This window comes from Phalacrocorax carbo, chromosome 1 (assembly GCF_963921805.1).
Source record: "Phalacrocorax carbo chromosome 1, bPhaCar2.1, whole genome shotgun sequence".
In the NCBI taxonomy this organism is placed as follows: domain Eukaryota; kingdom Metazoa; phylum Chordata; class Aves; order Suliformes; family Phalacrocoracidae; genus Phalacrocorax; species Phalacrocorax carbo.
In genome coordinates this window covers 183,577,135-183,820,927 of record NC_087513.1, presented here as the reverse complement: position 1 = coordinate 183,820,927, position 243,793 = coordinate 183,577,135, and the positions used below count along the sequence as shown (strand labels likewise).

Genomic DNA, 243,793 nt, shown 5'->3' with positions numbered 1-243,793 from the left:
TTTAAAGCTGTTTTCTCCTAACTTACAAAATGTTACTTGAAGCCGCGTTTTATTCTAAGTCCTTCCACCCCAGTCTTTCTGTGGGACGTAAGAGCTGAGAGATTGTGATGGGGCTTGGCCATGGGCTCGCACTTGTCCTCATGGGAGGGATGTGAGGTATAACCATGCCGTCACTGAGGCATTCTCAGGATGGAATACTTTGAACTTGGACTTTTCAGTTTCTACAAGCAACCCTGATTTTCAGCAGTGAAACCACTAGCACAGGGAGGAAAAGGAGAAGGAAAGTGGCTCCTCGGAAGGCAGCGAACAGCAACCGGGGACAGCGCAAGTGGTGGCGGGAGAGCGGAGCAGGAGCAGGCTCCTCTGGGAGGAACAGCCTCCTCCTGCAGCTCCGTATTTCGCTGTCAAACAGCGTTACACCAAACGAAACAGAACGCCACCTGTCTGCCTGGCTTCCCCCGACGATCATCAGAGTCCGTAACCGAGACCTTACGCATGGATGCGATGAGGCGGTGCAAGGCACCAACTTCATCTCTCTCCAGCTCCTGGTGGCTGACGTGAAACAGAGCTCCTGGATCCCTTTTCATTTCCCCGCTGAGGCCTGGAGTGGCAGTGCCTCACCCAGCGAAGGAGGAAGCCGGACAAAAGTTGAGCCTGGAAGTAGTCCTTTTTACAGCAGTGGAAAGATGGATGCTTCCCCTCTAACTAAGAACAGCCCTGGTACCTTACTTTGATTACTTTCATTTAATCATCACTAAGTAGAACAGGCTGCCCAGGGAGGTTGGAGCCTCCTTCCCTGGAGACATTCAAACCCTGCCTGGACGCATTCCTGTGCCCCCTGCTCTGGGTGTCCCTGCTCGAGCAGAGGGGGTTGGACAAGATGATCTCCAGAGGTCCCTTCCAACCCCTGCCATTCTGTGATTCTGTGAATGCAGAAGGGAACGTCTCAGAAATTGTGGGAACAATGACTGAGTTTATTCACTTGAAGGAGTAAGCCCCTTGTTCTTATTGAGCTAAAGGGAAGAAATAACGGAAGGCTGTTAGTGACGAAACGTATTTCCTGGTCTGGCAGAACCGTTGCCTGGATCATACCTTAATACAGCTGAACAGTTTTTTCACCTTCTGTAAAAAAAGTTTTCACAAGATAGTGTTGACAAAAATATTTTTTCTTAAATTTACGATGTATGAATCTTTAAGATTCAGAAAGGAAATGTTATGAAATATTTTACCTGCTTTCCCCACCTTTTGAAAGTGTGCATCTTTACCTCCTGGGGCATTGCTCATCATTCCTGATGCCAGCAGGTGTGCAGCCACCTGCATCAGCCTGTCACCAGCAGAAAGGTTACATGTTCAGCTACATTCTGAGTGTTACTGAATTGTAACTACAACACACCTTACCTGAAATCTGGTAAGAATTTCAAAATTAACAATTTTAAACCAGGTCATTTGTTACTCATCACTGATGCACAGAATAAAACAATTTCCAGTACCTGCTTACTGCGCTGCTGGAAGGCACACAGATGTTATGCTGGTGACCACAAAATTAAAGTATTTCTTTTAAGAAGCATTTCCATATTTACATACCTATTTTGGTTTATATGTACCCTGGGCCCCATTTTTAACAGACCATGCACCCATAAACCTCTTGGGTTGTCTTAAAACCCTTGAACAGATGAACAACAGTAATACAGATTGTTCAAATGAAAGCTTTATTTGGTATTTTCATATAAACTCCACTTCAAGAGCTTGCAATATTTTGTAATTGCAGCTGAGAAGCTGTTAAAGAGAAACCAGCTGTTTAACCTCGCCAACAGTACTTATAAACTAAAACAAGCGCTTTTTTATCAGTCACCCCACTGTTCTTCACCGTATCTTCAGTTAAGCAAGCCATTGAAGTCCACTGTCCTCAGCCCGTGGTCTGTATAATGCTGTCTGCGCGCTTTTAACATAGGCTATTTCTGCTTTTACAAGTAAAATCAAATCTGCATTTGCTGACATTCTCCGGGAACATTCCTGGGCAAATTTAGCCTTTTTCAGCTTATTATTTGCAACACTTTTTGCTTTGTACAGAAACTTTTATTCTAGCCACATCCCAAAACGTTTCACGAAGCTAGATTTTGTCATCACACAAACGGTTAGCACAATTTATAAGTTAAATAATTTAAAAGGTAGAAGGTAGAAGGACTTAAGAGGTAGATACAGGAGAGTCTGAAGAGATATGGCTGACAAAACAGAACCAGAGGGCTGCCGCAGCAGAAGGTATACAGGCAGCTTTTGTACCAACAAGCGAAAGGATTTAAGGGCTGCAAACCCCATAGAAGGAACAGAATGAAATCTGTCTTGGGAAAATCAACTGTCAAGAGAATCAAAAGAGCACATGTAGCCGGCCTTGAAATAGCTCGGGTGTTGTCTGGAAATAGGTAAGGTTGTAACTCCTCAGGGCATGACGCAAAAAGGCAGCAGAAGCGCTCGGCGTAACCTGGGATCTGGAGACACGGCGGCCTACATAAGGCAACGCGAAGCTTTCCAAAGATCTCAGTAGAGCAGGGGATAAGGTGAAGGTGGACCCTAGAAACGCGGCACAGCGGTGATACGTAGGTTTGCATATATAGGAATGCTGGAGGAAGACGGTTTGAGGAAGACACCAATAATAAGAGAAGTACTAAAATGGGGAGGTACAACTCAAAAAGCAAATCAAGGAAACCAAGCACCATGAAATAGTTTTTTACTCCCTTTCTGAGATGCCAAAATATGCACTGAAATAATGTACTGGGGGAGGGGAATGTTTTTATACATGCACAGGTCAGTGAATTTAACTTGGATGCATGTCATGAGCAGCGCTCCCACCTTCTATACGTGAGTATTGGGACCGGATGATGCTGCAGCACAGATTTTTTCTACAAGGGACTAACCAAACCCAAACTTTACCCTGTTGTGAAAGTCTGGATTTCGGTCTACAAATTCCCAGGTGAAGGGTTAAAATTTGGCTTAGCCTAAAGAGGAACAAGGGTTATTCTATAACCTGGGTCAAATTGAGCAGGTCTCTGCACACCTCCCAGCATAACAAGTGCCCAACAAAATAATTTTTTTTTTTAGCATATGCAATATGTTTGCTTCTAAAAGCATCACCAACTTCAGGCAGGCCCTACTGCAAAAACACACACACCAAAGAAGGGTGTCCTGTCTGTTTAGAAAGTGCTTCGCAGTACAAGACAGGTGAAAGATGAGCAAGGGAACGAAAACACAGAGCAGTCAATTGACTCGCTCAAAATCACATGGAAGAAATCATCATCAGGAATCTCAGTGACTCCCCTTTCCTCTCCATCTCTCCTTCTCACATCGCTAATGATATCTGCGACAGCCTATAAAACCAAGGATGCAGTCCTCACTCAAGGAGCTTGCAACAGGAGGAGGCAAGCAGATAAACAACATGCTGCATGATAGAAAATAGGTTGGCCAGAAAACAAAACACTTCTTCTGAAACAGTAAAAGGAACATTCCTTTGTCAAAAACCAGTACAGCCCAAGGAAGGATTAGCAGATGAGGAGCGTAACTGTGGTAATACCTACAGGATTCCTATGGCAAATTCCAAAGGCAGATTTTGCAGGGAGATAGCACGGAAGGGAGAGAGCTCTGCGCAGAACAGATGTCCTGGAAAAGCAGCGTCTGCCTTACATCTCACACAAGACAGTATTTTTGTATGGAAGAGAAAAATATTTGGTTTAGATATGCAATAAGGAAATCCAACGACAGCACGGTGCAAAATTAAACAGTGGCTTTGGATATATCACATTTGGTTCAGCTGGCCCTCGTTATAATTTACTCTTAAGGACAAAAAGTAAACCTGTCTCTCCTCACACTGACTTCCAGAGGTAGCGGGGATCGAAGCGCTGTATTTCTTTGTGAAATGCAGGCTTCAGAAGTCACATCAGCAAAAGCAAGCATGTGGTATTTAAACCAACTTTACTAGCGGTGAACAAAACTTTTTGTCTTTTTTCCTAATGTAAACACTTGATCTGTCTGTTAAACACAGTACTTGATGAAGAACTTTGGTTCACATTACAACTAACAGCAGCTCCTCAAGGAAACAAGTTTTGAACACGCTTATTTTCAGATGTTATTAAACATCTGTTTGAGCAATTGAGTTACGGGTATCTTAAATCACTGCCTGTGACCACTTCCATAGGCAAAGCATTTATAAGGAAAGATGTCCTCCCTGGAGGTTATTAAAAGTGAAGCCTATGAAAAAAAACTCTACTGCTGTATAAAACTGCACTAATAAACAATAAAATAATTTTAGAGAGACCATAAAGAAAGGAATGTACTTTAGGCTTGGAGTAACAGAAGCAGGATGAGTAGTACAGCAGTACAAAACAAATTTGTGAGAAAAAAAGAAATTGTGCTGGAAAGGAAAGCATGACCAGCTGTTGACTCAGCAGTTGGCAATGGCAAAGGCACACAGAGCTAGCTAGCTGTACTGGTAAATGACAGGGCACCCACGGCAGGCAGCGTGATGCAGTCAAGTGACAGGCAAATGTGGTTCGGGGACGTATCAGAAGTTATTTCCAATACGCTAAGGAAGTATTAGTGACCTCATGCGTGGCGTTAATCTTCCTTGAACACAAATCTAGGCAAACTCAGGCTGGAACGGATGAAGGGAAGTGCTGGTGGAGCATCGACGGTCCTTTCGACACAAGGATGCTTTATGTGATTCAGAAAAGATGTGATGGATTCAAGAGGAAGAAAAGCTACTTAGCTGAAGGGCAATACTTGTGTTAGTTTGGGGGAAACGAGTGGAAATGGGTCACAAACACACGGAGGCTTCAAGTTAGAACAGGCTCCTAGCTGCTGGGGTAATGTTCAAATAAGAGTGAGAACAAAACCTGAAACACATGGGATTAAACATGGTACTTAATGCTCTTCTACACACAGAGAAAATGTTGCAGAATAGAAAAAAGGACTTCAGCTTCCTTGGTAATACATGATAAACCCGATTTCCTGTCTTGTACTCCTTTCTCCACTGATCTGACAGATTAACAGTCATCTTCTCAATGAAGTTCCAGCTCAGCAGTTACCAACTCTATTTCCCTGTAGCTGGACTCCGACAACTGCATTAACTACACCTCTGTTTTTGACTGAGACTCCCCTGAACAAAACACTGTAAGCTTTAGAAACAGAGATGTATCTTTTAATGGATGAATGATTTGAGCATTTATGGTCCTCTGATATCCAGAGCAGCAATAAGCATAGCTGTATTCTTACGCAGCCAATGAATCTTGATGATGCGAAACGCAGACCAAACCACCAGGTGAAGAAATCAAATTTACAATCCTTAAGAAAACATCCAAGCCATCAGCTCTACTTATCCTTTTTTGTTTTCCTCTCCTGTGGTACTGAGAACGATGAAGCTTCAATACACTTAGCCCCTCTCAGCCTAGCAAACACTGCAACTACTCAACACTCTCCTTTTATCAACAGACAAAACTATCAGCCTCAAAAAGGGTGCTGTATACTGTAGCAGGGCTGCTCTCTGGAATATATTTTCATAAAAACATCAGGCAATATTTTTTTTTAACAGGGTAAGAGTCAAAAACAAGACCAAAAAAGGAAAACTTGATGTGTAAAAAGAAAGAAAAATTCAGGTAGAGACAATAATAAAGCAAAATGCAACAGGAAGACACCACAGAAATAAGTACTACAACAGAGGTGGCTCTGGTGCCATTATTAAAAGCTAAGATTCAACAGGTTTAAAATCTTCTGCAGAGGTTTAATATACTTCTCATGCGTGGACACAAGTAATTCCCATCAGAAAGTTATTTGAAATGAGTGGCACTGATGTGACTAACTCCTCTAAAAACAGCTTTCAAATGACCTATTCAAAATGTTGGCGCTCGCACCACCTACTCTTCTGCAAGCGATTAGCCAAAGGTTAGTAAGCACAATATTTTTACTCATTAGTTGGGAAACTACTCCACAATCTTCAGGGATGATTTTACTCTCTAGTACATGCCATTGATCCAGTTCCTCTGCATTATTTTTGCCAGATTAAGGATTACTACATTCTCCCATACTTAGAAAAGGAGTAAAAAACCTTACACGATGTATTTAAAACAGCACACATAGAGCAAATCCAACTTAGGTGGCATGGTTAAAATAAAAAATAAATGTATTTACAATATTGCATAAGTAATATAACACAAACTTCCATTCCAAAATCAATCACATCAAAATAAAATAAAAAAATATTACAACTCACGTATGTTTTAATACCTATAAATCCTTAATTTCTATCCAACATTTTCTTTATAAAAGCCTGTTTAAAGTATTAAACTTTTGATTCACTCTAGCTTAAACAGAATCTAAAATGATTTGTTAAGTATTACTGATCACTTAGTCTTTGTCTTAAGTTTCTAGATTTTCCATTTTCAAATTTCCTCTTTTTAAATGTTGGCACCCCTTCTGTCAGGTCCCCAAGGGAGGTGACTGTCTTCTCTTTAAATATCACTGTCGCATCTTCTGGAACCTCTAGCACTGGAGGTGGTAGATTGTCGCTCTCCGTACTAGGAAGCTCCAGGTCCACTTTTTCACTGGGAGAGGAGAGGAAAACATAAAAGGGTTAACCTACATGGAGAAGACACATGGTGTACTGCAGACAGTAACATCTGTACTTAACTGGCAAAACAGCTTTGAGCTAGATGCAGTATTCTAGCCAAGATCATCGTCATGGCAGGGATCAAGAAAAAAACCCCACGTTCTTTGTTTCTTCTGTGTGGGCTGGTATGAAAAGTAAAAAACTACGACCTCATTCTCTACAGAGCTTATACCATGGCCAAAGCACTCATAAATAATCCTGTAAAAGACAACAGGGCTGCATGTGTGTAAATCTAAGAATATTGAAAGACAGCAGTCAGTGAGTAACTAGCAATGGTTCACTGCCAAAATGCCATTGAGTGGTTTTCCACAGGTGTCCATCCTGAGGGTCCGCACGACAGAACAGAGAACAGGCTTAACAAAATCCACCAGCGACGCCAAGCTGGGAGAAGCAGCTCTGTAGGACAGGATCACAGCTAACACCGATCTCCACAAACCAAAGACATCGTCTACAAATGACCAATCGGTTTTAGGAGGTCAACAGCAAAACACCGTATTCTACAAGAACAACCTGTGGCTGGATGGAGACATGATGGAGAACAGCCAAACAGTCGGCAGAAAATGATCCAAATCGTACATCCATCAGGAATCACACCAGCCTAACACTACTGCAAAGAGATACATGTCGTACTCCTGGCCAATCCATACAAGAAATCTTTCAGTACTTCTGTTAGTCTGATGTCTGCTCGTGTACTATACCTAGTTTCAGGTCCTATGCTTCAAGGAAGACATGGATCAGCGCAAGCACCCAAAAAAGAGCCATGAGAATGACTGCAAGTGAAGAAAATGTGACAGCTGCAGTATCCCCAAAACGTAAACTTCCTGAAAGCGGCTGGCACTGTGCCTAGTCTCAATTTAAAGTAAATAATGAACAACTGCATTCGTCTCATTTACATGTGTGTATATATCAAGCCCGTGTGTTAATGTACAGACTGATACGTAAGGTTCAGTAGCTGAAAGCACTTTTTATTGGACAGTGCTTTCCAAAAAACCTAAAAGATTATCACCTCTGGAGTCAAGGAACTGTTATAGCTGGTCCAATACAGGAGGTGTTACATGACCTGATCAAGTGACATTATCTTCTTCAAGGAAGTGTATCAGTACTTAATTTAGGTCAAAGTGTCAAAACTGCATCTGCTTAATAATTTAGAACTAAAATGCTGGAGAATGGAGTAAGTATAATGGAAAAGTCTGATTTCATTCTCCCAAACCTAATTTTTGCAGACTCCTAGAGGGCCCCATAACAAGAAACAGGCCATACAAGACAGCATGCTTCACATGAAAATAAGCCATCTTGGGCATTACACAGTCAAACCAAAACAAAATAAAACAAAAAACTCCTCCTGATCAGATGCATGTCATGAAAACATCTACAGTACATCGGCTGGACATGGGACAGAGAGACAGCTTCCAGATTTAAAACTGGCATAACTAGATTACATGTTTTGTGTTTCACCTCCTTATTTAAATCATTACACAAAGTGTCTCCCACCACATTCTAAGAGCCTCCAGTACTTACCCGTAGTGACAGCAGAAAAGGTTGTAGTGGATTTTGTTTTGGTTTTGCTTAACTTGGTTTTGAAATGAGGGAACAAGAAAAACAGCTCAACCAGAAGTCTTTTACTGCAATACTGGGTGAAAGTAAGACAAAATTTTGAAGTGTCTTTTAGGCTGTGTCCTTCAAGTGAACTCTTAGAGTCAGCACAACACCACAAAGTCAGAAATAATTCACTGCTTGTGGAAGTAACTCAGACAAGCATACCGGGCTTAGGTAGAAATTGCTCAGAGACTAAAAAAGCATGCTTGTTACGTCAGCAACTATTGATCCCACAGGGAAGGAATTCAAAGCAAAGGTAACCCAGTACGATCAAGATCAGGTTGCTGCTGGCCCTAAAAGATCAAGATAGATCTTGAACTCCAGGCAGGGTTAGCCCAACTAATTACTCATCAGAAACAAACAGAATTTAGCCTGGAAGCTAGAGGCCCTGGCAAATCTGCCTATGCCATTCCAAGGCTGGAAGCAGCTGAAAACAGTCGCAAGAGCTTCTGAGGCAGCTGAATGGGATTGTTGAAGGAGACGATGTTAAGGAATGTAAGCTTAGGGTAACTAGATTTAAATAGTTGATACTCAATCTCTGAGAAGAACGATGGATGGCAATGATCCTTTAAATCACTTTAATTTACTCTGTACTCATAGTGATCTTCTACACTAAAACCAAAACACCAACACTATCCGCCACAGAGAACTATCCCTTAAAATAATCACTGCGAAAAGAATTGTACTGGGCTATGTTTCCAATCACTGCTGTGCTAATTCTGCCAGAATTCAGAAGAAAAAGCTTCAGCTCTGAAAACAAGTATTCTGGAAATAGATATGATTAGAGTAACTATGGTAAAAGAATCCGTACCTTGGTTCTTCTTCTTCTTCTTCTTCTTCCTTAATTGCTTTCCATTTGCCGTAAGGGTTGGTCTTGTTAGATGCATCACTGGAGGTTTCTTGGGAACCTGATGTACTCTCCTCTTTATTAACAGTTTCTTCTGACTTAACTTCTCGCCATTTCCCATATGGACTTAACTTTTTAGCTTTAGATTTTTTCCCTTCCTCTGATTCTTCACCATTAGCTCCTTTCCTCTAAAGAGGAAAAAACCCACCTTAAGCAAAAATGCCTAAATAAAAACATAACGTAGCTTTATTTTACATCTTTTATTTACTCTTATCTACTATTCATACTTTTCAACCAAGAGTAACTTGAAACAATAAACTCATACTGTAACAAAGTCTTTGAATTTCTCTCCTTGGGCTTTCATCACATACAGAGTTGAAACAAAAATCTTAAATGTTAGAAAAAGTTAAGGCTGGGAAATCCCATCCACCAAGGCTGAAGTTAGTAGCCAATACTTACTTAAAAACAAAGCTTAGCATGTTTGGTGGGGGGGGGGGAAAGAAGAGGCAAAAATTCATATACAGCTTTCTGTGCACGCAGATACTCTTTGCAGCGAATACCTAGTAGTAGTAGTTCATAATTATGCACAGTGACACAAAAACATATATTTTAGAATTAACACCTGTCCTTGAATACATTTTCTGAACTAAGTTTCAGAAAAACCTTTTCTGAACTAAAAGTTTCAGAAAAACCATCTGACCCAACCAGAGCTATAATCACACCCTTTAAGTTTTCAATCTGAAGAAAAAATGGATGATTGACACAGGTTTTGTAGTATGTGCTGCCAATGTTTTCCTCAATTAATAAGGGAACTACAGCCATGTCATTTTCAGTCAAAGGTATTCCCTGAAGGTCTCTTGGCAGTCCCATTTACCAATGAGGGTTAGAAGTCATATCCTCACCCTGACATCCAAATAATTTTGTGGATTATTTCAGAGATGACAGTGAGTTTTCTCTGAGAACATCACATTTCTTGCCGAATTCAATCTACTTCTGGCGGGCTGAAGGAAAGAGCACGCTTTCTGTTCTGGAACAGTGCCACTAACAGGCCAAATAATTGAATAAAGATTCATTTTACTATTCAAACAAGTGCAGACTTCTGTTTTCAGTCATACAGCTTAACCTCATTACAACGAGTACAGCCTATCACACGAGATAAAAGATAAATCATCTTATGCTGGAAAATTAATATGGAATGTAAAATAAATCCGAAGACAGAACTCACCTTGGAATTTGTTTCTGAACTCTGTGCTTCGCTTTCACTATCTTCCGAGTCTGAATCAGACTCTTTGGAATCTGTTTCTGCAAGCTCTTCAGAATGCTTGTCACGTTGACTCTTCTCATTTGAAGATGAAACAAAACCATCTGGTTTCTCCCATGTGGACACTGTCCAAGATATTTGAATAACCACATTATTTATGTTTCTAGTTCTGATCTGTTATTGCTTTGACAACATTACCTTTTAGCAGCAGTGCTGCCTTATGCAGTAAATGATTTAGCATGAAGCTTTTGCTTTTGTTTGGTATGTTTGTTGTAATAAACATAGTCAGAGGATAACATTTCACTTGTCAGCAGAGATACTGTCATGACAGCCGAGTTCACTGCTCATAAAACTTGTTATAGTTAGCGCTTGAGAAAAATATCATGCATGGCAAACTGCTGTCCACAAGACTGTGGTCCCTCTCACCCTAATGCAGGACAAACAAAATACCCTCTAGAGGTGCCTATTTGACTGGAGTTGTCCATTACTTGCAAAGACAGGAAAAAGTAAAGAACACTAACTGCAAGTCTCAGCTCTCCGGGCAAATAACCCTCCCCCTTCCTTGTGCCACTGGGCTCAGTAACATTCAGTCTCTAATTAAAGAGCTGTCAAATAAACAAGGAATTATAAACATTATTCTGAAAAGGCATGAAAGTATCTACAGGATATGACCCCATTTTCAATAAGAAGGTAGCATTCCAGCAAATATATTGGGAGGAAATATGGAAATATTTAAATAAAAGTTGTATCAATGGTCATCAAACTGTTTTTAGTAACATTAAGGGAAAAGTACACCAACTTTTAATCTAAAATTTAAGCTTTCAAATGTAATAAAACTACTATCTTTCCAATTATTTAATCTATTTCCAAGGAAATCCCTAACTGAAAACCACATCTAACAGGTAGGCTTCTAGATGTATCTTGAAGCAGCAAAGGTGTAAGAAACTGGCCATGAGTGGCTCTGAACAAACAAAGTCTCTTAAGGGTACTGCTGTCATGTAGCTTTAGACCAGTAACTGAGAAAGTTCACTGTCCTAGGTGCCACATACAGCCAGTGGAGTAAGGTGCAGCCTCCCAAAGCACGACCTGTAGCAGGAGCTAAGCCTAGAGATGTACCAGCCTCTTCAGTTACATGCTTCAGGTGAGACACTACGATCAGTCCCCTCGCTTAACAATTTGCCTTGTCTTCAGAGGATGGGATTAGCTTTAACAGAACTGACAAGTAATTTTCGAGCATTTCCAAGGTGCCTGCTCCTACACAGAAGTAAGGGATCACTTTAAAATCTCACAAACTATGATTTTACCAAATACAACGATTACAAATATATTCTTCACGAGTCCCATGTGTCCATGAAGAGCTTTAAAGAGCAATACAACCAAAAGCATAAAATGTTTCTGAACTTAGAAGGCAATATTTAAAAATAACCAGCATCTCATTTCCCTTTCGAAAGAAAAAAAATTCGCAAATAATTTGAGCAGGGGAGTGGCATGCTGAAAAACTGAAAGGTTGTGGTTTTTCTTTTTCTATTCTTGGCATCGTCAGGAACGCCACTTCATACCCAAGAGCAGAAGGAAAACTTATAGCCAGCATAAAATCACTTGCTCTCCAAAGAGGCATCACTGACCTTAAAATGATTCAGATTTAGAAAACAGATGCCTGCTCTGGGGGAGTTACCACAAAGTTCCCCATGTAGGGGGAAAAAATGGGGAAAAGAAGTAGGAGGTAAGATTCTGGACTCTCTTATCAGCACTATGTCAGCAAGTGGAAAAGTTTAGGAGATTCTTATTCAGTCCTACATACCTGTCAAAACAAAATCCTGTCCCTTTCTGGTTTCCAAACTATAATTTCAATATACATAGAAAAAAAGAACCCATATTTTAGAGTTGTAAGTTGAACGTCTTAAAAAAAAACACCTATGAAGCACAAATGCATACTCACTGACAATACAGCTATAAAGCCAGCATTGACTTAAGCAACAATTATATTTCAGTTAAGGTAACAGCTTAAAAAAAAACCCCAAACTTCGTAATGGTCTTAAAATGCATTTATTTGCAAAATAAAATGCTGCTCTAAAAACCCTCTCTTCTGAAACAGTGCTTAACTGGAAAAAAGCTCTCCTTACCTCCTGTTTGTGTGTTATAGTAATAGGTATGACCATCTTCAGTGACACCTTCTACCCACTCTGCTGTCTGAGAAAAAGATACAGGAGCTAATTAAACAGGAGAGTTTTAAGGATCAGCCAAAGCGTCACTTATAAGACTATTCAATCCTTGAGTAATTTTTGTTCATGATAGTTCTACTGTTTTAAAGCTTGAACCCCTAAAGTTGTTAGAAAGTATTCCCTTTGGCTCAAATGAGATTGAATTGCTTAACTTAAACGTACCATAAATACACATAGAATTTTTTTTCGAACAGTAGATAATTAGGATGAGGCAGTACAGTAAAAGTTGCCGTACAGTTCAAAATATGATAAAGGCATAAAGGCTGTTATTTTACATGTTTTTTATTTTCCAAATTATTCACACCTGAAGTTGACATTTCCTGGTTTTGTCATTGTCTTAAATTGAGACCAAGAAAAAATTTCTCTGGAAGACTCAGGGTTTTGTGAGGGCTATAGAAAAACAGGACCAATAAATACTATCATGAGTTAAACATAAGCAAACAAAACCATAACTTCTAAAACTTATTCCAAAATATATCTTCACCAAAAATACTGAAGCAGCAAACTCTGCAGGAATGCATGCCATGAATTTACTTATTTAGTAAAGCACTGATTTCAACAAAGCACTGTTTTGAGAATCAGCCACAGCTAAATAATAAGTTATTACATGTGACTTAACATCTTCCTCAAGAACCTGATTTTCATGAGCACTTGCACATACACCGCTTCACTGCTCCTTACATACTAATACTGCCCATTCCCCTGTACTGGGCAGAACGTCTATGCGGCTTCACCATACATGATTTTTTGCATTAATAAATGTCTCTATGCGTATACATAAACACACACGCCCCTAGACAGGCTTCTGCACACACATACCTATGCATTTGCTCTACTAAAACTGTTGGTTTTTCTTTTAACCAAAACAAAATCAGGAGTTAAAGTTCTCCCACCTGCTCTGCAGAAAGCTATATATGAAACAGAAACATTTTATTGGTAGGTTCAGAGCAGGGGAAAAGCAAGAAAGCCTTCAGTGAGCAAGTTTCCTCAAGGTATTGCTCTCAAAAGTTTCAGTGTGCTCGTTTCAATAAAACAAGCTAAAGGAAAATTTCTTTTATATAAGCAGAAAGAGGACAAAAGACTAGTCTTAAGTATAACCTATCCCTTTGTTACAGTTACATCCTGAACATTTTAGACCTGGTTCTTAGAGGTTTTCAGCAGCTATTTGGCATTAGGCACACCGAGTATCCTACTACACCCATGCTAACATGTATGATGTCAATCTAACTGAAGTTGCAGGTAGTCTTCAACATGCCTTTTCATTACGCTGTTCCCTCCATCTCTTGGAAGTTTGAGCAGCAAGCTAACATGCTGTAAAACAAGGAGGGCCTGTGAATCTCACTTGCACTATGTATTACAAGCGTGCCCTTTAATTTCTGGGCAGCGTGAGTCCTTGTTAGAGGTCTGGAATGTTCCCAATATCTTTAGCTCAGACTAAATAAGGGAGCGATCAAATGCTTGTTTTTAGCAATAGCGAAAATAACTCAAGACGCCACAAAGTCACCAAGGAGGGTGAGGGAGGAATGGCAAAATACAGCCATGTGGCATTAGAGAGATATCCAAGGCTGAAGGTGTGCGTTTCTGATATAGCTGAGATGAGCTAACTTCAAATTGTTGCCAAGAAGGGAGCTCCTTCTCTCCTCCATCTGCTCTCCCTGCACCAGCACTTCTCTGATTACCCAGAAAGCTGATGCAAGGACATAAGCCTACAAAGCACTAACCTAAACTCTGATGTCTTCACTCCCTCAACTAGTTCACTGTCAGGGCAAATACACACCAAGGACCAAACAAGATTAGTCACCGGACCACCTCTTTCAGGGGAAGGCTACATACAGTAAGATGGGTTTATAAATATTGCAAAGCTACACCTTGACTGAAAAGATAAAGTTGAAGTGCTGGTTAACAAGTGGTGCAAAACCGCAGGATAAAGGAGTCAAAGAGCCTGTGATGGGCAGCTCTGACACGAGGCGTGCTATCTCTTGGGAATGAACACTGGATTGAAAAAGCCTACATTTCTGAGATAGAACACTGCCTTAACAAAAGATGGAATACAGAAAAAACTTTATGTACATTTTGTGAATCAATTCAACAGCCTAAAAATATACACAATTATAATAATTTCTCCTCTGACTCTAAGTAACCCAGCACCAAGCACAGTTACCTTCTCAGATGCGACAATATAGAGCTACAGAATGTCAAGCACTCTGAAAAAGCCAGGCTTTTTTGATCGCTAACGTAAAATCCAACATTAGCAAACAACACGGACTTTAAATCATACTGTACCTATTGCACCTATCTAGAAAATGGGGAAATATAACACCACTTCACAGGAGTGTTGTAAAAATCCTGTTTTTAACATTGTGAAGGACAAAAATCCTGGAGCGGCAAGTATCAGGGAAAAAGCCCGTTAATAAGAAATCTTTCTGTCTTTGGACCATTTTGCAAGTTTTCCGGTGCCTTAAGTAAGGGAAAAAGAGTAATATTCTAAAAGGTTGCTTGCACATAGGTTCCATGACTACAAGAAATCCATGAAAAAGACAAATTATCACATAACCATATCCTAAAGCAAACATAAAAATTAAGCACTCTTTTTTTTACTATGCTACAATGCAATCTCAATGTTTTCTAAGATAATGAAGTTCTTAATTATTTCAAATGTGTTAAGTTTTATTTTTTTACCTACATTTAATTCACAAAAGATTCAACAGAATTTATTCAGAATTTCCCAAAAGCTTTCAATTTTATGGGCTGAAGCATTAAAAAAGCATATTCTGTAAAAACACAACCACCGTTATCACTTGATAAACAAATTAGCCAAAGACTAGTACAGCAAAATTTCAGTTCTCATCAAGTATATAATAAAACATTCTATATATTCAAATTATCTTTTCCTAAATTTACTAAGAGCAATTTCTGTTCTGCAATCAGAAGACTTACAAATTGCTTAGCTTATTTCTGGTACATGTTTACAAGGACAGAGAAAAGTATGAATAAGAGCATTTCATTACCGTTTGTGAGTTTTGGGAGTTGCCTTGGAATCCTTTAGGTTTCTCCCACTGTGATTCTTAAAAAACAAAAACATATTTCACCCATCATTCAATCCTGTTTATGTTCAATAATACATAGAAAGAACAGATCTGAAGGGTATTACACTGATGTGTGCACACATACAAACAAGTAAAATATATACACACCTCATTGGAATATAAATCATCCTTGATCAAATAATGTTATGGACAATAAACCAAAGTATCATAATTATAGTTGGCTTTATCAGGGCTAACCAACTTCCAGACTCTATTAAACTATGGCTGATACACAGATACTAGAATTTTGGCACAAAAAAAGACGTTTGTTTTTTAATTGGTAGCTTAGGCCAGAGGAAACTAAACACACAAGATTTTTACCTTTTGGAAGTTATTTTGCATGAGGAAAGACTACGGTAAATATTAATGTCAATCCTTAAATTTATGAGAAACAGTTTCTAACAGTATCATTAATGATTAAAGAGGGTTGCTTTTATGCTCTAAAGTAGATGACACACAGCTCCTCAACAGAAGTCAGTCAGATAATTCCTGTAAATGTGGAAGGGAACAATCAGACAGAAATCCATAACAGCTCTCACTTACTTGGGCACAATCAATGCCTTTCACATTCCTGATTAGAGAGCTTCTTTAGGAAGAACAGAGCTATCTATTGTATACTTAACCTCTGAAAGGCTAAACATTTCCAGAAACTGGGGAATTACTGCATTCTCCCATTATTAACAAACAGCAAAACCAGTCTGAAGTTCTGGATGGCTAAGCCTTGAATGTTAAGTATCAAAACTCCATCTAACTGTTCACATTTTAATAAGCAGCTTACTACTGAGAGAGCAGAAGAGTAAAGAAATGCAGATAGCCTTTCCTCATTTATATCCAGTAACTACATCTGCATTCTGTATCCAGTTTTGGGCCTCCCAGTTTAAGGACAGGGAACTGCTTGAGCAAGTCCAGCAGAGAGCTACCAAGATGATCAGGGGACAGAAGCATCTCCCTTATGAGGAAAGCCTGAAAGACCTAGGTTTGTTCAGCCTGGAGAAGAGAAGACTGAGGGGGGATTTCATCAATACCTATAAAGATCTAAAGGGTGGGTGTCAGGGCGATGGGACTAGGCTCTTTCCAATAGTGCCCAATGACAGGACAAGGGGCAATGGGCACAAGTTGGAACACAGGAAGTTCCACCTCAATATGAGAATAAACCTCTTTCCTGTGAGGGTGCCAGAGCAGTGGAACAGGCTGCCCAGGGAGGTTGTGGAGTCTCCTTCCCTGGAGACGTTCAAAACCTGCCTGGACATGTTCCTGTGCCCCCTGCTCTGGGTGTCGCTGCTCAATCAGGGGGGTTGGACAAGATGATCTCCAGAGGTCCCTTCCAACCCCTACTGTTCCGTGATTCTGTGATTTGCTCCTCATTAGTTTTTACCTCCTGTTCTTGTGTTGTAGTAATATGTATACCCTTCAGGAGAAAAGCCTTGCACCCACTCCTTTTTTTCACTTTTTGGTGGCACTGGGGTGTCCTGAGGTGTCTTTTTTTTCTTTTCTTTCTTTTCTTTCTTTTCCTTCTTCTCCTTCTTCTCTTTCTTTTCTTTCTTTCCTTTAGTTTCCACTGTGTTACTCTGTGTTTTACTCTGTGTCGAACTGGGACCTACATCATCTTAAAGAAAATAATACTCTCTTTTAAAAAAAAGAATAATAATCTGAGCTTAAATGTTAGTCACTCTTGCACAGTAGAAAATAGGAAATTGTATTCTTATGAGTACTTTCGCTCATTAATTTCACACTCATAGCAGGTAAACTTAAAAGATTATACTCAAAGAATCTTCCATTGTAACATTACTATAGCATCATAAGAAAGTGCAAATATCAAAAGATGAGTAACAAAGAGAAAAAAAACCTGTAAGGACCAATGAGCTTTATCAAAACAACAAAAAAATAAACTAAAAGAGTTATGAGAAAGAGGGCTTCTACAGGAGCTTGAAAGTACAGACTTTTTTTAAAAAGGATAACATGTCTTCACGTGGACAGAACAAAGGTACTTGCTGAACTGCAAGCTGAGTAGGAAGATTCTCACCACCGTTTGACACCAGTGGGAACCCAACCTCTCCCACTCAATAGCAACTTCGGTCTCCAACCGGCAAAAGTGAAACACAGAACTGATTCAAAGCACCAGCTCTGAATCACATTGTTTAATTTTTTGTTATCACATTGTTTAATTTTTCTAATCCAGATTGGATTGTTCCACGGACCAGAGGACACCATAGCTAAAAATATTCCGTACTGCAACTTCTACTACTGGCAATTTGCAGACGCCTCTTCTTTTTTTCTTAAATGAGCAAACACAGTCCTGCAGGCCCCCCTGTCATGATCCTGGAAACCTAATTTAAGAAAAAAACATTCCTATTCAATATTCTTTCAATTTTGTTTTTAATCCTTTGGCAGCTATATGAACTACCTGGCTTAATTCCAAGCCTTTTCAAATCCTCTTGATATGCTTTCATTGCAGCCTCCTCCATTGCTGCAAATTCTTTTGACATGTTTTCTTCTTCTTTTGCTTTTTCCAAGCTTTTCTTTTTAATCTGAAACAAAACAACCCCCCCCCAAGAGAATAAATTAAACAAGTCTGATAATGAAAGAGATTAAAAATAAGTATTTGTGCAAATAAGATATTTGAGTTACCTCACTAATTCTTTTTGCCACATTTTCTTTATGATTCTTTCCTCTTTCGTGGAAGTCAATGCTCTTAAAAGCAGGAAAAAACAAAACCAAAAACAAAACACCAAGCAGAAAATGTATTTTGCAAGTTTAATTATTTAGTTAAAATTTTGTTAGACTAAACTTAGTTGAACACGCCTAAATGTAACGTGTTCTGAAAACACAGAAAACACTGTAGCTATAAAATGGCTATAGGAATTCAGGAACACTGAGAAACAGTCAACACAGAAATTATGAAAAATCAGTAACATTCCAAAAGGGTATCATAAAATGTCATAGTCTGTACCTATAAGATTTAAAATTTTTCAAATAATACTGTTCAGCACACAGATTAGAGACAAGTAACAGGGAATCTGGGCTCCCTCTCAACGCTATCCTTCCAAGTATCACCCCTTCATTATTTTTTTTTTACCCTGCCTGTTTTCATGCAAACTTTTAAAAACCATATGGCTTATTTAGAGTTCCAACTCTTAGCTATGGTCCTTAATTAGATCATGCTACGCTCCACAAATATGATATGAACTTAAACTAGTCTGCAGGTCCACAAATCTGAGAGGGAGGAAAAGGCAAGATGGGAGAGTTGGGAAACTAAGGACAACACAACAGTCTGCAAGCCAAAATGCTGCCAGAAAGACTAAAGCCAGTAGGAGGTGGAGGGAGTTCAGAAGCTCTACAGGTATAACACTGCAAGTCCTCACGTGGTTCTCGCAACAAATATCTGAGCTCGTTTTGGTGTTCAAATGTTAGGTGCCTAAGCCTGACCTAGTAACCCAAAAATTTCATTGCACAAACCAATGTGTAGAGGATGCCTATCCAGGGCATGATTCATCTCATTTAAAGACAGACTTTATAAGTTACCGAACCCCCCCACCTCCCCAGTCCTTAATGTGTATTTCTCTTCACTGACTACAAGAAGAAAACGAAACCAATTATCTCACACTTATTCTGAACTGCAGGTACCTAACTGTAAGCCAGATGAAGCTCAGCTCCCAGGAGTACCCCTGGTATCGAGTCAGGAATGCAAAACTTATTTCTAAGTGAGAAACCAATGGGTCTAGTGGTCTGCAAAAGGCATCTGCAAGTCAGAAACACCTTTCTGTAACCCAGTAATGTTTTGGTGGGCTGTGTGAAATGAAGAAAACCTGCTTTAAATACTTAGAGCGCTGGCTGTACCAGGCCTACCAGACATACACAGCACGTAGGCCAGGTTTTGCTTCTACTTGCATACAAAGGCTAGGAACAGGCACGGACAAAATTTCAAGAGAGATCAAATGTTAAGTTACAGAACCTGAAGAAAATGCAGGATCAGATATTTCAGTTCTTATCTGTACTTCCAAGCAGAACAGCACACACCATCTTGTACGCAGTACCTGGCTCTCACGTAATATATTTTAAATATCACAAGTATTACAAAGGCATTTTTAAATGACAAATTTCATGCAGCAAGAGGTTAGTATCAAGAGTGATGTTAAAAGCCTGTAACTCAAATTCCTAGTATTTCAGAATCATTGACGTAGTATGGTAGACCACCGTACAGGTCTGTTGTCTGCTATCCAGCACTTGCAGTAGTCACAGAATTTTTTTGGCTGAGACTTCCAGTAATCGGCCCTGGGGAAAGAAAAAAAAAAAAGTATAATCTGAAACAATAATCAAAGCCACAGATTTTTACACATATATATATATATAGCTTTAGAAACTAAATTTAGTCCTCTTTGGGTGATGGAATGCTAAGAGGTTGTGGGTTTTGGGTTGTTTTTTTTTGTAAAAAAAGTATGGAGAGCAAGCAAGAGTAGCTATATTCACTACTGTGTCCCATAAAGCACAGTTCAGTACTGGGATTGCGCCCATCTGACCCCCGAAGACTGCAAAATCTTTACAATAGAGGTGATGCTGTAAGAACCAGAAATACAAGAGAAAGCATGCCAGGGATAAATAAGCAGCTCTAGATATCCTAATTAAACACAAAACTGTCAGAGAAGTGCAACTTGCACTATTTTTCATAAAAATGCTTACAATAAATTTTTCTAAGTGTAAAACTTTAGATTTAATGTCAAAGTCTCTTTGGATACTGTACACAATGAGCTTAGCAACACAAGGGTGCAGTTCTGGACAACGTGAGCTACTGTGGGGAATCGCAGAACAGATTCTGACCTGTGCTGCCACAGCCGTAAATTGTTTGGATGTTTCAGTGTAAAAATGTGAGTATTTCTGAACCATGCTATTTAGATAAATTGCATATGTCTGAGGAAATGGGAAAAACTATCCAGAGCTCAAAAGTTAGTACAGAAAAGTATTTAACAATAAAACAAACCACCCCTCCAATGGCTGTTTCTTCATCAAAAACCACTTTCTAATACCAGATGAGGCTTCTGCAGAAATAATTCGATTTCTCATTGACTTGCAGCAAAAGACACAATGCTTTGGTTCAACAGAACACTTTCCAGCCACAGACTTCTACGTTTTTAAGTTGAAATGAAAAAGAATGAGGCACAAAACCAAAAACGATTCAAGATTACACTGAGAATATTAAAAAAGATCAGCCCCCAAAATTAATCTCTGCCTTCCACCTGAAGATCAATGAACAGAGTTTGAAGAAAATACTTCCTGACATTTTTATTCAATAAAAACAAAACTTCTTCCATGCACGATAGCACCCTCAAACCTTATGATACGTATGAGCAGATCTTTCATAACAAACAGATCTGATCAACTCAACTCTTAAAATTTAAGCAGATATAAAAATTCACTCTGCTATCAGTGCTTAATGTAAAAATACAGTTTCTAAGAGGCTATGACTTTTTAAAAGTGTTAAGTACGAAGCATATGCTCTGCAAAAATATATCAACCTATAAGCAATACTGCGTTAGCAATGTGCAGCTTTTCAAGCAATTTTCTGGAAAGCTAGAAAGAAGCAGCTGGGCTTCCCCCAGTCTGCTCATCCCTAAATGGTGTTCTCTAAACCTTGGTGATTACTTAGTCACACATTTAATTAAAAGGCTTTTGAGATTTATTTATCAAAACAAACTAAGGCCAAAGCCTGGGAAATCGAACACTCCGGCTGGAAAACCAGCTGAGTGGGAGGGAGGAATTCAGAGCTCAGAAATACCTCAAGGCCCTTTTTCCTATTTGAGCTATAGCTCCTAAATTGTCTGTAAATCCTTCGACATCATCTAAGATAAATTTCTAGCTAAAAGCTGGGTTAACCTTCCTAAGGCAATGGACCGATTCTGGCAGAAAACACTGTAAAAAATTGTAAGAGAGCCTCACTGCATGTTTTGGAGGTGCAAGAACATCTGTGTGTTTCCAGGTTTAACCTAATGGGGCTGACTCTTTTCTCTTCAACAAAATCAGGTGGAAGTGCTAAAATTAAGGCTGTACAGCTATACCCACAGTCAAGACCTGAGAGTGTGATGAGCTGTATTTTCACAGCTATATTTTCCACAAAATTCTTTCCTAAACACTCCTGTACATCACATCTGTCGCAAACCACTGTGGCTACACGTAGAGTAATTGCACTGGAGAACCTGAGGGCACACCTGGGGCTTAAATACAAATCCAGGTCTTGAGGACAGAAGCCTTTTGTCTTCATTTCCTACCAGTTTTGAAGAAGATTGGAGCTGGCTCTCTGTTGTTACATACAAAATAAATAATAACCCTGTGCAGAAGACCTGCTATCCTAGGAACCTTAAATCCTGCATTTCATGATTAATGAAGTTAATTATGTAAATTACGGTCCTAATTCCACGATTTATGAGCATGAGTGTTATATGCTGAGTAATTCTCCTCAAGATTTTCCACTCAAGTTCATACCAAAAAAAAAGAGCAAGCTCAGCTGAAACATCCACCGAATAACATCTTCCATTGTAACAACAATGGAGCCTGCAAAGTACCAACGGTGCTGCAATGAGAGCAAACCAAAGAGGAGAGTTTGGAAAGGAGCAGCCACTGAAGAGACACCCTGCTTCAGTCAGATGCTGCAAGTGCTTCCCAGGCTCCTGTGACAAGCCTGATAGTTAATCCACTTCGATGACAATGATTAAGTGATTATTTTATTAATCTGCCAAATACAGGCTTGAGAGTACATGCTGTTGAAGTGGTACTGAGGTCTTTTGTACTTGAATAATTGTGTACAAATCAGGGGAAACACAGTTGTTGTAAAAAGTCCCCGCAGTGAGAATGGTACAGTTTTCAAAACTCCTTATTTTCTGCCTGCCCTTACATCGGTAAAGTTAAGGTTGATTCTTGTTTTCAGGTTTACAGCTGGGCCAACCTGCTGAAGACCAGAAAACTGACCAGCTAGTCATAACCACCGCAACTATCTGCCCTTCACTAAAACGAAGAGACAGTCCAGATTGGCTGGGTTGAGGTTCAGCACTGCACACGCTTACGCCCAGGTGTGGCAATCCAAACGGGAGCTTGGTGACACGGACCCTGAGAAGTGCGCAAGCTTTACTGCCAAGCTCTACCTCCTGGGAAGGGTTCTGACAAAGTCCGCTCAGAGCCCGACTGTCTAGGGCCAGCTGAGCAAGTCAGCTTGCAACCTGCTACTGGGCAACATGGGGAGCAGAGCGGCACCGATACAGATAGCTACTGGGCAACGTCTGGACAAACTGCTGTAAACTTTCAGCCAGAGCTGGAAATCCTATACTAACTTGCAAGAAACTTATGTCTCCTGAAGAACAGTGATCTCCTTTCAAATTTTACTGGTCAAACCGCTCAGGGGCAGAATGTGCACTAGTTCAGAGGGGAAGAAGAGGGAGTGAACATCAAACTGTTTTCTTGAAACTTCAATGAAATGACAAACTCTTTGCTGCAAACAGCCTCAATGTTAAAACCATTTTCAGATTTCAGAAATTCATGTAAAACTTCAGAGGGAGCAAGAAGATGGGGAAGAACAAGTACCAACTCCCCAATAACCATGCCTGCCACATTCGCCATTTCAAAAGAGACAAAAATGCTTAAACCCAGAGAGAAAACTCCAAAACTCAGGTAATTTTACTTTGGGTAATTAATGCCTTGAGCCATGAGAATCACACAGCCTATGCTGCAATGGTCGGGTTACGCACTCCTCCTGCACATGGGGCATGCGTTTGGGAGCATGTGAAGAGGGACAGGTTCAGAAAGAAACCTGCAGCGTAACTCCAGCAGTGCTGGGGTCCAGGGCCCCAAATCTCCAACCTGTAAGCTGCTGCTCCCAACAACTTACAGTGTTACTAATGTTTTAACAGGTGGTGCAGTCAACCTTCCTTATATAGGGAAGCTTAGGAAACCCTCATAAAGAAGCTATCTTCAGCTGAGACAGCTTTGCCAAACTTTACTTTGAGACTGGGCTGGAGGGTTTGGCTCCTACCACAAACTGGCTGAAATTAAAAGGCAGGGGGGAGAAACAACTGTTTCAGGTGGTTCCGACACAAGAAAAAAAAAGAATTTGGCCCTGCAAACAAAATCTGGAAGCATCTGCTTTTAATAGTGCTGTTTTAAAAACATCGGACTTGAAATTTGGCAGGGATGCAGGGGAGTTTATATTAGGGATGTATCTGTCCAAATTATAAGGCTTTAGCCTAAAAAAATCATACACATGCTCAGCAGTCTTATTTGGTTTTAATATCTGCAACCTGTGAAGACTTCACACAAAGCCAGTATCTTCCAGCTTTCTGCAGGTTTGAGTACTGAACAGCTTGTGCATACATCATCTGCTTGAATACAGGTGTGTGAAGTAAGAAATACACAGATTCAAGTTCTTGACTACGTAAGGAAATGAATGCAGATTAGCTACTGTGGCTGTTCTACAACAGCCACTCAACAGGGCACAGTATTCAGAAACAGTAATAAACCCCATTTGGGAATACTGTGTACTTCTAAAGAGAAAAAATACTTCTGTAATCGAAAGTAGAAAGAACAAAAGAAAAAAAATCACATATATTTCACAGCGGACCCTCCACATGAGAAGCCATTCCAGAACAGGTAATTCTAATTCAAATATCCAGGATTGGTAAAACCTAAGAACGCAACGCTAAAATCGGCAGGGAGGGAGGCCAAAAAGGAAAGGGTTTTAATGAACTGTGAAGTAGGTCCCAGTGCAGTGGCCCTAACAATCCATGCTCCCAAATAATTCAGAGCAACTCCATTCATTCATAGTGCACTGATCTACCCTAAAAAATCTTCTTAGATACATACTCCTAATTTTTACTTTTTAAAATGGCATTTAAAAATAAGGACTCAAGAAAAAAAGCATCCCTGACACACCTAGTACATGGGGCTGTCCTTCTGCCTAACCTTAGCTTGATGATCTTCCAATGTATCACAGAGCACACATCTATATGTAGGCTCCTACAGCGCAGTACTGGATGGGAGTTTCATCTACATGAAACAGGGCAGTTCTGTGAAGGGTTTGGTTCTTCTGGCCTTCAGTTTGATTATATTTTTGGCAATCCTTCTGTAAATTCTAATTTACAACCCGAGAGGCTGCTTCTTTTTATTACCATATTAGCCCCCTCCAAACAATATACAAATCATAATGTCCTGCAACACAACCTGAGCAGACAGCAGAATCTGCACAAGCTGCTCAGTCTGACCCGAGTATTTTTTTTATATATATATATATGTATATAAAATATATATATATTGGTGCTGGAGATCACTTGCATGGATCTGCTTTGGCAGATCTCTTTCCTAAACTGTAAATAATGTAACTTGAAAAGTAACGCTACAAATATTTTTAACAACATACAAGAATGCACAAGAACATCAAGGCAGGCAACCTTCTGCACGTATGGAGCTTCAATGTTGCTCAGCACCCCTAACTTCAGTTGTCTAAAAAGTGAGATACAGAGTTGTCTAAGTTCTCCATGTCAATAGATGGAGACTGTCACCTCCAAAATGCCACTCCTTCCATCCTAAATAGGCATCTGAGAAGCAAACTGAACTCCACAGGTGCATGTTTCTTCCATATATACAGGGAACCTAAAGCAAACTGCCTGAATCAGCCTGCAAAAGATAAATACCTGAAGTCAGGGATATCTACTGGGAGCAGAGGTCTGCTGCTCTAGATGCCGAAAAAGGATATGGGCTATGTCAGGAAGCATATGATACGGATTAGAAGAGAGAGTAAAAAAAAAAAAAAAAACCCAGCAGCATAAATTGGGTCAAGAAACTGTTCAGGTATAATTTTAGCAATAACTAAAATTATGAACACTGCTGTATGCAGTATCAGTCTGCGAGACAGGCCACCAAATACATCCCCAGAGAAGCATCCCCAGATAAATTTTTGATCAGATTAAGATTTTTTTCCAGCAGGTAAGTTAGGATATATCTTGAAAAGTAACAGAGGCGAGCAAATGCCATTCATACAACATTCCTACTTAATAAAGGCCAAAGCTTGGATTTTTAACCCCGACAAATTAAAAAAGTAGTCGGAAGCTAAGGCAAATTTTCTAATTAAACACTGAAAAGACGTAGAGACGGCCGGCAAAGCCAAGGCACAGAGCTTTCCTTCCACACACTTCAGCCAGATCAGGGATGAGCCGGGGCGGCCCGGGTGCGTGTGCGTGGGGACACAGGCACCCCCCCAACCCGGCGGGACGCGGTGCCCCCCCGCGGGCGGGTGGGAGGCGAGGCCGCCCGGCGTGCCGGGGAGAGATAAGGGGCCGAGAGCACCGCACAAACAAACAACCGGGAGTGGGGGGGGTGGTGGGGACGGCCGGGAGAAGGGCCGGAGCGAGAAGGAAGCACCTGGGCCAGGCAGGCAGGGGCCGCCGGCGGCAGCCTGGCTGCCCAGGGCCCCCTCATGGGCCTGGCCCGACCACCCCCGCCCCGCCTCAACGGCCCTGCCCGCCTCCAGCCCACCGCGACGGGGGGCTGCGGGCGGAGCGCGTCCCGCTCCCTCCCCCCGACCCACCGCACTCACATCGCCGCGTCCCCGGCCGCGCCGCGCCGCTCCCCTCCGCTCACCGCGCCGCGCCGCTGGGGCGGGCCGGACTGGGAGGAGGAGGACGAGAAGGAGGAGGAGGGAGCGCAGCGACGGGAGCCGGGAGGGATCAATCCGCGCTCTCCTCCCCCGCCCTTCCCCACCTCCTGCCCTCACCCGCTCCTCCTCCCCCGCCCCCGGGAGAGGCGAGCGCTCTGCGGGGAGCCGCGCCGCACCGCTCCGCTCCGTCGGGGAGCCGCCGCCGCCCGGTGAGTGCGGCGAGCCCCGCGCTCGGGGGCATGGGGAGGCTCTGCCCCCTTCCCGCGCGGCCCGCCGGTTCGAGCCCCGCCGCCGGCAGCACCCCGTGCCGGGCTGCCCCTGCCCCGCAGCGGCGCGGGGAGGTGCGGGGCGAGGGCGGGGATGGGGTGGGGGGGAGGTTACGGAATGGCCGGGAGGGCGGCGGCGGGCCCGGAGCGGCCGGGGGGGGCGGGGAGCGGGTGGCAGTGCGCGCCCTCGGGCGGCGGCGCCCCGTCCCGCCGGGCGCTCCTGCCAACTTTCCGAGGAGTTCGGGCACTGCGTGTGCCGGGGGAGACTGCCCGCCGCCGCCTCCTTCTCTTCCTCCTCCTCCTCCTCCTCCTCCTCCTCTCCCCGCCGTCGTGGGGCAAACGGCGGCTCCGCGCTGCTGCGGGGGGGGCGGGGGGAATGAACCGCGCGAGCTCGCGGGGCGGCCGCGGGCCCCGGGCGGGGAGGCCGTGGCGCGTGCGTGAGGCGGTGGGACGGGGTCGCGCAGGGGCGGCCCCGGGGGTATCCGTGTCCCTCGGGCGGCCGGCGCTGGGGAGCCGGAGGAGCTCCCCTCAGCTGTACCCACTGAAGTAGCACCGGGTCTCTGCTCCTCTCCCCTCTCCCCCTCCCCCCCCGGAAAAAAAAACACAAACCAAAACGAAACCCACTAAAATAATGTTAATTCACCGGCTGCAGCTGGCAACCTTTTTGCTATAGTCGCGCACAAGGGTGGAGGAGAAGCCTGCGGAGTGAGTCATGGGTTTAGGAGGCCCTCTGGTTGTTTATGGCAAAAACGGGGTGGCTCGTTCCACGTGTGGGAAATAAGTGGAATAAGAGTCGCTAAAATTAATAACGAAAGGATAAGGCAGAGGTACCCGTGCATATCACACTCTCTCCCGACCCCGCTCCTTGCCCCACCTTGCTATCGAGTAGCCTTAAAAAGGAGGAGGAAAAAGTAAATGTTGCTTTTTCCTGAAGGAGGACTTGTGGTCAGATGTCATAGCTAACTGCAGTAGTTATGCCTTTGTCAGCATTTCCATTATAAGTGTAGTTTTTATGTAGTTTACAGCTTGGTTATAAAAATACACACTGGGTTGAAACTTGGTTGACGGCCTCTTCTCCAGAAACATCTTCTAAGCGAATTTTGGAATTACTCTGCTTAGATGCTTAGTGGAAATCCGTGGAAAATACAGGCTTTTTATGTTTCTCTGAACTTTAAAACTTAGCTGCTTACGCACATGGACGCATTTACAGATGCTGGTCAAAAAAAAAAAAATTCCTTACCCCCCTCCCCAAGTTTGTTAAATTGGGGAGGAATTTAGAGGCTTGGCCTCTGCAGGCATTGCTCTTTTGCATTAATTAGTGCAGCAGAGACTCACTGAAGACTCTCACGCAGTCCGTGCTGCCTTGCATTAGGGCACCCACTGGCAGAAGTGATGTGGGGCACCGTGTGTCCGCACAGCTCAGGCCATCGGGTGCCAGGGTGGTTTGAATGCCTCACTGCTGCAGACAAGAAGCCGGTGTTAAAATGAAGGTGGAATATGTTAACTTTGCTCTGTGGGATTTTTTTTTTTGCCCTAAACTATGTCTGTTCAATTGCTGCTTCTGAGGCAGGGAACAAGCTCAGTATTTAAGCAGTTTTGTTTGTATACCCCTGTATGTGCATGTATCTAGGGCCTGTGAAACGTGCCTGCCACCCAGTGATTATAGCTGATCTCTATATACTCTATATTCCATATGTGTACTACCTCTCCACCTCGCCCAGCCCTACCCTGTCGGTAAGTTTGCAAAGCAAAGTGCTCAGGAGTTGTAAAAAAGCCAGGCTCATCGGACCGTGCCGGACCTGTGCACGATGATGGTGTCCGTCGTGATGCCATCTGCCATCGTCCTTCCCGGCCAGCTCGGGTGATGAACCAGAGGTGCGTCCGCCGAGGCGTAGCAGCTCCCTGGCCGGGCAGCGGTGACGAGAGGTGACGTGACCGAGGCAGACGGTTATGTGCAAAGGGAGAGGTGGTTTCACTCCTGAGACGGCTGGTGGGTTGGATTTTGCAGCCCCTGCCTTTCCTGTACGATTTCCATGTAAATGTAAAGGTTTTCACTCGTGGGCTGTTGGTTTTTTGGTTTTTTTGGGTGCCTGGCCTGAGTCCCTGGGATCCGCCATACAGTTCTACTGGACTTGTCTGTCTGGGACAAAACTCAATGGCTGTTCATGCTCGACATACAGATGATGTTTTGTAGGTGTCAGTGTGCTAGAAATGCAAGTCTTGAGCATCAGAATTGCTCACTCAGTATAGCTTTTTGCGCTAATCCTTTTGTTTCTTAGTTTCCCATCTTTGAAAAGACCCTTGGATAACAGTATCCTTTATCTTACAAATTACTGTAGTGATCAGAAGCATAAAAGAACCTGGGAGAAAAGAAATAATTCCCTCTGTGGTTTGAAAGTGTGTAGGTGATGCTCTAGAGAGCAAGGGCAAAAAGAGGAATTTGTGTCTTAATTATAGCAAAGCTTCTGTGGGGAAAAAAATGTGACCAGGTTGGTTGCAATTAGAGATTGACCTCCATGCATATAAGCACTAGGAAATGGTTTTAATTACCGTAGGCCACTTAGTTCTAGTAATTCCTAACTTCTGCTGTGTTAGTCACGTTTTTTTAATACTGGTTTTTGTGTGTAATTTCCTAGGTTTTCTTTCCCTCAGGAAAAGCGCTGAAAAGCAGATAGGCAGCCTAGGGTAGCATACTCGTGTCGCCATCCTTCATCGGCTGCATTCCTAACGTAAGACCTGCGACTCTGCTGTCGGAGCTCTCTGTTGAGGATAACCAGTGGTGGTAGGTCATGGCTGTGGTCTGTCTTGCTGCAAAGACCTGTAGGATGGGGCAGGGAAAGGGTGAGGAGAAGCAGGACTCCTGCTCGTGTCCCAAGTACCTGGTGCCCTCATGGCCTCCACCAGCCCCTACATGGAAAGCCTGGCGCCTGTTGCTGTTCCCTGGCTCGGAGCGCGATTATTTGAGCTGCGCCCCTGTCCTGCACGGGCGCTGGGGGACAAGTTGCTTATTGCTGGGGGGATGGACTGTGTCATCTGATCGGCATGGGGAGTTGAGAAGAACGTGGACACAGCCTAACAAATACCTACTGAAAATGCGCAAAGTGCAATTCGTCTTTGGACGTTTGACCAAATGCAGATGGATTTTTCATGGGGGTAGCACAAAGGAGACCTCTGATATAGCGGCTCCAGTCCTCACATCAGATTTCAAAAATGTTGCCAAGCTCTGGAAGGGCGCTATAGCCTTCCAAGTTCGCCAGAGATTTCTGTTAACGTTGAAAGACAGCAGTTTCCCTGGTCTTGTTCTGAAGAAGTTCTTATTGCAGTCTACCTCTTTCTGCACCCCTCCCTCGGAGGCAACCTCTACAACACATGGAACAAAATTTAGCCTCAGGCAGACATTCAACTTGGAAAATTTCAACCCAAACAGTCACAGTCTGGCCAAGTTACAAGCAGCTGGAAACAGCATCTTGTGTTGGAAGTGTTCAGCAACTGCCTAATAGGCGGTTCGTCAATACTGTGTATAAGTTTATGAACATGGAAATAAGCTGCTGAATTATAATATTAATTAATAGGCTGTGTATTTGACTGACTGGCACCCAGTTGTTTCTGAATTTTTTAAACTAGAGAATCGAACCTAAAGCTCTTTGGTTAACTGCATGAATGCTTTTCCTTACTCGCATTATTCATTGTTTTCCTGGCTGAGAAATTGAAAACTTTAAAATGGAGCCTCTGAAATAAATTACAAGCCAGGGCTTACTTGTTCTGAATCTTTCAGAATGACTTAAGAATTGTTAAAGACCAATTTACAGTAGAACTAGAGCAAATTGCTTCTCAGTGTTTTGAATTGTAAAAAACCCATATCTCCCAAATTCCTAAGCTATTCATCAACTGTTCCATTGTAGCAGACTCACCCTATGTTGTGTCCCTGATATATCTAACTCTGCAGTGAAGTGTGGGTTTAAAACAATTGTGCCATGGAGTCACTGTGGAATAAATACCACAAACATTGGCAAAGTTGCTTCATAAATCTTTCTTAGTTTAGAGAGGAACTGAGGCGTGCCTGTCTTCTATGGGAGCGCAGCTGTTTCTTGTGGTGTCCCCTGGGGGCTGGATCTTGGTGTAAGGCTGTTTAATATCGTTATATTCGCAGTTTTTATGATGATATCTCGTCGTTACCAACAGATTACATGCAGTTTTGTGCATGTATGGAATGAGTTACTAGTGTGGTGTATTCCAAATCACTTTTTTAAATGGTTAGCATCCAGAAGAAGGCATTTTTCAGGCGGCCAGATACAAAGGAACCAGGAATGCAGTTACACTAGCAGGATAAGAGACTGTCTTCAAACAGGTAATTTGAAAGAAGGCTTAAGAATTTGTGCGGGGAATCATCTCAACAGGAGTTTTCATTGTAATGCTGCGACTGAAGTGTGGTCTTTGGCTGTAAGGCAATATGAATACTGCACAGAAATAGGAAAGTACGTGGCATTAGTAAGATCACGGGAATTCTGTGTCTGGTTTTGCTGTTCACACGTGAGGAAGGATGTGAAATACTAGTAAAAGCATAGTGACAAAAGTGATCTGGGGCTTGGAAACCAAGCTTCACAATGCAGGGGGTGTACAGAGTTTATTCGGCTCAGAAGAGACTGCGAGGGGAAATGATGCCTGTATATATTGTTCATATGTGCAAGGAAAATATGTGATACTTAATTGACCCTACTGAGACATCCAGCGTCTGGGAGCTGAAGTTAGCTATGTCGTACCTTGAAATAATAAGTAGCAATGAGGGCAGTAAAGCATTGTAATGGATTTGCTGGGAGAGTTTAAAGTGAGATGGGGTTTCCTTCTCAAAGATGTTCTTTGGCCTGGTTTGGTGGAGGACTTTTCCAGTGCGCGTAGAAGGGGGAAAAAGTGTGCTTTGTTCACCTATGTTCTTCCCTGGATTGAGAAAACAAGATTATTTGTAGTGCTTTCTGTATATTGTAGCACATGTTGCTACCTTGGACAAGATTATAATAAAATGTCATGCTTCAGAACTTGGCTGGTTTTCTCTTGAGTCAGGAAGACCCTTTTTTTCTTGATGCTTAATTTGACTTCTGGGATTCTGAATAATTATTGTATACTATTCACTTTCTTCCAGAGCATCAACATCTGGTGCCACCTGGAGACAGCATATTGGGTACTCACCTTCTTCGCTTACTTTTCCCATCAGTACAGAGTCCCCTCATATTCCCAGGCTGGTGTACCTTCTTTCTTTGATCAGCATACCGACAGCTATATTCAGGGGTGAAGAAATTTCCCTTGCCATTAGATAGGCAAGGACGTCGCTCACCGTTCAGAAGTCAGCTGCTGAGGGCTCACGGCACCTGCAAGCCCGCTCTCCCCTTAACCACCTCTTTGTCCTTCGGGCACGCCTCTCCTGCTGCCAGATCTCCTGCTGCAAGCAGACACCAGAGATGGGGATGGGGACACGTGTGTGTATGGCTTGGCAGCATAGCACACCCGGCAGTCACTAAAACAGCAGAAGTTATGGAGGTAAAATCATTTTGTAACCTGAAACACACGACTGACTGCTTGAATCAAGTTGAAGCATTACCTGCAGAGTTCCTTTTCAGGCAGCTTCACAATAAAGCTGAAGGTTTAATTTCGCCTGGGAATTGCACTTCAGCATAGATAGTTAAGAGATGATGTTTTATAATTCCACAGTTCATTCTTTTTAATATAGCAGACACATTTTTTCCTCTGGCATCTGAACTAAAATAAATATACTTTACAGAAGGAAATACTTTAACACTTAGAAAATTTATTTTATTGTACCTGCGCTAGGGTACATGGTACACAAAAGCATGCCAGGATCTGGTATTCAATATTTTGCACAGTGGTCTTGATTTGGGCTTTTTCATTTGCGCTTTAAAATATCCTGTGAATGTTTCAAGGTAACAAGTTGCATTTTCTTTACAGGATGTCATTACTGGAAGTTTTCCTGTTGAGAAAAGCTGAAACTTGAGGAGCCTAAGTTCTTATAAATCAGTATCTCTAGACTTCTCGAAAACATGCATACAAGTGTTTCCGCTTACTTGGAAATACACAAGTTCTAAAGTACTTCTCTCAAACATGATTTCTAAAAACGCTTTCCTCAGCTGCCTTATTGAGATGTGCACGTTTAAGAAAATAATGAGAGTACAGCCTTCTAGGGTTTGGCCTGCATGCCTATCACTACATTCATTGGAGTTAATGATAATGCTCTATTGATTTCCAGGAGCCACAGGATCCAACTCACGAATAAAGTACAAATCATGTTGGATGTTTTCAGTTTTTAAGAGCTCTAGCCATGTTATTTAATAACTTTCTTCTCGGGAAATGGCAAACTCAAAGAATCAACAGTAAATTTTGAATCCTATTTTAATGTTCCAGTAGTTGGGCAAGACGTGGGTTAATATGGAGGTGATAACAAATAGCGCCACAAAGTCTGTTTTGACAGTGCAGTCATGGGTTGTAGTTTCCCACCTCATGACATCTTATTGTGTTTGTAATATTTAGTGAGTTTTATTTCCTTGCTGGCTGTGAAGTGAAACAGTGTTTTAGACTGAGATTAAAATTTACAGAATTGTTAAGCGACCTATGTCCATCTTGGGGGCGTACCAAATTTGAACATTATACCATTGAACAGCCCAGCTATATAACTGACTGTACACCTAACAGCGCAAGTTGTGTGCGTATAGGATAATTATGCACCCGGACAACCGAATTAACAAAGGTTAGAAATAGCGGTAGGACTGAGTTCTCTGCCAGGTTTGGTTTTCTTTCCTCAGTGGTGCCAGCTGTAACTGTAATTGAGGTAGTCAAATTAGGTGTTTTTGTTGAATGTATTATTCTGTATCTGCTGGGTGTGTGCAAGCTTCTCACACGGTCCCTAGTCCAGCACATCTGTGGCCAGTGAAGATGTAATTTTGTCTGCTCCCCAGAATAACTTTAATTTCCTTTTATTTATGTGTGCATAGAGAAATATCTTTTTTCTTGTTAAAACGTACTATTCCATATTCACCTGCAGTGTGCTATTCCTGTCTCTTTCGTCCTTTAATACAATAGTGACATTAAGCAGTTACAGTGTCTGAAGTACCTGGGCATACAGCTATCGATGAAATTTAATGAGGTGTTTCAGCTTGCTTGACCTTGTTCTGCGACTCGTTTACGCTTCAGGTATTCAGATAGGAAACCGAGCATGCTCCGAGCCCTGGCAGAAGATTGCTCACACGGTATCTGCTCCTGCAGCTTCTGTTTCAACATTTGCTGCTGCTCGGAGAGACGCTGCCCCTGTGTCATTTCCAGCAGCTCATGTGTTAAGTGTGTATCGGATGCTTTTTGGGTGTGCTTGGACTCTACAGCGGGGCACACTAGCTGGTGGTTGAGAAGTGGAACTGCTGGTGGGAAAGCTGTAGGATCCGCAACTTGCTGCGGACCTTCAGTGGCCTTTTTTGGGCAAGAAGAGGTTGAACAGCATCCTGGCATCTGTTCTCTTCTTTTTAATTTTAAGAGGGGAAGTTTGGTGAGAAGTTCCAAGGTCTCAGTGTTGGTCAAGAGAGTGACAGCAGATACGTTTGAGGAAAACAAAGAGCCCACCTTGTCACCAGGTTAAAAAATTGAAGAGGTGAGGAGGTTATGCTACCCTGTGGTATAGGATTTGCTATTTTTTTGAGATAAAAACCAGGGGAAGTGGTATTGTGGGTAATAGGACAGCAAAACTAGTCGGAAAACGGATGGTGACCATACTTAGCGTTCATATACTGCTGTAGAAGCATTGACTCATCCAACACATTATGATAATAATGTGTTACCTAAGGAACAGTAAATCTCTAGGAAAAGAGCATAATCCAGGGCAGTTTCTGCAGATGCCATCACTGGAAGTAGCAGTTTGCATTGGCATCCCGAGGAGAAACAGGGCCGTGGCGCGTGCAAGAAGTACTGGGTGCTTGGCCTTCGTGCCCATGACTGCCGTGGCTGTGATGGCTGCCACTCCTCCCCATCGGTCACCCCCAGCAGATTGTCACTTCTCTTCTGCCAGCATATACTGCCACCCCCAGACCTGCCAGCTGAACACGGGAACCCTCCTGCTTCTGCCAATTTTATTTTGCTTAACTAAAGCCATTTGAAGAGTAGATTTATTTCAGTTGAAATGGACTGGGGAGCTTAGGTGACAAAGCTGAGGCAGGTTCTGGTAACTGCTGAGAAGCTGCTGGGGGGTGCGTTGAGGAGATTAGTGGTGTGTTAGTGGAGACGGTGGAAATGAGATGTATCCGCAGTCTATTGAACTGTAAACCTTTCTCCAGCCTTGTGCTGGCAGACTTGTGCCAGCATTTTACTTTTATGTTTCCTTCTGGGAGAGGGGAATTATACCCACATGCAACTGTGCAGAGAACAGGTCCCCCAGCAGCTGCTTACATCCACTGAAGTAGTGCTGAGCTTTTTCCTCATGTATTTGGGTATCTCTCTGCTCTGTGCAGCTGTCTTTCACTGCATGCCTTTTCAAGCGAAACTTTAATCTTGAGCCATCCAAAACAAACCTTTAGTTTTTTCTTAGGTTTTCCTAGTCGAACAAATTTTATGGGTTAACAGATTTGGTCTTCAGGGTTTGTAAAAAAAAAAAAAAAATTTACTAAGGCTTCTTTAAATTCAGTTTTCAACTGTTAATGTTACAGCGTAGTAAAACCTTTCAACCATTACAGGTATAATATTTTAATGAATGAATGAATTGGCTTCTGACCATAAATATATCGCAGGCAAGATGGTAAGAGCCAGAAAAATACTTTTATATTCTTGGCAAATGACCATTTGTGAAAAATTTCCAGGACACATCTATTAACGTTAAATATTTTTCATACCTTGTGATCAAATTTACTGGTATACTTTTATCATTTTTGTACTCTTTCAGGAGGAGAGTGGGTGATTGCATCATTACATACCTCTTTCAAGGTGAATTATTGCAAATATATTACCTAAGGTCTGATCTAGCTACTTGCTTTGCCACTGGACGTAGTTTCTGGGGCAGTCTAAAACAGAGGTCAGGCAGTTGAACGGTTACAGTATGTTTTCAGGTGGTTGTTTCCTTAAGAGGTCTCCATACTTTTTCTGTGACAAAACAAATACATTAACTTCTGTAGATGTCGTGTTTGTCCCTCTGAAAGAAAAACTGCATCAGGAATGGGGTTTGTAGTCTGTTTTGTCACTGCTATGTGATGAGCAGCTGCAAGGTCAAGTCATACATGAGGCTGTCCCTGTACAAGTCCCCCTCATCGTCTTTACTAGCTAGGTGTGGGCTTTTTGCCTTTCCCAAATCTGTACACATTTGTGAAAGAAAATGACTCGTTTCATGTTTTCCTGAAGAAAAATGGTATTTGTACAGGGAACTGCCTTTATTGTGGAGAATTAGTGATAAACACTGTGTACTACTTTGCATACTTCAAGACTTTCACTAGATTCCAGGTCTTGCTTCTTTGCTTCAATACCTGTCAGTAATATTGCTTACTTTCCTGAATTCTCTAATCCTCCCTTCTCTTGTTTCAGATTGCTGTCAAGACTTGTAGTGATTAATATAATTAGAGATGGCATAGTTCATTGGAGCTTTGGTTTAAGCCGTGGTGGACAACAATATAAAAATCCTTTTTTTTTTTTTTTTCCTGTTTTTTTGAGGTAGAGAAGGATCAGTTATGTACATGTTCAGATTTAGGTTTCCATTCTATATATATTATTATCAGACTGAGCAGGAGTCTTATTGCAGGTGTCTCAATAGGCACAAGTATTTACACAGGCGTGGTTTAAAGGAGAAAATGCATAATTCTAGTTCTTTTGTATAGCACTGCATTCAAGTTTGCAGAACGGCTGCGTTTTAGCAGAGGAAGCTATTCTAAATGTGAAGTATTAGAAAAACCACTTATTTTGGATACTGTGTTAAAGAAATTGGAAGACTGTTGTGAGAAGGTGGCTTTATGAACACTGTCACTGATACTTTTGATGTGTGCTCCCTCTTTCTTACCTAGTCAGCTTTCTAAATCATGTTTTAAATTCTTTTTAGTAAACCAAAGACAATTAGAAATAAAAAACCTAAAGGTGTTTTTTTCCAGTATTCTGGGGAAAATCCTATCATGAGGTTTTTTCTGGCAGGCAAAAGAAGTAGAACCTGCTTACCAGTTCCAGATATGCAGGTGAGGAGGTGACTACCGTACCTGGATTCTGGCTGGAACAGGGTCATGTCGTAGGTGGCTTAAACCCAGACTTCTCTATGCTTTTGCTCTGTGGAGCCACCACAATAAAATTCTTCCATCTTTATTCCAAAATGTGTCTTGAATGTTCATTCTTACGCCTGAGGAATAGGGAACAGAGCTGGTGATGAAAGAAAATTAGGTAAAACAAATTAGAAAGGGAAGGGAATGGAAGAAGGTAGATCCAAAGTAGTTTTCTCCTTCTAACTGTCAGAATATGAACCAGGGAAATGAGATGCAGAAGAAACTCTGAGTAGTCCTGCTGATAAAATTGAGATAATTTAAACTGCTATAGAATAGCAGGGAGCTAGATCAGTGTGTACAGAAAAATGTTGAGTTGAATTCATTACCAATAGTGAGAAATTTAAATACCTCTCACCCAACTTTATGTGGGGACAGTTGTTTACTGAAGGAATTTTTTGGGTCCTTTTTTTAGAACTTAATGTTAGCTTTTGCTAGATGTGACGAAAATGGCTCAAATCTGAACGCTGCTGCCAAACAAGGTTGAAGAACAATCATCTATAGTTACAGCTTAGATTTCTTACCCCTCCTCTCCCAAATATTGTGTTAGCATGATGTAGTTTTGGTGAGATGAAAAGCACGAAGCGTGGACAGGCAGTTTTTTCACATAATTAATGATCAGCTTTTCTAAGTGGGCAGCAGCCATCAGTGAAGCGCCAGAGCTTTCCCAGTTGGGTATGACCAAGAGCTCAAGCTCAAGATCTCCCAGTTCATTTTAGACAGTCTGGGCTTACTTTTCTGTGGTTTACAAGCACAGAGAAAGGTACAGAAAGCCCCAAGCAACTCTGTGGGGAGTCAGGTGCTGTTGTTAGGTTTGGGTTGGTGCCAGTGATCAGACCCAAGGGGAAAGTGATGGGGACACTGCGGCAGCAAGGCCCCACCAGGGATGTGGGGGGAAAGTATATGACTGAGTAGCTGCTACCAGCTCCATTTTATCTCACTAGTGACCTTTGGGTTTTTTTTCAGAGGATTTTAAGTCTTTATGCATTTGGTATTCAATAAAAATGAAAGTAAATGGATGATGATGAGGCATCTTTTCAGAGCTTGTAGAAGCACAGCTAGCAGAAGCATGTTTCTGCTCAGAGTCAGAGGGATGGTGTGGATGAACAAGTGTTCAAGGACAGGTTGAATCAGGCTTTGAGCAAGCTGATCTACTGCAAGATGTCCCTGCCCATGGCAGGGGGTTGGAACTAGATGATCTTTGAAGGTCCCTTCCAACTCAAACCATTCTGTGATATTGGATAGCGTCAGACAGGAGCTTCATAACAAAACAGAACCTGAGTGTGCCAAGATGTATAGAGGGTGGAATACTGAAGCGAAAATGTCCAAATGTGGTGTTTCAGATTAACTGGGAGATGTCAGTCAGATCTCCTCCTAATTCCTTTGCAGTATTATTCTGAATATAGCTTCCCAGCACACCAGAAGCTGTATAGTGTATGTATAGCCATATTCTGTACTGTATATACACCTGTATAGTGTTTGTACCTATATATACCGAATGTATATGTATACTCTATATATAGGTCATGATTTTGGGAAAAGTCTTGATACTTTGGAGTCAAGATGTTAACCAATTTATAATGGTGTATTTGCATCTACCTTAACTTTTTTATTTCTCTGTTTGCTTTGCAATAGTGTATTTAAATTATCTTGAGGGTAGTGTTCTTCAGTTATGTTCTTGTTTTGCCCTTATTCTTTCAAGTTCTTCTTGGACTGACATTTGACAATATTTGCATAAAATCAGACCTTTATGGCTCTAGGTCAGGAGAGGGAGGGAAGGATTTCCCTGTATATTTTGACCTTTCCATAAAATGTATAGGAATTTAGTCGCTTGACTTTGGAGATGTTTTGAATACAAAATCAAACGAAGTCATGAGTGGGACCCTCTTATCTCCTTCCCTCCCACTCATGGAATAAACCTCACCCTAACACAAGTCTTCTCACACAGCCAGACTCGCCCCAAATCCCGTTAGGAGAACTGACTTTGTGGCATTTTTTGACCATTTTGGATACAGGGGTAAGGAAATGACCTTGGTTAGTAAATGTAATTCCTTTGTTTTAAGACTTGTGTGGTTATGCCAGTAAAGATGTTCTGCAAGGTGGAAGGCTGATGGGCAAAGGGGTGAAAGCCTGGCTATAGTTTTCTTTAGTTAAGTAGAACTAGGAAAGAGAAGGCCATATATTTATACCTTATATTACACACACACGCACGCACATACACACACATGCGCACACACACACACACACACACACATTTACTTCGAGGAATACAGAAATGTGGAAGAAAACAACCCTTGAGGCAACACAGCTACTCAGCGACCATATGCTGTTTTCCCAATTTCGTCTATGTAGGTTAAAAGGCCTTCGCTGTATTAACTTTGGCCTGCAGATTTTCACCCTGCTCTTTTCTGCCTATAAACATGAATTGTTTCCTGGGCATATGAAGAACCAGGTTTCCGGTGGATTTGTATGCAAAGCGTGGTGCTCCCTCCTCCCTGTTTGCCTCCCTCTACAGTATCCAGCTGTCCTTTCACCTCAAAAATGCAAATGTGCATCTCCTGATGACACAGGTGGTATCTTTCCTGTTTGCTGTCTGGTGTTGCTAGTTGGTGCTTAATGGCACAAGTGAGTTTTTCAATGTGCTGTATAATTTTGTTGCATAATTCCTGCACCTCCAGATCTGTCTTCTGCCAGAATGGTGCACAAATTATAGACTTGTGTAGCTTTTACAACGCTTACTGGGTAATGTAATTTTCTTGAATCATATGGAGGGAATTAGTATATTTTTAGAAAGTAAGTACAAATAATGTACACAACCCAGTTAGAATCACCCGGAACCACAACCTTTGGATAGGTTATTTGGGATCTACTGGGGAAGCAGCAGCCTGGTGCAGGCAATTAGAGATTAGTAATAAAGGAATTAAAGGATACTTGCTTGAGGTAGGGAGGTTAGTTTCTTCTCATAGAGCAGAGAGTGGCAGGGAGAAAGCTGCTTTAGCTCATGCAAAGCAGCAAGGGCTCATATCCTAAAATCAACAGGCCTGAGGATATGGGCAATTAATGCAACAACAACAAAAAAAATCTTTTTACTCTTTTTCCTTCCTGAAGGAGATAACTGAGAAGCTGCTTTAATTATTCTTATCCTGAATATTAAAATTAAATTAGTCTGATGCTATTCTTCAGTGGTGGTTGAAATATAGGAAGATTTCTATGACCACAGTCACAAGTAGTATATTTCTGTCTGATATGCAAAGCTGGAATACACTTCCAATGTATCTTGCTAAAAAGGGGAATCATTAAAAGTGAGAGTTCAAGAAATAAAACTGGTCACACAGAAGGAGTGGATGAAACTCTCAGAATTTAGGCTACTGTCCTAGGATGTGAGCATTCTGCCCTCAACTGTAGGTCTCATCTGTCCCTTTATGGTGGAGGGAGTTGAAATCATTCCACTCTGGCTAGTGGGATGTTTTCCAGAGCACAGATGTCTTTAAAGCTGATGGACCCTCAGTAAATGCAAGACAAAGTGGGCTATAAGGTTAAGCATATATACTGAAATGCTAAGTTTATAATATTGGACTAAAATAATAAACATAAATATATACCTAGTACTTTGGATGGAGCACTGAGAATACTAAATGTTTATGACAGGTTACTTGAGAATATTGAGCTCCCCCCATTAAATAAAAGACACCTGCTAGTGGAAACCAGGACAAAAATCACATCTGGGATTGCAATAATGCCCTATAGTTCTCTTAGCCTCAGGTTCCTGATTTTGTTTTCAGGGCTCCCTAAACCACAATGTCAAGAAAGATAATTCCTGGGAGGCTTTGGGAGAACACACAGTAGTAGCAGCAATTCTCTCTGGAACTGAGCCTTTATGCGTGTGTGCAATGGTATCTTCTATAACATGTCTGCCTGCCGTACCTTGTTTTTATGGTCAAGTGACAGTAGTGGAGTGACGGTTTGGTTTCTTGGAGTGATCCACAGGATCGTAATCTTACAGGGTTTGCTGGTAGGACTGCTCACCCAGCCAAAGATCAGTATAGAGACACAAGGCAGCTGTTTGTGCAACTTGGAATGTCTCTGAGAGATCAAAATGTTGGCCTTCCAGCGGTCAGTTCACCTTCCCTGCAGCCCCGTGCTCCCTGACACCCCTCCTTTTTGTGTGCTGCAATCTTTATTTTTCTCCCTCTTCTCTCTTCTCCATGAGTTACGTATTCACCAATTGGTTAACGTAGCATGTATTTGGACAGGTAGGCCTGCTACTAAAAGTATTGATCATTTCCTGACAAGCAAGTTAAGTTTTTAATAGCCAGTTCTCCATCTGAATGAGTTGCAGTAGAAAATGGATTCACTCACATAAGCTTGCTTTTTTGCAAAGCCTATTTTTTTTCTCCTGCTGCTCCAAGTTAGACTTTTGTTTTTTTCCATTAATTAGAGCAGCTGGAAGAGCAGTAATAAACACACTTTCCTTTCTTTTGTGTTCACATCCTGAGCAGGGCACAAATACCCTGTTGCATTCTCATAAGCATCTAAACTATTTGTGGAACTCTAGCTCAACATTTTTCTAAAAATGATGTTTATCTGGATTTCCCTGAATTCCGTAAATTTGGCCTGCATCCGTACCAGGATGAGTGTGCAAGGTAGCCATTATGTCCTGCCTAGGATGGCGGGACTGTAAGGACAACAAAAACAGAAGCAAACAATTTATCATCTGACTGGAGCAGTGGAAAACCTTGCAGCTACAACCCTGACATCTGCATATGCTAGATGTTCTTTGTTATTCTCTAAAACACAAACATGAATAAATAATTCCCCGGTACTTCAAGATACCAGCAATAATTTCCTGTAGCACGGCTGACTTTCTGGGACTGCGCAGTCTCCACAACCTAACTATCAAGCCTTTAAAAGAAAATTAATAATTAAAAAAAAAAGCAGCTGCAAAAGTACAGCTCTGGGTCCAGCACAGTTTAGCTAAGGGCGGCGCCTGGCTGTTCTCCCTTAGGAGAGGGTTTGATGGGGAACATTACGATCCCTCCCCCATCCTCTTGCTCTGTATAAAGGCCAAACAATAATAGTAATACTAACATTGCCGTGCTGTAACTTCTGTGCATATCTGTAGGCTCGCCTCTGGCTATATCAAATACTTTATCTGTGATTAATAGCATTCCTTGCATAGAAACTTCTACAAATCTCAGCTTCATTCTTGATTTAATTTTTTTTTCCCTGATAAATACGGAGATTAAAATATCCAGTGTGAACAGTGGGTATTTTTTTTTCTTCTTCCCATTATGTGTTTATTATTCATGAATGTGTTGCAACATCCAAAAATGTAATGAGTGACTCACAGAATGAGAAGAGGAAAAATAGAGTTATAGCTTTTTAATGAGGATTCCTCAGCGGACTACAGTGTGTCCCAGTTAAGAAACCACTGTTTGACTGTATAAAACCCACCCAGTCCTTCCTTTTATGTTCCTTCTGTGTGTGTTTGCAACATAGTTTCACTTGGTATATATTTCTAGTCGTCCATTTGGCTGATTTTTTTTTTTCTGTCTTATATCAGGGATGACAAAATTCTGTCATTAAAAACAAAACAAAAACTGCAGAACAACACGTTTACAAAGAATTCTGGATTTTTTGTGTGTGTTACAAAGGAGAAGAGCGAAGGCTAAGTTTCCTGTTACTGGCATAGTAATATCTCTAATAGTTTTAGATAGAGCTTGTATTCTTAAAAATTACCCTTGCAAGGACTCCAGAGCAAATATAGCCATCCCGTTAAAGCAACAGAGTTCTGAAGGAGTGTTGTAGTGGGGGATCTGAAGCTCACCTTGTGGGATGATGTCTAGCACTGACCTCCTTAAAGAATCAACGTTGACTTTTTTTTCTGGATTGTTTCTTATTCTTGGAAAAATCTAACCTTTTCTTTCATATGTATGTTTTTAAAATTTAATGGTGTTTATTCATGCCTGGTATTCCCTCACCTTTGTGTCTTCCTTGCACAATAGCTGGAAACCCATGTTTGCTTAAAAGGTTTGTTTTGAGTGCAAATTCATAGAAATAGATAGGCACCTAATACTTGTTTTTCAAACCAGCTGTACGCCCAGGTGATCATTTCCCTTGGAAAGCTTTGGATCTAGAGTAATCTTACTGCAGTCAGGATTGTATAGTCTTACATGATATTAAAGTGTATTTTTAAAGAATTTTCAGGGCTGTTACACTGCGTGAAAATTTGGGATAAAAACATTGCATTGCTATACCCTTGCTGGTTCTCTTAGGATATCCAGTAATTACTGTCATACCAAAATGAGGTCATTTTGGCTTTCGTTGTCGCAAGTATGTTGTAGTGAGGTGTTCTGTACGTCAAATAGCATTACTGTTACAGTGCATAGCTATACTTGGGCATTAAGTAGAACTACACTATCTTCTGCCTTGTTTCAGAAACTGCTTCTGTCTTTTCAAGCAGTAAGCTCCTCTAGGTAAAAAAAAATCCAGATAGAGCTACCCATTTGTTGGTATAAAATATATTTCTCTACCCATTTACTTCCCAGTCTTTCCATTAGTTGCCTTATTTGTTGTAGGGCCCATGCTGGAACAGGGTTTAGAGATGGTATTGAAAGATGAAAGGGATGTTGGCCTTTTTGGATCAGTTTAGTGATCCCTAATGGAGGACTGGGAAGCAGCAATTTATAAGTGAGTTGGGTTTCAGGATGCAGCAGCTTTAACTGTCTGCCTGAATGTGGCTAGTGATAACATTAGGTGAGGCACGATGATTTCTTCTGTCACCTGAGAAAACCAGGTAATGTTGCATGTGATTTACAAACATTTGCAGATGGTGGTTTCACTCGTTCTGTTTTGTGATTTTTTGGGGGTTCTAAAGCCTGCTGAGAGAAGTAGTGTCGGCTATAAACTTGTCCTGTCCTTATTTTGATTGTCTGACTGCCTTAGAGCTCTGGGTTTACAAGTGTTACTTCTGTTGCATCTACTGGCAGGTGTGTTTATAGGATGTTAGATGACTTTCAGTGCACTTTCCAAAACAAATGGGCAAGTAGCGCACAAAGGGAGGGTGGAACAGAGCTAGCTCAGGTCTGAGAGCCATGGGTTAAGTGGCGTCTTTATCCCTTCTCTCTGCCTGCAGCATACCCCAGGTAACATGCCTTGAGCTTCCCCCCCCCCCCCCCCCCGCTATTGTGGAATCATGTGAGTCTTAGGGTGAAAATTGACTTTAGTGCTGGCCCAGTCTAGTAGTTCCTTAACACCCACAGAGGGACACCCTATATCCTTTGCTGGCAGTGCTCATCACAGTCTTTCTGAGCTGATTCAAGGGCAGCCTGTGCTCCCCACCCACCCCAGTCAGCTTTCTGCCACAGTAATGTGTTTAATGGGACCAGCAGAGGGTTTAATAGGTACCACATGGACCAAAAACGGTGCAAGGAGAGGATGGGGAGAGAAAAGTGTGGTTGGGGTTGGTAGAGAAGTGTCAGAGAGAAGCAGGAGCCTGTAGCTTCTGGCTGAGAGTGAATCAGAGATGATCCTGTGTCGGAGCTGTATTTACTACATGGATTTTTGCAATTCTTTCCCTCCAAAGCCTGCTTGTCAGTAGAAGGGAGGATATAACCACGTTTTAAACCATTCTCAGAAACACTGAGAAGCATACTCCTCAGCACAGGCAAAGCCATAACAAAAGGAGGAAGGAAGGAACTTAAAAGAGCAAGGAAAAGTGACTATATAAGTAGATTTTCCTAGAGGCTTGTCATCTGTGGGATGTGACTAGGGAATACCTTAGAGGTGATCCAAGAAGAGTTTGTGCAAGGCTGTACAAGGTCAGGGGTTTGTTGCTGTGCTGCTGGCAAAGGCAGCCACCTTGCCAAATTGGCCTGCACTAGGAAACACTGGAGGCAAACTTGGAAGCGTAAAATGGATGAGTTTAAAGCTGACTGGTGCTCCGTTGTGAATCCATTTAATTTCAAACACCTTTATTGCTCCTTCTGCTACCAAGGCATAGTTTCTGGAGGCTTGGGAGTTTCCTGACCACAGACTTACGAAAGACTCTTGTGTATTCTGAAAGATGACATTTACTATCTGAAGGATTCCAGTTAAGCATAGGATGGCGAGGATACTTTCCCTCCCAGCATTTGAAGAGAACAGTGGCTTGTTCATACATGCTTTGTTTACTACCACCTTTCCTTTCCTACAATTCAAGTAAAGTTCAGAAGACCATCACAGTGAAAAAATAGACTGTTTTCTCTCAAATTCATTGTGCTCTACTGTCAGCCTATACTCAGCGTGCACTAAAACATCACTGAACCATACTTTTAAATTGCAAATTAAGAACTGATAGCTGCGTGGGCTGTACTCCAGGTATGCAAAACCCTGGGTTCCACATTTCTCCTTCGAGATGCTTTTTTTTACCAAAACCTCTGAAAACGCAAGACGTTTGTAGATGGTAATCAGTTGTCTTAAAAATATCGTAAGCGTATGGTCTGAATTTGTGATTCAGTCGTCAAATAACAGTGATGAGAACTTTTCTATACCTAATGTAGTGTAGCAGAGACTTCCTCTGGGGACGGGAGTAAGCTACCTTATAATCTCCTGATGCAGTTTCTCCATGCGTAAATATTTAGGTCATGTGATCTTTTTGGATTTCAGTAAAGCTTTCGATAACTGTCTCTCACAGTATCCTCCTGGACAAAATGTCCAGCATACAGCTGGATAAACACGTAATGCAGTGGGTGAGCAATTGGCTGATGGGTCGGGCTCAAAGGGCCATAGTAAATGGGGTTCCATTGGGCTGGTGGCCAGTCACTAGCGAGTTTCCACAGGGATCCATCTTGGGGCCGGTACTCCTTAATCTCTTTGTAAATGACTTGGATGCAGGACTGGAAGGAATAATAATTAAGTTTGCTGGCCACACAAAATTGGGAGGAGCTGTTGACACTCTTGAGGGCAGAGGGACCTGGACAGACTGGAGAGCTGGGCAATCACCAACCATATGAAGTTTAACAAGAGCAAGTGCTGGATTTTACACCTGGGGCACGGCAACCCTGGATGTACAGACAGGCTGGGGAACGAGAGGCTGGAGAGCAGCTCTGCAGAGAGGGACCTGGGGGTTCTGGTCAATGGCAAGATGTACACGAGCCAACAGTGTTCTTTGGCAGCCAAGAGGGCCAACTGTGTCCTGGGGTGCATCAAGCACTGCTTTGCAGCCGGTTGAGGCAGGGGATTGTCTCACTCTACTCTGTGCTGGTGCGGCCTCACCCCGAGTGCTGTGTGCAGTTTTGGGTGCATTAAGAATACAAAGCTACTAGCGAGCGTCCAGAGGAGGGCCACGAAGTTGGTGGAGGGTTTAGAGGGGAAACCATATGAGGAACAGCTGAAGTCACTCAGTTTGTTCAGCCTGGAGAAGAGGAAATTGAGGGGAGACCTCATCGCGGTCTGCAGCTTCCTCACAAGGGGCGGGGGGAGGCAGGGGCTGATCTCTTCTCTCTGGTGACCAGTGACAGGACCCGATGGAATGGCAGGAAGACGTGCCAGGGGAGATTTAGGTTGGATATTAGGAAAAGGTTCTTCACCCAGAGGGTGGTGGAGCACTGGAACAGGCTCCCCAGGAAGGCAGTCATGGCACCAAGCCTGGCCATATACAGGAAGCTCTTGGACAATGCCTGCAGAGCCATGGTGTGCATTTGGGGCTGTCCTGTGCAGGGACAGGAGTTGGACTTGATGATCCTCCTGCGTCCCTTTCAACTCGGGACATTCTGTGATTCTATGATTATGCATCCAGCAGTGTTAGAAACCCACAATAGTTTCAGTCTGTATTTTATGTGGCACTTACCACAGCCGGAGGTGCCAGTCCACAAATCCAAAGTACCAGGATGGTAGCATCGTGATTAGATATATATTATATTACAAATGTTGTGGCAGTGCTACTACTGTTTCTTGGTGTTGTATTCAAGGAGAAAGGAAGGTGCAGAGTTTGGGTGCTAACTCAACACTTGGGTGAAGGCTGGTTCAAGTGTTGTCCTCCTGTATACATATGGTGTGATCTTGGGCATGTCCATTGCTTGGGTGTTCTTCCCTGCCATGCTTGTGAATGGAATTATTAGGATTTCCTTCCTACAGGGATGCCTGAGATTAAATACATTGCAAAGCTCGAGATACTGGGAACCTAAAAAAACAAATATGGAAATGGAAGTTCCTTAAATCATATTTTTATCCAGTGTTGAGCCAGAGTTTGATGAGGCCCCAAGCCTGTGCGTGTTGGTGGTATGAGCCTGAGCTGAGAGCAGGATGGTGGGATCTCCTCTTGCAATAGTGGAGGGGAGTTACAGCATCTCAAGCTGCTTTAGGAATGGCACCATGGGGTCCCATGTAAATGGGGGCTTGCTAGCCTTCTCATGTGGTGACCTTGTGTATGATATAGCAGAAAAATAAAAAACAAAGAGCTTTTAAATCTAAAGATTCTGCTCCCTTCGTCAAAATAGTATTATTTCTTCCCCAACACCCATCCAAAATGAAAGCTGGTAACAGTCACAAACCTCTCTTTAGGCCCATTTTTATGAGACTAAAATGTATCTGACTCACATGGGGTAGCATACCTCCAGAGTGCATCTCTCTGGTACTCACTTGGCTTCAGAGCCTCACGCCATCCCTTGTGCAGGCAGGCTGCTGTGGTCCCCTCCTGTGTCTCCTGGGGAAGCATCCCGTCCCATCCCACTCTTGTAGACCCCTTGCTTTCAAAGCCAGTTGAGAAGGAGGGACAGCGATTACCAAACCAGGGCATGAAAAGAGAAGCAGCTTCCTCAGGGTCATGCATGAGGCCAGCAGAGGTGGGAGCCGCATGTAGGTCTCTGCCACCCCAGCTGGTGCGTGGCCCGCTTGGCTGCGCTGCTCCCTTTGGGGTGTCGTTTGCCATGTGTTTCTCTGGGAGCTGGGGCCAATGGCAATGTGAAAATTGTATCACACGTTATTTATTTATTTGTGCAGCCTTAACTTTTCTGCTGGTGGGTTCCACCCTCTGCTGCGCAGTGCGGCTGCACAAATATTTGTGCTGGGAAACGGTGGGAGTTGCTTAGCGCGAGGAATATGCAGTTGGGATGGAGCGGAGGGCTAAAGCTGTTTAAATTGGCGTAAGGCATGCTGTTGGTCAGTGTCTAGCTATGTCTTTTGGGCAAACAATGATCTGAGTTTCATAGAGATACTCATCCCAGCAGTGGGCAAGGTCACTTCTTTAAGCCAAAATTATAATTAGCAAGAAACCTGATACAGTTCCAGGGATGAACATCCACCTGCATTCTCTCTTGCTACGTATGTTTACATTTTACATATTCTTTTTAAAAAATACTGCTTCCAGATTTAGCTTAGAAACAGCAAAATGTTTGCATAGCTTGTGCTCATACATCACTACTAAATCGTTTTTCAATTTAGCTGATTGCCTGGATAAGACTGTGTTGGTTTTTTCCCCCGTAAAACATAACTATTAGACTTTCTTTAATAATTAAAATGGCAGTCTCCCTGTGCCAGTGTTACGGTTTCCTTGTGACCGCCGTGCACCTGGGTCAGATTTCTCCCCTCAGTGTCCCATGATTTCTAAACGGGTTTGCAGCACAAGAAACAAATACTTTTAGATGTAAGATTGGATTAGAATTAAGTTGTTTGAAAGAGGGAAAATACATCTGTTGCGAGAGGTGGAAAATATATAGTGACTAAAATAACATTGCGGTGTTTCCTCCACATGGCCTTTTTTTCAACCGAGAAACACAAATGAAGGCATATTTTGATAAAGAGCTCTAGTGAAGCTACTTTAGTAGTGTCTTAATTGATACCTTTAGTCAGTAAGTCATAAAAAATGTGCTACTACTTCTTTTCTTCAGATCTTCCACTAAAGCAGGCTGCAAAATAACATGATGAAATACATCTAGTAAAATTGTACCTGCATAACTGCTCTTTAAACAATAAACTGGGAACCCGTTTTGCCTTTGAGTGCCATAGGGACTGAATTACTTGGGAGTAAAACCAAAATTTTCTTCTCTGTTATTAAACATAACCAGTAGTTGGAGATATTGATGTCCATAAAACAATGAGTTTTGCTCAGTGAACGACTTATGGGACTACCGTTTAATTATTACAGGGGTGTGTGTTAATGACAGCTGCAGTTAATTGTATTTGGAATTATTTCAGTGCATTTTTGCTAGAAGTAGCTTCAGATGTTTACTCATGTCTTCTCTGCTCATTGCAAGGTCACCTCTGCTACTTTCTTTCCTCTCCTCTGCCTCCAAACTCCTTGCCCTGCAGTTACACCTGCTCGTTGTCTGCATGAGCTTGGGTCTTTGTGCCATGCCTTCCCTTACGGCCAGCGTGCTGCTTTGGACTCTGTCCTTCTGGAAGTCAGTGGAAAGCAAATGCACGTGCCAGCCTGCAAACAAAGCGTGTGCTGACCCTTCCCACTAAAACAAGGCGGAAATAATTCTGTCCTCACTCTCCACGCCGTGCTTTTCAGACTGAAGTTCTGTCGGGCTTTTTGGTGCGCCTGATGAGCTCGCAGAGCCCATCCAAAGCACTTACGTTGCCTTCGTCTACGCGCTGGGTGGCTTTCAGCACGTTGTTTGTTAGGCACAAGGGTTTGTTTAAAGAACATAAGGAGCGTATCGGAAACTGAGAATTAGATGCCTGTCAGTGCTTCAACGGACACTGCGCATTAACTACATTTGCCTGAGCTATTTAGGCACTCCGAAGTTTCGCTTTTTGTCCCGGGTTTAGCCAGTTCAGCACGAGCAAGACACCATAGGTAGAAAATACCAGATGTTCCACAGAAACGTGGTTATCTATTTGTTACTTATGAAGAAGAGCGGGGTGGGATGTTGCAGAAGGCCTCCTGGGTGCCATTGCTCTGACGCAGGCCACCCCAGCAGCCGAAGCGATGGAGAGGGGAGCCAGGCAGGAACCCCTCGGCGGCTGCAGCAGTGAAAAGGGGATGGTGGTGGGAGCCGCCTCGGCGGCCAGAGCCATGGAGAGGAGATGGTTGCCGGAGCTGCCTCTGCGGCTGGAGCAAGGGAGAGGGGATGGTGGTGGGAGCCGCCGCCATGACCCCAGCGCCGGTGCGAGGCGGGAGAGCGAGCCACACTTGCTCAGGCTCTTCACACGAGGGGAGGCGAAGCGGGGCGCGAAGCCGGCCGTCCCCTCTCTGGCCGCCGAGCCGCCCCGCGCAGCCTGCCAGCGCAGCCCGCTCCGCTCGCCGGGCCGGGCCGCCGCCACCTGCGGGCCGGGCCCGGCGGAGCGCTGGCCGCCGCCCGGGGCGTGTCGTGTCGAGCCGAGCCGCGCCGCGTCGAGCCGCCCGGCCCCGCGGTGAGTCACCGGCCGGGGCCCGGGCACCACTTCCCCCCCTCGACAGGAGCCATTTTAGCTGCACGAAACTGCGGGGCGGCCGGGGCGGCGCCGCAGGCCCCGCGGCGAGGCGGTACGTGCTCCCCGGGGAGGGAAGGGAAGGGAAGGGCGGGAGGGAGGCCGGGCGGCCGGGGGGGACGCGGCTTCCCCGGGGCTCCCGGCCTCCGCCGGCCTCGACGTGCTGGTCGCGCCCCGAGGAGCTCTCCTCAGCCGTCTGGGGAGGTCTGGGGGGAAAAAGGGAACTTCTGGTGAAGTGCAGCACCGGGGCGCGCTTGGGAAAAGGCAAAAAAAGAAATAGAGGCGCCGGTAAAAGCGACGTTTTGGGGCGGCGGGACGGTGGCGGGCTGCCTGTCGCTCCGGGCGAAGGGCGCTGCGGCCGCCGCTGTGCTTCTCTGAACAGCACGCTTTGCAAGTGTCACAGCCGATTTGTAATTTTGCTGTGTTTCATAATTTTGTCGCCTTTGAAGCGCGTGGAGGTGTCAGGCGGGCTGCCGATCCTTCAGTCGCCGCACAGCTGGCTGTACCATAAACGAAATTTATTTATTCTGAAATAAATTTATTCTGGACCCGGTGAGCATGTAGCAGAGGATGGTCCAAAGCGATATGGGCCAAGTGTTACCCATCAGCGCTGCCGCATTGAGCACCTTTGCTCCGCTGCCGCTCGCCCAGTGTGGTCCGGAGCGACTTTTAAGATGGCAGGTTTGTCGTTTCAAAGGTGGATCACACTCTGCGCCCGCGACCTGAAACTGCGGTTCTGTTTCTGCCAAAGCGAACACATTCAGCAGCTGCCGCGGCGGTGTCGTTTCAAAATAGAGTTAAATTGTTTTCTGTAGGACAAAAAATGGGCAGGTACTCACCTTATCCTGAAAATGATTAAGAAACTATAGTAATGGGGATGGTGTACATGGCAGAGAGACAGGCCAATTATAAAATGGGCTTAGGGGCAGTTGTAATGGGAGAAGAAAATCCCGGAGGTAATTGCGGTGTGTCAAATTGCTTTTTAAACTTCCAGTGGATGAAACCCACCTTGATTCTCCTAATTATGTACTTCTGAACTCTAGCACAATATTTTGAAAAAGATTAAGTGTTTCCACCTTGCTTGTAGTTGAACAGAAATGCAGAATAATATCTTTAGAAGTTTTGTCTTTGTGTATAACTTTGGACCCAATATTTCAGTCTTTCAGTTGAGAAATAAACTTGAATATCTCCTTACTGATAATGAAATGACAGGGAGCTCAAACTGTTGCGCACAGTAGAATACTTCTCAGTTTCATTTACTGTATGGAGCCTATATCTGAGAAGTATAATGGAGTCTTGCTTAATACTGCAGTTGGTTGCAGGGGAGGGAGAGAGGGAGGCAACCATTAAGTAGATGGTCATGTTTTGGGTGAGGCTGTCTCTTGTCTTCACCCTTTCCAGTGTTCACCTGTGTCTTCCTTCTGCATCCTAGGGTACGGTGTGTTTTTACCATCTTTTGATTTTATGTTTTGCACTTTTTCTTTCTAAAAGCAACAGTTTTTGCAAAGGTTTGGGAGATTTATTTGGTGCATTGTTTCATGTTGAAAAATCTACAGAGGAAATGATAAATCTACAGAGGAACCACCTGGAAAAAAATTGTTTTGAGTTAGTGATAGAAGTTTTTAACTGACAAGTTCTTTAGGGTATTTGTATCTTCCTTTTCTTCATGAGTTTTATTTTCAGATCTTAGGGCTGAGGCAACAACGGTCTGCCGTGCTTGCAACTGGCAGAGCATGAACCTCCCTTTTCTTACCTCTTTCTTCCCCTCCTTTCTGCTGTACTGGACCCTGTTGAGACACCGAGCCTTAAAAATCCAAGTTATCCTAAGCTGGCTCCCAAGCTGCAGCTGCTTATCTTGGGCAGAAAGCTTTTTGCGTGCTAAAGGGTAAGTAGCTGCTGCTGCTGCTTTCTCTCTAGAAGGGCTTCACAGAGGAGCAGTTCCTCTTTGAAGGCACAGCTGCCATGTTCAGGCCCTTGCTGCTGCGCAAGGGCTATGCGAGGGCTACAGAAGCATCTGAGGTGCAGCGGTGGAGCTAGGAAAATGAGATTTGAAAGTCCACCAAGCCTAACAGATGACAGCTTTGACAGATCTTCTAGAAGGCAGAGAAGTGAATTAGAAGGGACAGAGAAATGGCATTAGTTTTTGTTGATTTTTATAGCTGAAGCCTGTGTTTGTCTCAAAAAAAAAACAAAACAAAGAAAAAATAATCTTCCCCCCCCCCCCCACCTAAGACAGGGATCTTTCGGTTTGGATTGAGTTTGTGGTTGTTGAGAGATGAGCCGTGGGAGTGGTATCATTAGATGCCAGCTAGCTTGAACATTATTTCCAGACCCACACTTTTACAGAAGTGCCTGCTTTCTAATGTGCTCTTTTTTTTCATCTGCTGAATATTAGAATTGCCAGGTCCATGATCTTGGTGCTCCAATGAGAAAAAAAAAAAGTAAACGTCCAGATTTTAAGAATGTTGTTGGCCTGGTATAACCAGATGTTTCAGTGTTGCTCTGAACTCGTACCTCAGTGGACACTTCTGTGTATTCTAAAAAAAAAATACACGAGGTGTATAAGTGCACCCTTTTCTCTCTTTTCAGCACAGCTGCATTCGAGGTGAGCTGACAGAAAAGACTTTGTAAGAAAAATGCAGGATTTCCCTCTGTACTGGGGAGAAGCTTTGATCTCCAAATGAGCTTTCGCTTCTTGCAAGTGCTAGCAAAAGTTTCTCAGCTTTCACTGGCAGATTTTGTTGTTTTCACTGACAGTTTTGGTAACTTGCTGGAGTTTTTTTGGGCGTGCAAGGAGCAGCAAGGACTTTTCCCTGCCGGAGTGATTCAGTGCAGGAGTGGCAGTAGGTGGAGTTCATGTTTCCAGCCGTGGTTACAGTCCAGTCTGTAAGCGCTGAAACTTTGCTACCATACGCCAGTGATTTACTGTGCTTATCCTTTTAATGCCAGTGATGTACTTTAGAGATTATTTGCTTCCTTAAATCTTACTTAAATGTTGCTTTCTTAAATCTTACTTAAATGTTCCTTCACAGATAAAGTAGTTGACAGAGACTTATACATAGTGAAATTTGAAGTCTTTTGCTTATCAAAAGTCTGCAGCGGCCATGTGAAAGGCTCTAGATGTTCTCACTCTCCTGACCTGACTGGGCTAGTCTTTGTAGACTAAAAATTACTTATTTTTCAATACAGGCCCTGTCCTGTGGCAAAGCTTCCCACTGTGTCAGCCTTTGTGCTAAAAGCATCCTATTAGATGAGGACTCGAGTTTATGCATTCTTACCTTGATGTGCTTTAGGCCTTAACTACCTACCAGCTATCTTTAGTGATGAATCGGATGGCTAGAGCTCAGGTCATTTATTTGTCCGTAAAGAGATCAGTTATCCTGGGTCACGTGTGATTTTGTACTAGGTTCAGGTTTGAACGTGAAAACGATAGTTGCTTTGTTAGCCTGGGAAGAACCTCCTATTCTTAAACTGGCATGTAAAAATTATTTATTTCTGTATTGGGGGAAAAATATTACGGTGAAGATAATTTGCTAGGGGTAGGAGTACTAAATACATAGGTTGGAAACTGTGGGAAAGAGTTGTTTTTAGATGGATTGAATGTCACACTCTGCTTCTATAATTAGACACTTTAGCCTATTTCTAGAACACCCTATATTTAACTCATCGTCAACATTTCTCTGTGAATATACCAAATATATTTTTTTCTTCTGAGGGGAACGTTTTGCGCTTCTTGAATGGTTACCGTTAGCGTACTAACGGTCTCATCGCTTCATTTGCAAGCTCCTTCCGCATTTGCCTCGCTTGTGTGGTGGTGGTTTGACTTCTTAAGTGGGCGCGGTATAAATGTCACCCCACATGAAACTGGGTTTTAGAATTGGAAGAAAGGGGTGAGCTAGGTCGATTTAAATTGTTGTCTGCTGTTGAGAGAAATAAGCATCTTAATATATATTGTGGCTGCATATACTGTTTTGTCATGCTGCATGTTCCTCTAGAATTACTTGTGTTTTTGTGTTTTTAATGGGATCTTTTGACACAGTTAATAAAGCTGATGGGTTAGGAGAAAGCTACCTTGCTTTTATGAGCTTTGTATCAAGTCACTTCTGCTGTTCTCCAGATCCTGGCTATCCCTGTGTTTATTCAGTTTTATATTGCAGCTAGGGAAAGAAGCAGCAAAACGTGATTGTGAAACTACGGTTACAACTTGTGATACCCAGGGCTGACCGCTGACAGAAAATTAATGTTTAACTTGCTCCTCCAACCAGACTCAATTTCAAATTAAAAGCAAGTCGACAAGGATACTGTTAGTTTTCTCCTCTTTGTGCGTGCTACATGTGCTGCAATAGGTCATTTTGGAGCTAACAGGAATAGTTTCCCAAGGATGTGATGGCATGGTTTGTTTTTAGTGGAGGCTGTCTTTATGACCAGAATACGACCTTCTTAGGAGGAGCTTTCATGAAAACTGTGTCTTGAAGGCACCAGGCCTTGCACATTGTCTGCTGCAGGCAGAATTTTGCCCGACATTGTCCTTGGAGGTGGTGGTTATGTTATCCACTCCCGTTCTCTTGGTACATTTGCTGTATTGTGCTGTTACTTTCCCTCCCTCTCCAGAGCCTCTGTAAACTGTTTACTCTCTGTAGATATTCAGGCTTTGTCACAGTGCCTGTAAATTAAGTATGCAAATGAGGGTATTAGCTATCAAGAAAATAATCACGAATCTTACATGCTGTGGAGTGTGAAGGGTGGCAAACCTGCACGAATTGCAAGAATTTATTTCCCTGTCTCCCAGTGCCTCCGAACCAGCTTGTCGAGAGCTCTGTGAGCCCAGCAAGGTTCTCCAGGCACCCTTGGTGGTGTGCTGCTGAGAGGCTGCCATCCTGGGATGGTTTTCTTCTTTTTTTCTTTTTCAAAAAACCAACCAACTTCTGTTTATTTCAAAAAGAGAAAAGAAGGAACTATAGAGAGGAAGTCTCTGTTTGGGGGCTTTTTTTCTTTACAAAGGTGGTTTGGACATATGAATGAAAATGAAACTTTCTGTCTTGAGAAACAGACTCAAGTTTGACTGCTAGGGATGGCTTGTGGCATTTTAAAAATATGGGCCCTTTTCTATGCAAAAATGTATATTTCTTTTAGTATCAGCTAAAAGCAACAATGAAATAAGTTGCTTTTGAAGCAACTAAGTGAAATACAATTTTAATTTGTCTGATGGGGCTGTAATGTAGAAAGCTGTTAATTCGGACCATTTAAAAATGGACTGTGGAGGGATCTCCTGAGAAGAAAACTGAGAAGAAAGTTGCTGTTGATAGAATATTTTCCTAAATGTGCACTTCTGAAAGACGTACATCTAATTACAAATGCTTGATGCAATACAACATTCTACCATTTTCCATAAAATAGAAAGCTAATTGTCTTTTAATACGATCCTTCAGATGAGCTGTATTAAGTGTTGTTTCAGTGGTAATGGACTAGAAATAATTCTCAACAGTAAGAAATGTCGGACAACTTTTGCCAAACTACAGGATAAGGGCTCAGTCTTACAAATGTTTTGTTTAAAAATAATAGGGATATTTGCAGAAAAAGTTTAATACTTTTGAAGCCACATAGTTAGAAAGGGTATATTTTGTGTCTAGATTCTGATGTTTGTAATGTTAAAGCTTCTTGCGGGTGCCCTGCATTCAAGTGGACTTAGGAAGCATTGTGTTAATTTGTGCTGCCAGGCTTCGTAAACAGAAGAGCTATGACAACATTTTATTGATATACTGTGATTTCAAATGTGTGCATTTGAGGGGAGAGGCAGTAGCAGTTATTAGTTGCAAATAAGTAGCTGGGTAAAATAGCTGCTGCCCTGAGAGAAGAGGCCCAGAACCACTGATCCATACGTGCTGCACGGACACAGCATATCTGGAAAGAAAAATAATAAATCAATGGTTAAGTTTTGTGTGTTCATCTTTGCTGCCTTACATGTGGATCTCTAGATGGGTTGAAATCAGGAAAAAAGAAGACTGTGTGGAGAAAGCAGTTGGCTTTCTGACAGAGGCTGCCTTGGAAGAACCTGTTGTTACGTGCCTTTTGTGAGCAAGCCTGGTAATTTACTAACTGGATGGGAGAATGATGCTAGTGCCTCCAGTATCTCCACACACCGTGTGCTTACCCAGCTTAACAGCGCACTGAAGGTGCTTCAGCCTCACCCCAGCTGCTCATTTTCACTCCTAAGTGAAGGCTGCGTGCGTAGCCACCCTGGTCGTTTGGCGGCACATCCCGCTAATCCCATGCTGCAGTGGTTTACATGGATATGCCCTGAAGCACAGAAGGGATGTTTGGACGGAACAAGTTTTACTCTAGCAAGTTTTACTCGGGTAATGAACCGTCCTGGAGATGATGGGCTGTAAATCCTTAAATGGCTCATTTAACATCTGCCCAGGCCTTTAGCTTGCCCTTAGGTTCTTGACTCAACAGTAAACTGCACTAGTTGAGCTAAAGTTGCAATTTAAACTCTAGACCTATGTTTTTGTTAGCATATGAACTTGCACCAGTCTAATTTAATTTGAAAGGTATCCTTAGTGAAACAGTTAGAGGTGGGCAAGATTGTTCCTAGCTGCTTCCATGGCAAGAGTACTCATCAAGCTGCCTCAGTGCTGCTTGAGGGGTGCCACCCTCATTTTTCCTCCTGACAGCATAGTTTTTCCCTAGTGTTTTATTGCCCTCCCCTCCCATCCGCAGTCCGAACTGTTCATGTGAGCAACCCCTTATGTGGTTCTGCTAAGATGAGCCAAGTTGGCAGGTCAGGTATCCATGCCATGGGAAGTTGCTGGGCTGGTTGACTGAACCAGGTTAGGGATTGATTTTGGAGTGGTGGCGCTGGGGAGTTTGTAAGAGCTGGGATTGAGAAATAAGGGGGTAGGAACAAGTAGCACAGCTGTCCTTGGAAGGGGACTGCTGTCTGTGGTTACAGCTTCCACGATGTGATAATTAGGAGAGTTAACTCTCTTCTACCCGTCACATCTAGACTCTCTTAAAAATTTGTTTTTCAGGTGAGTTGTCTGAATACCACAGCGAGATCCTTTTGATTGGGAGGAAGAGCGTGTTAACTAATAAATTGGATTTTGCCCAAAATTATGTAGAGGTGTAAGTCTCGATAACATAAAATGGGAGGAAAAGGTTTTTGCTTGTTGGTTGGGGAACATGTGCAAATAAAAACTTTCGGTGGAGGGAGAAGCTTGGGCTTTTTTGTTCTTTTTCCTTCTGGGAGAAGAGAGGGAAGGAAATGCAGGCTGCGTCTTTTTGAAAGAATGTTAAGTTCTGGCTTTGTTTAAAAATATTCTAGTTATTCTTGTCTGCTAAATCAGGTTATTGAAATGAAATTATGACCTTTACTCTGAGCCTGAAACGATACAGGAGGAAAGCAGGTGTTTGGGAAGATTAAACCTCTTACCTCAGCTAGAAAATGTTCAGATAGAGCTGAAGCTCTAAGGATTCCCTATTCTTGCTGAGACTAAAAATGTAAGAACAAGGAAGAATTTAAAAAGTTGATTATGGTCAGTTGCCAAGAGCAATGCCATGATAAATTATTAACTCATTGCACTGTACTGCCTCGTAGTGCAAACAGAATAGCTAGTTATTGTGCTCTGCTTGGTAAGTCAACACTGTAAAAAATTCCTCAGTTATCTGGAAAATGTCTTCTTTGGGGTATTTATTAAAGGGACACTGTAGGATTAAAAAATCATGTTCCCTCCGTTGAAGCTAACAGTTAAACAATGGTTAAAACAAATAGAAATCCATGAAGGCAGTTTCCTTATTGCTGCCCAGGGGAGTCTGGTCAGCGGGTGTCGATCCGCTCGGTTTCACTTTTGCTCCTCTCTCTATATGGCGCTTTGGTGAGGTGTGATCCCTCCTACCTCCCCCAGAAAAACACTCCAGTAGCAAAGCAGTTAGACTACTAGTTGCAGAGACATGAGACAAGTTGGCTCATAGCTATTCTGCAGGAAAAGCAGTTCTGTGGAGACCACTCCTTCCCTGCTAGCTCCGAGTCGTAAGAAGAAATGCAGGGGGCAGGCTGTTCGGAGCACGTAGGTGCCTTGCTGATGCCACGCAGCAACAGCTTTGAGGAATAAATTTTCAATTTTGTGAGAATTTTCTGAGGGATCCCAATTTTTGTTTTGCTTTTATAAATATAAATACCACGACATTTACCTTTCCATTTTTGCTTAAAATATACAGAGCTTGAAAGCATAGATGATCTTAAGGTGTCTCAAAATAATTTCTCAAAGAACACCCCCACCGTTATTCTAGCATTATGCTTGTGTTACATTAATTTTTTTGGCTAATTTATTAGTGTATAATCAATATAATAGGGAGTATTGCAAATAAATTGTTTATGGTGTTATGCTTAGAGCTATTACAATAGTAATACAGCATGAAAATAAACACATATGAGAATTTTGAAATGTTTGCTGTAATAAAATCTGTAGTTCATTAGCAGGACACAGATGAACTTTCAGGGTTAAAAAGAATATCCAGCTTGAGAGTAAACCGTTTCTGGATCAGTGTCAGCATCTGCCACCCCAGTTTTCTTAGGAAAACATTGAATCCTGCCAGTACATGTTGCAAGATATGACCAACGTGACTTACAAACTAAGAAGCAAATCTACAAAATGCTGTTGGCTACGTAGTATTGTTGGAATCTGAGATGGAAAATAGGGTTTTTTTTCACTTCTAAGTCCTTTTGCCCATCAGCAAAATTTAGTAAGATTCAGATCATGCTGCAAGGCTTTTGTGTTCAGAAAGGCTTTTGAGCAACCATTACTTTGTATCTTTTTTTTAATTTGTTGGATGGTTGGGGTTACTTGAGTATTTGTCAAGGGTGGGACTTGTGCCTTAAGTGGACGTCAGAAATGCTGCAGAAACGAGCTTTCGCTACAAGGTCTTCCGCTGGCTTTCGGTTAGTGTCCGGTGAGTCCTGGTTTAGGGCTTTCGTTCTGACTCTCAAGGCATGAAGGGGTCAAGTGCCCAGTGACGTGGAGGGAACGTAGTTTGTCTTTTGAAGCACTGGACAGCTGCGGTTCTCTGGGATAACCCAGATGGTCACAGAGCTCAGATGGGAGCACGTGAAAGCTGGGGACAAAGCGTGCTTTGTTGCAGGAACCTAGTTACAGAACAGGTTTCTAGTTGGAAATGAGGAGAATCTGGAGTCTGGTCATTTTCAGGAAATTGCAGACCACTGACTTTGAGCTTGCTGTTCTACTAACAGTGCCAGTCACCGTGTGAAGGCATTTTTATTCCCAGCTGTTCTGGGATATGGGAATGGACAGCACCTTAGGATGGAACGTCCCAGTTCCATAAAGGGTTAAATCTGCCAGAAACACCTTTAAATCTGATGAAGACTTTTTTACTGCTTTTAAGTTTACACCGAAAATGCTCCTAGACTATAGCAGTAGAAGATAGCATTAAATCTACTGGATATCTACTGGTTGATATGTTTCCCAACTTAATTACGTGAGTGACGTGTCTTCTGTTGCTTTAGTTGGCAACCCTGCAGATACAGCTTGAAATTGGTTTTCCTCAGTTTTATACCACCAGATGGCCATTGGTGGAGGAAGGATACGAGGCCATTTTAATAATCTGTCATCCTACCTGGAAGCATAGTTTTTAGGCTGGCTAAGGAGAAGATGCTTTCTGACAGGTGACGTTATAGGATAATCTGAGACTGAGTGGAAGACTACTTAAGAGAGGCTGAGTGTAGCATATTGCTTCACAGATGGATACCATAGAAATTACAGCTGTGCTGGAGTTTCTGCTTTTCACTGAAATTTTGCTTTGTGTAGCAGTTGGTTCTTTGCTTGCTTAAGCTGTATTCATTCTTGTGCTTATCCTGTTGGTACTAAATGCTTCTTCAGCATTTCAATTTTGTGGTAGACTAACAGGTGTTACTTTAGGTATTAGTGTTAGAAGAGGCCCACGGATCATCTAACCTGTCCCCTTTTCTAGCACAGGGTGGTCCCATTAAGTAGACATGCTGGTGCTGTATTTGGCAGTGTGGTTTCTGCCACTGGTGGTGGTTAATTTCTGAAGATTTCTGCTTGTTAGCTTCTTTATCTATTAAATCAAATAACTTGGCTTCTTGGTGATGTACAAGCCTGGCTGAGGAAGGCCAGACTCTAAAACCTCCAGAGCTGGCTTGTGTGCTGTCCTCAGCCATGCTGGATGAGAACATGCCACCACTGTTTTATGCCTTGCTTTGGTGGGCTTCTGGGGCCACATCTCAATACATTGACCTGATTACTTTTTCTCTGTCCAGCTGGCTGACCTTCTGTGTGTGGGCTTAATTTACTTTTTTTTTCTTTTTTTTAGAAGGTGTTATGGGGTTTCTCCCCCTCATGGGAGGCTGTGGCCCGTTCAGGAGGATGGGCATGCTCGGTGACAAGTGTGTGTGGGGGGAGACGTGACTGTGCAGGCAGGAAACACTCGTCACTGGGTCCTGGTATCTTTGGCTGTGCTTCCTGTCAGTTAAACCACGAGCAGGGGGGCAGATGCACCCAGAGATGACGACTCTGCTGTCTGCCCCAGCCAGCCATTGTGTAACTCTCTTCTCAAGAGTGTTCTCATGCCCGTATACTTTTTGACTTTGTTATCCATCCGAGACCCTTGTTTAGATACCTGAGAGTAAAGATCAGAATTTAATTAGTCCAACAGAAAGCGGTACTTGAACTCTTGAAGCATGAACTGTGAAAGAGTAACCATGGGAGTTGTCGTAACACAGCAAGAGCTGAGATCCAGTGTTTCTTTTTCCACTGCAACCAGCGTAGGAGTTTAAATGCATATGAGAAACAGACAGAATGGGTGTGAAGTCAGGCAATTTCATGAATACCTTTTGGGCAGATAGTCGGCACATTACTTGACCCAGTGAGTTTTTATTTTAAGATCCTGTGATCTTTGGGGTGATTTTTTTTTAAAAAAAGATTATTATTAATTTTTTTTTCATTTTAATGCACTTGTGGATTAAGGCAACTCTGGCTTTCAGTTAAACAACTTGTGCTTTTTCTGTGCATTTTTAACATAAAACCTGCTATTCTAGAAGATGTAATGGTTTTTAAGCAGGTCTGATGATTTCTGAAGATATGCATGTTATTGCAACATAGTCAATTTATTGAAGCTAGAACTCTAATAATACCTCCCCTAGCATCAGAGTTTAGAGAACTGAGTACTCTGAGCATCAAAATTATGTTAGAACTGAAACTGTGTGGATTCATTTCAGCCTTTTTGTCTGATTTGATGCTCTCTTCTTCCTCATGTGACAGCGTAACTCCCAGAATATTGTTTTTTTTCCTGTAGTCTGTTTATTCGTTGACTAGCCAGCATTGAGTAGAGATGTCTTTGCCACATGATGAAATGTTCCGGTACTACATGATCTTTAAAATAGAGGCTTTCAGTCTGAGGGGCACATCCTCTGGGTGGGCAAGAGTAGAAAGGTTGTAGGGGCAGTGAGATTGGATGGGTAAGGGGTTTTTGGGGGGCGGGGGTTGGTTGGTTTGGTGGTTGTTCTTTTTCTTTCCTGACTTTTCTTTTGTTATGAAGCACCGTGCATCACACACTCTGCACTAGAGGTGGGGAGGAGACGGTTCTGTGCTCAGCAGAAGAGCTACTCTCATAGAGGCAGGCACTGCTCGTGGCTCTTGGCGGTGCCTTGACTCCGAGGGAGCAGCTCCTGGTGCCCCCGAGTTTCTGCAGGTCCAGGAGTTGGCACCACAAGGGCAAAGCTCTGCATTTTGCCCCTGTGAAAGGCACCAGCTCCTGTGTTTCTAACATAGCTGAGCTGGAAGCGTTTCACAGTGACAGGATGCTTCTGCTGACCTTTCTTCATTTCAGTTTTGAGCAGTCGTCTTACTACTGTCTTGTCTGAGAGAGGAAAGGTACAAATGGGGCACAACCCTCTGGGGGGGAACATGTAGTAAAACCTCCATGGAACTCTGCTTGAAGTCTATGGCATCTTGAAAAAGGGCATAGTATTGTGGGGATTTTTTCCTCACCCACCCATAATTCTGGTATTAATTTATTGTATCTGTGATCACAGCAAATCAGTGAGACTTCACAGAAGCAGGTGAAATGTTAGGCAACAGAAAAGAAGAAAAAGAAAGGAGGCTGGAGGATAAATGAAGGGATGGATTAGAAACTATGTAAAGCAACCTCTCCCTGTATTACCTTGTTTATGGTACTGGGTAGACTTCCGTTTTAACCTTAGCTTTCCCTTATTTTTTGGTTTTTGTTTAATTTTTTTCTTTTTTCCTCCAGACTGTGTACAGGTTGAATGCCATGATGGGAGAGGAACGTGTGTAGGGCAGATGTGGTAGATAGTTTTTTATCTCTGGTTTCTATGATAATTTGCAAGTTTTCATAAGAAAGCTGATGTCTCCAGAGGGGCTTCTTGCATGATGAGACTGTTGTGCTGTGGGGAAGGCTAGCATGCTTGCTTCAGCTACGCTGTATGCTTGTTCTCCCAGAGACCTAAATGAAATGGTCAGGAGGCTGGAACACCTCTCCTGAGAAGACAGGCTGAGAGAGTTGGGGTTGTTGAGCCCGGAGAGGAGAAGGCTCCAGGGAGGCCTTATTGCGGCCCTTCAATATATAGAGGGGGCCTATAAGAAAGATAAGGATGTTTTACCAAGACCTGTAGTGACAGGAAAAGGGACCTCAGTTTCAAACTGGAAGAGGGTAGGTTTAGATTGTTGTAAGGAAGCAGTTTTTTACAGTGAGGGTGGTGAGACGCTGGCACCGGTTGTGGAGAGAGGTTGTTGATGCCCCATCCCTGGACGTGTTCGAGGTCAGGCTGGACTGGGCTTTGAGCAACCTGGTCTCATGCAAGATGTCCTTGCCCATGGCAGGGGAGTTGGACTGGTTGATCTTTAAAGGTCCCTTCCAACCCAGATCAAGCTGTGATTCTGTGAATTGAGGCCTCAATCAACTCCTGATAATTTAGGCAATTCAGATAAGTGACTCAAGGAAGGGCCTTTCATCTCCAGGAGATGCAGCCCACCTTTCCTCCCATTGATTATAGAGAAAACTTAGAGCAAGCAAAGGCCTTTCTTAGGGAGGTGTTTGAGGTTCCTAGAATTAATCTGTATTTAGACGAGTTGATTGTCAGGAAAAATCCTACTATTGTGGGTAAAGGGGGAAAAGCTATCATAGGAGGAAATTGTTTCCTGATGGTAGAAGCTGTGTGGGTGCATGTCTGCCCGACCCTTCTCCTGCGTATGATGCCATGTGGGTTTCTCTTTTGGGAGGCATGGATGGACTTGTGCAACGGCCCTGTTCAGACAGTGCCTGGGAGAGAGCGCAAGTGCATGTGTCTGCATGGGTGCATGTTTTGCATGTGCACGCTTGCCTGTGTGAATAAGGACGTGGGTTATGGTGGTGCCTTTGCCTTTGAAGCCTGCGTAGCAAGAGTGGTCATTTCCTGAGCTGACAAGCTGTATATCAAAACCTTTATGAGCCTCTGTGCTGTCATATTTGAATTATTCATTCTGCGGAGCCAAGGGGAGGTAGAAAGAGGTCTCCAGGTTTGTGAGCCAGTGGCTGCAGCAAGGTTGCGCTGCTTTCTGTTGCAGGATGAGATCAAGTTGGGTGCGCAACTCAGTCCAAGGGGACCAGGCAATTTTGTGTTTTCCCTTGGCGATTTGGTTCCCCACCAGCCATGCTGCCTTGCTTCCCTCCTGCAGCTGGGGAGTCAGGCTAGCTTGCAGCGCCCTGCAGTAGGGTCTACGGCTGGATGGCACAGGGACAGATAAATCAGCCACCTCTGATGCCTGATATAGTTCTGCAAAAGACACAGGAACTTGAATGATGAAATGAGGAAGAGGTGAGGCCTGAATTTCTCTACACCTGCTTTGTGGGGCCTCTGAAACTTTCCAGAACACCCTGATTTTGTAGGTCTTTTCATGTAACACTCATAAATTCTGTGTCTAGTTCGTTAGCAGTGAATTCCTGTGTCTCCCAGGAGCAAGTGCGTGCTCATATGAGAGTGACTTAGGCTTCAGTATGAACATTTCCCCAGACATTACGAAATGAGAAATACTGGCCAGTTCAGACGCTGCCTTCCCTGGAGGGACCTTTGCAGACCCCACTTCTTTTCCACAGCACTCTTAAGAGAAGCTGTTTTGCTTTTTTTTATATTAATCTTGTTGGTCTTTAACTTGTGTTTCATCACTGTTTGAAACCCCACGGTGGGAATTCTTAGTCTAGCAACAAGTCAGGAGATAATTTATATTCTTTGAGTAGCCAAGTTCACTAGTTGGAAATTCCCCAGACAAATAGTCTCCCTTCTTAATCCCACTCCATGCAAATACTTTAGAACATAAAATTTAAGCTACGCTGATCTGTAAGAAGAAAAAATGTACAAATGGCATGGGAGTATTAGTTTCTGTATTATCCTACATAGCTGCAAATTAATGTATTTATTATTGTAATTGTGCTAAGCATCATGAAGCACACACATTTTCAGAATAATCTGAGTTGAATACATTGCATTTTAGAGTGCGTTAAAATTGACAGCTTAAAAAGCATTACCTAACTTCTAATTATGGATTGAATGAATGTTCTCCACTATAATTGTGTAAACGGTCTTTTGCCTTGCAGAGGTTTTAAAGGCATGACTTTAGGTGCAGTATTTGCTGGTTCTTTCCCTAAGGTTTTTTCCTGCAGATATTTAAGTGAATCAGATCTGCCACATGTTACATCCTGGATAGACATTCAGTACAGCAGAAATGCTTGTACTCTTTATACTGTTAAGGCTCCTTCTCCAGTTTAGGCAGCCTTCAGCATCTCATTGATTTAACCCAACAGCAGCTTTTGGGGAAGGGTAGTACTGAACAAGTAGGTAAAGGGCATAATTTTTGAAAAGGTAGCTTATCAGCTCAGATGACCACTCTTGCTATGCAGGCTTAGAAGGCAAAGGCACAACCATATTCTACATCCTTGAACTTGAGGCTGGTGGTGGATGAAAAGCTGGACGTGACCCAGCAATGTGTGCTCGCAGCCCTGAAGGCCAACCATATCCTGGGCTGCATCAAAAGCAGCGTGGCCAGCAGGTCAGGGGAGGTGATTCTGCCCCTCTACTCCACTCTGGTGAGACCTCACCTGGAGTGCTGCGTCCAGCTCTGGGACCCCCAACATAAGAAGGACATGGACCTGTTGGCGCGAGTCCAGAGGAGGCCACCTCTCCTATGAAGAAAAGCTGGGAGAGTTGGGGTGGTTCAGCCTGGAGAAGAGAAGGCTGCAAGGAGATATTGTGGCCTTTCAATACTTAAAAGGGGCCTATAAGAAAGATGGAAACAGACTTTTTAGTAGGGTCTCTTGTGACAGGACAAGGGGTAATGGTTTTAAACTAAAAGAGGGTACATATAGACTAGATATAAGGGAGAATTTTTTTACTGTGAGAGTAGTTAAACACTGGAAGAGGTTACCCAGAGAAGCTGAGGATGTTCTACCGTTGGAAGTGTTCGAGGTCAGGCTGGATGGGGCTCTGAGCAACCTGATCTAGTTGAAGGTGTCCCCCTCATTGCAGGGAGGTTGGACTAGATGACCATTAAAGGTTCCTTCCAACTGAAACTATTCTATGCTTCTATGGTTGTCTTAGAAAACTCAAAACAGACTCTTTATCAGGGCCTGTAGTGACAGGAAAAGGGACCTCAGTTTCAAACTGAAAGAGGGTAGGTTTAGATTTGTTGTAAGGAAGCAATTTTTTACAGTGAGGGTGGTGAGACGCTGGCACCGGTTGTGGAGAGAGGTTGTTGATGCCCCATCCCTGGACGTGTTCGAGGTCAGGCTGGACTGGGCTTTGAGCAACCTGGTCTCATGCAAGATGTCCCTGCCCATGGCAGGGGAGTTGGACTGGTTATTCTTTAAAGGTCGCTTCCAACCCAAATCATGCTGTGATTCTGTGAAAAGAGCACAGCCATTCAGTGAACGTCTGACTTGGCAGACACCTGGAACCTGGATGTAGATGATTACCTATTGAAAATCTGGCTGAAATGAGACAAACATATCCAAGAGGGAAATAAGAGAAACTGAGAAGTGTTTGCCTCTCAAAACAATATTCTTAAAGTATATCAAGTGAGTTAATGCTGAACATGCTAATAGGGGAAAGTAGTAAAGATGATGACAGAGATTGGGGATGAAAAAAACCCAAACCTACAGTCTCTCTGCAGGGATGAAGTTATCGTCTCAGGCAAGTTTAGAGATGAGACAATTCTGGTCCTTTTTCTTGGTACAATGGAGACATATTCAGTGTTTCAATATTAGATGAGGTTGTTGGGATAACCTGCACATAGAGCTCTTTGTGCTGTGCACTCCATGCCCATAAGTAGTTGGCTGTCTAGTAACAAGGTGGTTTGTGTACCAAACAAGTAACAGTGAGAGCCCAAGGTGCAGTGGTTTGTTTGTTTGTTGCGTTTTTTGTGTGGGGGTTTTTTTGTTGCTGCTGTTGTTGTTCGTTGGTTTTTGTTTTGTTTTGTTTTGTTTTAAAAGTCCCTCTGGCTATGTAATGCTTACCTTTTCAAACCAAGGCCAGCTCCCTCCGTGTCTCTGCATGTGTGTGTTGGTGCTTTCTTAAAGGTGTTTCCAGTCTTAAGTTCAGTTTTAAAGTAATGTTTTGAGACTATTCCTTGAGTTCAGAGTAAACTGTTTGGCAGGTGACTTTGCTCTCCCAAGGAGAGCTTGGTAATTGTGTTTACTTGAGCGTATCTGGAGTATTTTGTTGCTTCTTGCCTTGCTCCGTGGTGAGCTGTGACCAGGAACACCAGTACGAATTACCCATGCAGAAAGCACGTACCAGCTCAGAGCTGTGACTCATTGTGCTGACGGAAAACATACAGTTACAGCCTTCTACCCCAAATGAGCCTTAGCCCTTCTGCCTGTGTGTTTATAAGCTTAGCTCTCTCATTCTCTAATTTTCAATAAATTTAATTTTTTTTTGTTAGGCCTGCAGGATGACATTAGTTGCAGCTACAGTGATCTGTAGAATACACTAGAAATCAGGTGAAGAGTTCAACTCAGAGGAGTAACAAACCCCATGCCTTGATTTGGGAGACTACCTTGAAGGTCTGGAGTTAGTTTTGGTGTCCCATTTAAGAGAACAAGTCTATCATGGCCTACATGAATTCTTCTTACATGAACACTGTCTGAGCTACAGTAAAGGATCTGATTAAGCCAAAAATAAAGTTGAACGCACTCATGCTAATAAACCCACTTACATCAGAAAAGACAAACAGTGAAAAACCCCAGACTTACCAGTCCTGGAGGTTAGTGGGAGGGTGTTCATGAAGTCTGACTGACACCTCTGACTTCCCTGTTTGCAGCTGTTCCTTATCAATCTGCCTGACTGTAAGTACGGTTTGGTACTTTGCACCTCTTCTTATATTATGTTTCATTCCTGTTTGTACAGGCTTTTTTGAATCAAGTGTTTCTGCTTGTGAAATGTTAGGAGGTGGTGTCACTCACTCTTGGGTTGGGCTTTTTTGTTGCTTTTTAGGTTTTTTTGGAATCCATATGAAAGATTACTGCAAACATCAGCTTTTTGATTTTGACAAAGTAGGAGATTTGTCTTAATTTTTCTGAGATTTGCTGACAGACATGTGTCTCTCCTGTCCCAACCTCATAAATAACTCTCTGGCTGTGTTAGTAATAGTATGAGACTCTCCAAGCCCTTAAAAACAAGAAATTTACGGTACTACTTGTCTTGGTTCGCTCATCAAACTATTTGAGAAATAACTTATAAAAAGAAGTCATTTCAATGGTTGTGGCTGACCAGGTGACAAAATGGACCCTTGGGATGTGTAAGGGCGGTGTGTGTTGGGGCACCGTACAGGTGCTGTGCTGTGCCTGATTACGGACTGGAGAAAACGGGTCACCTCTTGCCTGGTGCAAAAAACCTTACTGTGGTGGTTATTCCTGTGGTATAACCATTGGAAATGCGTGGCTGAGGACTTTATTTCTTATATTTGTGGGTAAAGTTAAACGAGGTTTTTTGTGACAAATAGATCAAAAAGCTTCAGGCACATTTTGCAAAAATGTGTTTTCACTGATAAGCTTTATAAATAAGAAGGACTGAAAATCTGATGTTTATATCTATATTTTATCTGCATGTCATTGTTAACCACAATGCTAACTTAAATACAAATGTAAGTGCTCTTTTAAATCTGGAGCTAGAATCTCTCAAAGACCAAAATGCTTGTTTAATGCTGTGGTAAGAAAGCAGCTTATGGTAAGTGTTATTGCACTGCTTTGTAATCTGGGCTGTACTGTTTCTCGACACAAGCCCTTTTAGCCATTTATTTTTTGCTCTGTTTTGATTGGGTCTGTGATTCTTGTCTGCAGGGTTAAAAAGTCACTTAAATAAAGATTTAGGTTAAAACAGGATGCAAACAAAACTCCTCTTGTGTGTTTCACCCGTGCTCTCGGAGTTACTTCACTTGTGTGAATGTAATGGTGTGAGTGCTACCTTATATTCTCAGCTTTAGAAAAATGAACCACTTGTCCCAAAGAAAGAGGCTGTCTGAACAGTCCTGGGTGAGTTGTAAGGATATACATATTTATTTTTCAAAACAGTGTTTAATTCCAAGATGTATGGTATGCATCTAGGAAAGCTCAGGTATCTGTCATACAAGAACCCATAAAATACCTCGTGTAGTCCTTTGAAGCGTCACCATCAGAGCTGATGTTCGCAGGGATGGCCACACATCTTGCATAAAGATAGAAATTGCTGCTACTTTTTTTTCCAGCATTGTACAGTTTAACTCGCCGCTGTCTAGACTGCAGACCCGAGACTGTGGAAATAGGATTAGCAGCACAACCTCCAGAAAGGGAAGGTGGGCTAAAAGCCATCAGGGAGAAGGTGGAAGAGCCAAGCCCAGGGCAGCACCGTGCCCTGGCTGGGCAGAGGGAAGCCAGCAGCACTGGGAGAGCTGCAGGCTGGAAATGCCATCGGTCATGTGCTGAAAATGCACCTGCCTGCCTGCGGCTCTAGCAGGAGGGTCTGAAGGGAGATGAGGAATTACTGTAATTAGATGATCTTGAACACAGAATGAGCTGTTTGGAGGTTTTGAGACCTGCTAAAATAAGCAGCAAGTGCTTCCAGGCCATGGTTCTTGCTGGAGGTAGGAGAAGTCTGCCTGCTGCTGGGTCTCCAGGTTTGTTCTTGCGGGTATCTCACAGCTGTTCTCAGCGTAGGCTGCCTGTGTCCTCCAGTTTGTAAAAAAGACATCTCATGTCATCCTGTAGCTGTGAGGTAAGAAGGAAGAACGACTCCTAGACTGCAAACGTTTTTTAGGTGATACATTCTAGAATAAAAGTTTTCCCTCTTGGTAGCAAGGGTTAAACATTGAGGGCAACAGGTATAGGCAGACTTAGGTATGTGATATGTTTGACTGTTTTGCAAGGTGCTATAAATGTTGGCTCCGTGTAATCTGATACGAGGGTAGGACAGGCTAACTTAATGAAGGCAAAATAGACAGCAATGTAAAAGAACTGGAAATTCAAGTCTAGCTGACTAATACCAGCCTGCTCCAGAGGCTTTTGACTGTTCATATTGCTGACAGCTGACAGCAAATGAGAGGCAATCAACAGAAACATTGCCTAATCTGCTCTATATTCATACAGATCCTTTAAAGACACCGCAAAGGTAAGGCCCTTTACGTTTCTCAACCTGGCAGAGTTGCTGAATGCAGCATTGAACATATACATTGTCAACAGGAGTGAAATACCAGACTGAGGCTTGAAGTCTGTGTCTTTGTGTGTCTGGGAAAGGGAAGGCTTCGGCAAGTTCTGTGTGGATTAGTTTGTGCCCCTTTCTAGTTGGTGCACATCAATTAAATTCAGGTTTCTGAAACTGCTCAAATACTCAAACATAGATGCAAATCACACAGTATTTCTGTGGCTGCAACAGAGAATAATTCTGAACTTATTTAAATGTTTTGTTTGTTGTGCTTGACAGTCCAGTTGAAAAAGTTTAAAAATAAATTAATTGCAAAAGGAAAGCCACAGAATGCTAAAAATCTGTGCGCAGAAGTTGTAACAGGGATTTTTACTGAGCTTGGTCTTGTAGCATCTTCTGCAGAATGCTGAGAAAGTCCTGTGGGAGTTTAACTCTCTGATCCAGAATTACAGACGCTTGGCTGGAAAAGGTTGCCTGGAATAAGAAACTTTTGACTTGAACCTGATCTCCGCTGGCCTTTTTTCTAGTTTCCCCCTTTAATGTATTTAATGTATATATTTTGTGTGCATTTACATTCCAGTTTGCAAAAAAAAAAAAAAAAAAAAGCCTACTTCTTTGCCAGCAGATTTTTCTTTGGTAAACTGAACTTCTTTCTGCAGGTGATTTAAAAATAATGACTGCATTACTAATTTGTGGGCAAAGTAATTTTTAGAGAACAGTTGACAGTTTTGTGTCAGTATTGGGTACAGACTGCAACTGGTAATTTGTGAATTTTGGCACCAAGCCAAGGCAATTATATTTAGTTTCCCCTGATCTTTCTTCCTCCCACTGCCACCTCTTCATTCTGTTGTGTAAATGCGTTAATCAAAAGAGTGAAACCTCTTGGGATCAAGGGGTTCTTCCCCCCTCCAGCCTCTTTTACAAGTTTCCTCATATCCTGTTTTAGCTGTCTTGGAGCTCAGCCCTTCAGCTGTCTCTGTACTGAGACCCTTTCCCTTTGAAATCAGCGAGACTTGACTTATCTGCAGCTTTCTTGTTATAGTTGCTTATAGGATCGTGGTCTTAATGCTCCTTAGAAAATGCTATTAAACCCTAGAAACTGCTTGAGGGTGCCTTTTAAAAACATTTATTTTGTGTCACTGGAGTAATTAATTTGGTTTACAGAAATTTCTGAACCAGATTTGGGATTTTATCAATTTACAGTTTTCTTGGTATCTTTTTTAACCCGCTTTTTGAGATTTTGTGCAATATAAAAACCGGTAACGAATCTTTGATACTAATGTTATTTATTAATGCTGGAAATTTGGTTATCTTATGACAGTGCATAAAACCAATCCAGTCTCTGAAAATTTACTATTGGATAAAACAGCGTATACTAAGTTTTGTAGGAGAGGAGGTAATGAGACATCTTTTGTTTTCCTTTCTGTCCATAATTAGCATCACTTGCCTCTTCCTCGTGATGAGCCAGACTATGTCAAACTTATAGTACATCTATTCTGTTTTTGGAGTGTTTAATATATTATTATTTTTGCAGTGGAGAATATGTGAGTCCAGAAGTGAGCAGTTACAAAGAAAAACATTACAGCAAAATCCTGGCTGCAGAGATGTGTGGTTGCAATCTGCATTACTGGAGGTTTGTCTTGTGTTATGACAGGTCTTTTCCATTCTGTTTAAAAAGAAATCCTGATGTAATGAGGCTGATGTGGTGTAATTACATCAATCTGTTTTTAAAACATTCTCTAATATTCCTAAGCTTTTGAATTCTGTCATGTCTGTAGCAAGGAGTCTAAGCAAGTACATCTAAGCTGATGCATTTTCATTTCCTTTCCTTCTTCCAAAACTGGTTGCTTCTCGGCTTAATTGAATGTCTCCTTGTTCTCATTTTATCAACTGTGAAATATGAGCACCTGATTTTTTCCTTCTGTTTACCAATAGTGACGAATTAACTACAAAGGTAGAGTCAAAGGACAGACCAAGCTAGTGATTGCCAAGAGTTCTGGACGAGCAAACCACACTCCCTGGCCTCTGCATTTACTGGAGATTAGCGTTCGTGCGTACCATTATGGAGAGGCAGGTCTTTGCTATGGAGGTTATTGTTTTAAGCTGGCCCTTGGATCCATGTGATATTGCTGAATAAGGCCATGCTGTCGGAAATGTTCTTCATAACAAAACCTGATGGTTGTTAGGATAAGAAACCTTTAGGCAGCCCGTCATGGAGGAGTTCTTAGAAAGACTGGTAGTCATGCTGTTGGACAGCAGGAAGCTCAGTGAGACTGTGGCCTTGTGGCCCAGGTTTTTCAGGTGGTGAAGACCTGCCTTGCACATACGCCTCTCCCCTTTTTGACAGTAACTACGCAGAGATGTTATCTTTGCAAGACCAAGATGTTAGTGCTGCTCTGTTCCCCAGGCCAGCAGACTGACTCCTGAGCTCTCACAGGCTTTGCAGACTGTGAGTTTCCTATGCACTGCGCGGGGGATGCTGTCCTCTTTGGGGGGGGTTCGGTTAATCTCGTTTGTTTGGCCTTCAGTGGATGAGAGGAAGATCAAGCTAAATGTTCTCCCAGCAGTGCTGAGGTGGTGATGAGCAGCAATGGGTGGAGGTGACTGAACTGGAAGCAGAAAAGGAGCACTTCTGCATATCCACTTGTTGCAGAGCAATGTGGGAGGTTGTGGGGTTTTTGCTTCTTTGGTAGCCAAACCAGCTACATCAAAAGTAAAAAGCCAAGTCAGCAGAAGGGCACAGGTTTCATATATTTGGTGTATACGTATATGTGTGTATGTGCACATACACACAAGAAAATGGGGATAAAGTTTGTTTATGTAACTGCAACTGCTATGTGTATGCATGCATCCACACAGGCATTTAGAGTAGGTGCTATGCAGTGAAGTAACATTATGTAGCTTTTAATCTGACTGTAGTTGAAGTAATGCAGTTTATCTGCGAGCTGAGCCTTTAGTAACCCAAAGTTAATCTGAAAAGGCCCTGATTGGATAGGCAAGGCAGCTAGGTCACATAACTAACTTCTGAAAATTTACCCTCATCTTCTCTTTTCCGTCTCTAAGTGTCAAAAAGTGCAATTTGGGCAGCTGGAAAATGGTGTTTGAATCAACTAAGCAGTTTTGATGGGGGGGATGGGGGGCTTGCGGACAGGCTGGGAGGGAAGGAGGTCCAATCTGTGACTCGATCTGGGGAGGAAGGGAGGGCTGGTGGTGTGATGTCCCTTCCCTAACCTTTTCTTCACATGCCACGCACCCAACCTGTGGAAATGCAAGATTCAGTTATGGTCTTCTCAGGGGAACAGGGAAGCGGGGGAGACTATTTGGACCCTTGCTTTCCTCTGTAGTGCTCTTGTTCCCTCGCTTTAGGGTGAGTTCCAGCTAACTTTTCCTGTTGAGTTAGCTCTACTTTGCAAGAGCAAACACTGCGGAGAAGTGACTAAAACCCAGTGTGGCCTTTCTCTTGCCTGATCAGATTAGGGAGGTTTGCTCTTTATCTTAGCAGATGTTCAAATTCTTTATTCAGAGCTCAAGAGCTTCAGTAACAGAGTCAGGGAGAGCCTTCCTGCCTCAATATTTTTTAGTTTGCTGTTTAGGACTGGCTTTTCGGTAGTAGTCTGAACTTTTGTTGCTGCAGCATAAATCAATTATTTACAGTGTCCTATGTCTACACACCTATACTGATTTGGGACTACCTTTACACTGAGCATGCTGGCAGGAGAGGATACAGAGGGAAATGCCTCAACCACACCGTAATTTTCTTCAGATTTCCCAGCAGCGCTCTACTGGGTTGCTGCGTTTGTGTACAACAGCTGTGTTGTATAAATGTGCTAAATAAGAGGGACTTAAAAAGTATCGGGGAACGTGGGAGATAGGAAGAAGAAGGATTTCAGGGGTGGGGGAGTCTGTAAGCAGTGCTGGAGCTGTTACTGTTAATAGTCTGGAAAGGAATCCTGCCTCGTATTAAATATTCAGGCTAAAAGAGGTAGTTACTAAGAAAAAAGATGAAAATGTGATTTTGTTTTTGATGATGGCAAAGAAGAGTCTGTTGCTTGATTTGTGCTTTCTGGTCTCTTTGGAGTAAACGGGCTTTTCTCTTAGATCTAGGGAAGGGAGGGTTCATTTGATTTCTTTTGTATTGACTGAATTGTGTGCCAATTCCTTTTTTAATGTTTGTTTATATTTAACAGATAAACCCTCTTACTCTCTGTCCTCCTTGCTGTATATGTACTAAGAGCCTGTGGTGACATAGGCTGGTTTCCAGCCTGGCTGCAAAACAGGGTTCTATTGATACCGATGATTTCTTTGTCCTTAATGAAAGCTCAGCAAAGGTCACTGTTGACTTTTATTATGTCAGCTGCTTTTTGCAGTTTCCCCTAGGCAATGTGGATGCTTTCAGAAGCTTTCAGGCTGTTCCTTACGTTGTTTCATTCCTTCCTTGGTGATACCCACTTACCATGTTGTTTTTCCATCTCCTTTAATTTGTGTGAGCAGTTGAAATAGTGAGCCTTCTGAAACTTATTGTGCTAATTAACATATATTAACTTGTTCTTATTGCTTGTCATTTTGCTGACTACAGATGCCCTGGGTCTAAGGACATGATTCAAAGCCCCTGTTCTGTGCAGTTTGCCCTTGTGGCCAAGAAGGCCAATGGTATCCTGGCGTGCATTAAAAGGAGTGTGGCCAGCAGGTCGAGGGAGGTTATCCTCTCCCTCTACTGTGCCCTAATGAGGCCACATCTGGAGTACTGCATCCAGTTCTGGGCTCCCCAGTTCAAGAAAGACAGGGAACTACTGGAGAGAGTCCAGTGGAGAGCTACAAAGATGATGAGGGGACTGGAGCATCTCCCTTATGAGGAAAGGCTGAGAGACCTGGGTTTGTTCAGCCTGGAGAAGAGAGAGAAGACTGAGGGGGGATTTCATCAATACCTATAAAGATCTAAAGGGTGGGTGTCAGGGCGGTGGGGCCAGACTCTTTTCAGTGGTGCCCAAGGACAGGCCAAGGGGCAATGGGCACAAGTTGGAACACAGGAAGTTCCATCTGAATATGAGAATAAACCTCTTTCCTGTGAGGGTGCCAGAGCAGTGGCACAGGCTGCCCAGGGAGGTTGTGGAGTCTCCTTCCCTGGAGACATTCAAACCCTGCCTGGATGCGCTCCTGTGCCCCCTGCTCTGGGTGTCGCTGCTCAATCAGGGTGGTTGGACAAGATGATCTCCAGAGGCCCCTTCCAAACCCTACCATTCCGTGATTCTGTGATTTCTTAATATTACTGAGTAGGAATAATCAACCTGTGAAAAAATGCTGCAGGAGACTATATTTGTTAGTGTTTATGCTTAGTGTCAACCATACATGAAGATCATAATGGGTTTGGGATTCCTGCGTTACGAGAACTGTGATAGCATTCAGCTTTTCCCCCCTCTTAAGAGAAACAGACAATGCATTACTTGTACAGTATCTTAAAAAGATGCAACTCTGCAGAGGGTGGACTGGCTCTGGCTTGAGCCATCCTTAACCTCCACTGGTAGAGAGGAGCGAGAAACTTGAGTGAAATGATGAAGTTACCATCCATGTGTTTGCCTGACCTCACCCCTTTTTCAGTCCTCACCCTGATGGTTTTCAGTCCTTCAGTCCAAAATTTCCAGGTGATGTCTTCATTCTTTCCTTTCCTCTGATTCACTGCCCTCTTCCTCCTGCATCCAAGATGGTGTTGAGAAGGGGGTTCAGCTTTGCATTTCTGTTAAGTCACAACTTTGTTGCTTCAAGGCTAACGCTAATGCTGCAGGTTGTCTTAGAAAATCAGTGGGAAATTTCAATCGCAAGTCATTTGTGCCCATGCTAAATGAGTTGAGCTGTTTCAGCATTAACTCAGGATTCAGATCTGCATTTGAATCTTAAAGCAGCTAAGCTGGTCCTTAATTTTAAATGTATGAGTGATCCTAACTAATTTCACAAAAAAGGCAGTGCAAGATGATTACAGTCATCTTTAGTAACTCTAAATGGGACTGGAGGCATCTTTCAGCTCAGCTGGGGTGCTCTCACTACCAAGACTTGAGCCTTCCAGGTTTATAGCTGAGCTGGCACACGCTGCTCCAGTGTGGTGCCACTGTGTTATTTCAGTGTTCTGCATTACAGTGCATAAATGCTAAGGCAGTATGGGCTATGCCAGCTCGTATTGTCAGGAGTTGAAGGAGGAATTGTGGATTTGTTACTTCCCAGTGGAGCCTAGTTGCAGTATTGCAACTTCACCTTTAGGACCAAAAACGTGGTTCTGGAGGTGTTTCCTACCAGCTTTGTTGAACTGGTGAAATAGGGCTAGGGTTAAGTGCAGGCTATATATGGTGAAGAGTGGTGGGGAAAAAGGTTGTGATGTCTATCTGGGAGTCCTACAATGTATCTTCTGGCATACCAGAGTAGCAGTGTACTAAGGGTTAAATTGGCTGAATGTGCTTTTTGACAGCTTCTTGAGGAGGTTATTTCTAGTTGAAATCAGTAGAGGAGGGGAATTTCCCGAAGTATTGACATATAATGTATTTGTGTGGTCAGTTTCAAGGATTAAGCAAAATTAAGATGTTTATTTATATTGCTGTGTCTTAATATTGCTTTTTATAATATGTTTCTGCAACAATTAGTAAAAATGAAAGCAAAACCTTACTTATTCTGTAGTTCTGAAAAATTGATGTAGATTTTACGGTAATACATACTGGGTTCCCTGTCTCCTAGGACTATTTGTATGTAGTCAAGCTTACTGTGCATGTGAATACAATTTACGCGTTTTATACTGTTTGCAAATAACTTATTTTCTTCTCACAGATGTACATAAAATCAGGCAGGGAGATAAGTGGCATTACATAGCAAAAACAATAGTCATGTTTGTGTTAGCCTATAGACAGCAGGATCCTGTGATACTTGGAATAATGAAAGCACAGTTTATAAAAATAGATGTGGAGGAAAATATAGCTGGTTTAGAATTGTGCTGGTTTCTGTGAAAAGCTCCTCTTGTTTTCTATACGCCAGAGAAAGTGGTATGGGTTAAAGGAAAGTACTTTTGCATTATTTTGTCATGCTGCTATTGCCCAATAGATCACTTGCTATTACTGCCTACTGCTAAAGAAGCAATGAAAAATTTCCTGTAAATAATAATAGTCTGAGTGCCTAACCTTTATCAGGTTAGATAGAAAAGCTCACTAAAGCCTGTTCATTCACTTGTCTTTGACTTCGGTCATAATGTTGTGGTTAGATGTTCCTTTTCTTGTAAGAAGAAGGTATCATTTGACTTTTTATAGATTCCTTGGTGGTTTTGGGGAGGGGGATGTAGGGGGGAAGGAGTGGTGTGCTAATAGTCTTACATCACTGCGTCACCGTGGTGCAAAATTAATAAAACAGTTTTTGAATGTCTGTTCCTGCAACGGTATCAGATGATTAGGAACTTCATGTTACCATGAAGTGTGACTCTTCTAAGTAGTGTTTGTGTGGATCCCTTGGGGATCAATTGGGTTATGCTGCTGCAGTCTCTTGAATGATGTTAAATCATGATTAGTTTTGCATTGACGGTTTTGTTGGGTTTTTTAAAAATAACAAGTACGAAAAGATTTCTTTATGGCTTCTAGTAAATTTGCTGCCACAGCTTTTGGATATTATGCATTTAGTGTGCATCTTGGTATTGTTGTATCTACTGTAAAATATTAATACTTTACAGAAGAATGAGTGACCTGGCACTAATGGAAGAATATGCCAGTTCCCAATGCACACAGGGAACTTCTGAAGTCTGTCTTACGGTGGCTATACATCCAGTTTCCTCCAGATTTCCTTATACTTCATGAGCTTACTAGGTAGCCTGTCTCTTCAACGCTTCATTTATCCTGATTTTACATTGACACTGTTAATTGTTACTGACCTTTGAAAGTTACTGGACCTTAAGAGCTTGTACTCTTTGTTCACATGTGTGGCTTCAATTAGAGTAACGGAGATGATTATAGGCTCTTGCTGTATTCCAGCTCTGGTTCTCCCTGAACAAGTAGCTTAACTCCCATTTTAAAATCAGTCTCCATTTAGAACCTCAGCAGGTTCTTGTATTTGCCTGATGATCCTCCAGGGTGAAGTTAGTCTTCACTGATTAGAGGGAGTGACTTAAAATATTATTTCATCTTATCGGAGAGTTAAAATTTATTTATAGGCAGTAACCAAAATAGAAGTTGTACTTAAATAAATTTCCATACCTTTCCTCTCTTACGAAAGAGCTGGTATGCCCCTGTTGACATAGATTGACCCATTTCAGTCACTGTCTGTAGGAAATAATAAACTATATATTATATGGCTATGTACTTTATTTTCAGGCCGGCATACAGGATGGTAGGAGTCTGGGATGGGGTGAGTTGGTTTTAGTCCCACTACGCTGGCATGTGTGCATAACGTCTTAATGGCATTCTTATCTTATAAAAGGTGAAGCCAAATAATTACATTTAGGGAAATTACCCAGAATTACATGGTTGCATGTAATGCTTTCAGTGCTATAGCCCTGCTGAAGTACAGAGAAAGCCTTATTAGCTATACTAGTCATCCTGCAAAATGGCAAGGACTGAGGTTGAACAGTCATGGTTCCCAAAGCACATCCTTCTCTGTTCATGCATGTAGCTCTCATTAATGCAAATGTTCTCTAGTTAGGGTTGTGGCTACTCTTACGAACCCTTTACCAGCTAATTAAAACACTCCTTGGAAGTTGGGGAGGTTCTCCTGTTTGCATAATCTTGGGTTTCCTGATTTCTTAGAAGGGTAGGATCTAGTGACTTAAATGCTAGAATGCTCTACCATCACTACTTAGGAATTTGAGAATACCACAATCTATATGGGAAAAACAGCTGTTAAGTTTCCTAGAGTGAGGGAGTATGAGCCTGTGACATGATCCTCCCTAATTAAATTGCTTGGCATTGGGGAGAGGAAGATGCCCTTCATTTTTCTGAGTTTCAGCCTACTGCAAAAACAAGGTAAAGCTAAACCTTCTGTACAAGGCAGTTGTTAATCCTCACCAGTGGTGCTGAAGTTGCCCAGAGGCTTTCCTGGGGGTCTCAGTCTGGATGGGTATGTGTTAGACCTCTCCCCCTTATTCTTCTGTCACAGCAGCACTTAATGAAAGAATTTTGATCAAAACACTAGGCACCACACATTTTACTTCCTTAAAAACATACAAATTTAAATTCCTAAGCACCAACATTTTCCCTTAGGTTCCTGATTTTAGACACCTGTTTCTGTTATGCTTTTGATAGTGGTAGGGCTTTTTTTTATTACTGTATTGATCACTGAGGTTGTATAAAAAGATGGTTTTGTGCTCGACTTTTTCCCCAGAAGTGGTGCAGTACACCTCTTTGTAAGCTCATGTTGACGGTGTTTGCCTTCGGCACTGATGAGTAAATGAAAACATGGGAGCTGTAAGCACGCATCCCTCCAGTGAAGCTGTTTACATTCCGTAGTTTGGGCTATTTTTTTTTTCTTTGCTATTGTACTGAGCAGTTTTCTTGCCTGTTCTAATTTGCCATGACGTGGTCAGTGCTGTTTCCTTCCGGCTGCTTGTGAGCCTGTGGTAGAGATAAGGATACATTTACAGTGCGTTTTTAACAAGAAGCTGAAGATCTGCTTCGTGTAGGAACTTGGGGACTCTCTGGACTGTACAAAGAATTTATTTACTGCTTTCATCTCTTTGGTGCTGTGGGAATCAAGATCTAGAGCATTTTACTTGCAAAATAACAACTTTGCTAAATTTGAACTGCGTGTGAAGAAGAAAGGTGGTAATCTTGAGATACCCTACAGCTCAGTAGGTCAGTCTGGGTTTTGTATTTTTACTTTGAATTTACCTTAAAGTTGAGAGTTACTAATGAATGTGAAAACTGCATATATGAATCAAATGAAAAGATGGATTTTTTTTTTGCTAACTTCTGTAACTTTTCGTAGTCTCATGCTTTTAATATGAAACACTTTAAAACTGATGTCTTGCTTCCTGAAACAGTTTTATTTTTAAGGGAATGAAAAAGTGCATGTATTAATCAGAAGTAGTACCTCTGAAGATACAAAGGTGTCTGACTTCCTTGGAGTTAGATAGAAGAGTTACTAGTTCAGAGCAAGCTTTATTGTGCTGCTATTGTTTCACGTACCTAAAGCAATAATTTCTTAATTATAACTTTTTTATTTTTTTCTCCTCCACAGTGATAAAGGCTATCGAGGTGGGAAGAACAACTCAGGAAAGGATTTCTCTTGGTTTGTTTCCTTTTGAGAAGAGAAGAACCTGGGAACACCGATGATCTGAGAAATACGAACGCTGATACTTGATTCGTTTGTGATCCTGCCTTTCTGCCTAGCTGGACCTCAGTGACGCGCTCTGTTCTTTCGCATTTGAGAACATTTTTCTTTGTATGTGGAGCTGAGACCTGGGAATGCGTTATTATGGCAGCAGTTGTACAGCAGAATGAGCTTGTATTTGAATTTGCCAGCAACGTCATGGAGGATGAGCAGCAGGTATGAGACGGTGTAAGAAACCATATTCGTACAAGCTGGTGCTAGGAATATTATGAAAACAGGAGGAAAAGTGTGGTGTAAAACACAAAAAAGCAAACATTGAGGTCATTATTGTTGCAGCAGATCTTTGTGCTGTTTCAAAAGCTTCCTGTTGTTTCCTGTAACTTGCACAGGCAGAACAGAAATTGGTTGAAATGTTATAACTTCTGCAGCATTGCAGAGACATCCTTCTCCGAAAATGTTTTTCCTCTGTCACTGATTTGTGCTAGTAGAATCCATCCATTTGTGATGTGGAATTCCCCAAATTCTGGTGTTTGACAGTAGTTTTAACTTTCCTTGTGTGCTAGAATAAAATTCTGAATAGAAGTAACAGTCACACCACAGACGACTAGAAGCAGTAGTTACCTGCTCGCTGCTTTTAACAGATTGGTTTCTAAATTGTGTAACTTTATGCCGGCTATTCAGAAATAATTTTTGAAGTTATTTAAATTGGTTTCTTTCACACTGCAGGAAAAATATGTCTCTTTCTGTCTGAGGAAGCTCTCAGTTAGGTGTTAATGATCTGAACCACATCCTGTGAGTCCTGAGGTGTCAGTGAAGGACTCCTATTGTAAAAATCAGGCAGGTCCTCTATAGGTGGTGGTAAATAGTAGGATTTTGCATTTATTAACAAGAAATTAGGTGTCTGGGTACTGTGGAAGACAGTTCTTAAAAGGCTGAGAAGTGCCATGACAAACTGTTCCTCCTCTTGTGATTGTGAAAAGCATTTAGCCTCCTCTCTTTCAAAAGTACTTTTGGCTTTATAATCTTGTCTCTGGGTTTTCTGAATGGCCTAATATCTGGCTGGGTCAGTGGCCTGTTTCTGCTGTCAGAGTCATGCGATCATTTCAATGAACTGAGTGTTGTCTGTCTAAAATGCTAACTCGGTTTTGGGTGGAACTAGTAATGTAACTTCCTTCCCTGTATTTTTCCAGAGCTTGTGGTAGCCTGGGGATTTAGATATGGGAATTGCACAAACATAGTCGAAAATGAGCCTTATTTATTACCTCTGTTTGTTGTTCGTTGCTGGCTTTACTTTACAAACCAGTGGGAGAGGGGAGAATTGAGATGGGGAGGGCTACTTCAGTGGGGTTTCTGGAAGGGGTTGTGCAAGCAGAAGTGGTTTCGTTCACTTTAACTATGCATTCTGCCTCTTGCAATTTCTTCAGATGCTCGCCTGAAAAACAGAAAATACTAAAGATTGTTCAACAGTGCAGTAAAAACTCCCTAAACAGAGCTTTCTGCAGCTCCAGAACAAACTCAACCTTGGCATTTATCTCATAACCCAAATAAATCCTACTCCAGATGAAGCCTAAGGAAAGAAGGCGACCTGCAGCATACCCTGCAGGGGGTTGAAATCAAAGATGTGAAAGGCCGGAGAAAGAGTGCATAGCAGAAGGCCCATCACTGCAAACGGTCGCATGCAAGCTCCTCTTAAATCACTGGTTACCTTAGTTCATATAACAGAGGCAGGTAGACAGCTAGTTGGCTGCATGGAGGTAGATCTTAAATACTCAGTTGTAGAAAAGGAGTCCTGCATAGGGAAAGATCTAGGAAGCTGCAGCAAGATTTAGCTCAGGCAAGGATTTATATATAGTACAACATTAATCCAAAACAATTGCTTGTTGCTTATACCTGGTTGATCTGCTTCTTACAGCATAGGAGCTATTGCTGTTGCTGCTCCTGAAGTTTTAAAGTTCTGGACAGATTAGTTGTATTTAGGGATGGATGACACAATTTCTGTACTTTGCAAAAGTTTTAGCTCTGGAAGTGGTCTGTGTTGGTCAGAGTAATTTTTTGAGCTTCATTAGTATACAAAAAAGTGACATATTTATACACAGGTGTCATTTAACTGATCTTCAGATAATTATTTTTGCACTGATGCCAAAAGCTGGCATTGCAAGAACTCTCATACTTTTCTTCTTGTCAAAGCTTTGCTTGGAGCCCTGTTGTGTGAAGAGCTGTCAAGACATGGAACAGCTGTGGGGAGAGGTTTGGGGTCTAGATGGCAGCTACACTCAGGATTTCAGGGAAGTCATAATTCATGGCTTTTGTTTTGTTTTTTTTAAGACTTGGTTAAACAACAGTAAATTATGAACAGTCCTTTTGCAAATGTAAGCATTCAAGCCAGTGGCAGATGCCAAGGGGAGGGACTTGATCACATGGCCCCGTGTGAACGGGAAGGGCTCTCGCTTATCAGCTTTATCCTTTCCAGTTTAGAAAATAATGAATTTTTTTTTTTCTTGGAGGGTTCATTTATCACATTATGCATGTATAGTGAGGACGAAATGGGATGAAAATAACCTTGTAATTTTGAGAAGGGAACGAGTGGCTTGCACTAATGCTATTGATAACCTGTTTGGTTGCTGCTACCTGTCAGAGATCCTGGTTAAATAGAGGGTTTGCTCTTTTTTTTTTTTTTCTCCTCACACAAAACTAGGCACAAGCTCCTACAGGCTGTGGCTGAGTCAGTCCCACTGCCTAAAACTGCTTTTCTTCATGTCTGCAGCTTCTACTCTCTATGTCTTTTCATTTCGTCCTTTGTTAACTTACAGTTAATGTGATATTTGATCAGGACATTCTTAATTTAAAAAGCTGAATAAAAGCAGCCACAGAGGCTGGATCCCTACTAGGAAGTCTTAAAAGGTGCCAGGGACACACTGAATCATTGCAGTCATTAAATTGCTAGCATGGTCCCCAGCATGACTGCTCTGTGCCAACAGGTGCTCTCTCAAGTGGCTCTAACATGTGTAGTAACCTGTGCCTGAAGACACCTTCTGCACCTCTGAGGGATGTTTCCCTCTTCTCTTCTTGGGTCCAAGCCCTTAGGTTGGGCTGTGACTTCTGCACCATCTTCTCATGCCTTGGTTTGCTCTTTCATGTTCCCTGATGTTACCATGGGCTTTCTGAAACATTAAGTCACCTGGTCAAGGCCAAGGTCTACATTTTTTGGCCATTTCCAGCTCCTGCAGAAAGTGCCCCCCTTATCCACTTGCTGTTTTGTGAAGACTTTAAGGAGATCCATGATGAGGTTGTCTCCCCAGGAAAGCAAGTGACATTTACCTGCTTCCAGCATCCCTCTGTGAAACTTGGTAATTTCTCAGATCTTGGCCATGGGAACGCCTTTAAGGTCAAGAGGCTGCCTCTGCTGTTGGCACAGGAACCTTCAGCAAAGAGAAAACCGAAGCCCATTTTCTAGTCACCAAGATCACTTTGCCTAGTTTTATTTAGTTGTTGGTTTGTTTTGTGTTGTTTTTTTTTTTTAATAGATAGCCAACTGTATTGCAAGTCTGAATTCTGTTGCTCTGTTAAAAAGCCACGTTTTTTTCCCCAAGGTTTCTTTCCCTTCCCCCCTCCCTGTAGCTTTTCTCTGCTCCTATTTTATGCCTTTCTTCCCACCCATCACTCACTTGCACAAAATTTATTCCACACCAGTTAGAAGCTAGTCACCATATTCCTGGGACAAGTTTTCTTCCTTAAAGGACTTGTGGGAGAAGACAGTACCTCCAGAGCAGAAGAAATCCCCTTCCTTACTTTCCATTTCCACAATTAAGGTGGTATTTTGATACTCTGTCAATTGGTGATAGCTGATAAGAAAATTCTCAGAGGAAAAAAAAAAAAGAAACACCTTGTCAGCATGTCAAACACCTAAGAGAAGTTTGAGAGCAGGAAGGAGGGCAGGATTCAGTTTTCAGGGCGTCATGGAGCATGACCTGCTCATGGGATCTTCCATGGACTTCATCATCTGTCTGAAGCTTTGCACTCCTCCAGATTGTTAAAGGTTGGTCTACAAGACTGGCTTGTAGATGAACTGCAGCGAGGAACTTGGTGTCTAAGACATGGGAAGAGTTCAGCAGTAGCTCAATTCCTTTGTGTCCAGCAGACATGGGAGATGAGTTGAAGCCAAGCCAAAGCTTTGGTGGAGCTAGGGTGTCCCATTTTAACAACATTTTGCATGAGAAAGATGAATTGATTTAGGTATTGATTTCTTGAAAAATCATTGCACTTTAATTTCAGACTTTATTTTTAGTTTTGGGATACTTCGCACTCTTCCTTTCTGTTAGTGCATGTAGAACCACCTTTGTATTAGAAATAGATTATTTTGTGATCTTGCTATTAGAGGGATAATTCATTTTGTCTTCATTGAATCATGACTATTGAGTCCTTAACTGAATGTTTTCCTCCTGTGTAATTCTCATTACACATCAAAGGGAGCCATATTAAAGACGGCCTCTTCTGCAGTTCTGAATTAGTTCGAAGTTATTCTTGTGTCTTATAACAACAGAGCAACAGGAAGCTTTAGCTTGGCTCTTAATGGGGATTCAGGCACTTTCAATGAAACTAAGAACATTATAGAAGGACTCAGGTGAGATTCTACCTCTCAACAGTCATATATGCATCAGCATACAAGAGTAGTTGCTTTTAAAGCTGAATTAAATGCTTGTTAATGAAATTGTAACCACTTGCAAGTATCATACAAAAAAGTGATGACGGTTTCCACAAAAATACATTTCAAATTAGGTTTGCTTGCAGTTGCATGGATGTTTTTCTCTCTGAAAGCAGATTATATATTCGTTCCAGCCTTTCCTGTTCACAACCATGGCAAGAAAGAAAATCCATATGTTGTACCTCTGTAAGGTAGGAGTTAGAAGCAGGTGTAACTATGGTTTTAAAATAAAGGCCACAAGAAGTGATATTTACTCTGACTCTTCCAGTTCAAAACTATTATTAATTAAAAGAAAACCACATTTAAAGTGTCTTACAATGAGTGAATGCTTTTCTGTTTGTCTCTCGTATTTGAGAAGCATAGTGTGTCAACAAGCTCCTCGGACAGTCTGGTGCTGAGTTCAAGTGGCGAGGTATTCCCCTGCCATGGAGGTTCCTGTGCCTGTAGAAAGTCACAGTGCCTGTGTCGGGGTATGTGTATGATGGTTGTTTCTAGACATGGTCAAAATACAGGTTAACCTTGCAGAGCCGATCACATCTGATCACACAGATTGAACCAACTGCTGCTGAAATGCATGGCAGTACCATGGGAAACAATTTGGTCAGCGGTGCAGCGTGTTTCAGTAACACATGGAAGTTTGGACTTCTGTAATTACGTTTCACAGCAGAGTGATGAGTAGGGTGAAATATCATAGAATCACAGAATTGTTAAGGTTGGAAAAGACCCTTAAGATCATCGAGTCCAACCGCTAACCTATCACTGCCAAGTCCACCACTAAACCATATCCTCAAGCACCACGTCTACCCTTCTTTTAAATACCTTCAGGGATGGAGACTCAACCACCTCCCTGGGCAGCCTGTTCCAATGTTTGACAACCCTTTCGGTGAATAATTTTTTCCTAATATCCAACCTAAACTTCCCCTGGCACAGCTTGAGGCCATTTCCTCTCATCCTATCGCTTCTTACTAGGGAGAAGAGACCGACCCCTGTCTCACTACAACCTCCTTTCAGGTAGTTGTAGAAAGCAATAAGGTCTCCCCTCAGCCTTCTCTTCTCCAGGCTAAACAACCCCAGCTCCCTCAGAGAGTCCTCATAAGACTTGTTCTCTAGACCCTTCACCAACTTCATTGCCCTTCTCTGGACGCGCTTCAGCAACTCAATGTCCTTCTTGTAGTGAGGGGCCCAAAACTGCACACAGTACTCAAGGTGCGGCCTCACCAGTGCCGAGTACAGGGGCACGATCACCTCCCTGCTCCTGCTGGCCGCGCTATTCCTGATACAAGCCAGGATGCCATTGGCCTTCTTGGCTGCCTGAGCACGCTGCCGGCTCATGTTCAGGCAGCTGTCAGCCAGCACACCCAGGTGCTTTTCCTCCAGGCAGCTTTCCAGCCACTCCTCCCCAAGCCTGTAGCGGTGCCTGGGGTTGTGACCCAGCACTTGGCCTTGTTGAATCTCATACCGTTGGCTCCGGCCCAACAATCCAGCCTGTCCAGGTCCCTCTGTAGGGCCTTCCTGCCCTCCAGCAGATCGACACTTCCACCCAGCTTGGTGTCATCTGCAAGCTTACTGAGGGTGCACTCAATCCCCTCATCCAGATCATCAGTGAAGGTATTGAACAGGACCAGCCCCAACACTGAGCCCTGGAGAACACGGCTCCTGACCGGCCACCAACTGGATTTGACTCCATTCACCACCGCTCTCTGGGCTCGGCCATCCAGCCAGCGCAGAGTGCCCTTGTCCAAGCCGTGAGCAGCCAGCTTCTCCAGGAGAATGCTATGGGAGACAGTGTCAAAGACCTTACTAAAGTCCAAGCAGACAACGTCCACTGCCTTCCCCTCATCCACTAAGTGGGTCACCCATAGAAGGAGACCAGGTTAGTGAGGCAGGACCTGCCTTTCATGAACCCATGCTGGCTGAGCCCGATCCCTGGGTGTCCCGCATGTGTTGCATAATGGTATTCAAGATGATCTGCTCCATGACCTTTCCCGGCATCGAGGTCAGGCTGACAGGCCTGTAGTTCCCTGGATCCTCCTTCCGACCCTTCTTGTAGAGGGGTGTCACATTCACTAGTTTCCAGTCATCTGGGACCTCCCTGGTTGACCATGACTGCTGATAAATGATGGACAGTGGCTTGGTGAGCTCCTCTGCCAGCTCCCTCAGTATCCTTGGGTGTATCCCATCTGGCCTCATGGACTTGTGAACGTCCAGGTGAAGGAGCAGGTCAGTGACTGCAACCTCATCAACAACTGGGACTTCATTCTGTATGCTATCTCCATCTCCCAGCACAGGGCCTGACAACCCTGAGGATGACCAGTCTGAGTATTAAAGACTGAGGCAAAGAAAGCATTAAGTACCTCAGCCTTCTCCACATCTTTTGTGGCAAGGTTACCTTCCGCATCCAACAAAGGAGATTCTCCCTGGCCCTCCTTTTGTCACTGCTGTATTTATAAAAACATTTTTTGTTATCTTTAACACTGGCAGCCAGTTTAAGTTCCAGCTGGGCCTTCGCCTTCGTAATCTTTTCCCTGCATAACCTCACAACATCCTTGTAGTCCTCCTGAGTCACCTGCCCCTTCTTCCAAAGGTGGTAAGCTCTCTTTTTCTTGAGGTCCAGTCAAAACTCACTATTCAGCCAAGCCGGTCTTCTCCCCTGCCTGCTCGACTTGTGGCACACATGGACGGCCTGCTCCTGTGCCTTTGAGACTTCCTTCTTTAGTAACATCCAGCCTTCCTGGACTCCTTTGCCCTTCAGGACTGCCTCACAAGGGACTCTGTTAACCAGAGTCCTTAACAGTCCAAAGTCTGCCCTTCTGAAGTTCAGGGTAGCAGTTTTGCTGACCCTCTTCCTTACTTCTCCAAGTAAGTTTCTCCCACACACTCCAGGAACCTCCAAGACTGCTTTCTCTCTGCTGTGTTGTATTTCCAGCAGATATCTGGTAAGTTGGAAGTCTCCCACGAGAACCAGGGCTAGAGATTGTGAGACTTCAGCCAACTAATTCTGGAGTACTTCATCTATCTCCTCATCCTGGTTGGGTGGTCTATAACAGACTTCCACCAGGATGTCTGCCTTATTGGCCTTCCCCCTGATCCTTACCCATAAGCACTCAAGCTTATCATTACCGTCGTTGGGTTCTAGACAGTCAAAACACTCTCTGACATACAAGGCTAGATCAATATCAATAGGGCTTTGAGAAACTGAGCTGAAAATATGTGACTATCGGTTGCTTTTATCTGTGTCTCATTTATTTTTCTGAAACAGTTTTTCGTTACTTGTCCCCACCTAAAGAATAACAGCAGTGCTGGTAGTGGTTTTGCTTCTTGGAGGCCAAGTCAGTGACGTGAATGTCAGTCATTAGAGAGGGACGGTGCTGAGTCAGAGTACTTTTTTTATCTGGAAGAAGCTAACATGAGGCTTATCCTAAGCACAAGCAAGTTGGTATGTTGCTGTAGACGCTGCAGCTATCAAGCTGGTGCAATGGCAGAAGCAGGGAGGAAGGAGCGCCTCCCTTCGAAGATGTGGCGAGGAGGCAGCTGGCCATTTGCCAATGAGCGTGTAGGAGGCTGATGCCTACATCAGAAATAGACACCCCAACACCTCCACCTTTTTACAGTCAACAGAGAGAAATAGGTGGTTTTAGGGCACAATTCCTCCTATTATAGCACAGGAGCCTAAAAGTGGACAGGGAAATTGTGCCCTAGAAATACCCATTTCTCTCTGTTAGCTCTGAATGAAACCTGAGGTTCCTAGCTCAAGTCCAAGCATTTGCACCACAGCTGTCTGGAGTTAGGTGAGATGAACTTCACCCCTAGTGTCCATGAGCTAAAGCAGGATGAGAAGACTGAAATTGTCTTACCTGCATCTTCTCTACCTGAAATCCATAGTTTTTATCTGCTCAGGAAAATATTGAAGAGGTATTTATAATGCTTGCAGGTGATAGGAGCCTGAGTGGAATGTCATATATAATCCTTTGTTTATTTATTTATTTTTAATGCATTTATATATATGGGCATACAATATATGTAACTTCATCCCAAAAGTAATATACTGCGGCATATTACTGAAATTGGGGTGCTTAAACTATTTTTGTAGCATGAATTTTATCTTTGTAATGAGGCTGCAACAGACCATCTTCCTTCTAGTTTCTGGAGCACATTGTTAAAACCTTTTTTAATGCACATGGTATTTTATTTTTCTTCACTTTTTTATCATGCTTTATGTTTTTACTGATTGGGCTTTGATTTAACCAAATCTATTTGTTTACGCCTGCCTGTAAACAAATAGGATCTGGCACGTTAGGGTCAGTAAACAGGATGTGCAATGTGAACATGATGCGTTCTGGGGAAGAGCAGGGACCTCTTGGCCACCACTGGTTCCCAGTTTCTCAGCCCAAGCAAGATGCAGCCTCGGAGCAAGGTGGCCACAAAGGTGTGGGTTAGAAGCTGTTCCATTGCTTGACTTGATAGACGCCCATCATCTGGCAACATGATCCCATGAGACAGCTTTAACTAGTCTGGCCTTTGTTCATTTTTATTGATCTTGTACCATGTTATTCTATTTTGAAGCTTATGTTTGACAGAGTAGGTAGGTTATGTGTGGTTTTTTTTCTTTTGATTTTTTAATAGTTTTTTGTTGTTGTTTAGCAGACTGTCCATGATAGAAACCCACAGAAATACTAGGTGTTTTTCTTAGTTCTTCCTTTTTTCCTGATTGCCTGTTACCACAGTTGTTGCTGAAACATGTTTTACAGAACATTTTAAAGTAGTAATTACTGCATTTTAAAACTCCCAATTACACTTTCTACTTTCAGTACTTACGTTCCAGACTCTTCCCTAGGAGAGGCTTACTCCTGTAGCTGTTGCCTGCATTGAGCTACTAACTCTGATACCATTTTCCGTTGGTGGTGGTGTGCTTAGTGGCAAGATTGTGAGACATGAGCAACCTCTAAGCATGCTCATAATCATATGGTTGTTTTTTTTTCTGGTGTGGTTAAATAAAAAACCTACTTGATCCGTGCATATCTCTGCTTTTCTGTGGAGGGTGAGACCAAATGTACATATACTGGTTTTCTCAGACACATGTTTTAGCAACTTTTTGGTTTGTTTTCTTGTTTTCAAGCTTGCTGCGTTCATAATGTGATTTATTTTCATAGTGAAAGAGCCTTAGAGTTACACTAGACTTTCTTTGAGCCTGCTCTGCTATCATTGGCTCTGACTTTCTTTGCACATATGACATTTTAAAAGACTCACTTTGGAGAATACTGTGTCTGTAGTAAATGGTATTTTCTGAAAACCTCTTCCTGTTGAAGGGTTGCCTTTTCAGAGAGTGTGCATCTTCAAGTTATTACTGGTTGTCTTGATTTCTGTTTTCCCAGCTGCCCCTTTTCTTCTGTGTCTGATGCAAAATAACTATTGGGACAGAAGGATGATGTCTGAAAGCAGACTTAGGAAGGAAAGCGGCGGGGGGCAATACTGTCAAGTGACTAAAGCCATAAGAATTAGAGAGGGAAAGTATTGCGGAATATATGTGATTCTGTGTATATCAAGCACTCCCTGTTACAGCCCTTGCTCTTGTAGCGAGTATCCCCTAAAATAGTGATCTTGAACTAGTGTCTCATAGGAATCTTGGTGCCTGTGAAGGCTTCGTCTAGTCCTGACAGCCAGAGCACTCCTCCACTCCCAGCCTGACGGGAAGAGCAAATGATTGAGGTGCTTGCAGCAAGTTGCTTGCCCAGTATTATTGCCAGCAAAGTTTAGCATTTACTGTGCTGTGCCACTCCTCTGTATTGTCAGCTTTTATGCTGCAAAACAGTGTCATGGGAGTCTGGTATTACCTACTGGAATAAAGTCAATATATTAGATACTACAGTGATACTCACCTGCTGGCCTATAGTGGGACACTGCTGCTGCTTGGTTTTATGTGCTAAATATCATCTTGTTCTTTGGTACTCCCTCCTGACGGTCTAATATTCAAGTGATGTGGTATAGGTCTCTTGAAGTATTAATCAGTAAGTGGTTAGATTGGATGTAGTCTAACTACCATTATTCTAATTTTCTTTTTTCCACCTCCCAGCTTGGTGATCCATCTATTTTCCCGGCTGTCATCGTGGAGCATGTTCCTAGTGCAGACCTCCTACACAACTACTCCGGCTTAAGCTGTGTGGATGAACCTAGTGACATGATCACTGAGAGCTCTCTGGACGTTGCAGAAGAGCAAATCATAGAAGATGATGATATCACCCTCACAGGTTGGCAGTAAAAACATTTCTATGCCATGTTTGTGCACCAGGATGGCTGTGGCTAATGGTGGAAAAAGCTTAATGACAAAAAAACCCCAAACAAACCAGGAAACAAAATTATGGTAGTATTGAATGCTGTTAATTCTGTATGAGACAGAGAAAATGGCATTAATACCATTAGCAGGTGGCTTGCAATCCCAGCTGCACAGCTGATAATGGTGAAGAGTTTCATCCATCAACAGTGATTAAGAGAGAGTCCTGCTCTGAGTACGAACAAGATTTGTCCCTGCTCTTCGTAGGATTTGTTTGCTCTTATTTAATGGTTGATAAGTACTGAAGTAAACGTAAATACCAAAAAGCAGGAATACACAGCTTGAGTAGATGTACTGCTTTTAGCTTCCTGAGGGTATAGTTAGCCATAAAATGTGCACGTTACCATGACTTACTGGTGTAAGTACACTTAGCATAGAGTTCATTTTGGATCTCTAATAATGATTAACACCTAAAATACAGATGTTCTGTGTAAATGCTGTTAGAAGAGGTAGCCCCAAAGAGAAAACAGCTCTCAAGAGGAAAACTTGAAGATCTGTCACTTTTTTTTTTTAAAAAGCAGCCCCTTGCTGAATGCGTGCATGTGAAGAATTTTTGCAGAACAAGTCTGAAAGGTGGGGTAGATACTTTGCAGAGTGAAGATCTGTTTCTGTGTCTTCTTTCAGCCATTAGGCTCCACACCTGGACTGTCTCCAGGGCTGGAGACAGCTTGCTGGTTTCAATCATGCTTTTGACATTATTTCCAAAGCCATACTCTGATACCATCTTTTACCACCAAAAGCAAAACAAAAACTCAAAAACAGTTGCCATGTGGAACAGTTCACAGAGTAAATTGACACGAGCTGTTCTGAGTAAATGATTTTATCTGATAAATATGGCTCCTTTTTTTTTCTTAGTAGTGAATTATGTGTGAACAGACTGTGACCGTACAAATAAGTTAGCTGGTTCTTCAGGAAGGTCTTACATACTTAAACATTATTTCAAGTTGAGACCTCTTGCCAACTATTCACTTGCTATTCATATTAATTATTCACACTGTAACTGGCATTTCCTCAGTGTGTTACTTAAACACCACTTAATGCGGCTGTGTGAATTTTTCATAGCAGATCATTTTTAAGAATCTATATTCACTGTAATATACTGTGTGTGAATTTTTACTCGCATGAGTAATTGTGAAACTCCACTTTCGTGAATGCTCTTGTTAACTTTTTTTTTTTGTTGCTGGTCACATGAGAAGGGTTTGCAAATTGCTGCCAGAGACTGAAAATATGTAGTCCTTGTAACTGATGGTGTCCAAGGGTTTCTGGGATACTTGGAGGCAGACAAGTACAGTATTGTTCCCATCATCCATTGTAGTTAAAGCAATCTAGTTTTCTTTAAAGGAAAAGTCCTTAGAAAACTGGAGCTGCCACTTGCAGCGGTTATTGTTGCGAAGGAGACATTAACTAATTATCTGTTTCACACTCCCCGTCCTGTTAGCTACTGTGCGTGCTGCGGGTTTCCTTGGGAAGGAAAGTGTCTGGTTTTGCAGTGTTGGATGGCTGGGCAGGAACCAGCACCGCTGCTGAAAGCTCCTGCCCAGGATGCAAGGCGGGCAGCCTTGGCAGCTCAGCCCCCAGTGTATGGCAGGGAGCCATCCCGCGTGACGCAAGTGGGGCAGAATTTGAGGGTCCAGGGGAAGGCACCCCACAGGAGGTGAGAGGACACTGGGGAAGGAGCCCCCATCACCTCCCTCCCGCTGCAGGCAAGCAATGGCTGTGGCCACAGCTGCCCACTTGAACTGCAAGGCTGCCATGGAAGAGATCCGGTTTAAGCACGGCTTGCCGCAGGCTGCCTCTGAAATGGGGCTAATTGTAACTGAAATTTCCCACCTACTCTGTTTTTTAGCTGCTTTTTTTCCCCCATCCCTTCTTTGAAGTTCCCATCTTGATTTTTTTTCACGGGGTATGTTTGGTCTCAACAGTGAAATGCGCTGTTTTGCTCTGTGAAGTTTCTACTAGTCTTTTCAGTCATTTCCACGTTATGCCTTTGAGAAAGGATCGGACATTAAAAGACTGTACTAATTCCACATTAAAATATTCATAAGACTGAAGTTCACAGTAAAACAAAACTGAAACCGGCATCATTTGTGACTAAACATTAATTACAGAGAAATGGCTGCTTAATATGCAGGATTTGTCGGTTTGTGGGTTTTTTTTTCTTTTTTTTAATGTTAGTAGTTTTTTGGTACTGTTTTATGACTGCGTTAAGCTTCTCTCTTCTCCTAAGCTAACAGAAATGAGCAGTAGGTCTTCTGAAACTGAAGCAATTAGTTTTTAGGGATCTATCTGAAGAACGATGGATGCTGGTATGTTTTTTCCATCTACCAGGCGTAGCTTCAGCCCTTCAAAACCACAGCTATCGCACATCGGTGCTTACTTACCTGTAGTATAAATCATAACCTCCAGAAAACTAAGAACAGCATCTGTTTCACCTCAAACCCTGCTGAAAGATGTCTAGTGACCTGCTTTTTAGTTACATTAATGGTCACACTTTAATATTTTTTATTATGAATAGGCAGACCTGTCTTATCGCCCTCTTTTTTAAAAGTACCTTTTCCTGGAAAAACTGTAATGGCAATTTATATTGTCAGTTTGTTGCCAGTATTATGGGACTTTAAATGATTAACCATCATGTAGTAATGGGTGATAAAGAAAATAAGTTTGACCATTTGGCTTTGAATGAACTTTTATCTCGAAAGGGAATATTGCATTGGTTTTTTTTTTTTTTTTTTCTCTGAAAGATACAGGGGATAATGTTTTGTGCAGAATAAAGTCTAGGTCAACTTGTCAGATGCTATAATTTGCTACACTTCATTTACCTATTTGGTAAATAGGCTGTTTTGCCAGTGATAGGTTAGCAGTTGGACTCGATGATCTTAAGGGTCTTTTCCAACCTTAACGGTTCTATGATTCTATTTACCTTCTTAATGTGATTAATTATGGTTATAAGTTGCATAGGAAGGAGGAACTAATTGGATTGTGCAAGTTCCTGAAAACTTTTCCTTTTTTTAAATTTTTCTTTTCTTTTTATTTAAACTTTGTCATGGCTGGCCAGTTTAATTTAGAAAAATAACAGTTAATCAAACTCTACCATTTTGCGATTCTCCTATTCTGGCATTGGTTTGATGGGATCAGGGGAGCAGCTGCACTGAGACGGTCTATGGGGATGAGGGAGGAAGGACAGAAAATTTGCCCTTAGATGCCTTGTGTCTAGTCTCAAGTGGGAGCATGGAAGTGTGTGTTTTCCCAGATTGATAATGGTGCTTAATAGCCAGTTCAGAAGTTATTTTACAGCATTTTGAAGTTTGGTAGCATTTAGCTTGTACATTTGGTGAAGCTCTAGCATTCCTGGCACAAGCCAAGCTGGTCAGCAGGAGAATGAAGGTAAAGAGATGATAGATGCTGCAGTCCCACACAAACCCAGTGTCTTCGGTGGTTATTTATGATGCTACAGAGAAGTTCAAAGGAGCAGTTAGGTGCAAATTGAACTTCATAGTGTTAATTCGTGAGGATTTTGAGTTGATGAGATGCCAATTGTTTAAAAAAAAATCCTCCAAAAACCACCCAGATAACAGGTATAGATTCAGTTATTTTGTAAAGCAATTCACTGCTGTACCTAGCATCTGGTTAAAAACAGTGAGGGTTTTTTCATATGGCTTCCCAATGAGATTATTTTCCTTAGAAATTTTTAAAACTTGCTTAAAATAAAATGAAGGGTGATGTGTAGGTCTCCTGAAATACCTGTGCTCTTAAACTCAGTTTCCCAGTGTCAGTTAACAACCAGCTCTGAGCTAATACTAAAAATCAATCGCTTAAATTTAACAGCCAGCTATTCTGCAAAAGGGAGTTCTGACCATGTTTAATAGATGTTTTTCTACTCTAGCAACTTTAGATTTCTTTCAATGTTATTTTGAGGCTCTGTGGTCCCTGCTTTTGTCTGTATTAAAACTAGCACAGAATTTAAACACAGCTGTGACAGCACAGCCCTTACCTTGGCCTGGACAAGGACTCGCGTTGTCCACTCTCCAGAGCTACCAGCCAACTGGGCAAGCACCAGGAGTGGGACAGGATCACTGAAAGAAGTGTAAAGGTTTCAGAAAAGACACTAGGGAGGAGTAGGGAAAGCAGGACTTTGGACTGACGTGGGGAGCTTCCACATGAGGCATAGTTTCTTTCTCCATCGGGTGAGAAGAGCAGAAAAGCTGTGTTTGGGGAGGCCTGGAACTAAGGGCAGGCGCTGATTCATAGTGAACCTGGATTCAGAGTAACTGGGCTGTAACTGGCGGGCAGATACAGAGGCTTGCATTTGTGGCTTGCTCAGATAAACAAGCACTTGTAGAGTACCTTGGGGAAAAAAAAATTAAGTTACTTTTGGGTGTGGTTTTCTCTCCTTCCCCCTCTTCCCCCCCTTCTTCCTTTTTTCCTCCCCCCCGTTTCCTTTTTTCTTCCTTCTTTTTTCCTTTTTTTTTTGTTCCCTCTTTTTTTATCTCTCCCCCCCACCCTTTTCCTCTTTTTTTGTTTTTAGAGTTTCTACCTATTTAACATAACATTTGAAATCTGATGCTTCTCAGAAGTGATGACTGCCGCCACCATTCTTTGAGCTCTGGCTTTGCCAAAGCATAACAAATAAGCTATTTCATCCCAGTTCTTCTTAAATTTGTGACTGTACCGTAACTGCCAGTGGTCGGAATACCTTTCTGCAACATTAAGAGAAAAACGAAAATATCAGACTCCAAATTGCCTTTGGTAGTTGAGTTGGTTATCCCTGAGCATTGTCTCCAGTTGAATGATGTGAATTAGCATCTTGCTGGTAGTAGAACAGAGAGGTGGTGCTCCATCTGTGTGCAGTACCCCACACCCTGTTTGTGTTAGCTCTTCAGTTCTTGTAATTCAACTTGCTAACCCAGCAAAATGCAAAAACTTCTTCTGAGCCATTATAAAGCTAAATTGTCTCACTGCATGGTCAAAAATCATGGGGCCTGGCTTGTGTTAAGTGACAGGAGTCTGGATAATGAACCAGGGCAGAGATGGGAGGAAGAACCACAGCCCTTGTTTTCTCAGTAACAGGGAAATACTAATTTGGCTCAAACCACCTTGTGAAGTCATCATCTAAGAAGAGACTTGAACAGTGTTAGAAAAGGCATTAATATGGTTAAGAAACTTATTTTTGCCATTCTGTGTCTGTGGATAGACAGATAGCTGGAGCTCCTTATGTTTTTTGTGAGCCTCAAATTATATTAATTTCTATGTTTATGTTATTTATATGGTGGTTAAAAGTTCTTTTCACTGGTCTTGGATATGGATGGTTGCTTTTTAACCACATGGTGTAACAGTGATGTAAAGCTGGCAACCTCTGCCTCGCCTGCCATTATTCAGAGTGAAGAATTGACTCTGCTTTGTCACCTCAGCACCTGAAAGCAAGTGGGAGGGTTTGCTCCTCGTACAGCTCTTGCCAGGGAAAGAGCAAACAGCGGCTGCTCCTTCCTCCCCACCCACAGCACTGAGTACCAGGGGGTACCACTGCTGGCTTTTAAATTTTATGTGGCAGACTAAACCAGCCCTGCTCAATGGCTTTGGCTGAGCTGGGTTGTGGCGGGTTACATTCCCATCCATTCAGACAATGTCAGAACTGCTGACAGCTGTGCTGGCAGTGCTGTGTGCCTGTATTTAGAGTGACATCCTTACTGTGATCTTCGTTATGCTGGTAGATTGTATGGAAAGTACCCATCCAGATGGTCACTTCTGGTTCTAAGTTTTTAAGTCAGCACTGCCGGGCCAAGCATGGGCATGCCTGTAGACTGCATGGGCTGCGCTTGCTTCAGTCTCCTCCTCAGCTGGCCGGGCATTCCCTAGGCATGGTCTTTGGCTCTTGGGGCTGAGATGCTCTGTGGCTGAGCTCCCGAATCTGCAAGCTGCACAACAAAACTGTCAGCGGTTTGCTGCCCCATCTTGCTTTATAGGTTCCCAGGCCAGGACCATAGACCATACTCACTACCTCCCCTTGTCTCTTTTCATGCTTTTCACCCCCCCCAGCTCTGTGTTTTCTATTTTTTAAGCTTGTTTGGAGATGTCAGCCAGAAAGTACAGGTCCTGAACTGGCTGAATATGCAAGACATGGGGTGGAGGGCATCCTGTAGGCAAAAGAGTGAGTTACTGTGCAGGTTAGGGGTTCTCAACACCAGTCTCTGCTTCAATGTATGTAGGTGTGAGCCAACACTTGGGGCATGGTAGGGCTAAGGTCAAGAAGAAACCCAAAAGGTAAGGAGTCTTCTGAGCTCCATGTGCTGCCTGTAAATCACATCTGGATGGAGGAGGTAGGGCTGATGCTTGAATGTCCACATTTATCTGTGCCCTCTCCTAATGATACGATTGCTGAAGCTGTAAGCATTTGGGGTGAAACTGTTTGGGGTTCTTTTTATTGGTTGATTTTTAATTATGTGATTGTTTAGTGCTAGTGAGCTAGGAGCTTTGTTGTTACCGTGTTTTGGTTTGGTTTTGGTTTTTTTAAGTATGGAAATTCCACTGGCATAAACCTTTTGCTTTTATGTGTAGAAGAAATGTTCCACGGTCATTGTGTGGTGTTTTCCAGTGTATTTTTGCTTGCTCTGTCAGTCTGTCTCCTTTTTTTTTCCTTTTTGTGACTGCTCCACCCAAAATTCCTTAAAGCTAAACAGGGAGAGAGGGCGTGAAGCTGACTCATTACTAGACTGAGAAAGTAACAGAGGTTCATTGGTGTCCTAGGGAGGGGAATACTAACGCAGACCTCTCTACTGCTTTGGTAGATGCAAACAAATTTAGCAATGTGGCTTTGAATTTGTGGCAAAGGATAAGGAAACCTGGCCCATGCGTTTCCATCCAGCAAAGAGCAATTTCTGAATTACTGTTATTTTGCAAATCTGCTCTAGGTATTGGGAAGGAAATGATACTTCATCGGATTTTTTTTGGTGTATAGCTTCACATGACCTTAATTATTAATTAATGCTCAATAGCTTTGGATTTGGCTAATGACGACCCTCATGAGACTGATGAGGGTTTGTCTAATAGTCAAAACTTTTGAAAAATTTGTCAGCACTCTGTATTGCTTTTTGTGTTTTATGTTTGCTTGCCAAAGTGTTCCTGGAACCTGTGCTGTTAGCCCCATGTATAATCCCCACAGATTTGAATGGTTTAGGATTCAGTTACACCTTCAGATCATATGCCCTCAAACAGAAGTTGCAGAATATTTTCTTGTCTGTCCTCCAGCTAAATGACAGGATATTTTTGGTGAGCATCTCTTGATTATGGAATTCACTTCCTTTGGACCAGCATAAGAAGAAATCAGCAATATTTTTTTTAAAGGATACTGTCTGGAATGTTGTGTATGATAGTAATGTTTCTAAGTGTTCATGGGTGTTGTGTTTTACTGCATGTGCTTGATCAGCAAAGGGAGGAGTTAGAAAGAGGAGGCAGAAACAAAGGGTTGGTTTGTTTTTTTAATCCATACATTCTGAAAAATGTAGTGTATTAAATAAATGGCGTGACTGCAGTATGCATTTTCTCCCCAGATAACCTGTTACTACTCATCCAGTAGAAGACCATGGTTAACACTTTTTTTTTCCTAGAAATAAAATAGGAATAAATATATTGTTAACTTTAAGTCCAGTTTGTAGCTTGTTAAGAATTAGTTATTTTCTCTTGCTTTTAGTTGAAGCATCTTGTCATAATGGAGATGAAACAATGGAAACAATCGAGGCTGCTGAAGCACTTCTAAATATGGACTCCCCTGGTCCTATGTTGGATGAAAAAAGAATAAGTAAGTTTTTTATGAAATCAAATCCCGTCTGTATTTGCCCTGATTATTTATGAAATGAGGAGGGATTCAGTGCAGCATGGTTGCGTCAAAGGGGTAAGATGATTTTGCTTCTGCGTAGACTTTACATATGTAGTTTGGGTATCAGAAATCCATGTATGCAATGAAAAATGTAATTTTCATGCCAGAGCTGAGCATTGACAGATAGGGGGAGGATGAAAAAATTACAAAGGGAAGGTGTGAATGAAGCAAGGTTGGTTAGACCGCTGTGTTTTATTTGGCTGATAGAGGATGAGTCTGTTTAGCTTGCCAAGATAAAAAGAACATACACTTACACCTGCAGCTTGTCTTAAATATGAATAAAAATGTGTGATCACCAAATAATTGTGCTTTTCTGGAGAGTGGGTTATAGCATTAAGTTGTTCTATTTTCATACTGCTTCTGCTTGTGTAAAAAGTTGTGGGGAGATATATTCCATTATGAACTGCTCTTCTCTCCCATGAGGGCCTTAAGTGTCATAGTTTTATTTCATTCTGTGTTTAAATATTTGCTGTAAAAAGTAGCTTTTGAAATTCCTTGTGGCTGTGTAAAAGTACTCCTATTGTCCCTTTTCCTTAAGCAACTATGTTTGGTGCAACTGAAGATGATGATATCGTAGCTCCTATTACACACGTGTCAGTCACACTTGATGGGATCCCCGAGGTGGTGGAAGTTCACCAAGCCCCGGACCCTTATGCTGAATCACCAGAGACTCCAGAATTTGAACAACCAAAGAAGAAAAAAGGTAAGATGCTGCCGGAGAGCAGGGGTGTGGAGTAAGAAAGCATGGGTGGCATGCTCGCCTCCCTGATGGGTGTCTGGAACCAGTCAGGGTGTCAGGTCAAAATAACTGAGTGGGCTTAGCTAGAAATACAGAGAAGGTGTTTTCTTACTGGGTAGAGTGAGCACAGATACTGGTGCTTAGATACTAATGAATTTGGAGAGGTAGCAATGATGGCCTGTACCACAGGAAACATGGATCTCTGCTTGTTCCTATTTATAGTTTCTTCTTCAGAGCAGAACTGCAGTACAAGCTATAGAGCTTTTGTTGCCATGCTGAAGTACTTTAATTGGCTCCTTTTTAGCTTCAAATAAAGATACTTGGTCTGTTCAGAATATGGGATGAGAATGGGGAGTGTTTTTTTGCTTTTCTTGAATATGAATGGTTTAGGTTTTTTGTTTTGTTTTGTTTTTTAAATAGCTGCATGCTATAGTAAGCGTTAGTCCCATTTGCAGTAGACAGCATTTATACAGTGTCCACTGAGTGATGTTCCATTGCAGCAGGTGCTGTGCTAAAGAGTAAGGAAGTTCTGTGGTGCTAGTCAGACCTTCTGCTCCTGTTTTCCCACCTGCTTCAGTGTGGACCCTGAAGCTGATGTCTACAGTGGAAGAGAGTCATGGAGTGCAGGCCGGTGTAGGGTCCTGTTGCAATGAATTAAAAAAAAAAGAAAAAGAAAATGAGAGTTATGTTTCTGGAGCTAATCCTAGGGCTGAACCAGTCCATTAGGACTTGGACAGGTTCCCCTGTGGAAGAAAAGCCTTCCAGATCAGGACTCCTGCTACCCAGCCGTATTCCTGCTGAACAAGAGTGCATTTTTGCTGCTATTGCAACTGTCATACTCCCAAACGTTTTGAGTTGTTATCTGTGAGAGAGATCGTCCTGTCCTATGGAAACCTTGGGGAAGCCTCCTGAGCACTGTGTGGGTCACAAGGTCTCATAGGGACGGGTGTGGGTCAGGAAGTCTCCGATTCCTGTAAGAAAGCTGAACTGAAACCGCTGGGGAGGAGAGCTTTACCAGAAGCTGCCCTGAGACTGCTGCTGGGGAAACTACCGTGCTGTGCACACTACTGCGAGATAACCAACCATAATAGGTTTTTAAACTGCTTTTTCGTTTTGTTCTTTTCTTTTCTTCTTCTTTTTCATGTTGGCTGCTATGTGGGTCAAAACAAGGAGCTGCTGTCTGCCAGACTTTTAACCTCTTTGGCTTGATGCTTTCTTACCCTCTTTTTGTGTTGTGCTTCTGCTTACTCCCACTCCTTCCTCCTCCCTAGCTGCAGGTTAGAAAACCAGCTGCTTCACCGCAAATGTATGTGTTTGTTTTTGACAGTTACATTGGATAGAAAAAGTACTAGAAAAGATGCATCAGCTTAGTGTTACATTAACTAGTAGTTATTTGATGAAGCTGAGACTTCATGAGGTAGATGGTTTGGTCTGAGTGATGCTGAAGTGATGCTAGCTAACTGAGCCAGAATGGGACTGCCAGGTAGAGCTCCTCCAAGAAAATGTTCTCCAGAAGTGACAGAGTGACTTCACTTCCTTTCCTTGTGGTCCTTATTGCTGCACCAGGAGAGCTGTATCAACCCATCTGTTCAGCTCCAAGCCTGTGTTCAGCATGATGTTTGTACTCGTGAATGTCTGAGCACAGAGCTGCTGAAATACAGATCAGAAAGAGAGGAAAAACAAAGGGGTGTTGGAGAAAGAAACTTGGAAATTTGCTACACTAATACCTTCAGTCCTGTTTTTGCTATGGGAGGTATCTGGCAGTAGGTGGTCACATAAGTTACAATGCACATTAGATCTTAGATATATACTGTTTATTATATTTTTACATACATTATATTTTTTTAAACAAAACCCATTGAAAAGAATGCAAGAAAATATGTTGAACTCTTTCTGGTGTGTTATAAAATCTTGAATCAGGAGAAGTATCTCACTTTCTAAATATCACATTTATTTGTAGTATTAATTTCTAACCAGAAGTGGGTTTACAACCATGAAAATAGGAAAGTGGAAATACCAATTATAAATTCAATTAGCAATACAAAACTACGGTAGCCCTGCATACAGCTTAATTCTTGCACATTTTTCATCCTTCCTCCTTGTAAAGTTCTCTCCTCAAAAGAAATTTAGTGATGTACTCTAAAAGGTAACAAATTCATGCTCTACTGAACCAAAGGAGGAAGCGTACTAATGCTTAATGTGCTTTCAGAAAATATCTTTTTTTAAACAAAGGAAACATATCTTGTGTCTCTGTTAATTGATTTTTTGATGGTATCAGTGAGTGCCTGGAGATGATAGCTCACAGTGTAGTCTAAAACCGTCATCTTAAGTATCTCTAGCTCTAAGTATCTCTTTAGTATCTCATCTTAAGTACCTCTGCTCTATACCTCTAATATATAGAGCAGTAACATCAATATCTTTCTGTAAATGTGTTACACATTCTTCACTGATTTCTAATTTTGGATGGGTTTCTGGTAGAGGATTGTCCATACAGGATGTCTTGATGTAGTCTAGGCTGAGGTAAGAAGGCCTAGAATTGCTGTAGCAAGAGCATTCGTACTTAGTAGCCTAGGTTGTCCCTAAGCAAAGGTGCATAAATTATACACGATTGGTACTTATCTTTCCCGAAGTTGACCAGCAGTAGTTCAGTTATGACGTAACTGAGCCTTCATCCACTTCCTTTTCTTTTAAGACCTGATCTCATTTGGACACAAGGTAATTAATGATATCAAAATAATACTCCCCACTCCTTAATGGTATACGTTTACACCTGTACAAGAGGGGAAATGAGATGAGCACCCAACAGTCTTCCGGTGACACAACTTTACAGGGAGACAAGCGCTTAGCCAAAGTTACCCTGAGGGACTTCTTGTGCAGTAGAAGCTGATCTATACAAGGGTGATTTCATCTAGATATTTTAGGGAAAACAGACATTTCTGCAACCAAAAATGGTTAGTGGAACAAAGCTGCTAAAAATGTGCTCCAGTAGGTCTTTATCCTTTCATATGATGATATATGAAAAGAAACCAATATTGTAGGATTTTCTCCCTCCCATCTTCATTCAAATCCAGGAAAATGTTAGTGGTCAAGACAATGGCTGAAGTTTGTGTCCCATCCTCAGTCATGAATCCTGTCTGAATGGAAGCAAGAAAATTAGAGGACTCCAGGCCTTACTAGAGTTTCCTCACTGTAGCTCTCGCAACTAGCTATCCCTCCTCCCCCATGCCCTGTCAAAAAAAGAGAAAGAAAAAGGTGCAAAGGTGGACTTAGCAAAACTGCTAATGTCAAAAGATGAGTACCTAAACCAATGTTTCTTGTGACTTCTTAATAGATACCTGGAAGACTAGAACAAAGCAGACAGCAGAGGCTGGCACTGAGCACTTTTTTTTCAGAGCTAGTGAAAAACCTTTGCTCCTACTCTGCAGGAGAGCTGTTTCCTTACTAAAACAGCCCCTGAAAAGAAAACCAGAAGCAGAATATCATAGGGTACAGGACTGCACAGGCCTATTGGTCTTGCCTCTGTAGAACATAAACTCTTTGGAAACAGAATAAATAGAGAAAAGGAAAAATATTTTTCTGTAGATCTTTAATTATGACAATAGGTTATTTGGATGAGAAGTAAGTTTCGCTGGGTCCTCTGTCTGCTTGGTCTATTGCGCCTCTCAAAAGAGCAAAGGTAGTATGTGGATAATTTAGGTACTGTCAATGTCCTAAGGGGTCACTGCAAAACCCGATAAGAGAAATTTTTATTTCATAAGAAAGTTCTGAAAGTTTCTGATTAATTGCATTACCTGTAAAAGCTGACATTGCAGGGAATGAGACCTACTAACGGAATAGGTTCATGGCTTTATATTGAAAAATACTTCAGCATGACTTATATTTTTTACTCCACTTACGTTTAGTTGATTTCCCAACATTTTAAAATCAGTACTCTTCAATCTAGTCATTGGTTGTAAATAATTTCTTCCTTTCAGTCTTCCTCACTAGATGGAGAGAGCGATTATGCTTACGACTTTAAAAACTGGGGGTTTTTTTGAGGGCCTGTTACTGTTCTGCTGGTCTTAAGCAAACAAGTGACTTTCCTTTACCTGTAGCCACTGTTGAGAAAGGTGTAAAAGAGAACAGGACTGAAAAATGTTTTCTTCACATGACAGTATAATTTGCTGCTTCAGTGGAGACTTCCAGTCTATTAAGCAAGCAGACAATCTCGTTTTATCCCTAAATTCCATTTTGGTGATGAGTGAACAAGATAGTGCTCTGTATTTTATCTAGCATTTCCTGTTTAAACTCTTGCCCACGGTTAATAGCCTATTGTTCTCATCTCTTCTGTTTTAAATAGTCTTTAGAGTACCTAAAAAGCCACAGAAATTTTCAGGGTACAGGGGCTTTGGAAAAAGGAGCATAACCTTTAGTAGAAGTACACGGAGAGCGTAGGGGGTCTGATCCCGCTGTAGAAATTGAAAGAGTTTAGCATAGAACTGAGCTCCTAACTTAGTAAAAATTGAATCCTCTCTGAATTGGGGAAACAAATCTCTTCCCTTTTTAGGTCCTTGTTCTTTTTCATTTCATTTTTTTAAGCTGCAGTTTGACTTACTGGTGGTTTATTTCAGGGAAGAAGCCAAAACCGTCTCGTCCTGAGTCCCCTACTACAACTCCAAACATATCTGTGAAAAAGAAAAACAAAGATGGAAAGGGTAAGCCAAAGAGTTGTCACTGAAGTTTTTAAAAGAACATTGCTTCTGAGTGACCTGTAAAAAGAAAATATTTGTGATGCAAAAAGAAAATGTTCACTGAGTTTCTTGTCATGTAAAACCAGGTCTTATGCTCAGGGGTACTTAACGTCTCATCTTAAGGCAAGTAAAAAATTAGTGCCCAAGATTTCTTGGTGAAATACTCAGTTCCTAGGGAGAATAATGTATTTGTCATGTTAGTAGCAGGGTTCCTGGAAACTCTTCAAGCTCCCACTGAGGCTGCTGTGCTTTGAGTGAAGTCTTGGGGAGCGCTTTGCATTATATTAGGGTTTCTTGGGCTGTGGTTATTTTGACAGATGATCTTTGAAAACGTTTTCCATCTGTGTGTGTCTAATTCTGCTTGAGGAGCTAATCGAGGCTGCCAGTTGGCAGCAGGAAGTACCAAGCCCTAAATTTTGAGGAAAGTTATAACGCAGCTTGAAGACTTGGGCAGAAAACTTGTGGTTTTGATACTTCTTTCATTCCTCCTGTGTTTAAAAGGAAGAAAGAAAGTAAATACCGCATAACTGATACAGTAGATCATTTTCTCCAGACTGTTCAGTAGTGCCTGTCAGTTTTGTCAACAGCTTGGTTGCTTTGCTGTTGGGTCCGGCACCCACACCCATGCCTGGGCTGACGTTTGAATGGCAGCCTCATGCCCAGATCCCCACCGAGTTCTGCTGCACTCAGTGGGATCTGCAAACGAGCCTCCCCTGTGTCACCACAAGTGCCTGCACGCATGTCTAGGGACCGATGTGCTTGCACACTGGGCAGTGCAGAAGCCAGGACAGAAGCCCAGCCAAACCTGGAAGGTGGTGGCATAAGAATGTCGGTCTCACTTGAAATCAGAAAAATTGCTACACTGACACACAAGTACGTGGGTTTGCTTTGGTTTTTTTGTTTTGGTTTTTTTTCTTTTGAAGAGGGATTTTCTGCAGTAACAGGAAATAAAGACTTGTTTGCAAGCAATGAATATTTAACAGGTTAATGCCAGCAATTTTGAGTCTGCATTGTTGCTGCTTTTTTCTTTAATTAAAACCTGATATTCAAGTAAGAATGAAACAAAAGTATCAGAAGAACCTTCAAGTAGTGCTGAAATTAAATAATAGAAAATATTAAAGCAGCTAGCCACAGAATTAAAAGTCAGAGAAGTGTAGTGTTTCTGCCGATGATAGCAAGTATACAACATATTTCACATTTGTCCATTGTTACAAAATTGCTAATTCAGAAGGAATTAAAAAGGAGCATGTTGCCTGAAACCACTGCCTGTTACGGAAAAACAGCCACCACAGAAGCATTTGTTTAGTATTTTGAGGAACATAGAATTGAAGAAAAAAGGGATATTAATATAACAGGCCATGGCAGGGAAGCAGCTAGAAAATCATGACAGTTGTCTGTCTCTCAGTATCCACAATGTTTCCCTGAGGAGAACATGTACGTTAAAATACCAGGCCCTCCATAGAATTACTTGATGCAATGGTTGGAGAAAACAGTTTTCTACGTATCTCTTGTTCTGCTGTGACTCAGAGGAGGTTAAAAATTCTGCCTGTGAGTAAAGCAGACGTGGTTTTCGCAGACAGTCCTCTTGACAGTCATTTTCAGTGGCTAAACAGTGACAAATTTTCAGACTGCCTTGATGCCGCTGAGCATTTTTAGTCTAGACTACAACAAAAGCACGCTGGATTAGATGGTAAGTGGCTGGGAATGCTGTCACTTCTGGCTGACTTTGCGTCTTGCCTAAGCAGTCTTAACCTTTGCCTTCCGGGTATCTGAAGGCAAACAGGCTGACCTTTTCATGAAGCTGGGAGAGGTTTGTTGCAAATGCAGTGTTTTTTCACTAGGGATGCTCACTTTTCAAGTTTCCGTCTGCTGAAGGATCTGTTAACATTTTGTACGGCCGATGACTTTGCTGAATATTTGCAAAATGTAGATTATAATACAGTAATATGGGACTTGTAATTTGTAAGGCAACTCCTCTTGTTGAAAAAAGTTTGGATTGGTGGTTATTAAAGTTGAAAAAACTGCTGGGTTTTTTGCTGGGTTGAAGCTAACAGAAGAGGTCCTGTCACCTCCTGATGCACTGGGCATCATTTCTTGTGAAACTTAAGAAATCTGCACACTCTGTCCTTGCTGTGTTTTTGCACGGCTACTTGTGGGAGGTGATACTTTCATACAAGAGGTTTTTTCTTCCTTTCTCAGACTAACAAGATATCACGAAGATGCTTATGTGCAGCTTCAAGTGTGCAAAAGAACATCAGACACCAAAAGCCTTAAAATAGTCAGGAAAAAGGGTCTCATTAGTTATATGAGTTTAGACTCCTTAAATGTGCTTTTGGAAAAAAAGGAACATGCAAATTTTGTAGTAGTTTTAAGTATTCATAATCTGTGATTTTAATACCATTTCTTTGTACGCGGGAAACACTGAACAGATGTGATGGATTTCTGTATATAAGTGTTTGAGCCTGCTTGTTTGTAAAATTAAATTTGAACATTGCCTAGCAGCGAGTGCAAGCACTCACAGGATTAAAAAAAATAAAAATCCTTTTCTGAACTTTATTCTTGAAGGCTTGCCTACCTCAGCATGTGCCACTGATTGCCCCATATAAAACTAATTGTTAAAAGTAAGGGTGTTTTTTTAAGCCTTCTAAAGGATTATAACACCTCAATTCAGCAAAGTATTTAAGCAAGGGCTTAATTCCCAGCATTTGCAGAGGATGGACCTGAACATGTTCCTATTTGAGGTAAAGCGATAGGGATGGCTCCTGTAACTGGATTAGGCAGGAGGGAAGTGTACACATAGGTGACTAATGTTGTCTAACGGTGGTGGTTGGAACAAGGTGACTGTAGGTTGACTGGTACCTGACTCTGTACGTTACAGACAGTGGCTAGGGTGTTTGGGCACCCAGGCTGTAACAACTAACAAGAATTCCCTCCCATGCCCTTCCATCACTATTTCCTAGTCTTGATTACAGTGTATTTGTAGAGATACCTGCTTCTTAATTTTTAAATTATTTACATTGTTAATAAAATATCATCAACTAATACTTTTTTCTTTGTTTTTTCTGTGTCCTGAAATACTTTATTTTAGGAAATACAATTTATCTCTGGGAGTTCTTACTAGCACTGCTCCAGGACAAAGCTACGTGTCCTAAATATATCAAATGGACTCAAAGAGAGAAGGGCATTTTCAAACTGGTGGATTCCAAGGCTGTGTCCAGGTTGTGGGGAAAACACAAAAACAAACCTGACATGAATTATGAAACGATGGGTAGAGCTCTCAGGTATGTGCATTTTTAATAATAGACTGTTTTTGTTGCATTAGTGTTTGCATGCATTAAATGCCTCATGTAATTTGTGTAACAACAGAATAGGGGTAGTATTCTATCAATTTGGGAAATGCAGAAGTTATTTTGGCAAAACAAATAAGGTAACTAAAAGAAACCCTCGCTAATCTCAACCCCAGATCAGACACCTTCAGTCTCAGCTCAGACATTTTCAGTGCTGCTGCAAACACTGCATCTTCACGGTCAGCCACAAACAGTAAGAGACTGAAGGTTCGAAATGGGACAAACCTTCTACATAAAATTTGCATCTCTTTTATTAAAAAAAATTCCTGAATTCAGGTGTATTAATGAAATTATTTCTTCTTGTTGCAAATTATCCCGTTTCCAGTGGAAGATACGGTTTTACAACTCAGGTCTGGTCATGCTTCTCTGAAACTTGGTGTACACACAGCTTTAAAACATCTTATCACGTGCCTCTGCCTGTCAGGATGGGAGTTTTCTCATACATAAAAGACTTTGCAACAGCTTCATTCTTACCTGCTGGTTGATAATTGTCCAACTGAACAGCTATGCATTTCTTTTCATTTCCCTTCACCCCTCCCCTCAGTGTGCGTGATTTTAAACTGTCATACTGATTTGTGAATACCACAGAAGTAGTGCTCTCCTGTCGTATTCCCTTTGCTTTGTTGTAGCTAAAATGTCTGCCAGTGCTCACTGGTGAATAAGCATGAACTGAAAGAACTGTATGAGTCAAGAGGAGAATTACAAGTTTCATGCAACTTTTAAAGAGAATGAATTGGTAGCAGAGCTACCATTTCACAGAGTTCTTTGTGTTCTCCTCAAAGTTATCTGAGGTTGAAATTAAGAGGTGATAAGAAATACCAGTTAAAGAAAGTCGTTTGAGGAAGAAATACACAATTAAATTGACCACTCCTTTATAGTGAAGAAACTAGGCACGTAAAATACTGCTTACTTGTTACTGCTGATCTTATTTTCTGGGGGTTTTGTAGCCTTTTATGTTTGGTGGATTGGTTTCTGGCAAAAAACGCTGTGTAACTTGATGTGCATATGCTTTAAACAGATACTATTACCAAAGAGGAATACTGGCCAAAGTGGAAGGTCAACGCCTAGTATATCAATTTAAAGAAATGCCAAAAGATCTCGTCTATATAGATGATGAAGATGCGAGCCCTAGCACTGAATCATCAGATTCAACTCTGCTCTCAACTCCTGTGGCCAACAGAAACCAGTCGAGCAGATCTAGAGCGTCTGCAAATGTGGGAACAAAGGGAGGATCAACCACAGCGCTGAAAACAGGAAACTCGAAGCCTGCTAAGCTGAAGGAGCACGTAGAAGTTATACAGCAGCAGACACCTGGCTTGACTTCAGAAGTTTTGAGGACAATGCAATCTCCGCAGCCAGTACATCCTACTCAGCTTTTTCGGACAGTTCATGTAATGCAGCCATTGCAGTCCCTTGCAGAAGGACATGCAGCTGTAACCAGTAACGCTCCGGATGAAACATTAAACCCCTCAGTTCAGAATATAAGGTAAGAAAATGTACAGAAAATATATGTATGAATAATAATAAATTCACCAGATGATGGCTAGATAGACTAGATTCTTTGTTGTGCTTCAGAAAAATGCTTGTCTCCCAGTTTGGTTGAAGTAAAATGGTGTGTTTGTGGCTGATGCTAGGAACTGGGAGTTATACTGCAACATGTACACTCATAAATGCTCTGCCTTTGGCGGAGGGAAGCACATTTTCCCTGTGGTATTAGGCCTGATGCAAGTCCTTTAGAGGGAAAAAATACCCAACTTTTCTTTAAAATTGGTATCATCAGTTCTGTCCTGCAGCAGAGCAGTATTTTCATGGCTCTGCTTTTTCATTGACTGTTTGGTGTCTTTGCTTTCGAATTATACATGGTTTGTCTGGATGATCCCCCCTCAAAAAGATTTTCCTTCTTGCTTAATTTTTCTCTAGCATTTTGCTGCTGTTACAAGACCATGTTCTTCTGATTTAAGAAAACAATTAACAGAATAATCTCATGGGAGCTGTGTATCTGCAGACTGTTTTGGGACACAGTCATGCTTCCACACTTGATTTGTAAGTCAGGTGGCTAACACTACAGTGTTTAAGCATCAGGACTCCTTTGCACCTACCCTTTAGTAGGGGCATCCTAATTGAAGAGGCTTTAAAAACAATCATTTAAGCCTGGTTTTACCTGAGGCATCCCCTGATGGAGCTTGTTCATCTCCACTGACTACAAAACACCTAAACCAAATAAATGTTCCTGTTATCTGGGCCTTTCACAGGAATGTCAGGTTCTGGACCATAAAGCTGCTTCAGGAAAGCTTCAGGGTATAATTCAGAAGCTGCACATTCTTAACAAATTATGAACATCCCTCTTTTTTCTTTTTGAGATTTGCTGTGTTAACATCACAGTTACAATGGTTATCATTTTGTGCTGCAAAATGGCAATAATGCTATTTCCTGCTCACTTCCTCTATTCTTTCCTTTGAAAATCACATGCAGAGAGCCAGCAATAGATTTGGAGTGGTACTGACTATCTGGGGTTAACTGGGCAATCTTGTCAGAGGGAATTAAGTAATGACACCAATGGGACTGAGTAATTTCTTCGTTCCCAAAGAATAAGTTTTGCTCTCTCATCTCTGCTACTAGTGGGGTGCTGTAAAAGCTAGTCAGTTATTAAAACACCACATACGTAAAAGGAAAATTCAGAATAGCAGTAACAGCTAGGTTTTTCAGAAGAACTGAAAGAAGAACTGAAACTGTTTAGATCAGCCTTCAGTGACCGACATAATAGTATCAATAAGAAAAGCTTTAGGAGATAACCAGGTAGTTGAGGAAGTTGATGATTTATATATAGGAAATTACAAACCGAGACTGGAAGCTTCAATCAAGAAAAGAAAGTTATGTTATAATATATCTTCTTTCCTTGGGGTAAAAACCTCCCAAACTTTATAATAATCCCTGGATTACTAGTATGAATCCTGGTTCTTTTTTGTGTTTTTGGTTTTTTTTTTTAAATTTCCTTAAAAATTATGAAATGTTTTCATTCATGCTACAATATGAAAAATTCACACTGAAAAGAGAAATTCACTGGTTACTAGAGGCTGCAAGGGAATAAATACATTGGGCCATGAAAGCAAGAATATTTTTCATGGTTACTGGTAGATACTGTAAAACAAATTGTAAAGAGTTACCATTTTAAGTAGGCAGTATCTGTTTTCATTTGTCTTTTAATTCTAAAATGCATGATTTGAAATCAAATTGTGTTTTGCTTGTTCTTGTAGCCAACTAGAATAAGTTCAGGATGCACATAGGGGATGGAGGGGTTATATTTGATCAGAAGTTTAGGTGAAAGATAGTTACCAAGAATTTTACAAAAAAAAACCCAGTTTTGGAATTCATGTAGAAAATTAATAAAAATCTACATCAAGCTTAGGAATGAAGCTACTCTGCACAGTTCAGTCCTATGATTTCAGGGTTGATGAAGGATTTAATTACTTGTAAAAATTGACTAGGGCCATATAGTGAAAGGAAACAAGTACAGACATAACTGAAGCTATACAGTAATGTTTAAGTCGGTAGAATAATGCTATTAAATGTTAACAGGGGAAAAGTTCAGCAATTTGCAGAGTTACATAGCTCTAGGCTAGACCTACACTAGATTATATATCAAAACCAGTATCAATAGTATAGATGGTATAAAAAAATGCTAATTTCAAACAGAAGTATCTGTAAGACTTAATAAGGCAGGCAGGCAGGAAATCCAGCCTAACATTTAGAAAGCTGCTTAGTGACATTATGACATCCAATTATTGCATTATGGTATTTCACAATTGGACCTTGAGCAATAAGCTAAGGGGAAAAAAGTAGTAGAGATGATACATGCGTGAAGTTAGAATGAAGTAAAAGCCTTAAAGCCTTAGGGTTCTGTATTGCGTCTGTTCTAATCTATTGTTTGTAACTTAAAACATTATTCCATTAAGTCTTCAATTGCACTTCCCTTAGCCAAGATGACAAAGGGTCTCAGTGAAGGTGAAAAAAAAAAGCAAAACCCATTGGATCTTTTCAGTACAGTATGCAATTACTGAATGGTGTAGAAGTATTGCTAATTAAAAAAGAATGTACTAAGGTGCCTGAGCAGTTAGTGTGAAAATAAAAACCACAGGCTATATTTTTTGGTGTTCTTTTAATCCGGATGGGCCAAGCTGCAAACCAAGGTGCTGATGTGTCCTGTGCAGTAGTCGCTGCCCTTTGCAGGCTCCAAAAATACAATTTATGACAGATGCATTTCTGCTCAGTCTCAAAATGCAAACTTCAGATAGTCTGGAGAGATAGAATGGCACATTGAACATTTTTTGGTGCATATGTTTTAGGTCTTGTTTTAAAATAATAGTAATGCTAAAATAAAGGTACTGGATTTTGGGTTGGTTTGTTCAACCAGCTCTAAATCTCTAGCAGTTGAACATGCTTGTGTACACATTCTGAATTGCTGCAATGGGGCTTCCGTAAGGGTTGAAATGAATGGTCTACGTGATTTGAAAACGTACAGCACGTTCAACTGCCATTGTAGAACAAGAGCTGACAAACCTGATGTGTGCATACTCTCTGTAGGGTTGTGGTTGGAGTCTACTTTATGGTAATTTTATAAGGAAGCATGAGGACAAATAGGAACCTTGGTTGCCAATTGGTGTTCAGAGGTTGGGGCATGTAGATAGTCAAGACCATTTGGGTGAAAGGGCTGTCATGGTTTGGGAATGGTCCTCAGAAGGTTTTCTGATGAGTATTGGTTAGTGGTTGGGCTCTGCCTGGAAGTGTGAGCATCTTGGGGCCCTTTAATGTGTCTTACGCAATGTAGCTTCTAAAGTTTTATTCATACAAATGTTCTTTCCTCTTCTTCATGGAAATAAATGGTCTTCCCTCTGCAGGAATTTGCTTCTGTTGTGTTGTGAGAAGAAAAAATACAGACACAATATTGAGGATTTTTGAGGTCAAAACAATTGGCTTTTTAACACTTCCCCATATCCTTCAGAGAAGAAGTCTGAACACGCATCTTCTCTGCTGATGGACTTGGTAAAAGAATCATATTGCCTGGTAAAGCCTACTCCCAGAGCATCTCTGGGAGAGCTTGGCAGCCATTCCCCAGGACCCCTCTGTGTTTCTCAAAGAATTGAGCATGCCAGTGAAAATCAGGGGTTGGTTCTTCACAGGAGACAGGCAGTGGCTTAATTTATAGCTGCACAAAGCTTGTGCAGAGTTTTGTGTGCTTTGAGGGTAGGCTTTTGATGGGCTTTTTATACAAGTTTAGGTACTGCTGTATGCAGGGGAGACAAGGAGAAGTGTTGCTTGCCAGGGGTAGATGCCTCTTCTTCAGCGCCAGTGCTTAAAGAGAAAGGCTGTGGTGTGGTGCTAACCCAAGCTTGGGAAACGGGGCAGGGTCAGGTCATGCAAACTGGGTTTTGCTGACCAGGGAAGACATCTAGTATCCCCAGTGGGAATATTTGGAATTGCAAACTCGCTGGTGTTCTGTAGGTCTCACCGCTCTGGCACAGTTACTGCAGTCTCCAGTCATCTAACTGGGAGCTGAATTTGGCACCACATGTTTCCAGTGAGAAGACAAAAATAAAAATGCCTCTCTGGATGAGCATTTAATTTCTAACTTTTTCCGATAAGAAGGAAGTAAAATAGGTCTCTTTGGATTCAGCGCTTGTAAAATTGTTGTGTTTAAACCAGAATAACTGACACAGGTTAACCAGAATATCTGGTTTATTGGGGTAATTTTGTTTTAGCTTGGAATTCAGAGGCACTGAAGTAGGCCTGGGATTCAGCTCCATGTTCATTGGGTCATTCTGAGCGTAAAGGGCATCCTTGCTATTGCTCCAGAGAGTGTACCTCTCCTGTAAGGCTACGGATTACCTTGTCATGGGTCGCCTGGGACTTCATCCAGGGCTCCAAGGTGCCTGTGTTTGGGCAACTAAATTACTCCCTTAAATGGCTAGGGCTGCAGATAGATGCATTTTCATTTACCTTTAATCTAGAGTAGTAGTGATTTAAGATGGAGTGTCTTCTGGGTGGAGTGAAAAGAGGTTCTCATGTTACTAACAGTTCAGAGAAGATCATATTGTGAGTAAAATTACAGGTCTCTATTTGTTATTGACTGTATGGGACATAGCTGAACCTTCTAGCTGGCAGCTCTGTATACCAAGAAACGTGCGATTAGGTGACTGCTGACAAATCCTGTGCAATGCTTTAGCACACTTCAGGTTTTGAACACAATGTTTCTATCAAAATTCAGTTCATTGTCTCTTTTCTGTATTTTCAAGTTGTCATTGTGATAGTTTGGACAGGGCATGTTAGAAGACCAGTATCCTGACCCTGTTCTGTAGCTGGGGGAAAAGCTAATACAGACCACAGCGGGCGGACCAGTGGGATATGCTTTGCCTGTTCACTTCTGAACAGGTGAACTGCTACGTGATGAGTGAGCCGCAGCTTTCACCTTGACCTTTTTGCAACCTTTGGGGTAGAGAACATTGCAGTAATTCATCCTGAGGGTGACACAAGCGTGTACCACAGTGGCAAGATCCTCATTCAAGAGGAGAAAGAAGTAGCTGAAGGTGAATCATGTTTTTTCTGGGCATGAGCATTCTGTGTAAGAACAGCGATGAAGCCAACAATATGCCAACACAGTGGATTGTCCTGATAAGCAGAGGAAATTACGTTTGAAAGTCATGTCTACCCCAAGCAAACACACATGCTTTCTGCTGTTGTTCCATAATTTGTTCCTGTGTCTAGGCTATGATGTATCAGTTGTCTGACTGCAGCTATGCTGATGCTGGAAAATAGACAGATTTGTCTAGCATGACTTTATCAACTCTGAAAATGTGATTACAGCTGCTATTTCAGATGAAGTGTCTTCATCTTGTGCCATGGATAGACGTTAGCTTGCGTAAGTTGTGCCGTGAATGTCACTGTTATGTTCTGTAATCATACTTTATACCCCATCTATATTGGTGTTGCTCAAGCTAGCATAACTGCACAGACACAGGGAGGCAGTCTAGCACTGTCCTACTGAGATTTTCAATTGACCATCTGCTTTCAGTCCTTTTCCCCTGAATAAGAACGAGAGTCAAATCTGCACAATGTCAGCTAATGTTGTAGCCCATCACTCCTCTGCCATTCCTATAGATATGATGAATAAAATCCGTCATAGGTGTCAGTCTTGGTAAAGAGCTCACGAGGGCTCCCTGGGACTTGATGGGGAACATGAGCGAAGGAATATGATGCCAGTTGAGGACTTCTAGATAATCGGAAACAACTCCTGGCTAATATTTGGAAGGCCTTACTTTTATTGGCCAGCATCGGTGCTCACGGTTTGCTTCTGTTTGCAGTTAGACAGTAGTCTTCCGTCAGTGCAACCAGTTGGGTCTTTGTGCTCCAAAGGCAGGCCCACAGCAGAAGCTCTCCAGCACACCGACTAGCAGGTACTGTTGGATCTGGCTCACCACTGCTGTAGCCTTCCCCAAAGGAAGGGAAGCAGGTTTGTTGCAAAGAGATGATCTCTGTCATGTCTGAAGTGGAGGCTTGACTGCATTTCAGGTTGCAGGATGGTGAGGAAAATGCCCTTCCTGAGGGAGGTGTTGGTCAGATGTGATCTCACTGGGCTTTTCCAAGAGACTCTCACTTAGCCTACAACAGGGTGTGTTTCTCGGAACACATTTACAATAGGGACAACTTCTCTCACAGCAAAGACTTTGGTTATAATGAAACATTTTGATTTGATTTTCCTGCAGCTGAGAAGACATATTTTTAAGCACATTTCTGGTATAATTTCTGGGGTAGGTAGGAAGAAGGCTGTTTACGGCAGAAAGGACTTCAAAGTCATCTAGACAGATTAATTTCGTTTCTGTGCAACAAGAAGCTATCCACAGGAGTTCCCTTTACATGTCTCTGGTGGTGTCGAAAGAGGTGGTGTTTCTGCAGGTCTCTGTTAGTAGCCAAGTTTCTGAGTTTTGATTCAGGTGAGTGTGCAGTTTTGAAAAATTCTGGAAAGACAACTGTGTGGGTCAGTAAAAAGAACACCAGACTTGAGAGTTGAGGCCTCTGTCTCTGTCCTCATGACATAAGAAATTATCTTGTCCAGGCAAAGAGCTAGACAAGAACAGGCAAGTTCTGCCCTCCATTCGGAGGAGGCTGTGTGCAGACTGAGCATGACAACATCGAGTGCCTTTCTGCCTCTCATGGACATCTCCCCCTAGACTGCTTAGCAGCTCCTGCCTATGTAGCTTGTGCTGTAGCAGGGCTGGTGGCTAAGAGGCAATACACTGGGGTGAAGTATTGACAGAATTGTTGATGGCTGTGAGGATCAGGTACACAAGCGCAGCTGTGGAGCAATTTGCAGCGACGGTAGAAGCTCCTGAGTTGCATTTGGCTGATGCTTCCTGTAGTCACTCAAAAGAGATTGCCTCTCCGCTCGGACATCTGAAGTGGTTCTAACAAGCACATCCCACCCCTTCACCTCCCTCACTCTTCCTAGCTTGACTGAATGAGTTGTTTGCAACCAGTTAGTTGAACAAATGGGGAAAGTCCCTAGAAATTTGCGCATTTCTCTCAAGGCCATTGTTTCCCCTAGGCTGAAAAATGTGCACGTTGGAGAGGGAATTCTCCTCTGTTACCTCTCTCTATGTATTTCTTAATATTGCCTTGTTTCATTTTCTTACTGCGCTGTGAAAGACTTTGTTTACCTTGACTTGTAGCTTCAGTTTTTGTTTTTTTTTTGTATCTTCTCTCTTTCTCCATTTCATAAATTTCACATAAATTACCGTGAATAAACTTGGTTTTCCTGCCTGTCGCTTACTGTTTGCTTTATCACTAGCTACCTCTTGATGAGCTAATATGGTATTGCATAATTCTAGGTTGTTAACAGTACCAGATGGACCAAGAAATAGATTATAATTTTCTGCCAAGCTAAAATGACTTTGGAATTTTTGTCATTCTTTTCTCAGTTGTAACCAGATTGTTTTATGGCAGCATTTCCTTTTCATCACTATTGCTCAATGCTCTTGAGCTTTTTGTAACCTCAGCAGGAACTTTTAAAGTAATCACCCAATAAATTTGTACCTTAGAGTAGGAAGGGCGTTAGCAAATTGACAGTGACATTCAGAAGCAGAGCAAAATACACAGGGCAAAGCACCTAAAATAATGTAGCCCAGTGTTAACAGATCACCTTAAGTAGCGTGTACTTTTTTTGTGTGTGTGTAAAGCAGACAAAACGAACAACCAGACCTGTAGTTTTTTCAGTGATGTTCAAGGCAAATAGTTTGAGCAGATAGATTTTTAGTTCGTAAACAGACGCAGTTGTCTGTAGTCCTACCAATTAAGGCAAATGCCTTGCTTGGCCACCATTAGCATAAATAACCACATGTATTTATGGTGCTGTGTGCTTCTTAATCCTGTGCTTGTACAGACATCTGCTGCATGCTTTCTCTCTGTGTATACACATATATGTGTCTATACATGTTTATGTATGTGTGCATCATGCATATGTATCTTGACTGATGGGAAGAGCATCTGGAGTAAACTGTCACAGTATAACGCATGAGACTTGCTTTCAGGAGAAAAAAAATGGCTTAACATCAGTATGCAAAGACTAATTATAGTGTGCCGAGACCTCTCAGAGCTGTTGCTCCTAGTGCTTTGCAGAACACCTTCTTGTCATGGTTTAGTTAGGATAGAGTTAATTTTTCTTCACTGTAGCTGGTATAGTGCTGTGTTTTGGACTTATTTGATTAGATCCAGTTCACACTTTTTGAGGTTGTCCTTTTAGCCATGTGGCAGCTAGAAGCTTTTATTTTTACTATTTTGTTTTAAAACAAAACAGCTAAAGAACAAGAAAGTAACTTCAAAGGAATACTTGGATGGCATACCAGCACCAGCGGCTTCAGGTGCTGCTTTCAAAACTGCAACTTCTGAGTTGATCATAGTCCTTCAGGCTCCAGTAAGTTCCTTCATGGATTAAAGAGCTTGGTATCTACTCTGATACTTTTAGTGCTTTTCTGATGGCAAGTGTCAGTTGTCTTTCCTTCGCAGCCGTTCCACTTTCATTGCTGGTCTCTGTAGACTTCCCTGGGCTGAGCTGTATCTATGTGACATTTTGATTTTACTGCATGTTTGTTTAACTCTAGGCAGTTTACTTTTTTTATTACTATTTTTCAAAAAAGTTAATGGATGCCCTTATGCCATTACTGCTTCTGACACTGACATTTGTGATTCTTCTATCAAGGACACAGGGGAATTTCTGGGGCGGGGGAGGAGTTAGCCCTGATAACCCTTGGCAGACTTTGGTGTGAGCCGTGGTGCTGTCATTCTGAGCCTTGCACTTTAAGCTCGGTTGTTGGTATTTGCTGTGCAGCACCAAGTTCTCCAGAAAATGGAAAGAAAGAAGCAATTACTCTAACTGGTGTTTCACCTCCAGCCAGACCCCGTTTCCATGAGCTTCCTCCTTGGGCTGTCTCCAGTTTTGTGAAACAGCAGCTCAAGATTGACTCCAGTGTCAGTTAACATCTAATTTTGTGTCCTGATTATTATGGCCTCTGTGGTGAGACCTGCGTGGCAGCCTCATGGGCAAGGATTTGGATTTGGTTTGCTATATTCCTGTGTACTGCAACATTCTTCCTTGTGAGGAAGAGAAAGCTACAGATGCAGATTTTGTTCCTTGTGTTACCAAGCCATGCAGGAGGTGGGGAAGGCTTGCCTGCAGCAGGGACTGGCAGCTGGAGAATGCTCAGGGAGTGCTGATGTGCTCTGAGCCTGATACCAGCTGGGTTACTGGAGCTGCTTTTGCCGGAGCAACCTTTGGAGCTCCACTAGAGGCCTTTCCCAGAGGACTGAGCTGAGAGGGATGCGAGAAATCCTCTACAAATATTCCTTCACTTGTATCTGCGGCTGCACTAAGGGCAGAATGCAGCGCTCTGTGTGGTTGGACTACTGCCAGCAGCAGCATCTGCATCCACATTGCCCCATAGCTTCAGCAACACATAAGTCCTGCTTTGGTAAGCTTTTTGTTGTGATAGCCAGAGCATGGTTTTCAACTGAAGTTTTGAATAAGCTGAGTCTGATCTGACCGGTCAATGGCTAAATGCTGGCAAGTAGGATTTCACAGAGCTGTAAAAAATAGGTACTACGTGGGTAGAGGGACTACAGAAAGGAGGACATGCCACAGTAGATGTATAGTAGGCAACTCTTACAGCATACCTGAGGACCAGTCTTTGGAAGGAAGAGCGTGCATTATCGTCCGTGGACTTGAAAGTAAAAATGTTGACAGTAAATGGCTTTCCATCTAAAGTTATTTCAGCAGGGGTAGAAATAAGCGAGGAGGAGGAGGAGGAGATGGTTATTTTTGTTTTCAGCCAGTGTCAGTTATGTTCAAGAAAACACAAGGGAGAGCTTAAGACTGAAAAAGGGGAGGAGGGTAGGCAGCAGAAAGTACTGAAGTGAAGCAGGAAGGTTGGAGAGAACTTAGCAGGCCAAGCAGAAGGAAAGAAAAAGATTGTCGGAGCGAGCGTGGCATGGTGGGCTGGAGCGAGCCGTGGGAGGGTGTCAAAGCAGTTACCCCTCCCTTCCCCTTCCCCCGCCCCCAAAATAAGTTGCTTCACCAGGACTTTGTTGTGGCTTGGGTTTTTTTTTTGGTTGGTTTGGTTTTATTTGCACGTTTCAGCCACATCTCTAAGTCACCATTGTCCATTGTAGTAGGTGTGTACTTCAGCACTGTGGCTGTTAATCCTCCAATGTTGCCCTCTTGGCTGTATGTATATAGAAGGTAATGTGGTACACAAGTCTGTGAGCCTGAAACTGATGGAGTCATTCCCAATTTAAACTGACGTTTTGGGAGCAAATTCTGTTCTGTTGCTTCACCAGAAGGAGTGTACGAGCTGGGCAGACAGAGAACTCTGTCCTAGGAGTCTGAGAAGGTCTTGACCAGACTCACTGTTACAGTGCAGATGCTTTTGCATACAGGTGAATGTATATACAGATGTCAGGAGAATTGAGGCCTGACTTAGAAAATTTTTAGGCTCATGACTTATGAATTACTTAGGGTACCTTGTGAAATTTATGGCAGATGTGTAGTGGGTCATGCTCTGGTGTTGGTTGATGCTCAAGAAGGAGATCTTAGATGCAATTCCCAGGTTTTCTGACAAACTACTGAACGTCTCCAAGGCAGGCTGTTCAGGTTGGCGATGGTAGTGTTGTTCATGCTGGGTACCTTTACTTTGGGAACTGTGTTGCTGAATTCGGGTGTCAGGGCCAGTTCTTGTTTTGTTAGGAGAGTGACTGCTACCTCTTTCGGAACCCTTAGGTAAATGAAATGTTTATGATGCCAAGTGATTTTTCACTATAAATCTATACTTATTTTTCAAAACTCAGCATGGAAGTGTTCTGACCCTGCAATCTTTTCTAATCTTAATAGGACTTTACAGACTCCAACCCAAGTCCCGGTGGTTGTTTCTCCTGGAAATCAGCAGCTGCATACTGTAACACTCCAGACGGTGCCTCTTACTACAGTGATAGCCAGCACAGATCCAGCCTCAGCAACAACGCCCCAAAAATTCATTTTACAAGCCATTCCTACTTCACAACCCATGACGGTTCTTAAAGAAAACGTCATGCTACAGTCTCCAAAGCCGGTCTCGCCTCCCTCCTCAATTGTGCTGAGCCCAGCACAAGTGCAGCAGGTGCTCACCAGCAGCGTGCAGACAATTTGCAATGGAACAGTCAACATGGCTTCGTCTCCATCCTTCAGTGCCACTACCCCCGTGGTAACGTTTTCGCCTAGCAGCTCACAGGTGGTAGCTCATCCATCGGGCACGGTGATCACTTCGGTTATTAAAGCACCAGAAACGAAAGGAGGGGTAAAAGAAGACGACAATGACAAATTAGATGATGCCGAGCAGTCAGAGCAGAGATTCCAGCAGCAACCGTTTGTCATGGTAGTGTCCAGTTCTAATGGTTTCCCATCTAACGTGCAAGTGAAGCAAGAAAATGAGCCATTGGAACCCAACTCATATTAATAAATAAATTTTTTTAAAAAGACCCTGTGGATGATTATTTTCATAAATGTGATGGGACCTTTTCAGTTATGTATATATATGATTTGATTCTGAAGCAAGATGTTGCAAAGCTACTTAATTTCTGCAGTTAATTGTTAGAATTCATGTTTTAGAATGGATTTTGATTTTCCTGTTAATTGCTAAATGTTATCATATAAATAAAATTCTATATTACTGATGTTTCAAAATACAGGCATGAAGGAAAAAGACTTTCTCCTGAGGTTGTTGGCCAAAGTTTCAAACTCCTTAGCATACATTTTCAGCCTATTGCTGATTTACTTTGCAGTAACGTTGTTGTTATAACCTTTTCTGTTTAATCTGTATATGTATCACTTAACTTTTGAAGCAACAGTTACTTTTAGTGTGGGACATTTTCATTCCATGAGTATGACTTTTTATGATCAAGTATCTGTTTTATACCAGTGAATTTACACCAGTTTTAGACTTGGATAACCAGGTATCCTCTCGCTTTTTTTGCAGCACAAGCTCTTGTGTGTGCAAAGTGGAATATACACTCCTATTGAGAGTACACAAAACATTTATTCCAGTAATGGACAATGCCATGTCTATATTTTGTACAAAAACATCAGATATATTTAATTATAGAAGTTAACAGCATCACTACAGGTGCAAACGTTTCATGCCATTTTGCGACTATGAAGCTTAACTATCTTGCTTTCTACTTCAGATTATTTTGTAAGGGGGGAGGGAAATGAAATATATACAATATATGCAGGTATGTGCAGATTAGTACTACTAAGAGTTCTTTTTTTGATTGTAAATAATGTACATTCAATGTCAGAAGGTTTTTTCAGCTAATTTGTTTCCATACAAATTTTTGATAGATGCAGACAAGATCATTATGTTTAGAGCTCTAATGTTATATGTATTCATATTACAGAGTGAATTTGTATTTAAAGACAAATTTTTAAATGATGGAGCCCTCTGAACCTTGGGTCCTTGTCTTTTGTATTTTTAATTGGTTTATTATGAAAATAAATCAAGTGGAAAAAAATTTACTCTGAAATGTTTTTATATTATTATAATGTCTTGACGATAATAATAAATAACCAAAATGCACTGAGGAATAGGACAATGCCATTAATCAGTGTGGGTCTGTGGTGGGCCAAGAGCAATTCACGAATCGCTTCGGAACAGCCTCGAATGCATGTAACGTGCTGTGGGTGTCCTTTGACATAGCAGTCCTGTATGTTTTTGTAGCTCACACCCAAGTTGAGCTGAGGACGGAATCTAAACTAATCCTTTTCCAACAAACAACCCAAAACTTTCAATGTAATTCTGGGGCGCCCGTGATAGCAAAGGTCTTGGTAGCTTGTATAACGCAGCTGTTGGCAATGTTTCAGCAGAAGGTGGATTAAAAATAAATATGATGCCTGGTAAGATTAGTGGAATGGAAAATTAAAGGCAATATGACTTCCTATGAGTGAATTCATGCAGGAGTTTAATTGATTGGTTCACAATGCTAAATTTAAAGATAAGCATATGGTTACTAGAAAACTAATGGGAGCAGAACTGTGGCAGAGATAGTTTGGTCTAATGGAACAAAAGTAACTCTACAAACTGTATCTAATGATCAGTTCTCGGCCACAGCTGCCCTGTTTCTTAACAGCTGAAAACTCCTTGATTAATTCAGTGTTTCTTCCCCGACTCCTGTGCCATCAGGCTTCCACATGCAAATCCAATGCTTCTTGCCCCATTTCCAGGAAGGCTGGCTATACGCAAACCGAAGCGGCCGCTGCCCGGTGGTTGTTTCATCTGGCAGCGCTCCCTACAGCTGGGGAGTGCTGGCAATAGCACTAGGAATGTGGGTAAGCCTTGTAGAAGCGTATCGGATAGTCCTCCTCCTGAGGGTTATTTCAGATTGACAGAAGCACTCGAGAGGGAGGCTAAGTTTTTTTAGTCAGACTAAAGTGGGGACTTTTTCCTGTAGTACAAGTATTTCATAATACTAGGAAACCTGAAGTGATAACGCTTGACTGACGTTAGTGTTTTTAAATGTGGGGAAGTAATTTTGCTGATTTACTGGAAAGATGGAAAAAAAAAACCAACAACACACCATATGGTTACAACTTTGCCAACTTCTTGCCATAGATACAACTATTACAAAGGAAAAACCATTTGTCAGCTTGGTTTGCACCAGCTGGAGAAGTGGAGAACATCTCCAGCAGGCAGTAACGTGTCTCCAACAGCAGGCTCTTGTGTAGTAAGCATATAATGAAGTATCTTCCCCTTGGCACGGGGAAGGCTGGAGTAATCGTAACAGGAGGGCTCACATATGGAGTTTCAGCAGCTTCCCCCCCGCCCCGCAGTTACAGCTGCTTGTGGCCATCTCAAGTCTCAGCCGCTGCCGACTCAGACAACACTGAGGCCGCAGTTCTTTCCTGCAAGAAAAAAGGCACTTTTTTTGTTGTGAGGCGTTTCACGGAACGGAGCCCGGGGAGGAGGAGGAGGGAGGCAGGCCGGCCCCCAGCCGCCCGCACCGCCTCAGCGCCAGGGCGCGGCCGCCGGGCGGAGGGGGGCGGCGGCTGAGGCAGGGGGACGGCGGCGGGTGCCAGCACCCCGCGGGCTGGGGCGGGAGGAGGCGCCGATGGCCGCAGGCACAGGGGCGGCCCCGCCTGGGAGTCGCCGGGCTCGGCTGAGGCTCCGCTCCGCGGGCCTCTGTCCCCGCTCCCCTCAGGCTGGCGCCCCAAACGGCTTCGCCGGCCGCCCGCCGCCGGGGGCGGGAGGAAGGAAGGAAGGAAGGAAGGAAGAGGCGGGTGGAAGAGGCTTCCGAGCCCCTCTGCCGGGCCGGTCCTCCAGCTCTGTGGCAGGGGGAGGAGGCGCCATGGCCGCCCCACCCCGCCCGGAGCGGCGCGGGAGGAGCTTGCGGGGCCGCTTCGCCCCGCCGCATCCCGTCAGGCCTTGCGCGGCTGCGGCCTTGGGCTTCGTTGCGCGGGTGCCTCAGTGACTCCAGAAGTTTCCTGGGGGCGGCGGGCGGCATGGCGGCGGCGGCGGGAGCGGCTCCTCCGCGGTGAGACACCTCTCTCCCTCCTTCCCTCCCTCCGACCCCCACCTCGCTGTTTTATACCGCCGTGTTTCCTCGGCAGGTTCTCGGACGGGGACGTCGACCGGGACCCGGGGGCGGCGGCGCAGGTGAGGGCGGGGCGGTGGGCGGGGGTGGCGGCGGCGGCGGCGGCGGCGGCGGGCCCTGGCCCGTCCCTTCGGCTGCTTGAAGTTTGCCGAGCCGCCGGGCTTGGGGTGCCGGAGGGAGCCGCGCCGTGCCGCGCCGCTGTTAGGGGCGAGGGCAGCGGCTGGGGCGCGGCGCGGCTGCCCGTCCTGCGGGCGGGGGGCTTGCGGAGTTTCCTCTGGAAACCTGCCTCCTGTGAGGTCCGGCTGCGGCGGGGTTCGGAGAGTTTCTGTCAAAATACTTGTGCTACCTGTGTTGCAAAGGAGGGGGGATTGAAAACACCCACCCCCCCACCCGCTAAAACCAACTTTCTCTTCCATGTAGGTGGATGGCAGTTCAAATAAGTCAGTTGCGATTTGTGGTTAAAAAAGCCCCAAGCTTATTGGAGAAATGTATTAAACCTTCATTAGTTTTTATTCAGCCCTGATCTGTCTTTTCCTCTTTCTATCTTTTTGTGGGGATCAGAACAGATTTTCATCTCGACATAAGTTTTTTTTCCATTGAAAGCTATAAAACACTGGAATTCACTGGAGCAGCCTCCCCCGGGATGTGGTAGAGGCCTCATCACTGGAGGTTTTCAAGATGGGACTGGACAGGGTGCTAAATCATCTCCTCTGGGCTTCTTTTCCCACAAGAGGTTGGACCATGCAATCTACCAAGGACCTTTCCACCCTGGCCTCTTCTGATTCTATGGTTTTACCCGTTAGCATGTATTAATGTGCTTTAAAAGGTTATTTTTACTTAATCAGAGGGTTACCAAGAAGACAGAACTGGAGAGTGGATAAATATGGCTATTTAGCATGCTTGGAAGGGGAGAGGATGCAAATACTTATGCTTGAATAGAGTAGGCGGCAGAAGCACAAGATGATGCTGACTTATCTTTCCATAAAGAAAATGATGAAACTAAATCTTGCAGTGTTTTGGGGTTTAGGCTGCGGTGTGTAAAAGTGTCTCAGAAGATAAATGACATAATAAAAAGCAATTTGCAAATGTATTTGGCATAGCAAAACTAAGATCTAAAAAAAAGATATTAAGCTTCCCATCATGTGGGAAAAAAATTCCAACAGACAAACAAAAATAAAACTCCAACACCAAAAGGTCTTTGGAAGTATTAAAGAATTCTATCAGAATATGCATTTGGCTTTTTTCCCTGTATTGACATAGTTGCTTTGCTTTGCTTTTCTAGTTCTTTGTACGTTCAGCACTTAAAAACAATATGTAATACATTCTATAGGCATTATTTAATATCTGATACAGTAATATTAGCGTCACTTTTGTAGGCTTTTTTACAAGTCCTGAACTGAGGAGGCAGATTGTGCTTGGTAATCTCTGAATTGCTAAGTCCCATAGTGCAGCGTAGCATTTCGACTTAGAAGCTTGGATCTGCAGGTAGTATGCTATGTTTGCACGATCATAGGCGTGGTGTTTTAGCTCATGTACTTAATATTTCTGATCTGCGACATGATACCCTGTCAGTGGCGCTGTGTAATGCTTCCACACCTGACTAGACTTGTGTCCAGTTGGCATGGCATTTCTGCACTGTGTCCCCAGGACTTTTGATGCCTTTAACTCCTGGAGAGCATGCTTTGGCTTTGTGCACCTGGATCTGGTACAACTGAAAGGTTGTCATCCATCTTTAAATACTGTCTGAATGATGAAGCTGTGAACTCTTTAATGACTTTTTTTTTATATAATTTTAAGTTGAAAAAAATAGTTTACTCTGTGGAATAAGGATGTTTTCTCTTTGCTTTCATTTATAAAATGTTTTGCAGTGTGAGTCAGGATGGTTTAGGAGAGAATCAGAAATGTATGTTAAAACTGTAACTGCTGAAACAAACGTTCATTGACTTTGTGTTGGTGAGGTGTCTTGCCAAATGAGAAACAAGCGTGGTGACCCTCTTAAATTCAGGCAGAAGTGATTCAGGAGACCAAACCACCTTTAATTCATACTTTCATCATTAGCATGGAGGGACTTGAAAGGTCCCAGTGTAGTTAGAAATAGATTTGCAACTTGGTTTCATGGCGAGGGCAACCAAGTTAAAAGTAAAAATATGTAGAAAGCACATACTTGAGTGTTTGTGAGGACAAGGTCTAAGCTTGTTCTAAGTAACTGTTACTGATGTCCACAGTCTGGAGTTTCTGGTGCTAGCTGAGTATTTTCCAGATGTTACCTGGCTGCCTTCTCATATAGCTATGTTATAGGAATAACTTCTTTTTCTGTGTGTGTCTGAATGCGGTATGACAACTTACTGACAAAAAGGCAACAAAGAGATGAGTTTCACGCTGTTCACCGTGCCTGGATTCGGGTTGTTTTTTGTTTGGTTTGTTTTGGGTTTTTTTGTGGGTGTTTTTTTTTTTTTAAAGCTTTCTTGGGGTAAGGGCTAGTTCTGTGTAAAAGAATCTGTTCATATGTTGTGCGCTGGTTCTGATCGGTGCTTCTGTCATCAGCCTAAATCACAGGAAATAATGTTTGGAGTGAGAGGTGATCTGTTACAGAAGTGACTCTGCTTGTGAAGTGCCTGTAATGTCAGAGTCAGACCCTACTTGGTTTGGAGGATCAAAAGCTTTGCCTCTCGGCACAATATGCACCTATTTTAATATATGCATTACCTCATGTCCCTCCCATGTGGAACACCTATAGCCATGAATATTTCTGTAATATCTGCTTTTGCATGGCTTTAAATCTTAAAGAGGGCATTTGTACAATTTGATCAAGTGTTCCTTGTTACAACTACCTACTGCCTGCCACTTTCTTTGAGAGACCCTGAAGGTTTTTGAATTGTAAGCTATACCCATTTTTATCTTATGCTGATAAGTAGCCACAACAGCTTCTTTTAGCAGTAGCAAGAGTTCTTAACTCCTAGTTAGCATGTGTGTTTCATGTGATGGCTGTGAACCAGTACAAGGTACTGACCTGAACTAAAACTACGGCAGGCCATTCTGCTCTTTTTCTCTGGCTTGGTGGGACAGTGTTTTGGCAGCTGCACTGTACTAATATTCATACAGGTTTGAAGCCTGTATCTTAGCCACCCTCATGCTTGCTAAATTCTGAGTAGGAGTCCAGTCAACTCAGCACATGGAGTTACTGTACTTAGCAATGTGCTGTACTGGCTTTGGAACACCTACTGTCTTCTGGCAAAGAGGAAAACTTGCCTCACTGCTAAATGGAGAATTGCAGATGCTCTTTCCAGGTGTATGCATTGAGTTGTCATTTTATTCTGTTGTGCAAAAGTCATAAACTTCTCTCACAGTGAGCATAATATAATTATTTCAATTGTGTACCGAGTGATTCCCCTAATATGGGCTACTTTATGCTTATTTCCATTGTGCAACAATATTTCCTGTGAGCCCTGTGCTGCACAAGTCTTGTTCTCTTGCTTTTGTGCTCAGCGTAAGTCGGAGCAATCTCCTATGCTCAATAATATCGTGTAATGTGGTATTTCATCACGAGCTACAATGCTTTGAGTATGTTTCCCCGCACAAGTGTTCTGACATGCTGTATGTTGCTTTCCAAACTCCTGATAATGCAGTGGTTCCTCAAATCCAGCAGACCTATATGCAAATATGCTGAGAATTTTAGGAAGGTCTTTGGAATACAGAGGATCACCTGTGCATTAGACTTCACGTTTAAGGCTTTTGGAAGTCCTGTTTCCTTCTCAGTAAGAAACAGGCTCCTTGAATTGGGTGTAATTGGCAGGTTCCTTGTACCTTGAGCTCTGATGTTTAAGCTTTGTGAATAGCAGCTGAGCAACAGCTAAACATTGATGCCAGTTCAGGATATTTTCTTCTGAAACGTCTCTTATTTGACAGAGTTTGGTATTGTATTTTTATGGGGACTTCCGAGGTGCCAGTTCATGTTTTTCTATCTGTCTTTACAGGAACTGACAACAGCTTTGGAAAAGAATCCAGATGATGCCGAATATTATTGTCAACGAGCTTATGCTCATATTCTTCTACAGAAATATGCTGGTAACATCTTCAGACAACACAGAATCCTCTTACAAGTGTATTATGACATGTCCTTTATAGAAGATGTGTTCGATCTGCAGCCAAATACAACAATAACAGAAAGTGTTATCTGTAACTTAATATGCTGCTTTTACTGTTAGGGTATAGTTTTACACTTCTCTTTGTTTTGTTTCTGCAAAACTTCCAATGAATTGCAGCAATGAAACTGCAGTCCCAGCTTTCCATTTTAGCCTAGTATTATGTTGGCAGCTTTTTTTTTTTCTTAAGTAGACTTCTTAGGCAGACTTTAAGCTTTGTGTTGTAAACATCTTCCATCCTTATGTTTTTGGTAGGGAGTGAATCCTGTCATTGTAGGAATGTGATAACTGAATAAGAAATGGGAAAAAGATTAACCGAATAACTAAAGATTTGGCCTATCTTTTCTTTCCAGTAAAAAACAAACAGATGCACACTTCAGATGCAATTAGGGGATTTGACTAAATGAAAGTCATGTTTCATCTTACATAGAGCTCTGTAGCTGAATGAAGGGTTCATCCATAGCAATTGTGGCTAGATTTAATTCGAACAGTGTAATTCATGTGCAGGCTAAGAGAGCTAACATAGTACACCTTAAAAAATATTTCACTACTAAAAGACTCATAGTTCACTACTTTTTATGACATATTAGTATGTTTCTCACCTTTAAACTGATTTCCAACAGATGCAGTTGCAGATGCAAAGAAGTCCCTAGAACTCAACCCCGGTAATGCTGTAGCACTCCTTAGAAAAGGGTACGTATCGTATATTGTGCTTTGGGAATATTGTGATAATCCGTAGGGTGATACTAGTATTTGGATTATGGCTCTGTACGAACTTGTGGCAACACTATGAATGAATAAAATTAATGCCATATAGCTTGTAACCTATCCATATTCAAGCTGTGGTTGTAAGAAGCGATTGAGTTTGGGGTGACTATCTTAACATTTTAGCCATTTCAGAAACACACCTTTTGGATGATTTAAATTCTTACATGTGTAATTTTAACCAATATTGTGTGTAAACTAAGGATGTTGTGATCTTGAGAATGTGGATTAGATTGAAAAGTAATTACTGTCCCCTTGTGTTTTTCTTTGTTCATGTCAGGTTAGGTGAATATCATATTAAAAACTACACATCTGCTTTGGAGTCTTTCAGAGAGGGACAGAGGTTGGACAGTAAGTATTACAATTTCTTGTGTGAACAGAACTCCTTTGCGGATGAGAAAAAACTTTTTGAATGTGTTAACTGAAAGTGATGACCAAGGGTTTTTTTGGGGAGGGGTTGGGTTTTTTGTTTGCTTGTTTTTTAGAAGTGAGTTAGGTGCCTGACTTGAGACGCCTGGATTTTGGAAAGGTTTGTGCAGTCACTGCATGAAAGTGTAAAACTGCTTAAAAACATATATCAAAATTCTTAGCAAGTAATAGATCTTTTTTTTCCTTTATAAAATGAAAGGGCGTTTTCCTGCTTCCTGGAGGTCTTATGGATAAATGGTCGCAATGGTGTGGCATTAAGTATTGTAGAAATGTTTCTGAACGGAACAAGCTCCTTATACATAGCTGGAATTTCTTGGTTGTTAAATCATTTGATAGATAGGTCTTTAAAAAGAACATGCAACTTGGTGGGTATTCAAACTGACAGAACGGATTTTTACCTCACATTAGATATCACTTAATTACAGAAGCATGTTTATTATCTATATTTTTTCTTAAAGTGTTGTCTTCCTGGCTGGATTTGCACACTTTTTAGGGAGGATTTGGGGAGAATTAGAGCTTTTTTTTTAAATCTGAATTTCTTCTAGAAACAGGAAAGGAGTAGTTCAGTACAGAAAGCTTTGGCAGAAGACATTGGGAAGCACACAACAAAGCATTTGCAGGATGGTTGTAACTCCTTTCTCTTCCCTTCTATACCCCATTTAAAATAAAACCCTCTCCTCATTATATTCCCTCCCTCCCAACAGCAGAAGAAAATGGTAAGAAAAGCTTCCTGAAAGGTTACACAGAGCAAAGTGCACTAGTCTGATAAGCTTTGTCGTGGTCTCAGGTCTTTGTAGTCTGTTGCCTTATCTGTAGCAGTGGCTGGGACCTGAAAGTTTAGCAAAAATGTAATTACTTTGCCTCCCCCAAACAAGCGATCTGCACCTCTGATCTAAAACTGGAGTTTTATGGGAGCGTGTTTGCTGCCAAGTGATTGTGCTCCCTCCCACTCCTATGCTTGTTTAGCCTTTTCTTGCCATGCATTAAGTCCGCAGAAAACTACTGTTTTTAAAATATTTTCTCCTTGGATTGATGTGTTGAAATGGAGCAAAGGGTCCGAGTGACAAAGCCAGCAGAAGTGAAGGGGCAGGGCAGGGGTTGCGGCAGGGGTTGGGGCAGTGTTAATGGTGGTGGAAGGGGAATGTGTTGGAATTGCACCAACTGTTAGTTGTCAGCTTAGGGTGCTCTGGAATAAGACTTAAAATATTAGAAATTTCCTGAAGTTCTTTCAGTTTTGATAGTTTGCATAACTAGGTAGTCTCCACTGGTTTGTACGGTAGAAAGACAGGTGTGTCTTTGCAGTCTAGCCAAGTTCTCTAGTATCTTCCCGTGAAGGGCAGTGATTCCTTGCAGTGATTTCTGTAGCTCTCCTTACTTGATAGGTACCTTTTCATACATCTTCAAACTCATCACTCCTGAATTTAACTGAATGATTAATCTATATTTTTTCATATTCTTGCCCCACCCCAAGCAACCACTGTCTGATTTGAGGCTTTTCATGTGCATAGATTTTGTCACCTTTCTGGTTTGTCAATTGGAGTTGTTCAAAATATAGATTATACACAAAATCTCCTCAGGCCAGAGCATCACTTTTTTTTTTTCCTTTCTGTTTAACGTCACATCCTACTTACGTTGTAGGGCGCAGCAACACACAGAGCTGCAGATCTCTTTTTAGGTAAGTCAGTGAACACCAGGACTCTCTTAGCTAATTCAGAATCCCTGAAATACATCCCAAACTTTTCCTGTGTTGAATTGCTTGACTTCTATCTGTTTGAATTTGATTTGACATTGTTTTGCTGCTTACCCAGTTGAAGTGTTCCTGAAGCTTCCCAGTCCTTGGTCACTCTGTCATCTGAAGATTGCTTCCGCTGTGCTTCCCATCTCTTGTTACACAATTCTGTGACCCGCTGTGAGCTGAGGAATCTCCTGAAGGCCGTGTTAAAAATACTGATTTTCAGTTGATTCTCTTCCATATATTACCTAATTTACTGGCAAGTTTATGTCAGCAATAGAATTTGCCTTTGCAGTTTTGTGGAATGTTTGATGGATCCCAGGTGAAAACAGTTGTGAGCATAAGCATCTTGGCAAAACAATTAACTTCCAGTTAAATGCAGCTAGTAGAAAATGAACAAAGCACGGGGGGAACATTTGCCACATACCACTAAGCAGGTGATAAAGAGAGAAGACTTTAGCTGTTCCTGCCTCAGAGAGGATTGCTGAGGTGGGGAGTTCTTTGCTGTCAAGGCTGGTTTCTTTGCCACGCAAGGGGGCAGAAGTACACCGGTACATGTTTCTGTTCCTTGCTGACGTAAGGGCTGTTTTAATCTGGAATGCTAACAGTGATGAGCTCCCTACTTGTGCTCATAACCAGTAGGACTGACAGTCCCAGGGTACTACAGCAAGCTTCCCATTACCCACCTACAGTGGTATCTAAATAGGGCTTGACGTAATGAATTGGGGAACGTGCAATGTTTCTTTATTTTATAAAATAACAGTAGGGAGCCAGATTTCTTTTACTCAACCATGACACTAGATGCCTGTGGATTTTTGGAGTTCATTAATTTGCCTTAGATTGAAAAAGCAGTGTGATCTGGTACTCCCCAGTATGTTTTGTGGATTTAGGGCAATTATACTCAAATTTTATTTTTTTTTTTCTGTGACTACCTGATGAATTTAGTAAAGGTGCAATGAGTCAACTTTTTAAAGAAATGTCTTAGTAGGTACTTTTCTTGCATTCTAAGAGTTTGTAGATTTTCTGCAAGTGAAGACCAAGTTAAGTTCTCTGAAATAGAAAGTTATTAACAGAAGTTGTTGGTAAGTTCTGTGGGAAGATAATGCAATTATAGAGCACACAAAAAAAATCTTTTGCCTCAAATTATAAAATGTGCTGGGATGCTGGGAAAGAGGTGGTTGTTGGCAAGGGGGATCTTGTAGGAAAATAGAACAAATAACACTGGAACTTTCTTTTAAAGTTTGTGTTGCATAGCAGTCTTGTCCTAGGCCATAGTTAACAAAAGAATTCCTCAGATGCTGCTGAAAGTTAGAAGCTGGATCAGTGGAGACTTGACTCAGTTTCTCTTTGCTTAAGACTCCTGAACCTACTTCATTTAATTTCCCTTTTGATTAATATCCTGGCTGTAAAACTTAGAAGTCTTTTTAGGGTATGGGTGCTAAGTTTTAAAATTATACATTAATTTAGGTGGCAGGGAAGCTCTGGAGCTCATCTAATTCCATGCCCTGACCAAAAGCAGTATTAACTTTGAACTCGCATGTGTTTGCTCAGGTCCTTCTAGTGTTGATTTCCAAGTATCTCCAAAGCTGAAGATTCCACAGCCTCTTTGGGCAACCTGCTCCAGTGTTTGACCACTCTTTTAGGAAAGAGTTTTCCTTATCTAATCAGAACTTACTTTTCTGCATCTTGGGTCCTTTGCCTCCATTCCTTTCCCCATATTCTTTTGAGGACAGTCCACTATCAGTCATGTGAATACCTTACGTGTACATTAGGTAATTGAAGGCATCCCTTGGATCCCCCAACGTAACCCTCTGATGGTTCTGGAGAGTTCTATCTGAAAGTGGGTATCTTTTCAGGACTTGCTAGGAATAGAGAAGACTTCAATTAGTGACTGACTGTATTGTAATGTGAAGACAGCCATATTATTAGTTGCATTTTTATCTTTCCCAACAGTGACTGAGAGGTTACATAACATTTATGCAGTTTAAAATTTAGATCCCCTTTAAGATGACTGGTGGGGATAGCAGAAAAAAAGGGAAGAGGAAATGGTTTGAGAAGTGGGGTAGCAATTTTAAGACCTCAGACGCACCTTAAAATTTATGTACATTTTATATTTGAAGGGGTTGCGGTGAGTACTTTGCATAGCTGCAGTGGAGTCACACTTGGTGTTACATGCATGTCTGCTGGGAACGCTTTTGTCGAGCTTCTTCAAGCCATCTGGATAGTTGGCTGCATGAACCTTCTTAGTGTGAATTCTCTATCGTAAAAAGACTAAAAGTTTAGCTATTCCTAGTAGTTGGTCAGTAATGTTGCCACTTTTTTATCTTTCTGACTGTGAAAGATTTTTCTGGGAATTTTGTTGAAATACGATGACTACTCTGTCATTACACTACTACCTTTTGAGCTAATTTCCAGTGAATTCATTTTGATCTGGGGAGCTTGCATCCTAGGATATCAGGGTCTTACTAAACTTTTCTGTGATTTTGATTCATGGAGTGGAATTGGCAGCTAGGTGTTCCTAACATCCCTGAAACTTCAGATGTGTTTGTAAAGTTTCTGTGAAACCACCAGGAGAAAATACTTGGTGTTTGTGAAAACTTGTACAACTTTGGATTGTCCTCAGCACAGACCATCTCTTCTAATACTTCTCTAGAGAGGAAGAATGTGACTGAGTATTTGAAAAACTAATTTTAAGAATAATGGAAAAATGTGTAGAACTGTACTTCTTGCTTTCCAAACAGTTACAGAGAGGTTGAGCAGTCTGGAAAGCAGTAGCGTATTTGGGTCAGTTCAGACAAAATTTAGTGTCCTACAAATTAATTTGAAGTTAATTAAATGTAACAGAGTTAAATAGTAGAGTTGTATAAAAATACTTAAAGCTTAACTGGATTGACAGAGGTTACAAGAAGATACTAGGAAATAATACCATTTTTTTAGCCGGTTGGTGCACGTTGGTGATGAATTTGTTCAACTGGCAGTTGTGAGGAATTGTTCTTTACGCAATACATGTAGTGCTTGAAGAGTTTTAATGTTACTGTGTTTGATCTCTTCTAGGTGTAGATGATACCTTTACTATATGGATTAAAAGATGTGAGGAAACACTAAACGGTAAGAGAAACCACATTTACTTGATAAGGGATTTGGTATGCCCTGTGCTATGAAGCTGTGTCATATTTTTCAAAGATATACAGCTTATCTCTTACTTGGAATGAAGGAGATTTTTGTTTAAAAAAAGTCTTACTTTTTCCTGTCTCTTATTTCTCTCAGAGTATACGTCCTGAACACTTCTATACATCAGATTTAGGGGACCATTAGTATCAGGGTTTTAATTTAATAATTAGTTGTAACAGAGGAGTACCTATTTAAAGTACCATATTTAATTTTAACTGGCTTTCATATACAGGTGCTTCCACAGCTAAAATTAGCTAGCAGATGACAACTTGCTTTGTAAAAACAGCATCAAAATCAGTTTATAAGTCTTGCAAAATAGAAAGTTGGAAAGAGATGTGGAAATCTGGGGATTTTACTCTGATTCCATATGGAGAATCCCTTAGGTGCCAGTTGCTGCTCTGGTGTCTTATCCATGGTAGTCAGTGAGTGTGAGTGTGGTTTCCTTTCATGCCTTCCTGCAGACTGATACCCCCAGCAATGGACTCATCCACCGTGCATGAACAGCCTGTGGATTCTAATGAGATGTAACACAGTAACTGGTGGAGTTTTTTCCTTCCCTTGCTGTGACTTCCTCCCTCTGGTGCACACTGAGGAATGGGGGCAGTAGAAATAGTACGAGTTCATGTCAGCCTGTTGACTAAAAAACAAAGAGAAGAGAACCTTTTTGTGTTGCATGGGGATGAACAAGCTTCAGCTTCATGACACATTTTTGTCAGGTTTATTTTTATTTGGAGAAATGATTGGCATGCATGGTCTTACTTGCAAAGAGTTATCTTGGCTGACAACTTTTTCTGCTGTCTCAAGGAATGAGGTTATAATATACATTTTTCTCTAAGGTCATAATTACTTTTTGCAGTGCTTTGTCTGGTTCAACTCAGTTGTCCTGTTTCACCTTCAATATCCACCCCTTTCCTTTTTTGAGCCACTATGTTAATTCTCTGATACTCAGGAAAAATTAAAAGGAAAAAAATAAAAAACACCAAACCAACCCAAACCCCTCTGATATCTTAATTACAACTTAATATTCTTTTTTTTATTATTGTTTATCTCTTTTTAGCAGTTTGTTTCTTTTCAAACATATTTAATCTGCAATATTTTAGGAAAAAATATGTAGAAGAGGAAATACTGAGCTATAGTTTAGATCCAAGTATTACAGTATATTTAAGGTTATATAAGTGAATTTCTCTGCTAGATTTCTATCTTACTCCCCAACTGTGTTTGCTTAGCACGACATACAAATTTGGTGAGAACTTTGTGCTGTTTTACAGATGGATGATAAACCTAGTACAGACTTGTGGGAAGTGTTGTTTTTTTTTTTAAATAAAACTTTTGTTTGCCATTGTCTTGCTTTTATTTAAAAAAAAATCTGTATATGTTTCTGATGAGCAAGGAAAGAATGGAAAGTTTGTTCCTTCTGTTAATCAGAACGTGTTTTATATTACAGTTGTTCCTTTGCATAAGTTGCTGATTGAAGTCTGATTAAAAAATAGTGTCATAAAAGCAAAATACTAGAGGCAGAACTAGCATATTTTTAGCTGTTCTACTGTTGAGACTGGAATAAATGCAGAACGTCAGGAGTGACTGAAGAAAGCTAGAATAAGTGTATGCTTTGTAAGTTCTATGTCTTTTTCTGAAAGTGCAACATTTTTCTTTCTGCAGCATCACAGACAGAAGTGGTAAGGTTTTTCCCTTAATATGTTTACTGTTTCAATTTCTTTGTTAAGCTGGAGCGTACTTTTAGGCTTCACTGGCTTCTTACAATTTTCAGGCTTTAAAATTATCTTTTCTATTGCATGTGGTTCTGAAGGATTTAACTATTCTTTTAAAAGTGTTCTTTTATTTGGGACCAAGGTTGCAAAATTTGAACGCTGAAAACTCTTAAGAATGGCGTACAAATCTGGCAATTACTGCGCACTCTTTAAAGTAAAATTTGACTTTGTTCCTTGCAGTCTGTGGCCTAATTGTGCAAATTAACCAGCTCATCTTCTCAATACTAACTTGTTTGTGACTGCTAGGAGGTAACTTTTTTTTTCTAGTAGCTTGCAAGTAGTTCGTGCAGACTTTTTTCCACTGTAATTTGTTCAGCTTTCAATTTCTTCTTTCATTTTACTTCATTGGAAATCTTCAGAAGAAATTGTGAAACTGACAATTGACCTTGCCCCCCTCCCCCCCCTTTTTTTGAGACAAAAATGGGAGTTTGCATTGGATGCTCTGCTCCCTCTTTCGTAGTTACTTCAATTTTTTATATTTTAAGACTAGAATAGTGGAGGGAAGTATACAGGAAACACGGTGGGTGTATGTAAAGACAAATCTTACAGTTAAAAGGCTTTTATGTTTATCAGTTATACCCTAAGTTCTCAGATTTGTTTCAAGTTTCCTTTGTGACTTTTAGATTGGCAATGTAGCCACCGCGTGTCTTCCAGGTGCACTTCTTATCCAGGAAGATGAGTTAAAGCTGAACTTACTGCTATTTATAAAATGTCTGACCAGTATGTTCCAAGTTACAGACTGACGTATTTAATGTAAATGGAAACTTTTAAATTCTTAATCTAGCATAAATGACTAGGAGAACAGTGAAGAGCTTCACCTGTAAGTTAATGCACATACATAAATCAAGAAAAGGAGAGCAATCAGTATGAAAATGATTTGTGTCCTTGAGAAGTACTTCATGGTATATTTTCACTTACACTGATGTAATTTTCTTTGCAATGGAATATGCTTCAACTAGAATACACAGCAGCAGCCTCTGCCACCAAAGATCAAGTAAGTTGACTTTAGCTTTACTGTGGGAATTGAATTAATTGACATATAACTGTTCTTTGACTTGGGGATTTGAGAATCAAGGTAGTGACTGTAGAAATTCTTTTTTGGTAACTTCAGAACATGGCAGTCTAAGTGAAGTGTTCCTCAAACAGTGTCCTTGCTTTTGTTCAGCCTGAATTGTAGTTTCAGGACATTATGCCTCACTGGGAGAGTGAGGAATGGAGTGAGTGTTCTGGCTTCTGTTTCTAGTTCTTGGGCTGAACTTAATTCGAAGACTGGCCCATTGTGCCTAGTATAGGTGATGTTTCTGAGAGGCTTTTAAGACCCTGAACTAAAAAGTGCCATTTAATTTATAGAAGGCAACCAGTATTATGAATTGGTTAAGAAACTGAGCTAATTTTGATACACTTCTTGACTAAAAAGGATTCTTTTTTCTTTAACTACTTATCTTGTCAGTTCTGCAGCTGCTCTGTTAGAGAAAGGGGAAGAAACCTGATTTTATATGTCTTCTCTCCCCCATTAAGCTATACAATGTACTGTTCTAGCTTTTGGTATTGTTCTGTAAATCTCTTTGCAGTCAGGTTTCCCCCCTCCTTCTCTCTGTTTAAATTTTTTTTTTTGCTTAGATATGACTGGTACCAAACGGAATCTCAAGTAATTGTGACTATAATGATCAAGAATGCGCAGAAGGATGATGTCAGTGTGCAGTTCTCAGAGAAAGAGGTGATTTGTATTGGTTATTGATACACGTCCCTAGATATTCCCTAAGTTCTAGTAATTAAACCAATTAACAATATCTGCTGCAATAGCATGAAAAAAATGGTACAAGGAGTCTTCTGTGTGAGGGATTTTTTTTTTATGTACAGCTATGCTGTAGATGTGTGTGCGCTCAGTCAAGTGGCCTGGGATCTATTGCCACAGCAGAGTCCGTAGGATTTATACACAAGCGGTAGTGTGGTGTGCATGCTGCAAAGGGAGCATGTGTTTTTCAGGTGCCTGTGTGTTTGGGGGGGCGGGGGAGGAAGTGCTTTGGACTTGAAATGTTTGAGTATGTGTGCATCTGGAGTAGGAATGGACAAAGGCAAGGTATTCTAAAAATAAGTATGAATGAGTAATGTCTTGCTTTAGGACAATTACAGAAAAAGAATGGAATGTTGGTGGGTGGGTTTTTTTCTTGATTTTGGCATTACTAAGATTGTTAATGGCAGCAAAATATGTATTTCAAGGAAGCGCAGTAAACCCTTTACTGTAATACCACATGTGTTACCGATGACATTCATGTTTAATTTAGCTGAGAATATTGAAGAGTTAGGTTCTTATTCCCCACTAAGTTGCTACTTTGTGAACTACCAGAAGTACTTGGTTGTTACTATCAGCTTTAGATTGTTAAAATTGTGTGAGCACTTGCCATGTAGTTTGTGTATATTAGAAGGGAAGTTGCGAACTGTTTTCATGTTTCATTATTAATGTGTTGGTACTTCATTTGCTGTATAATTCTTTCCCCAAAGAATGCAGATCAAGCTGACAAGATAATAGGCTTTTTGAGTACTTGCCGGCTAAGAGTAGAAATCTCCTGTTCATTTTCTAGTGTACTTTAGAAACACCCTGTTCAATAATGCAGTAACGTAATGGCGTTGTCTGAAATTCTGACGCCTGATGCTTTAAGTGCCCTAGTGAAGGGTCATTAATTTAATCACTTAATCTTGGTGCGAAATGACAGTCCTTTACTTGGAAATGGGAAACTGCTCTCAAAGATGACCAGAGACGTGTTTTCAACTGTTAACAGATGAATGCATCAGTGAGACTTCCATCAGGTGAAGACTACAACTTAAAGCTTGTTCTTCTTCATTCTATAGTGCCAGAGCAAAGTACATTTAAAGTGCTTTCAACAAAGGTAAGCTTCTTAAAGTGTAAATTATTTCTTTGACTGTTCCTGATGTTGAAAACATTTCTTCTCTATTGTCTTGTCTGTCTGCAACAGTCATAATATCTTGCTTTTCATATAGAATTGCTTTTTCTTTCTTCAAGGTGCCTTTCAGCCAGTGGGAGGCTTTCTAAACTTGTGCAAATATCAGAAATAGTAATATGACGGTGCTTACTGAAGTGCAAATGACAGTTATGTTGAGGATGCTTTTACTTCTTGCTGTAGAAAGAAGACTGTGGTCTTCACTCTTACAATTCAAGTATCAAGAAAGTACAAACATCTTTCTACTAAACTTTTAGGAGCCAGTATTGCCTTATGAAGCATTGTTATCTTTGTGTGCCCAAGAAATAGAAGTCAGGCTTTGAGGATTTCAGTGTTGAAATAATTCTTTACCCTTTCATGACCTTTTCTTGCTGGTAAAGGTTAGCTGTCTGGTTAATTGTTCTTGGCTTTTCAAGAGGGTGTATTCCATGCTGTTTTTGGAAATGCTTCTTGCTTGGAGACCCTTGAAAATCACATGGCGTGAGAGAGAATACTTCCGCCGTAGGATTTTGTTTCTTCTGTATTACAGGTATAGAAAAATAAGAAACTGACTGTAGCCTGGCATAGCATATTTTTTGGTGTAACGCATAGACAGACATATGCTTTTGTCCGTAGAGCCAACCCTGAATCTCTGAAGCAGGAATGCATTGTTGATTCTTTCCTTGTATTTCAGTAGTGATTCTCAGAGCTTTTGGAAATTACTCTGTGTTCTCATGTTCCATTTTACCTGTTCCCTTCTTAGAAAGGTACTTATATAGTTCTTGCATCATCTGGCAGGGAAGAGGGACTTGAAGGTAACACGAGAGGATTGCAATAGAAAGTTGGCTCGTTTTTCTACTCCTAGCCCTAAGGAGGCTGGACAGGTTATGTGATTGAGTCATGTGAGCTCTTACGCTGTGTGAGATTAGCAGAGTGCTCAAAGTACGTAGAAAATCTGCTAGTCCATTAGTATTTATATAAATTTGAGCAGAATGGACACGGACCTTGTCAAGAGGAGTAACTGTGAGGTCCTGTTTGCTTTATGTTCCTATCTAGCTTATGTTATGCTTTTCATTTGTCTTGAAGTTTACCGTTCCTTTCATGAAGTGTCTGCATGCTACTGAGTACTGTTGCAATGATCTCATCTGTCTTTCTACACTACCATCTCTAGCCTGGGTTAATCTCTGGAATAACCTCTAGTAGTCTAGAGCCTGGTTTAGACTGAGGTTTCCTAAAGTGGTTTGAAAGCTTTACCTACGTTCAGGTGGTGTCTGATTTGGAAATATTTTGCATTTGTTTCCAAATGTTACTGTTCCTATATAACTATGAGAGAATATTTTTGAGACGAAATGGGATAAGAGAGAGCACAGAAGGTGTTCTAACAGCAGAAGTCAGTGCTTCAACATGTTCCTCCCCTTGCAGAAAATAATAGTATAAGGATCTCTGTGTAGGTATAGTGAAGGAATATGATTTAAATCACATCCCAGTTAATGCCGGTTCTGACCAGCAGATGGAGTCTGGCTGAAGACAAAATTTGAAAAGCAGGTCTGAGTTATATATGCAAAGACTTCTTTAACGGGTTAGGATATTTCACTTTGAAAAACATTAAGCGCTCTAACGGAATGGTGTGGCCTTAGTGTTTGAATACTAGAAATTCAGATTTCTTTTAATAAGTTTTGTGTATGTATTTTGTTCTTATGAGTGGTGTGGAAAATACACAGTTATTACTTTGAATGAACTACCTTATTAGAACTTCTCAAACCCTTTACAAATTTTTTGTACCATTTACATGAAGTCCTTTTGTAAGGACTTGGAAAGAAAGACATGATCTCACTATCTTTCCAATTATATGAACTTCTTATTACACACTCCTGAAGAAATTGTGTTTTCATGGGATAGGAAGAGATCTGTTCCTGTGGGTTAATAATTTCAGTTAAGAATGACAGCATGTGTTCACAGTGCATTATTTTGCATTACTACTTTGAATATGTGAGCCATGTTGCCGTTACCATCGTGGAGTCTTTATTGGGCAATAAAGAGTCTGGTCTGTCTTCTCCGATTGTATGAGGAAAGAGTGGAATGTATGGGCGGGTTATGTGGTAGATAATTTGGGTTTCCCGTGAACTTCATAAAACTAATAAATGGATAGAGGATGAAACAACACAACTAGGAGTAGAACAATCCTGTGTGTTTTGTGAACTAAGAGAAGTTGGAGAGGGATTTCTTAATACTGCTTGAAATTCAGCATCACTTGACAAATGCAAAGGCATAAAGGTAAAGATGCAAATTCAGGAGGAGAAAATCGCCTTAATCGTATTTGCAGAGTTACAGATTCTAAAATAACTGCAAAGAGCAGACAGCACTTAGAGTCTGGGATTGGTTCTTTCAGGGAATGCTAACAGTGGTGAAAAATGCAATTGATACCTTAAGAATTGTTTCTTTCCTAGCAATGAAATTAAATAAATCCATGCTGTGTCTAGCTCTGAGATACAAAGTCTGTGTTTGGAAAAGAACAGAACTAGCAAGTGGTACAGAAGCAGCATGCATAGATGTTCGGAGGTGTTTGAATGGCTTCTGTATGAGCAGAAGTGAATTAGTGTTCATAATGCGCAGACTTTTGACTTCATGCTGTGAGTTAGAAGAGGTAACCACTTGATGCCGACTCAAGAACAGCATAACGTGTGGGTGAAGTCCAGTTTTGAGAAAATCTTCATCTCTTTATGCATCCTAGCATCGTATATTCTCTAATTGTCAACAGTTTTACAGATGATACAGATTGACTTTAATAGTGGCTGTATGTGTTACTGCCATGCTTAGAGCCATTTTTTTATGTAATTCAGAAGTTTATTTGCTATTTAATAGATACCACTACTTGCAAATTCAGCTTTGAGTTGATTATGATTCCTGTTCATGTTTAGTCACGAGTTGCTTAGAATTACCTGGTATTGTTCAGCATGTAATTCTAAAGCCTCAACTTAATGTTCATGTGAGAAAATGTGAGAAAATGCTGAATACAACTGCATGGAGTCCTCTTCTTGAGGGAATTGCTATACATGCATGGCATTTTTTTCTTGTACATAAATAGCATAGGTGATAGATCATAACCAGCATAACTAACTCAATTGATGTTATTGGTTATACTCCTTATCTGTCAAAGGTGTCTCTGGTAATCTGATCAAGCAAAAAGTAACAGCAGGTCCAAGAAGCACCATATAAATTTGAGATTTGTAGCTTAGAAATGGAAGTTGGTCTGGTCTTTGTATGTAGCATGACTTTGTACACAATAGGCAGGATTTTGGTGGTCGTCCTCAGTTGTGTTCAGTTGTCAAGTGAAGTGGGGGAAAAATTGTGCCACACTGAAAACTGCATTCAGGATTTAGCAGGAGGAAGGTACCCTGTAGTGGTGCTACGTGGTTTTTTACTTCTTTCCAGAAGGGGGAGCCAAAATGTAAAGGCTGGAGGCCAAGTTTGCTCTTCAGAAGCTGCCTGTGTGCTGTTAGCCTGTAGCTCAGTGTGCTCCCTTCATAAAAGGAAGAAGGCATGAAAACTTAAAATGAGTGACTAAATATGTTTAAGACAAAACTAGCTGATCTGTCTGTGTCTGGAAAATATGTCAGGGAAGTAGAAATGTGAAAATAGTGTAAGGATTTCTAACGTTCTGAAACAGTTCTTTGTACACAGCCAGCCTCGCTTTCTTCTCCCTTTTCTGTTTAGTCTGTCAATTCAGTGTATTTGGGATTCCAGGGGAATATTCTGCCATGTTCTGTTGGAAACTTGAATAACATGAGCAGTATCTCTATGTCTTCTGTTGTGTTCTAGGTGATGCTCAGGGTTTTCTTCTCCTTAGACCTAGGAAAGGAGAGTGAAGATTAGTATGTGTTTTTAGCATGTGTGCTTTGAACTTGAAGGAAACGAGCTAGTGCTTTCTGGTTTTCTTCCCCTCTCATCTCACATCTACAAGTAGTCTGAGGACGATTACTGTGAGTTTTCAGTTTTTAGTGGTTAGGGCTTTTTGCAAGCAATGACTTGCAGCAATTTAGAGCCATTTGAAAAAGTGGTAAAAAGTGGTTTCTTTAACCCAGAACTGTCCTTTAATTAGAGATTAAAGTTGTGCTGCAAACAGGGAAGGTGTTAGAAATCCTCAACCTCTTTTACAGTTGACATTTGTTACTTAATAGAGATGTCTGAGGTAGTAGCACATTCTCAGCAGCTTCATGCCAAGAATATGGTAGTGTGCATCAGTGGAATGTTTCTTTTCCTCAAACCAACATTTTGCCTTGCAAACCCTAAAACACTCTGTGCAGCTTACTGGAAAAGCACAGTGATGCCTGTTCCTAAATGTAAAGGAAAAGGCAAAGAGTGAAAGTTTCGCATGCTCTTGGACTGTCATCAGAGCCTCTATTCAGAGGCAAATGTACACAAATAGATAAACAGAGCATCAGATTTATTTTAACTCAAGTTTGTTCTTACCGTTGCAGTCTAATCCTTAAAAGATACTTCCTTGGTTTGGATATTTTCATTAAATTGCTTGCAGACACTTGAATGCAAACTTCCCTGCTCTCATGTACTTGTTTTCTCTGTGAGGCTTTCGTGCAGATTCATATCCCCCATATATATTCTTGAGTGTTTTCTGTAAATTATAAACTGATATTTAAGATATGAGTTGGATACTTTTCTGAAATTTCTTGCATCTCTTAGGCAGGGCTAGTTGGAGCAATTTCCTAGCTATACCATACAGAAACCTTCCCAATGATTGGCATGATATTTACTTGGCTCAAAATAAATTTTTTTTTCTTCTTTATGAATGCAGCTGGGTGAGGGGCAGATTTAAACTTGTTAATACTCTGAGAACTGTATTTTAAACAAGCATATAAGTCAATGCTTTAATATAATGCTTTAATAAGCCCTTGCTTTATATATATACATAAAGGAAAACTAAGCATAAGGGTTTTTCTTTGTTTTGAGATAAGATGGATGTAAGAACTGTTGGAACAGTGATGGCTTACATTGAGGATGCAGTGACAAAGACCTTTAGGATGCGAAAAGGATCTGTATTGCTAGCTCCTTCTCTAAAATTCAAAATTTTAACAAGTAGTTTTTATGTTATACCAGTGAGGTGGAAACTGATCTTTTAGCACTCGGTTCTCCATAGTGCTTAGCTGGTAAAGAAATTGAAAGGTGCACGCTGAATCCCTTCTGCCGCAATATATTCCCTACAGAATAAATTCCTTAATTATCATTTGTTCGTGATAACACTGTAGAGTTCTTTTCATTTCAGTATATTTTCTTTGAAGTTATGGAATAACAATCTTGGACTTCAGAATATAAGTAATGTATAAAAGGTCTTTGAATAACTAGGATACCAAAACTGTGTGTGCGTATGATCTTAGAGGTGAGTTTGAACAGGTCATATATTTTTAGAAGATAGTGCTGTTTGGTCCTACCCTTAAATTTAGGTAACTAAATACATGAGATGATCGCAAAATGACAACTCTAAGCACTTAAAATTTACAACTTGGGCGAAGCAGTCAGTAGTTCAGTAAATAACTAAGTAGTTGATTGGAAACCGTGAATTCTTGTTGTGTGTTTAATATAGCAAACAATCAGAATTTAAAAGGGTATTTTTTGATGCATTTTAAAATTAATGGCTGAACTACTACTGCAAACTCTCCCTTAGCATAGAGTGTAAAATATAAAACACCGTAGAAATTAGAAAAAAATATCCTGCAACTTGTCAGTGTACACCAGAATCTTCTTTTAGGGAAAAGGTAAAAAATCTTTCCCTTCTAATGTTTCTCAGTTAAACTGGCAATGTCTGTCCCAGAACATAAGTTCAAGTGAAATTTAGTTCATCAAAGGTTTGAGCTTTTTAACAGTAAGCTTCTACGTAGAAAATTAATGTTGGCTAACTAGCGTTGTGTTTATCTGTAGCTAGGGAGAAATTATTTCTTCAGACTAGATTAAATGTTCTATTATGCCAGTCATCTTAAAGTAAGGGGGTTTTGTGTTCTTATACAACCACTGAAATAGTTTAGAATAGCTTCTGAGAGTAACTCTGGCATCTTTTCTGAGAGCTAGTGCTTGGATTAAGCTGCAAACAAATGTGTCTAAATTTCTGATAGGTTTTAAAAAAATGAGTTACTTTTATGACTAGAAAATTTTGTGAGTAGAAACTTCTCTGTATCCTTTTCTGCAGATGGTGTTTCTTCTAGGTGATGAATGCCCCATTTGACCCTCTTCTCAGAGGGGTTGGTTTCTTTCTAGACAGTATTTCAAATAATCAGTATATTAATTACTCTGTCAAAATTACATGTTTCTTTTCCTTTTTGCTTTGCTCACTTTGAGTCGCGAATACCAGGAACTTAAAAATTACAACAGAAAGTGGATCATTTCTGCATTGGAACTTTTAATACATCTGGACTACTATGTCCGATTTTGGGCCTCCCAATGCAAGAAAGGTACTAACATAGTGGAGCAAGTCCTAGTGGAGAGCTACTGAGGTCGTCAGGTGGCTGCACGGCATGAACTACAACGAGAAGCTGATGAATTAGGCTTGTCCTTAAGTGGCATGCAAAGCATTTAATTTGCAATGAAATTTGCCTGTCTTTTTATTCTAAAGTGGGCATGAGGCACACAGGCATACGGTTTATGAAATATAGATGTTAAAGAAGTTGGTGAAGTGTTGATGTATTTCTCTTGCCTCAGTACTGATTTTTTTTTTCAAAGGGGAGGAAAAAGCTAACTACTTATGTGTTAGATACGACACAAATGTCCGTACTGATATGTTACTTGTCTGTGTGATTGATATCAGTATCTGCTTTAAAATGTTCATTAAAATGCATTTATTGCCATTTGTGCACATATTTGGGACTCGCAAAGTTGTTTCTCCTTAGATCAAATAAAGCTCTCAAGTTGGAGAAATATGTGCCTTCACAAGCAGAATTTTATAGCTTTATGTTTTTAGAAAATGTGGTTGTGTAACGGTATACAGCTAATGATTTCCCTAGTTCTGCTCCTGCCTGCCACTTTGCCTCATCAGTAGCTTCAACTGAAGTAGATGAAGTAGATGGGGTAGAGGTTTAATCATGTGATAAATACATTCTGTCTCAATTCTTCAGCTGTCTGTACTTCTAGCTTGGCATTGTTGAAATGGTTTCAATTTTAGAAATCTGCATCTTACCCTGCGAGTTAAGTGTGTAGCATTTCCTTTTCCTTTGGGATGTTTGTCATGTAGTACCAGCTTAGGGACAGTTTCAGAGAGCAAAAAGTTAGAACTGGTGGATTAAGAAAGGAGAGGGGGATTACTGGAGCAGCAAAAGTAAACATCTTTCTTGTTTTTTTCTTCTTTTTACATGTGGACAGAGTACTCTGATGAATAGCGAAAGGTCTTTATAAAGGTTGTTTGAGTAGGGTTGTATTCGGAGAAGAAAAAAGTCCATGTTTAGTAGTTCACGTCAAGCATTTTACTGCATTAGAGTTCATTCTTGGTGTGGATGAAATAGTCTGTATTTGAGATACTGAGAGATATTGGTGGAAAGCCTGAAGTGTAGGGGTAAGAGGAGATAGAGAAGGAAGAAACAAACAGAAGAGCAATTGAAGAGGTATAGGGTTACACAGTCCCAGTATCAAGCATTGATTCTTTTTTTCTTTAATAGGTTGTATGGAGGGATACACTAATAAGCAGAGTATAAAAACTTAAAATTAAGGCCTCCTCAACTTAAATGTGCAACTGAATTGATAATGCAGTTTCCTCGGGTTGAGAAGAGTTATATAGGAAGCATAGGCGAGACAAGTTGTTTTTAAATTAATATTCATGTTTCATTTGTACCTAATTAGTGCCTTTATAAGTGGCTAATTAACGTAAATGTTTCACTCATGAGATCCAAATCCATTGGGGGTGGTGGGAGAGGGGAACCCAACCCTGCTAGTTCTGGCACTTGTGGAACTACTTGTTTGTCTTATACATAGATATACAAATATTTTAGCTTCCTTAAGCTAATCACAGAGCATGAAATTTATGAGTGTAGGTGTTCAAAAATGAACTTGAAGGTTGTAATTCCCAGAGTTTTTTTTCAGAAGAATCCAGTGAAGGAGCCTTTTCTGACTTCATTAGTTCTACTGAAGACTAATTGTTGGCACAGTCTGAATGCTGCTTCTGCATAGTTTCAACAGAAATCTCTTCGTCCTTACAGATTGCAATATTAAACTCTGGAATACAGGCCTTCTTTTAGGACAGTAGGTTGAGCAATTAGAGTAATACAGTATTTAATTTTTATTTGTTTATTTTTGGTTCTGTGACTTTCACTATTTTAATAACCTGATACCCTGATGCTTAATTTGTGACTTGTAAAGTTGCTAAAAACATTGGAAACCCAACAGACGTGAGGAGTGGGCAGTCAAACACATGTGGCTGTTGGACTTTAAAACTCACTGGAACTCTCCCTTGCCTTGAAAGTCATTTCATGCCTCATGTCTTAAACTTTTTGTTGTTCTCAGTTAGTACAACTTAGCAGTGGAAAATAAGTATTAAACTTGTCTAGGGAAATGGTACCTTCCTCAGGGGGAAAAAAAAAATAAAAGAAGCAATCATAATTGAATATTCTGAGTTTTTAAATGCAGCATGGTTGCAAACATGGAAGCTTTGAAACTTAAATGAGCTAATTTCTTTATTTTTATAAGGTATCTCAGTCTATTGCTTACCAGTGACTGACTTGAAGAACGGATTAAATAAAGATCAAATTTCAGATCAACATGATGCTGTGCAAGGAGCTTGCTGTTGGGATCTCTAGGGTTAGCTTTTACAGTGGTGCCTTTGTTCTTGGGTCTGCAGGGATCCCCAGGTTATAGTGGCTTTAGGTAGAACCGAGAACTCTCTTCTGCTGAGATGTTCACAAATACGGAACTGCTGAAGTTTAGCAAGCACTGATTTTGATTAATTAGTAGCATCGTATAAACTTTGTGACATTTTCTTCAGTGAATTTCTGGTTTGGAGTGACATTAGACAGTCCTTGTTTTGCAGACATTGTTTTGCAACTTTGTAACCCTGTAACCAAATGATAAGGTTAATTATGAAAAAACATATCAGTATGGTTGTCTAAGGGTATTATGTGTAGTTGTGAATGGGCCACGACATACTTCACTCAATTTTCTTTCCCTTATGATAATTGCAACCATATCTATTTTTAATTGCCAGTTTTGTCAATGAACACTAGGCATTTTTCTCCATTGATTGAACCAAACTTTTCCATTCACTGAACCGAACGAATACAGCTTCTGAATTTCTCCAATGGGAAGATCTGCATTGTCTCAGGTGTTTCTCTGATTTGTGTACACATCAACTATGAAATTTTTTGATGAATGAAATGTAAACCTGGATAAAATTGGATTTTTGCAGTCCTTCAGAAATACTATTTAATTATTAGAGCTGACTGGCAAGAAAGGGGTGCTTGAAAGATAATACCTTGGTGCCTGGCACTGTAGAGACTTGGGGACTGGTCGTTACTTTTGGGATACCATAATTTATAAGAAGAATCAAGTGAACACTAAGCAGAAGTAAGTGGGTAAAAGTCTGATTACAAGAGCTATGCAGCCACATAAGAGCTTAGCTGGCATGTGACTTGAAGTCATGTAACTTCATCTTTTAAGGTAGGAAAATTTTGTTAAAATACAGGATTCGTATTAGAGACGCTGTTTCTAAAACAAATTTATTTTCTTACTACTACAAGATCCAACTAATTCCAGCCTATTTGGCAGAACTGTTTGCCATCTGGATGCATTTGTTCTTTGTCTTGTGTTTTGTAGGTTGAGATAAAAATGAAGAAGCCAGAGGCTGTAAGATGGGAAAAGCTGGAGGGGCAGGGAGATTCTCCTAAGTTAAAGCAATTTACACCAGGTTTGTTCTCTGGATAATTAAGTATTAAATGTTTACTTTTTCACTTGTTTTATTTGTATTAAGTTACTTATTAAGTTATTAATAATTTTTGTGTTAAATATTGTTAATAAAATCAGAGCTTCATATTTACAATGAAAGGCTAATAGTCTTGTGTTTACTGCCGAGAATTGACAGAAAAAGTCTGCAGGGCATTACTGAAACTTAGGTATTAAATTTAGTCATAACTTCCTTTAATTTGATGGATTTTTAAAGATATATGCTTATCATTAGTTCTGTGGGCTTCTCTGTTTGGCTATCTGTTTTGGTCACAGCTTCACAGTTCTGTGCATTGTTTTGCCTCTATTGTTGCTTAAATAATTAAATATTATTTACCTAAATATTCCATCTCTCTTGGAAAGTAGTACTTTTGGAGTTTTTCAAGACAGATTAACAATCTATCTTTGAGACAATTTGAATTTCCTGATTTGATTTCAGATTGTGGGGGGGTTTTTTAACCTCAAATTTTCCTATGGCTCTGGGCTGCTGGCTTTTTTTTTTTCCCCGTTACTGTCACCCAATATCTCCTGCCTCATTCTGACTTCAATTACTTGTGTTGCGGTTATCCAACGTTTTATTGTTGGATAACTAAATTATGTAACTGTGTTTACTTAAAAGTAAACTTTTGCAACTGCTGAATATAGTCTCTAGCATTTCTTAGTTTCCTGTATTTTTGTTACTGCAATGCTTGTATCAGTAAGGAAGAATTCATTTGCATTTCCAGATTCATGTTCCATTATCGTCTCTGATGCATTGGGTACATATATGTCTATGTGTTCTCTGCTGCTCTAGAAGTTGTGAGAAAATGCTTAGTTAACCAACACTTCTGTTTTCAGATACCCAGCACTTATACCCATCATCCTCTCACTATACAAGGAACTGGGACAAACTGGTAGTTGAAATCAAAGAAGAGGAGAAGAATGAGACTTTAGAAGGAGATGCTGCTTTAAATAAACTATTCCAGCAAATTTATTCAGATGGTACAGATGAAGTGAAACGTGCCATGAACAAATCGTTTGTAAGTCTTCACTGTTCTTCTCTGAAGAAACGTGTAACTTCTGCACATTGACACAATTTACTAAGCTTTGCGTGAACTGGGAAGCCTCTAGCTACAAAACCCTGGGCCTATAATGAATGGTAGTGGTTCTGTTGGAAATACTGGTATAACAAATTGTACACTAATGAATGCGACTCTTGAAATCCAACTTTGTGCCTCAGTGAAGCTTGTGTTTTGTCACCAGTCTCTGTTTCAATCAGTGTTATCAAAGCAAATGCAGTTTTTGGCACATCTAGAGCTTGAAGAGTTGCCTTGAGTGAAAGGATCAAATTCCTTTTAATTGTTTATATCTGGTTCCTTATATTTGTAGCCCTCATACAAGAATCTGATTGACCTTTTAAAAGCTGCTTGTTAATGAAGTAGCATCTCGTTGTGTCCAGTACTGATAAAAGTATTGTTGGGGGAAGATGATGGAAGACTGGCTTTGTCAAATTTTATTTTATATATACACAGAATTCCTGTGTAACTTGCTTCTACATGAAGCTTAATTCTTCATCTTTCTTCAGAATTTGTTGATCTGCTGTAAGAAACATGACTTTTGTATTACTAGAATTCCTCTAGCAAACTAAAGAAGCTTTCTCTCATATTGCAGATGGAGTCTGGAGGCACAGTTCTGAGCACCAACTGGTCTGATGTTGGTAAAAGGAAGGTAGAAGTAAATCCTCCTGACGACATGGAATGGAAAAAATTCTAAGCCTATTTTTAATCTTTTACCACCTATGTGTTGCCATAGTCCTGTACTGACCACTGTGTATGGACATAGCATTCTTGGATTCAAAGCACTGAATGTTCCCTTGGAAACAGGAATCGTCTTTGCATTTTGTGTGCTTTAGAAATTCCTTCATCTGCAGATCTTAAAGATATACTCAAGAGTGGAACCCTGTTTTCATCATCTCTGTCAAATTTTTGGAAATTGAGTCAATCGCAGCCTAAATTTTCTACCACCTTTATCAGCTCTGCTCTTTGGGGATGGGGTGATCTCTAATGGGCTGGTCAGGATTATTTCTGTTCAATAACTTATTAGATCTTGGCAACTTTGGGTAAAAACACTTTTCAACAGTGTTAAAATTGTTTGCTCTTTAACTCTGCTAAATAAAACTGTAAATATAATTTTTTTTCTATACGGAAGCTGCTTCATTTCATTTTTAGTAATCTTGTTTTTTGATGGGGGTAATCACTTAAAGCATGTAGGTAAGGATGTGAATACACTGCTTAAAAAAAAAAAAAAAAAAAAAAAAAACAAAACCAAAAAGCTGGCACGTATAGGAGCAAAACTTGCATTCACTGAAGAGGATGAGATTGCTATTCTTGATGCAGATGCAAGATTTCTACTTGTAGAGTCCTTCCACCTGGGTGATAGGTTGGAACTGCAGTCGTATGTGATGGAAGGGAGAAAGTCAGTCGTGGCTGGAAATTTCTACAGAGAAGTGGCTCCTGTGACTGCCTTCTATATTCAAAAAGAAGGATGTATTGCAATTGCCCGAAAGCAAAGATAGCAAGCAGTTGCTTTAAGTTTTTATTTCAGAATATTGGAAACTCTTTACATTTTAGAGAAGTGCCCATGCGTCCTTAATTATTTCCATCAGTTCAGTTTTTCCACCGTGATCCCATTTTAAATAACAGTGTCAGTATTTCCAGAAAAAGAACTGAGAAATATAAGAAATACTGCCTGTGCTTAGATGCAAGCCTGCAAGGGCCTGTAGATGCCCAAAAGCTGTCTGGACGCGGTCCTCAGCACCTGGCTCTAGGTGCCCTGCTTGAACAGGGGGTTTGGACGAGATGACTTCCAGAGGTGCCTTTCAACCTCAGCCATTCTGTGGCGCTTTGAAAGGGAGGTATGAACTTACGAGGTTGTGGTAAACGTGTCTAGCCCTCATGCCACTGTGTCTTGGGAGTTCAGATACACCTGAATATTCTAAGATTCTAGAAAAACCCATGAGCTGCAAATATTGGCAGCCTCTTGAAAGCCACTTCATTACTTGCTAACCATTGGATGCTGCTTTAAATTGGGTACTTTTCCTTGCATTCCTAATTATGTAGGCTTTTCCAGATTATTGTTCTGTCTTTTTCTTTGTATTCGATATGTTATTTTACTTCAGTGAGAATTGGATGAGCTTGGTAAAACAAAGGTGTTTTAAGAGGACAAGTGAAGTCTGCAGCTCTACAGTAATAAATGTATGTAAAAGATGATTGGAAACTAAGGAGGAAGAAGGATGGATATATTCTCTTTCTCCTGAGGACTAGGAATCTAGGTTTTGCAGTGATAGTGGGAAAGTGTGGTGGGTTTTTGTCCTAGTATTGTTACTATACCTGTGCAGTAGATAGATGTCAAGATTCTAAAATCTCACGAATCTTAAAAAGAGAGCTTGTTTTTGGATGTATGCCATAGCTAGGAACTTCAGAATGCCGTACTTGGCAGCCATAGACTGCGACTACAGTCCTGACGTAACTGCAGTTTCTTCATGTGCTCAGACCATGATTATCCTGTAGTGCAAGCTGGGCAGTGATTTCTTCTTTAATCACTTTTAGCTTCAGAATGGACTGGTGTTTTCCAAAGCTCAAATTTTATGACCTTCAGAATTGAATGCTATCCTGATCTTTGAACACGATAAGGGAGATGGATTGAATTTAGGAAGGTTTTTATGTGTGCCTTACCTCTTCACTCCCACCGAGTAACGCTTGCTTCTTGGGAGAGTTTCTAAAAGGGTATACTTGTGGCATATTTCAGTGAAGATTTGTTAGCTTCAGTGGGGAATTTCTTCCCCTTCAGACAATTCTGAGTAGCTAGTTGCTCGATATCTAGAGCATTTGCCATCTGTATGGGATGCTAACGTTGAAGTTGACTTGATTTGGAACAGGGACTTGAACTCGATTCTTCCTAGATAAGTGCCTTGCTACTTCTTATTTATGCTCTGAAAGTCATTTCTTCCATTCTAATGTGGAAGAAAGACAAATGTCTGAGTGCTTCACTTTGTGACAAAATTGGGTTCTTGTCTCCTGGCCAGCCTTGCTTTATAAATGTCATTCAGAGCACTTAACAGCGCTTAGCAAGGACTTGCTAGGGGAAAAGTCTAGATAAAAACTTCTTAAATAAAAATGAAAAGGTAATTTGAGGATGTTTTCTGCCAATCAAGTTCTTACTTACTGAAGAGAACACTGTAGGGGTTCCTCTGTCTATTTTCACTTTCAGAAAGTCCATGGGAATATTTCGTCAGATAAGCGCAATATATTCTTGTATTAAGTGGGTACTGTTTCAGTGCTTTGGGATTCAATTCACTTAGCTTAAGGCAAAAAGTAAAATCAAATGCATTGGTACTTATGTACTCTTGAGGCATATGTAATGCAAATATAATGCTTTAGCTTCGGGCTAAAACTTGTAGCAATCAAGTGCTAGACCTCCTTGTTCATCTCAATCCTGTGAGCAAAGTTTGCAAGTCTAAACATAATTGCAGCATGTTTCTGAGCACAGACAGGTAATCTGTGTATATTCCACCCTAAAATTTAGGTGAACCAGTAATGGTGGTTTTTCTTGCTGTACAGGGGTATTGAGGCTTTTAGGGCAGGAAGGGTTGGATTAAAGCAATAGGTAAAACTTCCTTGTAAAGCTTGGTGGAAAGTGCTTCATGAACTTTGTGAACAGTACATGTTTTGTTCTTGGCAAAACGCACAAAATGGTTCCAGAAGCACTGGGTTACGGGGAAGATAGCAGGGAGCTTGGCGGTTGAATTGAGGCTGTGAAGGATATCTGTGACAAAGGGAATTTCCTTTGAGACCAGAGGGGATGAGCAGAATTCGTTACAGCACTGGCAATGAGTTGGCTGGAGACAGAGAACTGCCTGCAAGGACAGCGTGGATGATGTCTTCATTGTGCTCAAACTTTTCTGGAGGTTTTTTCCCAAGCCTTTTGGTCCTCTGTAGATAGTACCGTCTAGAAGACCCTGGCAGTTTCACCTCAGTGCTCTGAGTTGTAGTCCTGTTGCAGATACAGGAACAGGACAGCAAGAGGTAACAGCAGCTTTCTGATTGAATACCACAGATGGGATTACTCTCTGCTACTGTTCTGGGGGTCATAGAAAATGCCTGTCTGTTGTAGCTTAAGGCTGCCTCTCTCATCATTGGTATACGTGCAGTTATATAAGATCAGTTATGTAACTGATATATATATATGTAATATCAGTATACGTGCAGGTGTGAGATCAGTTGAACCTCTCAGAAGCAGAAGATGGTGGTGCTGCAGGTTCAGTCTAACTCTTGTCCTTTCTGAGCACAGATTCTGTCCACCCCAATGTGCCAATCAACAATCTGTTCTTTGCTAACTGTAGTTTTATGCCTCTATACTTTTTTTTTTTTTTTTTTTTGCACTGCATAGAACAAGTGACTAGTCTGTTCTTCACTGAAACTTTCTTGGAATTTATTCGTGCTGCAGCAGGGGCGACGTGTTACATGGGAGGCAGAAGACAGATCCCTCCCTTCCATGCCCCTCAGCTTCTTCTTACTTTCTCAGTGTAGATACAAGTGGAGGATGATTCCCATATCAAAAAGGGCAAAGGGAGAGACTCAGGTTCATACCTTGTAAGTGGGGAGAAAGCGGACTGTAGACGTAGAAGGGAGACTCCTCCTGTCTTCCCATCACTGGCTTTCAGTGTTCTTAACCCTGTGGCTTTGTGGCCTGTTTTCCTTCTCTTTTCCACCAGCCTGAATTTATGCCCTTTTTGTGCTCTAATCTGCTCTGCCATCCTAATCCTCTCGTACCACAATAACATGGGTAATTAAGTTCTGAGGATAGTAGAATTACAGTGCTCTGACTAACATCTACCCACTTGTGGTGGGAAACACCGCTGGTGACAAGCTCAGCCCTCTTCCTTTCTTCCTCCCCTAAATTTTGGCCAAAGGAAGGTTTTGAAATGGTTTCTGATAGTGCAGGGTCAGGTTCAAGGAACATCCCCCCCCACCCCCAAATGCAGATGTGTTGTATCCTCTTTAGTGTGCAAGGTATTGTACTCGTGGTGGCAGTGGAAAACTTGTCTTCAACGTTAGTCGTAAATGCTGTAAAATAGTGAGTGGGATGGCTGCGGATAGTTAGAACTGTAGTCTGAGCCACTGCTGCAGGGAATATTGCTGCGTCTTTCCATACCATTGGATCATTGGTTTTATTGTCATTCCTATGTTGCCTCAGAACATTTCCTTCAAAATTAGATGTTGTGCTTAAAAAAGAGCTGCAGCAAGAGATCTTTGGGTTTTTTTTTCTTTTTGAATCCAATACATAGGTAAATAAAAAAGTGCTTACTTGAAGCATGAGTTGGGGAAGGCGTTTTGTTGAATATCTTTTCGAAATGGATAAATTGTGCCCTCTGTGTTGTACTTAGGCAGTATTTTTTGGCGATTTTACTAGTTTAGTTGAGGCCATGTAAGTAGTGTATCTGCTTCTCCTGTGATCAGTGGTGCTTTCCTGGCGTGGTGCGTACGGAAGAGGTCTCGAGACGTACATGCGGTATTTAGTTTATGCTGTATGCTGCTGTATACAGTTTAACGCATCCATGAGTAGCACGCTTTTTTTTTTACTTCTTATATGCTTTGTGACTGCCTGTACAAAACAACTGGTACAAGTTTTTATTTGGGAAGCGTTAATTTTGTTAAGAACGTGTAGATATGGAAATCACCTGCAAGACTGGGTTTTTTAGCGTCTTCTGAAGACTTTTGTTTTTTTACTGGGGGGACGCAAGGAGAAGCAGCCTGTGGGCTGCCTCGAGATAGCCTAAAACGCAAAAGACAGCAGCAACCTAGTTTGTATATAGTTACATTTCCTTTTCTTTGCCTTCAATATTTCACTTGCTAATCCCCTTGTTTTCCTCTCCAGACAGTTCCTGAACATGTACATAAAGGTCCTGTTACACTTTCTACTTTGAAAAAAGCACAGAAAGCGATTGCCATTTTTTAAACATATTTGTTTAATCTGCAGTAAAAAAAAAAGGAAAACCGACTTTTCTAAGCATATGAATGACGTACTTCTAAAACAACATAATGATCAAGGTCATTTTAATTTTAAAAAGCAGAAACTCAAATTTAACAGGCCTTGAAATCCCATTTTAAGAAGTTTTAAATGTAAATATTTCAAAGCAAGTCTGTTCTTCAGATTAAGGGAAGGTGAAGCTTATATTTAAAAAAAAGCTACAATAGAACAAAATACTGAATTCTATTTTCATTCTCATTTAACACTTTGCTTTTTAGATATGCAGTTTAGCATCCCACATGAGGTTGTCTTTATTTTCTTTAAGCCACGATTATGTCAAATTAATTCCTCTTTTCTGTGTGTCACGCAGTGTTAATAACATTACTGGGCTTGCAATATTGCCAGAGCTGTTTAGTCACAAGAATGAATGCTCCAGAAAGTGACCTTTTAAGAAAAATTGGACCATGCTGTTTATAAAGCCCATGTAGATGGCTTTATAAACGCAATGGTAGGGTTCAAGATGTGTGGTATGGGTGAAGGCAGTGTAATACCTCTGTCTTTGTTTTTCAAGGCTAGAAATCCTAAGTCATTCCATTTTTCTAAGTGTTTCAGCTTAGTACCTTCCTAAAGATTTAATATGTAATAGGATCATTCCCAAGAATTGCAGAGTTTGCCTAAGCAAAAGGGGTGAAGTTAGAAACACACACACACCTTTTTTTTTCCTTTCTTTTTTTTTCCCTCCGTACTGGTAAGCAGTTTCTCTTGCGGGGAATGGAGGTTAGCTTCAGCGAAGCTAAAGGAGCTAGCGTGAATGGCTGTTATCCATGTGGAATAAAGAGGGGTTGTAATCTTGTGTCAAAAGTGTCTCGTTCAAGGATTTATAAATACAGTGGCTGTTGTAGATTCTGAAGGGTCTTGAGACTCTTTGGTCTGCAACTGCATGTAAATACTTTTTGCCGTAGTAGCTGGATAGCAGATACTTGTTAGACACCACAGTGGTATCATGGATACAAGATTCTTGATTCTGGGGCTTCTTTGATGTTGGGATGTGTGAAGGGTTTTGATTCTGCGGCCACGCACATTCCCTTCCGCAGCCCCTTTTCCTGCTGTTTGTTTCCGATTTAGCACAATGTGCGCTTTCCCGTGTCCCCCAGAGCAGCTTTGTGGGAAAGGTATGCTGTAATTGGTTTATAACCATTCATAATGACCTGGCAACTCAGTATGAATAGCAACGGGGAGGAACTTAAGTTGTGATTTATTTAAGTAAACTACATGGATGAAAGGTACTCCCAAGTGTGCAAGTTGAGCTAGTTGCCTAATTGGACGTAAATTTTCACATCTAGTTCGGAGAGAGGGTTTTGTTGTGAAAGGCTGAATTTGGGGTTATGGGCAAGCTTCTGGGCTGCTTAACCAGTTTGTGAGCGAAGTTTAATATTGTCTTTTTTTGGGGCTGTCTTAGTTTTTGAATTCAGTAAGTGCTAGTATACCCTTGTCACTTGTAAAGCTAATGGAATATTAACTTAAGATTATTTTTTTTATTTACAGTTAGAATATCTGACCCTGCTTTTGGTGCAGTAACACACACTTTGATTTAAAAGCCAGGATTGGTACTGCTGCTTTGGCTGTAGTCTTTTACCAGTTTGCCGTCATTGCATTCCTGCTTATTTTGTCAAGGCTCTGATTACTTTTTCTCACACAACACCCATGATACGAGCGACCCACCAGCTGCAGGGCATGATGATTCGGCAGGCGGTACGACAGCCTTGGTAGTTGTAAGGCCACGGGTAGTAGCCCATGAGAGGCTCGCAAATTCTCTGGCACTGCGTGTAGCTTCGTCTGCATTCAATGCAGCACACGCCCAGGTGATCCAGCATGGGGTCAAAAGCCATCCCTTCACCTTCCAGTTGCTGAAATGTAAAATATTAAATGTCATCCCAGTGCCCTTGCTCTCAGAGAATGTAGAATATACTGATGCTCATGTTAACCCCACAAAGGGTGAAAACTGAAATCTTGGTCCTGCTGAAGTTAACAAAACTCCCACTAACTGACCCCGAGCATCTTGCCTTTTTTTCCCTTTTGTCTTGCTCTGTTCAGTAGAAGTGGTGCAACCACCCGTGTAGAATGGAAAGAAACAACAAGGAGCTCGAACTTTTTTTTTCCCTCCAGTCCTTGCAAAAGATCCAGCAGCAGTAAACTCCCAGGTTTCAAATATTAGTTATGGAAAAGATTTCAAGTCAGCTATCTACATCTTTTATGGAGATGACAGTGTGTGACATGTATGCTATGTTTTTAATGTTTTAATTTTTGTATTTTAATGCTTTCTTACAGCATTCCCAGGAAACTATTCAGTAAGCTATCACCCTGCAGTTTTCTGAGTATTTCTGCCTTGTCTTTCAGTCTGCATTTTTAACCTCTCCTGCCACACTCAGGTGCATTGTGGACAGCGAGAATCCTGCCTGTTCTGTATCTGACAGTAAGGAGTTGCATGGAGCAAGGCATGGGTAAAATATGTAAAAGCAGTAAAGGTGCTATCTCTTGCCTGGGCTTGTACAGGATGCTAGTGAAAACTTGGTGTCATTCAGGCTCCCAGCGACCCATTCCCAGCCCTGAGAGCAGGGAGGGTGTTGTTTCCTTGGGCAGGATTCATCATCCTTGAATTCAGATACCTGCAGTGTGAACTTCTATGCCTGAGCTCATCGTTCGGACTCTACTCATAGTGGGTGAAGAGAAGGAGCTCTACAGGAAAGACCTACAGTATAATGGTCCTTCTGAATCGAATGCGTCAGTCTCTGGAAAAAGCTTGGATATAGGTATCTATGCAGTCACAGTGCAGGTGAATCCCGCTCTGCAGGCTGAGGGAAGTCTGGTGACCATGCCTGACCGGACCTTCTCCATTTGGCCCAGGGGCCCTCTGGCTGGACAGATGGACCTTCCAGTGGCCGTTGTTCTGCCGCTGCCCTCCAGAGAGAGGGCAGCTCAGTCCCCACAGACGTGGTCACGTTAGGAGCTGTGAGGAGACGTTACATTCCAGTGCCACTGCGGTTTTACTGACCTCGTGAGAGTCGATTTAGATCCACTTTATTTGGAGTGATTAATTTAAGTTTAATTAAGGGATGTCAACTCGGCAGAATGCTGTCACAGTATAATGATCTCCTGCTGTTGCATAAATGTCAAGTCAAAGCTGGGACTTATTTCCAAAACAGGAGGCATTTCTCTTGAGACAGTGTTGTATTAAAATGACTTACTCCTGCTGCACCAAATGGTGGGTGTAAATTGTCTGGCGCTGATGCAGTAGACTGGAAGATGCCTACTGTACAGTCAGTTTTCCTGCAGCGCAGCAGAGGTGTTGGGACGCAGCGGGGTGGCTCCTGCGCTCTTTATGTGGGCTGCTTCATCTCAAAGAGGGAGAACAAGTTTTGCGATAGTCGTCCTCCACCCGCTGTACGCATTCTCCTCTGTGAATTGCTTGCTAGAGTAGGGCCACTTAGACACTACTCTGCTTTCCTCTGTAGCAGTCGCTTCTGATACTAATTTCTATTTGAGGGCAAAGAATGTTTCTAGCTACTGGACTCTCTCTTTATGTTGTCAGTAGATGATGGGGATCAGCTTTCTGATCAAGAGCAGCTTTGGTGTGTTTTCAGATGGTGCTGTGCTTGTTGGATCGCTCTAGCGCTGCTTCCATATGGACCTGAACCCTGAAAAGCAACTTGGCATCAACTTGCCCTAATCTTGCCACCTCAAGCACTTGTGCTTTTTTCAGACTGAAGTCTAACGAAAACTGGGGTTAGGGAGGGAGAAGAGGATGCGGGAAGACCTTTTTTTGACTTCTTAGGTGTTTTACGAGTCTAATTTTGGAGAAAAGCTAAATAGGCAAAGACTGCGCAAATTTAAAAAAATAAAAAAGACAAACCCCACATCAGCAGTATTACCTGTCTACAACAGTCTCAGGCTCTGAAACAAGATTATGGTGCAAATACTTACGTTATAAGGGTTGTCTGGATTAAGCGGTTGATCAGTCTCTTGTCCCATTGGCCCAGTTTCATTAGACTGGCGATCAAGCTCTTGAGTCAGCTGTGTGGCGGGCGACCTGGTATTTACTTCTTCGGTAGCAGCTTCCAAATCTTCCGTATCGACGTTTGATTCTGATTGGCGTTTGTTTCTCTTCATTTCTCTCCTTTGGTTATCTGAAGAAATAATCATGGGAGGATTATCTTACCTTCAGTGTGTTCTTGTTTTTATCCACACTTTATCTAAGGTTTCAGTGATTTCTTTAAATATTAAAAAAAGGAAGGGGGGAGGCAGAGGGAAAGATGAAACTGTGTGGTGGCAAACTTGATGAGCATCCCCGTAGAGCTGCTGGCCTTCCTGCATAGTATCTGCAGCTGGTGTCAGTCCAAAGGCATGTAAGATTGCTTTTCCCCCCCACGTACTCCCCTTGAAGCAAAACGGGTGTGCGGAGGTGCTTTTTTAACCCACTGTGTCATCACTGATGTTAACTCAGCCGCAGTTGCCAGCACTGGCAAGATCAGCCATATACATCTACTTTTTTTTAAAGTGCTTTTGTGACAGACTGGTGCTTTGCTCCCAAGGCAGCTGGTGAACCTGGTGGAAACAGCTTCTGAATTGCTTTGATTCTGCTCTTTTGTTGCCCAGTGGGATATGAAAGCCCACGAGTGAAGTGGAAAATATTGGCAGTTTGGATCTATGGGTGCTCTAAAATGTTTCTGTGTGGGTGGGGGTGTCCCTCTTTCAGTGTTCTAATATTAACTGGACCAGTGAGGAGGTATTGGCCAGGTATGGTATTCCTGCTGCCTGCTGTCAGCTGCCTAAAAATTTTAAGCTGTTGTCTTGTCCTTCCGTAGGAGGAGGCTGACCTCTCTGGCAATGCTTCATCTCATAGTAAGTCACTCGCATTGGCTGTATAAACTGTCTGAGGAAATGCAGGTACGGAAGACAAAGTGTCTAGGTAAGTGTGGGTGAACTCCAAACCCTCAATCTCGGCACCAACCCACGAGGGCTTGGGAAGACAGGCTGGGCAAGGGAGGAAAGGATCCTGTTTTCCCCGATGTGCAAGTCTTGGTGGCAAACCTGGTTTGGGGGAAGGTGTTCAGATGAAGGGAGGGATAACATACTTTTCAGATACAAGAAGTGTTACCTTTCGGATAAGTTGGTCGAAGCCAGAAAATTGGAAGATCCCCGCAAAGCTCTAAAATTTTGGGGCTTAGGAAACTGTTATGCTTGATAGGCTCATCTGCAGCCACCCAGATAAGGGAGTTTTCATCAAATCTCACAGGCATGATTTCATCTTCCTGCAAACAGAAGAGCATAAATCCTTTGCTAGCTCAGTGAACAGTCGTGCCTGCTTGCTGTTAATTCTTGAGCATCAAACTGTATAATCATCTGCTGCGGCTAATACTGAGCATCCTTGTATTTCATGAATATGAACTGACTGTACAGAGCCAAAGCCTCAGTAAAGGTTGCCACCACTGAAATAAATGGCAAAACTTCTGTCAGCTTTCCTGGGGCTAAGGTTTCACCTGTCTCTCTCTTGGAAAGCTTTTGCCCCATATACAAGGACTAAGTGTTGGAGATCTTTCAGCCCAAAGTGCCAGATTTTCCAGTAGTAGAAACTGTGAAGGTTTACCACCTTCGGCAGAGCAGCAATGAAATACGCCAGCTAAAAATCAAGATCCTAATCTTTTATCATGCCCCCTTCTCATCTGATGTACTCCCAAGAGATAACTCTGTTTACAATAGAGGGGGGGGAAAAAATCTAGTTCAAAAGTTTTAGAGAGAATTTTGTAGCTTGAGGACTGCTCCAGCTTCCAGTTTTAAGTCAACGTGATTGGTCTGATTAAAGGTCTCTTTTGGTAAAAGCAATTCAATTGACCAAAAGCTTGAAGTGTGAGTTAAAGGAGCCTGCCTTTTTGAAGTGTACCCTGCAGGTTTTTGGTTCATATCTTCAAAGTAATGTAGGAAAATGCCAGTGATTGATTCTTTAAAGTTGTTAGTTCAAAGTATTATTTTACATAAAATGTGTAAGTATTTCATAGCAACAGTGAAGTATTAAAAGAAAACGAACTTGTGAATCATGAAAACCAGTATGATTTCAAAGTTAAAATTCTAAATTGCTTCCATAAAAGTCATCAAAACTTGTTATATAACTGACTAGATCAATTTATTCCGTTGAGTTGCTGTTCCTTTAATGTGTTTATTGTTTTCTTTTGTAGGTCTCCGGTCATTTAAGTTCGTTATCCAATCTGTCTAGTGAGAAGTGCTCTTTGTTTATATTCTCCCACTTAAGCTTTTATCAGCATTAGAAATATCTCTAGCTTTCAGAAATAAAAATACCCTTTGTTTTTGTTGGAGATGATCCTGACTTGTGAGCAGGCAGAGTTTGGGCATCTATAAAAGCTTATTTTAATCAACCATTTTTATAGGCAATGTTGGCTATGATACGTGTTGTAAGAAAATGGCATACACGTACTTTCTCCTAAATACATGTATTTATCAGAGAGGGGACTTGCTCTAGAAAAAGAAATACTACTTTGCCATCCCAGTCATACATCTCACCTGGAAACTCAAGCAACAGGGAAAGGTTAATATCCCAACGGTAGCAATAAATCAGCTGCCGGTTTTGGCCTCAGTGCATACGATTTATTGCAGCGGTTGTGTTGGTGATGCACAGAAGACAGGACAAGGAAAGATGTTTCCTGTAGCCAGGTAGAAGATTAGGAATAAACTCTCTGACTGTTATAGGATAATGTCTTCAGGACTGTGACTTTATTCTTACAAAAAGATGAAAAACTGAAACCTTGACTTTAGGCAATAGTGCTAATGAAGTCAAGAAGCCCAGCTTGCCTTTAAAATAAGGCAAGGTGGGGAAGATATGGGTCTCTGTCTGGAATTTGGGCAAGATCTCTTCCCCATCATGGGGAAAATCCTACCAACTTCATGGGACTTTGTAACATTGCTGGTGCCTTGCTGGTCGGATTTAGAGAGATGTTTTTTCTCTTCATTTTCAAGTAGATGTTCAGTAATCACGCACCATTGCAGGTAGGCGCAGCCTTCATTGTGCCCCTCTCCCAGCTAATTGTAGCTGCTTTCATTTTCTTGGGAGTGAAGCAAACCCAGGGAAAGGGGTTGTGGATCTCCTCTGCTCTCCTGCCGGTGGCTGAGCCCCTGCCAGCATCCAGGCTCACCCATGTTCAAGTCACTGGAGCCACTCCTGTGTGAGCAGTGGATCTGGGGAGTCTGAGCTCTGGGAAACTCAGGCTTTGCACACCTAAAGTGATACACTTTTTTACAAATGTGATGTAAGGAGAGGTTTTGGCGGTATCTGGGTGAGAACTGCAGCTTTTGTGGTGGTTCTTACCGTTCAGGGACCCCTTGCAGTCGGTCAGTTAACCCTTAACTTTCCACAGATGACTGCTCGTCGCAAGGGGGCTGACCTAGATGACTCTGAAGGTCCCTTCCAACCCAAACCATTCTATGATTCTGTGACTTCTTCAGTGGTTTTCGTATGTCGTTTTTATTTGTATTTACATACCCCTTTAAGTCCTTCTCCATACAAAGATTTGTTTTAAAAAAAATAAATAAATTACCCCTTACCAGCTCAGAAGAGAGGCTCGCTTTAGTCATAGCATCAACTTCGGGGACATGAGCTTTTGGCTGAGCTTTGATGTAACACTTTTCTCCTTCAGCAAAACGGATTCCAGTTATGCCCTGCAAAAGCAGAAGGCAGGGGGTTGTGCACAGCCCTCCAGCTCCCCACCGCCCCCAAGAAAGCGCTCAAGCTCTGCTGAAATTGCCACTGAATTTTTAGTCTGAAGGTTGAATCTTACTTAAAAACAGATGCAATAAAACACTCTTCCCTCATCGTTTTAGCGTTACAGTTTTGGTCAAATGGGTCTTGAAGTTTTCACTCAATTTCTGAAAGATGGGGGTGTTTTATGTAAGTGCTTCCATGCCCACTGTAGGCTACTTGGAGAGCTCTGTTAAGGAATTAGTTGACATGATTTGAAACTTGGCACCTAGCGTAGGCAGCCTTGAAATTGCGTCGGCTGGCGATGCAGTACCCTTATGACAGAGACTTATGAAAGAGGGGCAGCTTGGTCCGATTTACACACGTAAGTGGCTGTGACAGGAAGGGGAAGGTTGTGACAGGGAATTTGGTGCAGAAATCTGTGTGTGGGACTTCCTTCATCTGGCCTGTGAGGGTGAAATGCAGTTGCCCAAACATGGATGTCCGGTTTTAAGCAAGAGAAGGGTACGGTAGCAGCTCCAGAGGGCTGCAGGTCTCCTGCAAGCCTGGGGTGGTGTCTGCCAGCTATGTGCCAGCACCTTGGGTGCCAGCATTTGGGCAGGGGAGCCTCATCTGTGGTTTTTGTGTTCCTGCTGTAGGCTTTTGGGTACCCATAAAAAGAGCTCTCTTCTACATTATGAATTTAGATACCTCATTGTAGATGGCAAAATGTCTGTGTTTTTCACAGGGTTGCACAAACTTCATTCAACCACCTAAATATAATTGTCTAGTGCCATTTGAGCTGTGCTGGTTTTCTGCCTAGCTTCTAGCTGCCAGGGCAGGGCGGGCATGAGTGTCGTCGTGACCCCTTTCACCTGCCTCCTACAGGCATCGTAGATGCCTTAGGCATCTAGTGCAGCTTGAGATGGACGGTACTGAGGCACCTGTGTCTTGTCCTGTGTGCCTGCAAGTCCTGCACAGTTGGACAGACACCCATCAAAACAAAATGGCTAATTCTAAAGCAGTGGGAGAGGGGATGGTATGCAGGGATGAGTGCACAAGGGAATGAGACTTCATGGTGCACCGAGCGTGCTAGGAGTGTCCTAATATCACCAAATCCAAGTCTTCACTGACCATGCAATCGTTTGAGCAGTGCCAGTCAATCCAAAGCTGCTAATGTAAATACCTGGTCATTGGAAGCGCATCTTTTCAATTTCTTTCTCCTTTATGTGCATTCTTGGCTCAAACCCCAGCTGGCAGCATCCCTTTGCTCTTGCTGAGCGTGTCCCTGGCCCTCTGTCATTACAAGCGGGCACCGTCCCTGGGAGGTGCCTTTACCTGGCTGGTGTTGGGAGCTGATTTCTGACCCGGTTGTGACAGGCCATAGGTTACCGGCAGCACACATGGAGGCAATGTGAATTCAGCATGTCTCCAGCTGGCTGGTGTTTTTGTGCAGATGTGGAATGGTGAAGGCAAATGAGAAGAGCTTGTTGTGGGTGCTCTTATTCAGCTGCTAATAATGTTGCTATGGTGATGTTAACGAGAATTTTGTAAAGGCTGAACCGAAGCTGTCGAGAAAGGCAGGATCCTGGGTCTCCTGGTGTGGATTTGTTTGTACTTGCTGAGAAGCCAAGGAGCTGAATTTCCTCGCCTTTCTAGATTCAGCAAGGGGAAGGTGGCTGCTCCAGAAGCCCTGGGCAAGTCCTCCTGGCAGCAGCACCTTTATTTTAAGTGCTGCTTTGACTTACAGAGGACTTAGCTCCAAAGTTAAGTAGAATGTTTGCACCTGAGAATATTAATTGCAGGATCTGGGCCCTCTAAATAGGTTTCTGCAACATCACATAGATGTGCCTTTAGTAGCTGAGAGGTCGTACTGCTCCATCCGAGCTGTTAAGCTCTGCTGAGATTCGGCATCTGTCAGGCCGGGCTTTGTGCTGAGCAGCCACAGCCAAGTTGCTGGGGTACCCAAACGTGTTTGCTGTCAGCCCAAGTGGCCCAGCACCATGCGCCTGGTGCACAGATGCACAGGGTATGCGAAATGCCTCTATCTGCTCCCCTGGGGATGAACTCAGGCCAAGCCAAGGAGAGCAGCTCCCATCCTTGATCTCAGGGCAGAGCAAGCTGCCCGGGTCAAGCGCTGTATGGCGGTCTCTCCTTGGTGCCTACTTGGCTTACTGCGTTGGCCCTATGCCCCTAAAACGGTGATGTTTAGGGGAGGGGGAGGTGGTTTTTCAAGTTTGAATCATATGAAATCATGCAGGGGCTGTGTCACAGCCTGTCAGGATGTTTTTCTAGCAAGACCCCAAGGGCATCTGTTGTAGCTCTGTTCAGTGTTTCAAAATGCAAAGCATTATGTGGAGCCGAACCTGATGCAGCCTAATGCACACTGCTTCCCGGAGTGGTGCCTGGCACGGCCTATCCCAAAAAGGGGCTTAGACTTTGTTTTGGAGAAAACTGCCTGTGAAATCAAGCCAGGAGAACAAAGATGTTTGTGTGGATAATTGGGGGCTGGAACCTGAGACTGACTGGAGCAGAGAAGTTAGGACAGGGCAGGGTATCCTTAAGAGTCCAGCGCTGGAGCATGTTAAATGAAAGGCAGGGGTGGAGGTACTTACAATCTGAAAATCATGAACTTCAACAGCCTCTTCACTCCCGCTTCCTGTTTTGAATGTCTCTAAATTGTTTCCAGCATCAATTTCCATCGATCCATCTTGTACTTTTCCATTAATGCTCATAGTATAGTGAACATTGTAGACCTGGAATTGACAAAGGAGCAATAGCACACATCCGTAATTGCTTATTGCCTTCCTCCTACACCAGGCGATGGGTCAATCTGACTGTTGAATCCCTGTTCAGCTCCTAACTTTTTATTTCTGTAGGCATTTAATAACCCTCCAACAACGAACACCACCCTACTGTAACACTTCACCATCGGGGCAGGCCAGCAGTGGAGCAGGTTGCCCAGGGAGGTTGTGCATGTTCCATCCTTGGAGGTTTTCAAAGCTCAGCTGGATAAAGCCTTCAGCTTTAGCCTCCTCTGACCCCACAGCTGTCCCTGCTCTGAGCAGCAGGTAGGACCTAGAGACCTCCTGAGGTGCCTCCTCCTGAGACCTCAGGGGCTGCGCACAGATCTCTTAGTACTGACAGTTCTACTTCAGAAGCAATGTGGGGTGAGCCCACATCCAGGCTCACTTAAAAATCTTCTTCTAGGTCATATTTTAGGAATTGCTTCTTATGCTGGCATGATTCCCAAAGGAGAGCAGGAGCAAACATCCTACTCCGAAGAAGGCCAACCCCTATTTATCTCTCAGGATGTTCTGCTGAGGCACAGGAAAACGAGTTCTTCTTGAATATGAACATGTTTCTCGGCTTGTAATGGATGTGAACTTTGTTTAAATTGGATGTGAAGTTGTATAGACTCATATTTTCCTTGTCAGCGTATTTGCTCTTATCCTATTTTCAATGAGGAAAGCCGCAGTGTAGTTTGTATTTGCTGGAGGACCACAATCTGTGGAGGGGGGGGGTGGGGGTTTGATGCTCTTGTGCAGTTCTGCTAAAAGTGCTGCACAAGCAGTTTACTTTTGGTCTTAAAAAGCCTTACAGCATTTTAATGAAAAATTTACACTGACAGCTAGAGACAAATTTCTTCTTCTTCTCACCTTCGCTCAGGAAAGTCTAAGGTGGTAAAGATTTATGGTTCTTCAGTTCTACAGATTCAGTCCCATATTCTCCACTGTCTAGGACTCCTGTTGAATGTGGTCCAGAAAACCAGACCAAAGTACGTGGCCTTCCCTGCTCAGGGCTAGAGTCAAGACTGTCAGTTATGGGAGAATTTAAAGATTTAAAATAAAAATAATAATTTTAAAATTGCCTAATTTTTTTTATGAGTGACCCTAAATATAATTTTTACAGTTGCTTCCTAAGCATTTGGAAGTCAAATTGAGCCTTCTGAGTTTGAAGGCAGCTTGGAGAAATAACTCCAAGCTTTCCCAGTGTCTTCACCTGGAGATCAGCTTCAAAGCTTAATGAGAACTATGAATGTCACATGTTTTGCAAAGCGGAATTCAGATGGTGGGACCAATAAAGAAAAGGGAAACTTTGTGCCGTCCTCCGCAAATGCACCCACCTGGTCAAAGCCATGTGTGCCCTCCCCCCTCCCTGCCAACCGACCCCTTCAGCTCCCTCCTCAAAAACCTAGAGAAGCAGATGGCTCTTGCAGCGCATGGTGTCAAACCTCCTACTTTCTTTCTGATTATCTGAATTACCCCTACGTGCACAGGCGTATCTCACACGGACCTCTGCTCTGGCTGCTGGGATTCGCACAAGGCTCTCCTTGACGGGGACAGGCGTGTGGCTGGAGGCAGTACAAAACTTCTTCCAAAGCAACTTCAGAGATACTACTTGCACTTAAGGAGCAAGTTACATTCAAACGTGCACCATCATGTTTCGAAATATGTTTTAAACCAAAAATCTTATGTAAGCAGAAAGAAAAAGTTACTATATAAACGTGTTCTGATGCGCTGAAGTTTGGTTCTTAAACTGATCAGAGTTGTTTTTTGCAGAGAATATTCTTTAGGTACCCCAGAAAATATAAATACTAAACCTTAAATGACTTTAAAAGTTGTTCCACAGCTGCTAACCATAAATGCCTGTGTGTATGCACAATCATACAATCCACCGGAGTGAAATAATGGTGCCTATTAATGGGTTAAATATAGCATTACATATTTGAGGGTCCAGGTAGAATCTAGACCAAGAATGTGGATGATGTGAAAAAGGAATTTACATGTTTCAATGCTTTTTTTGTCCCGGGAGCTGGAGTTTGCTCAGGATGTGAATCTCTGGGGACTTGTTGGGGTTTGAGTTTGCTGAGGAGTTGCGAGCAGAAATCAATGTAGCGTCTGTGCTCTCAAAGATACGTTTCATGTTCATTAAGAAATGTGCTTCCAGGAGGCTGCATCCAACTAGCCAGTAAAGATAATGATTATGGGTTTGGTTTTTAGTTTTGGTTTTTCTGTTGGGTTTTGTTTCTTTTCTTTCTTTCTTTTTTTTTTTTTTTTTTTAAGCATGGAGAAAATAAAGATCTGCTTAAAGACCTCTTTATCGACCTCGCAAGAGAAGGTTCCAGCCTGCGCCCCTCCTTACACGACACCATCTCGACCCCCATCCCTGACCCGACGTGAGGGTGTGCTTCCCGGCTCGGCGGCCGCCCGCGCTCACCTGCCGCTCGGTGGCTTTCCAGAAGTAGAAGGCGCCGATGGCCCCGGCCAGGAGAAGGAGGGCTCCGGCGATCAGCACCGCCGCCCCCGCCTTCAGCAGCCGCCCCGGCCCGGGGGGCGCCGCCGCCGCGTACGCCTGCGGAGAGCGGGGTGCTGGGTGCGGGGCAGGGACCCCCCCCCCAGGCCCAGCAGGACAGGCCCCCCGGCCCGGCAGCAACCCCCTGGCCCGGCAGGGACCCCCAGGCCCGGCAGGACCCCCCATGCCCAGCAGGGACCCCAGCCCTGGGACGCCCCTTCGGGCCCCGGCCCCACCATGCGGATAGCGAGGTCCCGGTCTTGATCGGTCCCGATCCCTTCGGTCTCGATCCGACCCATGCTGACCCGACCCGATTACGATCTGTTTGTCCTAATCCCATCCGACCCGACCCGTTTTGTCCCCATCCGATCCGTCCCATCCCGACTTGTTCGGTCCCGTCCCGTCCCGGCAGCACTCACGGGGGGCAGCAGGCACTGCTCGACATCCTCGGGCCCCGCTCGGGCGATGGGCACCTTCTCGGAGCCTTCTGCCATGGCTGCCGCCAGTGGGAGACCTGCCCCGGGCTCCGCCGCCGCCCCGCTCCCGGCCCCGACGGGGGGGCAGCACCGCCCCGGCCCGCCCCGGCCCCGGCCCCGGCGCCGGCCCGGGGAGGGGGGACACACACACAGGACCGCCCCCTCCCTGGGCACAATGGGTCCCTTGAGCTGCCCGGCAGCCGTCGGAGCTCGCAGGCGCTGCCACCCCCCTATCCCAGCCCCGTGTGTCCCCCCCAACCCACCCCCGGGGCTTGCCTCCCCCTTTGCAGATGGGGAACCAGAGGTGTAGGGGATACACCCTACACCCCCTCCCCCCCCATGCCATTGCCAAGAGGAGAGGTGTCCCGGCAGACAGGCGGCTGTCGAAAAAAATCAGCTTTTAAAATAGAACAACATTTTAACTGCCTTTTTTTTTTTTTTTTTTTTTTTTTTTTTTAACACTTGCCAGAGGAATTCACAGGCGCTGGAGCTGACAAGCTGCTGTTCGGTGACTGCTCTGCAAAACACCTCGCTGTGTGGCACAAGCAAACAGCTCTGCCGCCGGCTGAGCCCCCGGCTCGAGGCTGGGCACAGCCTGGGAAAAGGCGCAGTGAGCCCTGGCCTGGCACAGGCTCAGTGGGGGCAAAGCTCAGGGGGTGATTTTGTCTTTTCATTCAAAAAGGTCATGGGCACCTAAAGTGGATGTATCCCTGGGATTTCTTCCATTTCCTCGTCACTCATGATGCTGCGTTGGGTTTTTTGAGTATCTGGCATACAGTAGGATCACAGGGGAATTTGGGTTGGAAGGGACGTTCATCTGCATCTATTTGGCCATTCTAATATTGTACATGGGAAGCTTAAACTCAGGGCTACAACTGGCTAGGCATGTATGTCAGTGTGTCTGTCCATGTCCGTGTGCCCTTCATGCACCGTATGGACCTCCTGCCTGTACATAAATGCTCATGCGTGTGCCTGCGTGCGCCCTCTTTGATGCTGGAAAACAAGTAGCGCTGGACCCCTTTGGGGCTGACATTATTAAACACAGAGCAGAGTAGCCTTCATCAGGCTGGAAGCAAAGGGAAAAAATATCAACTGCAAAAATAAGAGCGAAGGGGGCAGTCTGGGTTGTGCTCAGCCCTGCCCTGCCCTGCCCACCTTGCCCTGCCTTGCCCTTCTTGCTCAGTTCCAGTTTCCTGGACAGGCAACAGCACTGGAGCAGGGGACTGTTAAACTGAGGAGACCCTGACACGTGGGACCCACGTCACTCTGGAGCAGTGCCTACACTAACCAACTCTCCAACAGCAAATTTTTCTCAAAAAGTGTGCATCTCCGTTTATATTTCTCTTCCCCTCTCTTCTCTATTTTGCTCATCTGGCAGGTTTATGTCTCCTTGCTCAGTTGTTGCACACCACAGACATCTCCCCCCCATCTTAAACCTTCTGGGATCTTGACAGCAGAGGCCAGGCGATAAGCCTGTCCCACCGTGGCTCATCCCAGCTCTGCGTGTCTCGAAGAGGCAGGTTTGGCTCCTGCAGTTGATTTCCTACACTTGCCTCTCCTCTGCGCCCCACTCCATAACTGCAAAAATCTTTGCTGTTTCTCATGGCCAAATCTCCCCACTGACGGGACCCGTAGCTTAAAAATCAACATCAAGCAATGCAAAAGTGGAAGAAGCTCAGGCCCTGCTGATCACCTTGCCTCTGCCTGCCTGGGGACTGAACCCCAGACACAAAATCCCCATTTTTCTTCCCTTCCAACCCATATTCATCCTTCCTGATGATTACTGTTGTTAACGATCAGACCTTAAACACAAATTTAACGGGCATAGTTACTGCTGAAAATAAACACAATCACAGCTCATTAACTCGAAAGCGAAGCCTACTGTGCAACTTCCTAAACTAGGGCATATTCCAGCCCGCTCTCGAATGACATACTGTGGTAGGTTGGGGCTAATAATAAGATTATGATCCTCTTCATTAGCAAGTATTTTGTTACACCAAAAATCTCGTGAATGGATATGTCTATCTTAGCAAAATGTGAGAATCCCAGCCTTTGATCTCAAGCCTCCATTTAGCATTGCTGCTTTAAAAAGACAGATTTATTTTAAGGCTCCTGTGCTCATCTCCTGTGGGAAAACGTGCCAGGGAGGGAGCGTTTACCCAGGAAGTGCTGCTGCTCACTGGGGTTCGGCTCGTTTGAGCCGCATCCTTGCAACTGAGGTGGGGGAGCAGCTGCCCCCCATCCTGGTACCCATCTGAGCGCCCAACGGCTCCTTCCCCAGGATGCGAACGGAAGGATGGAGGGAGGCTGTGCCATTTTGGCTAGCGAAGGGGTGGCCGAGGGCATGGGGTCGAGGAGGAGCGTTAGCAAAGACGTTATCGGTGCAAGAATGAATGGGTGTAATTAGGACTTCTGTGCTGGATATTCGCAGAGGTACCTTCGCTCCAGGTGCTGTGTGGTGAAGTGCCGTATCACCCCCGGGAAGGTGAAGGGTGGGGTCAGAGGGCTCGCCGCTAGTGGGACCCCCCACCCTACTGACGGGGCAGTGGTGGCCCTGGCAGGGTTTGCCTGGGCCAGACTCCTGCGATCCCAAGCGATGGTGCCTGCAAAGGGCCGGTCTCCAGGGACGGGCACCCGGCTGCCAGGCCTCGGTGGGCTGGGGCGTGAGCTGCGTCCTGCTTCCATGAGGAGGTGTGGGTGGGCGAAGTGGTCCTTTGGGAGGGAGCTGCTCTGCCCAAACCCTGGGAGAGAAGCTGTGCAGCTTTTCCTCCTCAAATCAAGGTGCTAATCCCCCGAATAATCCTCCAAACATATTTTTCTCATGCAGGGAACAATCCCAGATTTTTTTTTCCCCAACTCAGAGCATCACTGCCTCTTCTTCTTTTGTTCCACAGGCAGAAGAAGAGCAGCATAAAATTTCAAGCAGACAGAAGAGAAAAATTTTTTTCCTGTTATATGGTTTGTAGCTTACCGCCTGTAGTTAACCCCTGTGCTCATGCTTTGCCTTTTGTGTGGGTATATATCTGTTTTCCTCGGAGAGTGCGGTGAGCGCATCTTTTGCAGCTTGATTGATTAGGTGACAAGAGAGAAAACAGGATTTCTTTTTTTAGGCAGATGCAAATCCGTACAAGCAACCCAGCATTCAGCAGCTCCAGACGCTCACTGCGGAGCGCAAAGATGAGTGCAACAGCCAGTGTTTGCAGGGCTTACGACAAAAAAACGTGACTTGCCTTTCACTGGCTGAATTCTTCATCTGCAATAAAGATGATGATGATACTAGTGTCGGAGCTCAGTCTCCTCTCTAAATAACATGTGTGTGCTCAGCTGGATTAAGCCAACTTCTGAGACTGGAAATCATAATAACAGTCTTTTCCAGGACAGCCTTTCTGGTCATCTAATACTATTATCCTCTGGGCTGAAAAGCATTCCAGAGTACTTGGAGTGCTACGATGAATGTGAGGTTGCTTAGCTGATAGTCCTGGCTTGTCTCAAGGAAGCACATTTTCTCATTATTTTTCAGTTTAAAGAAAAGGTTTAGAAGGAGGAATGGAAATACTAAAAATGAGAAGGATTTGGTGATGCTGTGTGCCTTTCTGTAAGTCTCTTGTGGTGCCTTATGCGTTTTATCTTCATTTTCTAAGTGTCCTGAATAGTTATTCGAACTCTGTGATGGCCTGAACAGAAATTTGTGAGGGCTACTGAGACTGGGAACCTGATCCACTGCTCTGCTTTTTCATGAGTTTACACCACCATAACATGGTGCTGATTCAGGTCCCACTTACTCGATGTCTCTTCAAAATAACCAAAGTCCTTTGGAGAAAACAGTCCTACAGAAAAATAAAATCTTGGCTGTGGTGTTTAACCTGTGACAGCCTGAGGATTTTGAAAAACTATAAGGTTTCTTTCTGGCAGCGAGACCAAAGGATGAAAAACCATGTATGTGTGTCATTGAGGGTGCCAGAGCAGGGGCACAGGCTGCCCAGGGAGGTTGTGGAGTCCCTTCCCTGGAGACATTCAAACCCCACCTGGACGCATTCCTGTGCCCCCTGCTCTGGGTGTCCCTGCTCAAGCAGGGTGGTTGGACAAGATGACCTCCAGAGGCCCCTTCCAACCCCTACCATTCCATGGTTCTGTGATCACCACAGCTCTTGTCTCTGTGGTGGCCCTGGGTATTGTGTTGCCCCTGGGATACTCGCTTTTCCTCTTCTCTTCCCCTGCCCTGTACACAGGCCATGCCAATTCTGCCCCCCCCCAACTTTGGCCAACAACAGACAAAATTTCAAACACCAAACCCATTGTTTTTCCTGGTAGGCCGGGAAATTCTCCCTGGAAAGCAACGTGCCTTGCTCTGATGCTACTCTCTAGAGAAGATGGGCATCTCCGTTTGCTCTGCTTGGGGTGCAGCCCCAGCAGGACGGCATGGCACAGCTGAGCTGGCCCCCCTTGAAGGGATGGCCTGAAACATGCTCTGTGCAGGATCTTGCTCATCCTGAATCCTTCCTCTGCTCTCCTGTGGTCAGGGAGGACATATGGCCCATCGCGGTTTGCTCTTCCTCACCCCAGGACACTAAAGGCTGATTTGTTTTTCCCCAGGGCTGAATCCCATCTATCCATATGTCTTCATCTTATTCTTCTTAATTTAGCTAGTGGCTGTGCCTTCTGTTTTCCTTGAATTAAAGAAATAAAATGAAATAACTAGCTGTTGTTACATACTTTCATTCTTACCTTTAACGATGTGGTCTCTTTTGTAGCTATTCTGTGTAAATTGCTCATAGGCTACTTCCTTTCTTAACCTCCAACCACGGCTTTGTGCTTTGGAGGTAGTTATTATCTTAAACAACTTGGTAGCATCAATCTGTTTCTTTCCCAGAGGCTTCTTTACACTTTGATGAGAAATCTGCTAAGTTTCTTTTTGTTTTGTAGCAAAGGCCGAACATAGCTTTTTTTATTCCCCCTCAGCCAAAAGCACCCATGAATCAACTATATTTCTCTTTTTCGATCTATGCACTGTTCTTCTAATAATTTCATGACCCGACTTTAGAGAATATTTCCAATGAGATTGTCCCGGAGGCGCCTGCAGCACCAGAATGATTTTCACAAATCCAGTCTCTTGAAACGTATATTTTACTTGCCCTTCTGACAACACTTTAAACATTTTTTTTTTTCTGCTTTCATTACCTTTGTGAGACATTTGCCCGGGTTGATTCTAGCAAGTTTAATCCTTATTCACCTATGCTCTGTTCTTTCATTTAGCTTCTTACATCAGGCTTTTTTTTATCCAATCTATAATACTTCTTCCCCTGGATTCAGATCTCTACTTAAAAGAAAAAAAATTCTCCCAAAAAACCCTCCCTCACATCAGATTTAAGAAACTAAAGCTGGGAGAGTGAAAGAACCAATAAACAACCATGTCTTCTGCTAAATTTTAGTGCTGCGTTGATTTTTTTTTTTGTCACTTCACATCCTTTTTCTTGAGACTGCTGGTCCTCAGAAATGACCACGGAGACTATGACATGTCCATCAAGGTGGTCCAGGGCCTCTCTGTTCCCCACTGAAGGCTGAGAGAGCTGCATTCCCTCTGAGGACCTCTGTGCTTAGGGTGGGTCATGGCAGAGAAATGGGTAAGTTCTCACTGGAAAATCCAGCAGACAGTGCCATGGCTTAATGGGTGGCATGGACTGCTTGGATAAATATTTCCCTGAGAGATAAAAGATAGGGTAGATAGACACCAAGAGCAATCATAATTTCTGGGCATTCACTGTTCTCCCTCCATGGCTTTCCTTATGAAATCAAGCTCTAGCAACAACAACAATAATAATTTTGGCCTGGCTAGAGCCAAATCTCCTTTCCCAAAGATGTGATTTGATAAGCCTGGAGCAGTGGGGTCCTCATGCATGTCCGGTGTGGACTGCTGAGGGGAGAAAATGCTTGAGAAATAACATGAAAAAAGCTGCGAACCTTTCACCTTGGACAGCCTGGAAGAGCGGGGGGTGGAGGAAGGAATGACATCCCCTGAACCTGGAGGCCAGGTGAGGTAGAAGAAGGGATGGTGAGTTCCTGGGGAGAGCTGGCTGCCATGGGGGTCACAGCTGTGGCTGCCTCCAGGACCCCCAGCACAGCCCTGTTTCTCAGGGCTTGCCCCATGGTGCCACAAGCAGCCATTTCCATGGTGCTCCCTAATCCCCAAAAGGGGGAACTGTCAAATAATTTAAGCGCCACATGTTATAGCCCATCTGCTCTGGGCCATGCACGGCATGGGGGAGAGCTGAGGAGCTGGAAAACACCACTGCAGGAAACCAGACTAATTGGAGAGGGGTGACAGTGGCCTCTGCCCACCAGTTGGACCATGGGGTCCTGTGAGAAGAGTTATCTTGCAGAGAGCTAGATAGAGGTTCTGCAGTATTATGCTAGGGGGAGAGAACTGCCTTGCAGCTGCTCTGTCTTACTCTCTTTGAAGGTCTCCACCATATGTGGCCTCGGTGGCCCCAAGGAGATGCTCAAGGTAGCTGATTTCCTTGCCTTTGCCCACAGAAAGCCAAACTTGTCCTTGGTCGTGACCACACATGGCTCCCCACTTCTGCAAGGAGGTGGCTGCAGCTGCCCCAGAGCATCCTGTTGCCCTGAGGGAAGGGTGCCCTTCCCGGCCGGGACCAGCAAGTGGCTCTGTGGAGCGATGTCCTCCGTGCAAATCTGGCCTAATGAAAAGAGCTTTGTTCCTCCACAGCCTGCACTTGTTGGCGCTGAAGAAACCTGGCCCCCAGCTGTGGCAATACTGGTTTTAAAGGCAGAGGTGACTGGCATAGCCTTTGCTCTGTGGTCGAGATGCAGCCGGGTGGTCCCTCGTGTGATGAATTAATGTGTGCAGAGGTCGGAGGAAGGCTTAAAGCACTGAGCATTTCTCTCACCTTCTGAGGATAATGCATTTTAAAGACCATCTTGGGTTTGCCTGCAATGTGATTTGTTTAATTATTTAAAGCCTGTTAGCATATTTTCCTCAAGGGATGGAAAATCCTCAGCGAAAGGATCCTTATACCAGAACAGAGATCTCTGTTGTACGCTGAAGGCCTGGGCTCACACCCAGCCACCCACACCAATGCCAGCAAGTTGTATGGTGGAAACGTGGTGCTAATACCCACCTTCCCAACTCCAGAAGATGCCTCATGCCAACCTCTTTTCCACACCTACAGGTCACCGGTCACTAAAGGGCACTTTGTAGGGCAGCTGGGGTTATAAATGGTAGGTACCAGGTATGGAGAAGGCTTTACAAGACGGTTCTCAACCTCAGCCCTTTCAAGCCTGTGCTCAGCTGGGTATAGCTGCATGGTGCAAGGTGGATAATGCTGAGATATTCAGGGAAGTACATCTGGGATTCTTGCTGATGCCCAAGGAAGTGCTTTCTTGTACAGGAGTCTCATCTCCACATGGCTGCACAGTGGAGGACTGTATGAGGAGGTGCAGAGAAGGTGTGGGAGTGAATGGCCCTGACACAAGGCTGGATTGACTGGATTCCAGGTGCTTTTGCTCTGCCAGAAAACGGTTTCTTGCTCCCTTTTAATAAGCCTGCCGAGACGAACAGCATGTGCGAGGCTGACCCCACACTGCTGAAATCCCAAGGGAGTGGTGCCTCTCCCTTCTTCACTGCCCCCGCCATGAAGTGCCAGCTTGGCAGCTCTGGCTCCTCTATGCCACCTCCTAGTCTGACCTGCGGCCTTCCATTTAAAAGGGAAAAAGCCCTTGGTTGTTCTCAACTTTGAGAGAAACCACTGTGGTTCACGTGAGCAGACACTTGTGTGTGTTGGGCAGGGTCATAGTGCTGAGGCAGGACTTCTCTTCCCCATCGCTGTTGTACCTAGAAAGTGTTACACAGCAAACAAGCTGCACCAGTCGCGAGCTCCTCCTTTCGTCGCCTTCTGTTACACTAAGCAGAGAGTGCTAACAGAGGTGCCAGCAGCTGCAGCCACCCTGGCTGTGGGACAGGTTGGAAATGTTTGGACTTGGTGTGAGAGAGCACTAGGGCTTTCTTGTCCTTGGCACGGTTCATGTTGGTTTCAGCATAAGGAGCCTTCCTGGAGAAGGGGTGGGCTGTGGGCTGTCTTGCAGCTCAGAGATGTAGAGAGTAATGGGCACCCTGCTGCCCCGGCTGGGGGACCGCATCCCCACCTGGATGGGAGTGTGCCACCCAGGTTTCACCAGCACTGCTCGGTGTTGCAGGTGCCGATGCAGCCAGGTACCAGTGCTGGCACCATGTTGCCTTTGTGCTCGTGTCTGCAGCACCTTTTCTTTTCATTTTTTTTTTCTTTTCTTTTTTCACTGCAGCACAAATCACAGGGGCACTACTTAGATTTGCTCTGACATTGTAACGGGGTACCCCAGAGACTGATGCTGTTTATACTGGCAAGGCCTGACGTCTTTGTGGCATTTGAGCTGGGTCACCGACAGATTCAAATTGCTGTTGATTTTTATTTCGTGTTTACCCATGAAACCCAGGCTCAAGGCTCAAATGGGGCATGGTAGCTGGTTTCCACGGGCTCCACCCTTCAGCCAGTTTTACAGCTGAGTTGGCTGAGGTGCAAAGAGGTCAAAAGCCCCGAGTGAAACATGCTGAACGGGCGGCTCATTAAAGGCTGAACTCCAGACCTGTGTTCCCAAGCCCTCTGCTCTAGTCACCAGGCGAGACGTGGGAGAGCCTCATGGGGCTGATGCTGATGAAAGAAGAGTCAACAGCTTTGTTTTGCAGCTTTATTAGCAAAACGGAGTAAAGCCAACGTGCCAGGCTCTATTATTGAACCAGGAATCTCTGCATGCTTACACCCAGAGCTTCCCAGCCGTTTAACTAGGAGGCTGAACAATAAAATATGTTAGGTCCAAAATGGCTAAAGCAGAGGCAAGGCAGGAGGTAAGCCGTCTAATTGGAGAAGTTGCAGCAGGAATCTCCCCCCAGGGGTCTGTCCCTTGGGATTAACAGTTTGCTGACATCTGGGTTGCATGGCACTGCTGCTTTGCCCTGGGTCCCATCAGGGCTAATGGCAGGGAGCCAGGGAACAAAAAAAAAGACTTCAAACTCACAGAACAGGGAAGATGAAGATTTTTCTGCTGTCAGTGTGGAGGCCTTTGGGAGAAAGAAACTGGCAGCTTCTACCCAGAGATGTACGGTTGTGACTTCTCTTGGCTTGCAGAATCACAGAAGGAAAAAGCGGGGATGGGGAAATACAGTGTCATCTCCTGATACCAGCAGTTGTCCCAACAGAGATATCCCCCCACTGTCTTGTCCCATCCAATTTTAAATGCCTGGGGTCTTATGTCAGCCACTCAGGATGGCTCCGTTGTGGTGAACGCATGAGCACCTGCTGCACATCCTCTTCTGTTTTGGCAAAGCGGTCCCAGGTCCGTCTCTGCCCAGGCACGTGCCTACATTTGCAGCATGCCAGGGTCTCAGGTGGGGACTCCTTCTTCTGCCTCTGTCCTTTCCCATCTGCAGGCAATACTGAGCCCTTGGCCACTACCAGGGACAGATAGATTCATTATCCCTAAATAAGGTGCCTGAACTAGTTGAGAGAAAGAGGCAGCAGCTAGAAGTCAGAGGAGTCGCCATTTGGAGACATCTATTTCTCTCCCTCTTCCTGTGAATGAGACACTGCTGGTTACTAGCTCAGACGCAGACCTTTGGGGGACACCAGGTAGGTGAGATGCATCCCACTATCAGCCAGTTGCCATGAATTTGCACTTGCATCTCCCTCTGGTAGTCCCTCAAGATGAAACCAAGTCACCACCCCAGCTCTTGTCCCCCTGCTTCCCCTTCCCCCTGTGATCCTGTTGGAGCCATTTACTGATGCAGATGGAAAACCAAACATGGAGAAGTAAAAAGAAAAAAGCACCCAAATGTGCTAGGGCCAAGGGACTGGGCCGGACACAGGCTGAGGACACCCTGGGAGGGACACCCATCCCAGGTCAGCCGCCCCACAGCAACCTGCAGAGTATCACACAGCTCGGAGCCTGCCGTAAACCTAACTAAAGTGCTCAGCCTGTTTCAGAATCCACCCACAGCCTTACTTTTTACAAACTTGGGAAGAAAATGGCAAATTAATCCTTTTTTAAAAAGGATGAGTCGGTTCCTTGTCATTCTCTGCGCAGCTCAGGATATGATAGTTCCTGCTGCATAAATACAGATTGTTTCTTTTCACAACTTCCCTTTCATCAGACTGCTAGGAAGGCCTGGAGGTTGTTAAAAAATGTGAAAGAAACTTGCTTCCCAATTAAGGTCAATCTCTTTTATCAGAGTCTTTGCATATAAACCTCAGTTTCAGAAGGATTTCTATAAACTCCATCCCCAGCTCTGACAAATTGGGAGATGCCCAAATCTCTGAAGGAGCTGGAGAAGCGGCTGACTTCTTTCCCGGCTCGCAGCTCAAAGCAGGGATCTGATCTGTCATGATGACTGAGAACATGTCACAACAATCTGTTTGCGTTCTTCAGGAAAGAAAAACATCTTTCTCTCCCGGAGCTGTAAGCTAATTTGGAGATTTTGCAAGCTGACATGCAACCTGATTAAAATGACCTCAGGCCAACAATTCTTCTTAGGCAACTTGGCAATTAAAGTCTAGACCTATCTGTAGCCCAGGATTTTTTTGCTTTGAATCCCTTTTAAGGAGGAAAGAGTTCTGTGTTTTTATTTTTAAATCTACATATTTGGAATTTTTCTTTTACACTTTGCTTCTACTGTAGCAGAATGTGCTAAGGGGATCGCTATTTTTTCACGTTTTGAGCAGATGAAACTCGTACACAGAAGCCCCAGTTTCTTGCCTGCTGGAAAAATATACTGCATATCTGAGGAAATAATACATGAATAAACTTGAGGACTCTAAGAAATACCCAAGGCGCTTTGTGGCCTACATAAAGCTGCCCTCCGAGGTAAAAATGTTGTGCCCTCAATTTTCCAAAGTCAGTGGATATTTTTGTAATGACCATCGTACTACTCAAATCACTTTTTGGCTTTTCGCAATTAGTTAAGCAGTCAGATCAGTTCATTAATCCACTGACTTTTTGTGAACGCAGCGGTTTGTCAAGCAACAAGCAATGAAATATAAATGGGTGCCTTCTGGCAGGACATTTGTCAGACCATGAGCAACCCCTGAATTTAATTCAGTGGTTTGGGGAGACTTGGTAATTTGTCCATGAATGTTTGAATGCCCGTTTCTTTAAAAAAATCACTGTCACGGTCATTTGTCCGAGGTAAATCCAGGAGAGATTTCTCTTCTCCTTTGCTGATTTGGCTCAGCCTGGACCATCGGCTGGTTTCTAGCTTGTCAACTGGCTAAAGTGATTGACAGCTTGTGTTTTGCTAATGCTCTTCACAGTGTAATGAGATGCCCTAAAGGGCTTTATTTATTAATTCAAATTATATACTTTTGAATTATGTACTAAACTGGAGTGACTTGCAGACTAACTTTTCAGCATGACCAAAATATCCTGTACAGCTATGGTTATTTGCCATTGATTCCAGGCCACAGATCCAGGATGGGAGCTTTTCTGGAAACAAGGGTGAGGTGGTGGCAGGGATTGCCAGTGGCCGGGGACCGACAGTGGGTCCTTGCGTGCCTGCCCCCAGCCCGGGTGGGTCATTGCCTCAGTGCTTTTCTAGCTGCTCGGGGGGGTTTGAACACATGGGGATTTTTCACCTGATTGCACGACCCTGCCTGGGCTTTACCCCTTGCAAGACTTTTCCTCTTGGACCACTTTGAGAGTAATTTGCCTCCTGGCCCATTTCTTTCTGCAGACACTGTTCCAGCTCAAAGGTGGAAATTTGCCCCAAGGAGGTGTGGGAGAGGTCTTCTGGGGACACAAACCTGGGGAAAGTCATATGGAGGCTGGATCCCAGCTCCCAACCAGGCTGAACATCCCTTCCTGCCCTCCCTGTGACCCTGGGGAGCCCCTGGCCTGCCCTGCCATGTCCTGCTCTCCCAGCCTCTCACAGGACCTCACATCCCAGTCCTGGCCCTGGGTGGGAGACGACGGAGCCCACTCAGCTGGCATTCTTTTGGGGAATAATATAGCTTTTGGTGAATTCATACCAGGTGGGGAAGGACACCCTCCCTGCCCCAGCTGCCCCCAGGACCCCAGCCATGCAGGAGCTGGGGCAGAGGCTTTTTGGAAATTAGCAGCTGAACCTTGTTGTAGTGGGTGTAAAGCGGCTGCCAATTTCATGGCTGAGCCTCCTATTCTGCACCAATGCCCAGGCTGGAAACCCCATGAAAATGAGGAGCATCTAAATCTTGCAAGACAATATGATTTTAGCATAACCCTCTCCTGCTCTGCTTTCACGGTGGGGGATGCTGGAATCTCCTGAATCCATTGCTTCCACTTATTACTGATGTTTCCCAAACCCCCCGCGCTGCCCCCAGCCCCAGTTTGGGGTCCTGCCATGACCCCTGCAGGCAAGGACGGCTGGACCCGCACCCCCATCTAGCGGCAGCCCCGGCTGGAGCCAGCGGCAGGAGCCGGGGGATACAGGGGTTCGCGGAGGCTTTGTCCCCCGCGTCAGGAACCACAACCATCCCCTTTCCCCAGCTGGGAAATGCTGGAGAGTTTGTTTAAAAGGCAGCAAACGCCAGCTGGAAGGAGCCCTTCAGAAAGAACCCTCAGCCCCGGGTATGCTGGGGGCGATGGACGGGGTTGGGGTAAGCGCTCTTGGGGACCAAATGTGCTTTGAATTAGTTGATGTGCTTTGATTAATTTGTGTATGAGCTCCTGACGACAGGGCGGTCTGCCAGGGTGCAGCTTCGTCGCAGAGCTGGCACCAGCTGCAGGCTCCGGTGCAGCTACCGGCAGAGGCAGATTCCTTCACTATCTCATTTATCATCATTGCTTCCAGTCCAATTTTGTTCACGCCTTACATTTTTGATTGTCTTGGATTAAACATTACCAGAGGAAATAATACTAATAGCCTTTCACAGCGAAAAAATCAACTTCTAAGGCATTTGTTATGGAAAGGATTATAATAAATTAAATGCTTAAACTAGCACTGTGCAAGCATTTTTGTCTTGGATCAAAATGTTTGCACCGGCTGTTTAAACATTTACTTTATTATAATGAGAAATATCATTGTAAAAATAAGCATGTTAATTAAACTTGAGTTTTGCAAATGTGAGTCATCCCATGTGGACACAGTATAATGAATATAGACAGGTAGAGTCTGCATGCCCTTTTTTTTCTCATTAAGAAAATGAACATTTACATCTTTAAACCCTGCAGCTATTAGTTATTTTTAATGAACTGTGTTGCCATTTCAAAGTTAAGCTCTTATATGATGCAATCAGATATTGCTAGGTCAGGGAAGAACTTTGCTAATTAAGTTGCAGGGAAGTTCTTTGCCACAGATAATTGATTAAAGTTGTTACATGGATAATCAGTTTACTCAGTTAAATAAAAATAAATAAAAGCGAAGAAAACCCAGGTCATGTCAAGGAGGTAAATCGAAGAGGAACCCCAGCCATGCTGGGGCCTGAAGGAGCTGTGAGTTTGGAAGCAACAGACTGAATCTCTTTGCCATCATCTGGCAAGGGAACGAGGGACCGCGGGGACCCTTACAAAGGCAGAGGTAGTTTGCTGCTAGAGGATGGAGGCAAGATGCTCTTCAGGTGAAGTGATTGGAAGCCATTTTCTGCCACAACACTTCTCATGCCACCAGTCTCTGGTGCATCCAGCTGGTCTTGTCCTGGATTTGTTGTATATGCCAGGTTGTACGTTGATATGTAAAAAAAAACCCACTTGGATTTACCCCCAGCTCTCTCACAGGTGTGTTGTGTGGCCTAGAACATGTTCCTTTACCTCCTGGGTGTTCATAAAGTGCTCTGAGCTACGTTCCTGCAAAAGGTAGAGGTAGCATTACTCTGTTTTAATTAACATCCTGCCAAGCTGCATTTTCAGGAGTATCTCAGATCTCTTGTTACTGCGCATTACTCAAACAGGCAAAGATCACAGCAGGCTGCCAGCCCTGGCTGAATCCCACTTCTGAAGTGGCCTAACCCCCAAGGGAGGGAGGAAGAACACCTTTGGTACAGCAGTGAAATTGAGCTTCTGGGAGGGAGAAGACTTTGGTGAAATATTTTCTGGGAGCTGCAGCAAAGAGCTGGGAGTGGGATGCCCCCACTCAGGGGTCACAGGCCAAATGCACCGTTGTCCCACATGCTGAGATTCAGGAGGTAGCAAATTTGTAGGCAAAGGCAATTTTAAGATCTTGATCTGAGGAGGTGCCTCTTCATGCTATTCTCTAGCTAGTTGTCCACGCAGAACCTGATCTCACTGTCTGCCGTAGGAATTTTGGAAGGTCAAGATTCTTGAATTTCTTCCAAATCCAGTGGACATGTTTTGAATGAAAAGAGAGGATGAATTAAGCTGAGGATCCTCTGTGCATAATGAAACGGGTTATTTTACTAGGGATTGTCCTCCCAAACCATTGTGTGTTTGACATTGCTGTAGACAGCTTAGTCCCATGTCATGTGGGTCCCTCTCTCCTGTCTCCCCAAACTCCTTGTTTTTTTGTCTTCCTCTCACTGTGAGTGGGAAGGAGAAGAGTTTTCCAGGTGAAGGGAGGAAGCTGTTGCCTTTTCTTCTTCTCTTTGTTTCTCTCTGTCCCTCTGATGGAGTTTTACAAAGTTGTCCATCATCATGGCCTCTGCTGACTGCCTGCAAAACTCCCCTCTTCCTGCAGGAGCAAATCCAAGTTATCCCTGAGCTATTTTGCTTCAACCATAAAGAGTATTTCTACACAAAGTATGAGCCTGTGGGGAAAGGGAAGTCTTGTCTGCAGGGTCCTTTGGGCTGTTCTGTGTTCTTTGGTGAGCTGCCTCATCCTGAGGGGATGGAACACATGGCCAGGGTTACAGCGACCATCTACAGAGCAGCTGACCCAGGCAGGGCGAGGGCTCATCACCCTGGCAGAAGGCTACAGCTAGCAGGCAGGTGGGCGAAGGGTGCCAGGAGCTGGGCTCCAAAGATGGGCTGGGGCTGCCTGGCAGAGAGCTGCAGGGACAAATGTAATTTCTTGCACCCAGCATTGGGCCGTACACCTTGAGACCCTGGGAAGCTGCGAAGGTGTTAGTGCCCATCTAGCTGTGGTGGGCACAAGGGCCGTTCCCACTACGTGTCCACTTTTGATCCAGAAGAAAGCCTAGAATTGGCTTTGCCATGATGGGAACTGGGAGCTCTTGCAGCCACCTGTGTGCTCATGCCAGGACAGAAATTTCCAAATCTCATGGCACTCAGATAACCCAGAGGGCAAACGTGGCCATAGAACCTTATTGCTGAGGCCCAATACCTTGATTTAAGAAGCACCTGTAAACTGTGAGTCAGTTGTTTCACGGGTGGAGGTAGCTGGAAAGTGGACATTGTGTTGGGATCTGAAGTAGTCACCTGGGAGGGGAGAACAGGTAGGAGGAGGCGCCCACCTCTGGCCTCCAGCACATTCACCCCGTGTAGGTTAAGGCAATGGAGCACAACTGGGCTTGGAACAAAGGCCTGCCTTCAAATCTGAAAGATGGAGTTATCACAAAACCATCCGCATCCTTAAACAGCATGCGACTATAGCACCACACAGGGTTGTTTCCCTACCTTACATACAGGGCCGGTAGGTCCTCCTTACTCGAAAAGTATCAACAGAGCACAGCAGCTGGCTGCCCACTGCAGCAGGAGCTGACAGACAAGTGGGGTTTGCCTGCTTGCAGGCTAAAATGGGTGCTTATGCTTGTGACCCTGAGGATGCTAATGCCCACTCAAAAATAATTAATAATTACCAACTGAATGAACCCACTGGCTTCTCACATCCAGGCTAAGTCACTGTTTTGCTCAGCTTGGTGGCCATCTGCTCCCTTTCCAGTTCAGCTCCCTGGATTTTAACCTTCCCCAGGCACCGTGGTATGGAGGGAACACACCGAAGCCAGTCCCCCTCCTGTAGGCATCCCTCCCTGCGAACCCTCCCAGTATGATTAATGTTGGTTGAGCAACGTGCCCCAGGAGCCCTGAGAGTGGTGGGGATCCCACTGCCATGGGCATCGTGGGCATGAGTATGAAACCAGTTTTGTGTATCCATCGGGGAGGCCGGGCAAGCAAAGGGGCCCTTATCACTGCTTAAGGGGGGGGGGGAAACCAACTCCAGGGAGCTTCTCCGAAGCATCCTCTTAAATAGGGGAGGCTTGAAGACCTTGGCATATATGGTAGGAAGTAACAATTACTTCTTCCCAGTTACTAGTCCATGTTCTTCAGCCTAAATTTGGGCTTAGGTGACATTTGAGGAGAGAGCAGGCATTATTACTAGCGATGCCAAGCCTTCAAATTATCCAAAAGGCACTATGAAATCACCTAGAAGCCTCCAGAGGTTTTACGTTACATATAGACTGACCTACTTCTTGGCTGCTGCCCAAAGGCACAGTCCTTGTCTTCTTCCCAAGCCCTGGGGGCCTCCTCCCTCTTTGCCTCCTCCGTGACAACATCTGACATTCACCTGACCCCTGGTTGAGCTAAACCTGCAGAACTCTACCAAGTTTTGGTGCTTTTTACATCTGCCCACGAGCAGATGACTCTTCTGAGTGCTGGTGGCAAAAGTCATAGGAATGTGAAGCTGGAGATGGAGAGAAGGGTGGACTACTCTCGTTGGTGACAGCACACCCACCTGAATCCACAACGTGTGTGTCTATGTGTAAGGCAGGTACTTAATCTGCTGTAATATATATAATCACAAGGTAGGTAATGCAGTTATGGGAGACTAGAGAGCGCTTTTGCTAAGTGAAGGCAGGTGCCTACTGTGAGATGAACCAGACAGCCCTCTAGACCCCCCTGACCAGCCCTCGTGGTCTGTCACAGGAGCGTAGATGCCTACCCTGCATGTAGACACCTATGCATTCGCCACAAAAGGCACATCTGTCTGAATCTCCAGCTAAATCCCACCCTGGTCTCTCTGTGCCTTCAGGGCCTGATCCAGACAGCATTTTCTGAGCATCTTTCACACATGTTGAGATCATAGGATTAAACCCCCATCCCAGAGGTCACAGCCATATCCACTTACAAGCATGAGTGCTGCCACCCCATTTTACTAGGAGTCCTGTATCTAGAGCATGCACTGCAGAAACCAGAATTAGGCACCTCACAGTGGTGTTTGACTCCATCACACATCATTAAACATGAAACAGCTTTGAAGGCATTCAAGAGGCAGAGGAGAGAAGAGCAGCTCTGTGGGAATTTGACTTCATTTTTTTTTTTTGGCTACAGTGCCACAGAAGGCATCTCTGGGATCTTGCTTCCTTGCTGTGTGTGGTGGGTTGACCTTGGCCAGCAGCCAGACCCACACCCACCTGCTCATTCACTCCCCATCCTTTACAAGCCAGGGGGAGAAAATCAGTTTAAAAAGCTTGTGGGTCAAGATAGAGATATCACTTACCAATTACTGTTGCAGGCAAAACAGACTCAACTTTGGGAAAAGGGATTTAATTTATTAACAACTAAAACAGATCTGGGTATCTGCCTGAGGTCTCCAGGGTGGCAGGTGCAAGCCCACAATGCCAGAACATCTCTGGGGCCCTCAGGAGACAAGGTGTTTCATGGCTGTGCTGCTGTAGTGTCAGTCTTGTGTGTCCTGGGTATTGCAGCTACATCTTCATGGCTCCGCTGGTACACCTGGAATAGAGGTGGTAGGAATTACCCACTTCTGTTTGTGCTGTTTTAGTCCTCTCCTTTGATGTCAAAGAAATTGGATGCTGGCACCTGGTTGTGAGTCTGCTGGTCTCCAGCAGCCTGGCTTGATGCTGCTGATGCTACTAGGTGTCTTGACCTTCATCTAAATGATTTTGGTTACAGCTCCCTAACTTTGCCACGCTGTCAGTACACTCAGATCAGATGGCGTCACGGCAACGGCTAACAGCGAACTACCTGGCAGTGTTTGAAAGCACGTGGGGTGAGATTCATTTCACTAGATGTTGCACGTCCACAGCGCAAGCATCTACAACCATTACAGGCTGCCTGTAGGGAGGGATGGGGAGCTTCTGAGTGTAACACACCAGACCTGTTTTAGCTGGCTTTTTCAGGAGATGATTTGTGCCCTAAAAGTGTCTATTTCTCTCCACTGACTGAGAAGGGAGCCAAGGTTGCTTTCCTGCATCGTAGGCGACTACCAGAGACTTCTGCAGGAGTAGGCTCAAGCTTGGTGTTAGGGCTTTTGTGACCTCCAGGTGCTGTAGCCACTTTGGGCCGTGGAATTAATGCTGTCTCAGTGAAAGAGTGCTGCCTCCAGTTGCATGTCCCTGCTCCCCCACCTCACCTCTGCCCCCCGAGCCAGGGAAAGGCAGGCAGAAGGTGGCAGCATTCTGAAACGGAGAGGTTGTGTGCCCGCAGAGTCTCTTCCACCACACATGACACAGGGCTGATGCCACACCATGCTTGGCAAATAAATGGAAATTAATTGATAGGTCTGCATTAATTTCTGAAGTATGTTAGCAAAAATCTCAGTTATGTTAATCAAAAAATAAAAGAAGAAAACTAGGACATACCCAGAGAAATCACATTCACGGAGAAAACATCTGATTCAAGGGGCGCGGCCCACGAGCTAAGCCTTGGGCTCCCATCTCCACTCATCTGCACTTGGGATGATGTGTGCCCTCATCTGATGGGCCTTGGGGATTTCCCTCACCTCATTTTAGACATCTAAATGTTAAAGGACTTTGGGCTGCTGCCCCTTGCCCTTACAGGCAAAGGGGAGATCAGGAGCTTCAGTGATTCACTTGACCTGTCCCCATTGCCTGTCTCCAAGCCAAGATGAGAAGCTCTCAGAAAAGGTCCATAGCTTTCCACTAACCAGAGAATCCCTGCCAAGAGGCTGGCTCAGATTTAAATGCTGAGTGGATGAATCTCACATTTTACTGGCAGCACGTAGGATCCCAGACCTCAGCGAGACTGTAGCTGCTCGCTGCTGAAAACCACTCTGAAAATGGGAACAGGTGACTTTATTTTCCCCCCATTTCAAGACTGCCTCGCACTGGGGTGGTCCGACCTCCTGGCTAGGCAGCGATGAGAATCGACCCACACATAGAAGTGCACAGGCTCTGTTGCAGGCAACAGCGTGAATTTGGCACCTCAATCCAACGCAATGAACTGACCTCCGGCTGCGGTTACCTCCAGCCAGCCTCCCCCAGGAGAGCCTGCTCTGAAGGTCTTGCAGCACGTATCCCAAGTTTTCAAACCAGATGACAAAGAACCAGCTTATAAGACTGCTCTCCTTTTTTGACGAAGAGACTTTCCCTCCCCGCCTTCAGGGTTATGACTAATTACTTCACATGCAGGCTTGCTGCTCTGCATCACTGATATTAGCTGGCAGGGAGGCTCCCAGCCTTCCTTCTCAGCGCCCACCCTTCAGCCCCAATTTCAGCCCTAAATTTAACCAAGATGACCCTCTTAGTTCATTAGATGCATCGTGATTTTTACTACCAGGTTTAGATGGATTGCCTGAGACACTCACCTATTTTCCTGACCATAAAAGCTGTATCACAGACATTGCTTCCCAGTTGAGTCCTGCATCAGCCTGATTTCAATTCCCTTCAAGTACAGTCTGAAGCTCTCTGCCCACCACAAATCTTCACGCAGCTTTTGTGAAGCCCCTGTCAAAACTCAGACCGTGTGTGCATGAAAGCTTGGCCAGGCTCTGCCACTCTTGCTATGTGGGCTTGAGAAAGCTGGAAGTCAGGGGAGAAAGGGAATTTCTGTTGGTTAAGGGAGATGCAGGTGGGATACTGTTTTCTACTTAGATTTTGAGACAAAGTCTAATAGAGCCTTGTTTATGTCTAAGAAGGCTTTATATTTTCTTTGTGCGTCATCTTCTATATATATGTACCGTGCTAATTAGACACATAATTGAAGAATTCACAATAAAAACCAAAAGCTTTGTCATGTGCTAATTTCTGGATTATTGATTCGTACAAAATGCAGAATTATATACTCCCAGTGAGTAGCAGATCTTCCTTTTGGAAAAGTTCAATCCAATATTAAAACTCTAATATAAGTGTTATCTCTGTTATAAACATTTTTTTGAACATGGGAAGGAATGCTCATGCTTAGGTCAATGCTGTTCTGTACCTGATTTCAGCAGAGGGATTTGAGATCTGCTTTTCACTTGAAACCTTGAGGGGAGGGATTTTCAAAGCTCTGTATCATTTTATTTTTTTTCTCAGGCCTTTGTCATTTCTAGGAAATATGTAGCAAAATACGTAGCTGTATTGGGTCTGGCTGAGATGGAGTTAATTTTCCCCACAGCAGCCCTTATAGTGCTGTGCTTGGTATTGGTACCTGGAAAAGTGTTGCTAACACACCAGTGGTTTGGCTACTGCTGAGCACTGTGGGCACAGCATCAAGGCTGTCTCCCCAACATTCCCCCCTCACAGGTAGGCTGGGGGTGAGCAAGGTCTTGGGGGAGGACACAGCCAGGACAGCTGACCCCAACTGACCAAAGGGGTATTCCATACCGTATGACGTATGCTCAGCAATAAAAGCTAAGAGGAAGGAGGAGGAGGGGGCGCATTCATTATTAAAAGGTTTGTCTTCTGGAGCAACTGCTACATGTTCTGAAGCCCTGCTTCCCGGGAAGCGGCTGGACATCACGTGCTGATGGGAAGTAGAGAATAAATCTTTTGTTTTCCTTTGCTTCTGCACATGGCCCTTGCTTTGGTGTATTAAACTGCCTTTATCTTGACCCATGAGGTTTCTTCCATCTTATATACTCCTCACCCTGTCCTGCTGAGGAGGGGAGTGATAGAGTGGCTTGGTGGGCACCTGACATCCAGCCAAGGTCAACCCATCACAGCAGCACAGACAAGCTCAACATAATCAACATCTATTCTTTCTCTGTTTTATGCAGAAACATAAACCTATCCTTTCTCTTGCTGTATAAATATACGTACAAAAATGCAAGCTGCTGTCCTTTAGTAAGGCTGCCTTAACAAGGCATAAACATATAAGCACATACCTATGCAGCTTGACTCAAATCAACATCTTAGCCAGATAAGAAAGCAAAGTGCTCGAGTAGCCGTTGATGCAAAGATATTTGCACAGCATGAACACTTCAGCTGATGGACGTAGTTTCATTTACTTCCCCAAAATTACACTCCTTCCCTCCAGCGAAGGTTGGGGCTGGAAGAGCTCAAACCAGATAGGCAAAAGCAAAGGCCAGCTCTGTCACACAGGCATCCCTCCCACCCTGCAACCTGTCGTTAAAATCTCTAGAGCTAAACCCATAGTGAGGTATTGCCAGCGATGGAGGATGGGAGAGACGAAAAGAAGCCTCGTTCGTGCTCCTCCCCATTGTGTTTCTCTGCACAAAATACTTTTGTTGACCTGTAAAGACCTTTATACTCTGAAGCATGAAATCCATGAACAGATGCCTCCGACACATCACAAAACCTTTATTAGTGTTTATCAGTGACACAGATTACAGGAACCAAAGGCAATTAAATAACATTTAAGTTGACCACAGACTCAAGAAATACAAGTCACATTTGGCAAGGCAAACTTCTCAGTACACTGGGTTGCTTAGGTTATTATTACATCGTGAAAGAGGAATTTCCCTTACAAGGTTCTACATATTCAGGGTATTATGATTAATTATTATTATTATTGTGTCTTTCAGACAGTTCCTTTGGCAAGAATTCCCATTTTTTTAAGCTTTTATTATATAAAAATATAACCAATTTTCATTATGTACAAACATTACATTACACAATGTACAGGTTAAAAACACTACAAAAAATGGCAGGCCATGGGTGAACCAAAAGCAAAAAAAAAACCCCCAATGTAGAAAACATGAAAAAAAATTTTAAATACTGCACATTTCATAAAAATTACATTAACTACAAACAATTTTTTTTTGTTTGCAAATATCAAACAGTACTGACGTGATTGGAAATCTTTCCCAACAACTTCATTTTTAAGGCACATCTTGCATATTTACACATACGACACTGGATCTGGTCAATAACTTAAAGGCTCTCGGGAGTGACCTAGTCGTGTGCGCGCAGGGACATGTGTACTCAGGCGGGGAGCGTGTTGGGCTACACTTTCTCAGCTGTGTCAGTCTGGGGGCCCAGGTATCTAGTCGAGGGGGCTGGGTAGAGGGGCACCCCAATCTCCTGAAGGTCAGGGAGCCTTGCGGGCCGCGGCGGGGAGAGCAGCGTGATCGTCCGGTCAAAGTCCCTGTGCAGCACTTTCTCGTAGACGCTCTGAAGCCCCACTGTTTTGGGCAGCTGGGCTTGATAAAAGTTGTCCCTGCGAAGGGGATCCCTGGGCAAGGACGTGCTCTTGCAGAAGGTGGAGAGGGGTGCTGAAGGATGGGGAGAGGGGTGAGGGTTGGCTCGGCCGCAGGAGGGGCTCCAGCAGCGGTCTGAGTGGCCCAGGATCTTACACTCGGCTGTACATGCCCACAGACCTAAGGGGAGAGAGAGGAGAAACCTGTCGTTACTGCAGGAGTAAATCCACATAATTCATAATCCTCAGAGTTATCAGTCACGGGATAATTCAATGCACCGACAGTGGGAGTCATGAAGAGATGCTCTACAGCACAATGAAAAAACGCGTGGGAAGGTTATGTCATTGTGCTAGGGACAAGCCTCATAATCCTAACTTTAAGGTGAGCTTTTTGGGGAGGAAAAAAACCCAATCATACAGTACTTCCTGCATCTGCTAATTTGTGCTGGGCGCTCAGTGCAGTGAGGAACCAGCGTCTAGCAGCCTGCTGCGAAGAGACAGGCAGTTTGAGTCACGCAGCATCAGGCTTCCCCCTCCAGCTGCCCTGCCTAATTACTTTGCCCTGGGGATGGGTCCCTCTGTCCACCCGTCCGTCTGTCCGTCCAGTGGGGCCAGCTGGGAGCAGGGGCTGAGCCCTTACCATTCTGCATGTGCGTGATGAGATCTTTCTTCAGGGCATCTCCACTGATATCCGAGTCGCTGTCATTAAAATCGCTGTCCCCTTTGCCGCTGTCTTTGCCACTGAACTTCTCCGCCTCTCGGCCAGAGATGGTGTTGAACGAGTGCCCCTTCCAAATGGCCACGGGGGGAGCAGGCTCCTTGCTGTAGCTCGGAGCGGCAGCGAAACCCTGCTGGGGTGGGGTGGGGTGAACAAAGGAGAGGTGAAAGGGGAAGTAGTGATGGGTAAATCGACATCGGTACTGCATATCTGCAATTCACATGCTCTGAGATCCCCCCCGCCCTCCAATCCTCTTCCTCATGTCAAGATCTTACCTCCCCGCTCGGTCCTCTGAGCCTCTTCTGACCCTCGTAGAGGCAAGTGCTGTCGCTGCCGCTCTCAGCGGTAGAGATTTCTTCAGCAGCTGGAGAAGGGTCGGGGCTGGTGAAAGAGGTTTTGCTGGGAAAGGTTCGTACCTCAAACATGTTCCCCCTCTGGCTGCCCTCCTCCTGCCGGCCCTTCTCCAGGTGGGAGATGTCTATCTGCTCCTTCAAGGAAGTGTTGTTTTTGATCTCATTCCCCTTCTTGCGCCTGTTGCAGGTAGTGGCAATGGTGATTATAGCCACCAGGAGGAGGGTGCAGCTGCCCGCCAGGACGATGATCACGATCAGAGGGATGTCCCACTGCAAAGCCTTTCCTTCCCAGGAGCTGGGCTTGGCTATCTCCTGGATACTGGATGGAGCAGTGGCGGTCACCAGGAAGTTGACTGTGGCGGTTGTGGCCAAGGGGGGTCTGCCGTTGTCTGTCACAGTGAGGATGACCTTGAACAGCTGTCCCAGCTCTTCAGAGAGGTCGCCCCTCAGGACAATGTCCCCAGTGCTTGGGTTGATGGTGAAAAGGTCCTGCTGGGGCTCTTCGAGGAAGGCAAAGGTGAGCTCGGCATTGGCCCCGTCATCTGCATCTCGAGCTTTGATCTGGGCCACCAGGGAGTCACGGGATGTCTTGCTGGACACGCCGATTTCCACCGTCCCATTGGTGAGCACTGGGTGGATGATGACGGGAGGGTTGTCGTTCTGGTCCACCATCCTCACTTTGACAAGGGTGCTGCTGGAGAGCTGTGGGGAGCCTCCATCAGTGGCCTGGATCCTCAGGTCTAACTGCTTGAGGATCTCATAGTTGAACGTCCTGAGGGCATAGATGGCCCCAGTGGCGGGGTCCACTGAGACATAGGTGGAGATGGGGGCCCCCATGACCTGTGTCTCCAGGAGACGGTAGGTGACCTTACCGTTGTGGCCAAGATCAGGGTCGCGGGCCACGACAGTGGTGATGTAGGCACCTGGGGGGTTGTTCTCTGGCACGGCCACCTCGTAGAGGGGCTTGGTGAAGAGTGGTGCATTGTCATTCTCATCGCTCACTCGCACTGTGTACTGGCGGACGGTCTTGAAGGGCGGCGAGCCCAGGTCCTCGGCCACCACAGTGAGGTTGTACTCGGGGATGCGCTCACGGTCCAGTGCCGCCGTGGTGACGATCATGTAGCTGTCCTCATAGGCGCGCTGCAGGGCGAAGTGGTCATGGCCGCGGAGGCTGCAGCGCACCTGCCCGTTGGCGCCTGAGTCACGGTCTGAGGCACTGACGAGGGCCACAAAGCTCTCGCTGGCCGCCGCCTCGCTGACGTAGGCCACACCAGCAGCGCTGGCGGCGCCACGGAGGGCGCTGATGCTGATGCGTGGCGCATTGTCATTGACATCGGTAAGGCGCACGATGACGGTGCAGGTGGCGGCGTGGGGGCTGGCGCCGCGGTCCTGAGCACGTATGTCCAGCTCGTAGGTGCGGGTGCGCTCGTAGTCCACGGCGGCCTCTAGTGTGAGACGGCCTGAGCGCGGGTCGAGGCGGAAGAGCCGCCGTGCCTCAGGGGGCACCTGGCTGCCGAAAGCATAGACCACCTCACCGTTGGGGCCCTCGTCGGGGTCAGCAGCGTCCAGGTCAAGCAGCAGGGAGCCGGGCGGTGCGTCCTCAGGCAGCTCCACTGTGACCGAGCTCTGGGCGAAGGCAGGGCTGTTGTCATTGGCATCGAGGACACGGACATGCACGGTGGCCGTGCCTGAGCGTGCCGGGCTGCCACCGTCCTTGGCCACCAGCTCCAGCGTGTAGGAGGGCTGGCGCTCACGGTCCAGCTCCTGGAGCAGCACCAAGTCAGCGCAGCGTGCCCCATCTGCCCGCGTCTGTGCCTCCACACCGAAGTGGCTGTTGAGGGAGACCTGGAAGCTCTGGATGGAGTTGGAGCCCACGTCCTCGTCCACGGCCACCTCCAGTGGGAGACGTGTGCCAGGTGCAGCACTCTCTGACACCTCCAGTGCCATCTGGGCACGGGGGAAGCGTGGCGCGTTGTCGTTGATGTCGCGCACCTCCAGCTCCACGTGCACCAGGCGGTAGCGCTCCCGCCAGCAGCTCACCACGTCGAAGGCCAGGATGCACTGGGGGGCCTGCCCGCACAGCCGCTCCCGATCCAGCCCCGCTTCGCCGATGCTCAGCTGCCCGTCCTCCTCCCGCACCCGCACCAGCGAGCTGTTGCTGAACTGCCGCATCAAGCGGAAGCTCATCTCCCCCGGCGCCTTCACCGGCATCTCATCGGCCAGCGTACCGATCACCGTGCCCGGCTCGCCCTCCTCGTCGGTGCGGTACCTCACCGTCTTGCAGCGGGACAGGGCCAGCAGGCAGGCGGCGGCCAGCAGCCGCAGGGGGCTCATGGCACTTGCGCGGGGCTGAGCCCGACGGCGCGGTCCGCGGGGGGTGACGGTGCGCGGTCCGGGGTGACGACGCGGGGTACGCGGGGTGACGACGCGGGGTACGCGGGGTGACGACGCGCGGCCCCGCGCACCCTCCACCGCCGCCTGCGCCCCTCCACGGCTCCGCACGGCCTTTAATAGACGGCGGTATGCAAATGAGCGGGCGGCGGAGCCAATGGGAGGCGGCGGGGCGCGGGCGGCCCCCCGGCGGTCCCCGAACCGGGGCGGCTCCGGCAGCCGGCGGGAGCCGGGGTGCGGGCGCGGGGCGCTCGCCTTTGTTTTCTTTAACTCTCCGGGGTTTGGGTTTATTCCCATTTTTTCGGCTTTATCCCCCTTTTCCCTTTTTATTTCATTCTTTTTTTCTTTCTCCCCCCGCCTTCCCCCGTCTTTTCTGTCTCTCCGGAGGCGCGGCAGCGGAGCCGGCGCGGGGAGCGCGGAGTAAAAGGCGCGGCGGGGGTTTGTTAGTCGTGCCGCAGGTCGGACAGGTGCCGTGTCGTGGCATGTCGTGTCGCGGCGTGTCGGGCCGTGGCGTGCCGTGCCGCGCGGGCGCGGGTGGGTGCGCGGGCGCGGATTAGCGGGGTGCGGGGGGGGGTGGTGGGGGGGTGACGGCATTCAGCTGCGCGCCCGGAGTGGTGTGTTACTCGCGTGAGAGCCTGTGATCAGCGCCGTAAGTCGCCTTTCAGGAGGTGTCCCCGCATGCTTTAGTATGCATGTCACCGCCCGGGTTTCTTAAGCCTGGGGCACTAGCAGGCGAGGAAAAAAAAAAAAAAGAAAGAAAGAAAAAAAAAAAGTTCCAAATAGGATTTAGCATAAGCTTGAGGAGATTTGGAAAGGTTTCAAAGATCAGGCTGTATCAAAGGCTTATGAAGCCCTCGTTAGCTGTAGAAATATAATAGCATGGCAGGCTATCCCATTCGAGGAACCAATGTCTGTATTATTTCACTATGACAGGCTAAGGGGAGAGAAAGTTGAACAGTTTCCACAGAGGAGTTGGGCTAAGTTGAATATAATGAGCAAACGCCACATGTATCCATTATGTCCCTCTATTCATTCCCAATCACTGCCATAACTCTTTGACTAAACGATGATGAGCGCTGAATTACACACAAAGCCCTGCTCATATTAAAATACATTTAAGACCTATCCCTCCTGGTGCCCTGTTACGCCTATTCACAGGATTTTCTTTTTGTCCTAATAGGGCCTCTCTGGGAAGCAACACCAGTCTCGTTCCAGAAGAACAAAATAACAGCATGAGGCTGAAACCTGGCACGAAGCGGGGGGAACGAAACCATCTGCCCTGCAAGGCACCAAGGCCCCGCGCGGAGCCCGGCGTGGCCTCCCGGCCCCGCGGTGCCTTGGCGGCCATGGGGAACGTGGCCCTGGCCTGCAGGGAGTAAACACGACAGGGAGGGAAGCTGGGGGTCCTGGTGGGCGTCCAGCTCCCCAGGAAACTACATACCCTTCCTCCCTCCCTCCCTCCCTCCTCCTTCCCTCTTTTCCTTCCTCCATTCTCTTCTTCCCTCTTCCCTTTCCTTTTTCCTTCCCTCCTTCCCTCTTTTCATTCCTTCTTTGCCTTCTTCCCTCTTCCTTCCAACTTTTCCTTCCTCCATTCCCTTCTTCCTTCTTCCTTCCCTCTTCTCCTTCTTCCTTTCCCTTCTAACCTCTTTCTTCTTCCTTCCCTCTTCTCCTTCTTCCTTTCCCTTCTAATCTCTTCCCTCCCTCCCTCCCTCCCTCCCTCCCTTCCTTCCTTCCTTCCTCCCTCCCTCCCTCCCTCCCTCCCTCCCTTCCTTCCTTCCTTCCTTCCTTCCTTCCTTCCTTCCTTCCTTCCTTCCTTCCTTCCTTCCTTCCTTCCTTCCTTCCTTCCTTCCTTCCTTCCTTCCTTCCTTCCTTCCTTCCTTCCTTCCTTCCTTCCTCCCTCCCTCCCTCCCTTCCTCCCTTCCTTCCTTCCTTCCTCCCTCCCTTCCTTCCTTCCTCCCTCCCTTCCTTCCTCCCTTCCTCTTTCCATGTGTCAAGGAACCTAAGAGATGCACTTTAAAGGAAGAGGGGGGACCAACTGAACGGGGGGTGCCGTGTCCCGCCCCCCCCCCCTCCCCCCCGCCGCCCCGGTTTCCTCTGGAAACCTCGGCTAAAAGCGCTCCGCTGCGCCGCGCACACGCAGCGATGCCGCCTCCGGGGAGGGGTCCGTCCCCGGCTCCGTGCGGGTCCGCTCCTCTTAGCGGGGGGACCCCGGGGCTGCGCGGGGCGTTGCGCGGGGCGTTGCGCAGGGCGCTGCGCGGGGCGGCACGCGAGCGGGGGGCGGCGGGCTGCCCGCAGCTCCGGCTTATGGAAATGGGATTTAAATCGCGGGGACGCAGGGAGTGGGGCATGCTGTGTCGCCAGCAAAAGTCCCCCCCCCCCAAACTCCGGGTTTCCGTACGAGCAGCCTCCGCGCAGCTCTCCGCTCCTGCCCGCGGGAGCTCCGCAGGCGCTGCCTGGCGGGGCCGGGAGCAGCCGGGGTGCGGGGTGCCGGCTCCGGGGGCGGGGGTCCGGGGGCGGGATGCGCTCCTGCGGCCGGGGCCGGCGGCCGGGAGCGGGCAGCGGGGCGGCCCCTCGTGTGTAACAGGATTATCTTTGCCATTTCAAGTTCCATACAGCATGTAATTTAATATTAATTGGGATTAGATAGAGCAGGGAAGGAGACCAGACCTTCCTCCCCTCCCTCCCCCCCCCCCCCCCCCCCCCGGCAAAGGCATGGGTATTCCACGAGGAGCTTTTATTCTTTATATTAAAAAAAAAATCAATTGATCGATAAACCAGGACCTGCATTTGCCTCCCACGCACTTTGCAGGAGAAAAGGGTGCAAAGGGCCGTATTTTCAATGTGTGCTCAAGTATCTGCATCAGAAGAGGCTTGGAAATCCTTCCCCTTTCCCATCCGCCCCATCCCCATCTCACGCACTTTTGATCCAAACCCATTCTTAAGAGAGTCCCAGTGGGGTCTTGCTCCTCTTGCCTTTTTTTTAGGGGGCAAATGCACTTTCTGTCTGCCTGGGTTATTCTTTTTTTTCCACAGTCGTGACTTTGATTTAAAAAAAAAATACATATCAGTCGCTCCGCTGGAGCAAAGCCTTCTCTCTGATAGTTTGGATAGAGTCCATTACAGAAATGCTCTTAAAGGCTAGTGAAAAATCCTGTTTTACAGCTCAGAAATAAACATACGGATCAGCTGCATTAAAAGCACTTCTTTGAAATATTGTGGTTAAACAGCCCAGATTGGTTGATTGCTCCACGCGGGGACATATGTTCTTGCAAACTGTGCGTATTGTTACTAATGGGGATTCTCACACCACAGCCTTTCCTTTGAATCTGAGGCGCTGGTGGTTTCTCTGGAGCTGTTGCAAGGTTGTTTTAATAATTTACCAGCTCTCTTGCACTTAGTGAGTGTTGTTGCGGAGACCCAGAGCCTGCTGAGAAGGAGGCGTTTTACAGTGTCCAGAGGTCTGATCTCTGCTTCCAAGGTCCTTCCCGTACCACTTAGACACAGAAATCAAAACTTCTCCAAGAGGTGGGTGTCAGGCAAAGGAAAAAGCAAGACTCCCCCACCTCTCCCTGTGAACCCAAATCCCTGGGTAACGTGTTGCTCCCAAGGAGTGAGCAACCACTCCTGATGCCAACAGCAACCAAGCCAGTGATGGCCAGCATATCACTCCAGGTACCATTTTTTAGCTTTAAATTTACCTTTTCCCCTGATGTTGATCCAGGTCCTAGAAATAAAGTTCGTGGGTGCTCTTCACCTCTCCCCAGGAGAGCTATTGGCTACTGAGGGTGACAAAAAGCCAGGATCTCCTCCTCCTCTTCCCTTCACTCCTCCAGCTGAGCACAAGCACTTACAGCTCTGGCCCATCTCACCATTACCTACAGCACAATGAATTTGCGTATGTCCCAAGGTGTCTCTGGTGCAATGGGGTAAGACTTTCCTCCCCTCAGCAGGTGCCTGGGATTCTCCCCAGGGATCTCTGTCCATGGAGACAAGCTAAGAGGTGGTACATTTTGGGGCTGCAAGAGAAGGTAAGACTCCCATAGAGATCCAACCCCGTACCTCAGGACCACATAGACCTCAAGCGAGAACGCGCAGCTTAATGCACACATGGTGGAAGCAAGCCAGGCTTTAAGAAGAGATGGCTGTCCTATATGTGCTTCCCATTTCCCAGGAGATCTTAGGGGCACCAAGCCCTGGCTATTGAAAGTCCCCCTATCCCCTTAGCCCTGGTTCCCCTCAATGTATGCTGCATGGTGACTGCACGCCCTCGGGGCAGTGAGGTGGGATCTCCAAGGGCACAAGTCCTAGAGTGGTACAGCTTTGCCGGGTCTTTGCTGAGCCTGGCAGGGAGAAGCCAGGTCACCTGGCCATGGTCTCCACCTGGCCCTGCTCACCCACATACCCAGGGGGTCTGGCCAAATTCTCTCCAGTCATGAAGCTGGGATGCAACACATCACCCCACCCTGAGCCTGCAGAGGGGTGGCACAACATCCCTCCCTGGAAACCTGTCTCTGCGCTCAGCCCCTGCCTCTTTTTTCTTGGGCATCCCGGCAGGCTTGGCTGCCTTGGAGTGATCTACAAAAACAAAGGAATTCCTTCTGCTTCACGGCCTAAACAACCCCCCCTGTTTAATCACTTCTGCCACAACTAAGGAAGTGTGGGTTAACCTGTCAAGCTCCACAAGCCCGGGCTGACCAAAAACCCTGGAAAACAAAAGAGTGGAACGAAGCGGCAAAGGGTTTTGTTGCTCTATGACTGTTTGTGCTGTAGGGTAGCATGCGGCATTGTGCTTCTGTCTCCGGCCATGCAGGCTATAGAAGACAGAGGCTGTGATCCTTCCTGTGAACCGCGGGTTGGTACCAGGGTTATAAATCATCCCGATCATTAGTTTATTATATTTGCTCCAAATGCTTCCCTGCCTTTTTCTCCCCTCTGTGAAATGTGGGTTAGAAGAAAGAGTTTGTTTTAAAGAAGAAAGAAATCGCATGCCCATACCCCCCACCCGGCAAAGAGTTTTGATTCCACAGGGAATTTATTTTTTAATTGGATTAATTTCTAGCCTCTCCCGGAGTAGCAGCTGGGGTCTTTGATTCAAGAGGTTAAAACAAAGGGGCGTGAAACAAAAGACCAGTTCTTCGCATTCCCCACACAGCGTGGGCCTCGTGCGTGCTGCCTGGAGGTATCCCTGGAGCAGCACATTCCTAAAGGTCCCCCCACGTGGCCCTCACCCAGGATCTGTTGCAGGCTTTTTGGGGTGCTCCCTAGCGTGGCTTGCCTGCAAGGTGGTTAGATGTCAGTTTTTCCCTCCTATCCCACGACCCAACTTGTTGTTCCACATAACCTGACCCCTTGGTGTCCCTCCCATCTTCTGCCCCCCCTTTTCCAGCTCTTTTTACCCTCTACCTTTTCCCCCCCAGAAGAGGTAGATGAGGCTTTTTAGCTGTTGAACCACTAGGCAGGTTCAGTTCTCATCTCTGTCATCTGGTGCAAGCTAATGAGGCTCAGCCCCACCAAGGTCTGGGGTTTTTAGGTGCTCAACTACCATTGAATGCGACGGGAGTTGGACATATTTTAGCCTGGATGAGGGCTTGAGGCTCTCTCAGACTCAGCCCTTCTCGTCCACAGAGCACTTCTGTACCTCATAGTGGTGTTGTGAAGACAAATACACTGCCGACTGCAGGCATGTTGGACAGGTGGCAGCCCAAGTTCTTCTGTTTGCCCACCATCAGGATGGTTAGGAGATCAGAGGTGCCCTTAAGAAGGAACAACCTTTATTATGCGGATCCTTTCTGGCTATTTTGCCTTGGTGCCTTTGTTCTTAGGGGTGTGCAGGTAACAGATTAGTTATTCACTCCAGGTTCTGTTGTAGACCTGAAGAAATGCCTACCCTGTCCATAGCCTGGAGTCTGGTCAGATCACTGGGACATTAAAGAGGGGAGCTGCATGGCTTCTCTCCCTGGCAGTTGTGAGCAGCTTCCCCTCCGTGGCTGCTGCTGTACACCTGGCTGGGTTGTCTTTCATACCACTTTGAAGGTGTCCGAGCTGGTATATTTGGCTTTCCTCCAGCAGCTCCTTGTTTCCTCCTGGGCCTCGTTCACAGTCTTCTCCTTGAAGGACTGTTTGGGATTTCAGACGCTTACAAATGATGAATTTGCAGAAGAAATCCACCTCTCAGCTACCATGAAGATGTACAGTGCTCTGCGAATACTTATGTGTCGTGGTTGTGATGGGCTCCACAGATTTCTCTGAGAAGCAGCTCCCTTGCTATTTGGCATGCAAGGTCCCTTTCTGAATGTCCTTCTGATGCCCCTGGCCACCCAGTGCCACCCACCCAGTGCTGCCCACCCAATGCTGCACTAAACAAGCATGGCTACATCACTCCTTGGGCTCTGCCTCCTTTCTACCATTTCTGAAGTCCTCCCAGTAAGATCATACCCTTATATGAGCACGGGGATAGTTACATACATGCCAATATATTGTTATTATGCCAATAAAAATATTGTCCCCATTTCTTTGCTGTGTCTATATTTTCAGTCCTACCCCGCACACCTGATTTCTTGCCCCCCACGCTGATACATCCGCGGGGCAGGAGGGGACACTGGGAAGCGATCCTTGTTGAGGTTCTGGAAAGAGAGAGACGTTGCATTAACGTGATGCCATGCTTGAGCTAATTAGCCCAGTGTCACAACGGGATTAATGAGCTTGGGCACAGCGCCACAGCTTGTGATTCCCGGGCTGGGGGGGGCTTTGCAGGTTCGTGCCCTGAACTGCTCCTGGTTGTTTCCTGGAGGATTATGGCAAGGGGCGGCATGGGGGAAAATGTGATGGAGAGGCAGGGACTCAGCCTTATGCCGAGAGTCCCTTCCTCCATCTCGCCTCTCCTTCTCCCCCCGCTTTCTTCCCCCCCTTCATCCTCCATCTTAATCGCGCCTCAGCTTGCAAAGTCAGAGCCCCCAGCTGTGAAGGACTAAGTCTCTTCTCCTCCCAACCTCCTGAGCGGCAGCAGGCTGAGAGCAAGAGTGTGCCTCGTGTCACTTCTGTTGAAGAGGCTGTGAGAGCAGGGGAAGAGCCCAGACGCAGGCGGCTGCCGTGCTTGGCCGCCTGCCAGGGCAGGAACACTATTCACTCCCAGGGAGCGGGCAAGCATCCTCAGCCGGCTGCCTCCAAGGGCCAGGAATCTGCCTGGCTCCAGGTTTTATTTCGGCATGGTGAGGAGTAACCCCCCCAGCACTGAGGGCAGCGGGGGTGGGGATAACGGTGGTGAGTTCGATCAGGCCGCTCTCCTTCATCCTGGCTTTGGGATCGTCACCCTTTGCAATCTGCAGGTGGGGCTCAGAGTTAAACACCCCTCTCTGTCTCCCCTTTTATCGTGCTGGGTTTCATATAAGGGCCGATTTTAGCTTCGATAGCTGCCAGTGTGTTGCTGCCTGACATGCAGCCGGCTCTGGGCAGAGCAAGGCAGGGGAACGGCACACAACAGTAAAAAGGAGGATGGAGAGCAAACACATCCCGTTACAAGAAATTTGGAAAGGCTTCAGGTATTCACACCAAGTCGATGAGAAGTAAACTTTTCAGAAACTTGGGGTCTAGTGGAAATTTGGTTCCTAAATCATTTAGGTACTCATGAGTATTTAACCCAGAATTTTGGCTTTAAGGTTTTCTACTACTGCATTTTGCTGCATTTCGTGTGTTTGGGGTGTGGCTCAGGAGTAGATCAGACTGCTTTATGAGGCCACAGAAAGACTTTTCCCTCCTTTTTTCTTTTTTTTCTTTTTTGTCTGGACCTGCCAGTCTCTGATCTCTGCAGGACTTTGACCTCCAGAGCTACAAAACTTTCCTGTACTCACTGTCTGTCTTTCATGCACGGCATTCGCTTGTTCTCCCCGTACACTTCGCTGAAGGGGTCTAGCTGAGGAGGCACAATGCTGGCTCTGGGTGACGTGACCTGGGACCGGAGCTGGTGGCAGAGCGGAGAGGAGCAGAGCTGTTTGTCATGGCTGAGGGACACATGCACACTGCAGTCAGGAGCATCGCGTTTGCCCACGTTTAGGAGATAGCCAGTCAGTCCCCAAATGTCACCCATCCCTCCTGCACCTGTAAATGTGCACCACAGCAGGATGAGAGGGTGATATGGGAACCAGTGCACTCTCTACGGCTGCATCTATAACACTGAATAAAATACTCCCTATTCTGGCTCTGCTCAGTTTATTTCTGCAGATGTAACCTATGATGATATAGCCCCTTTCCAGTTTGGGGGGAATTAACTTTACATTTTCAAGTTTGACTGTCTGGTGCATTCACTTATTTAATTAAATTTAAAAAGAGGTGCACAATTTTACATGCCACCCATCGTCTGTCATTTTTGCATCTGGAAACACAGACACCAGCACATATTTCACATGTGAACCCCAGGAAAGAAATTAATCTGGCCCCAACCTCTACGGAATGCTGTTCTGAATAGTTAAATAAATTGTTGTCGCTTTTTAAGTGCTGTAATAAATGTGTGGAATGATCTCGCAAAAAAAAAAAAAAGCTTGAGGCTTAGAGAATAGGTGCTAAGGAAATGCATCAAATTAGACCAAAAAAAGAGGCATAAAATCTACATTATCCCAAAAAATAAGGGCTGATGGCACAAGTGACTTTTCTGTCTGCTGCTGTGCTAAACATCAAATTCATGTTTCTGCCTAAAAGAATTTGCATCTCTGCAGTCAGCGGATCTGAAAGCTTTGTTTTGTGGGAGAGGTGTGTGGTGGTGGGTGAGAGGTAGAAAATGATGCAGCCAGGCACAGTTTGTAAGCGAAGGGTCACAGATACGTGAAGCCTCGCGGAAGTTAAAACTGACAAACAAGCATTCGGAGAGTCTCCTGGAGCATCCTGAACACTTAGAACTGGAGACGTTTGAGTTTGCCTCAGCAGCATTATGTATGTATATGTATGTGTTATATATTATAATGAATATGATAATTATAGGGGATAATTTATAATATATGTGTATTATATATAAGTGCCTTCTCAGCAGGCTAAAACAATGCCATGAGAGTCTAAAGAAATGTGAAATCTAATTACTGTAGCTGTGTAAGTGAAGTAATGAGGAGCTTGAGAGTGTGACTGATAAGCAATTAGATACTAGACTAATGAGCAAGCTGTCTATAGTCCATCAAAAGAGTAAAGGAGGCTTGTGCAAGACATCCCTGGCATTGCAAAGAGGAAGATATACTGTATCCGAATGCAGCTTTCCAAGATACATAACACAACAGGAATACATGACGCTCTCTAATGACTGAAGACTGTATGCTCAGCTCAGGGATAAAGTCATTAACCAGGTAAAAAACCTGTGGCAGAGGCACAGGAGGTAAGGCCAGCAAAAAGTACGAAATATAAGGAACTGCAAGTGCGTATAGGAGAGCTGCAACTTGGATTGAAGGTGCTGGATTAGTGACTCCCCAGTATTGGGTTTGCTGTGCTATCTCACCCTGGAGAAAGCCGCCGTGGGTGGCAATGTGAGCCTGGTCCTGGCAGAGCTGGGCTGGGAAGGGGCAGTGGAGACCTGGACGTGGGGAGCAGCGGCAGAGGTAGCTGGTGCACTGGGGAAAGGCACGTGGGGATCTCCATGTCCTATAGGGACTCCTGTAATAACAATACTTACGTTGTATAGAAGACTGTCTCCAGGAGCTTATTCTTCAACAAGTATTAACTGTTTAAGCTGAAATTTTCCATGCTGGGTGTCCGCTTCAGGCTGTTGGTTCTTTTGAAGAGAAAGTTTCAGCTGAAGCAGTTCAGCTATCTCCAGAAAGGAGGCTAGGATAAATTTATCCTAGGCTTTTTTTATGGTTGTTTTGCCTGTGGGATAAATATCCAGGCCCTCTTCCTTTTCTTTTCTGGTTTGTTTGCCTTTTTTTTTTTTTTTTTTTAAAACCATGCAATTTTCATGGTTTCATTTGAGGACCTGAAAATTTGCAGGAAGTTGCCCCGCTAAAGCTAGTGACTTATGCCATTTTTATGAACATTCAACCATTCAACCAAACTGGTCCATACATTTGAAACACTGCAGCCTGCAGGTGTTAAGTAGAGTAGAGATTAAGCAGGTAAATCCCCCTGCCAGGTTCTATCTGCAGTGAGTACACCATGACCTTAGCTGGGACTGGCTTTTGTTTTAAGTACAGGCTGGGCAGATCCACAGTCTGCATCTCTCTGTGGTCTCAGGCAGCTGGGGAAGGAAACTGCTGTGTTTGAATGAAGCAGGGATGAAGGTTTGGGGAGAGAAAAGTCAGAAGAGTCTGTTCCAATCACAGCACCTTTTTTCCTGGTCTGCCACAAACCTGGATTGCTATTCCATGTATTCGTGAGACAGAGCCAACTGTTCCTCTGCTATCAGGAAAGGGCTGTCTAAACCCACTAGCAAAACATCCCTTTACCCTCTTGATTTCAAGAAAGGTTGGCTGTGATAGCCCAGCGCTGGTCTTGGCTCTGTACTTCTTCAAATGGGGCATGGTCTGTGCGACAGACCTAAGGCTTGCAACTCTTGGGGCGACTGCCACAGAGCTGGTGGTGAAGTTATGCTTTACCAGTATCTGTACCTTGAAGTCTAGGGAGACGCTCACAGAGCATCACGGAGTTTGCAATGTCAGGCCCTCCAGAGTGAGGGGAAAGCAGGCCTTGGTGTTTCAGCTTAGTTGTGCAAAATTAGTGGATATTAACCTACTAACCTCCATCTCTTTGTGTCTCAGCTCACCAGCTGTAATGTGGAGTTAATGATACAACCTCCTTCTACAGGTTCATTATGGAAATAAGATAATTAACATCTGTGAATCACTCTAATTTAAGAGCGGGGAAGGCCAAAGGAAAGTCTATGAGAAAATTATTGCTTCCATCCCAAGCAGGACTTGAGTGGTGTGAGAAAACTGCAGTGTGAAGCAAGGACCCAGAACACGCCACTGAAGAGAATGAGGGCTCCTGGGTCTATGGAGCAGGGCAGGAGGCCAGTGGAGAAATAACACTTCACTGTGCAAATAAAGATTGTATCACAGCATGACTGGGTCTGCAAAGACCACCTTAGGCCCCATATTTCCTAGTTTAATTGACTGACTTTGCAGTTTTACTAACGTACTTCCAGTGTGGTTCTCTTGGGTGTCATAGCCATTGAAATATATCGGTCTGTGGGGGGAAAACCCTGTCCTGTATGCCCTGTAATCATGCAAGTTGCCTGTGGTGTGATGGGGGTTTAGATCAGAGATTGCTCATTAAGCAACAAACTTTGGCCGCCCAGGTGGTGACTTCTTTGTTCACTGTCCTCCAGGTATGCAGTGACCTTCTTGGCTTCCTTTTCTCTGCAGCTGTAAACCTTCTCTGCTCTTCCCTCGGTGAGGAAGGAACCGCTGCATGGGGGTCACTCGTTTTGCTGCCTCAGGAGCGTGGTGTTTGAGAATAAACAGCATCAAAGCACTATAGAGGGACTGCAGCTTTTTGAGGAGGAAAATGGGCTTCTAAGGTGGTCAAAGGCTGAAGACCCAGGTGAGCTTCAAGGCTGTGAGGAACTAATTTTGGGCAGCCTGTTAGGAACTCGTTTTGGGCAGCCAGAAATGATGCTCAGGCACAGTTTGTTTAAGGTGTGCCTCATGAGTCTGAAGATCTAGGTTATACTGCCATGCCATGGCCTCTCTGTGTTCTTTGGCGAGACAGTTCCTTCCTCATCTTACAGTTGAAATAATACTCCACAGAGGGCAGTCTATAGTTAGGTCCCTTAGAAATGCTGCAGTGAAAAAAAAAATCAAAGCTACTGATTTTATTTTTCTAAAACCCTTCCAAATACATCAGTTCTCAGTGAAGTCCCTGTTGGTGGGAATTTCATACAGAATGACTGTTTTAGAGAGGATGCAATTAGGGAAAGGGGGCTGTGAGGTTTCAATCTTTGTGGAAGCTGAAGGTTGGTCCCCGTGGGACATCAGGGCTGTCAGCGGCATGGAAGATGTGAGTGGCAGGGATGGGGGCAGATAAGACTGTATAGGGAGAACGTATCGGGGAGGTGGTGGGGTGGGAAAACTTGGGGTGAGCGAGCAAAGGTGTGAGAGGGGGACAATGTGGGGGGACTGGGTGGTGAAGGGAGTTGGAAGGAGAATTTGAAAGAATCAGGGGAAATGTGGATAGAGCCTAGAGGGAGGAAAGGGGGTTGTTAGATGGAAAGTTGGGGTGCAGGGTTGGGGAGTGTCAGGGGGTTTGAGGGGAGCTGAGGGCCTGGGGCAAAGGGGGAGACATGGTGGGGATCCTGGGGTCCCAGAGTCTTTGGGGCCAGCAGCTGGAGTGGGGGAGGCTGGGAGATGTGATCTGGGAGTAGCTGGGGAATTTGGGCTCTGAGATGGTTTGAGAGGTCTGGGTCAGCAGAGGCTGGCTATGGGCTCTCTGTGGGAAGCTGAGGGATCTGGAGTGGGAAGGGCTGAGGGAAAGGGGCTTTTATTTTAGGGGCCAGCAAAGGCATATGTAGGGCTGAGTTTCTGGAAGAGAAGGGATTTTGGGATAGCCACCAACAGGCATTGTAGTGTCCTGGGGTGCAGGCAAGGCCATGAGCTGGGGACCGCTCCCAGAAGGCTATCGCATGCCTTTTCCTGTCAAAGATATGGTAATCCTAAGCACACTGGGAGCTGCTTCTGTGCATGCATCATGCAGCTGGACTCTCACGTTTGCTGTATCACCTGGACAAATCAGTTACCATTAAGTGAGGAACAGACCTGTCCAGATGTGTCCAGGCCTTGAGCAAGTCACCAGGCGATCCTGTTAATATAACAAATTCTCACCTTATCTCTCTGCTCCTCCTTCTGTGGCTTACCCCACCTTCTTTTCACCTTTGAGACAGTGCACTCCTGTCTTTCCAGTTGCTCCATGGTATGTCTAGCTTGCTCTCAGAGGGTAACCCCGGAAAATGCAATAGATACACTTACAAACAAATGTGTACCGCAGTACAAAGCATTCAGTGGAGAGCTCTCTTAACACTGCACGATGTGTTGTTTAGGGTCATGGTGTCAAGTCGTGGGGGAGGACTGTAGGACGGCTCTCAAAAGCATTTGGAGCGGCGCATAGGCAAGCTCAAACTGTGCATAGCATGTTGGCTGCCATCCTATGTGGAAGCACAGTGTCCGACCTAATGATGTTGGTAATGTAAGCTGACCTCCTAGCCTGTCCATTTCAATTTACAGTATTCCACCTGAAATCCCTCTTTATTCATAAGCAGATAGGAAATTACTTTAATACAGAGTGCCATAGGTGTACACGGTGCTTTACGAACATATGAGGAGACAGATCAGTGCCCTGAAGAACTCACAATTGGATTTAGACAAATACAATAAGAAAGAAAAAAAACTATCGAGGTTGAAACTTTGAGCAGACAAATAAATGCCTGTATACAATTACATCAGTTGCAGTACATGGAAATATTATCTTTTTTTGATTCAAGTGTTCAGCTGTGTCACATTTACTGCTGAAGCTGACAGACTGTTAGTTCCTTAGGTAGAAAATGCTTATATTTAACTGCTTGTTATGTCATGAATTATTAAACCAATTTAAATGTAAAAATCAGCTGAAAGGACAAACTTATGTTTAAGGATGACCTGCAGCATCTAAAATGGAGGCACTGACCAAACTAGTAGAAGCAAGGTCAGATTTTGTTTAGTTCAGATAATTTATGCCCAAGTTGTAATGCTGATGTAATTTATGTTGCATTTAGTGCTTTGTTTCCTATGAAATTTGGCTGTGCAACAGTGTGATGTGAGTAATATTTTAAGACAGGATTTTTGTAGATAATGCTTGTAGCTAATATACACAGAGCTTTTACTGGTCTTTCTTGCGAAAGGAAGAAAAGGAGGAAGAAGGAAGGAAGGAAGAGAAAAGCACAAGGCAATACCCATATGGAGTTGAATCTTTTATATCAGGGATAACATTTTGCTCACTTCCTTTTTTTTTTCTTTTTCTTTGGTGTGTTTTTCCTGAAAAAAATAAGTAAATATATTTTTGAAATTATAGACTGGCTAATGTAGCCTTAATATCCAGAGCAGTCCTGAGGTAGCCCTCCTATCTTCTGCTCCATACCTTTTTTCAGGCTTTTTGTTTATCCATCAGCGAAGAAGTCCAGCCCTTGTGCTACGAATCAGCTGGAAAAGATCCTGCTCGCGTGCTGTGAAAAAGTGCTGCCAAAGTATGCCCTGTACAGCAAAGGGAATGGTCCTTAAAGGCAGTACGTAGATTTATAAAGTATGACAGCTAGAAATAAGATGCGTTTGCTATCTTTTATGGGCAGTCATTAAAAAAAAGCCCTTATTTATCAAATCTGAGACAATGGTCATATAATGGGTTTCTCAGATTCAAGGTGAATCAAAGGAAAATTGTGTCCAGGAGGACAGAGACGCTCAGCCAGTAGCACTACGGCGTGGCCACATGACATACCCAGCGGCAGGCAACGGGGCTGTGAGTACAGCTGCCCACAGACTCTGCCAAGGAGCCAGATGATGCTGGAAGACTATCTTTCACAGCTCTGGATCTGGCTATTCTTGGCTTGTTCTCTGGCTGCGGGAGCTGGAGCTCATTGCTGGGCAGATAAACAGAGAGACTAATAAAGAAGATGAGGAGCTGTTGATCGTTTGACCAAATCGGAGATGAGCTGTTAAGCAGAGGAGCATGGTGATCCTGTGAAAAATCACCTGGTGGTTGACACTTGATCTAGGATGGGAATACATGTCTAACTCTTGGAATAAAACTCTCCTCTCCCCCTCAAGCAGTCCCTCTCCCCAAATGATTAAATCCTGTGCATAATTACAAAAGTGTAAAAAACCCTACCTTTTTCAGACACTGATTTTTTTCTAATTTTCCCATAATTGGCAAGCGGGTGTACGTAGGGGAAAAAAGGGGAGAAAGCTTTGATTTTTTTTCCGGGCTGAAAACGTGCAAGCCCTGTGTGGGTTAGGTCCTTTAGATATTTAAAAAGATTGAAACAACTTCAAAGGAGACGTTCTGTTCTATCAGGTTCAGTATATTTTAATATTAGTGAGTCTTTTTTTTTTTAAGAAAAGAGATCCGTTCTCTTGAGGAAATAAAACATTCTGAAAGATTTTATCCAGAATGGGTTTTCATTGTTTTTAAAGAGACAACACAGTATTTTAAGTATGCTGTAGCTGGTAAATGTCCTAATTTCTGCTTATAAGTGTTGGCTGCTCCGTGTTATCAGTTTGATAGTTGCTGGTTATGTAAATCAAAAATTTCTATCAGCAGACTGCTGTTTTTTGGAAATGAGAAGGGAGAAGCATTTGGCAATAATATTTTTATTTACCTGTTATGAATGCCAGCATGTTGTGGATGAACAGGGTGCGGAGTGCCAGCTGTTCAGTTCAGAGACACGAGAGTCTTCTCCTCAGGAGGATTTGCTGAATTCCCTGCATGTAGCCCAGAACATGATGGATTACCAGAAGGCAGGCCTATTCTCTCTCCAGTGCAGGTGTCTATTTGAGCTACCTCTCTGGCCCTGCCTGTTGGACTAAGTGCATTTCTCATGAGAAGCATGCTTTAAATACAAATTATAAATGTGTGCTGGGCAAAAGGGAAGGAGAAGATTTAACAGTAGGAGGATGAAAGATCTTTGGAGGAGCGTCACTGTGACAGCTCGAAGCAGCAATGTGGGGAGTAAGAAGTTGTGAGATGTGAATGGGTATGGGGGCAAGCAAGGTATTGGAGTGGTTCAAGGCAAAGGCAACGCAAGGTGTGGGCACTACGGCCGCACAGCTTGTGGCCCTCATGGGACTGCCCCTCCAGGTCCACTAGCAAGAGCTGGTACAGGTGGTGAAGGTCTTCTCCAAACATTGAGGGACATGGCACCAGCAGGGACGTGGGATTCTGCAGAGTGGTATCCCAGGTGGTGTTTGCTGTGTGGAATTTGGGCTGTGCCGCAGAAAATTCGGTCTGTTTTGGCAGGAAGGGGAAAGGTAGAGGCCATGGCTCCATCTCCTGTCGTCAGCCCTGGCTTTGGCATCAAAGCCTCTGTGTGGGGTTCGTAGCCAGCTGATTTAACATCTGGGCAAGGAGTCTGCAGGGAAGTGCCTGCCTCTACCCTCTTTTCTCTCTTTTCATTGTAATCCAGCTAATGAAAGCAATGAGAGGCTGATCTGCCCCTTGTGAGCCCCGAGGACATCCAGCTGCCAGCTTCTGAATATTCTAGTTATTTTAGATTAACCTCCTGGCCTATGTGCCTTTTGGGGTCTCCAGACCAGAAATGAGGCAGGGAGACTGTGTGATGCTTGAGCAGCGTTGTTTTTTCCCTTGCAGTGCGTTCACCTACCCACAGTCTTCACCTGGTTCAGTCTCCACATATTCTAGCTGGGCTGCTTTAGTGGGGGATAAAGCCCAGAGAATGGCTCCTTGCTAGGTCCTCCCAGCCTGGGGAGCTGCGGACCAGGAGCATGGGGCAGAGGGCTGCTCCTCAGGGTTTCCTCTGTCCCATCCATCACAGCTGGAAGTATGGGGAGAAGGCTCTGTGTTTGGTGAAGGTGCTGCCAAGTATAGGATGGGGAGTCCAGGGTATGTGGGATGGTGGAAGGGTTGACAGCTCTCCCACTGGGTGTCCTTCCTTGGACTGTAAGAGGGCAAGTTGGCTCAAGGCGTTTGCCTGCTGGGATCAACACAGACAGAGGACAGAGCATCCTGTCTTGTTAGATCCTGTCATTACTCACAGCGGTTAAATGTGTTTTCATGTATAACATAGTACGTCTGTCCTCAGTTATCCAGACTGCCGTAGCTGAAGTAAGGTCATGTCTCTGATGTCTATTAATCGCTATGAAAATTCCCTCTGTATTTAACGCCCCCTTGTCCTTCAGATCATTGGCAGGGGGATTTTATTTTTTACCACTGTGGTGCTTTAGGCTTGAGTGGTCGTGAATGAAGTCTTGATGTGGCAAAGTAAAGAAGGAAAAAAATAGTAGCCTCCTTGCTTCTGCAGTGCTCATGTGCATCTTACGAACTCTGCATGAAAAGTGTTAATGGTGCACAGCAGTAAGCAGAGTACATATGCTCGATAAAACAGATACTAGACATGTTTCTTTAAATAGATCTTTTTCTAATTCAGCTCAGCAATGGCTCTCCGCTTGCTCTGGGTGTCCGGTCTGTAATTCCTCTGCTAAAGATCTTGCTGGGGATGCTACAACTTGGCCCAGAACTGTGACCAGGGACTTTAGCTTCCCTCACAAACAGCCAAAAAGGAAGGCCCCCAAAAAGTAGACTATCTCTAAGTGACTGCAGATAGCCTCAAGTCATAGTTTTCATTTAAAGGGATTTGAATGGCTTCATTCACACACTGAATCAATGCAGCAACTGAAAGTTAACATTTCACATGGCAAAACTGTCTCTTTTCGATGCTTACTTCTTAGCAGAGACATCCAGGTAGTACCAAATTTACCCCATTCTTTCCTGGATACGAGGTTGTCCCACAGGAAGGTGCATTGGCAATTCTGGTGATGCAGACACTGAGTTAGCTGCACAGAAATTTATGGCTCATTCTGTTCTGGAAGTGGTCTGATATATAAAATATGTAAAATGATTTAAAAAGTCAGATAAATAACAGAGTGTGTGCTCTCATTATTCATCCTCATGTTTAATTTAACAACATTTTTCATTTTTGTAATGAATGTGGTGCTGCTACAGAATTTCCAGCCTGGGGCACTGCAGTGCACCAAAACCAGAGACAAGATCTGGAAGAAGTTCTCAAATCCACGTGCTTTTGCTGCCCATCTTTCACTTGGCCAGCCAGAGCTCTCAAACTCAGCTATGAACTTGGCTTCTCAGAAGGGTGCCCATGGTGTGGAGGGCTGACCAGACCTGCGAGCTAGGAATGAGTGGTGGAGGATTGCACAGTGTCTGAAATCCTCCCAGCCTGCAGCCCTGAGGTGTCCGCCTCCTGGCTGTAGTGAGAAGCATCTTTCACTTCACAGTAGGATCTTTCCAGACATTAATTTAATTTTTTTCTTTAAGGGTGGAACAAGGCTCATTCTTTTGCTGCAAGGCACATCTGGAATGTGATGGAGTCCGTTTCTTGCATGGTGGTCTCCTTGTTAGGGCAGTTATCCAAACAGTTAAAGACCCAGGTTTGTTGTCTCTTCTGCTGGAGAGGGTTTGAATCCACAGGTCATAAAAGACACAACTACTAGGTAATGGGCTTATGAGGTGGGGAGGGACACTGTGCAAGGAAAAAAATGCCTTATACATGACTCCACGGAGAAGTGATGGAAGAGGGAACAGGAATGGAAGAGGCAAGGTAATTGCGTGAACCTCTTTAAAAGCCTCTTCAGGCTATTATATAGAAAAAGGGTACCCTTAGCATCTTGTTTTCCAGATCCTTTTTAGAAGTGAGAGGCTTCAGGGTGCATTTTGTGAGGACTTGAACCACATCAGTGTTAGGTGTGCTCTGAGAATACGTCTTGGAGAGGGCTGCACAGGCAACCTAGTTTTTTATATATTATTTTTTTCTGCATCCTGACAGTGTGAGGCTGAGCTCCCTACCTGGATCATATCTAGGCTTGCTGGGAATCAGAACTTTAATTTTTGGAATGTTTTCTAATGTTTTCTACTGGAATGAGGATGCCTACTGAATTTAGGTATTTCCAGGAATAAATAGCTTTTGAATGGGTGATTTGAATTTAAAAGCCTCAGTTTCACTGAAGTCCCATTTTAGATAACCAAAGCCCTAAGAAAATGACCACTGCATTGATGGACTTCTGTGGTTCTCCTGTAAAAACTGCCAATAAAAGCAGAGAGACTCATTGGACACAATTCTCTTGCAACATAAACATGAGCTATAACAGTGAGCTTGGAAAGGTTTAAGCTATCTACAGTAGACTCTGTCAATCCGTGTTCTTGGTATCTCTCTTTAAAAAGTGCAGCTGAGGGTAAGCCAGCTTGTTGTGTAGGTAGAAACAACCCAAGAGAATAAAATTATGGACAGCTGAGGCCAACACCTTGAAATCCTCCCTTGTCTCACCAAGCTGGTACGTGCCAAAGTATAAATGGGCGAGGACACCAAAAGACTAAATCAGCAAAGTGCTTTGTAGCACCACATGATAGACAGTTGGCTCAGACTAGCCCTGGAACATTATGTGGATTGTGATGGTTTTGTCTTGCTAAGGTGTAAGACTGGTATGCAAGCAGTTAAGAAGATGTTATATTAGAATATCATTCCCAATTCTGATCGTGAGAATTTTAAGGGTGACACAAATACCTCAAGATTTTCTTTTTCAGTTATAATAAAAGACTTTATGATATGGAGAGTGATGTTTTGGGGTTGGGTTTTTTTTTTTTGGGTCTTCTTTTTTGTCTCTTTCAGGCTATAAGAAGGTGATTTTGGGGCTGTTCAGAGAGAAGTGAACTCCTGCTTTCAAATGACCTGCTAAGAATTTAGTGTGCCTGTTGGTCATTGCCAGTAAAAGAGAAAGAAAGATTTGCAGAGGAAGAGAACAAGATCTTAATAGTGGGTAATGGAGCTGGAAGTCCTGATAGCAGGCTGTTGAGATGCATTAACCCCATTTATTACAGGGACATTCATCAGGAGAGAAGCCTAAATGGGCAAACCTGGGAAAATGTATTAAAATAAATCATTGAAAAAATAACTTTTAACTTACTGTGTCCACAGACTTAGTGTTTCATGGAATAGTACAAAAAAGAATGATTTTCCAAAAAAGTGTGCTCACAAAGCAGGGCTATGTGTATATGTGTTATGATTCCAAATTTTTTTTCCTTTTTAGTTTTTTTTTTCCAGCCTTTGAATTAATTAGCTACCATGTTGAATTCTAAGTGCAATAATTAAGCAAATTAATGCTGCAGTGAAGTTATTAATGAGGCAAAATATGCTAATATGCTTTCGATAAAGAACTCCCTTTTTCTCTTCTACCACGAAACTGGAAATGCTCTTTTATTTCAGGACAGACACCGTATCTGGAGTTCTTAGAGAGAGGGTTCACAGTCGTATGCTGGTGAACGAATGTTTAAAGCAGGGGTTAATATCTGCATTTTAGACACATGCAAAACCTTGCAGAAATGTGTGGTGACAATAAAGTTATTAGTCTGGTTTCTAACAGCATCAGTAACGAGGAAAGGAAGGTGTTCTGTGACCTGTGCTTCCATTATGGGAGAGGATAATACCTACTAAAGGATTGCTATTTTTATGATGATATTTTAAATATTCAATTCATATAAAACAGTGAAGGCATTTATTACCATGACATCATAAAAAATACATTTCTCCGTTCAGTGTGTCTGGTGCCATTATGTTTTCAGATTGTAAAGAAATACTCTACATCGAAACATAATGGTAATTATTTAGTGGTTTGGAAATATGTGCATGTAACAATAATAATAACTAATAACTGGTTTCTGTAAACCTTGCCCAAGCATGTGGAGTTGGGCATGTAATCTGTAAAGCCATTTAAAACACGCTGGAAAAATGACAATAGAAGACTGTTCCCTGAAATGCTAAAAGTATCCATCTATGAAGGAAATGAGGCATGTGATAACATAGAGATTCCTTGCACGAATCCTGCTCTCTCTGGCTCTGCCTAACAACCACTTCCTTTAATCCCTGACAGTCCAATGGACATTGCACTTTCCCAAAAGGTCTTCTTGTCTCTAAGCTAAGCAGCTTCTAAGACTTTTAGTTAGGTATTGCTTCTCTGTGAAATCCTTTCAGCCTCTTCGCATTCACTCCTTACCTATCGCTTGCTGTATTTTATGCTTCTTGCTATTTGCATCTGTTTGGTCAGATTTCCAAATGCTGAAGGGTTTCTAACTAGTTCAAAGAGGCCCTTGAGCCAAGCCAGGCAGCTGTGTTTTTTAGTTTCTTGCTTTTGTGCTTCATCCTTTTTTTTTTTAATAATTTTATTTTTGTGTTCAGCAGTATACATGCCTTGGAGATTTTCTTATCAATTCTATGAATAGATGTATTCTTGTTACCACTCAGGATTTCATATCCTTCCTTTAAACCTTCAGGATATTTTCCTTCTCATTTGCTGACATGTCCTTGGTTTTTCAAATGTGGTGTTAGCAGGTCCCTTTTGGTACCCAGCTAACCCCTTGGACATATTTTAGTTATTTTGCAGTCAGTGGAGGTGATTCAGGTAACATTATCAACTGTTTTTTAACTATATGCCAAGAATAATATGTCCTCTTTACATGCTTATTTCCAGGAAATATTAATTCTAGAGCATTGAAGTGGTGAGAAATTATTTCTCTAAATCTTCTCCCTGCTGGTGTTTTGACTGGACAGTAGTTGAGGTTGTCTGTTAAAAAAAAAAAATGTTAGGAGTTTGCTGCTGCTTTGACCTTTGACTGCGGCATCTATTTCTTCACTTTTTCTTGATCCAAAGCTGACAGTTCATCTATATAATTATATTCTTGTGGGCTGGGATGTGTATCAGATGGTCTCTGCTGTTTGGATCCCACCACTCAACATTTTTGCATCACTTGGGTGTGCTGGAAGCCTTTAATTACAGCACTACTCACCCATGTCTCTAGCGTCACCTGCCTTTCTGGCGCATGCTGACTCAGGCATCGTGGATCTCCACTATTCCTTCTTGCCATTTCTTCAGTGCCCTCTTCTGCAGGTCCTCATCCACGACAAAACTTGCCTGTTTTTTGCTTTTGGATTTCTCTCATTCACATTTTGGCATTTCCAGGGTTCATCCCTCACGATGAGCTAGCTCTGGTGAAGGATCTGTGTGTTTACATGTTAGGAGGCACATTGCTGTTTGGCTCCCAACAGCACTGCCAAGATGTCCTCATGCTAACACAACAGACTCCTTTTGCAGGCCAGAGTCTTGGACTGAATAGCCCCGTGCATTGTATCCTCAGGAGCCAGTCAGCCAAAATCCAGTCTCAGGGAATTAAGATAACTTGAACTCCAGTTGATATGGCCCTATATTTGGGTGTCTAACCATCACTTATGGGTCTAAATGTCCCATTTCATTAAAAAAGGGTTGGTCAGTACAGACAGTACAGTCAAGAGAATATGAATCCTGCCCTATGGACTCATTTCAGCTCCTGGCATGCTGTGTCTACCCTTATGGTGCTGCCCTAGGATGTCTCATTCAGCTGGTAAACACACAAGCTTCAGTCCTGCTGAAGCTTCAGTCTTCAGTCCTGCTTGCCTCATGCCAAGCACCAACTTCTGGGTAACGAGGACATCTCAAATGGAGCTAGATGCCTGTTTGTGGGCAACTGAACGAGTCCTCATGTCTTTTTTTGTCTCAAGGCCACCCTGGAGCAGCACTGTAGGGTAGCTGTGGGGATCACACTGAGTTTCTTAACACTCTGCTAAGGTAGGCAGCAAAGACCCTGTAGTTCCTGGAGGAAGAAGGAGGATGAGGCATGACTTAGAGATGTACAGTGGGAAGCAGGGAGTGCTGGTTCCAGAATTCCTGGAAAAAGGGTTTTACATTCAACAGCCATCTCACAAATACAGAAGTAGTCCTGGAAGAGTAGTTAGGAAGCTCTTTAGCTGTGGTCCCTGATACTGGCACTATACACACCACACATATGCAGAGCAGGGATGACGGATACATCTTTTGGATTGAAAAAAAGGGCAGTATGGGTAATTTTAGGAAATTATCTTTCAGTGGGGTTTTTAGAGTATTACAAGATTGTTCTCGGAACCCGAGTTAGAGGACATGGAAGGGTTTAAAAAAGGAGGGGGAATCTCTGGTGACATCTGGCAGGTAAATTGGAACAGTGCCAGGACACTTCTTCCTTATGGTATGAGTCTGAAAATGCAATTTGTGCCTTTGTCTAGCCTTGTGTATGTGGTTTGAGGGAAAAGACAGCCAGAATAGGGTCTCGTGGAGGTTATCAAAGCATACAGCTTCTGCAGTTGCAGAGGATGATATAGTTCCTAAAATCATGTAGAAAAGAGGTCACTGTCCAAAGAGGTTCACTTCAGGAAGAGCACCAGGCTACAGCATTTAGTGTTAGTTTCAGTATGGTCATACCCCAGTCAAATTTAGACTGTTGCTATTTGTTTTTGTTCCTGGGTGCCTAGGATTCTTTTGCATGCATCTGTACCTTGCTGTGCTCACACTGCACAACTGCAGAAAGAAAAGGTCACCTCTGCACTAAAGAGTTCATACTGTATGGAGCTGAAGTTTGCACATGCCACCCTCTTCCCCCTGAAGATGGTCCTTTTGGTTAAATACGAAAGCTCTGATTTCAAAGATTGAAGGCCTTTCAATTCAAAGGCCAGGAGGTTTTGCTGTGAAGTAAATAGTGCCAGTGCCTAAAGAAGGTCTTAGGAGGAAATATGCCAAGAATGACTGCAGCCCTTTGTATATTAGTTTGCTTTTCTGTATGATTTTCTTTGATCCAAAATGTGTTGCTGCTTCATTTATTGTGGAGGTTCTCACATGATCTCCTTAGTCAACAGCAGAACTCCATCAGGAATTCATTAGGCAGTGTTTATACAGATGTAAAGCTCTGCCTAAGTGATCCTATTATTTATATTGGGCCTGATCCTCCAAACCCTTAGTCACATAAATATTTCCCAAGAAGGTATTCAACTAACGTGACAGAGAGGACTGCAGCAGTGAATTTAAATTTTCAATGCCAAAGCAGCAGTCATAATTTTACACGTAAAAAATTTCCTTGGTACATGTGAGTTTTGTTATTCATCTTAAGTGTTGGTTTTTCCCTATTTTAAAATTTATTATAATGAACTATGCATCTATATTATGCACTATGCACACTCCTTTAAAAATACTTTAAAATAAGTAAGGAACATCTTACTTTTGTTGTTCCAGGAATTGACTAGTCTGAACCTTCATCTCCATTTTATGTTGTCTGCAATAATTCCCTTCTGTAGCCTCAAAAGATACAGTATCATGGTGAGTCCAACACAGATGTCAACCTTATGCGATCCTGTGGAATTTTGGGTCGTTACTGTAGAACACAGAATTTCTGAAGTCACAGTTCCCAGCTGTTTGGCTGAGAATGCAAAGAGAGCAAAGGTATGTTCTACAAATAGGGTAAGAAAAGAAGACAAAAAAGCTTATTTTTTATCTTCAGAGAGCATAGCTGTAGACATTTGGAGGTGGTGGAGTCAGAACGTGTCGTGGTTCAGCCCCAGCTGGCAACTAAACACCACGCAGCCGCTCACTCACTCCCCCCACCCCTCTGGGATGGGCGAGAGAATTGGAAGAGCAAAAGCAAAAGAAAAAAACCTTGTGGGTTGAGATAAGAACAGTTTAATAATTAAAATAAAATAATAATGATAATAATGATTATGATAATAATAACAATAAGGATAATATGATAAAAAGGAAAAGGGAAAAGGGAAAAATCCTAAAACACAAACTATACAACTGCTCACCACCCACTGACTGATGCTGCCGGTCCCTGAGCTGCGATTGCTGCCTCCCTCCCCCTGCCAGCTCCTCCCAGTTCACATACTGGGCATGACATTACATGATATGGAATATCCCTTTGGCCAGTTTGAATCTGCTCCCTTAGCTGTGCCCCCTCCCCTCCCGGCTTCTTGTGCACCCGGCAGAGCGTGGGAAGCTGGAAAAGTCCTTGACTAGTACAAGCGCTACCCAGCAACAACCAGAACATCGGTGTGTTATCAACATTGTTTTCATACAAGTCCAAAGCACAGCACTATGCCAGCTACAGTAAGGAAAATTAACTCTATCCCAGCTAAAACCATGACAGAACATATCCTTTCAATTGAAATGAAGTTAGTGGCTCTTCACCTCAATGCCAGGTGAGACAGGCCAGTTGTAGTGAAGATTGAAGCTGGTGATTGTTTTCAGTATTAAGCTCTGAGTCATTGGTTGGATGAGGTGACTCTAGAGGTCCCTTCCAGCCTAAGCCTCTCTATGATTCCATGGGGATTTACTAATAAATCAAGGTTGGAAATTACATTAGATGTTTCTTGGCTTAAAAAATTATTGTCACTTTGTGTGTAAAAATGGACATACTGTTCCTGCCTCAACTAATGAATGTTTTGCACCCTGTAGATGAGGTACCATGACACTTGCAATGGATAAAACTTGCCCCAGGATATGTACCAGATCTTTGCTGGATGCAAAGGCTTTCCAGTGAGGAGGGTATGATATGACCAATGAAGACTATTTCTGTTCTTCAGAACACACAGTTCATCTTTTTACAATATTCAGTTTGAGGCAGGTGGCATAACAGATTCACAATGCTACTGTCTCTCTGCAGTGTTGAGCTGAAAGCTTTGTCAAGCGCTGGAGAATTACCACTTTGAAAGAAGAAAGCTAATGTGCAATAGTTATGACAGAAGAAGTCTCACTAGGGCTATGGAAGGACCTGGCTTCCATATGTCTTCATAAAACCACTTGAAAATTGTCCTCTCAATTCTGAGTTCCTGTAAAACCATATTCCTCACATGAACATAATGAAAAAAAATAATTATCTGTCAGTCTGCAGACACTGAGTAGCACAAAGAAGTGAAGCATTAGGTCTTAGAAATGCCCATCTTGCTGAGGAGCCCCTGGGAAGCTTGGTCCGTATATCATTGCTGAGTACAGTTGGCATATGAGGCCATACCAGTGATTTCCCATCCCAAATACCACAAATCTTTTGTCCATCTGGAGCACAGTATGGTTAAACTTATGGTGACTGAAGGACCTGTGAACGAATCTAAGTACATGTACTGAAGGTTCCTCCTTAGACAGCTATTTGCCTCCTACTGTCAGGATCCTTCATGCTAGTGATTGATGTCATTCTGGCAATGACAAACCGTTGCACTGACGATGATGCACAGTCTATGTGGACTGTGGCTAGCTGTGCCCTCTTTAATCTGATGGTTTTAAACAGCATGAGTGCTTGCAGGCTGGTGCTTTTATTTTGGCACAGGCTGGCCTGCATTGGGCCTACTGCATTTGTCTTGTTGCCTGTCTCCAGCACAGTTCAGGGCACCTTAGGAGGAAGTTTGTGTTCCAACCGGCTGAGACAAAGACTTCAATTTTGTGTGCTCCTTTGCATCTAGACAATAAATCTTGTAATAGCTTAACTTTTTATATGAATGCTGCCTCAGGCAAGGACTGTGCGGCCTAGAAAGCACGAGGTTTAATATTTTATAAAATTTCCAAATGCTGTTTTGCTGCTCCCTCTCCTTGAGCGAATGGAAGCCACAGTGGTGACATACCTCCAGACCATGAGCTGCATCAGAGAACAGAAATAATCATGGACCATCTCAGTTAACTGACATTACATGGAGTTCAAACACTAGGGAAAGATGGCTTGAGTGGAAGCATTGGAGGAAATCACAATCCAGTTGGGCAACAAGAAAAATTAAAAAAAAAAAGGGGTATGCCTTGCAGATAAGACATTTGAGGGAAACTGGCCACTTGTCTCTAGTAGTAGCAGAGCTGGCATGTGTTTTGAGCTGGGTAAACAGTTCATGTGAAGGTAAACATGAGACAAAACAGTGAAGTCAGCAGTCTGGCTCTGTACTTCAGTACTTTGATTTTTTCCTCCGTGTTCCGGGAAATGTTGGGGGCACATCCCTCCAGCCATTCTATTTAGGTATATTAGGTACTACCTTGCAGCAAGCCATTGTGGGGGCAGCTGGCTTTGTTATGCTGGAATAGTGCCTTGCATCCCCCCAAACAGGAATAATTTCTTTATTGTGTGTGGGTTAGAACTGAGCTGTGTCATAGTGGCACTTGCAGAATTCATCAGTGAGATTGATTGATACTAACTTAGGTCTGCTTTTGGACTTTGATGCAGTTGGAGCCCTTTTGTCTTCTTGCACTGTCTCTCTGGTCTCAGGATAGAGCTTTGATTAGGTCAAGTGAAAAACAAACCATGCAAAATGAAATGAAACCAAGAGGCTCCATGAAGAAGCTTGAGACCATAGCAATTTGCACCTTTCCAGGTATAACATACACCTTTCTTGAGGTAAAAATGGCTTATGACTGCTGCTCTTGGCATCTTGCTCAGTCTGTTGCTGACACTTGCTCAGCAGTGTCCCATGATGTAGTCCAATGATTATATCTTGGGTATGGGCTGAATTTATTGTTGGCAGGACTTTGGTCAGCAGAGCACTTACATGTGCTCATCCCATGGAAATCCATAGGGTTGAGTGAAAGGGCGGGGAGAAGTAGGAGGTTGTGTCTTCCCTTTGTCCCTTTTTGGTGTGTCGGGCTGTGATATGTCACATGGTGTGGTTGCATCTTCCCCACAACTTTCCCCCTCAGAATGACCCAATCCAGCCGAGAAAGCCAATAAGGTTCACTTAAGTGCATTAAATGAGTCACAGGATTAAATGGTTAGTAGAACTGGGTTTGTACAGTCCCTCTGGAGGAGGCTTGAGTCAGGAGCTCACATTGCCATTTGTAAGCCCTGCTTGGGATCTCTCATTTTAGGCATAAACCGTGGTCAGGGAGGAATCCAGTGGTATGGAACCTGAATGCATTCCACCCCTACAGGGACATTTTGTTTTAAACAATTGCTGTTCTCACCACATTTTCAACCAGGGCCACATGATAGTGGGCTAAAATGAACAGAATCGCTTCTTGGAATTTGGCATCTCTGGGTGGTGTTACTTACCAGCTGAGAAAGATAGGAGATGTGACAATTTGTATAAATTTTTCTCACGAATTTGCCAGCTGGGGAAGAGATAAATGATAGCTCTTGAACATGCTTCACTTATTCATCCATAACAACTGAATGGGCTAAAACTTGGAAATGTGTCGGGGCGGAGGGGAAGTGGGACTAAGCTCTGTTACAAAAGTTGGGGTAAGGCACCTTTGGAAAGACACTTTGCCCTTTGCAACAGTGCCAGATGATGAGTCACCACGAGGCTGAGCAGGCAGTTCAAAGCGCTAGGGCTTCAAACGGCTTTTTTCCGATACTTCCTTCCAACCTGCTGTTCCCATTTTGTATTGTCATGCCAGTGCAGCTGCTCGGCTTGGTTCAGCATTGCCTCTGCTTTCTGCATGTCATTCCTCCCCTTCATTCCTGCACAGGTCCCTCACTCCTGGCTGTTTTGCTTCCCTCTGGCATTCACCTTTTGCAACAGAGATCTGGGGATACCAATCCTGCAGGACATTCTCTACAGTTTGCTGCCTGTGTGCAGGTAGTAGTGGCAGGGGGTTGAAAATGGCACTGGACAGAAATCCCAGACTATTAACAATGCAAGAAATAGTCAACCTGGACTCTGTCTAATCTCTTTCTCTTCCCTGCCCCCTCCTTCTCCCTCCCCACTTCTTTCTTGGGGACTTTGTCTTCTTTCAGGAGCTGTGCTTGGCATGTTGATGCAGGTCCAGTGTGTGAAAAAACAGGCTGGGTCTGGGTCTGCATTTAAGGGGGATTTCTTTAGAGCCATCTGCCATCTCAAAAATTAAAGCAGGGAAAGGTCATTGGGATAAACCGATTTGCTAAACAAAATGGTTAACAACTCATGAATAAAACTTAAAAAAAAAAAAAGAATATCCTGAGGGGAGGGGCAAACTTTATAACTAGAAAGAAACTCACCCTGTCAAACCCACAGCCTGCTCATGCTGATCTCCACCCACCCCTTTCCAATTCATTCCCACCCTTTTGGGGAAAGGAGTGCTCCCCCCTCTTCCTCCTCAAGCCTGCCTTCCTCCCCCTCCTGAGCCCCCTTGCCCTTGCGTATGCCTTGGGAGAGGAGGACTTGCAATCTGTGCTGTGGATGTGGCCGTGAGCTTCCTAATGACTTTCCAGTGGTAATGTCCAGGGGGCTTTGTGCCTCCTCTTAGCAACTCCTGCAGCAGCAGCAGTAGCAGCCAAGTCACTTTTGTCCCTTGCCTGCTTCAGTGATGCCTCCTCCTCCTCCTTGTCCCTTTTGCTGGGTTTCTTGCAGGTCATACACAGGAGCAGTGAGCCTGCCCCTATGCAGACAAGAGAGAAAACACAGCCCTACACAGGCACAAAAAGAAGCAAAATCCACCTCCGTCCCCTCCCCCATTGCAGCTCTAAAGAATAATCAGGATTATAGGGGAAGCTGGCTGTTGAAATATGGCACGCTGGCCATGCTGGACACAGCCACTGTGCTGCTTATCTGTGCTAACCCCAACAAGTGAGCAGGTTAGCTGAGATGGAGAAGAGGAGGCGAGGGAAGCTCACCACCCACCCACTGCCTGCTTTTGTTCCTCTCCCCAACAATAAGTTCTCTGTATTCCCTGACCAGACCTTAACACAAAAACAAACAGTAGATGGTTTTGGTGTTTGCTTACTGCTCTACAGGGCCTGCCCTAAGCACCAGTTCTCAGGGGTCCCCTAATGGAAGAAATGCTTAAGAAGTTTGCAGTCTGCATGACCTACGGGAGGCTACGGGGCTCCTCTTGGAGATGGCTGAAGAGAGCTCCTGAAGACTTGAATAAAGCTTTTGCAGAGAGCACCACGACACAGTTCGAAGGGAAATGCCACGCTCTTTGAGGGTGAGTGCCACATTGCTCATCTACCCACATAGCTTTGCTCTGGCTCCTCATCCCCGTCCTGCCCTCTGAACTGTCAGGGTTGTGATACAGCCCCCACCATCTTCCTCTTAGGAGAGCAGGAATGATGCGAACTGCCCCTAACCTTAAGAAAAGGGGCTTAAAACATCCCATGCCTCAGGGGTCAAAGCTGGCATTTTTACGGTGAGGGTGCAAAGAGGCTGGGTTTGGTTTTCTTCCACCATGTTGTTCTTCTCACTGACAAGTTTCTGATGTGGGAAGATCTCCCCTGTGCTCAGGCGCGTGACAGGGAAACTCTGACACTGTTTCGTCTGGTTAGTGGAGTTTTGTCCACATGCAGACAAAAAAGCTACAAAGGTTTTGGGGTGGGAGCTCTGGAGTCAACCTCTTGCTTAGGCACAACAGGCCATGCTGAGAGCTCATGCTAAGTAGCTATAAGGGCTCATTGCTCCCCAAACTTTGTGGGGACAAAGCTATGTGCCTACCAAGGCTGTGGAAAGGTGGTCTGAGAACCCTAGGGCATGGAAATGTGAAGCTAAGGTGTCAGGAGATGAAGACAATGGCGTTATGGTGTGTAATCAGGCCCGGATCCCATCCAAATCATGCGGTTACGTCATGGGTAAAAACCGCTGGCCCTGCTCCCATGGTCCAGCTGTGTGCTCGTGGCTCGCCAAAAAGCAGTCTGAGGTGGAGAGTGATGCCTTGCCGTAGCTGCTGAAGGAAATCCACGTGGGCCTATTATGTAAGCTCTTTCAAAAGCTACTTTTTGTTGGTATGTTGGGAAAAGTAAGAGCACGTTAACGTAATTTCCCATTTATTTATTTGAAGTCCACTGACATCAATTGAAAGACATCCATTCAGCCGGTTCTTTTATAATGGCTTTTACTGTGTGCTCTTTTCTCTTTCCTTTCTCCATTTTATTTAGTTTTAGAATGGTTAAAAAGAACAATATTAGGGGAAAATGGAAGTCCTTGCCTGAAAAGAATTAATTAATATTGTTATAGCTATTGCTATAGCAGAGTTCAACTATTCTGTTGGTCTTGCAAGTGAAAGCAACAAACTGCCAGAGCAACGGAGCAAGGTCCCCCTGACCATGCAGCTGGCTTTAGCATCAAACTCAAGCGGGCAGAAAGGCATTTTCCATGCTTATGTTTAATTTTATAGTGTAAATGAAGTTGGCCTACATTGCTGATATGCACCCAAATCAAACTCATACTTGACGTTATAAATTGTTTATAGAATTCACACTATGAATTTTGCATAAAATAGTTGTAGAAGAATTGTGCCTGGACTACATTTGATTTTCCATGAGTAAGGTGGTGAGTACTTAATGTTTAATTGATTAACGAACAAGACTGTCCAATATATTTCCTTTCTAAAACGCACAGTGTAAAAACAAGAATATGCAACAATTTTTGGTCAAAATACCATCAGGAACCTTGAGTTGTAGGAACATTTCTAAAGGGGAAATTTCTAAACAGGTGATAGAATTAAAAAAGTTATCTCTGGATTAATTATTACTCTTATTATGTCTTGTTTTCCTTTAACTCTTCCTACAAAAAAGCATATAGCTGCTGACTGCTGTTTACATTTCCAGGTGATTTATCATTTGGTTTTGAGAAGTAGAATACGCATTTAATATGATGCTTACTTGCTTCGATCTTTGAAGGTTATTAATACAATTTTAATTTTTGGACTTCCTTGCTTATATTTAGAGTATTAACCCTGAAACACCCTTCTTCTCCAGGGAGATGATTGCTCCTGGCTTGATCTATTTAGAGTTAGAAAGAATAAAAGAGCCCTACAGGGTTGTGGCAAATCACTCAAGAAAAGTGTTTTCCCCCCATGTATTACTTATTTATTAAAGCTGGTGGAGCATAACTAAAAGGAAGAAAAAAGACCAAAGAAATACAGAATACAATGGCCTGCAGATTTTAATGGGAGATATGGCTGGAAGCAATTTCTAAATTATTAAATAAATCGATTTTATTCTTGCAGTCACCCTCCAAGGTGTATTTGTCAGCCTTATTATATTCATCTTCAGTGCTATTCAAAACCACTTACAGAGAAACATGTTTTTCCTGGCCACCATTCTTCAGCCCTCCTAATTAAACATGAGATTTACATTATAGGTTCAGCATTCTTTCCTTTTCTTTATTTTTTCGGCCTTCATTTTTTTTCCTCAGTCAGTTCTATCCATGATTGTTTTGTAGGCCCAAAGACAGGTAGGCATCAGGCTGACAAACCTGGAGGTAGTCCTGTTCCCTTTTAAAATGCAAGACCTGTTGGCTACAAAAGAGTTTTAAGATAATGTGTGCAGTCCTGCTTTTCTCTTTGCAGATGATGATAGGGAACAAAGCATTAAACAGCGTATTTGTGACAGCAGGGTTGTAGATAAAAGGTTATTGCACAAAGAAAAATACTTTAAAAAAAAAGGATTTGATTTATCATTTAAGTGATTCTGTGCTCTCTCACTCCCTCCCCGTGCAGACACACACTACACAAAATCCATTTGCTCAGCTTTTCCCATGAGTAATCCAACCGCAGTGGTTTGGAGCAAAAATCTAAAGAAGCAATTGAAAAAATTCCGGTATTGAAAGTTATTATTAAATGCCCATCGATAAACCAAATGCGCTGGCATGCTGAGAGTGGGAGAGGAAAGTAGCAAAGTATTTACTTCCTACAGAACAACTTTACAGTCTCCAGCAATTAAAAATGGATAAAGGCAGCGCATTCCTCCCCCAACAATTGTCAATAGCGCCTGTGCTTGTGCTCAACGCACTGAAGCGTGGAGGGAAACTGGGAGCAAATTTTGCTGCTCCCTTTATAGAGGAGTGGGAAGATGCTCTTCTGCTGAAGATGAACACTTCAGAGCGGTGGCACGGAGTGTAGATTTTGTGGCCATTCCCTCCACCGGCATCTCTGCTTGAGTATAGATTGGGAGAGGTCTGTGAAGAGATGAGTGTACGGGGCTCAGAGGTGAGGTACTTCACGGCACGTGCCTAGTGGTTGTGCTTTCAAAAAGGGTCTCTTTGTATGTGCAAAAACATCGCTAGCATGCTGCTGCTTTCTGTGTGGATTTGCCACAGTGAAACAGAGCACAATGGTACTTAAAATAGATGACTACCTCTCTAGAAAAATATATGCTCACTTTGTAGGGTTCTTCTAGCTGACTTTTTGCTTGTTGTTTTTGCCAAGATATGTAATTTTTATTATTACACATCGTACCCATAAATAATATGCAACTTGAGGAGGAATTAAAGCATTCCTCAGCTCAATTAAAAACCAGGTTATCTCAAGGCTAGAGCCGTTGCCAAGTACATAATGGCTGTTTCACTTTACTGCCACAATCACTTTATTGCCAGGCTCATTACTTTGGGCTAGTGTGCATCTCAAGGCTTCGCTCTGAGCGATGCAGAAGCCGGGTAGCTGCATCATCTCAGGAACTGCTCTGGGAGACACCGTGCCCCTCATACACTCCCCCACTTCATCTTTGCCACAAGGCACAGTAATTTACTGTTAAATTCTGGGCAGCAAATTATGGCATGCCTTGCTGTGCTGACCAAGGTGTTTGGGAGCAGAGCCCATTCCCCACTTCTCTTTATTATGTCCCTGCTGCTTCCCCCTCCCACAGCACCCCCACTCTGTGAGCTGACAGATGGGCCCATGCCCACCGGTTTTCATGTCGTTGGTTGCATGGTGTGATGAGCCTAGGAACGGCACATCCTGGGAGTTCTGCTTCTCTTCTATGGCCCCTTGGCTTAAGTTACAGTTGAGTCCTCTATAGTGGGGGGACTAGATGGGTTGGCCGCAGGAACAGACCCACACCACTTGGTGAAATACCATCTAAAACCTTTTTACGTAGCAAGGTGGGTTTAATGGGTGGATAGTGAATTTTTATTCCAAGATTACCATTTTATGACATGCAGATGCATGACACATGCATCAGAGCCCCAGCCCCGCTCCAGTCTAGACTAGCACCCTGGACGCTGCGGGGCAGATTCTTGCTCCGGCAGAGGGACAAGTTGGGTCCTTGGTGACAACTCAGCCCCTACAGAAGGAGGTTCCACCTTGGGTTCCTTCACAGTGTCAACCATCCTCATACATATGTGCTTCTGCCCCCAGGAGACTGCTGTTTTAACTACTTATTACTTTCTAAATTAGACTGTTGGCATAAGCTGCCAATGACTTTGCTAATTATGTTGCCCCAGGCCGATCTCTTTGACTTACTCCTTACTAAGGCCAATTAGCAGTTGCCAGAGTGGTTTCTGTCACCCGCTGGCCTGCCGCCCCAAATGTGAGTTCAGTGACAGTTACATAACAAAGTTTGCCTCATGCTTTGTTTTCTGGCTCATACTGAATTAATGCAGTCAGCTAGAGCCAGGCAGATGCAGTCAAGGTCTCAACTGGTGCTTTTGCATAGGCTGTAGCCTGCCCAATGGCTGTAGCCATCCCCATGGCCTTCTCAAGACAGGTCTCATCCATTGTGTTGAAAGATGTCCAGGACCCAGCCTGGTCCACTTCAATCTCAGCCTTCCCATGACTTCTTTTGAAGAATACTTTGGAGCCAACTTGAAAGCAGGCACATGACAAGCTCCATCTGCCCTGTGCATGAGTGCATTGGGATGCAACCAGTTGTCCATGACACATGGCGTCATGTCACACAGTTGCACCTAGTGATTGTAACAGAGAAGCTGCTGGTTCGCCTGCTTCCATGTAAGTCTGTGCAGGGGTAAGGAGATACATGAGGATAAGGCACTGGCATGGAGCAGCAGAGGGGAAGCGTGTGTTTTCACCCTCTCCTTGCAGTCCCTTAATAGTACCATGTCCCTGTTCAGAGGTGAAATGGCTGGTGATGTTGACAGTGAACACGTACATCAGTCTCACTTTTCAGTGGGGCACTCCATCAGAAAGCTAGGGCAGGTATGTAGGGTTGTTGCAGATACAAGCAAGCCTTGTGTAACTCAAACGCAGTGAAGACACTGCAGCCTGGTTGGTAGGCTGAATGGTGTTGTTTTTTTTAACCTTGTTCTGTTTTTAAGCTTATTTAAATTATGCCAATGCAAAGGCCTTTGTGGGCCAATTAGTCAAACATTGCTGTTGATTTTAATCATGGAAATTATACAAGGCTGAAGCTCTTCTCCTTTCATTTTCTCATCTGCACTCCACTGCAGAGTGTGATTGCACTGCTTATTTTTATGGTATCTGTGCCAGAGCTAGATATAAGCTAGCCCATCTGGGTACTGCTAGCAGAGCAGTAATAGCAGCAAAAAACTTTACCCAGGGTTTGTGTGACCCTTGCTGTAACACTACAGACCCAGGATTTGCTTCCATACTGATTTACCAGCCAGCTGGGGCAAGAAAGGAGGCATGGTCAAGACTGGGGAAGGAGGCATCTGGCAAGCATGCCCCTTTTGCCCAGAACATAGGGAAAAATGATAAAGGTGGGACTAAGGAAGAGAGCTGATCTAGAGCAACATGGCTTTTGCCCAAGAGGGTGACAATGGAGATGGCTAATTGAGGTTTTTCAGGTGGTTGGGAACTGGGTGTGATTTCAACAACTGCTTTGACAGAACCAGCCCAAAGAGCCCCATTGCACTCATGGCTCTGGGCTGCAGTCGTTGTGTATTAGCAGTCAGTTAGCTCTAAGGATATACAGGCTAGTCTCACCAGACCTTTCCCAACTGGGGCAACAAAGTGGCTACTTGAGCTATATAATACAATCTGTTCCCTCAGGGCTGCGTGCTGGTAACTAGTGCTGGAACAAGAGGTTCACTTCACCTTATTGCTTCATGCAGTAAGTTGTTTGTGTAGGCACCATTAAAGTCTTTGCACATATCTTTGAAAGTAATTTACAGTGAGCACTATAGTGTTCACTAAATATTCCTGGTGCTAAATTTTTTACAGTGAATCATTTGAACATGATGATATCCTTATCCACTTTCAAAGGCAAAACTGGAGAGTTTTTAATGACAGCCACTGTCTATGCATTTTATGCATTTTGGCTGAGATTTTCAAAGCATGTAGGTAATGAGGACATCCAATTCCCATTAATTTTAGAGGCACCTTAAAAGGCTTTATAAATCTCAGCCTTTATGCTTTAGCCAAGAAGAAGGAAAGATTGATTTCCATACTGAGAAAAATTTTAGGAAAGTACTGATAATGTACTAAACGTACTATAATAATTTCCATGATAGTTCACAGAAAAATTAACCTCATTATCTGCACCATGTATGAATTTCTCTTCTTAGTGGCTTACCTTGCATACCAGGGTAGTTGAAGGTTATGACTGATGGTGTGGTCAGTGTTATATTAAGACTGAGATTGCTAAATACTTATCTTTCCTTCTGCTATTCTCCTGGTCACATGAAGTTGCTTTGATTGCTTTACATAGCAATGTCACTTGGGTTGGACTAAAATTTGTCTAGGAAACAGCTTCCTATTCCTAGGGCTTCCAGACATCTTTTGTAGAAACTGTTTTTTTTTTTTTTAATAAGATTTTTCCAGTTCAGATCGGTTCAGCTTTGATTGCTTTTGACTATTCTTTTTATGGTAATTTCTTCTTCCCCTCAATTTTTCTTTGCTCTCCTTTTGATTGAGTAGAATTTGTGCTTTCTTTTGTAAATCTGTGATCCTTAAGCAGATCGGAGACTTTATACAAATTTCTGTGAAATACAAGCTTATATATAAGCTAATATAATTCAGTCCTTGGATTGCTCACAAGCTGTTTTCCAACAAGTTTTACTTTATGTTCATAATTGTGAATTTGAGCTGCTTTGATTGTACATAAGGGGTAAAATGATGTCTTTGCTAAAGCCAGTGATGTGGAAGAGGGAGACAGTGCTTTTAGTTCACATGCATGTGTTTGTGTATAATGTGCAAATTTGTTCTTAATTCAGAAATTGCATGCTGTAAATTGCAATTGATATACATATCTATATCTGTAGAAACATGCAGATAGGGATATCTATCAATGCAGCTCTCACCATTGCTATTCCTCAGTACCTGTGGCTTCACCCTACAGAAATCCCAGTGCTTCTTACTTTACATCCCCATTCTTGTGTGGGCAAACTGAGGCCCATGTGGTGCCACCTGGAGCGAACGACACTTTTTACATGCACTGTATAATGTGGGAGTGCTTAAACACACATCCCTTGACATACAGTGGTTATGTCTAAGTGGTGGGACATGATAGTTCCTCCCAGCTTCTGGTTCTGGTTACACAGCATGGCTGTGCCCTGCCTGCTGACATGGGCTGGAGACTAGATGTGGGGCAGCCCCTTCTGTGTCATGATTTCTGTGTAATTGTAGCCCCTCCTTGCCTCCTGCACCTACCTCTGTGCTGACCAGAAGCCCCCTGAATGGGTCCTGGTTTAGAAAGAGCCACCACAGATAATACATATAATGTACTAACGCCTCTACCACTCAGTTGGGTGGGATTCAGCTGACCCACCTTTAGAGCCACGTGTGTGCCAAGGGCCTGAGCTCCCGTTATTGCCAGAAAAAAGCGGAATAGCCCTCCAGGCTCCACTGAAGGTTGAGACAGGGGATAGCATCAGATGATAAGGCAAACCACAACACATAGCCATAGCACATGCACTTAACTCATACCGATGTCATAGATACTTTATGGCAGGGAAAACTAAACCCACCCCTAGAGACTATACTGTGCTCATCGCTGCGTAAATGTATTGAGCAACTATCCTTACAGTTTGGCAGACAGCTATATAAACTCAGTAGCTTTATATGGAGAGCCTTTAGTGGGATATGTGGTGTTGTACTGTGAGCAAATGTGTACCCAAAGCAGAGCCATGCATCCAGCTCCTTCTGTGGAAGTTTGCATGGGAATGAAAATATGAATTATGTGGCTCAGGTCAGTCCCTTAATATGTGGCTTGCTGAAAAATGTATTGGTTTCTTACAGGCAAAGCTATTCCCATGAATGCACAACACTAAATTCACCCTTGTTATATGCCCAATGAGTCAGTGGGTTACACTTGGGCTGAGTTTGGTCCAGAATTTTTATAGGTATCAGAATTATATAAAGCCATAATTACTAAATGCTTCCTTTTTTTAGAGCTGCAATATGTAATTGTCATGTAGGTTGCTGTGGTTTATGCCTTTAGTTACATTGCCAAGGTACTTAATGTTTAATAAAATCCTTTCATAACCCTTTGTCATTAATACATAACTTGAAAAGAGCTGGGACAACAGTTGTGGAATCTAAATGAAGCAGTAAGCTAGGCACTTGCAGTCTCCTTCATTACCTATTTTTCAAAGTATGCTAGAGCTAAACCAAACAGACTTCCTGGGAAGTATTATTAAGGCATATAAGACTAGTGCTATTGGAAGGAACCCTGTGAAACAACTGTATTTGGGGTAATTCTGTTGATATTGTTTATTTTCCTGAAAAAAACCCTCAGAAAACAGTTTCTTGATAGAACAAAATGTTCATTGGAGTGCTTTTTCATTTTTATAAAGTAACTCCATATGATTAATAAAGTTCATTTACTGAGCAATTATGGCGTTTTGTTCATTATGCATTGCACCTTGTCACATCTGATGAAGGAAACAGCAAACTCTTTCTCTGTCCTTGAAAACCAAAAATTTAAATAGTGGCATTACTCCCAAGGGAAGAGCTGTGTTAATTGTGGAGCACTGCGTTAGAAATCCTGGATATCGTATGTCCTCATTGTTTAGTTAGTGCAGGGTGGTTACTGTGGGATTTAAACCATATGTCGCCTGAATTCCAAAATTGGTCCTTTCAGTCAGCTGTGCTTTATCATTCGGTATTGATCACAGATAATATGCTTTGCAAATTAGGGGTGGTTACAGTGCCTTTGTCCATAATAGATGTTGTCATTCATGTAGAATAGCCTGAAAGTGAAGAACATTTTAAACGGGGTTAAAGCTTCTATAGTCATCATTAATGAATTTTCTAATGCTGTCTGGATTCCATAATCGTGTGAAGATCAATAGCCATTACAGTATAATGTAAACAAACAGAGAATCCATTAGGAATGGAGGGGTTGCGCGGAAGCATTTTACTTCTTGCCTACAACGGCACATTAGTTATTATCAGGGCAAAACTGAATAATCAAGTGCATAAAATATAGTCTGAATGAGATGGTGATTAGTGAAAGTGAGGCTATTGCTGAAAGAAGACAGTTTTAGTACCTTTTGTAAGTGAAATGAATTTGAACAAATATAGCTGCAATAACAGGATCCCATTTAGGTATTGCTGTGGTACACAGGAATACTTATGAGCTGGATGTTTGAAAACAGTGAAATAACAAGATGGTTTTGTTGTCTCACACAAACACTTACACTGTGAGAGAGTGTAGATGCTCTGCTGGGGTGGGACCTGCGTTGCCACAGGCACAGGAGAAATATAGAGGAAATGACAGTTCTTGTCCCTGAAGGGTACGGTCTGAAGTATAAGGCATAAGAATAAGAAAGAAACAAAGAGGTGAAGAAATGACAGGAAGTGGGGCTGGTGTTGAGCTCCTCTCAGCATATTTTAGCATAGTCTGGCTAGCTGTGAATCTCTCATCCATCTGGCTATAGCAGCTTTCCCTTAAGTCCTTCACCGAGCTGTGGCATTGTAAGCATTCGCTGTTGCAGAATGACTGAATGTTGAACCCAGATGCCAGTGCAACAAAACCGGCTAGACTGGACCCTGATAAAGTGCATTTCTTTTGTACAGAACAGACTGTGTTACTGGGCTGTATGTGCAATTTCTAAATATACTGCACTTTCTAAAGTGTAGTGCAGTCTGTGATACTGGGTCATACGTGCAATTTCTTTAATGCTTAACTAGCTTGATTGCAGTGACAAACTCAGACGTATCTAGTGCCCTTATTTGCAAGGAGCTGTGTGTTTCTTATTACTGTTGCGTGCCTTTTAGTGCAGCTCTCCTTAGCAGGTAAGAGGACAGCTCAGACATGGGAACTTCACAGTGCTTTGCAGGACTGAGCCCGAAGGGGCCTATTGCTGCTTGTACAAGGCTGTGACGATGCATTTGCACGGTCGCTGTATAACTGCCTAAGACTGAAATGTGTTTCACACTCTACCTGCCAGTTTTCAGTGGGGAATGTCACCTTGAATATCTGCCATGCTGCAGAAGCTGCTCCAGCAGTTACAGCAGTCCCTATTCAATATCACTGTTTAAAGGACCCACTCCATCAGAAAAAAAAAAAGTGTCTCATCTGGTGAAAGGTGATCTGTTTTTCTGTCTCCCTGGTGCAAAGGGAAACCTGTGTATTGCCCTGTCTGCTTTACCTGCGTTACAAGACAAACGAAAGTTGCTTGAGCACAGGATGTTACACAGCCCTGTTACTGGTTCATGGTTGGCTGAGTTATTAAGAGGGACTGTGGTGTGACACCAGAGGACCCACATGAGAGAGGAGACTTGTCTGTGGTGCGGTTCCTCAAGCATCCATCACAGTGCAAACCCCAATGTTAATTTGTAATTTGGACATTCATAAACCCACATATCCCTTTTAGATCCTTTGGAGTCTGATAAAAGCTGCCCTCACTCAGCAGTCTTTCCTTCCATGGTGTCATTAATGCCTCTACTAGGGCACCAACTTCCATGAAATTTCAAGGAACTTTGAGACTGCTGTTCCTCTGTACTTATGAAACATCTCGGAGAGAGTCCATATGAGATTAACAAACAGAGAAATTGCATCTCCATAAGGACCTGGGGAAGAGAAAAGGGACTTGAGACTTTTATCTCAAAGAATTTTCCACTCCATAACACACCACATCTGAAATACAACACATCACGTCACTCGCATGAATATGAGGGTGCATTACCCAGAAAAACAAGGTTTACTTACATCTGGCTTAATTTTCTCTTAAGTTTCTCCCCAGTGGTGTCTCTCATGGTGCTCCAGTAAAGCAAAGGAGTGCTCAGCCCAGACGGGCAGCTGACATGGTGGCCACTGTGACTACCTCTGGGCTGATTTGGACAGAGCAGTGCGGCAGGCGTGCAGGTCCAGAGCACCCACTCCTGCTCCTGGCAGTGGAACTGTGTGACTGGCAGAAAGACCAAGGGGCATGAATTCAGGCAAAGCCTGGCATGGAGAAGGTCATGGGGATTGTGGAGAACTTTCAAAGGCACATAAAGCAGCCATCAACTGAGGGTGAGATTTAAAGAAAAGTATTTAGACCTTAGTAAAGTTGAGGTGGATTTGAAGCAGGTAAGCCCTTAAAAACAACATCAAAACCACCATGCATATCTAAATGACTTAGTATCTAAGAAACCACAGGACATATGGATTTTACCCAGGAAGTTTTCATGATTACTTGGACTTGTGCTGCCACACACGGTCAATGCATGTTGTCACCTTGGCTGTATTGAGCCTTTGTCCAACCAGGTACTTCTCATTTACAAGCACCCATATGCTCAGAGGAGCCCAGTCGGTTAGGATCATTTACTGGGGAGCCTTCTCTGTCCTGTGGAGTTGAGATCGCCCATTCTGTACCAGTCATTTCACTGCTTCCATTTCTGCGGCAAGGCACAGAAAAGCAGTTGCCTTAATCTTTCCTGAGCTGACAGTTTGCTATTTGTGGCATTTTCTCAGATTACATACTCCTTGTAGCTGACAGTAGCTTGTGATTTTCAGCAAGTGGAAGGCAAGGGAATGACACGCATCCCTGGCAGTCTGGTAACACATCCACAGTGGGCTTATTCCCAGAGCCCCAAAACATCAAGCCTGTGTGAACAAATGCCCTGGAGAGGCTGCCTTCATGGGTGCCTCCAGCCAGGGACAATTGTCCTTGGGTTTGCTATCCAGTTTCTCAAAATATTACTTCATTTTTGTCCGAGTAGAAATTTGCAGGACTAAACCTAAGGAGCTGATCTTATTTCAAGCCTGAATTTTCTTTTTCTGTGCAACAGAAATAGCCCTGCTGAAGTCACCCTGGTTTAAAACTCAGCAGAGAGGAAATAAAGGACCAATGTGTTGTGTTATTTTCTGCTGGTTTTGATCCCTGAGGTCTTTCTGGAGCCTTCAAATTTTGTGCAACTATCGTGTCTCTTGGAAAATTTTCCTGTCAGCCTAAATCGTCTTGCATTTGCTGTAAGCTCTCGAGTCTAATTGCCGCATAGTGGTACCCTTAGTCCTCCACTATCCACATCTCAGGGCTGCAGACTGATCACAGGTGGGTGCAAATCCACCATGGCGGACTCTGAGCATAACTGGTTTGTCCTGGCTGGGCTTATTCTTTCAGACACAGCACGGGGAGAGCAAGGCTATATAGTTTCCTGGCTCAGCAGGGCTAGGGAAGCATTTTAGCTATTTTTGCAGAGCAGAGGCTACACCTGCACCCTGCAGGCAGCTCAGGCCCATGGGCACTGTGTGTCCATGCCCCGGGAATGCCAGGAGCATGTGTTTGACTCTGCATGGAGCTAAGCCCCATACAAAATGGGTCAGCCCGACTCTGCTATTAAATAAGACAGACCCGAGGGACTGAGAGCTGGCTCTGAGACGAAGTGGCACAGCCTGGCTTGTGTCCACGGACCTCTTCTCTCCAAAACAAAGCAGCCTCGTGCAAACTGCCTATTTAGGAAAATCCAAGGTCTGTGCTAATCTCTTAAGGGTGCCTAGGCATTGTGTGGGAGACAGTAAGTTGTTATGGGCCAAAACCTTACCAGGGAGCGTGCTAAGAATTAACCAGTATGGACAATTGCAGATCAGGGCTCAAGCCCTCACCCGGGCCCTGCTTTATTTTCTTGTACAGTCTGCTGGAACCGGGGGGGCCCCTGCAAAGCCCCTGGATTTGTTTGCACTCTGCAGATGTGAGCTCACGCTTGGCAGGGCTTTGCAATGAGGTGAGCTTGATCTGCCTGTGTTTTGAGTGGACATGGTCTCATTCTGCCTCCACTGAGAGCTGAAAGAAAGCCTTGTGACCATGTTAGCACGCTGCTTTGACTGAATAAACTCTGCTGAGTTCCAGAGTTTATTACTTTTGGCTCAGGGCTGGGCAAAGGTGTTATCAAAGCTTCATTTTGGCCACAAATAAACTTGGTGCTACATCCAATACCTGGGGTCAAAGTGCCACAGGAGGTACATACAGTGTCTCCCAGTGCACCAGTTTTCTGGGATGCTGAAGCCCACCTGAGTTAACAAACTGTTCAGAAGTCCTGGACCTTGGGGAGGGATACAGGGAGATACCCCAGGAACTTTGCATGAATCAGGCTGGAAGCGATGGGGCTCACTAGCTCTGGGTCTGTGCCAGGTCTTGGTTTCCCAGGGAATCATGCCTGGTGTCTCCATGCTTTCTTCCCTAGTACCTATATTTTCCAGGCTTTCTCCATGACCTCTGGTATTTTAAATTCCCATTTTTCTGAAAACAGAGAATGAACCAGCTATATTTGTCTGTTAATATACAAGAGTCAAATGGTTCTCATTTAGGATCTGAAATTCCTCAGTATCCTGCACAGATGTGAACAGGACTGTACACTTTAAGAGAGAAGTTTCTGAGGAAGTGCAGTTGGATACACTTATTTTCACTAGCTTTTATATTGAACATGCTTTAAGCTGATGTTGGATGACCTTGGGACTCCAAAATACTATATGCTACTGTACAACATGGCTTTACACTTCCTGCCTATTTTCTAGAATTTTTTAAAACTGTGTTTTACATTTCTTTTAGTTGCAGTCTTTAAAAACTAAAGAAGAGTAAGGTCTGAGAAGAAAAAGCTGCAGGTATCAAATTGAGTCTGCAGTGTGGGTTTGGGTTTGCCTGGAATGGCAGCACGTGGAACCAGGACCACATCAATATCTGCTGAAGTGTAAACATGCACACTGCTCACATGCCACTCTGAACTCGGACTTGCTTGGGAATGCAAATCTCTTTTGTTTAAAATAGAACATTCTGCTTTTAGGAAAAAATCTAATTGAAACAAGTTTCTGCATCACAGCTGATCTACAATAAACAAAGACAAAATTCTTCAAAAGAGATTTTGAAAAAAAAAAAAAAAAGAAGGAAAAGGGTATCCCTTATTTTCTGGGATGTGAAGATGTAACTTCTTTCAGAGATGAAACGGTGAGTGTGGGAAGTTGTAGCTACTGTGCTGCTGGGTGTAATTAGTTTCCAGATTATATCACTTTTGATAATTGGATCTACATGAAACCCCCAGTCAAAGACTTCCCAAGCATTTCTCGTATGTCAGCCTGGATGTGTAATAGTTGGCATGATAGATCTACTGGATAGATCTAGACTAGTAGATGCTTTGGGAAACACCTTCATCTTTCTTTTAAGCTGGCAGATGGTTTAAGTCCAGGCTGGGCCGCCTGCTGTTGTTTTCAATGAAGGAGTGTTACCTTTTTGGATTCATGAAAGGCTCTCAATCAAAGCTAAAATGGCAGGCCAGTGCGGTGAATCAATAAAATCTCTACTTTCAGCTGGAGTGTCGGATAGTAATTCTTCTCGTGTCACTGCCTGGTTAAACAGTCATACTCCCGCTAAAAGCCCTATAAGACATAATAGATTCATGTGGCGTTAGCCTATTGTACTGCATTTACCCAGAAAAAGGGAGAGAGGTTACTGTTTCTCTAAAACAAACCAGACACTGATGCATTGTGTATCAAAATGTATTCACCCATTTCAGTCTGCCTCATTAGAGCAGGGGGAGCTTGTTTTCTATACCGCTTGTGGAGCAGTGTTAAGACATCTGACATATTAATTGCAAATCCTAGTTTAATGATGACTTAGACATCAAATCCCAAATGATTTTACATGCTGGCTTTCTGGTTTCCCATAACAGCACATATCTGTGTGCTTTCTATTTATTAAACTACAATAAAGATGTACAAGCTGGATGTATTAGAACATTTTCCAAGAGGCTTTGGAATAAATCAGTTGGCCCTGAAGAGCAATTATCCAACTGTATCGTTTCTAATTGCAGGAAATTAACTTGATGCATCTGATTTGATGTATTAAATTTCCTTGTATGTCATGTTTTAGCAGAAAATGTTTATGAGACAAAGAGTTTTCATTCAAAATGAATCTGAAAGTCCTTACATGTTAAATATCAAGGATCAGAGCATGCAAGAAGGAATGGTTGCTTTTTACCCTGCAGCTGGAAGCTGGTGGCCCTAAACCAGCCTTATTCAGATGCAGACGAATTCCCCAGTTGCACGTATCAGCCATGGATACCCTTCCCCATTCAATCCTCGAGACTGACCTTGTATCAGAGAACTGGATTAGCAAAATGTATGCAAGAGGTCTGAGTTAAAACTCTGGAGCCCTCTCATGAACTACGTCACAGTCTTCTGGGACAGTCAAAAGTTTGATCCAAAATTAGACCCAAAGAACCAAAGGCAAAACAGTCAGTGTCCTAGAGGGGTTCATGTTCCAAACCATATTTACCTTCTGTGTGGAAATCACCTGTTCAAACAGTGGAAAATTTGCTTCCTAGTACTCACACAGTGCTCATATGTCTGCCATATCTACCACCTACCTACCTATCTTCATGCATATTACTCATTATTGCTCAAATTGATTATTTTGAAGAAAATCCTTAAGTGAGTCTTTTCTTTCCTTATTTTGGAGAGAGTCAGATTACCCTTGCTAGTATACTTAGCAGTGCAGCTTGCTAACATTGTAATTCAGAGGTGATGTGCAGGATTTTTATATTTAATGAGACCCACATACCACATTATCTCACCATCTGCGTAGATCCGGGAATGGCTGTAGAAAGTTCCCATTAGTCATATTAACATCCATCATGCCTTCAGCTCACTGTGAGGATACAACCATGGAAATGCTTCTTTTGCCATGGAGGTTATTTTCCTTTGAAAATCCACTGAACTTTGCATTTTGGACAAACTTAAATATCCCTCTCTGTTACTAGGCCAGGTATGACCCTGGCTACTAAACAAGGGCAGACTGCAAAATATCAAGGGTCCCCTCCTCCACCTCTCTGAAGCAAACCTCAGCAGATGTAGACAAGATTTTAATAGCTACAAAAAGAGAAATGCATGACAACCTCATTAAGGGTACTATAATAGGCTGTCAGAATATCTCCAAGAGGACAATATATCAATGTCTAGTTTGTTGCAGCATTGCTAACTATGGTAGTTTGCCCCTCTCATAATCTTTCATTCATCTTCTATTGGTCTGATTTCCAATAATACTTTACCACCACATGCATCCACTCTCCCTTTCAGTTGCCTCACAATTGCTGACATAACTCTTTAAGTACAGAAGAATCGGGGCTGGTAAGTGACAGTAATAAAAAAGCAGTTAGTGGTCCACCCCACTGCTAGCCCTGATACGGTGCATTATAAGGGTTTTCATTTTCTTCCCCCCTTTACCATCCTGAGGACCATTTTGTCCCATCCCAACATCTGCAGGAGGTCAAGGTCCAAAGAGCCCAGGGATTTTACACCATCTGCCACCAAAAAAAAAAAAAAAAAAAAAGAAGAGGGAAAGGCAGGCCTTAAGCATTGCTCTAAAGAGCAATTTAAAGTTATTTATCACTGTAATGGCAAACCAATCATTATTAATTGTACCCACCCATTGTCTTTCATGTACACTGCAAGGCCATGAGACACTATTAAAACAGATTTAAACCACTGCAGCTGGAGCTCTCCCTCCTTTCCCCTTTCACCTTCCCCGACCCTTTGGGAAGATGAAATGGAGTCAAGTGATTTTGTTCCTTTTCTTTCATGGTGAAGCCGGCTCTCCTGTTCTGCTGGGGATCCAGCATTCCTCCGAACTAGGAGCAGACTGTAAGGGTCGTGAGCTGTCTCACATGAGGCTGCGACAGCTGCTGAAACTGTTTCTGAAGCTGGGCCGGAAACAGAAGCAGAAACTCATACCAGAGATGCCACAGGATTGCTTCTTCCTTTATATTTAAAGATTTTCTTTCCCCACCTCCCTAGGAAACATCAGTCGCAGTCAAAAGGCAAGAAAACAACAGTGGACTTCCAGGCTTTTCTGTTCATGTGTCAGTAAACAGCACTTTTGCTGAACCTGATTTTGTACATCTTAGGCAGCTGTGGTTACAATAATAAGTCTTGAATGAAATGTCCCAATTGGAGGAAATTGTCAACACATTATTGTGGCTAACAACTGAGATACAAATGTTTCAGTCAGAGCAAGAGGCAATTTTGTAAACAAGGAGGATTTTTATAGTTAAAATCAGTATGAAGAAGACCTGAAATAATTGTAGTGACAAAGGGTACAGCCCTACTCCAGCTGGAGTTGATGACATCCCTCCATCTGATTTCCACAGGGTCAGGATCATGCCCATTGGGGAAACACGCCTAGCACTGGTCTACGCTCTGCAGTGTTACTCACATGTGCCCAGGTCTAACCTGGAGTTCAGGTCAGCCAATTTCAACTAGCTGATTAGATGGCCCAATGCCCCTGTGGATGCTGCATTCCCTCTAGTGGTCCAAACACACTTCCAACAACACCCCACTGCTTGCTGGCTGTGACAGCTCTGGGCACAGATCTGAACTCTGCCGCCCAGTAATTCCAGTGACCAGACGCTGCCTGACCTACTTTTAAACTCTCCAGTGTTGTTATCTAGAAGATGCCTCTTCTCTTGGCTTTGCTGATATTTGTGAGCACGTGTGCATGGCTCCCCAGAAATCTACTCTAACATTCGTGCCCTGGTGGAGGCAGAGGAGACTGGGCTGTGTTCCTCCATGAGGGTGAGAAGGAGGATGGGAGGAATGGACCATAAAATCTTTGAGTCACCATGAGACTGAAGATGCCTCTGGGGACATGGGGGATAGGAGAATGTGAGAAAGGCCGGGCAGGAGGAAGGAGTGGGGGCAGTCATGAGAATAGAGAAGGCCAACAGAGAGTGTAGTGCTGTCTGCATGCTGTTTGACACAATTAAAGGGACATTCATCTTTATCTTCTGAAGGCTTATATTCTCCTTGATGTGGGATAAAGCTGAAAAACATTGATCCAGAAAGAGGACAAATGGCGGCATGGGATTATTCAGGTGCACAATGTCTTATACAGGCACTCCATAGTCATCCTGGAAAGTGGCAGACTCTTGGAAGAAGGACTTTTCAAAGCACAAACCAGCAAGGAGTTTGCTGAGGCTAGACAGAGAGGAAACAGAAACCAAACTGAAGCCTGGCGGCTCGTTGCAGTGCAGCTGGAATAAAAAAATCCTAAGGGAAAAAACAATGCTGTCTGTCCCCTCAAAGCCCTTCTCCCTCTAATTGGCCTTTCCTAAGGGAGCAGCTGTATGTGTAATGATGAGATAAGGAAGTCAAAAGATACCTGTTTTATGATGAAATCCTGTAATTTCTGTCATTAAATAAAAACAGGAAGAGTGGGATGAGCAACCTTAAGTCACCGCTAAGAACAAGCTTTCAAGTAGGGCAGGAAAAAATGAATTTCTAGTTGCAAATCTCCAGAAATAACAATCAAGAAGTGCCTTTTGCTAAGACTGATGCTTCAGCATTCATCCATAGCCTATGAAAATTTAAAATAATCTTGGCCAGCAATCCAGTAACTAGTCTTTTGTATTCTGTGAGTTGTGGAACAACCCAAAAAGTAAATAGGTAAATGCTGGATGTTTTGTTTTTTTCTCATCCAAGCCCAAAATAGATTATTTGCACATTGCAAAGACTGCAGCTGGTGCTTCTTACAAAATGAGTGATGTTTCAGTCTTTAGGCACACAGGTTCCTCTGCGCAGATGTGTGGCTCCAACCTGTGCTGCCACTCGGGGAACACAGTCAGCCTGGACAGCTCTTCTCTTCTCTTCTCTTCTCTCTCTCTTCTCTTCTCTTCTCTTCTCTTCTCTTCTCTTCTCTTCTCTTCTCTTCTCTTCTCTTCTCTTCTCTTCTCTTCTCTTCTCTTCTCTTCTCTTCTCTTCTCTTCTCTTCTCTTCTCTTCTCTTCTCTTCTCTTCTCTTCTCTTCTCTTCTCTTCTCTTCTCTTCTCTTCTCTTCTCTTCTCTTCTCTTCTCTTCTCTTCTCTTCTCTTCTCTTCTCTTCTCTTCTCTTCTCTTCTCTTCTCTTCTCTTCTCTTCTCTTCTCTTTTCTCTTCTCTTTTCTCTTCTCTTCTCCCTGCCAGCAGGGACAGTCCACTGACACATATGGCATCCAAGCCTCTGCTAAGAGGGAGCTGGCAGA

General features: G+C 43.5%; 5 protein-coding genes and 1 long non-coding RNA gene across 12 annotated transcripts; 2 read left to right on the top strand and 4 right to left on the bottom strand.

The window, feature by feature from the left end:
• Positions 1-1,686: 1,686 nt before the first annotated feature.
• WBP4 (WW domain binding protein 4) lies at positions 1,687-26,369 on the bottom strand. The gene is made up of 10 exons (XM_064440802.1): positions 26,235-26,369; positions 19,864-19,936; positions 18,293-18,355; positions 18,069-18,192; positions 17,040-17,270; positions 15,587-15,642; positions 12,480-12,546; positions 10,321-10,481; positions 9,060-9,283; positions 1,687-6,587 (listed from the first exon to the last, which is right to left on the bottom strand). Coding segments are annotated over exons 1-10 (1,209 nt in total). The 5' UTR covers positions 26,237-26,369; the 3' UTR covers positions 1,687-6,379.
• Positions 26,370-26,372: 3 nt separating this feature from the next.
• ELF1 (E74 like ETS transcription factor 1) lies at positions 26,373-121,846 on the top strand. Of its 6 annotated transcripts, XM_064440791.1 has the most exons (10): positions 50,105-50,284; positions 71,463-71,561; positions 80,120-80,428; positions 90,985-91,159; positions 98,927-99,034; positions 99,651-99,815; positions 104,462-104,545; positions 107,670-107,862; positions 108,947-109,414; positions 120,359-121,846. In XM_064440791.1, exons 3-10 carry the CDS (start codon positions 80,357-80,359, stop codon positions 120,957-120,959), a joined length of 1,866 nt encoding a protein of 621 aa, XP_064296861.1. In that variant the 5' UTR covers positions 50,105-50,284; positions 71,463-71,561; positions 80,120-80,356; the 3' UTR covers positions 120,960-121,846. The 6 variants fall into 6 exon arrangements, with proteins under 6 accessions (XP_064296859.1, XP_064296864.1, XP_064296861.1 ...); XM_064440789.1 differs by lacking the exons at positions 50,105-50,284; positions 71,463-71,561 and adding an exon at positions 26,373-26,503; XM_064440794.1 differs by lacking the exons at positions 50,105-50,284; positions 71,463-71,561 and adding an exon at positions 31,954-32,092.
• Positions 121,700-124,349, bottom strand: LOC135311508 (uncharacterized). Its single transcript, XR_010371127.1, has 2 exons — positions 124,072-124,349; positions 121,700-123,400 (listed from the first exon to the last, which is right to left on the bottom strand). It is a non-coding gene; the product is annotated as an uncharacterized LOC135311508 (long non-coding RNA).
• SUGT1 (SGT1 homolog, MIS12 kinetochore complex assembly cochaperone) lies at positions 123,875-151,138 on the top strand. The gene is made up of 13 exons (XM_064440803.1): positions 123,875-124,029; positions 124,106-124,151; positions 128,064-128,154; positions 128,855-128,924; positions 129,277-129,347; positions 134,212-134,265; positions 135,988-136,004; positions 137,057-137,091; positions 137,718-137,814; positions 138,878-138,985; positions 148,838-148,928; positions 149,801-149,982; positions 150,614-151,138. The coding sequence occupies exons 1-13, from the start codon at positions 123,998-124,000 to the stop codon at positions 150,713-150,715; spliced, it is 996 nt and encodes a 331-aa protein (XP_064296873.1). The 5' UTR covers positions 123,875-123,997; the 3' UTR covers positions 150,716-151,138.
• Positions 151,139-155,945: 4,807 nt separating this feature from the next.
• Positions 155,946-169,565, bottom strand: CNMD (chondromodulin). Its single transcript, XM_064440785.1, has 7 exons — positions 169,430-169,565; positions 168,936-169,070; positions 166,331-166,471; positions 163,583-163,696; positions 161,127-161,280; positions 159,953-160,155; positions 155,946-157,878 (listed from the first exon to the last, which is right to left on the bottom strand). Exons 1-7 carry the CDS (start codon positions 169,502-169,504, stop codon positions 157,663-157,665), a joined length of 1,038 nt encoding a protein of 345 aa, XP_064296855.1. The 5' UTR covers positions 169,505-169,565; the 3' UTR covers positions 155,946-157,662.
• Positions 169,566-190,900: 21,335 nt separating this feature from the next.
• On the bottom strand, positions 190,901-195,722 carry PCDH8 (protocadherin 8). 2 transcript variants are annotated; one of them, XM_064440783.1, is made up of 3 exons: positions 192,752-195,722; positions 192,399-192,609; positions 190,901-191,939 (listed from the first exon to the last, which is right to left on the bottom strand). In XM_064440783.1, exons 1-3 carry the CDS (start codon positions 195,515-195,517, stop codon positions 191,566-191,568), a joined length of 3,351 nt encoding a protein of 1,116 aa, XP_064296853.1. In that variant the 5' UTR covers positions 195,518-195,722; the 3' UTR covers positions 190,901-191,565. The 2 variants fall into 2 exon arrangements, with proteins under 2 accessions (XP_064296853.1, XP_064296854.1); XM_064440784.1 differs by having other exon boundaries at positions 192,399-192,606.
• Positions 195,723-243,793: the final 48,071 nt, after the last annotated feature.

Bases quoted from the DNA above. Each gene is read 5' to 3' on its own strand.
- SUGT1 (XM_064440803.1), top strand. From the start codon at position 123,998: ATGGCGGCGGCGGCGGGAGCGGCTCCTCCGCG. The intron at 128,155-128,854 runs GTAACATCTTCA...GATTTCCAACAG, and splicing joins TCTTCTACAGAAATATGCTG to ATGCAGTTGCAGATGCAAAG. The intron at 149,983-150,613 runs GTAAGTCTTCAC...CTCATATTGCAG, and splicing joins GTGCCATGAACAAATCGTTT to ATGGAGTCTGGAGGCACAGT.
- CNMD (XM_064440785.1), bottom strand. From the start codon at position 169,504: ATGGCAGAAGGCTCCGAGAAGGTGCCCATCGCCCGAGCGGGGCCCGAG. The intron at 169,071-169,429 runs GTGAGTGCTGCC...CGCTCTCCGCAG, and splicing joins AGCAGTGCCTGCTGCCCCCC to GCGTACGCGGCGGCGGCGCC. The intron at 161,281-163,582 runs GTAAGGGGTAAT...TTCTGTTTGCAG, and splicing joins CGAGCCTCTCTTCTGAGCTG to GAAGATGAAATCATGCCTGT.
- WBP4 (XM_064440802.1), bottom strand. The intron at 18,193-18,292 runs GTAACTCAAATA...GTTTTGTTTCAG, and splicing joins TGGCAAAAAGAATTAGTGAG to ATTAAAAAGAAAAGCTTGGA. The intron at 6,588-9,059 runs GTACGGATTCTT...CTCCTCTCCCAG, and splicing joins GAAGAAGAAGAAGAACCAAG to TGAAAAAGTGGACCTGGAGC.
- PCDH8 (XM_064440783.1), bottom strand. From the start codon at position 195,517: ATGGGAATAAACCCAAACCCCGGAGAGTTAAAGAAAACAAAGGCGAGC. The intron at 192,610-192,751 runs GTAAGATCTTGA...ACCCCACCCCAG, and splicing joins TCAGAGGACCGAGCGGGGAG to CAGGGTTTCGCTGCCGCTCC. The intron at 191,940-192,398 runs GTAAGGGCTCAG...CTCTCCCCTTAG, and splicing joins CATCACGCACATGCAGAATG to GTCTGTGGGCATGTACAGCC.
- ELF1 (XM_064440789.1), top strand. From the start codon at position 80,357: ATGGCAGCAGTTGTACAGCAGAATGAGCTTGTATTTGAATTTGCCAGC. The intron at 80,429-90,984 runs GTATGAGACGGT...TCCACCTCCCAG, and splicing joins TCATGGAGGATGAGCAGCAG to CTTGGTGATCCATCTATTTT. The intron at 99,816-104,461 runs GTAAGATGCTGC...GGTTTATTTCAG, and splicing joins ACAACCAAAGAAGAAAAAAG to GGAAGAAGCCAAAACCGTCT.